General features: G+C 45.7%; 4 protein-coding genes across 22 annotated transcripts; 3 read left to right on the plus strand and 1 right to left on the minus strand.

Moving 5' to 3' along the window:
- The first annotated feature begins 1,082 nt into the window (after positions 1 to 1,082).
- On the plus strand, positions 1,083 to 72,524 carry ARAP3 (ArfGAP with RhoGAP domain, ankyrin repeat and PH domain 3). 5 transcript variants are annotated; one of them, XM_053250250.1, is made up of 34 exons: positions 1,083 to 1,237; positions 6,510 to 7,622; positions 8,559 to 8,620; positions 9,879 to 9,952; positions 11,465 to 11,541; positions 12,941 to 13,207; positions 14,179 to 14,248; positions 14,645 to 14,765; positions 15,166 to 15,353; positions 18,622 to 18,728; positions 19,715 to 19,914; positions 20,947 to 21,032; positions 21,250 to 21,432; positions 24,861 to 25,014; positions 25,501 to 25,632; positions 25,712 to 25,865; positions 27,924 to 28,026; positions 28,411 to 28,609; positions 28,832 to 28,895; positions 30,021 to 30,184; positions 31,103 to 31,315; positions 34,245 to 34,350; positions 43,205 to 43,352; positions 43,458 to 43,526; positions 45,712 to 45,786; positions 46,407 to 46,521; positions 46,866 to 46,994; positions 48,475 to 48,608; positions 56,086 to 56,168; positions 57,484 to 57,519; positions 60,312 to 60,375; positions 66,013 to 66,150; positions 67,081 to 67,119; positions 69,215 to 72,524. In XM_053250250.1, exons 2-34 carry the CDS (start codon positions 6,553 to 6,555, stop codon positions 69,821 to 69,823), a joined length of 5,433 nt encoding a protein of 1,810 aa, XP_053106225.1. In that variant the 5' UTR covers positions 1,083 to 1,237; positions 6,510 to 6,552; the 3' UTR covers positions 69,824 to 72,524. The 5 variants fall into 5 exon arrangements, with proteins under 5 accessions (XP_053106225.1, XP_053106226.1, XP_053106230.1 ...); XM_053250251.1 differs by having other exon boundaries at positions 9,882 to 9,952; XM_053250255.1 differs by lacking the exons at positions 1,083 to 1,237; positions 6,510 to 7,622; positions 11,465 to 11,541 and having other exon boundaries at positions 8,579 to 8,620.
- Positions 72,525 to 78,498: 5,974 nt separating this feature from the next.
- Positions 78,499 to 130,914, plus strand: FCHSD1 (FCH and double SH3 domains 1). 5 transcript variants are annotated; one of them, XM_053250256.1, is made up of 20 exons: positions 78,499 to 78,734; positions 81,077 to 81,174; positions 83,085 to 83,130; positions 92,010 to 92,083; positions 94,329 to 94,473; positions 94,654 to 94,790; positions 105,029 to 105,092; positions 105,260 to 105,388; positions 108,684 to 108,806; positions 109,607 to 109,702; positions 109,811 to 109,927; positions 110,160 to 110,264; positions 119,880 to 120,041; positions 120,730 to 120,861; positions 121,624 to 121,707; positions 122,063 to 122,240; positions 122,523 to 122,728; positions 124,669 to 124,750; positions 125,979 to 126,037; positions 130,236 to 130,914. In XM_053250256.1, exons 1-20 carry the CDS (start codon positions 78,714 to 78,716, stop codon positions 130,299 to 130,301), a joined length of 2,124 nt encoding a protein of 707 aa, XP_053106231.1. In that variant the 5' UTR covers positions 78,499 to 78,713; the 3' UTR covers positions 130,302 to 130,914. The 5 variants fall into 5 exon arrangements, with proteins under 5 accessions (XP_053106231.1, XP_053106232.1, XP_053106234.1 ...); XM_053250257.1 differs by having other exon boundaries at positions 120,733 to 120,861; XM_053250260.1 differs by lacking the exon at positions 78,499 to 78,734 and adding an exon at positions 84,577 to 84,705.
- RELL2 (RELT like 2) lies at positions 127,582 to 171,357 on the minus strand. 8 transcript variants are annotated; one of them, XM_053250267.1, is made up of 9 exons: positions 170,807 to 171,341; positions 169,505 to 169,718; positions 151,261 to 151,326; positions 151,098 to 151,170; positions 150,292 to 150,483; positions 145,176 to 145,761; positions 139,764 to 139,806; positions 138,492 to 138,616; positions 127,582 to 132,593 (listed from the first exon to the last, which is right to left on the minus strand). In XM_053250267.1, the coding sequence occupies exons 2-7, from the start codon at positions 169,710 to 169,712 to the stop codon at positions 139,765 to 139,767; spliced, it is 1,167 nt and encodes a 388-aa protein (XP_053106242.1). In that variant the 5' UTR covers positions 169,713 to 169,718; positions 170,807 to 171,341; the 3' UTR covers positions 127,582 to 132,593; positions 138,492 to 138,616; position 139,764. The 8 variants fall into 8 exon arrangements, with proteins under 8 accessions (XP_053106242.1, XP_053106241.1, XP_053106239.1 ...); XM_053250266.1 differs by lacking the exon at positions 138,492 to 138,616 and having other exon boundaries at positions 170,807 to 171,337; XM_053250264.1 differs by lacking the exons at positions 127,582 to 132,593; positions 138,492 to 138,616; positions 139,764 to 139,806 and adding exons at positions 141,658 to 141,786; positions 143,041 to 143,177 and having other exon boundaries at positions 170,571 to 171,357.
- A 17,473-nt stretch (positions 171,358 to 188,830) lies between these two features.
- HDAC3 (histone deacetylase 3) lies at positions 188,831 to 218,349 on the plus strand. Of its 4 annotated transcripts, none has more exons than XM_053247804.1 (15): positions 188,831 to 188,990; positions 206,305 to 206,387; positions 206,646 to 206,788; positions 209,784 to 209,865; positions 210,399 to 210,455; positions 210,549 to 210,604; positions 212,562 to 212,695; positions 213,248 to 213,328; positions 213,418 to 213,491; positions 213,751 to 213,815; positions 214,987 to 215,076; positions 215,202 to 215,260; positions 215,701 to 215,780; positions 215,990 to 216,147; positions 216,950 to 218,349. In XM_053247804.1, the coding sequence occupies exons 1-15, from the start codon at positions 188,936 to 188,938 to the stop codon at positions 217,017 to 217,019; spliced, it is 1,287 nt and encodes a 428-aa protein (XP_053103779.1). In that variant the 5' UTR covers positions 188,831 to 188,935; the 3' UTR covers positions 217,020 to 218,349. The 4 variants fall into 4 exon arrangements, with proteins under 4 accessions (XP_053103779.1, XP_053103780.1, XP_053103778.1 ...); XM_053247805.1 differs by lacking the exon at positions 188,831 to 188,990 and adding an exon at positions 189,108 to 189,127; XM_053247803.1 differs by lacking the exon at positions 188,831 to 188,990 and adding an exon at positions 189,157 to 189,279.
- The last annotated feature ends 20,395 nt before the right edge of the window (positions 218,350 to 238,744 follow it).

Here is a 238,744-nt window from a genome sequence, read left to right on the forward strand (position 1 = left end):
ATATTATATATAATCACATTTATATACTGCTTTTCAAGAAAAAGGTTCTCAGTGTAGTTTACATAGCAAAAATAAGGTTCCTTGTCCCCAAAGGGCTCATAGTCCCCTGCTAACTGAGCAAAGGGGCACCTTTTTAAGGTGGTGATTCTTGTTTTTTAGCAGGGGGACAGCAACTGTCCCTATCCATCCCCCAGACAGCATCCCTCCGGTGGCTGTTATTGGTGTCTGTCTTATGTTGCTCTGTTAGATTGTGAGCCCTTTGGGGACAGTGAGCTATTTTATTTATTTAAATCGATGTAAACCACTTTGGAAACCTTTGTTGAAAAGTAGTATATAAATATCCATCGTATTTGTATTCGTATAATCCTGAAAGGAGCCAGCACAGCCAAAGATGCTATGTTCAGTTAAATAGGGGCATACTATATAGACTCAAGGAAAGGCTGCTAGATTAAGAAAATCTGAGCCAGTTTGAGCATCTTCAGCGTATCCAGGAAATGATTCTGTAGCACAGACCAGAGATAGGGCCATGAGGTCCTTTTGCAAGTGCAACTCTATGAGCTTGGGATGATTAGATGATGATGCTAACTTGCAGCAGGGGATGTGTGTGTGTGTGTGTGTGTGTGTGTGTGTGTGTGTGTGTGTGTGTGTGTGTGTGTTGGGGGTAGGGGGCTTTAGGCAGGGGATGTGTGTGTGTGTGTGTGTGTGTGTGTGTGTGTGTGTGGGGGTAGGGGGCTTTAGGTCCAGGCTCCAAAATTACCTTGGTGCACCACTGATTCCAGCAATGCCAAAGAGAGCAGTCATTGGAATAACTGGCAAGCACTAAACTTCCATTTGTAAACATTACGTTATATAATTTAGTTTATGGTTTGGTTTATTCATATGTAATACAGGGCAATCACTTTAAAGATAATCTATCGTCAGATTCTTGCTCTTCTGCACTGATAGTCCCTCCCCGCTCACTAGATATCTGGCTCGTTATACATGCCCATTTTACCTCTCCTGCCAGACCCGCTGTGGAGGGGTGAGGCGTGGTCCGACAGCGGACGAAGGGGAGGGTCCTTGCTGTGGGACCAGCAGAGCAGCGTCCCGAGCAAGGCTGCTAAGCAGAAGTTGTTGCAGTGGTTCACCCCGAAAACGCGCTAGAAACCCCGCGACGACTCAGGCGCCTCCCTCTCCCCCCCACCCACAGGGGGCTGATCCTGCCGGGGATGGCAGGTCCCACACAGTGGAAAGCGAGGTGAGACTGAGGGCAAGGGGTGAGGGAGGCAGACTCCGCTCCGGGCTCACACCATCCTGGCTGATTGTCCACCAACTAACAGTTCTGGGCGTTTTCACACAGACGGCTTAAATAGCCTTTTGAGCCTCTCTCTTGTATTTGTGCCTGTCACTTCGTTTTCGGGCTTGAAGTTTAAAGCCGCTCTTGCTTTCAATCGGGCTTGCGATCACAACGTGAACCCTGGGTTCCTTATTCACATAGAATAAGTGAATTATGTTTATTCACATGACCAGTGGATTAAATATTCATTTTCTCCAGAGAGTCTCAAAGGTGATATAAGCTTCACGTGTGAAAATGAAAAACCTCCTGGATCATTTGTTCCTGAAGAAGGGGAAGTGGTACAAGAAGAGACAATTTGTTCAATGTTCAATACATTGAATATTGAACATTCATTGAACATTCCATTCCATTGAACAACAAACTGAACATTCTGGTCAATGTATGTTTTACACTGGCATTATATGGAAGCAGAAGTATTTTCATGCACAAAACTTAAAGGAGATCTTGCTTCAGTTGGTTTGCAATGCAAATTTAAAGCATACAGAAGCCATGGTGGTCTTTTGTATTAAAAATGCATCTCTTCCACTTTCTTTCCCTTCGTGAAGAACAATCATGCATAACCTACTACCCTCAGAAAAGAAAGAAGACTGTGCACACTGGAGAAGCCTGAGTTCAGTACTGTCAGTACCAAGAGAGGTTCTCTGACTGCATGCTAGTTCTCTATCTTAATTCAAGTAAATTAATTAATCTGTACTAATCTTAAATAACTACCACCCCTTGGACACATTTATTATTTGAATTAGAATCCCTACTTCACTCAGATGGGAAAACTACGCTCTTGTACTGCTCATTAACCACCTTGACTGAGAGTAGGGTAGAGTGATGATTAAATGGATTAATCACTACTTTTTCTGTGCCTCACAGCTGAGACTGGGATGGAGGGAGGGAGGGAGATGTAAGTGCTTGGAGATGCACTATAAAAAGTATCTGAGACCAAATAATGGTTTTCCTCCCTTCAAGAATAATTGTGGAGGAATCCTGCAAATCTACCTGGATTATGAACACAAAATGCAGCCAACTCTATAAAGCATCAAATCAACCAGCATTGGAATAATCACTACATAAAATAACAGAGAGAACCTGTAAATTTATAAGAAGACACAAATGTATCTATGAAGGAAAAACATAACAGGAATTGAAAGATATCCACAAGGATTAGCAAATCTGAGCTTTTATTTGGAATTCTCCCCAATTCTGTGAAGATTTCCTCCCTTTATTTTATTATTTTGAGTTTCAGTATAACCAGGACCTGGGCAGATTAGTGTGCAGAGAGGAGGTATTCTGCATAATAATTGGCTGTCCTATATTACCCTACAGTTAGAAATGGCAGCTGGCTAATTTTAAACCACTCTGATACTCACATCTTATGGAGGCAACAAAAATTGATATTTGTCAAGTGCAGAATGTATATTGATTGTGATGACTGAACATTGGTGTTCAGTGGAATACACCCCCACCCCTTTGAGGAGCCCTCGTTTGGGTGCCTTAAAGTACATCAGGAAAGGAACTGGATTTGTTTAGCCTGGAGAAGAGAAGACTGATGGGGCAGACATGAAAGCACTCTTCAAGTACCTCAAGGGCTGTCACAAAAAAGAAGTAAAGACTGGATCTAATTGACTTGTTACAGGAGGGTAGATTTTGGTTGAACAGTAGAAAACATTTCTTAATAGTAAGAGCAGTTTGCCAGTTGAATCAGTTACCTGAGGAGTGGGTTCTCCCTTACTTGAGATCTTTAAGCAGAGGCTGGACAGCCATCTGTAGGGGATACTTTAGTTCTGGGTCTCCTGCATTGAACAGAGGGTTGGACTAGATGGCCCGCAAGGCACTCTTTATGATTCTCAGTGCTCTTCCTTTTCTTCCTTCAGTGATACAATTGCACAGCAGTGAGCTCTGCTTTTCATAGCATCTTTGTTTTAGACTTAATTACCGTTGGGATGACTCAGACCATTTGATTTTTTTTTTTACTTTGGAGTGTCATTTGTACTGCAAAGTATATAGCTTTTCTTATCATTAAGAATCCTTTCTTACATTCCCTTATACAGAGACTCTTGGACACAGGTGTGTGTGTGTGTGTGTGTGTGTGTGTGTGCATGCACTGCAGAATGCAAAGCCAGCTCTCTCTTGCCTCGCTGAGGTGATCAACCCGAGTCTTGACTGTAACATATCTAACTGCAGGTGCCCTTCTCCATACAAAAGAGCTCCCTTCATCTTGAAAATTAGCATATCAAAGAAGACTAGACTAGAATTCTTCTTCATGATGTGCTAGTTTTGTGTGTGTGTGTGTGTGTGTGTGTGTGTGTGTGTGTGTGTGTGTGTGTGTGATCATTCCAACACGTGAGCCCCCACTTGCAATCTGCAGTCAGGTACAGCCCAGACCCTGTTTTACCAGTTCCGTAAGAACTAGGCCTTAAGCACACACTCCACAGGTTGACTAACATGTAAAAATTACACAGAACCACTGACACATGCACACATAGTGCAGAGCTGAAGTAATTCCTGTCTTGAGGGGTGGGTGGGAGAGAGCAACAGGAAGGAAGCCTGCACTGAACAATGGGAGGAAATGGAGGAAGTGGAAAAACAGACCCAGCCACGGCGGAGTGAGCACATATGGTATAGTGTGGAGCAGTTTGATTCATAGGGAAACATCCACTCTGTGCTGTTTGGCAAACAAGGCCCCTAAAAATATCGTATAGCTCTGCTTTGGAACCACCAGCAGCTGCACCTACTGCCAGTGAGGAAGAATAAGCATTGCCTCCATGCCCGCACAGAGGTCCAGAGTGGCCCAGGCTACTTCCGGCATTTGAGGTCCCTAGCCAGAGTAAAAATAAGAAATGATGACACATGAACATAAAATAAGGCACACACACACACACAGAGCGAGACATAATTTGTTTTTTTTTTCCCCTCCCCAGTCTAGAATGCTGGACTAGGTAGACTGTAGTCTGATACAGCAAGGTTTTTCTTAACATACTTAAGCAAAGGTGCATACTCTGGATCACTTAGCAAAGACTGGTTAAACTTGTAAATGTGAAGAGACCCCAAGTATGCACCCTTGCTTTGTAAATTTTTGATGGACCAAGGGGTGCCTCTAGGTTGTTATTTTTAAACTAGACCATGATCAGACCATGCCTGTTTCAGAACATAGTTACTGCCTTGCTTGGTCAGACCAAGATCTACAGTAATTCAGCATTCTGTTTCCAGCTGTAGACAGCCGAATGCCTCTGGGAAGCTCACAAACGAGGCATGAAAGTGATAACCATCCATTCTTGTTTGAGCCTAGTACCTACTGTTCAGAGGCATACTGCTTCTGTACATGGAGGTTCCATTTAGCTGTCGTGGCTTATAGCTGTCAATAGACCTATCATCTACAAATTTCCCTAACCATAAGAAAAGCTGTATTGGAAAATCATTCATTGAAAAGCTTGTATTGTAATCAGTAATCACAAGTAATCAGTCCAAAGACTGCTTTCCCAGGGAAAAGCAACTTCAAGAGGTGGATTTGGAGTGAAGATGTGGTAGAAGTAGGGATGTTTATCTCTTTATCTGCCCACCTGTTCTCTGCACCAATTCACAGAGCAGAGAAGTGGTCTGTGATTTGACAAGCCACTACTTGCCAAAAGCCAGTAGTGCAAATCACTGTGCCCATCACAGAGTTCCAAACGTATGCATGGTTTGATAGTGGAAAGTCAGGTATACATGCTTTAAATAAAACAAAATAAAATACACGTTTTTAAAATACAGTGAAGCATCTCTTCCCCTACTGTTCCTTTTTGCTTCCTTCCTAGAGAAAGGAAGTTGTTAACCACAAGACAGAAGCCTAAGCCTGAGGCACTACATCTTGTCTGAGGCATCTGCCATTGCCATAAATCATGGCAAAGCTTGAATAGCCCACCCTGCCCACAAAGTTCGATGAAATGAAACTGAATTAATCCAGCAGGAAAAGGTGAAACAACAGCCCACACCCAGGAGTCAAAGATACGGGAAGAGAAGTGAGAAATAAGCAGATTAATGTGTTGCAAGGCAGCTGAAATCAGGAGCACAAACTGCCCAGGGAGGGGAGGGGTTTGTCATTACTTGCTAACTGCTGATGTGGACGAAATAGACTGCTTTAAGGCACACATCTATCCAAATGAAATGAAAGTAGTTGGTCTTGATCTGGGAGAAGAAATTGGAGAGGGCTTTTTTCTTGGAGGGGGAACTGCTCTGGGGAGAAAGTAGGGAAGACTTCAAGCAGCAAAGCAGTGGGGTGGGGGGCCTTTCCATCCTGAGCCTCTGTGCTGTGTTATTGACCTGCTGGCCTAGCTGTGTGCGGGGGGGTGGGGGGTGTCTTGCTGTGCGTGACTCACAGTTCGTTAACCTCTCCCATGACCTCCACCAGCAGTTAGGCAGTGCCTTTTCATCCACAAACCCCTCTGCACATTGGTCACTATCAGAGTTCCTTCCTTTGGGAGAATCTTGTTCTAGCCACAAACCAGTTGTTATGCTATTGGATGGGGTTATGGCTTCCTTCCCAGAGGGTGGGATTCTAAATGCCTTCCCTGCATGCCCACAGAAAAACACAAAGAGCACAGGCTGATTTCTCAGCCCAGAATCATTCCCAGAGCTTTGCACAGGGCCTGCCTTTTTCTAGTGGAAGTTGACCCTCCTGGATCCAGTTGTCAGCCCTCTCTCTTTGAGAGGGGGAAGCCTCTATGTCAGATCACTGCAGATTTCAAGGAAATTTCATCTAGACAACTTTCAACATACAAAGGATGTTAGCCTTAAAATGTTGAAGGATGTTAACTTTTCAATTTTAATGTATTTTTATCTATTATGATTTTTATCTTTTTATGAATTTTAAATGTTTTATATTATATTTTATGTTTTAATTCTGTTTAATTATGTTTAAATTCTGTACACCGCCTTGAGATTTTTATACTAGACGGTATATAAACCCAATAAATAAATAACCATGAGGCTAGGCCAGGGGAAAGACAATTTGTGCTTATTATTTGAGCTGAAGCTGTATGAACGGTGGGCATTTTAACCCCACAAAGTTGGAACAAGCATGGAGATGCATGATGCAGATTGAAGAGTGCAATAGACTTACTCTTCTCCATTGCTCCCAGATCCAGTATCAGCGCCACAACCTTTTCTATACCAGACCTCTAACTGTTCCCTTTGCTTCTCACAGATGGTAGGGCCAAAAAACCTCCTTCCTCTCCTGTCAAAGGGACATGCGCCCCCAGTGCTGTGTGGACTCTGACATTGCAGACTGGCTTGCCATCATTCACCTGGAGAGATATCGGGATGCCTTCAAGCAGCACGGATATTACTCCGTGAAGGATGCAATACCTCTGGGTAAGGAGGACCTTGAGAAGCTTGGCATCACTCCTACTGGGCACCGCAAAAGGATCCTGAGCTTAGTGCAACAAACTCAGCTGCTTGTGAGGGACCAACTTGGACACATGGCAGGAGATGCCCGTTACAGGTTTGGCAAATGTGCAGATTCTCTGGATAGGCCTAAGACTGATGAGAGTAATGACACTGGCCAAAATAAAGAAGTCTTGGCAGAATCCATTTCTGGCCCTGAGGCTTACCATGACTCAGCAGATCACGGCCAACCTCTGCCACCAGATAAGGAACCAGCTCCTCCTGTGGCCAAGCCGATACCCAAACCTAGGACTGTGTTCCCTCATGCGCACCGAGTCGTCAAGCCAGAGCAAGCCTCATTGCCATCAGCACAAATGTCTGTGCCGGCATGTATATCTAGTTCTGACTCTGAACAAATGTTTATTATCCTTGAAGGATTTGATCCAGGGGAAAGCACCACAGATGCTGAGAAGTTTGAGAATGCCTCAGAATACCAGGCTGGAGATAAACTGCCAGAGGCCACTCTGTCACCCCAGGGTAGACCAAGGAAGAATAACTCAGAATCTGCTCTGCACTCTTCTATTCATTTGAACGAAATGAGCCATGAGACCAAGCATGGGTTTGAAACCTCCTTTTTTTTTACCCCTCCATGTTTCATCTCCAAGAAGCAGCCTGCGAACCCCAGCCCAACAGAGTTCGTTTCAACCACTACCCAAGTGCAGAGAGGGATGTTGCTGCCTCCAGCTGCCCTCACCAAGTCAGCCTCTCAACGGGATAGGAAAGATATAGTGACAGACGTTACTTATGAGGGACGTGGGCTCCTGCCATTGCCGTCTAGAAGCATGAAGGTGAAGGAGTCTCCAAGGAGTCAGCCCAGCACACAGCCATCAGGCCTAGCCATGCAAAACGGGACTGTGGCCGTGGAGAATTCTATGTGAGTATGTTTGCTCCTCCGAGCAGTACAGCTCACACTCCCTCAGGAAGCCAGCAGAAGCAGCTCAGGTAGAACAGGAAGGGGGTCCCCGGTAGATGAATTTCCCTGCTTAGTTCTGCATTCCTGTCGCTTCTGCAGTGACTATTGAATGGATTCCCATTGGACATTGTAGCCAGCTGCCTATATGATATATGGAGCTGAGGGTACGTGAGCTGGAACAAAATCCTTTTCATGGCCCTTGAGAATGCAGGCTTGCATTGCTACAGAGAGGTCATGAATGAATAGCATAGCTAACTGCAGCACCTTTTACACAGGGAAGCTGCTCGTTTACAGGCTCGGTAGACTCTGCAATTGAATGGCAAGAATCCTAAGCTGCTTTGCATCCTGAGGACATGGAGTACTTGTTGGTTAGACAGATAGATAGATAGATAGATAGATAGATAGATAGATAGATAGATAGATAGATAGATAGTTCGCTGGAGGAACTACAGTTTCCAGGAGTCCCCATGCACCTTCCCAGTGTCCCATTCTCACCCACCTGGCAATCCCATGTGCTTTCCTGACATCCTATTCACAGCTTCCAATCCTAGAATCCAATCCTTCCGAGCCCACACTGGAAATAGCAAGTATTGTCTAGCGCTGGCCATGCCGGGAGTGCACACCTCTGCACACTGCCAGGGTGGGGTGCCTCACAGTCAGAGCCTGAGATCCGATGCACAGGCCTATTAAACACTATATAATGAATAAAACCAAATCAAACAGCTGGAGTGGGACAAGTTTATAAGTGGAGACCAGATTGTAACGTGAAGGGGATGTGCAGAGATGGTCTAGTTGGTGTATCTAAGAATGCATGGCTTCAGAGATGTTGGCAAAGGTAATAAAGGATCTGAAATATGGTATCTTTCCAAGAATTACATTTCTTTTCCATTCATTCAGTTCCCTGGAACAGCTCTTCCCGGATCTGCACCATACACCGCAGGGCCTTGCCAACAGATCAGGTGAGAACATAGTAAAGCAGAGAGAGACTAGGAATTTAGTAGAGACTCTCTTACAAGCTGAAGCTCAGGCCCAGAATAGACAAAATGTGGACAATCCATGACTGAACCTTCCCAGGTTCCCCCACGTACCACCAAAAGCAGCTGTGGGGAGGGGCTCTGAATTCGGCTGAAGCAAGGGGGCACTAAACACTTTTGACCTATACGATTTGCTAAATCCAAATTTCCCCCTCTCCAAAGTTGGTATTACATCTGCAGAGGAAAGCATGCCTCCCCCCCCACCCCTTACAGGGCAAATCACAGTTTGGGGGGCAATTTAGGCTATGGAAACAATGGGGGGAGGAGATGATGATGATGATGCTATTTACACACAGTCTACCAGATATTATTGACTGGATTTGGTACTTTAATTATCAGGCCCTTTCCAAGGGTCTGGGATAACTAAAGAAGAATTAAAGATATGATGATGACGATTATTATTATTTGTAACAGTTCTCAAAGGAGTTTACATAGAAAAAGAATAATAAGACCCCAAAAGGCCTTTAAGTTTTAAAGGCCTTTTAAGTTTAAAAAGAAACAAAAGGTATACACCAGCAGTAGCCACTGGAGGGATGTTTTGGGGGGTTGAACAGGGCCATTGGCTGGATATAAAGAGCTGAATATAAAGAGAATCACCGTTTTGAAAAGTTCCTCTTTGCCTAGTTGATTGATTGATTGATTGATTGATTGATTAAGTGCCGTCAAGTCGGTGTCGACTCTTAGCGACCACATGATTGATTCTCTCCAGAATAATCTGTCTTCAGCTTGGCCTTTTAGGCCTCTCAGTGGGGCATTCATTGTTGTAGTAATCGAGTCCATCCACCTTGCCGCTGGTCATCTTCTTCTTCTCTTTCCTTCAACTTTCCCCAGCATTATGGACTTCTCAAGGGAGCTGAGTCTTTGCATATTGTGTCCAGAGTATGATAGTTTGAGCCTGATCATTTGTGCCTCAAGTGAAAATTCTGGATTGATTTGTTCTATGATCCATTTGTTTTCCATTTGTTTGTTTGCCCAGTTAGCAGAGATTAATCCCTCTCCTCCACTGCTAATGCTCCAGTCCAATTCATAACCCGCCCCCACCCACCCCAGGCTAACCTTAGGTCAAAAAAGATCCAAGGACGGATTTTCTGTGCTTTGACCCTTCTGTGAGCAGAGAGGTCTCCTGTGGGCCTTTTCTCCTTATCTCTGTCACATCATTGCCTTTCTTACTTCTGTTTACCAGCAGCCACTGTTGAGGAGCCCATCAGTCCCTACTGCGAGGGCATGTTTGGACATTGTTGGTCTGTTCAGGAACAGGTGAGATTCTTGGAAATACATTGAAAGAAGAGGAGCTGAAAGACAATGGCAATGCTTCACTTTGATCCTGCTGAGCTGCTCAGGGTCAGTGCTAGTAACGCCAGCCATGGTCAAGCTGGCTGCTCATTAAAGCTCAGAAGTGGTTAGGAATGTGCCAGAGGTACTATGTTAGGAACTGTCTTAATGGGAGGAATGCAAGTAAGCAAATAGTAGGGTCCCTCAAAGATCTGTAGTGGTACCAGTGTATCTTCATAAATGGCCTAGAATCAGTGAGATATCCAGTTAAGTATACAGGAGAACCTGTTTATTTGTGGAACCGCTATTCATGGTTCCATGTATCCGCAGGGTGTCTAATAGACACCTGTTTCCAGTATCGGCAGATATGATAGGGTTAAAACCCATGTATCCGTGGTTCCTAGGGGCAGAAGTGACTGGGGAGGTCACTTCTGCTCACCATTTTGTTTAAATGAGCCATTTTGCAGCTTGTTTCTTCAAAAAATGAACTCCCCCTCCCACATTTTTTGAGGTTTTTGGAGGCATTTTGTCCTGGGGGGGGCATTCCTTGGCACATGGGGGATCCACACAGAGCATGCCACAGAAGGTTTTTTCGCTATTCTGGGCCATTTCTGGCCAGTGTTCTGGCTTTCTCCCTCCACCCTGGAACCTAACCCTTCTTTCCCCGTAGCCATAGTGCCTCATTACTCATAGTTCCATTACTCACAGTAGTAGGCAAGGAGTGGAACCCCTGTGAGTAATGAGGTTCTCCTGTAGCTTTAATTTTGTATATATTTTTATCCCTCTTTTCAGACACAAAATGGTTCTCAAAGGAGCACATAGCAATTATAACCAACAATTCAAATGCAATGCACAATGCTGTTGGGAGAGGAGAGGTGTCTTAAGATGGAGCTGGGTCAAGGCACAATGAAGAATTTCATTGCTGCAACCTCCACTTCCTTTAAGGGCCTCTCTGTTGGCAGTTGCTCACCCAAAATTGTGGATGAAACCTAACAATTCAGGATAGTGAAGAAGTGAAGAGCTCCAGAAAGATATTTTCAGACTAGGTAAATGGGCATCAAAAAAGGCAGATTCAATACATGTAGATATAAAGTTGTGCACAATAGGGCAAATAAAATCCTGCTTCACATATTTGCTGATGGGGTCTGAACAGGCTTTAATTGCTTCACAAAAAGAGATCTTAGAACAGTGATGGGTAGGCTGCTGAAAATGTCAGCTCATTGTGCTGGGACATTGAAAAAGGAAAGTGTAACATTGGAAAATGTTAGAAAGAGGCCTGGAAGGGATGTTTGTTACTTTCTGGAAATTTGTTTCCCAGAGGCCCAGAGGTAGCCAACCCATTGTGCGAAACAGCTGGAATAGATAGATCAGGAGGTCCATTTTGATAGGCATCACTTGTGCACAGGGAACAGAAATCTGGAGCTTACTTGAGAGTAGATCAAGAGAAAGTAGGCACTGCTCTGACCTCCTAAGCATCCTGTGAGAATCTCTTTCCAGGATACTGCATCACCTGAATGGCAGGAATATGAAGAGTTGCCAGAGTGTGCACCGAACCAAGGAGAAGGAGTGCCCATGTAAGTCCTTCTAGTCACTCTGTCTCTACTACTTATCTCTGTTTAACCAATGGAGAAGGAGACTACATGGGAACAAGGAATTCCTGGGAAGGGCCTGCAAAGACAATATTTCAGAAAGGACTCTGCTTCCTTCCTAGAGAGTATCAAATATAGGGCTGCAGTGCAGCTGTGTATGTGCCAAAAGGTCCTCACCAGACAGTGTGCATGACCTTTCTCGTAGTGGCAAGATCAGAGTTAATGCCATTTCCTTTTCTTTCTTTCTTTTTTATCCTGTCCTGCAAAAAATCTCAATTGTGGTACAAAATGTGGCTTGTAGAAAATATTGTTTTTAAGACAGTTTCTGGCTCCATGACTTCAAAGACGCATTTAAAGATGTGTTGGCAATGTCCACTAAAAGCTCAAAGGGAACCAAAGGGAATATCAAACAGGGCTTCCAGAGATCCAGGAAAGCAGCATTTCTTGATGGGCCCATGGCCCATCTTGAAATTAGAGAGTAAATGCCTGCAGGCATCTGGGCTCACAATCATAGTGTTTAAGCAATCCTATGTTTAAGCAAGGCTATGCTATGGAAGTTGCACTATTTCTTCTTTCTAGCTTTACAGCAACAGCAACAGCTCTTGCCCTGGTTTTGAGGTCAAAAGGCAGGCAGGAACCCATGACTGTTACACTGTGCTGTTCTATGAAACAGTGATAATGATGGTTGCCTGTGCTTCTGGTAAGACCAGAAGTCAGAGAGGGACTGATTGTGCTGTAGAAAAGTAGGAAGCTGACCTTCCTCTCTGCCTTCTGGCTGTAATGAGGAGTACTAATGGATAAATGGCCACAACACTACCCATGATCCCCATTTCCTGATCTTCTGCCTTGAAATGATATCTCAGAAGGGACCAAATATGGGAATTGCCCCTTTTATTGATCCTCTTTGAGCATTCACTCCCCATGTTTGCTGAACACAGAGAAAGGGGGAGTGGAAACATGCTGGCTAATCATGTCCTCCTGCTGCATCAATGCATTCCCAAGCCATACCCTCCAAACGCCATTGTATTCAGTGCTCATCTATTGTGGAATGAGGGGATGTCCAAGGGAGCATGGAAAGAAATTGCATGACTGGAAACCAGAGGAGGACCTCTCCCTACATCTCCCACATTTGCACTAGTGCTAAACATGAGGATGCCTGGGGAGATGCAGCTGGGAGTGCACCAGTGTATGGAGGGGGGGCTAATTGGCACACTCCCAGTCCCTTTCTCTCTGAATACAGGGTGGAAATTTGTGAAGAGGGCTCTAGTGAGTTACCTTTCTTACCCAGAAAGTTGGCTTCCCCAGCCCCCAGTGCAATTTGTTCTTCTTCTGGTGGGTGGTTTGTGTTTCATAGATCCAGCTTATCTAAGTCTGTTTTTTTCAGAAGCAGAAGCATTAGCACAGAAGGAAAGGGCCACACTGCTACGAGAGAGGTTGGTGTCATCAGCCACGTTGCCCAGAATGAGACTGAAAGCTACTCTACAGTTGATGTTCTACGGGGCAAAAGCTCTCCATTCACACTCTCAGACCACTTGTATCCTGATGAAACTTTGGATGACTTGACCATCTCCCCCTATGCCAGTTATACCTCACTGTCGGAACGGCCACCCACTGTGCTCAGCGGCTGGCTAGACAAGCTCTCCCCACAGGGGTAGGTTTATATTAATTGCACTGGTTACCAGTTCACTTCTGGGTTCAGTTCAAAATGCCAGTATGGAATCAGGTTACTTTAAGGACCATTTTTATGAACCTACTGGTGCCCTGCGGTCAACTTCTGAGGCCCTGCTCTCAGGTCTGCCTCTTAGCCGAAAAACCTTTTGATGGGTATCTGAGACAGAACCTTCTTGGTGGCAGCCTTGTGACTTTGAGACATGCTGCCCACTGAAATCTGACTGACTCCCTCCTGTTCATTTTAAAATAGAAATTAAAAATATTTCTTTTTCACAAGGCCTTTAAAATAATTGGTATCAGCTACATTATATTTGGGTTTCCCCCCCCAGTTTTTGCTTGTTATTTTTAGAGTAATTTTATCGTTAAATATTTATTTTAGTGTGCTTTTTGTATATTTGTACAGTATATTAGCTTTAGGCTTTAATTTTTAGGGAAGATGATATAGAAATTTATAAGTAAATAAACATACTTAGGCCCTTAATTCTTAATAGCAATAGCAATAGCACTTACATTTATATACCGCTCTATAGCCGAAGTTCTCTAAGCGGTTTACAATGATTTATCATATTAAGCTTAAGCTTCCCCCCCAAAAAAAGATACCTGTACTGTGTGTGGTTTTGGTAATGGGCAGATTTATTAATCTGTTTTAAAAGGCAGATTAATATTCAACTAAATATTCTTTAAACTGTTGACAACCTTCGTGCTAGGCTGGAACCAAATCTTCTTTTCAGATAAATTCAAAAAGTATCACAGGGTTCCTCCCAAGGAGAAATGTGGGTAGTAATTTCTCAGACAGTTTTTCTACATCCCTAAGATCCAGAGACTGAGCCCTACAGATCTGTGATCTAGCAGTGCTCCCTACCAGTTATTGAATAAGCCCTTAATAAATGCAGAGAGATGTCCATAGTTAAGGGCTCTTGGCTCACTTGGCTTCCCTTTCATTACCAACAGGAATTATGTCTTTCAGCGACGCTTTGTCAGATTTGATGGGAAAAACCTCATGTATTTCAACAATGAGAAGGTAGGAACCTCTGGCTGCTAACACTGAATGGCTGAAAGTGTTAGGGAGACTGGAGGAAGAGATGGAAGAAAGGTTGCTGGGTAATGCAGGGAAGGTTCAGGTTAACTGGCGAAAGAAGGGTGAGCCTTCCATAGAAGGCAAGGAGATGTGGGGATAGCAGTGAAGAGTACAAGAGAGCAAAAAGCTCCTCAGCCATGGGTTCCATCATTCTTTGGAGTCTCAGGAGCATCACTCTTCGTCTTCTCTTGTAGCAGGGAGGAGAGTGTTGAGGTAGATTATCAATTCATCTGGAACCAAGATTCAGTGGAGCAAAATCAAAGCTGAACTCCCTAAAGAGCAAGGTGCTGCTGACTGTGATTGGGGGTTCTCATATCCTGCCTGCTTGGACTGTTGCAGGAGCCGTACCCAAAGGGTGTGATTCCTCTCTCTGTCATTGAGATGGTGCGTTCCACGAAAGACAGCAAATTCCAAGTTGTCACTAGCCACAGGGTCTTTGTCTTCAGAGCTGAAAGTGAGGGTGAGAGATCCCATCTTGAGCCCTGCTAGCCTCCATTCCTTCATCTTTCCTTCTCCTTCTTCCTCCTTCCCTCCATCTTAAATGGTTCACTATCCTCCTCCAGCAGGCACCCATTCTCTGCCTCTCACTGCCTGCCTTTGCACACACCCCCCCACTGCCCTCCTTGTTCTGCTCTTTATTTTGGGGCAAGGATAAATCTTGCTTGGGGGTCTGCACATGATGCTTCTGCCACTTTATTTATGATTTTATTTTATTTAACATATGCTTATACCACCCAAAACTCACGTCTCTGGGCGGTTTACAACAACTTTTCATTGGAAGTAACTTTCCAAAACTTCTGCAGCCCTTGCAAGCCTTTTGTTTATTATCTGTAGTTTTTATAGGACTTCTGTCATTGCAGCCCAACGGAATGAATGGCGCAGCACCCTGCAGCAGAAGGTGACTGAGCAGCGGCTGCTTTCTCCCCGGCCTTCTCTCAGGAGTAGCAGTCCCCTCCAAAAGTCTGGCTACCTAGAGCTCAAGGGCTACAAGTCCAAGCTATTTGTGGTGCTAGCTCTCGCTGAGATGTGGCTGTACAAAAGTGAGCAGGTGAGAGATCAGAACTTTTCTGTATTGGGAATTTGTCTCTAGAGAATTTTCTAGACCTGCTGCCTCATCAGAAACACACACACATATGGTGCTCTGCCTCAGGGAATACATAGGATAACCTATGAATTCCTGCGGTGTGTGTGTGTGTTTCTGCTCCTCGAACTTTGGGAACTGGATGAAGATATCACTTTTTTGTGTTGGGATTTTTCTGTGACATGTTTGTATGGATTAATGTTACAGTAGGGTGGCAGCTCTGATTGGTAATGGAATTGGAGTGGGGTTGGGGAATATGATGTCAATGATAGGCCAAAGACAGGAGTTGGAAGTACAGTTTCTATCTGAAGCCTGGGTTTGTGTATAGATTCTTATCCTGCCTGCTGTGGGCCTGACCACATCAACATTACATTTGCCTTGTATGTGTGCCACACGTAGGTACAGGGGTGCTGTGATCAATGGAAATTCAGGAATGGTTCTGGCAGTAGGAGAGGGGGAGATGTCATTTTCCAGTTGGGGTGAAAATGAAATATGCAGTGGCTACTTTATTATGAAACCTAAACTTACCTCACTAATTTTAGAAGAGAGAGAGACAGAGACAGAGAGATATGATTATTATCGGGTTAGATCCAGACGTGTGAGTAGAACAATATTCATTAGTGGGATTTTGCAGCCCCCCAAATCCACCTGAAAGGTTGCTCCTGCGGGTTAGCAACTTTGGAAAAGGCATGGGTTGGGGCATGGGGGCTTCAAAGGGAGGGAGAGTTGCCAAAAATTGGGCACAGGCTTCTTCTGAGAATGGAGTTCTGCATGCAGAACGTGCCTCTGCCCTTTTTCTCGTGATTCCCTTTTAACCCTGGAGCCCTCTGTGCCCCATCGCATGTCATTCCTGAGTGTTCTCCTCCAAGCCTCATGATCTGCTTTTTGAAGGGCTCAGGGGCTACAGTGGGGAAGTAGGGAGCGAAGTATCCTTTGTGTGAGTATTGTTCTGTTTGCACAAGTTTGAATTGAAGGCATTATGTAGTGTATTCCTATGTATGTTTACTTTGAAGAAAATCCCACTGTGTTCAGTGGGTCTTACTTCCTAATAAGCGTGCTTAGTATTGAGACTTAGCCCATAAAATTGTACTTTGGATATATTTAGGACAGTATAGACATCTTAGTTTATATTGCAAATGTGGCTGGTGTTAAGAGATGGGGCTGCAATTTGCTGCACCCTAAAGTGAATATTTAATTCTTATCAGTTGGAGAAATAGGGCAAAATGAAAATTGAAACCATCAACTCTGTAGTAAACAGAAGGAAAGTTTTATTACCTGAGCTTAGAAACAGTACAAGTGAGACCTGAAGCATGTCCACCTGCAGCAAGTGTATTTATTTATTATTTATTCATCGTATTTATATACCTCCTGAAATATGCATCTCTAGGCAGTGTACACAATTTAAAACACAACACATATAAAACAGAGTAAAAATAGTTGTAACAATTTCACAGAATAAAAAGTTAAAACAATCTCATAAAATAAAAACAAATTAAATAGTTTAAAATTAATTTCAGTGTAGAGCCTGAGAAAACAGGTGCATCTTCCTAAAAGCAAACAGAGAAGGAGATGTTCTTATTTCAGCAGGAAGCATATACCAAAGCTCCAGAACAGCCACAGAAAAGTCCTGTTCTGAATCACCACCAAATGAGCCGGCAGCAACCGTAACTGGACCTCTCCAGATGATCTTAATAGGTGACAGGGTTCATGTCTCACCTTCATGAGAATGTGCTCTCTTAAGTACCTTGGATGCAAATAGTTGAGGGCTTTATAAGTAATAGCCAGCACTTTGTGTTTCACTCAGAAACTAACTTATTTATTTATTTATTTATTCACTCATTCATTCATTCATTCATTCATTCATTCGATGTCTATTAGCAGAAATCGATATTGGCAGGCAGTGCTATTCTTTTAAAATCAGTGTTATACGTATGGTCCCTTCGGGTTGTCCCAGAGACCAGTCTGGCTGCCTCATTCTGTACCAATTGTAGTTTCCAGACTACGTACAAAGGCAGCCCCACATAGAGTGCATTACAGTAGTCAAGCCTGGAAGTTATAAGCATATGCACCACTGTTTATGGTTATTTACCTTCAGAAATGAGCGTCACTGACATATCAGCTGGAGCTGATATAAAGCGCTCCTGATCACTGCTTCAGCCTGAGAAACCAGAGAGAGTTTTGGATCCAGGAGCACTCCTAAGCTACGTACCTGATCTTTCAGGGGAAGTGTAACCCTATCCAGAACGGGCAGATCTAAACCATCTCTTGGAATGATATTTTCAGGGGGAGTTATAGAACAGAACAGGCAGATCTAAACCATCCCCAGAACAGGCAGATCCAACCCATCCCTCACAGTCAGTACCTCCATCTTATTTGGATTCAACTTCAGTTTGTTATCCCTCATCCAGACTATTTACTGCCTCCAGGCAGGCATTTAGGCAAGTTGTTCCATTTCCTAATGAAGTTGATAGGGAGAAATAGATTTCAGTGTCATCAGCATATTGATAACACCCTGCACCAAACCTCCTGATGATCTCTCCCAGAAGTTTCATGTAGATTATGTTAAAGAGCATTGGAGACAGTATGGAGCTGTCTCCAGTGTCTTGTGGAACTCCATACTTTAGTCCTCACTTTGCAGAGCAACAGTCTCCAAGTGACACCATCTGGAATCTACCAGAGAGGTAGGAACGGAACCACTGTAAAACAGTGCCACCCAATCCCACCTTCATCAGGTGACCCAGAAGGATACCATGATTGATGGTATAGAAAGCCGCCAAGAAATCCAAAAGAATCAGCGACCTTGCTGATTCTTTTGCATCTCTTGGTGGCTTTCGATACCATCAGTCATTATGGATGATCTTCAATTGGCTATCGACAGAGGGAGTGTGACCCTACACTCCCTCTGTCGATAGCCAATTGAAGATCATCCATCAGGCTGACCAAGGCATTTTCAATCCCATAGCTTGCTTGAAAGCCAGTTTGAAATGGGTCTAGATAATCTGTATCATCCAAAACTGCCAGGAGTATACCTGAAGGGTATTCCAACCCCTCAAGGAGTTTTCCTTTTCAAGGGTCCAGGCAATCTGGAGCAAGAGCCCTGTAGTGCTGTTCAGGCCTTGTGGGGAAAACAGGGTGGGAAATTGGGCTTTGTGAGGAGGCTTTGGATCTCTCATAAGAGCTCATTCCTGCTATAAGCTGAGGCCTGATTATTCTTGCCTATATTTCATCCACCCAGTTCTTTAAAATGGGCATTGCCATCTGTCTGATAGAGATGCCTGGCACAACTATCCGAGAAGCCAAAGGCCGCAGCTTTGAGCTCATCACCCCATTCAAGATCTTCAGGTAAGGCAAACAGGGTCGCATGGAGTTAGAGGACAGGACCTTCGGGTGCTGTAGTGTTGCATCCTGGGCAGGGCTGGCATCAGGAGTTGACATAGTTGGACACCCACCAAGGACTAAAGCCCAGAAGAGGGCCTATCATTAACCCAAGACACTGGGACAATTCCCCAGTTCTCAATGGGACAAGGGCCTGGCAGCAGCAATATAAACAGGGCACAAGACTCTTTTGCCTCCTCCAGATCTCTGTCCCATGGAGAAATGGGAGATTGGGTCAAGACTGACACCCAGACACCCCTGTTTCACAGGGATCTTTGAAAAGGCATTTTGTAGTGGGAGGAACACTGCAGGGAGCAGAGCAATGGCATTTTCCCACATTTCTTTTAGTCCCAATGGCACCTTGGAGCATCAGAGGATTGCAGTCTGCTGCTGCTGGGCACCCCTTCCATCAGGAAATGAAAGGGGTGAATGAGTGGGGCAGCATTACTTTCATGCTTTGCTACCTCATCAGAGCCCCAGACGGGATGGGCGAGGTGTGTGTGTGTTTGTGTGTGTAGGGAAGCCATGGTGCTGTGTGGGACGAAGGGAGCTGTGATGAGGGGCAGGGGGTAACCTGTGCCTGAGAGTCCACCAAAACCTGCAGGTCAGCCTTGATGCTGGGACCACATTTCTTCTAGCCTCTCAATGAGGCAGAGTATGCGTATGGTGGGATCTCAGAGGTTAACAAGGACTGCAAGGACTTCTAAATGCTGTGGAAGCAAATCTGCAGATATGAGCCCTTTTGTCAGGTGTCCAAAACCAAGGCAGAACAACAGTTAACAGCTTAAAGTATCATGTCCCTGTATCACATCCCTGATGTCAGCCTGGGAGTGTGTGGGACTGGCAGATTTGGGTGGTGCAAGCAGAGTGTTTATGATCTCACAGATTGTTTATTGAGATGCTCCGTTTGCTGGGAGGTTGGACCCTATTTTGTTAGATGTGTATTCCCTCAGTTTTGGAGCCGAGTCTGAGCGAGAGAAGCGGGAGTGGATGGAGGCCCTGCAGAACTCCATCGCTGAGACGCTGTATGACTATGAGGTGGCTGAGAAGATCTGGTCTAACAAAGCTAACAGGTTCTGTGCTGACTGTCATGCCCTGAATCCTGACTGGGCCTCTGTCAATCTGTGTGTGGTGATCTGCAAGCAGTGTGCAGGTAAGTACATTTATGTGTGTGTGTTTCTGTGTGTTGGTCTATCTGGGTATGTACACACACACACACACACAGATAAAGTGGAGCTAGGGTGCTTTCCCTATGAAGTATTAGAGAATAAATGACCACTCCCTCAATTTTGCAGCATCTTCTGTACTCTTTGAGTATGCCTGATTGCTGCTGAGCCTGAAGCAGTCTCCACTTGCACTTACCCCAAGGTGTCCTTTTTTAATATTGAAGTGAATTAGTATCTCCGCTTAGGGCTGAAGTTCAAGGTAATTCCACTGAATTGCAAAGCATCTGTCAGGCTTTTCACTTGGTTGGTGCAGGTGTGGATCTGTTGTTTGTCTAGATGCAAGGCCGGTCCTCTGTGGGATGTGCAGTTGGTTCAAATGTGTGTCAGTGTGAGGTTTACATAAGAACAGCCCTGCTGGATCAGGCACAAGGCCTATCTAGTCCAGCATCCTGTTTCACACAGTGGCCCACCAGATGCCTCTGGGAAGCCCATAGGCAAGAGGTATGTGCATGACCTCTCTCCTGCTGTTGCTCCCCTGCAACTGGTATTGAGAGGCATTGTGCCTCTGAGGCTGGAGGTGGCCCACAGCCACCAGACTAGTAGCCATTGATAGACCTGTCCACCATGAATCTGTCTAAGCCCCTTTTAAAGCCATACAAGCTGGTGGCCTTCACCATAACCCATGGCAAAGAATTCTATAGATTAACTATGAGCTGTGTGAAAATGTACTTCCTCTTGTAGGTCCTAAATTTTCCGACCTTCAGTTTCATGGGGTGACCCCTGGTTCTAGTGTTGTGAGAGAAGGAGACAAATTTCTCTCTGTCCACCCTCTCCACTCCATGCATTATTTTATACACCTCGATCATGTCTCCCCTTAGTTGCCTCTTTTCCAAGGTAAAGAGCCCCAGATGCTGTAGCCTAGCCTCATAAGGAAGGTGTTCCAGGCCCCTGATCATTTTGGTTGCCCTCTTCTGCAGCTTTTCCAGTTCTTCAGTTCTTATATCACACTATTTCCACAGGTCAACACCGGAGCCTGGGCTCCAGCATTTCTAAGGTGCAGAGTCTGAAGCTGGACACAAGCATATGGAGCAATGAGATGGTGCAGGTATGAAGCCTTCTCTAAGGGGAAGTATTGGCATCAAATCTGAAGTTGCAGAAACAAATAGCATGGAAAGGATCAAGGAGATTCATTTAAGTTCAAGTTCTTGGGATGCAGAGCTCTCTGGAATGGAGTGCCCTTCTTTGACTTACTCTGGGGATGGGGAGTGCTTTCTTCCTCAGCCTTAATAGCTCTGATAACAATCCAACACTTTCTTCCATAGCTGTTCATTGTTCTGGGGAATGAACAGGTGAACAGGTTTTGGGCAGCACATCTCCCACCTTCTGAGGTCTTATACCCAGATGCCAGCACTGAGCAGAGACGAGACTTCATCACTTCCAAGTACCGCTATGGGTGCTATCGCATGCCACACCCACAGTACAGCAGCCAGGAAAGCATTTTGCAGGTAAGGCCACTTATACAAGTCTTATGTGGACAGGCCATGAGGGAGCTATGAATTGGCTATGAATCTCACATGTGAATTCCAGTGCACTGCCCATACAGACCCATATGTGAGCCAGCGTGGTGTAGTGTTTAGAGTGCTGGACTAGGACCGGGGAGACCCGAGTTCAAATCCCCATTCAGCCATGATACTAGCTGGGTGACTCTGGGCCAGTCACTTCTCTCTCAGCCTAACCTACTTCACAGGGTTGTTGTGAGGAGAAACTCAAGTATGTAGTACACCGCTCTGGGCTCCTTGGAGGAAGAGTGGGATATAATAGCACTTACATTTATATACCGCTCTATAGCCGAAGCTCTCTAAGCGGTTTACAATGATTTAGCATATTGCCCCCCAACATTCTGGGTACTCATTTTACCGACCTCGGAAGGATGGAAGGCTGAGTCAACCTTGAGCCCCTGGTCGGGATCGAACTTGTAACCTTCTGGTTACAGAGCGGCAGTTTTACCACTGCGCCACCAGGGGCTCATTTATATAAATGTATAAATGAATGAATGAATGAATATGCTAGCAGCATGAAGGGCTCCTGGAAAGAGATAGGTTGCACCTCACGAGAACTGGGAAGACTGTGTTTGCTGGGAGCAGCACAAATCTCATCAAGAGAGCTTTGAACTAGACATGGATCTCCCTGACAATCACCAGCTTAACTGCTGCCACCAAGAAGACTTTTGTGTTTTAGGCTGGGTCTGCCACAACACAAACTTCTGTCACAAAAACAAACTTTGGTAGAGTGGTAAGGCATGAAGATAGGCGTGAGGGTGGAGTAAACAAAAGCTACAATTTTTCTTTTAAAGATGAACAAATAATTTTACTTAGCAATTAGTTCAATTGAAATTAAAAGTTGCTTCAGAAGTTCAGTATAAAACAACAACTATGACCAAAAGAGCATAAAGAATAAACAAAATGTGTTTAAAAATGCATCCACTAACTTGACTCTTACTGAGCCCTAACTTAGAGTCCTTGAATCGGGGCGGAGGAAGGGCAGCAGTGGCCCAGGTCCAGCTGGTGTAGCTCGCAAACAGGGTCGTGTGGCCCCATTTGCAAGCACAATCCCCGGCCAGCACAACGTTCAAACGCGGTGCTGGCCGGGGATTTTGCCTGCAAACGGGGCCATGTGGCCATGGCCACGCAGAAGCCATGTGTGCAGGTGTGCAGCCTGTATAATGGCCGCTGGGTGAAGGCCAAAATCTGTCCGAAGAACGCCCAAACTGGGCGAGGGGGTCATTTCGAAGGCCGGTGGGGGGAGGGGGAACCTCCATGGACCCACCCGCCGCCACCTCCAGGAACTCCCCCGAGGGGAGTAAAAGGTGTGTGTGTGTGTGTGTATGAATTTAATGCTCCCGGACCAGACCGGGGGGGGGGAGGGGTTTCAAGGGGGTGCTGGACCAAAGTGGCCCAGTTGGGTTCAAGGCCAGTCTGGCCTTGAACCGGACCAGGCCAGCCATTCCATGCACATCCCTAAACACAATCACAAACAATTCCCATGAGAAGGAAACATGGGAGACATCTAAAGAAATGAGTGTGGTTGCACAGAGAACTCTCTGAAAAGCTGAGATACAAAAAGGACATGTATAGGAAATGGAGGGAGGGGCATATAAACAAGGAAGAGTACAAAAGGTTAGGGATGGTGCCAAAAAGGCCACCACAGTGGCTCACAGAATACTAAAGCCTGAAAATGAAGTTCTGTGAGGAATGGTTGAAAAAGCTGGGTACATTTGCCTGATGAAGAGAAGACAAAAGGGGGACTTCTTCAAATCTCTGAAGGGCTATTACACTGAAGCAGGAGAGGACTTGCTCTCTGTTGCTCCTGCAGACTATAGCCAACAGGTTGTAATTACAAGGAAGTAGATTCAGCCTAAATGTTAGGAGGAATTACCTAACCGTAAGAGCAGTCTGACTCATGCAGTGGTGGGCTCCCCTTCACTGGAGGTTTTCCAACAGAGGTTGAACAGCCGTTTGTCAAGGATGATACCACAGATTCCTACACTGAGCAGCAGGTTGGACTAGAAGACCTCCATGGTCCCTTCTAGCTGTAAAATTCTATGGTGCTCTCAGGGTTGATTTGATTTAAATCAAATCAATTTACATCCCTTCATATAAGGGCTCAGTTTTAATGACTTAAATCACAATTTAAATTACTACTCAGGAAGATTCTATTTAATCATCATTTTCTATAAAATTACATTCTTCTTGTCTAATATAACCTTAATACATATTTAGATAAAGATGTAGGTTTTGTTTTTAGAAGGTAGGTACGCACTGTAATAGGTACACACTTCTCATAATGTCATTTCATTCAGGCAACCAGGCCTTGCATTTCGTCGTTGCACTGTTTGCCTTTTGCATGTATGCCTTTCTTACCCACAGGTACAGGAACTTCATTAAAATACTCCCAAATGGGGTCTCTTTTACAGCCTGCTGCCATGATAGGTGTTTCCCTTCAACAGTGGAGGATACACTCAGAAAATGTTTCCTCAGGACTGCATGAATATGTTCTGTTCACTTTCGGTTTCACTTTCTAATCCCCTCCCTGTCCTGTGCATTTATATCTAGACTCCACCTCCTTACTCAGATCTACTCCATCCCCCCACCAAATCCTCTATTCATTCATTAACCTTCTTTGTCTTTGCACTTTTGAGGCGGGGGGGCGGAGCAAGGACTTTACTCTGTGTGTGTGTGTGTGTGTGTGTGTGTGTGTGTGTGTGTGTGAGAGAGAGAGAGAGAGAGAGAGAGAGAGAGAGAGAGAGAGAGAGACATGTACACCACCTGCAGAATAGGACTGATCAGGTCTGTTATCTCATCCCCATATACTGCTGTTAACATGTTCAAAAAATATAATTAGAAGTTATGATTAATATTCATGATGATATCTTTGACCTAGATTATTAATTGTGTTTTTAAAAGCAATTTAAATTTTTAAAAATCCAATTTTGTTTATTCTTTTTTTAAAAAATCATCTATTTTTATCAACTTTGTGTACCATGACCTTAGATTTGACAGAAGATAGGCCATTCCCCGTCCTATGAGCACACTGCTGACAATACCAATTGTTGTTGACAATCAGCAGCTGCCTGGAAGTTCTCCACACCTAGCTTTTAGCCCACATTTCCTCCGGAATGGAGTGGGCACATTCACATATACGGCCGATTTACCCCAAAGTCCCTGTGAACTATCCAGAGAGGGGGCGGGAATCCACTTTTTGCATTGCTTTTTTTGGATAGCATTGAGTTCGCAGTAAAGCCTCGCAGAAAATTGATGGTAAAGCCTGCTTTGTGGAGAACTCCCTGATAGCTCCCAGGCTTCCTTTTCCTGGGTGTGATTTGCAGTTACTTCTGCAGGAGATTGGTTGTGCTGAGCAGCTTTCCTTTTCTCAGGCTCTGTGTGCAGCTGTGTCTAGATCTGGACTGTTGAAGACAATGCTGCAGTTCTTTGCACCCACTATGGAAGCTCAGGCAGGAGCTTGTAGTGCCATTTCAGAAGTTAAAACCTGCTGCAACGCTGGGCAGAATCAGCAAGGGAGCTACTCGGGTAACTAGTCTCCATCATCATCATCATCATCATGTGTTTATCAGACCCCATCTTTAAGCTCTATAGCCACTCCCAAATCATATTGCTATGTGTTGTCTACCTGACATCAACCAGACTCTGAGAAATCCTGTAAATTCTAAAAGAACGCATACACACATGTATGTTTTACATCACAGTCCTTCATATAATATAATAATTTTGTTTCCTACCACACACACACAAATCCCCTACAAAATTTAAAGCAAGCAAAAAAGGACAAAAAAGTGGTTTTGAGCAATGACGATTTTTAAATGATTTCCCCCCTAAAAAATTTTTTTATTACTTTTTAAATACAAATCTGTCAGTTCTGTCATTTGTTGAATTTCCACTCTGTTCTGCAGTGTGATATTTGCACTTAGCTGATTTATTCCAAGAATCCCCATAAATGTTCAGTAACAATTTTAGGTATTTCTGGGACAAGATTCATGAATTCTGTGCATCTGACAGGCAATCTTAGTGTGGCAGTTCTGAGCCCAGAAGGTGTCTACAATGAGATCACACAGCCAGTTGTCCACTGTGGCTACATGTACAAGGCCCCAGCTATGACAAAGCTCACAGTTACCAAGAAGAGCAGAGAGGGTAAGTATACGGTCTTGGCTGAGGCCTTTACCTGTGGGAGATGGAGTAAAGGCGTTGGCTAATGGTCTCTCCCATGCAGAATTTCAGAGAGTTTGGTGCTCACTGGAGAAGTTTCTCCTCTTCCATGAGACTGACAGGAGCTCTGAACCAATTGGGAAGTTTGAAACGGCTGATGTGATTTCACTGGGTGTGAACAGAGCAGTTCCTCTGACTAGTCTTGGCTCCTCAGACAGGTATGTGGGAATAAGGCATGTTCACTTCTTTCCCCCTTCCTTATTCAATATTAAATTAATCTCTGTTGAAATCAGGTCATGTTTGTGTGGCTGGTAATGGTGCCCCAAATTGAGACAAGAGCACCAGACTCATCCCTGTTCAACAAGAAACAGAGCCATGTGGCTGATCAAGGAAAAATGCTTAGAGGATGTCATAGTATAGGGATCGTGCAGAGCTTAGTCTTAACATCTCACCTCCTTCATTTCCCACAGCACAAGGTTAAAGAATCTCAGCATTCTGCCCCCTCCCCCACCGCCTTCTTCAGTGAGCTGTGATGTGGAGAACTGGTGAGGCCCCTTCCACAGGGGTCCAGGGACATTTGTGTGTGTGTCCAGAGGCGCTCTTACCCCTGAACTTCCAGGCCTAAGTCTAGGGCCTCTACAACCCCTGGGGGGGCCTCAAATCCTCTTTAGTCTGTCCTGGGTGTTGTGGTTGCCTGGCCAAGCATGATAATGCTTAATTTGCAGGGGAGAGTGGAGCCTGCAAAGGCCTTTAAGTCCAGGCTCCAAAATTACCTAGGCGCACTTCTGTGTGTGTCCCCACCCCCCACACCCTTGTTCAATTGTAGCTACACCCCAGTCCAAACCACCAGAATGTCTTTTAAATCCTCTTTTTAAAAGAACTCCAATACGATCTGGACAACATATTAGTCTGGCCCATGTGTGCCCTAGTGGTGTGTGAAATAGGCAGAGACTGAAACCCCCAAGGCACAGTATGCAGTTAAATTTATTTTAAAGAAATCAGAGTTTACCTGGCATTTAAAAATAAAAGGAAGAAAATACTTCCCAGCCAACCAAAAAAGTATAAGAAATACAAGGTTCCTTAGGCAAATACCTTTCTACATTGCCTGACTCTAGGTATTATTCCGGACAGGATCCCCAAAAATGTAATGGTTACAAGAGTCCTTTGTTTTCAAGCTCTTTCAAAGGGTTTCAAGGTTTGCTGGGGGCAGGGAACCGGATTGGTGACTGGCTGCCCGTCCACCTAATCCCATGTAGCCTCAGAACAAAGTAGCAAGGGAAAGCAGGGAATTTATTCCATCCTCAGCGAGTTCCAACTGGAGAGTCTCTCTCATATCTCCTGGGTCTGGCCCTTTCATTGGCAGAAGCAGCCTGATAAGGGGAAGGGATGGCCAAATCAGACTGGAATGGGGCCAGTCTGTGTCAGATAGGCTTCTAAAAGCCAGACATTGCCCCATACAAAAGAAAGGGCATTTTATAAAACCACCCTCAAGTGTTGCATAGTTAAGGCTGTATTCACATCCACACTTTTATGAATTACAGTAATAAACCATTTCACTTGTGAAGCCAAGAAGCAGCTGGATTCACCATCCAGTTGAGAAATGTGTTCTGAACTTAACCCACAAATAATTATGGGTGTATTCATTATTCAAGGAGCTTAGGGCAGCATACCTGCATTAATTCCCATTTCATCCTTGCAACAACCCTGTAAGGCTGGTTAAGCTGACAGTGACTTGCCCAAAGCTAAGAGAAGTTTGTGTCTCGAGGAGGAATGGCACTTCCTGCTTCCTGATTCTCCAGCTTCAAGTTCAGTTCTCCTCTCTCTGTCTCACATGTGCCCTGCCACTTCCTCTAATGCTTTGCGTTACTATAATAAAAGGACAGGGACAGCCAGCCCAGAAAGACTCCTGGTTATTTATTTCAAAAAGGGTGCTTAGCACTTTGCATCAGTCCCAAATTATTCCTGTTCAGTTATTTTTCAGGTTACTGGCCCAAGGCAGCCTGGGTGTTCGTTTGTTTTTTAAGTGGTAGTTGATAGCAATGCATGTAGCTTGAAATCAAGTATCCATATTAAAGCAGATGAGCTGATTAGCAAAAATCTGCCTTAGAGCAAACAGCAGCTTGGGGGTTCAATTTAGAGTGAAAAGGGGAAAGGGTTAAGCTCTGCTTCCCCTGCACCTTGGTTTAATGTGTTTTCTTATTTGGCCCCAATTAGAAGTAGAATCATTACTTCACTAAGACACCTGCCTCCATGATTTTTTCATTTGCTACAAACAGGTTCCGTTTCACATTGGAGCTGTATCTGATCAACGATCGAGTGCAACAGCTGGGGGCTGATGGACCTGATGCTCTGAAGTCCTGGGCCAGTGCCATTGGCAAGGTAATGACAAAGAGTAACAGCATCCCACTGGAAGCCCCCAGAAACCAGGTCATTCACTTACCTCCTAAACACAGGCACTTCTTCCTAGCACAACTGGTCCATTTGGCTTTCATTGGTGCACTATGACCCCCAGGTCTAGCATGTCCATTTCACATATGTGATAGACTCTTCTACTCTGTTCTTATGCCAAGGGCTGGTTATTGCTCATAGACCTATGTCACATCCCATATTCCCGCAAAGCTTGTATCCTTCTGTCCTGTCCGTGTGCCATTCCTGTCAGCCACCAGAAGGTCTACATTCAGCCTGCAAGCTTTGACCAGTGTCCATGGGGCATCTGTGCCCTTTTCAAGTGCTCTCCAGATCTGACATCTTCTTCTTTTGCAGTGGTTCACCCCTCTCAGCTGTCACTGCCTGCTAAGCTATGAGTTCCAGAGGGTGGGCAGGCTCTGCTACAAATCAATGTTAAATCCCAACCAGTGGCTGCAAGGTTTCTTCATCCTCCAGAAATCTCATCTCTTCATCTGCCCAGGAGAAGAGGGGGCAGCTGAGGACAGCATCAACCTGCGGCAGCTGCAGGAGCTCAGTGAGTTCAGACCCTGCCCTAAGAAGTGGAACAGAGGCTGGGGCCCCTCCCCCACCCTTAAATGGGCCCATATATACTAGCAGTAGCCTTTGGCTGCCTATAAGTTACAAAAGGAGGGTTTTATTTCTTTTTTTGCAGACTCAGAGGGAGAATCTAGTTCCAGCAAGGCTCAAGGTGCATTACACACCTGATGTGATTTCTCAATTTGCTGCCTTTTTGTAGGTGTTGTTCCCCTTGCTGAAGGTCCAGAGAAGAAAGAGATGCTGATCCTGGTGGAGATGGGGCGGTGAGATGTGTGAGGAGGAAAGGACTTCAGACAATCAGCACAAAGCAAGGCCCGGCTCTCTGACGGGGCGGGGGTTAACAGAGAGGGAGTGGTAGAATAGGAAAAAGGACTTGGGAACAGTTCTGTGCAGAAAAGCTGAGAAAACCTACAGCTTTCTGTCACCCTCCAACATCTTCCTTATGGATAAAGACAGTTGGCTAGCCTCTACATAGAGAGCATTGTTTATTTACGTACACGACCCCTTTCTCTTCATCCTACCCTAATGAGCCATTGTCTTGTCTGAAATTAGAGCCTCCAGTGCTGCAAAATAGTGAGAGGAATGGACAGTGATGAGATGTGCTGATGTTTCAGCCCACCTTACGTGGCTTCCATTTCAGGACTGATGGGAGGATAGCCTTCAAAACCTCCTTGGAAAAGGAGATGCCTAAATCCCATTGGCTTGGGAATAAACATCACTCGGTAAACTGGTGACTTTACAATTTCTGTAGAAATGGGACCTGAGCTGTGATTATCTTGACCCTCAGCATCTTTCTCCCCCTCAGTGTTCAAAACATGACTGCTGTAGCAGTCCCTCACCTTTCCTGCAAAATCTGAGACAGCTGTCAGTTGCAAAGGCTGGCAGCCTCCAGACAAGTTGCTCTTCAAACCCGGGAGTGGACAGTGATCCAAGATCAGCTCAGGCAACGGATTGCTCAGTCTGATGATCCAGTACAAAGTCAGCAGCTTTGCAGGGCTAAGGAGAGCTTTGTTGGCCCCTTGTATTGCCTCAGCCTTGCTGAGCTGGGAGCTGCAGTCCTGTCTGACCATCTACAGTGGTGGTGCTGAAGAACAGGAGATAGCATGCCAGGGAGTGCTGGTAATAAAAGTGGGTGATGCCCAGCAATACAAAGTTGCTGTGGAGCCAATACAGTGGTGTAGACTGTGATGAGGAAAAGATGCAGTTCTAGAGATGGTGAGGCTGCAGGGGGGAAATCCCAGGAGAAAGAAGACCAATGTCATGGTGGGCAGATGGAGCAAAAACTCTAGAGACAGGCAGACACCACTGACAAAGAACAGGAGGGAATATCTGGTCATCAGCTGTAGTGTGACCTTCCCACTCACTCACGGTCTCTTCTTCATTTGTAGGACATTTTGTCTTCAGGGAGCATCACGACTGGACTTTTCCACATGGTGCAGGGCTATTCAGGCCTCAGCGGGGGGACAGGGAAATGCCTTGCGTGATCAGCAGCTCAGCAGGAGTGGCATCCCCATCATTGTGAACAGCTGCATTGCCTTCATCACCCAGTATGGTGAGTGATCACTCAGGATTCCCTCCCATTATCCAAGTATCTTTTGTACTGTCCTCCAAAGATTCAATATGCCTGCCTTGGCAACAGTGGAAGAGACTCACCCTCGGCCTAGGCACCCCCTTGCCCCCTCCCACACCCATTCAGCAATCGAAGCGCTTTGCTGGCTGAGAGCATGAACTGCACCCCTCTCCTCCCCAGCCGGTGTTTCATTGAAATGCTGGCTGGGCTACGGCAGGTGTGGGGGGGAGCCCAGCCAGCCAGCATTTCAATGAAATGCTGACTGAAGAGGATGGGAGAGGGTCCAAATGGACCCTCTCTTGGGCTGTGGCCACGCCCCCTGCATCTGATGTCTGATGCAGCAGGGGGCATGGCCAATACTGGGACGGCAGTATTGAGGAGGCAGGAAAAGGAGCTCCCAGTCAGCGATTTTGGGGAAACTGCAGGGCCTGGCTTTGGGTGCGCACATGCTTCGTGCCCACAAACACCAGAAGGGGTGGAGGAGCTGCCCGCAGGACTTGGTCCTCTGGCCACAATCAAGAAAGAATTCTTGTTCTCTTCTTAGGAGGGAGGTGTGCTTTGAGTGAGATTTGTTCATTTGAAAGGCTTCATCACTATTGCTGGCTTCCAGAAGCAATGATATATCTGATTATTTTACCTCAAGCAAAAGCTCAGTAACTTTTAATTTTTAATACAAAAGGTTTGGAAACATTAGGGAGATTTCAATTGATTTGATTAAACTTTACTCTGTTCTGAAGTGTAGAAAGTTTGCTTTTATTATTCATCTTGAGACCCTGGGATGAATCAATAATAGCTTTTCCTTTACATTTCTTGACTGGAGTGCTGAGCTGTTTGTTATGTCCTCCAAAGCTATTTCCAGGTTGGCCTCTCTGTCTGCCATTTCCCATTCTTTTCCATCAGGGCTGCAACATGAAGGTCTTTATCGTAAGAATGGAGCCAAGTCCCGCATCAAGATTTTGATGGAGGAGTTCCGACGAGATGCCCGAAATGTTAAGTTGCGCATCAATGACAATTTCATTGAAGATGTGACAGATGTGCTGAAGAGGTTTTTCCGGGAGCTGGAAGATCCTGTCTTCACCATACACTTGCACCCCCAGTGGAAAGAGGCAGCAGGTACTAGCTTTCCTATGTTCCTCTTTCATATTTCAGCCAATATCTGCAGCCTTTTCTTACACCCTAGGTCCCAAACAAATTCAGTCAAGTTTTGAAGAAAAGATACAGAAACCTCCATTCACTATGATACCGCAGTTGCATTGCAAGATTGCAAGAGCAGGCTTCTAATACAGTATCTGGGAAATCTATCACAATTCTAAGAACCACAGCATGCATTCCCCCCCACCCTCTCTCCCCCACCTTCCTGTCTTCCTTCCTTGCTGACTGCAGGGACAGAAGGCCTTGTGTCAATACCCAACATCTCCAGTTAAAAGGCTCTGAGGAAGCAGTGCTGGGAAATAACTTACTCTGCCTGAGACCTTGGAGAGTTACAGCCAGTCAGAATAGTCAATATTGTGCTGGATAGTCTGACGTTTATTTTTATTTTAAAAATTTATATGCTGCCTTTCTTTTTACAAATCTAAGGCAGCTTATAGTTAATAACTATGTAAAAAGAAATCCAGTCCATAAAAAACACAGGTCAAAGACAATACCAGAGAAACAAAAATGAAGAGTGGTTAGGAAATGTTAGCTAAAACAAAAATGGCTTGGCTAGATGTCAGAATGCTGACAAAAACTGAACTAGCCAAATGTCCTAGGAGAGGGAGTTCCAGGCTTGGACTGGCCCATAGGGCAACAAGGCATATTCCCGGTGCGCCTCACCCGTGGTGCGCCTCACCCGTGGTGCGCCTCACCCGTGGTGCGCCTCACCCGTGGTGCGCCTCACCCGTGGTGCGCCCCACCACCCTCGGCAACAGTGAATACTCCCACCCTTAAGTACCCGGGACCCTCCCCACATACATTCCACTGCCCTCTCAGTGCCTCCAGTCCAGCCCTGGGGAGTTCCACAGGGTGGGTGCAACCACCAAGATTGTTGGGAATTCTCTCTAGTAAGAGATACCCTTCTATTATAGCAGAGTGCACTGAGGCACATCACAGTGGAGTCTGCCTAGGCATGTGTGTATGCTGAGAGTAAAAGAAACTTCGACCCAGTTCACAGTTTCACTACAATATGAGTCTTTATTGGTGAACTCCATTCTAGACAGTAAAGTGTAGAGATAAGATCTCTAATCTAGTAGCTAGCTGGATGCAGAGGGATGGCTTCTGCATCTCTGCACACATGGTGCAGGGAGAGAGGAGCGTGTGCGTTGCAAGGGAGAAGAAAGGGGAAAAGGAAGAGGAAGGAAGGAAGGAAGTCCCTGAGAGTAGCAGTCTATATACCAAAGGGATAGTGTCAGAGCAGTAGAGAAGGGATGACCAATGTCTTGACCCCTCTAGCCCTCTGACTCACTAATCTGTCCCCCTTTGTCATTGAGACATGAGACAATGCAGAGTCCTTCACTTCCAACAAAGATGACCCTTTTTTGTGTTGCCATCAACCAGACCTCTGAAGGAGGAGGCACACATGAGGGCTACTCTAAACATTCTCATGGGCAGGGGCGGTGCTATCATTGGGCGAACGGGTTCAAAGAACCCGGGCCCTGCCCAATCAGGAGCCGCCATTCGAGGCCCTGACACGCCCCCACGTCTGACGTCAGACACGGGGGCGGTAGTTTAGCTCCCGAGCGGGGGCCGCGCGGCCCCTTCGGGAGCTAAACAAAGGCTGGTGCTGCGTTCGCAACACAGCCCAGGAGCGGCTCTTCCCTGCAGGGAAGAGCCGCTCCTGGGCTGTGCTGTGAAAGCAGTACCAGCCTTCGTTTAACTGCCGAAGGGGCCATGCGGCCCCTTTGGCAGTTAAAGACTAACTGAAGGTCTTTCAGCCGAACGGAGCCTCCAAGTTCTGTTCGGCCAGACCACGCCCCTACGTCTGACGTCAGATGCAGGGGCGTGGCTAGCCCCAGCGCCTGATGTCAGACACGGGGGCGGGGTCAGCAGGGCCGTGCGGCGGCAGCTGTACACAGGCCGCCAGCGGTCCCGCTACGCTCCTGCTCATGGGGCACGCAGATTCATGTGGGAGATCAGGTCCCTTGGCCCCAAACCATATAGGGCTTTAAAGTCAGCCCTTTGAATCACTCCCAGAAATACACCAGTAACCTGTGCTCTGAAAGTCTTGCATTTGTCCCTCACAGCTGCATTCTGGGAAGTTTCCAAAAGGTCTTCAATGTCAGTCCCATGTAGCGAGTGTTACAGTAACTGAGCTGTGATGTAATGAGGGTGCAGATGACTGTGGCCAGGTCTGGCTAAGATCGAAATGGGTGTAACTGGTGCACTAGCCAGAACTAGACAAAGCTCCCTCCCAGGCCACAGCAGACACCTGGATATTGAGGGGTAATGCTCATTACAGGAGAACTCCCATGATCTGTCTCCATATATGGTGGCTTCATATGCTTAAGTTCAAAAAGGGGGAAGCAACATGTTAAAATTCTGAGGCTGCAGTTGGCCTGAAATCAGTCTTTTCAAGTCTTCACAGCTCCCTTTCTCCATGATCCTCAGTCCCACCTCTCCTGCCCCTATATTCCCCCTTCCCTTTTATTTTTTGCAGTGTACCCTATTTTGCAGTAGGAACACAGACTATAACTTAGGATGGCTGGCATTCTCTCAAATACGGTGCTATAACCTGCGGAATGGAGTTAATGTCCGATAAACTACTTTCCAGAAACTATTGATGTTTGACTTGCAGTAATTAAAGCCCTTGGCTATGTTTTCTATACCTCGATTCCCAGTGCCTGGCACTTTTGGGGATATTTTAGGTCAGGGCCCCAAGCCATTCTTACTTAGTGCATCTCTCACCCTCTTTTCGGAGTTGTGACTAACTACAAATGATGTCTTGACTGAAACAAAGTATTAGGCCTCTAATGCACAGCCCCAAAGTATAGCTTTTATATGCAGCAGTAACGTGACGCTTTGGTAGTAGTACTTTTATCAAATAGAAGTCCTTTGTTTCTGCCAGAAATCTCCCAGAAGCCTCAGCGGTTGGAGCAATACAAGGAGCTGATAAAGAGCTTGCCCCACCTCAACAGAAGGACCCTGGCCGCTCTGATTAGCCACCTGTACCGGTTAGTTTGTCCTCTGTGGTCATTGCAAAAATGTCACTTCTTGCTTGCCAGAACTTCTGAGATACAGTAGATGCTTTAAATAAGCATGCACACCCACACACATGCTTCAGATACTTGCGTAGCTTTCTTTTAATCAGGGTTGAGAAGCCTCATCCACAGGGCTGCCCCAAGGACTTTTGGCACCCCAGAAGAAGCCTGGCTTTGGCACCCCACCACCACCCCAGGGAGGCAAAAATCCATCTGAGATGCCCATCCCTACCAAATGCCCACTCGTTCGCTTGCCTGTGGCCCCTGCTGCCAGTGCCACCTCCTGCCTACCCGACCTCCTGCTGGCCTTTGTGACTGCGAAGTCCACTGCATCCACTGCCTGCACCACCTTTGCTGGGCTTGAAGTGGCGCACCATTGTGGCGCACCATCATAATGTGTTGCGGTACTTCACTGCATGCAGTGATGTCATCATAACATTCCATGGCGCTTCAGGACCTAGCAAAGGCCCTGGCCAGCAGCACCTAATGAAGCAGATGCAGTGACTAGGCAAGTGAGCAGGCAGGCAGGAGGTGACAGAAGCTGCAGGCAGGTGAGCAAGCGAGCAAGTGGGTAACAGGGCCAGAAGTGGCGGTGGTCACATGGCAGGAGACCCCATGGTGTTGTAGCACCCCCTACAGCTTGGTGCCTTAGACAACCACCTAGGTGTGCTTAATGACTGAGCTGTCCCTCCTCATTCAGCTCTTATATGTTTGTGCAAAACAAAATTTTAAATATTGAAGTACACTCATCACCCACAGTCCCGACACCTGCATTTCGCATATCTGTGGTTGAGCAATGGAGGCTGAGGAGAAGCAGCCGCCGGCGGGCCGAGGAGAAGTGGTTGTTGGCAGGCCAGCCGGCAGGCCAAGGAAAAGCAGCTGCTGGCAAGTTGGCCGGCAGGCCGAGGAGAAGCAGCCGCCGGTGGGCCGAGGAGAAGCGGCTGCTGGTGGGTTGGCCAGCAGGCTGAGGGAAAGCGGCTGTTGCCGGGCCAGCTGGCGGGCCAAGTAAAAGTGGGCTGAGGAGAAGCAGCTGCTGATGGGTCAGCAAGTAGGCAGAGGAGAAATGGCTGCTGCTGGGCTGGCCGGCGGGCTGAGGAAAAATGGCCACCAAGGGGAAACGAGGGGCACAGATGCTCTGCACCAGGTCAGCTTGTATAAACTATGACCTAAAGCAGAGGGGCAGTTTACTAGAAGAAAATCGTTTTTCGTTTGTCCAAGGTGTTTATGGGATCTTTGTCCCGAGAAACTTAATTCTGGTAAGGTTGCCATCTGGAATAATACATGCTTTTGAAGTTTTTTTGGGAAAAATCTTCTGTTGTGACATTTCTGGAGTTATTTGCCTTTTGAAGTTAGTTAGTTAGTTAGTTATTCGATTTCTATACCACCCTTCCAAAAATGGCTCAGGGCGATTTACACAGAGAAATAATAAAAATAAGACCCTGTCCCCAAAGGGCTCACAATCTAAAAGAAACATAAGACAGACACCAGCAACAGTCACTGGAAATACTGTGCTGGGTGTGGATAGGGCCAGTTACTCTCCCCCTGCTAAATAAAGAGAATCACCACGTCAAAAGGTGCCTCTTTGCCAAGTTAGCAGGGGTAGTTCCCATTATAACAGGGTAATCAACTGAGGGTGCATATCATGGCACATAGCACTAGGAGCCAGCATAGCGTAGTGGTTGGACTAGGACCGGGAAGACCCGAGTTCAAATTTCCATTCAACCATGAAACTCACTAGGTGACTCTGGGCCATTCATGTATCTCTCAGCCTAACCTACCTCACAGGGTTATTGTGGGGATAGAAATAACCATGTACACTGCTCTGAGCTCCTCGGAGGAAGAACGAGATATAAATGTAATTCTGTGTGTGTGTGTGTGTGTGTGTGTGTGTGTGTGTGTGTGTGTGTGTGTGTGTGCGCCCACACAAACACACACACAGAGATGACATAATTTAGTGCCTCTTTTTTTTGAAAAAAAGGATAACTCCCTTTGGTTTTGGGAGTTAAGCTGTGACAATTTTTACTTGTGCTCTAAAAAAATCCTTTGCATTACCATTAGTCTGAATGGAGGGATGAAAAAGGTTTCCTAGAGGAATAAGTGAAGCTGATGTACCCATTAGATTTCTGCCTCGACATTTACTGTTCTAAGTGACATTTTGAGTGAGCACTGTGCAGTATACAGAGGCATCAGGCAGAAATCCATCAGGTACATCACTGATTGCTCAATCACAAATGATTGGGAAAGTTGCACCTGCTGAATTTCCATCTGGCAACATCACTCCCCAGTCTACTGTTGAGTTCAGACACCAACACAGAGTGTGAGTGCATGGATTCTAGTTTGTAAAGCCAGCATAAAAATGAGATTGTACAAAGTATTTATTGCTTACATGGTGCAGAAATTAAGGTGACCACCTTAATGTACCATTACCATTTTCTAACTATTCAGACATTCAAGACCTATCAATTTATTATAATTTATACTCAGTAACACTTTAGAACATACCAGCCGGTGGTTCCTATTGATTGGGGATTTTGTCACAAAGATGTATGTGCTTTTAATATTGGTTCAAACTCATGGGAGTTCCATGATTGGATATCCCAATAAACATTTTTAAATTTAAAGGCCTCCATGTGGGGGCAGGGAATTGGATCAGGGCTGAACACTGGAGGACAGAGGGAGGAATCTTTTGCCTCCAAGCCATTTCTCTGAGAGAAACCTCCCCTCTGAAGCTGCTAATAGCCACGGAGAGGGGAAAAGACAAGAGCAATAGGAGTTCATGTGGACTGTTGTTGTTTTTTCATGTCTCTGGATAGTCATAAAGTTCTGAGGGAATTATGTTGGGAAATAAAAGGAGGATATTTCAAAGGGGAGAAGATTCTGCATACAGCCTTTTGATCCATACATGGAAGATGGAGGCCTCCAAAAGGTGGCAAGGGAGCAAAGGGGGAGCATATCTGTGCCTGATGAGAGATGAGAGGATGTATGCAAATACAGCTCCTAAGATGTCTTTTACTTGGAAGTGTGCCAGGCACTGAAGTTCATTGCCTTTAGGACTCTAAAGCACAGCAAACAGGCATTCTCGGCTGGTGTAGGAGGTCACCCAACGTGGGATTACATCCCTCCACATGCTCCAGAAGGCAGGAAGTAGAAAGAACTGAAGACTTAACCCCGTGCATGTGGGCGTATACCTTCAGTTCTACTTCCTGCCTTTGCTCCAGGAGGTTCTCCTACTCAGCTCGCTTCGTGATTGTCCCTGTTTTTTCTTCTATTCTTCTAAGTACCCTACCTTTCAGCTTCTTCTTTGTCTTCTGCCTGGTACTGTTTCTACTACTGTCCTAAACCTTTAAAAAAAAAAAAAAAGTTCTCTTTTACTTTCCATCCTCGCTTCCCTACTTCTTTGCTGCTACCTTTTCAACCTCCCCTAATTCTCTCACCTCTGGTCGGTCCTCTGTTCGATGGCCGCGAGGAAGGTGGTAGGAATTTTGGCATTGAGGGAACAAGCGGCCCGCCAACGGTCTTTCCCGCCTAAGGCCCGAGCGGGTGAAAAGGACGCAACTAAAATGCCGGCCACTAGGGGGAGTCTTGCTGGCGCCTCCAGGCCACAGCGACTATCCCCTCAGCCTGAAGGCCAGGGTGTGGATGCCAGGTCCGTGACCGGGCACGATCACCTCCGCTCGGCGTCGCCTCCAAGGAAAAGGCACAAGAAAAAGAGTAAGCACGCCAAGCGGGAACGATTGCCAATCGCGCGCAACCATCGGTCGGCCTCGCCTGAGCTGCTGCCGAAGTGCACTGTGGAGGAAGCGGCCTTTCGATCCCTGCCCCCCCTATCGCCGGCGGCCGCGCGCCCAGCACAGGACCCAGCGGGCGGGACATCGGAGGAGCGGCAGCCGGATCAGCTCAGCAGCCCCAGCCCAGCGGAGCATCAGGGCGAGGGGGATCAAGCCGCAGGGCAGCAGATCGAGGACGAGTCTTCTCTGGTGAGACCAGGGCCCTCGCGAGGGAGCGGGGAGGCGCCCTCTCAGCCATTGGGTTTGGGCTCCCCTGGCCGTTCAGCTCCGGGTGGTGGCGCCTCTGCGGGCAGGTCCGGGAACGCAGTAGACCAAGAGGCCTTAAGGAGCTGGATCGAGGAGGCAGTACAACGCTCCCTGGCGGCTGCGCTGCAGGGGCGGCCTAAGGAAAGAGCACCTAGGCGTCGGGAGGAGGAGTCCGCATCCTCGGACTCCCAGGACCGTTCCCCGGTCAGAAAGAGACTAAGAAAATCCATGAGGGTCTCCTCTTACCATCGTTCTCGGGGACTCCGCTCTTCGGAGGAGTCGGGGGAGGAGTCTCCCGATATTATTTACCACGGAGAGGAGGGGGCCGCTACAGGGAGTGGGGATCCTGAGTTTTACTCTTCTTCTGATGAGGAGAGTGAGGCCCCCGAAGAGCAGGGGCCTGATGCTCTCAGTCAACGTCTCTCTCTGAAGGAGGATGCCCAATCTATTATCAACCGATCTCTGCTTGCTCTGGGCCTTAAACCGGTGTCCCCTGAGGAGGATAACCCCATCTCCAAGGGCTCCCTCGTTCTACCCAGTGCGAAGCCTGTGCAGTCTAAGGCAGTCATGCCTGAGGGCTTCTTGGCCACTATAAAGGAGGAATGGGCCGCCATCACCACCGCTAAGCGTGCGCCAGCGGCTGCCTCTAAGCTTTATGACTTTGATGAGGAAACTCTGAATCTTCTGAAGACCCCCCTCACGGATGCCCCCTTTGGAGCCCTCCTTAGCGGAGTAGTGGTTCCCAAGGATGGGGATTCCACCTTTAAGGACCCCGCAGACAGAAAAGCGGAAGCTGCTCTACGCAGGCTTCATGATTTGTCTGCTATGGCTATCAGGGCCGACACTACAGCCTCTTTGGTGTCGAGGGCTTCAGTGTTATGGATTGATGAGCTGCTCAATGACCCTCCGTCTGATGAGTCGCAAATGCGCCGCAAGCTAGTACGTTTACAAAAAGCGGCCGCCCTCGCAGCAGATGCCACTTTCGACAGCGTGCGCTTTTCAGCTCGTGCTTTGGGCGCAGGTGTGCTAGCCAGGCGCAATATTTGGCTCAAATATTGGAAAGTTGACAACACCTTTAAGGCAAACCTGGCATCGGTTCCCTATGCAGGGGGTAAGCTCTTTGGGGACAAAGCTCTCAAGGAGGTGCTCATTGAGACCCAGGACAAGCGTAAGGCATTGCCATCTGTCTCACGCAAGGAGGATAAGACCTTTCCTCGCAGATCTAATCAAACTTTTAGAGCCTTCAGACCGCAATTCAGACAGAGGGACTCCTTCCGCTCCTTTCGGCCCCAGTGGAATAGATCTAGGGCACAGGGCAGGCAATCGTTTCCTGCACAGAATCGTCAGTCCTTCACCTCCCAGTCTCGGGGCCCCAAACAGCATTCCTGACTCGCCGACCGACAGGGTAGGGGCTCGACTATTGGACTTCTGGCACGTCTGGAAAGAGTCCGTTGCAGACAATTGGGTCCTATCTATCGTGAAGCAGGGTTACAGAGTGGAACTCTCCAGTCGCCCTGGCAACAGGTTCCTTCTCACTCCAAGATCAAAGAAAGTCGCGAAGCACAAGGGCCTACTGCTAGCCATCCAACATCTGAGGGAAATAGGAGCCATAGAGGAGGTCCCATTGCGCCAGAGAGGCCGGGGCGTATACTCTGTAATTTTCACCGTGCCGAAGAAGGACGGCTCAGCAAGGGCGGTGCTGAACTTGCGCCCCGTCAACAGATTTGTGATAAAGAGGCACTTCAAGATGGAAACTCTACGCACCATATCAGAGACTCTGCAGGCAGGGGACTTTTTGGTCTCCATAGACCTTCAGGATGCTTATCTTCATGTTCCCATCCATCCACTCAGTCGCCCTCTTCTGCGCTTCTGTTACATGGGAAGGCATTTTCAGTACCGAGCTCTGCCATTCGGTCTGTCATCGGCCCCCAGGGTCTTCACAAAGATTCTGAGCCCCCTGGTAGCCGTCCTTCGCATGGAGGGCATTCATCTTTACTTTTATTTAGACGATCTGTTGATTCGAGCAAGCTCGGCCGAAGCCGTGAGCTCCGCCCTGTCCAGGACCCTCTCTCTGCTGAAACAACACGGCTTCCTGGTGAACTTAGCCAAAAGCCACCTGACACCATCCCGACGCCTGCGTCATCTGGGAGTCATCATGGACACAGCGGTCTGCAAACTGTTTCTGCCAGAGGACAGGATGGAAGTGCTGTCATCCCTTGCCAGCAGAGTGTTGAGGAAAGACCAGGCCAGACTCCTAAAGCTAGCAAGACTGCTTGGACTAATGGTGGCGGCCATGGATTCGGTTCCCTGGGCAAGGCTCCATCTTCGCAGATTGCAGTGGGCTCTTCTTCCCCATCAGAGCAGGATTGCTCTGCGGCGAGACAAGAAAATCCCCCTAGGCTGGGATCTGAGGGAGGCGATCAGGTGGTGGACTGTGAAGGAAAACCTCGTCATGGGGAAACCGTTTCTGGAGCCAGAAAGGATTTTGGTCACGACAGATGCCAGCCTGTGGGGCTGGGGGGCGCACTGCCGGAACCAATCTGCTCAAGGCCAGTGGTCCAGGGAAGAATCGCGTCACAGTATCAATTGGCTCGAGCTACGGGCAGTGTTTCTGGCCTTAAGATCCTTCCGGCCGCTCGTCGAGGGACGAAACGTGTTGGTTCGCACGGACAACACTGCTACCAAAGCCCACATCAACAGGCAAGGGGGGACGAGGTCGAGGTCCCTCCATATTCAGGCAGTGGCCCTGCTGGAGTGGGCGGAACAGAACTTGTCATCCATCCTGGCGCATCACGTAAGTGGGGCCTCCAATGTGCAGGCGGATTGGCTCAGCCGGCAGCGGATTCAGCCAGCGGAGTGGGGCCTCCACCCCTCCGTATTTCACTGGGTGACAGAGAGGCTGGGAGAGCCATGCGTGGACCTTTTTGCGTCCAGGGAGAACGCCAAGCTGCGGAGGTTCTACTCGCGCTTCCTGTCGGAGGGAGCGGAAGCAGTGGACGCCCTGTCAACACCGTGGCCTCCTTCGCTGCTGTACGCTTTTCCTCCGATTCCCTTACTATCTCGGTGCCTACGGAAGCTTCGGGGGTCCCGGTCCTCCATGATTTTGATCGCGCCCTTCTGGCCCAGGAGACCCTGGTTCTCCGAAATTGTGGCGCTGGCTGTGGAAAGGCCCCTCAGACTACCTTGCCGTCCGGATCTACTACAGCAAGGCCCAGTTCTCCATCCAGAACCAGAATGGTTGCAGCTGACCGCGTGGAAGCTGAGTGGGCTCTCCTAGGCCGGGAAAGTCTATCGGAGCAGGTTATTGAGACTATCCTCGCTTCCAGGAAGGCTTCCACTAACAGGATCTATCAGTCAACTTGGAGGAGTTTTCTTCGCTGGGCGGCTAGACGTGGCCTGCAGCCCGACAACTGTAAGTTGCGGGAGCTGCTAGACTTCCTCCAGGAGGGTCTCTCCATGGGCCTAAAAGCAAACACCCTCAAGCGACAAGCGGCGTGTTTGGTTCAGATGCTGTTTCCGCGTCAGCAGGCCTTCCAAGCTAAACACCCTCTATTGCAGAAATTCCTGAGAGGAGCAGCACACCTGTCTCCACCTATCTGCCATCGTTTTCCATCCTGGGACTTGCATGTGGTTCTCAGAGGACTTCAGTTTCGCCCGTTTGAACCGATTCACTCCATCTCTCTCCAGCTTCTTTCATGGAAGGTGGCCTTTCTCGTGGCCATTACATCAGCCAGAAGGGTCTCAGAGCTGCAGGCCTTGTCTGTTAAGAGTGGCCTGTGTGTCTTCTCTAAGGATGCAGTTCGTCTCATTCCTGATCCTTCCTTCGCGCCAAAAGTAAATTCGATCTTCCATAGGGCTGCGGACATATTTCTTCCCTCATTCTGTCCGGATCCTAGACATCCTGCCGAGAAAGAATGGCATCGATTGGATGTCCGTCGAGCACTAAAGGTCTACCTGCGCAGGACGGAGCCGTTTAGAAAATCCGATGCCCTGTTTGTGGCCTTCAAGTCATCCAAATTGGGTTTGAAGGTTTCGAAGGCGATCATAGCCAGATGGGTGAAGTCCTGTATTGGAGAGTCGTATAGATCACAGGGCCTACCAGTTCCCGATCAAATTACAGCACATTCTACGAGATCAGCGGCTACGTCGGCGGCGCTGTCTTCCATGGCGTCACTGGAGGAAATCTGCAAGGCAGCTACGTGGTCGTCTCCTTTCACGTTTTCAAGACATTATAAGTTGGACGAGCATGCCTCGGCAAGGGCGGCCTTTGGTCGGAGGGTCCTTCAGAGGGTCCTTCCGGCTCAGTAGATCCAGTGTTTGGGGACTCTGTTTCCCTCCCGTGGTTGGTGCTGTGGTATCTCCCACGTTGGGTGACCTCCTACACCAGCCGAGAAAGGTACATTGGTACTCACCGTGAAGGTGTCTTCTGGCTGGTGTAGAAGAGGTCACCCAAGGCCCACCCGGGGTTTGTTTCTTTTCCTTGGCTGGATCTCTGACCCGGGAGGGAGGGCTACTCTGTTCTGCTCTTCATCTTCTCGTCCTGGGTTATGTTATGCTATTTTCCTGTTCATGTTGTGGTTATGTTATTTCTTCTGGAGCTTGAGCTGTTTTAGGTACTGAAGGTATATGCCCACATGCACGGGGTTAAGTCTTCAGTTCTTTCTACTTCCTGCCTTCTGGAGCATGTGGAGGGATGTAATCCCACGTTGGGTGACCTCTTCTACACCAGCCAGAAGACACCTTCACGGTGAGTACCAATGTACCTTTCATTCTGTCCTCTCCTTCCACTACAGGGTACAGAAATGTGCTAACCTCAATCAGATGAGCACCAAGAACCTGGCTCTGCTCTTTGCACCCAGCCTCTTCCAAACTGATGGAAAAGGGGAACATGAGGTCAGGGTGATGGAGGACCTGATTGACAACTATGTTCACATTTTCAATGTGAGTGAATTCCCTACTTGCTTGCCCAGCCCCTCTCTCTATTCTGCCCCATACTGGCCTTTGCTTTGCATGTGTGCTTACTGAATCTCTTTTCCTACCCCCTAGATCGATGATGATCAGGTGTCACAGATGGACCTAGAGAACAGTTTGATTACTACCTGGAGAGATGTGCAGGTACAACCCCTATTCCTGCCAGGTTTGCTAGCATCAGCAGTAGTAAAAGAGACATCAAGTAAGGGCCTGGATCCATGAGGCTTCATCACTGCATTATGGCAGCATCTCTGCTAGTCAGGCATCAACAGTTGCTCTACCCCAAGAGAAAAAAACTTTGTTTTATAGTGTGTTAGAATGTCCAGAGCACTTCACATACTTATCTCATTGCAATTTTTAAAACGACCCTTTAAGGCACATCAGGGTTATTATCCCCATATTGCAGATGGGGGAGATGAGAGGGAGGGGGGAGAGAGGCTTGCCTAAAACCACTGTAGGAATAAGATGACAGAAGATTTGAAACAGGTTCTTCTGATTCCTGCTAATCAGAGTTAGCCACTCTGCTACACCATCTCTCAAGGACTAACATAGGAAGCTGCCATATACTGAGTCAGACTATAGGTCCATCTTGCCCAGTATTGTCTTCACAGACTGGCAGCAGCTTCTCCAAGGTTGCAGGCAGGAATCTCTCTCTGCCCTATCTTGGAGATGCTGCCAGGGAGGGAACTTGGAACCTTCTGCTCTTCCCAAAGCGGTTCCATCCCCGGAGGAGAATATCTTACAGTGCTCATACATCACATTTCCCATTCATATGCAACCAGGGTGGACCCTGCTTAGCTAAGGGGGCAAGTCATGCTTGCTACCACAAGACCAGCTCTCCTCAACAAGTGAATGTTGTTTGTATGAAGATGACCAAATCTAGTCCCAGCCAACACTGGGTTAAAATTACAAGAAAGCATCTTTTGGCTAGACATTAGGAGGCATGTCCTAACTGTAAGAGCTGCTTGACAGTGGAAGAGCCTGTCTCATGCTGTGATGGGCTCTCCTTCACTGGAGGTGTTTAGACAGAGGCTGGACAGCCGTCGTCAGAGATGCTGCATCAGATTCCTGCACTGAGCAGGGATGTGGACTAGGAGACCTCTAAGGTCCAGTCCAACTCTTGCATTCTATGATCCTAACATGTGAGGCTCCAGGGCAGGGTCAAGACCTTGAATGTGCCCAAAGACAGTAACGGAACCACTGAAAACTGAAATAGCCTCGACTGGCATAGCCCTACTTGAGACTCTACTTCTTCATGTACAAGGGTCAAATTGCACATTATGGCAAGCACATTATTGGTTTCTTTCTTGTATGCTTGGTTTTTCCCTTTCTTACACTCACACATAACCCATAGAAGCTAAGAGTGAATGGAAGCCACATTGTTGTTTTTTAAACTAAAGAACGGGCACTTGGAGTTATCAAATAATTAAATCTGTCCCTTGAACCTGGTGATTCCAAGGCCTAGAGCATAGAAACATAGGAAGCTGCCTTATACCAAGTCTAACCATTGGTCTATCTGGCTTGGTATTGACTGGCAGGGCTCTTCCCTGTTGCAGACAAGCGTCTTTCCCAGCCCGACCTAGAAATACCCAAGAATGAACCTGGGACCTTCTACATGAAAGTCAGGTGCTCTACCACTGAGCTACAGCCTCATTCCCAACATATGAGTGACATGTTTTGTTCCTCTTAACTGCGTCCCACACTGCCCTGTAAGCATCAGCAAGGAACAACTGAGACAGTCTCCATCTGCAAAGCCCCACCTTGGGCTCCATTTCTTGGTCATGCTAGAATATGATGGAACCCAGCAGCTGGCAACTCATAATTTCTGATTTCTGTTAAACATTTTTTTGCCCATCTGCTAGCACTCACTAGTTCCCATATATAACTTAATTTTTATCCCTTTATTACTAAAGGTTTGATGACTAGCCGTTGAATGTGGGAACTGACTCCATTGTAAAGCATCAATGAGATGAAAGTTCTGGCTATAGTGTTAGAGCTCATTCATACACCAGTGATGAATATGCGTTTGTAAAACAGCCCTAACTGTGGGGAATATAACTCATGATAGCTGAGGGTGCTGCCATGCTGGTATCTCATGTGCTCACGGCTGCTTGGTGTGGGGTAGAAACTGTGAGGGAAAGTTCCCGTCCTTCTGTCAACTACCTGTTCCCTAGAATGGCCTATGAATGAAAGCTGATAGGGGCTGCTTGCCCACTCCCATTTTGCCCACTCCCATTCCCACTATTGTCCAATACTCCTTACCTGCTGTTGGAACAGATCTCTCGGGTTTCTTGTGCTGTTATGAGCTGTCTCACTGTTCCCCCTACAGCTGTCACAGGCTGGTGATATCATCCTCGAGGTTTACTTGGAACAGAAGAACTCCGATTGCTGTGTCACTCTTAAGGTCAGTGACAGGTCTCTATGCAGCCACTGTCTCCTGGGCGTTTTCCCCACAGGGCTTTTAACTCACATCTCCTCCGGAATGGAGGGTGTGCATTCACATATTGGCCAGATTTACCCTATAGTCCCTGCGAGCTATTGGGGAGCACCTCACACATGATTTGGGTTTTTCACCACACCTTAGAGTGTAGCCTGATTTATATCCAGGGTTAAAAAAATCCACTTTCTGCATTGGTTTTGGGGGGCAACTTCGAACTCTCCATAAAGCCTCTCAGTAAAGCTTGCTGTGTGAAAAATGCCCAGGTGGCATTGAGTTGTACAGGAGTAGGGCAGCTGGCATTTTCATTCAGGAAGGGAAGAAATCTGGTTTGTGTGAGGAGATCGTTTGGAGCAACCAGAGCTGCTGTGCTGTCACAGGGGGACAAACAACTCTCCTTGAGACCTGAAAATGCTCCTGCTTTCCTATTGGTTGATTTCCAGCTCCATGATTAAGGGTATTAATGGATCACAAGATATGATGCATCATCTTGTCATGTAAGATTCTGCATGTTGGCTTGACCACAAATCAGCATTTTGGATACTGGGTTGGCTGATTATGAACTCTGCTTGTCTATCACTTTACAGGTGTCCCCTATAATGACAGCAGAAGAGCTGACGAATCAGGTGCTGGAGATGCGAAGTGTTGCAGCCAGTTTGGACATCTGGCTGACATTTGAGGTCTTAGAGAATGGGGAACTCGGTAAGTGGAAGAGGCAGTGCCTTTCTATTGTGTCAGGTGGAGGACTGTAGAGGTATTTCAGAGTCTCACATAGCCAATGCCTGTGTGCCCAAGGCTGCTGTTGCTGCTGCTGTTGTTTGTTAAAACATTTATACCCCATCTGTCCATTTAAAAAAAAATCAACAAGGTGGCTAACAATCATTAACTTCAATGCAAGTGTAGAATATGCTCCAAGGGTCTTTGTGCCATATACATCCACTAGCTGAATTGCAATGCATACCTGTCAATGTTTTCTGTATACCTCCCTTCCATCTGAACTTGTCTACACACTGGCCTCTGAGTACTGTCTGTTCTTCATTTTTCAGAGCGCCCCCTACACCCCAAGGAGAAGGTCCTGGAGCAGGCTCTGCAGTGGTGTAAACTGCCCAAACCCAGCTCTGCCTGTTTGCTAGTGAAAAAGGTGCCCATCAGGGAAGGCAGCTGCCTCTTCACAGGTAAGCAAGGCTGCCCTTTGGGAAGAGTCCTGCTTCTTGATGCCCTTGGAAAGAAGCAAAACAGCCCCTCCCACAAATCTGTCCCTAGACTATGTACTGGGAGTTATGGCTAGGGTAAGAGGAATGTAAAGAACTTCTGCCTGAAGGTCTGGAGAATTACTGCCAGTCAGAGGAGACAGTGCTGGACTAGATGGATATATGGCCTGATTCCAAGATATGACAGCATCCTATGTACATAGCGTAATGACCAGGTGTATGTATGTATGTATATATTCATTCATTCATCAAATTTGTACACCGCCCCAAACTTTCGTCTCTGGGCGGTTTACTATTATATTGTATACTGTATGGGGGAGCCATAGCTTAGTGGTAAAATACATGCTTTGCATGCAGAAGGTCCCTGATTCAGTCCCTGCTACCTCCAGTTAAAGGATCTCTGATAGTAGAGCTGAGAAATACCCCTACCCCTGCCTGGAGCCTCTGCCAGTCAGAATAGACAGTATTGGGCTGGATGCAGACCCAGTATAAAGTTAGGTATAGTGGTCTTGATGTAAGGCTACTTCATATGTAAGGCTGCTTCATATGTCCAATGTATGTTCTGCTTGACCACAGACTCTAGAGCATGAAGGAGCTGTAATTTGTCTGTTATTGAGGCTAGCTGCATAACTCCTCTGCCCAGCACATTTGTTAGGAGACAGTGTCTTGCTTCTTGTAAACCTCACTCCACAATGTCCCTGTTTCCAATGCTTGTTATACTTTGAAGGAAAATTATTATAAAATGATGTACAGATGGTATTTGACACCAAAAAAACTGGCATTAATGTATAAAAATGTTTCAAACAAATGTTGGAAGTGTGGGGATTCTGAAGGTACTTTTTTTCACATGTTGTGGACTTGTGGGAAGGCTAAGGCCTATTGGGACATGATATATAATGCATTAAAGAAAATATTTAAAGTGACATTTCCTAAGAAGCCAGAATCCTTCCTGCTAGGAATAACACAAGGAGAAATTTCTACAAATAACTTTTTTCCTGTATGCTTCTACGGCGGCTAGAATAACATATGCACAGAAATGGAATACTAATGAATTGCCTTCAAAAGAAGATTGGCTGATAAAAACTTTGGAATATGCAGAGATGGCAAAACTTAACAACACTGATAAAAGATCAAAGCTTAGAACGTTTCAGGGAAGATTGGAAACCTTTTTTGTTGTCCTTAAAGAATTATTTTCCTAATATGGATCTTACAGCTGGATTTGAAGTTTGAAATGCAGGTTGGGTAGACTAATGGGTTTTTTTTTCCCTTTAAGCTTTAAATTTGTGTTTTTTTAATTAATATTATAATAAGGTAAGCTTTATAGTTTTTATTTCACGAAAAGAGGTGCGCGGGAAGTCCAATTGTGTTTATTATGGATGTTATGATTATTGTTAAAAATTAATAAAAATTAAATTTCAGACACAATGTCCCTGTTTCCCTGCAGGTGCCAAGCGAGAGAGTCCAAAATGTGGTCTGTTGAAGTGTCGTGAAGAATTGCCCAAGCTGCTAGGGAGCAAGTTTCAGGAGCGCTACTTTGTCATCAGGGACCGCAAGCTGCTTCTGCTGAAAGAGAAACGGGTATAGCAACCAAACCTGGGGTGAGATGTTGTGGGTCATCAAGGATACAGCTGAGGTGAAATGCTGTCCAAGGGCCTCACTGAAAAAGAAAGAGAGATTTAAAAAGAGAAGCTTGGAGTAGTTGCAAAAAGCAAATTACCCTTGCATAACAAGCTTGGCAGCTTTTTTCATCAAGACCATATCTCTGTTCAGACATTATGTTGTACATGTGTACAGGGCCTTTCCCAGACAACCAGATTTACTGTGAGATTAAAAGTAGTGAAATACTCTGAGTTACAAGGCATATAGGATATTTTGAATTTGCCCCAAAACTCGATGCAAAAAGTGGAATTTTTTTTTTACCCCGGACATAAATTAGACTAAGCTCCAACTTGCAATGAAAAACCAGAATTGTGCATGGAGTGCTCCCTGCTAGCTTGCAGGGACTTCGACATAAATCTGGATAGTATGTGAATGCACATCTGCCCTTCCAAAGTAAAATTGCCATCTGGCAGGGCTCCAGGTGTCTGTGTTTTGGGGTGAATGACTGTGCATGTGTTCATTTTAAAAGTGAATCTGGTTACAGACCCCCTGAAATACAGGGTAGAAGCAGGAAGTGTACTGCTGTACCTCTGTTCAACATAACATGTGAATAACTGTACCTGTGTATACTGTACACAGATTGTGCATACACTGAACATAATAGGGCTATTTTATTGTTTCTCTGCTGCTGCTGAGGACATCTCATGTGGGTTATCCTTCTTCCCTACTCCCGAGGCAGGACTATGCAAAACAGAAACGCTTTAAGAGCCGGGCAAGGAGAACCCCACCCAGTTCTTTTAGTCCTGTGTCTGCTCCAGAAACAACTTTTGTCGACTTGTCAAATCCTGTTTTCTCCTCACTGTTTCTTATTCTTATTCTTTCTTCTCTTCAGCTCTAGGTTCTTACATTTGTTTTTTGTCTCTTATTCTAGCCTTTAAAAAAAAACCTACCTCAATTTTTTGTTTAGTTCCTTTTTATTCTCTGCTCCTTGGAGCTGGCCAGTCAACAATGCAGTGCCAAGACCCCCAAGTCAGGAATGTACTTGTCTCTAAGGGAAAGAAATCTCCTCATGTTCCTCCCTTAAAGTCTCCTGGCAGCACATCGAGCACCACTAGGTCCTCACCTTCACTAGCCAGCCCTAACTCACAGGGCCTGGAGGAGGAAACACCAGGTCTCCCGCCCTCAGGCTGGGAGACCTGCCATTCTATCGGGGAATGCCAAGGGGCTTCTGAGGTAGAACACACTCCAGTTCACCCCAGGATCATGGCGGCCAGAACAGCTTTGGCAGCAGCTGCTTTGGCTCCCATGAGTGTGGTGCTTTCAGCACTTGCTTGCTCCGAGGCATCTTGGCTGCCTACCTGTTTCTCTTGACCCCAGCAGGCTGCTTATATTGCACAGCCAAGGCCATGAGAGGCATCCTGATTTCGACACAGGTGCACAGGAAACCTGAGTAAGAACGGCGCAGGGAGCAGGCACAGCCTCTCTGGCTTCCACAGTGTCAATCCACAAGCAATGGAACAGCCGAAAAGAGCCTGATCCTGCAGGGTGGTAAGCAGCAGCCAGGCATACAGAAGGTACGGGATCTGTATCGCTGAGAGTGCAACTCCCCAGCGGAACTCCAGATGCTACTCTCCCAACATAGTTACTGGACCGGTGCCAAGTGCCCTCTCCCCACCCCAAACCCTGTTGATGTTACACTGGAACCCTCCCCTTCTGAAGATTTTCACAATAACATGCCTCCAGTGTGACAGGCTTGTTCCAGGAAATGCTGTCAAAGTCTCTCCAGCAGTCTGTGGGATCGAAAGGATAGGAGGAGTGAAACTACCTCTTCCTCCTCTTCCTCTGTCAGCCCAAGCCCTAGAAAGTAAAAAAAAAGAAGAGTAAATGTAGTAAACGCTGTTCTAAGGGTTCAAGGAATAAGAACAATGTTCCACCTCATTCCTCTGAAATATCTGATGATGACTCACCAAACCCACACAATCCAGGCAGGGACCCCCATGTCCCTGGTCCTCAAGGTCCTGATCCGGTTGACCCAGTCTTCCTCCCTAATACACTTCAACATGTTCATTCATTCAGTCATTCAATTTCTATACCACCCTTCCAAAAATGGCTCAGGGCGGTTTACACAGAGAAATAACAAATAAATAAGATAAGATGGCTCCCTGTCCCCAAAGGGCTCACAATCTAAAATGAAACATAAGATAGACACCAGCAACAGTCACTGGAAGTACTGTGCTGGGGGTGGAGAGGGCTAGTTACTCTCCCGCTGCTAAATAAAGAGAATCACCACGTTGAATGAGACCATGGGTAGATGGTCTCATTCAAAACCCACCAGATGATCCCATGTGTTTAAAACAAATGTTGCTAAAGATTCAGAAGGCTCAAGCCTTTATGGCTGATGCCACTATGGATTCAGTGCATTTTGCAGCACATTCATCTGCCTCCTCAGTGGTAGTCAGACGCACTTTATGGCTGAAACATTGGCAGGTGGATGCCACTTCATGCTCTAACTTATCAGCAATACCATATGTAGGCTTTGAATTGTTTGGGTACGAGGCATTGCAGGACTTACTCATAGAAACTAATAAGAGAAAGGCTCTTTCTACTACGTGAAGGGAGGATTGCAGATAGAATAAAAAGTCCAGTCCAAAACTGCAAGATAGCAGTCCTGACTCCTATCCCCTCCAGGTGCCCCCCCACCGAATTTTCATGCTTGGGAGCTCTCCACTGATGACAAGTGGGTGCTAAATGCTATACAGACTACAGGATAGAATCTACCACCTTCCCTCCAAATAGGTTTCTGGCAACCCCATTGTCACACTCGCCTATCAAACATGCTGGCCTCCTACAAAGCCATTCAACATCTAGAAACGATGGGTGCTGTCAAACCTGTTCCTCTTCTCCACTGGGGGCAGGGATCTATTCTACTCTGTTCACTGTTCTGAAAAAGGTTGGATCCCTCAGAGGAGCTGTCCTGAATTTAAAATTCCTAAACAAATTTGTTGAACACAAGAAATTCAAAATGGAAAATCTGTCAATTGCAGAGTCCTCCATCTAGATTTCCCATCTTCACTAGACCTTATGGAAGCATACTTACACATATCCATACACCCCGACAGCCACCCATTCCTCCGCTTCAAATACATGGGCAATCATTATCAGTACAGGGCTCTACCATTCAGGCTGTTGTCAGCACCCATAATCTTTACAAAGATAATGGTACCTCTAATAGCTCATCTTAGATGCCAAGGTGTCTGGATCTTTGCATCTTGGACAATCTGCACATCATATCACTGGACCTAGCATCAGCCTGTACATAATGTAATGTAAACCTAACTCTTCAAGTGCTGGCAGATCATGGTTTTTTAGTCAACACATCCAAGAGTTGTCCAACTCTATTCATCTCAGAGGCTATTCCATTTGGGTATGATGATAGATACCGTCTCAGGCAAGCTATTTCTTTCTCAGGAGCATATTCAGAAAATTCTGGCCTTAATTTGCTCAATCTGCTCCAGCAACAGGGTGCCCTTACTGGCGTTAGCACACTTCTGGGGTTGATGGTGGCAACACTGGATTCCGTGACTGGGGCAGGTTTCACCTATATCCCTTACCATTGTTTCTACTCCCTTACCAAAGGGCAATAACTCAAAAGTGTCAATTGAAGGTGGTTGTGCCCTCCAGTCTTATCCAGTCCTTACATTGGTGGGCCTCACTTGACCACCTGTCCCAGGGAAGACAATTCCTCTATTCCCCCAGGGTCATTATGACAACCGACACCAGTCTCAGGGGTTCAGGAGCCCACTGTCTGCACCAGACAGCTCAAGGGAAGTGGATTCCTCTGGAAAGAAAGCACAGAATTAATTGGCGGGAACTGAGGGTGATATGCCTTGCCTTGCTAGCTTTTCAACAAATAATAAGACACAAGCATGTACTTGTTTGCATGGACAACATCACATCAAAGGTGCATGTTAACCGCCAAGGGAATCCAGGTCACAGTTGTTTTATCAAGAAGCTGTTCTCCTTCCCCAGTGGGCAGAAATTCATTTGGCATTCATCTAGGCACATCATGTGAGTGGCATACTCAACACCGAAGCAAACTGGCTCAGCAAGTTGGAGATTCACCCAGTGGAATGGAGCCTCAATTGGAACATGTTGCATCTCCTTATGTCCCACCTGGGGATGCCACAGGTAGATCTGTTTGCTAAGCCAAACACAAAGCTGGCAAGATATTTTGCTTGATTTCCTTGTGAAAGTGCCAAAGCAGAAGATGCCAAGAGAACTTCTGTATGTCTTCAGCATATGGATTGAACTCTGGAAGCCCTTTTTTCTCTATAGACTGTTTCCTCATGTTTTGGACTACTCTTTCAACTTGGCTATTCAGAACTTGGCAGGGTTATCCTTCCCAGACTCTTAAAGCATTTCTAACTGTTTTGCATGGTCCTGCCTCTGGAGCAGGGATGCTGGGAAGTAGGAATGTGCTGAAACATGATTCCGAATTGCGGGCACCTCCCTTTAAAATGGAGGGCTTACTCTTTAAAGTGAAAGAGATCAGGTCTAGACTTCCTGCTTCTCTGCTCACTGCCATTGCCGCCATCCCAGCACTCCCCCCAGCATGTGAAGAGATGCTGTACCGGCATATGGGCACAGCTGGAGGAAGCACCAGGATGGCGGCAATGGCAGTGAGCAGAGGATAGGTAGTCTTGTGGTAGCAAGCATGACTTGTCCCCTTAGCTAAGCAGGGTCTGTCCTGGTTGCATCTGAATGGGAGACTTGATGTGTGAGCACTGCAAGATATTCTCCTCAGGGGATGACGCTGCTCTGGGAAGAGCAGAAAGTTTTAAGTTCCCTCCCTGGCTTCTCCAAGATAGGGCTGAGAGAGATTCCTGCCTGTAACTTTGGAGAAGCCGCTGCCAGTCTGTGGAGACAATACTGAGCTAGTCTGGTCTGTCTCAGTATATGGCAGCTTCCTATGTTCTATGTTCCTATGAGGAGCAGGTATGGTCCTCCTCCTCTTTAAAGGGGCTGTGATAGCCCTCGGTTTTAAAGGGAGGTGTCAATGTTTCAACCAGCCAAAGCGCATTTTGGCACATCCCTAGTGGGGAGGATAACCCACATGAGATGTCCTCAAATCCAGCAGCAAGAAAAAGCCTTCACAGTAAGTTACCCATGCTCCTTTTCTACAGCACCTGGATATCTTCCTCTTATTTTTATTATGGGAAGATTTGTGGCCTTCTGCAGATTTCAAAGCTGGTGACAGGAAAAGTCTTGCAGAATCCTTATTTGTTGCTGACTGCTTGGTTGTTTATACTGAAAGGGAGTATGAAATTTCAAAACTCAAAAGGTGCAGCTTTCTTTACTGAGCAAAAGCTCTCATCCCAACTCTATGACCATGGAGAAGCTGGATCAAGAACTGTGCCAGAGAGAGGAAAGATAAGGGCTGTGAAAAGTTAAGATTTCAGCTGCATAGACATAGCTACAAAAATGAGCAGATGCAGTTTTTTTTGTTGTGGGATGATCTTTGCTTCCCTGGAGATTTGCTTCTCAAAGAGCACATGTACAGTTTCTGAGCCAAACACAGACTGTCTCTTCCTTCCCACAAAAACTGCTCTTCCCTCCTCTCAAGTGTCTTGCACGTTTCTGATCAAATGTTTCACTTTTAAACATTTAAACACTTTTTGCACAGTTTTTATCCACTCTTGAAAACCTGCTTGAGAAGGTGTCTTTATGACTGACACAACCTGTGCTGTGCAGAGCCCTGCTTTGAGGAGAGGGGAGGTTGCTTCATGACACAATGGTCAGACAGAGAGTGCTGTGAAAATTCACTTTCTGCAGCAAACTTGAGAAACAAGTTTCCTCTTAATTTTAATTCAAGGGAGGACCCAACGCACAATAAATATGTGTTCCACAGCAGGCTCATTGCTAAAAGGATGCAAATCTGTAGATACCATTAGTGCAGTCTAATGGCTAAAAGATTGAGCTATAAATCCTGAAGTCCCAGTTAGAATCTTGTCTCTGCTACAAATTCATAAGGCGACCTTAGGCAAGCCCCTGTTTCTCAGCCTCCATACCATGTGGATAATAATGCTGACTCACCGTACAAGATCCTTTTAAGGATTAGAGTGAGATGTGAGGTGCTTTGAATTCTTTGAAGTGCTACATGAATGCCGAGCATTCCTATGTTGGCAATGGCAGCTAGTGCCCGAGGCTAACTGGGTGCAGATTTTTAGCCAGTGGGCCTATGTAGAAAACATGCCAGCTAGCACATATGATATCATGTCAAGGCTTAATATGAGGTTGTGAAAACATTCTAAGCCTGGCACTGATGAGATCAGGTTCAGATTAAGCACTGGATATCTCTCAAGTGTTCTGTCCCAGGAAGTTAGCTCACTGCATGGAACTCGCTGTAAGGAAGTAACTAAGAACGTTTCTTCTGCTATCCAGGACTTTGAGTGACCCCTCTGCTCCCTAAAACAGCTCTGAGAAAGTGCCATTACACTTGCTTGGGTGTAAGGATTGTAACTAGAGCCATTACTCTTGGTCTTCTTTCTGTCCATTTACATGAGTCCAATTGCCCCAAGGACTCCTTGCGATAGGCAGATTGGACCATTTTTTAAAGAAGCTTTACCTATGGAATCAACATAGGAAGCTGCCATATACGGAGTCAGACCATTGGTCTATCTAGCTCAGTCTGTCGGTGGCTTTTCCAAGGTTGCAGGCAAGAATCTCTCTCAGCCTTATCTTGGAGAAGCCAGGAGGGGAGCTTGGAACCTTCTGCTCTTCTCAGAGTGGCTCCATCCCCTGAGGGGAATATCTTGCAGTGCTCACACATCAAGTCTCCCATTCATATGCAACCAGGGCAGACGCTGCTTAGCTAAGGGGACAAGTCATGCTTGCTACCAGAAGACCAGCTGTCCTTTCCAATCAAGAAAGGCATTAACAGTCCTTTGGGTGAACAAAAGGACTGCTATTCCAAACAGCAGATCAGGGTCTAGCAGAACAAGCAGACATGGTACAATCACATAGGTGAGACTCTTTTGGGGAAATGAGTGTCAGGAAATTAGGCTGGCCTGGCACACACAGTAGGTGATGCCTTAAAAAAGTAGCCTATGTTGTAGTTCTCGTAACCAAAAGCGGAGTGGTGCATTATGTGAGCACAGAAGAGGTTTTTTGTTTTTACAAATAAGCAAATAAGCAAAATTATACTCCCCCAGGTGGGAACTGAACAGATCAGCTGGAGTCTGGCTGTACGTAGTAGCATAGAAGTAGTTACATTTGGAAAAGGTGCTAGCTGAGGCTGATATATCCTAGTATGAGCCTGGCACTGACAATGGGCTTCACCAATTTCATATCCTGCAGTGTGACACAGAACTCTGGCCTTCCTTTCTATTTTGACACTCTTAATAATATCTTACGTCTTTGAATTAAGTAGGACTCCCTTTCTCTTTCCTGTCTACAGAATATCAAGCCAGAGCGGGAGTGGCTGCTGGACCTGGCCAAGGTTTATATGGGGATCCGGAAAAAAATGAAGCCACCCTCACAGTAAGTGACTGCAGGATCCTCTTGAACTCTGCAGTTTGTTTGATAAATTGGTCTATAGCTCAACTCCAGCCACAGCCCGGGTGCTAATTTGCACTGATCACTACCATCTGCTCTCAGATATGGGCAGGAGCCATTCTTCAGTAGTAGAAAACATGCTTAGGTCCCAGATTCAGTTCCTGTCACAGCAGCTCCAATCAGAAGACTTCAGGTCTGGGAAAGTCCTCCAGAGACTTTGGAAAGCTGGTGGTGGTCAGAGTAGACAATACTGGGCTAGATGGACCAATGATTTGGCTCCAGTTTATAGGCACACCTTTCAGAGAGGTGAAGGTGTGCCTCTGTATCAAATATATCAAAACAAATATATGAAAGAGCACAGAAGGCAGGCCTCGTAGATGTCATAAGAAGCTGTTTTATACTGCTTGCTTGCTTATTTATTTATTTGCATTTATATCCCGCTCTTCCTCCGAGGAGCCCAGAGGTTATGTTTATCCTTACAACAACCCTATGGGGTAGGTTAGTCTGAAAGATAAGTGGCTGGCCCAGAGTCACCCAGTGAGCTTCATGGCTGAATGGGGATTTGAACCCGGGTCTTCCAAGTCCTAGTCCACCACTCTAACCACTATGTTATTAAAAGTTTTACAGAATGCCTTTCTGCCTTCAAAAAGAGAATCAAAGCAGTGCACATCATAAAATCATAAAAGCCAATATTCAGCAATTAATGTATGACTAACAAACCAAAATTGAAAAACCACAGCAGCCAGCTGTTAACATTGTGCTGTTCCTGCTATGACTAACAAACCAGAGACACCACACAAAACTGTACAGTATCCTTGGTGAAAAACAGTAATCTTAACAAATTCAAAGAGGTGGTGACAAAGGGTACCAGATGAGCCCCCCAGGGAAGGGAGTTCCACAACTGGGTGCAGCTATGGACCACTTAACATGTGGTAGAAATCTGGGATCTACTAGAGCTCTCTGCTATCAGCACACAAAGAGGCAAATGTGTTTGGAACTACATAATCAGTGAAGTGAAGAAGAAAAACCCCAAAACTGCTCTCCGAGAGCAGCTTTAGAGAAGTAAGCCACAAACAAAGGGAGGGCTCTGCACTTCTCATTTATTCCCAACACACACACACACACACACACACACACACACACACACACACACACACACAGAGTTGCTGTTAAATCCCATCATTCTTTGTGATATAGGCAATTGTGTGTTTAAACACACTGAACTGCTGCAGTCGTTTCTAGTTTGACCGTCAGCTTTTCTTTATTCTGGTCTTATTCTCTATTTTTCTCTCTCATGTAGGTGGGGTTTCACTCTGGTTCTAGAAAAACAGCAACTGTGAGTATCCTTCCTGTGTTAAGTTGTTGTTTCTTCAAGTGGCATATCCCTGCCATTTAGCTTGTCCTCCCTCCTTCTCGTCCCCATTCTTTGAGGGGCACAGAGTGAGAGCATAAATTGATGGTGCACCAGAAGATTTTCTGCCATGTGGCTCAGAAACAATTTTGAGATCCTCCCCCAATTATATCTGTCCCACTCTCTTTCTTAATGTCAGTGGCCTACATAATGTGCAGGGACCCACTGACTCAAGAGTGGGGCACCTGCGCTGTTTCCATTCATCTGAAAACCATGTTCACGCTGCTGGAGAGCCTCTGTGGCTCCTAAGAATAGCATCACTGCTTAGCAATGCCTCTCCAGAGAGGTGTTGCTAGGTTCTGATGCAAGCGCTCCCTTAACCTCATTTAGAAGGGAGGCTACTTAGGCGGGTTTGCCACTGTGTAGCCACCGGGATTGGGCCCAGGGGCGTAACTATAATAGGGCAAGGGGAGACAGTTGTCTGGGAGCCCACTGCCGGGGGGGGCAGAGGCAAGTCACATGACTGACTCCCCCAGCCACGCACCCGCCCAGGCTTCCTTCAGTTGTATTCTTCCTCCGAAATTGATGTGAGTGTTAAGACCTGGAGCTACCAGAACAGCATGTCTTTCTCTAGTACCATTAAATGACTTGCATCGTCCACAATTTACAAAACCTTTTTAAAAATAATTTAGGATGATGTTCTAGATGTTCTGTTGTGGCACATAGGTTTTATAAAATTTTGCTATGCTTTTTGTTACCACTATTCAGCTTCATACCACTATTCAGCCTCAGCTCTTTACTTCATGAGCTGAGCTTCAGTGAGGGGGGCGGGGCGCAGCATTTTAAAATCTTGTCTCTGGGCCCACTCCAACCTTGCTACATCCCTGATTGGGCCTAATACTGGTGGTTCTCACGCGCATACAAAATCAGGCTGGGCTCCCTTAGCCCAGTTTTGCACACACATGTGAATAGCCTCACAGTCTTTCTTGGCCAACTTATATTAATCAGGGAGAAACAAACAGGGCTAGCTGCAGTTCACCAGAGAGAGGAGGAGCAATAGCGGGTGAGGAGAAAGATGTGACTTCACCAAACCAGGCTGCAGTAGGTGGAGCCAAAATATGGCTCATATTACAACCAATAGGAGATGACATCCCTTGGATTCACTGAGGCAGGGGCACTGTTGGTGGGAGGGAATCAACCCCATCGGCGGATTATTGGATGGGCAAGGCCATGGTGTCTCTGGGTCTTCTGCTTATGTCCCCAAAGATAAAGGCTGAAAGAGAGTCAAAACTAGAGCTGATAGACTGAAAGAGAGAAAAACAAAACAACTTGCTCTGTGTATGGCTACTGTTTGGGCAACAACAGGCTGGAGGAGGGGAGTGCAGTGCCACTATCGGGATTGCTAGTGCACAGTAATTAAAAGGTTGAGGTTGTAGTCCACTTGCACTACCAGGCATTACTGTACCTATGCCAATGTTTTCTACTGCTTCTCTCATCTCAAGTACTGGCCATCCCATAGAGATGGGATATGGAGATATTGGAATGGTGGATGGTGTGTTGTCCACTTTTTGGATATGCCAGTATAATATAAAAGCCAGTATAATATGCAAGACTGTGCAAACATCTTTGTTGCTTAGTGCAGAAGTTCAAGTGACCACCTTAACTTGCAATTTGTAGAGCATGAGTGAAAATTTAAAGTATCTTACCTCTCATTGTAAACAGTAAGGGTTTTAATATTTTAATTATCATCATCCATCTACATGGTACTTCACACAAAAAATGAGAGGACAGGACAAGTCCCTGTCCCAAGATCAAGATCACAGAGAAAGGGGAAGGGAAATACTTGAGTATGAGCAAAGATCTGGATCTTGGTGAGGAGGTTTCACTGGCAAGCCCAGCCCATGAGACAGCGTTGTTGGAGGGAACAGTATGAATAGTAAATGCTCAGCCTTTACTCCTGCGATGAGTGATGGAATGCTATTCCCTACCTCCTTTTAGAATCTGTTGTGATGTGGCTAGCAGAATTAGACAGGTTCAGAGAGAACGGGGGGGGGGGGTGTCACATGACATGTGACATAAATGCATCTTCATTTTTTCAAACTTGTTTGCAACTTTGGAGTGGAAGTGGCAGATCAGAACCATGGCATGGGGAAATGGAACATGTGTGCAAGTATGTTTATTCTGCTGGAGCAAATATCAATTGGGGGGATTTTTATTAGGAAAACAGTGTGTGGACAAAGGGGTTAAAACACACACCACCTCCCCAGTACTGTAGCCTCATCTGGATTGCCTGCCCCTTCATGCCTGCTATTCTTCAAAAGTTTGAAGAGATGGAGATGCATTCACACTCCTCTATTGTACTGTCGTGTTTGGGCCACAGATGTAAGCTTGTCTCTAATTGATTCAGGATAGGGATTACGAGTCCTCCAAACCTAATCCTAAATAATTAAACAAATTTGTGGAGGATAGGTCAGCCAATGATTCTTAGTCATGATAGCTAAATTGAGTTTCCATATTTGGAGGCTGAGAAAACAACAGTGGATGGCTGTTGCCCTTCTGGAGACATCTGGCTGGCTAGTGTTGGAAACAGAATGCTGGCCCAGATAGATCTTAGCAGGGGAGTTCTAGTAGTCTTGTGAGTCCTTTCCTTTCCCTGGAGAAATATCCCCAGACTTCTTTAGTTGCTCCAAGGACTACTGCACTGTGTGTGAAACCGAAGAGGAAGATGGGACAAAGGTCACCAGTACTGGCAGTAATTGTCGATGTCTGTTCTGCAGGTATTTAGCATGCAATGGGCAGTCTGAGCTGTGGGACTGGACCACCAGCATCTTGAAAGCCCAGGTGCGTAATGAGGATGTGTACGGCAGCAGTAATTTACAATGTTCAATGCAGTCCATAGTTTTACACATTTACCTACTTTCAAGCAATCTGCTAATTAAATGCATGTGTGACTGACCCAGATGCTGAAATGGCAGTGGGCTCAGATGTGATGGTTCACCTCCACCAAAGAGGTTCCTTGGATTGTATATGCTAATAGCTTGCAATGCTTATCCCTGGGAGATCTTTCTCTGCAGCCCATACTTTTCTTAATAAATAGCACTTACATTTATATACCGCTCTATAGCCGGAGCTCTCTAAGCGGTTTACAATGATTTTAGCATATTGCCCCCAACATTCTGGGTACTCATTTTACCGACCTCGGAAGGCTGGAAGGCTGAGTCAGCCTTGAGCCCCTGGTCAGGATCAAACTTGTAACCTTCTGGTTACAGGGCGGCAGTTTTACCACTGCGCCACCAGGGGCTATCCTTAATTTTAAAGTATCCTTAATTTTGATAGGCAAGAGGTGTAAAACCCAATTAATCATAAAGGCACTCTAGGGAATTTCAAGTATGAAGTGAAAGCAGCAGAAAAGGGATGCTAGGGCATTGTTTGATGGTATATGGTGCAAACACCTTGCTGAAACTAAGCAGGTCTACATCTGGTCAATGCTGGATGAGTGACCACCTGGGAGCTTCATGTATATTGCCCACAAGTCTGCAAGACCTTGGAGAGGTCCCAGGGAAAAGGTTGACTCAACACCAAACAGAGGCAGACTGGGCCCTTAAGTACTTCTGGGCCTCCCTGGGCTGCACCTCCCTACCTGAGGAGTGTAACTCTTAAAGAGGCAGCCTTCCGGAGCCTGGCACTCCTCCTCTGGCTCTGTCTACTCTTGCTGAGCTTGTTATTAGCACTGGTGTACTGTACTGGTGTACTGTGCAGACATCCGGGTGCATGATGGTGTGAAAGGGGCTGGCTTTGTAGGGCTCTTGGGTTCCAGGAGTGCTGCCCCAGGGTATCCAGGCACTAAGGCAGTTTCTTCAGCCCCAGGACTTTCTTGAGTCCCAGTCTGGTGTCGTCATCCAGGGTGGGACTAGTGCCGATCTTTACTCAGAGTCTGCCTTAGAGTCACTGCTGTGAGTGGGGGCTATGACAGGCTGGGCCCTGACAATACACTACCATGAGTTTCATAATGGAAAAAAGACTGGGTATAAATATAAATGAACCTTCCTGTTTGTTTAAATGGCTGCCTCTGTGTTTGAATTTAAGAACAGGCAACTAATGGACCTTATGGATCAGACAGGGATTGGGGGGAGGCAGTGTAGGTGTTATCAAAAGGTGACCATAGCCTTTAAATTCGCGCGGCCCGAATTTTCTTCTGCTGCAGAGCACAGTGGGATGGGAGATACTATTTGTGCAGCTCCCATTCATTTCAATGGGATTTGCACAGAAGAACTTTCTGGTGAATTTTGCCCAGAGTCCTGCTCTGCAGCAGTTAATTTGTTGCCCCCACATTCCTGGGAACTTAGAAATTACTTTCTTGCAACCCATTTATATTGGCAATTGTGTTTTTTGAAATTTTGAAATTGAAAGAATTGTGTTTTTTGAAATTTGAAGTTAGCCCCATAGTTCACACACAGAAAGTATTGGGGGGAAAGTGATACGCTGATGTTGCCAAAAAGTGCAGCCTTTTTTTGTGTGGGCAACTGTTTTGTCTGTACTTCCTTTATTGAACAAAGAACTTGTGAAGCTTTTCTCTTCCAGGGCTTTGATAACTAGTATGAAGTTCCCTAGTGTGTTAATTATGAAGCCAGGTAGGAATAATCAAAAGTGTCTTCAATAGCACATTCCTCTTACAACAGAATTTTGCTTTATAACCATTTTCTGTCTGTAACAGTGAAATGTAATTGTTTGAACTCAACACCAAATAAGGATCAATTTTCTAGCTGTACACAAAGCTTTGTATCATATGTCTATTTTGTCTCCAACAACGGGGGGTGTGTTGCAAAGTGGAGGAAGAGAGATGAGTTCCTGTTCAGATTTTAATGTTCTGTATAATTGATGACTGTCAAATAAGAATGTATCTCATGAAGGAAATACTTTTGTTCACAAAAATATCTGTCACATCCCTGGGCTCAAAGGGAGAAAAAGAAATATCAAAGGCTGATCTCTGCTCAAAGTATTACCAAAGAATGCAGCAGCAAACCAAACTAGACATGACAGGGGCAGCCGTGTGTGGCTATTCCTCTGTCAGCCTTATTCACATCTAAAGCAGGGGTGGCGAGTCTAATTTTTATAACAAATGTGCACACAGGTGAAGGGAGATTAACCCTGCCTCCTTCCCTGCCTTACCTCACTGCACTCTACTACTGACACTACTATGCTTCCCAGCTCAGCTCGCTTCTGGTATCCAAGCAGGACTGGGGGGAAAGTCCCTGAAGCAATGAAACATGGGAAATGAGATCTGCCTGGCAGGGGCAGCTCCCCTCATCCATTCATGTCTTCACTGTAAAATGTAGAGCCCCCTCCTACCCCTGCTTTACATGTGAACAGAGCAGAAAAAGACTACACCCTGTGAACACACATGGTGTAGAGACTGTTAACCTCTGAACACCAGGTGCCCCTGGAGGTCCAACAACATAAGAGGTTTCTTGCCTTCCTGGCCTCCTTGTGGGTTTCTTAGAGGCATCTGGCTAGCCACTCTTGGGAAAAGAATGCTCATCTCTTCTACCAAAGCAGCTATTTCCATACTGAGCTGTTTGCAGAACAAAGGTGGGGCTGGGGTCTAGGAGGTATTGCACAAAACACCCCTGGGTTCTAATCCATATACTCTGCATTTGATGGATTTGTTCACAGGTTTCATGAGAGCAGATAATGTTTCTTCCTTCTGCATTTTATAGCAATTCAGTGTTGTTCAGCCCCAGGTGCCAGATGGCATCAAGCTGTTCTTTTGATGCTTTCCCCTTGTTCTTGTTGCTCATGTTTGTTGATGAGAATTTGTTTTGTCACAATGTGATCAGTAGGATTGTTTCATAGTTTATCCTTTGTGAATTTAGGTGTAGATTATCCTTTATGGTCAGGGTGGGGTGGGGAATAACTGACTGTCGATGCCTCTATATAGAGGGGAGGCCTAAGGTTTCCATTGAGAGTCTGTGAACTCTATTTTACTTACTGATTAACTTAAACCATGTATATCCCTTTGGTGGGGCCTGACAATGTGCATCCAAAGAGGTTGACAGCAAGCTATTACTAATACATAATAAACATAAGATGTTTTTAAGAAGCTATGATGACTGATAAAAGGTTCTGGAGGGTCAGTGATGGAATATGTCCACCTAACAGGCCTCAGATGTTCTGCTGCTAGTGTCACTGTAGCCTGGAGGAACTGATGACAAGCTAAATCAGAGTATCTATCTCATCTCACCCACTTCCCACAGGTGTAGTGGTGACAGACATGCCTCTCAGAAGGAGAGTGACAAGTTGTGCCTGGTGCTCATGCCACCACCCTCCATCATGCTAGATTTTCATATCCCTCTGTTCAGAGTGACCCACACCTTTAGTGTCCCAAGTTTCTCTTTGCACTAGCTTTAGCTTGTAAAATTCAGATTCTACTTCTGTCCCTCAATGCCCCTTGGCTGACCTTTTAAACAGCCAAGGAAGTTGTTTTAAAAAGCCAAGGATGCTTTTTTCAATAAAAACATGGACCACCATCCAAACTAAGAGGTGGATGCAGGGAACACTTCCATGTGTGTACAGGAAGAAGGGGTGCTTTTTCGTGCTCCCCTCTTGCCTGTACAGCTGCCTGTACCTCCCAAACATATGCCCCTATGGGTTCCATCCTGCAAGAAAGTATACAGTGGATGTGAGCTTTCCAAAAGCACTCTCTATTATTAATTATCATCATCATCATCTTCCTGCTGTGGTTATAATTGATATTTTGTTCCATGGCATTTCAAAGAGCATGGTAGGGAGTAATGATCCGTATCTGAAGGGCATCTACATGGTCTTCCGAGACCACTGGCTTCATAGGAATGTTGTTTGCCTGAGAGGAAGGTTCCAAACTCCAGTTGCTTAGAGGAGGAGGTAATTCACAAGGTGTCTGAGTCATGGGAACATCTTGACATACCCAAATAGAAGGCATGAAGTGGCTGGTGGAATCTACAGTAGTAATAGTGCTTTCTGTTATTTGTCCCTCAAAACTCACACTAACATTTTGATGTCAAGAATCAATAATGCATCCTTTTTGAAGGAAATACTGTCTCTCTGAAACCCCTCCTCACTTCTCCTGTAATGGCCACATTTATAACAATAAACACCACCTCTAGAATAAGAATTGGCTTTCTGAAGATTTTGCAGATGGTAGACATACTCACAGAAAGTTGCTTAAAGTGAGATAGTTGATATTAAAAGTTAGTTTGTACAGAGTGATGGTGACCCTCTTCTGAACAGGGACCACACAATGCATCCCCGTGTCTTGTCACTGTAGGATAGGTGCCATCTCTTGTGAAAGGTACTTGACAGTCTCCCTTGATAGTCTGAAGCTTCCCTGGAATCACTCTGGTTGACAGACCAACTGCAAACCATGATTTCAGATCATGGTTGATTGGCCTCAAATAAATCATGCTTTGTTAACTGGCGCCAGTTCAATTAGATCGAACTAAATAAACCATCATTTTCATGCTGTATCAGAACCCCCCTATACCTTTAAGAATTGTATAGAAAAAGCATACCTAGTGAAATTTTCCTATCAGAGTAGTGGAGAGAGAAGTTGCAACTGGCAGAATTTTCCCTTTTATGAAGCTCTTAAAGATCCTGGGGTCCTCTTGCATTATAGACTATCAAGTTTGCTCTCCAATCCAGAGTACTCCAGCTTCTAAAGCTCCTTTGCACACCTGTTCACTTCCTATGAATAGCACATAGTCCCTAGGCCTTATGTGAAGGTTTCCTTCAGTCCCATATAGAACATTCTTTTCCCATAATGTCTGAACAGGGTTTATATCTCTACCACTTGCGGTTTCTTTAAGCTCCCTGCTTTTTAGCCCACAGCTTTGTCCTGCTTCCTTCAGACAGCTTGCCTGCCTTCCCAACATTCCTGTTCTGCCCATTTATATTTTTTGGGCATTATTTATATACCACCTAAATATGTCTCAAGGTTAAAATACAAAAGTTAAAATACAAAACACAAAATTTAAAATCAAAAATTAAAACCATAAAAACATTTTACAACTAGGTTAAACTTTTTAAAATATTTTATTTTATTATTTTAAATAAAAATATGTTTATTTCCCCAGCAGTACAGAGTTGCTCCTTTCTTTCAGCCAGGTTAGCTTTTTCTATAGCCCCACGTCCATTGGCCCTTTTCACCTCTCCCAGAAGCCGTCTACTTCCCTCTGCAGTAAGAATGTTCATTAACATTCCATGGCATCACAGTAGTCCTTGCAACGGCTAGAGGGGGAGGAGGCTTCACCACAGTGCATCTTCGATCATTACAATATAGATATTTTAAGGCATCTCCATGTATATAAATCAAAGGAAAGTGGAGAGCTCAGATGGCCAAACTAAACAAGCTATAAACATGTCATAGAATAGAATGAGATGAGTGAACATCTAATGCTGCGGATAGGAATAACAAGAAACAATTATTCTCTTCCTATCATATAGCATGACAGCATCTGCCCAGTCATTCTCCGCCGACGCTCTTCTTCCGACCTAGCCAAGCAGAAATTTGGCACCATGCCCCTGATTCCTCTGCGTGGAGACAGCACCAATCCCATCATGCTCTCTGCTAATCAAACCCTGGTATGCCTGCCTTGTCTGATTCCTACTGAAGCCTCAAAGCAAGCACAACTGCTTTGGTGTATGCACACCAAGAAGGCATTTTGAATGCATATGTGCATTGGGGGCATAATTGTACAGTATGTGTATATGTTGCACATGTGTGCACACAAGTCATAAACCAAGGTAGTGCTCACAAGGGTCAAGAGAGACATGGGTAAGAGACGTCTCTCAGTTTCTGTAATCAAAGAAAAGCTGGAATGGGCATGTAAGCAGCAAAACTCTTTTGTTTGGGGGGCATGTTCATACCCAGCTTTTTATTCCTGGGATATATCCTGAGAAAAGCTGGTGTGGTTCATGCCACACTGACTTGTGCTTTTCTTTTGGGTTTTAGTTGCAGTTGCCGGAAAGCCAGTTCATCATTAAAAGAGGAGTTAATTTCCACATGATGTCTGAAGAGAATTGGGTCTGTTCATGAATCAGATCCTCCAGTTTGCCATGTGTAGGAAGAGCCTGGGATATTTACTCATGAGTAGAACTGCTGATTGCAAGGCATTCATCCTGAAGATTTCCCCCAGCCAATAGATCTGCTGCAGCATTTCATCTTGAGCAGGTCTGCTGTGGGTTGGGGAGGGCTCCATTTCTAGTCGAGGCTGCAGTTCTTCCTCCACATGGTAAGCTAGGTGGCTTCCCCACAAGAAAATTTTCCGGTGCTCTTTACGGGTATAAACTGCATGCAGAAAGAACAGTAGAATGTTCCAAGAAGAAGATGGATGATGCGGGATAGCTTATCCCTCCTCCTCCTCCTCTGGAAAAAAGAACAGGTGGTGCAAATGCTCCCTCTGAATCCCTGCCAGGCTCTCAAAGTTGTGCCCTGATAGATGCACTGGCTGTGTTCTCCCTTGTCTGCTCTGTGGTGTTTATGGCTTCTCTCTGTCTTCTTTTTGCTTTCAGCACCGCCTGCATACACGAAGGACATTGTCCATGTTCTTTGTAAGTACCTGTGCCAGGTATTTAGATGGGGGTCCATTGTGTTATCAGTTCTAAAAAAAAGTCTCAGAGGCCATGAAAGCAGTCCACAGAGCCTCCCTTTTGACTGGTACCCTAAGTATTGTGGGTTCCCCCTTTTTTGCTCCCCACCCCCTTTTTGGCCTACTTCACACAGTTACAGGGCCTGCATGGTGGTACACTGTTGATTGGATCACACAAATGTGGCAAGGTGAAGCAGCTGCCTCAGGTGGCAGATTTTGGGTGCTATTGAGAAGAAACTGGAGGGAGGAGATCTGGTCTTGTGATAGCAAATACAAATTGCCCCCTTTGCTAAGCAGTCCACCCTAGTTGCATATGAATGGGAGACTACATGTGTGAGCACTGCAAGATATTCCCCTTAGATGGGGCCGATCTGGGAAGAACATCAGCATATTTGCATCCCTCATAGGGATTCATTGAGGGAAAGTTATTATACACCAAAGAATCCAAACACTTGAAAAAATAGTGACCACACATTTTGCTCCATAACTCCCACTTCTACAAGGGCTAGAGCTTAGCTTTTTTTAAAAAATTGAAAACTGGGGATTTGAGGGAATTAATAGGAGGGGTCCAAATCTCAATTCGAATCAAATCAGGCGCAATTCGATTTGTAACCTGATCTAGCCAATGGACCACAGGGGTGATTTGTTTTGTCTCCAAATCACCTGAATCAACTAGATTTGGGTACAAATTGATTTGTACCCAAATCAATTTGCACATCCCTAATGCTATGTGTGGCAAAGTACTGAGCCAAGAATGGGTTGGCTGCCTCTAGCCCTGGGAAGAAACTGGGAGGTAAGGGCAGGCCTTCCATGAAGTCAAGTGAGACAGCCACTGACAGCAGCAGATTTTGGGAGTGCCAGCAGGGTGGCAAAATGGGCTTCTCCCCCCCCCCCCCCTTCTTCAGCTGCTTCCCCAGCCGCTTACCACCACAGGAGCAGCTCTAAACTGAGTAAAGCCTCATCACTTGGCATGCTGCTGCTCCAAAATAGGCTGCCTCTGCTTCTACTCAGTGAAAGGTAGTTGCTGACAAATGGAGCAGAAGGAAGTGTACTCCATGGAGATTCTAGGCCAGCAGTGTACTCCTGAAAACACTTCCTCCTTCTGCTCCTTTCCTTGGTTTTTCAAAATTCAGGGCAGGAGCAGAGGAGGGGGATTGAGGGAGACAATGAGGGCAGCTCTGGCTTACACACTGCTGGGTGAGATGTGTGTATATGTGCACACGCATCCACACTGAAGGGGGGGGTGGAAGGAAAGTGAGTCAATGAGAGGGAGGAAAGATTTGTGGAGTGGGGTGGGGAAAACTGGCTGGACTTTACATGCCACAGAAGAAGGCAGCATATTTTGCTTCCCTGCCTGAGGCACTACAGTGGCTTTATTTATTTACTCCTTGGTGGAAACTCTGGGCTCCTTGGAGTAATGTAAATGGTTATGTTTATCCCCATGAGGTAGGTTAGGCCAAGAGATAATTGATTGGCCCAGAGTCAACCATTAGTTTAATGGATGGACGGAGATTTAAACTTGGGTCCTAGTCCAACACTCTGCCACTGCACCATGCTGGCTTAGGCCTCTGCGAATACACCAATCACAGCCTCTACTTGTAAGCATTGGGATCTTGAGCTGCAGTCTGAAGCACAGACTGCACAAAAAGGACTGATCTATTGGGCACATAAAGGCAAAAGGCTAGTTCCTGGCTGATCCAGAGGCTTGGTAAAGGTAAAGGTAAAGTAAAGTATGCCATCAAGTCAATTTTGACTCCTGGCACCCACAGAGCCCTGTGGTTTTCTTCTGGTAGAATACAGGAGGGGTTTACCATTGCCTCCTCCCCCACAGTATGATGATGCCTTTCAGCATCTTCCCATATTGCTGCTGCCCAATATAGTGCCAGTGGGGATTCGAACTGGCAACTTTCTGCTTGTTAGTCAAACATTTCCCCGCTGTGCCATACTGTCTGCCAGTTGCAGGGGCCAAAATGGAAAGGGGCTGTTTCTGTCTCTCTCAAGACAAAGGAACAAACCAAGATGCATGGCCTGACATCTCTTCTCTTCATTCCTCACAGCCCATGAAAATGCACCAGGACTCACTAGAGGAACAGCAGGAGGCAACTGAATCGGAGCCTGTCTATGAGGAGGTGGGCAACTTCTCGGGCATGGATTTTCTGGAGCTTGATCACTCCCTGCTGCCTCCTGTGGATCGGACCAAGAAGCCAGTCACATTCATAGAGCAGGTGCTATCCAGTCCACTGCCCCCCTGCCCAGTCCCCAGGTCATCTAGAACCAGCATAGCAAAGGAAAGCTCCCTGGGGAAAGACCTTTGTCTGGAGCTGGATACAGAGTCCCTGACACACAGGCTCCCAGGACACAGAGTGACTCAAAGTGCCTCTACTGAAAAAAAGACTGAACTACCCCAAGTACCATCTACACCAAATGGAGAGCAGGAGCAGCCAAATGCAGTGCTGAGCCTCCCTCCAGAGCCTCCAGCCAGCATGGAGACTCAAGTTAGGGACCTCAGAAAGAAAAGCTTCCAGGCAGACTTATCCATCAGTGACAAACTCATGCAGGAACTGAGCACTGCCATCTTCCGGAAGAATGAATGCCAGACACCAGTGAGGTCAGGGAAGCAGAACCTCTCACCAGATGCTGAGAACCAGGCTCAGCCAGAAGAATAATGTGATCTGAGGACTGGGATCTCTTAATCCAGGTCTAGGCTCAGTGTCAGTCCTGGACCCCAAGAATGGGTTATAAGGGAGTCTACAGAGCTTCATCACTTCTCTTTCCTGTGTAAGCTTCATGGAAATGAAGCCAGTGTCCTCCCTGGAATAGTGGCATTAAGAAGTCCTCACTTCCTCTCTTCTCACTATCTCTATTAATCATTAGCAGTTCCAGTTTCTCCTAGGGTTGGGGAAATGGCAGGAGGAGAAGCTTTGCCAAGACAGAACAATGTGCCCGTCCATTGATGATGATGAGCTCCAGCTCATCTGCAATACAATTATGTACATATTCAGGACTGTGTGTATGCCACAATTCCTTGACAGCACACAAAGGCACAGAATGTGGTATTGGGTGCATAATTCAACTTCCTGGAATCTCAGTTGTCATTTTCTTTTAAAAAAAGAAGAAGATGATGATGTTTCCAGCCCTCGTGGTCAAGAAGATGTGCTTGCAAATATATGGGCAAAGCCTGCTGAAATCTCAGAAGCCAGAGAGGAGTAGCTGGATATTTCCATTAGTTACAGGCAAAGCTTCAGGGCTCTCTCCTTAAATGACTAGCCGAAAGGAAAAATAATTATGCAAAATGTGATTAAACTATGCAAATATGTTCAGCTAGCATAATTGTACAGGTCACAGATTTCAGCTGTTGATGGTGCAGAATCTGCATTGTCTGGACCAGAGATATGGATCTTCCAGAAAAATTTGAATGGGATAATTTTCCCCTCAATTGCATAACACTTGCATGAATTCCTCCCCCCCCCCCCCCCCCGCCTTAAAAAGCCAGACTCTGATGCCCTAATTAGATTATGATCTGATCTGGCATGTGTTTTAACCTATTTTTACATTTTAAAAAACCAAAAAACTCTTCCACCATATTAATCTCCCATACTGTATCTCAAACGTTTTTCAAGTAGCCAAGTAGGTGAACTGAAATACTTGATTACAGGGAGGGAGGGGAATCCATAAAGGCATTTCCTGTGCTTTAATTTTCATAATGGAATACATTCAAAGCTTTATGTGGAAAGAAAAGAAATTATTGGAATACTTAAAACATATATTTTATTGTTTTGTTATGTTTACCCTCTCACAGGTTATAGGTATAATCTACTGAAAAATATTAATTACAACTTTAAAATGGCTGAATGTGCCTAACAGGGGCGTAGCAAGGTTGGAGTGGGACTGAGGACAAGATTTTAAAATGGGCCCCTCACTACTGATTAACAAAGGAGACTTTCAACCATGAAGTGTGATTCTATGAGGCGAGTCTCATGATCGGTGAGACCCCACCGTAAGGGGGTTTGTGGGGAGAGCGGCGTCTCCCCACAGACAATCAAGGCTGCAGCCCTGGGCAGCCGGATCAGTCGCCCACACGACTGCCGGCTCCGTCACGGAGCTGGCGGGGGCTGTGCGGCCCCCTGAAGTTCCATGTTGGAGAGATTCTTGATGGGGGGGGTCTCCTCATGTGTTGCCATGGCACAGAGGCACACCGCAGCAATACACGATCGGAAAACCCGGATTAGTGGAGCACTCGCTCCGCTAACCTGGGCTAAGGGGAGGGGTATTTAAGCGGGTTACCCATTTTGGGGAAAGCAGGCTCAATTACGAGCCCAGTTGTTCCCACGGTCCATGGAAAGCGAGCAAAGCTCCCTTAGCCCGCTTTCCATTGATCGTGAGAATCTCCTCTATGTATGTTTTCTCAGAAATCCTAACAAATTCAGTAAAGTTTGCTTGCAGGTAAGCGTGTGGAGAATTGCGGCCTCAGGCAGCAAATCTAACCACATTTAGCTGCAAGTACATTCCACCGAAACCTAAAGGACTTTGTAATTTTCTGCCATGAAACAAGCCACTTACAGGACATTTTTGATGGGTTTCTTTCAATTTAAAAAAATATTAAAACCCAACAATTTGTCCAGTCCACTTCAGTTTAAATATACATATTCCTCCCACCCTGCCCTACATCTCTGCTCAATACCAAAGCCCTATGGCAAGTACCGTATTTTTCGGACAATAAGATGCACTTTCCCCCCAAAAAAGTGGGGGGGGGAATGAGGGTGCATCTTATGGTCCAAATGCTGTCCCCCACCCCGCCCCCCCACCTGATTAGGGGCCAAATCGGCCCAAGCTAACTGCCGCCGCGGCGCCCGCGATGCTCCCAGGCATCCTTTGCGGCCAAAGCGCCAGTTCGGGCCGAGGCTTTGGAGAGAGAGGAGCTCTGCTTGCGAGCTCCTCAATCCTTCTCCAGTTACCAGTATGGGTCCCTGATTGGGCTTAGAAGGTTAGGACTGGGCAGCTGGGAGGGCGGTCAGCGGCGGGGGGGCAGCCACGGCGGCAGTTAGCTTGGGGCGATTCGGCCCCTAATCAGGTGGGGGGGCGGCGGGGGACAGCATTCGGACGATAAGACTGGGTTTGTCTTATCGTCCGGTGCGTCCTATGGTGCGAAAAATACGGTAATTCCCAGTGATCTAAAGGCTGGGGCAGAAAGGGGGTGGTTTTTTTATGAAGGCAAAGGGCAGATTCTTCCATATGAGGGTGTAATGATGGTCTAAGAGGGGGCTTCTGCTCCAGACATTTTTGTAATTTTCTGCCATGAAACAAGCCACGTATGAGAATTTTTGATGGGTTTTTTAAAAAAAATAAAAAATATTAAAAACCAGCAAATTCCTCAGTCTGTTTCAAATTAAATATTCAGAGTCTTCGTAATCTGCCCTACATCTCCCCCCACCCCATATCAAAGCCCTATGGCAAGCCAATCCCTAAATATCCAAGGGGGGGGGATAACCACAAAAAAGGAAATCACATCATACCTCCATTACTAAGCCTGAGGAGTCAAAGGCTGAGCAGAGTTGTGGTGGGCAAGGGCAGCCAGTGCTGGCCACCGTGCCTCCTTCCTTCCTTTGTGCCGGCCTGCCAGCACTAGAGTTCAGGCTTCGGTGAGGCCTGCAAGGGGGCCTCTCTGGAAGCCTTGCCCACCCGCCAAACAGCTGAGAGGCAGAGACTGAAGGAACTGTAGCAGCTTGCAGGCTGCTTAACTTACTGGGCCAGCGAGCTGGAGGGGGAACAGGAGAGAGGGTGAGCAGGCAAGGGGGACTGGCTGAGGGGCAGGTGTCTAATATTGCATTGGCAGCCATTCATTGTTACTAATGCATTTTATGAAACATCAATGCTGGACATCCAGACTAGCACTGCACATGTGCTGCGGTGGGAGTTGCAGACACCACTAAGCTGTTGCTTGAGCAGGGGAAGAGGTGGTTTTTGCCAGTCTTCCTTTCCTTTGAAGCCCAATGCATGTCATCAAAATATGTTTCTGAGGGTCATGCAACCTTTAGGTACATATTTGGGTGACAACAGTGGGCTGCAGATGGAAGGGAAGGTTGGTGGAAATTACACCCTCCTCTGCTAAAGCAACAGTGCAGTGGTAATCTGCAATTCCCACTGCTGCACATGCACAATGCTAGTCTGGATGTCAACCAATGAAGTCTTAGAAATGGAAATTTCCAAGCCACATCTCTGGTCTGGACACAGAATTTTGTTTAGCACACAAGTCTACACAGTTCTTCCAAAATCCCAGCAGTAAATGCTCTTGCAAAGGTAAGGAATCTTCTCTTCCTGAAGCTTTTCAAGCAATATTTATAGTCGATGAAAGGAATGTTGTACAGTGCAGAGGAAGAAGGTTTCCTTCTCATGAGCAACCAGCATACTACACTAGAACAGGGTGACTAATGGGCACTGGAGGCCTGGAACACATCTGTCGAAAAGAGGAACAACAGTAGATACTGGAGGTAGAGGGCCATGCAAGTGTTGGTGGGGACACATGAATGAGTCACAGGTGTTTAGAGTGGTTAAATGAATACAGTTACCAAATGGGCTGCACTCAACATGATGGTGAAGACACTGTGAGGCTATTCCCACGAGCAGCCAAAATTGGGCTAGGAGAGCCTAGCCCGATTTTTGCTGCTCGTGTAAACCACAGTGGCTTACAAGTGGCTAGCCCGCTTGAGTAGCCCTCCCCTTAGCCCAGGTTAGTGGAGTGAGCACTCCACTAACCAGGGTTAATGGAGCGAGCACTCCACTAACCAGGGTTAACAGTGGCGCAGCTCCGCGGCGCAGCAACTTGCAAGGAGACCCCCGGCTGGGAGGCCAAAAAGCAGACTCCCGGGTTGGGGGTTTCTCCAGCATGCCCTGCGTGCTCGTGCAGGGCATGCTGGAACTACCGGGGGCTGCGTGGCCCCCGAACTCCCCAGCCCCCGCCAGCTCCATGACGGAGCCGGCTGTCGTGTGGGCGGCCGCAACAGCTGCCCAGGCAGGACTTGCTGCTCATCGTGAGTTTGTGAGTAGTGAGTACTAATTTTCATGGCCTTTTGCTCCCCACAAAACAGTAACAATGCCTCACCATTGTCAACTGGAAACCAGAACTGCAACTTTGGGTACTTCCAGACAGAGGGCTTTTGTGTGTGTGAGCTTTCATGGGTTTGCACAAGGAACTGTGTGAGGAGTCGCAGCTGACTGTATAAAACAACCAATTCTTGTACTAGCTCCTCCTATGATATCTGTTTGCATTGGGAGTGAAGGGTTGAGGACCACTGCAGATTGGGGCCCCTCCTACTAAAGTGCAACTTTTTTAGAAATTGAATTTTGTTGTGCCTTCTAATTTACCACATTTCTGCAGCATTTTCCCCACCCCTCCCCCACGTCTACCAAGACTGCCGTGGAACCCATATTTGAATATGTGGCTTTTGGTATCTCCTTGTTCTCCTAATAAATTACTTCCTGAAAATCCCACTTTAAAAATCGCTTCCTGAAATCATGCTCAGTTCTCCTTTCCTCCTGCCTGATCTTCTGAAATTACTTGGCTGCAATCCTACACACACTTTCCCAGGAGTGAGTCCCACTCAATGGGACTTCTGAATAAACATGCCTCTATTCTACTGTTGTGACCACAATTTCCAACTTTTAATTTTTTTGATGTGATATTGCTGCTCTTGCATTCTTTTGACTGCTGGGGGGAGAACAGGTTATATATTAGCTTTGTGCTATATTGATATATTTATAGATGACACTGACCATAGACAGAAAATCACTAAAATATGTATAGCTGGTTTGTTTCTTGTCCAAAGGGGATGGAAAAGGCACTCACAGTAGACCTTTGGGAGGCCAACATACATCCAAATTTCAGATACATAGGTGTGGGGTTTTTTGTACACACACACTTTGAACTTTTGAGGTTTGACTTTTTGCCATTTAAATCACTGTGGTCTCTCTAATCTGAAGGAGTGAAAAGGAAACTAGGTTTCCAACACTTTGTGGTTTTGAATTCAACATGGTTACTATTGTTCTCAATTCAGTCAGTCAGAGTGACAGAAAGAGAAATAGCAGAGGGAGAGAAGGCTGCTTTTCCTTAGGGCAGGGGTTCCTAACCTGTGGTACTTCATATGTTGAACTACAACTCCCAGCATCCCCAGGCACAATAAATTGTACCATAGCTGGGGATAATGGGAGTTATAGTTCAGCAACATATGGAGGCTCTCCACATGAGCAGTGTGGAGAGCTAAGGAGGATTTGGCGTGGAGAGCGGGCTTGGCCCATTCTCCCCACACACAAGCACTCTGCCCTCCCTGGGTGGCCGGATCAGCCGCCCACATGATTACCAGCTCCGTCATGGAGCCAGTAGGGGTGGTGGGAATCAGGGCGCAAGGGTGCAGGGCATTATGGGGAGACCCCCAATGCTGGGAGGCTTGTTGCCTCCCAGTCGGGGGTCTCCTTGTGAGTCGTCGCGGCACACAGTCGCACAGCAGCGACTCACAGTCAGGAAAACGTTTTAGAGGAGGGGGAATTAAACAGGCTAGCCACTGGGCTCGCCCATGAGCCTGGTGGTTCTCACGGCCGCTGGAAAGTGGGCTCCCTTAGCCCACTTTCCAGCGGTCATGAGAAAAGCCTCATGGAGTACCACAGGTTGGGAACCCCTGAACTTAGGGCTAATGAAGAGTACAATTGTTTTATTTTTATATATAATAAATAAAGATAAAAGAGTCTGAAATTTAATTTTGAAAAACTGGTTTCAATTTTTTTTAAGAGCCGCAGAAGGTGAGAACTGGAATAAAAGAATGGTCAAGGGCAGCAGTGAGGGGGTGTTTGGGAGCATACCCTTGAGAATCTGCCCATTCATACATCACGCCTATGCATCACCACCATTCCTGGACTCGTGCTCTTCTCCATCTACACCTTTTTCTTCTCACACAAAATTTTCCCTTTCTGTGATCAAGTGGCGGGGAGGGGGTGTAGTAATGAAAAAACACTGATCTTCCACAGATTGCACAAGAAAAGCAGCTTGTACAAGAAAATTACAGGATTTGCAAAACATCATCTGAATAGACCATAAAAAAATATGTAAGACTCAGCTGTCATGCTAGAACTGTCTGAAGAATCCCTCCATCACTTGGGCCAGATCACCCAGCAGATGTGACCATGATGGGATTTCCTGGTGCTTGTAAAAGGTTTAATAGCTATGGGTGGGGTGGGGGATCCAACTGCAATAATGGAAGTGGAAGTTCAAACACTCTCCATGCAGTTTTCCTAATGAAAAGCAACTTATGAAACTGCAATTTTCAATTTTAACCCTGTGGGTTAAAGCATACATATATGTTTTGCCCCATGGGACAAACAGCAGTTGGGGAAAATTATAATCAAGGATAAGACTAACACCATCACCCCACAACTGCTATTCAATGTTTTTAGAACAGCAAGATTGGAAACATAGTTGTTGCACAGAAATCGAATGCAAACTAATAGTTCAGTCCTATGCAGGTTTATTCAAAAGCAGGCCTCAAACTCAATAGGGCTTACACCCAAATAAGTGTGCATAGGATAAAATGCTTTTACAGCAAACGATTTTATTATGTAAAGTCCTGCACTGTGAAAAAAAGCCTAGAGTTGCACAAAATTCAAAATCTAGTGTGATGAGATTGTTTCCAAACATACTGAACCGAGAGGTGACTACCTTGCTCAGCAGATGCTATATTATGGGAACTATAACATTGTACCTCCAGTTGGGAAAGAGATGACCAGGGGCATTTCCAGATGGCAATAAACTGCAGGATGTTCAAAGCTTTTGCGCAAGTTCCAAGCACAATCGCGTTTTCCATACACAGGTTGTTGCAAGCTTAGATTATCCTTCCTAGACTGATCTTACCCGGTGTACACAGGCTGATCAGGAATCTTGTGATTTTCACAGTGCCACCTGCTGGCTAGCTCTTCCATTCCAAGAAGAACCCATCCCTTTCCATTATTACGGCTGTGGAGATGGGGGAAAGGGCGGGTTCTTTTGGAACGCAAGAGCTGACCAGCAGGTGGTGCTACAAAAAACCACACAAGTACTATCGTGCTAGGAAGTAAAGTGGAAGATTGCAGCAGTATGTGTACTGACGGTAAGATTGCACTTGGAACTTGTGAAAACTTTGAAATCCCAGTTTATTGGTGTCTAGAAATGCCCCAGAACATAAGAGCTGCAAAACAATCTCTGATCGGCAATTCTAACATGTTTTTAAAGGCATCCATCCCCGCAAAGGAAAATAGTAACAGCGACCTCAACTACCTACCATCTCCAGTTAAGTAATTAATATGAAAACAAACTGCAAGGTTTCCAAAGGCAGCAGCAGAACTGAGCTGAAAGTCTTGCAAACATACTTTGCAAAACGCAATCGCCTTGCTTCATGCTGAGCAAGTTTCTTTCTTGTCGGCAAAGTAAATGCAGGACTGGGGGTGTACTTGTAGCTACATAGAAAAAAAGATGTCATCGGTCCACAAGGTGGTGCTAAAACGCCACGAGACAAGGCTCGATACGGATAATTTTCGGATAGGAACGAAGCGGAAGACAAAGCCGCCTTCACTTTTTTACCTCCACCATCTAGCCTTCCGGCCCCGATGGGAGCAGTCCATTGGCGACCTTAAACAGTCTCTGGTAGTTAGCCAGCAATGACTAGAAGGCTGTTCTTGGCTCCCTGGTGCTTATGTGCGGGCAGCATTTGCAGCGCGGGGCTTTTTCGTGGGTCAAACTAGTCGTGCGTTTCTTATCACCGACAGTTTGCTTAAAGGGCGGGGGACAGAAACAGAGTCTCGTTGGCTGCAATAGAGAGCAGAAGAGAAACAGGGCAAATGGGCCGGTTAACCCTTCCCTTCCTGCCTTCCGTCGGCTCAAAACTCCACCCTTTAACCTCGTTTTGCTAACTAGGGCGAAGAGTGTTTTGCAGGAGTTTGGAGGCTGTTGTTAGGCAGCAGTACGAAGAGAATTACTGGATTATATTACTATAACCACCCCTGCCGCCACCCCAGCTTTCCCCTTTAAACTCCAGCTTCGTTCAGTATCTCCCACCGCCTTCTTCCCTTGCTTGTCGCCCCAAGCAGCCGCAGCGCTCCGCTCAGTCGCCTAGGGTTTAGCCCGGGGAGATGTGGAGCACTGAGAAAATGACCAGAAGACGTCTCTCTCGTGGGAAAGGGCCTAATTGGAGCTGCGGGGCTTTCCGTCCGCAGCAGCGAAACTGTCGTCGCATCAATGCAAACGACGAGCCCTGTTTCGATGTCCTGCTGTAGTAGAGGACGGTGCGCGGTCAAGCGGGCAGCCCTGGCCGCGCAAACCATCTTGCTTCAGCCACAGCACCTTCCCAGTAGGCTAGGCGAGTCGAGTGAGTGAGCAGCAGGACTCTTCCTGGGCTGTGGGCGGCTCCAGCTTCGCAAGTACGTGATGCAGACCCGGGGAGGAGTCGGGCGAGACAAATCGCAGCAGTTCCGGGCTCTTCTCCTGGGTCACAGTCGTTTGGAGCTGGTTAACTGCGGGGCGTCCAGGAGCCCGGGGCAATGCAGCCCCCACCCCGCAAAGTAAGTCCTCCCTCCCTGGACTAGCCACATACCTGTCCCTACACAAGGCAGTGAGTATGTCCCAACCTCGGTCTGCTTGCAGGAACTACGGCACAGCTTTGCAGAGAACCCCTCGTAGGAGGTGGGGTGAGATGTGGGCGGAAAGCGAAGGACTCGTGTCCTGATAGGCCTCTTCAGACATGCGGTTGGTAGAGGAAGGAGGCACAGAAACGCTAGGCGTCCCCGCCGTTCTGAGTAGGGGGCACCCGTTGCCAACCAGTTGCTGATAAGTTAAGAAAACGCCCGCCTCGCTTTCCGGATGGTACCCCGCCCCCCTCTTGGCAGGCTGGCACCTTCGGTGCTAAGGGGTCCCTCTCCCCTCTCCCTGCCGTGGAGGAGAGCAGGTAATCAATCAATCCGTGACAGACAGTCTCATGTGGGCGGTGTCTTTCCTGGCCGCACTGTCCAGCAGGGAAGCATCTGTGAGCAGGCTCTCCCATCTGGTCTCTTTAAACCCGGAGGGACCTTCATCTAACAATACTGAGAATTTATTTAACGTCTTCGAGTTTTCTAAGCTCTTCCTATATCGTGTTATTTTTCAAACAATCCTGTCTGGGATGTGAGGCAAAGGCATAGAGAAGAGTAGTGTGCCTAAAGTCACTCTCAGATGATGACAAGCAAAATTTGAACCAGGAACTTTCTGGTTCGGAGCTCTGTCCTTGGTCCCTCATGCTGAAGCAGGTCTCCTGTGTGTATGAGGCTCCTGAATGCTGGCAGAGAGAGGTGGCCTATTGCTATTCTTCCGGGAGTGGGGGCTGCTGTGTCTGCCTGGTTTCTGCTGCTAGGGGGAATAGTGGATTTCTTCCCACTCAGCTCTAGGTGGGTTGTCCTAGAGATGCTGTAGGCCTGAGGCAGCCACATGTTCCTTGTGCTGTGCTCTTGTGATAAGAATACAACTTCAACAAATCACCAAAAATCATCTCTCTGCCCAAATCCTTTGAAAAAATTCTGATAGCTTCCTTGCCTCCCTTGGGCACTACCACCAACCCCACAGCACTCTAGGCCACCCCTCCCCCCCCCCCGACGTGAAGCGATACACCTCCATTATACCTTATGGGGGGAAACCTTAAAGACCCGTACACTTCAACAATTCACCAAAAATCAGCCCTTTGCCCAATACTCCTGCAATTTGGGTGGAAGCCTCTACCCATTAGGCACTTAACTTAAACTGAGTAGTACCCCACTGCCTTGCGGGTAGGAGTGGGGTGTAGTTGGCACATGGCAGTTGACAGTTGGTGCTGTTGAAAAGACAGTCAAAATGAATAGAAGAAATGAAGGTGTGTAATGAATCCTCATAAGGATTTATTGAGTGAAAGTTATTATACACCAAAGAATCCAAACACTTGAAAAATAGTGACCACACGTTTTGCTCCATAACTCCACTTCTATAAGGGCTTAGCTTTTAAAAAAAATGAAATCTGGGAATCTGGGGGAATTAATAGGAGGGATCCAAAACATGACTCGATTCTAATCGTGCACGATTCGATTTGTACCAGAATCTAGCCAATGGACCACAGTGGTGATTTATTTTGTCTCTGAATCACCCAAATCAGCTAGATTTGGGTACAAATCGATTTGTACCCGAATCAGTTTGCACATCCCTACAGTACTCAGAGGTATACGGTCTCTGAACATGGAGGCACCACATAATCATCCTGACAAATAGCCAGTGGTCTATTATGGAGTTCTTTCCTGCATGGATTTATCCAGTTCCTTTTTAAAGCTGTCTAGTCTAGTGGCCACCACTACATCCTGAAGCAGATAATTCCATAAATCAGTCACGCTCTATGTGAAGAATGGCTCTTTTTGTTTGACCTGACTCTCCTGCCAATCAGTTTCATTGGATGAAAATGAAATGCTCTGGCATTATGAGAGAGAAGAAGAAAAGATTCTCTCTATTCACTTTCTCCACAGCATGCATGATTTTATAAGCCCCTATCATGCTCCTCCCCCAGTTGTCTTTTCCCCCTAAACTAAAGAACCTCAGCTATTTTAGCCTTTATTTTTAGAGAAGGTACTCCAGACCCCTGGTAACTTTACTTGCCTTTCTCTGCATCTTTTCTAGTTCTACAGTATCCTTTTTGAGATGCAAAGGCCAGAACTATGGGATGTGTTCCAAGGGCAGCCACACCATAGACTACAATACTGGCAATTTCATTTTCATACCTTTTTGTCATCCCTAGCATGGAACTTGTACTTTTCACAGCTGCTGCACACTGGGTTGATGTTTCCATTGAACCTTATTTGACGTTTTGTTGTCCATTCACTCAGTTTGGCTAGTGCAAAATCTCTTTTTTTGACAGGTTAAGCTAACCCAGGAGGTGAAGGTACGCTTCATAGAGCAACTGTCCAGCCTGCAGAATAAACATCAACGGGAGCTGGAACTCCTAGAAGACATCAGGTAACAAGCTGAGCCTGCAGGGGGTCAGAAGAACTTGGGGGCAGGGGAGGCAGAGAAGAGAGGATCTGCCTCTTCAGCAGATTCAGCAGTGTGTCTGGGAGATTTCCCTTCCCTTCCCTTGCTAAACAGCTCGAAAAGCAAGCAGGACATCCAAGGATGACTGCAAGCTTTCCCCTCACAGAGCCCAAGGCAGCAGAAAGGGAGGCTGGCTGAGATGGGGAATGATGTTCATTGGCAGCTAATTAGTGGGCACACAAAGCAGCAGAGCACCTGGGCCTCCTGTTTCTTCCCCAAGGAGCCTAGCATTAAAGAACAATAGCTTTAAGATCGGTAGTTGCTCACCTGCCTACACACACCCAACCATACTGTCTATATTAGCCTTGCACCTGAAACCCCCAATCATGTGATCCTCCTAGAGCTGATCTAGTAGGCCTGTAATTGGGGTCACAATCATATGAGGAAGTTTTTTCCCTTTGTAATTAATGAGCCAGGCTCATTAAACCCAGTCTTGCTGAGCAAGACTGTGGCACCTCAGTGATGAACATAAGAAGCTGCTTTATACTGAGGCAGTCCATCTGCCCCAGTGGTTTCTGCATTGATGGCAGCAACCCTCTAGGTTTTCAGAGTGCAACATCTTTTTTGTTTGAGCCTTTTCTTAACCCTACCTGGAGATGCTAGGGATTGTATCTGGAATTTTCCTCTTGCCAAATATGTGGCTACAGCCCCATTCCCAAAGCTTTTACCCAATGTGGAACAATGGAGACGGGGAAAGTAGCAGCTCACCACAGCCTTCTGGGTTAGAAAGAGTCAGCTGCTAGATGGTTGGGAAGATTTTGTTCAGTTGAGGTCTTCTCTAGAAGCCGTTGTCAGGAAAATTACACAGTATGTGTAGTTCCATGCTTTTTGTGGGAACTTTTCTTTTTTTAACACAATGCGGCTGCAGTTTGAAGGGCCAAAGCAGTGATGTGAGGATAACTCCTTGTCCTTTTCCCCTTCACCATTTTCCTGCTGAAAATCTTCCACCTACTCAGCTGCTTTTACCCTAATTGGGAAAATAAATGAGTAAAAGCACCTGGTGGGAATGGAAGAGAATGACATCATGTGTCCTTAGGCTCTTGTAGGCTTTTGTTTACGTAAAAGATATGAGAAGAGGGTTCCCTGTCAAAAAAGGGTTCACAGTCTAAACACACACATACCAGCAGCCACCTCTGGGGAGATGCTATGCTGGGCTAAACAAAGGTAGTTCTCCCACTTCTATATATGAGAACTACCAAAGTGTTTCTTGCCCAGTTAAGGGGGGTGGTTAATGGTCAGTTCCCATTTCTCCTGTCCTAGATTCTGTTGAAAATTATAAGCTGTGTGCATTATAGAAATAAGAAACCACCTTGCACTAAGTTGGACTAATTCCCCATCTAGTCCTTGGACTCCCCAAAATCACAGACAGAGGGCTTTCTGAGTTCTGCTGCATGTTTAATTGAAGATAATGGGGACTGAGCCCATGACTTTCTATTTGCAAGTCATTTGCTCTGCCACAGAGCTTCTGGCCTTGTGAACATCACTGCCAAAGAAAGGGAACCCTCAAGGCCAGACTTGTGGGTTTTCTGGAAAATTTGAATTGGTAGATGTCCAGAAAGATTTCCCAGTCACCTATTTTCTCATTTGCATACATTTTGCTTTAATATTTTTTAGAAAATTTTGCTGTGATCTGACTTGGCATGTTATTTAACCTATATATTTAGTAAAAACAACACCATATTAATTTGTAGCTAAAAGTTTTTCAAGTAGCCAAGCAGTTGAACTGAAATATTTGAGAGTGGGATAAAGGCATATTGAAATGAATTCAAAGTTTTATGTGGAAAACCACTACCCTCAGGGACACATTTCAGTGATGCTTTGTTTTTTCTCTGCAGGTCCTACAGCAAGCAGCGATCCGCTATTGAGAGGGAGTATGGGCAGGTGAGATGTCAAGGTTTCTGAGCTGCTTGTTTGAAATATGTTGCGTAAAATTTGAATGTGTTACAATTCAAATAGTGTTCAGCCAGCAACAGATCATGATAGGAACCATACAATTGCAACAAAAAAGCAGCGTTACTAGCTGTTGTTACAGCCAATTTTCCATGATTTAGGACTTTAAATAACAAATTGTTCCAAGAGATGGAAACAAACTAGACTTATCCTGCCCTTTCTGTGCCAACACCCTCCCCTCTCTGAAGAAAGTAACCAAGAGGGCACTCGGCCACAGCATTAGAACTGTCGGGCAGTGAATCTGAGGTCAGACATGATAATCTTTTAATGCCAAAGACTAACTCTGTGTATAGAGGGGTCACTCAAGCTTCTTGTCAGAGCCATGGTCCTAAGTATATCATGTAACTGTTCCTTTTAACTTCCTTTAAACCTGGAGGTCAGAGAGATTCCTAGATTCCTTGTGATGACTGTTAGGCAAATTCAGCTGAGCCTGGATTTTGTATAGTATGAAATGTGCAATTGGGAGCACCATGCTACATTAGACTTCTTGGAAGGAGAACTGGTGCTAAGCTAAGCAGTGGCACCGACCAGGGGTGTAGCTATAATTGAGTGGATGGCTTCAAAGAACCTGGGGGCCCCCAGCTCCTGAGTAGGCTTGAGCCCAAAATGGCTCCGCCACATTTCAGCGGCAGCAAGAGTATTCCCTTAAGGGCGAGGGAAGGTGCACTCACCTCTCCCGCCGCATTTCCCCCACCGGCACTCCGTTGTTTTGAAGCCCCTCAGGGCGGCAGCATTCCTTCCTGCCTCCCCATTGCCTCATCGGCCGGAAGTGGCTGGAAGTACCGGCTTCACATGCACTGGTCACGTGCACACGCATGCACGGCAGACGGATAAGCGCGCACATGCGGCAGGCCCATGCACATCTGGTACTTCCGGCTGTTGAGGGCTACAGGGAGGAACACTGCCACCCTGAGGGGCTTCAAAACAACGGAGCGCTGGCGGGGAAAATGTGGTGAGAGGCGGGAGTGCACCCTCCCCCACCCTTAAGGGAACACCCCTGCCGCTGCCAAAACGGCCTCGGCTGCCGAAACGTTTCTGAAGCCTCTACAATGGCCTGCGGAACGTTTCGGGCTCAAGCCTGCTCCTGAGGGGCCCCCATCTCCACCCCTCCCTATTTTCTTCATTATCTCCCTCGTTCCAAGGGGCCACCATGGAGAGGAGTGAACACGGACTCCCCTACCCCTTACTGTGACCCTGGCATTGACGGTGGATCTGGCTCTCATCTGTGTACTGTTTTAAGGAGGCCTTCTGCTCAGTGCCCTGGAAACATGAGGTGCTTCTAGCCAACCTGCTCAGAAGGCGGGACTTCCTCTATAGTAGTGACACAATGCACAACTTTGCTTTCCTTCTTATTGCTAACAGCATTCTGCCCTTTAGCCTTCTTGCTTCCTGCTCCTGCATAATCTCTTGATTGCATCTGGGCACTGCACAAATAGATGGCTTCACTTGGCTGTCCCCTTTGAGGCTCAGGACCTTATCCCTTGAGGTCCTAACCTGGGATTGCATGTGAGTACGTGAAGTAATCCCTTGCAGTATCATATCACTCCTTCATTTGGTCTGCTGCCATTTTGTTCCATATCATCTTCTTTTCTTTCCCATTTTGATCCATATGAATCTCTTAAGAATGCTGGTAAATACTGCTGCCATATATAATTCCTGCCCCTCCTAGGTATTTTCCATGCCTAGAACTGGACATGAAAGATGGATTCAGAGATACAGACATCTATTAGATTCAGCTCATATGTTCAGTAGAATCTTTCAAGCCTTTCTAGAACTGTATCACTGCAGGTGGGGGATTGCATGTTTGAATCCTCCCTAAGCTAAAGTTATAACTACACATTGAACAGAAATGCATATTACAGTTTTCTGTCCCCCACCCACTGTTGTTTAACAGGAAAAGCCAACATGGTTTGAAAAACAAACCTATTTGGAATCTGGGACGGTCCAGGAACTAGAATTGGGGCATAGAAATGCCAGGTAGCAAAAGGGTTAAGCCACCTTTCTTCTCTCTTTCAGGAAGGGTCAATAGCTCTGTAGCAGAATGTATGCTTTGCATGCAGAAGTCCTGGTTTCAGTTCTTAGCATCTCCCGATGGGGCTGGGAAAGAGCCCTGTCTGAAGCCCTGGAAGATGTAAGCAGTATTGTAACGCCACTTAATAGGTTCCCTGTTGCCCCATTGTAAAGGCAAGGCAGGGCAGGGGATCACCAGAAAATCACAAAAAGAGAGGAGACCCTCAGAAGCCTTACACAACAGAGTTTACTGAGCCCAATGCATTTTTGATAAATATTATCCTTTTTCATGAGTACTCTCAGGGCTTAAATATGAAACAGTTTTACAAGAAGGTAAAAACTAAAAACCTCTCATTGCAACTCTACTTCTATCGACAGTACAGCAGTAGATTTGCAATGAGAGGTTTCTTGGTTTTAGCCTCTATTTTAAATTGTTTTATCTTTAAGCCCTGAAAGTACCCATGAAAAAAGTAATATTTATCTAAAAGAATAAATAATTATTCTTTAATAATAAAGAATTCTGTCAGGCATCCCATCTTTTTGTGCCTGCCTCATCCCAAATCAACTTTTCCAGCTTTAAATAAAAAATGACTGTTGCAATTACAGTGTTGCAATTGCAATTACAGTGTTGCAATTACATATGCTTGTATGTAACATTAGTTAGGCCTAAACTCCATGCACATGGAATACTAGCTTGTTAGGAAAAAAGCTATGCTGAAACCTTATCCTTGGCACACTAGCTTTTTTGTGCACAGGAAGTTGGACAGGAGGAACAGGTATTTAAAAACACACCATCACCATGAGGCAACATGAAGTAGTCCAGTTCAGGAGAAACTTTACCACTTTATTTAGCTGAATATCTAAACTGGCTCTCTGGAGATTCCATATCATATGATCTCAGCTGTTGTGTTACCCTAGAGGGGGATGTACAGTGCTGAGAAAAGGTTTGTGAGTGCCCAGGATGGTCTGTATGTTAGTACAATTCTTATTCAAAACATGGTTGGATCCTAAGCTAGACCCTCATAAGAGAGAGAGGCAACCCCATTGAATAAATAACTTGGGCAAAAATTATATATTTTGAATATTCACCCAGCAAATTCAGCCTCTGCTAACTGGGCAAAGAGGCACCTTTTACCGTGGTGATTCTCTTTATTTAGTAGGGGGAGAGTAACTGGCCCTATCCACTCCCCAGCACAGTACTTCCAGTGACTGTTGCTGGTGTCTATCTTATGTTTCATTTTAGAATGTGAGCCCTTTGGGGACAGGGAGCCATCTTATTTATTTCTTATTTCTCTGGGTAAACCGCCCTGAGTCATTTTTGGAAGGGCGGTATAGAAATCGGAAAATAATAACAACAACAAAGATTCAACGATCCTTGTGTGAAAAAATATGTGAAGCTGTCATTCAGTAATTAGTGGCATCTCCTTGAGCAGCAATAACTGCAAATAAACATTTCCTGTAACTGGTGATCCGCATCTCACATTGGCTTGGAGGAATCTTGGCTCATTCTTCCATACCAAACTGTTTCAGCTCGGTGACATTTTAGGGCTTCCTTGCATGAACAGCTCGCTTCAGGTTTTGCTACATTTGAATAGGTTGGGACCTGGCCACTCCATGGTACGAAATCCCTTCTTCAGCCATTCTTTGGCAGACTTACTTGAATGTTAAGGGTCTTTCTCTTGCTGCATGACCCACTTTCAGTTCTCAGACTGATGGCCTGATATTGTCTTATAGTCATATCAAAAGACTACAGTGTTTTGATATGCAGCTGAATTCATGGTTCCATCAATGATGGCAAGCCATCCAGGACCTAAAACAGCAAAGCAAACCCAAACCATGATGCCTCCACCACCATGCCTGATAGTCAGGATAAGGTTCTGACTTTGGAAGGCAGTGTTTGGTTCTCGCCAAACAAAACATTTGTGATTGTGTCCAAAAAGTTCAATTTTTGCTTAATCTGACCAGAGAACATTATTCCAGATGCTCCTTAGCGAACCTGAGCCAGGCAGCAAGTTCTTTTTAGAGAGCAGCGGTTTCTTCCTAGCTATCCTCCCATGAACACCATTCCCATTCAGTTTTTTTCCTGATGGTTGACACATTAAACCTCATATCAGCCACAACGAGAGAGGCCTACAGAACTTTAGATGTTACTCTGGGGTTCTTTGTGACTTGTTGGATGATTTTTCAAGTTGCTCTTAGGGTGATCTTTGCAGGACAACCACTCCTGGGTAGAGTCATTATAGTCTTCAGCTTTTTCATTTGTAGACTAACAGTGGGTGGATGGAGCCCCAAGTGTTTTTAAATGGCCTTGTAACCTTGTCCAGATAAGCATTAAACACTTTTTTGTAGGTCCTCTGGAATTTCTTTTGATTCAGGGTATGATTCGTTCCCACTGACTGTCATGGTGCAGACTAGGGATGTGCACGGAATCAGCTGGCCCCGTTTGATTCGAGTCTGGACCGGACTCGAACCTGACCTAGCCAGTTCGATCCGGCACCCCCTCAAAAACTCCCCCCCCCGGTTGGTTTAGTCCAAGGGGAGGGGGATCGTGGATTTTTTTTTTAAATTACCGTATCCCCAGGCCATCTATCCCAGGCCTCTCAGTGGCCAATTGCACAGGTGCAGCGGCATCCGAAATGGCCACCGCGCCAAATTTCAGAGGCCGGGAAAACGGCCAAACGGGCTGCTGCTGGTGGTGATGGAGGCTGGCAGGGGGAGGCGGAACCTCTGCTGACCCCTCCCCCTGCCTCCAAGGAACTCCCCCAAAGGGGATACAGTTAAAAAAAAATTAATTTTTAAAAAAAGAAATCTCGAACCCCCCAAACAGTTGGGCATGTTCGGTCCGGGGTTGGACCAAACAGGGTGGTTCTGCTCAACCCCGGACCATTGAATCAAACCGGCTCGACGTTGAAACTGTTTGCACATCCCTAGTGCAGACCCAATTCAGGACCTTTAGGACCTGTTTATAGGACAAGATGCCCAGACTCAGTCATGCAGCTTTCATCTGCAGGGTGGTGTTCTTGTTACTCAATTATTTATTTATTTATTTATTTATTTATTTATTTATTTATTTATTAATTAAATTTATATACCGCCCTTCTAAAAATGGCTCGGGGCGGTTCACAACATGATAAAAACAATTAAAACAAATTAACACTTAAAATCAAACGATTAAAACACAGTAAAACCAACAAAACAGCTAAAAGCCCCCTAAATTAGTTAGGCACCTGATGATTGTGCTAAGGAAACTAGGTTCAGTTACTATCTCACACACTTATCCTGAATTATTTTCATTGTTCCAACTTTGTACGCTATTGTGTCTCAAGAAACACAGCATGGTTTAATTTATGCCCTTTTATTGCATTAGAAAAGACTGGTTTCAATTACACAAGCGCATCATGGTAAACCCTTGCAGTATGATTCTCATTCGTCTACTTGGGGTTCACAAACTTTTTCTCAGCACTCTATGCTATGTATGCTGCTCTTAATTCACAGGCTAACAACTTAACTACTGACATGCACTTGTAAAGGGGAACTGCGAGGACATGGTAGGACTTGTATGCACCTCGCCCAATCCCTGTACATGTGCACTTTTGAACAAGTGGGTGAAGGTGTCTTGGAAGAGAGGGAACATATAACTGTCGTGTCCCCACCATCCCTCTTTATATATCTACATTGGTGGTTACTGTGCTTTAAAAAGTTTGGTACTAGGAGTGCTGATTGGGAAACGTGATGCACATTCTGCTGTGTTCAACACCATCAGTTCTTGTACTAAACGCATGAACCTCTCAGACTTAAAGAGTTCAAAATTCTTTTGTGGAGAGGGTATTCCTATGGAGAGCTGCGAACAGAGGAACACTTGAAAATATCTTAAATGTGTCGAGCATGTATGCCTCTGGAAAATGGCTTCAGTATCCCTGGTCATCTTTTGCTTTGCATCCCCTGCTTTAGGGCTGAATCTCTGTGGACAATTCTAACACTACTCAGTGCTATCAAGTCAGACATTAGTGCTCTTTAGTGATTCTTAAACAATAAATCAATAATTTGGGGTGTTGGATAAAATTCTGGGTCTTAATCAGATGTCCCATGTGCACCTTCCAAGAAACTGTTGTACATACTATAGTATATTGTAAATTTTATTTATTTATACCTTGCTCTTCCTCCAAGAAGCCCAGTTTTTATCCTCACAACAACCCCATGAAGTAAGTTAGTCTGAGAGACAAGTGACTGGCCCGGACTGAGTTTCTATGGCTAAACGGGGATTTGAACTTGGGTCTTCCCAGTTCTTGTCCAATGCTTTAATCACTATACCACACTGGTTCTACTACACCACTGTAATGCAGAATATCCTGCAACAATTGGTTTAGAAATACAGTAGAACCTCGATATCCGCGGACTCTACATCCACAGATTCACATATCCACAGTCAGGTAATTAGCAGCCAACCTCAGTATATGCGTGGGGGAGGGGGGGTGTCAGAGAATAAGGGGTTAATTCTACATATCTGCGGGTCAGGGGTGATCTCGGAGGTCTTGTCTGGCTGCCAGTTTGTGTTCAGGAGACTAAAAAAAAAAATTTTAAATGCTATTTTTGGTTAATCAGGGTACAGCTCAAGTCAAGGGGACCAGCAGAGCATGGTAGGCAGCTTCCCTCCCCCCGCCCCCACATTTCCCCACAGAATTTGGCTGATTTTGGATGATTTTCCTGATGACCAGGAGTCTCACCCCATCCCATAGCCCCAGTGACTCGATAGTCACAGTTTCCATATCCACAGTTGCAGTGGGGAATGGAACCCCCATGAATATCGAGCTCCTCGATATTCAGAATATCGAGGTCCTGATGTATATAAAATATAATGCAATTCACTGCATTATATTCTACAGTGTCCATTACAATCAACATTGGAGACAGTATTGGATTGCCAACACTGTAATGATAAATTTTGTTTTCACTAACCACGGAAATTAGATAGTAAAAAAACCCTGCCAGCTTAAGATCAGAGATAAGACTATCTCATTTTGGTTCAAGCTCCACAAAGCTGAGAAATTTGAGTCTGAGGCTGATGCCTTAACAGATGTGCCACATGATCAGTAATGATGTTGTGCAATGTCACAAATTGTGCTCGCTTACAGCTTAACTTCGATACACCCACATGGACACCATGGGGCATCTTTGCTGGTGCCAGGCACTCCATCCTCCCCATCTTGATCTGGACCACAAAGGCCAAAGTGGAGTGTATGTAGGGCAAGTTGTAAGCGAGCACAATTTGTTACATGCGCAACATCATTACTGATCATGTGGCACATCTGTTAAGGCCTTAGGTTAGTGGAGCTTGAGCCAAAACTAGACAGCGTTAACTCTGGTCTTAAACCAGAAGGGCTAAAAGGATTTTTAACTTTTCCCCCCAAAGCCCCATAGGTTAAAAAAATTATTTGAAATTGCCTTCTTGCCCATTTCTTTTGTGGGTTGAGTAGTAGGTAGCACCTATGATGCCCTACTACCCAACCCATTTTTGTGTCTCTAGAGCTACCAGTGGGGAACAATGGGGTGTTTCAAGTTTTCCCCATTGTTTCCTGTGCACAAACTGCACTCACAGAGTGTCCTGCACACAAGTTTTGCATTGCAATTTGCAATGCATTTTGAAACCCTACCTTGAAAAACACTGCAGAAGCACACAGTAAAAGGGACTCTGCCCCACAGAACACACATTTTAAACCCAGTAAAAGGCCAAAACATAATCACTACCAGACACAGTGCCTGCACTGCAGTAACATCATTGGTACAAGTTGTACTCTTATACACAATTATGTTTCCTTACATTCGTAGTATGCCACAGCAGCACCTTTAGCAGCAAGCATTGTCATATACTCAACTAGACCAACTTCAGCCACATTTTGACTGAGTACACCTTGCAAGAATGCAGAACAGTGAGTGGAGCACAAGTTAGTCTTGGGGCCAGGCATGCAGCTTGTCACAGCAATCACCAAGAAATAGTACAGAGAGAGAGAGAGCTATCATTGTCTATTTCTCACCACAACACTATCTCACAAACAAAATGATCCACAATTCAAGGAAGGAAGGCCCTTTATTTAAAGGGTGTTCTGTTTCAAGCTTGAAACCCTCAAAATGGCCCATTTCAAGTCGAAACATTTTGCCATTGAAACATTCTGCACATATAGGGCTGAGAGAGGATTCTGCCTGTAACCCTTGGAGAAGCTGCAGCAAGTCTGTGTAGACAATACTGAGCTAGATGGACCAACGGTCTGACTCAGTAGAAGGCAGCTTTCTATATTCCTAAAAAGGAAGTCACAGTGGGGGATGGGGGGCACTTGCTTAAATCTTCAACCCTGTGGGAAAGAAGCCACATATTCCTTTCCCCCTTAAAAGCTTTCAGTGGCCATTTTGGAGGTGGAGGAGGATACCGGATGCCACATGCTAGTGATATCTTTATTAAAACTAACCAAAATGACACAAAATCTTAAGCATCTAGCTCCCTCTACCTCCTTTTTTCTGCTTGCTTAGGATAGAAATGCAAAAGTTGGCTGCTCAAAATTTTGTTTCATTTTGGTTGATCCTAATAAGGATATCACTAAAATGTGGCTTTTGGATTTTTTTCTTATGGACCAGCACAGCTACCTACAGACTTTTTAGGAACTAGATGGTCATGTGGGAGGAGTTCTCAGTGAGTGGTAGGGCTGATTTGTGGTGATGTGTTAATTGTTGGTTGCCTTGAAGACCCACATGTGTACAAAGGAGACACAAATGTTTCAAGCTGACAGATTTGGGGTGTGTATTTTCAGGCACTGCAGAGATTGGCAAGTCCATTCTTGAAGAGAGACTGGCAGCGGGGCCAGAGTGACATCAATGACTCCAGGTGGGGGACTGGTTTTGTGGTGAAAGGATGTGGTCTACTGTGCATGTGTTTTTTGGTGTTTTTATGGGATAGGGTACATCTGAGTTAGTGGCCAAAGAGGGAAGCATTTGACGAAATGTTGAGGCAGAGGAGGCTGGATTTTTGCATATTCTTCTTTCTCCATGGAAAAGATAGGCTACAGCACCTGGCATGGGGGAACAATTTCATCTCCTGCAAGAGTCTTAAATTCAGCTGAATCCTTCATTGGTAATAACTGCTAATAGTGTGTTAGGTTATATGTGTGCCTGGGAAAAATGTAGCCTTATTTCCTCTGGGTATCCCGCTTTTTTAATTCAATTCAGTCTGCAAGAAAACTCCTGCTTTTCTTGCCATCTTTTTGACATACAATGTGGTTGAAAATGTCTTTGCAGAAAGCATAATAGTTTTTTTAAATTGCATTCTGCTTTATGCTGTTGTGCATCAGTATATCTGTGTCAGCGTATATGTGCATTTCTGTACAGTTGAATGAAGGAGGCAGGTGCTTGCGCAATTATTTTCTCTGTTGGGGAGAAGAAAGATGCTACTATTTTTTTTATATTATTATTATTATTATTATTATTATTATTATTATTATTATTATTATTGTTATGCTATTTACATACAGTCTACCAGATATTATTGACTGGATTTGGTACTTTAATTATTGGGCCCTTTGCAAGAGTCTAGGATAACCAAAGAAAAATTAAAGATAGCATTGTAGTATTTGTGCTGTCCCAAGTAGTGTGGCCTTCTGTAGCTGATGTGTTGTAATTTTATCAATGCCCAAGGTGTCAAGATGGTGTTCAAGTTCTTTCAGTACATTTTTGGTACGTTGTTGTTGTTGTTGAGAAAAAGATGCTATTCACTAGGAAGTGAAGAAAGTGGGGGTGGGCAAAAAAAAAAGTAAAAACACAGTGTATCCCATGACAGGTGTTGCTAGAAGGGGAGGATGCTGGTGCCATAGCTGTAATTCTCAGGTAAGGGAGAAGTATCAGTCGAAGGATGAGAGATGGGACAGGTGTGAGGAACCAGGTAGGAGAGACCAACTGCAAACTGTGGCTTGCATATTGCAGAGGGGCCTGCTGATCTAACAGCAAGAAACTCACTCCGGTTCCAGCCATCTAAATACCGTGTGCTGGAGAGGCTCCTTGGCACTGAAGCTCTCCCATTAGGAATAATGGGAGAGGCATTGCTAAGCAATGACACTATTCTTAGGCACTGCGGAGCCTCTCCAACAGTGTGCATGCCGTGTTTAGAACAGGCTCAACTTTGACCCCCCCCCGCCAGCTGTTTTGGGACTACAACACCTATAATCCCCAGCCACAGTGGCCAATAGCCAGAGATTACGGGAGTTCTAGGCCAACATCTGCCGAAGAGCTGAAGCTGAGCAGCCCGGGCCAGCGCAGGCCTGTTAGATCGGCAGGCCTCTGTAAGTCACTGGGTCTTGAAGGCAATCAACCATGAAACAAAACCTGATTTTCTGCAGAAAGAATTGCCTTGTGTTGCCTGGGTGTTTTTCACACAGTAGGCTTTACTGCAAGGCTTTACTGTAAGTCTGAAGCTGCAAACAAAAAAAAAAAAAAAAAAAAGGATGCCAAAAGTGGATTTTTTTTTTTAACCCTGGACATAAATTGGGCTATGCTGTAAAGCACAATGAAAAACCCAAATCATGTGTGAAGTGCTCCCCTATAGCTCGCAGGAACTTTGGGGTAAATCTGACCAATATGTGAACACACACCCTCCATTCTGGGAGAGACGCAAGCTAAAAGCCCTGTGTGAAAAACTCCCTGTTCTATGCAACCCTCATATGTGACTTCCTGGAATTCAACCCAAAGTAGCAGCAACAGTTCCAAGAGCCCAGGATGGTCTATACAGATAGAAGGGTTGGTGCAGTAAACCCCAAGCACTCATCCGGGTGGGGTTTTGTAGACAAAGGCAGTTAGGTCAAGAGCTGAGGAAGTGGTTTTATCACTTTGAAGAGGCCCCTGAAAGGCATCCTTATGCACATAAGAGAATCTAAGTAGCTAAAAAGCCTGACTGAGAGTTTGCAGTCTCTAGGAAGAGGCAGGCAGGCTGTGCTGCAGATGGCATGTTACTTAAGGCAATGACTGGCAGGAAATAGGAAGCACTGGAGTCCTTGGAGGAAGAGGTTCTTGTACCTCCAGGAAACTGCAGCAGGGTCAGATGGGAGCTGATGGTAACTTGGCTTCTTGTGGTATTTCTGCAGAAGTATCTTTTTGGTCTGGAAGAGAGTCATTGAGGGCACAATATGCTCGGGCCAGTCCAGGATTGCTGCCTCAGACAATTATCGCAGTGCAAGCACAGATGCAGCTAAAATGGTTCGAGTATCAAAAGAGCACTTGCTCAAAAAGGTACTCCTCGATTGGAATGAGGGTGAGGTGGGTAGGTGGGCAGGAGAGGGTCCTAGTAACCTTTTAGAGACTCAAAAGCCATGTTTGGCTCTGAACTGCTGCAGGAAATGGAGCAGCAGCAGTAGATGGGGTGATAGGGTACTTGTCTTAGTCTCTCAGCTGACTGCTATACCCTCCCAGGGCATGGAACGACTACTGAATACACAGACTGAGCTGCTGGAGACAGTGAAGGAAGTCAGCAAAACCAAGAAGCAATATGTGCATCTACAGCGGGCAAATGAAGTAGTCCGAGAGAAGGCTGCTGATATAGATGCCAGGTGAGCCTCCAACTCCAAGTCCAGTAGGCAGGGGAGTTCAAGAGTACTGTTAGCTGAGGGCACCAGTTAGGGTTGCCAACATTCCATTGCCTGAATATGGGAAACGGGGGGGGGCGGTCCTTAGGGGCAGGGTCATCCCAGGCTAATCAGAAGCCTGAGTAGCAATGCATTTGTAAAAACAACAAAACAGCACAAACGCCATAATTTCACAAAGCTTTTTGTTCAGAGATCATCCCACTTAAACATAGAGCAAGTGTCAGGGGAAAAGTTAAGAGAATCCCCCAGGTTTACACACACACACAGCCAGAAGTGGTGAGTCAGTTGGCAGGATTCTGTGGGTCTGTTTACATTTGATAAGTAAATCTGATTAGCAGCTTGCAAGATGTAAATAAACCCAGACATTTGCTCCTGCAAGATTGCAGAGCAATTGGGGCTTCTTTTGTGAACTTTTTCACATTATAATATGAACTTCACCCAGCCTTCAAAGGGCTCAATGCAAATGTACTGAGAGATGAGGGAGAGCCCCAGGCTCTGACAATAATATGAGGAAAACAGCCAAGAGTTCTCTGCTGCTGCAGTCCAGGGGCATCTCATGCGTGCGTTATGCTTCTCCATGTGACTCTAGATGGCAGGACTATGCAAATTAAGTCAGGCTTTTTAAGGCTGGGGAAAGCATGAACCCCCCCCCCTCCAGTACTTTTAGTCCTGCTTGGCACTATGGCAGCTTCTCCTCAGCTCTTATCAGTTTTCCTGACCTTTTCTTAGGCTCTTTGGTTTTTTTCTCTCATCTTTCTGTACATTTATTTATTTATTTTTAAATGCTCTAGTTTGCTTCTTTCACTTTCATTTTCCCACTCTGGGCTTCTACTGTTTTTTTTCTGCTCTTCTGCTGCATGGAAAGAGCAACCAGGGTACTCCACGGTGAGGGTACCAAAAGGCAAACAACAGCAGGGCCTCCCAAAGGCCATTAGAGCAGCCAGGAACCCGCCCCTGAGGTCCTGTTCACCGGCTTGCTCAACGACACAGCGCATCTCCATGGAACACTTTGGCCCCGCCGAATAGCTGACGGGCGGTGTTCCGGATCAAGGAAGAGTAAGAGCCACCATTTTGGAGGGCCGGGAAGTGACCCAGGCACTGACCTCGCTGCTGCTTCCCACCAGCCCTGTGGGCAACCCAACATCCACCATTCTGGAGCGAAGTGACTCTCCGAATTTTCCCTTTCAGCTTTCTTTTCATTTTGGAGAAGTTTCCTCTTCTGAAATTCAAAGTGTCTATGTTATACTTCTTTGGTGAGTCTCTCCCCACATGTATGCTGAATTTGATTGCACTATGATCACTGTTCCCTAAAAGGTCGATGACACTGACATCCCGCACCAGGTCCTGGGTGCCGCTCAGGATTAAGTCCAAGGTTGCCATCTTTCTGGTTGGTTCCAAGACCAACTGTTCTAGGGCACAGTCATTCAACGTATCTAGAAATTTAACTTCTCTGCTGCTATAGGTCCAAGGGCGTCTGACGGATGGGTTATCTTGACCCACATGACTCCAAGAGGCAGGACAATGTAATTAGGAAAGGTTTTATGTTCGGGAGTAGCAGGCTCCTCCCCAGTTCTTTTTGTCCTGCAAAAGACTCCAGGCAGACTCCTCAGCGCTCAGCGCTACTACTTTTGTTTTCGTTTTCCAGCTCCTGCTTTTTTGTTTTGCTTCCCCTCCCCTTCTCCTGGGCCACAATTTAATGGCAAGACCCCCCAAAGTACTTCACGTATGCTTTCTGAGGGGGTCTTCCTTGGCTAGCCATTTGCCTCCACTGCCGCCCGTGACCCCTCTTAAGAGCTTGCAGTCACGGGGGGGTTTGCTTGCAGCCTGCCCTGCAGCTCTTCCAGAGCCGGAGAACGCTGCCGATCAGCTGTTTGGTGGCGTTCAGGCTCCCTCTAGTGGCCAGCTGCTGAGCGGGGAACCTGACCAGGCTGAGCTTCCGCCTCCGCGCTCCCCGTCTCCCTCCTGCCGCTCACAGATTCTCCAGGGCAGCCCATTTCAGCAACGTGGCCCCCAGAGGCTCCCAGATGCTCCTCTAAATGTGGGCCTGCCGAAAATGGCATCAACGGCTCCGCGACAGCATAAGAAGGCCTTGGCAAGGCCGGCAGCGGCAGGAGAGGACATGGCTGCAGATACTACGCTTTCCAGGGTGCAGCCACAGCAACGGGTGGTCACCAGGAGCACCGCTTCAGCCCAGCAGGAGGTGGTGAGCGTGGCCCAGGCAGGGCCTAGTCAATCTGCTGACCCCTTAACAGGGTACCCCTTGTGGTCATCTAGCCCAACCCTGCCCAGCCCTTCTTCCAGAACTGTAACGCAGTTGCCATTTGATATGCCTACCTCATGGGGTCTGTGGATAAAGAAGCTTCTTTCCACCGCCTTTGAAAAATATGATGCCTTGCAATCAAAAAGGCGTTAAGTGCTCTAGGCAGTCCTCCGGAGCTTCTTCCAGTGCTGAATCATCACCTTCTGAAAATCCTGCTTCTAAAAAGGCAAGGAAAAAGAAAAAATATATTAAAAAATCCAAAAAGTTCAGATCCAGGTCCAGGCAGCGGGAAAGCATTGCCCACTGGAAGCAGAAGTATGCCAGGTCCTGAAATCCAACCGCACTCCCATCATGGCCCTGTCCAGACTCCTAGGCCTGATGGTAGCGAGCCTACAGTCCGTGCCTTGGGGACATTTCCACCTGAGGCCCCTGCAGTGGTTCCTCCTCCCTTTTCATGCAGACATAGCGGTCAAGTCCAGCAGACGGGTGAGCCTTCCCCAAGAGGTTCGGCATTCCCTTCAGTGGTGGATCACCGCCCCACACTTGTCGGTGGGAAAGGAGTTCATAGACACCTCCCCCAGGATCATCGTGACTACAGACACCAGCAGAAGGGGATGGGGAGCTCACTGTCAGCACCTCTCTGCACAGGGAAAATGGTCAGCAGAGGAATGCCAACACAGTATAAACTGGCTAGAACTCAGAGCCATACACCTAGCCTTACAGGAGTTCGAGGCCTCTCTGCTTCACCGCCACATGCTGATCCGCACGGACAATACCACGGCGAAGGCCCACGTGAATCGACAAGGAGGCACCAGGTCCCGGTCCCTCCAGGTGGAGACAACGTTACTGTTCCACTGGGCGGAACTCCACATAGCATCCTTGAGGGCGCACCACGTGCAAGGGGATCTGAATACTGTAGCGGACTGGCTGAGCCGCTCGGACCTCCTCCCAGGGGAGTGGCGCCTGCATCCGGAGGTCTTTCTGCTCATCACGGAACACTTCGGGTTTCCTCTAGTGGATCTATTTGCAACACCTGCCAACTCTCATCTACCCCGCTTCTTCACGAGGTTTCCCTGCGGCCAGGCGGAAGCAGTGGACGCCCTCTCGGTACCATGGCTGCGGGGCCTTCTCTATGCCTTCCCTCCCACCCCTCTGCTGGTGAGGGTCCTTCGCAGAGTAAAACTCCTTCGAGCCCAGATTGTCCTGGTGGCCCCGTACTGGCCACGGAGGCCATGGTTTGCAGAGCTTCTCAACCTCGCTTCCGAACCTCACCTGCCACTGCCTGTTTGACCAGATCTTCTACAGCAGGGTCCGGTTTCTCATCCGGATCCAGGCTGGTTAAAGCTAGCCGCCTGGAAACTGAACGGCGCTTCCTGAAGCGCCATGGATACCCAGCATCAGTCCTGAACACTATGCTAGTTTCCAGACGTTCATCCACCAACCAGATATATCAATCTACGTGGAGAGCCTTCCTCCGCTGGTCAGGCCATCACAGGGTTCTGAGAGGCTCAGCCTCCATCTCTCACCTCCTACAGTTCTTGCAAGACGGCCTGGAAAAAGGCCTCTCTGCAAACACCCTGAAACGCCAAGCCTCTTCCCTCTTGGGTCTAATTCCAGGGACATCTAAGGGTGCGGCCCGGCGCCATCCACACCTGAGACGTTTTCTACAGGGTGCTACTCTCCTGTCCCCTCCGGTGGTTCATCGTTTTCCCACCTGGAAGCTTCACACTGTTCTCAAGGCCCTCCAGGGTCCCCACTTCGAACCCTTGTCCTCTATATCCTTACACATACTCTCACTCAAGCTCGCATTTCTAGTAGCCATTACCTCAGCACGCAGAGTTTCTGAGCTCAGGGCTCTTTCCATTCACAAAAACCTCTGCATTTTTTCTGAGGACTCTGTGAGGTTAATCCCAGACCCCTTTTTTCGCCCAAAGGTAGCATCCCCTTTTCACATGTCCCAAGATGTAGTGCTACCCTCCTTTTGCCCTCACCCGGTTCACCCGGCTGAGAAAGCATGGCACAAGCTGGACATCCGCAGATGCTTAAAAGCCTACAAACAGATTCGGACTTCTGAGTCCCTATTTGTGTCCTTTCTACAATGATCTATGGGCCAGCCAGTGACTCCCGCCACCTTAGCTAGGTGGCTTAAGGCGTGCATTTCTCTGGCATACGAATCCCAAGGCCTTAGGTCACCCACCAAGGTTTTGGCCCATTCTGCCAGGTCAGCGGCCACCTCAGCGGGCTTCTCCACCAACGCCCCCATCCAGGATATCTGCCGAGCGGCGACCTGGTGGGCCCCCTCTACCTTTACCAGACATCATAAACTAGATATGTATGCATCTGCCCAGGCAGCGTTCGGGAGGCGCGTCCTCCAGCAGGTGCTCCCTGAATGGTAGTTGCTGGTACCCTCCCTATTGGGACTGGAGCTTTGGTATGTCCCATCCGTCAGATGCCCTTGGACCTATAGCAGCAGAGAACGGAGCATTGGTTACTCACCGTGAAGGCTCCTTCTTGCTGCGAGGTCCAAGGGCGTCTCGACCCTCCCTTATGCCAGCTCCTACGGTCCAGGTTCCAGGTTGTGTCTTATTCTGCCATGTGTTTACGGTATGTTTGCCTAGCTGGAGTGTTTTATCCTGTTTTGGAGGTGTTTTTTGACTCATTTTACCTAGTTTACCAGACGTGGCTTCGCATTGTTGTACCTGTCGCTTCTGGTACTAAAAGAACTGGGGAGGAGCCTGCTACTCCCGAACTTAAAACCTTTCCTAATTACATTGTCCTGCCTCTTGGAGTCATGTGGGTCAAGATAACCCATCCATCAGACGCTCTTGGACCTCGCAGCAAGAAGGAGCCTTCACGGTGAGTAACCAATGCTCCGTTCTTTGTCATTACCTGACTGTGAATTTACCCAGTCTGTGTGTGGGTAATTGAAGTCACCCATTATTACTGCCCTGCCCTCTCCTTAACACCTCCTTGATTTCCTCCTGCAACTCCCAGTCACTGTCAGCGTTTTGATCGATAGCACATTCCCAGTAGCACATTTCCTTTCAGGCCTTGTATTGTCACCCACAGGATTTCTGTGGAGGACTCCTAGGTTTTCTACCTTGTTAAATTCTATCCCTTCTTTAACATACAGTGCTACTCCACCTCCAAGGTGCCCCTCCCTGTCCTTTCTATAGAGTTTATATCCAGAAATAACAGTGTCCCACTGGTTCTCACTGTTCCACCATGTTTCTGTTATGCCCACTGTATCTATTTCGGTGTTAGCAACCAAGCACTCCAGCTCACCCATCTTGGCTTGGAGGCTTCTGGCATTGGCATATACCCTGTTTCCCCGAACGTAAGACTTACCCCGAAAGTCAGACCTAGCAGTAATTTCTGATGCACCGCTAATTGCCCTAGTGCATTTTGGGGGGCTAAAATTAATATAAGACACTGTCTTATTTTCGGGGAAACACGGTAAGCACCTATATGCTGAATCTCTTCCCTGGTGTCTGCTATCTTTCTTTTGACTCTTTGACCAGCTGGCACAGCCTTCTGTCTGCTCTTTATGTGGTTCTGCTGTTTTATCTGAATCCTCTGCACCCTCACACTTTAAAGGATGGCATTTGCAGAACTGGATACTGTCCAGCTCCTGTCAGCTATTCCTCAGTCGTCATTTTAAAAGTTGCTCTTCAACCTTTTTTTATTTTAAGCACCAGCAGTCTGGTTCCATCTTGGTTCAAGTGCAGCCCATCCCTTTTGTACAGGCCTTGCTTGCCCCAAAATGTATCCCAGTGCCTATCAAATCTAAACCCCTCCTCCCGGCACCAACGTCTCATCCACACATTGAAACCTTTCAGCTCTGCCTGTCTCACTGTACCTGCATGTGGAACAGGTAGCATTTCTGAGAATGCTACCTTGGGGGTCCTGGGCTTCAATACGTTGCCTATCAGCCTACGTCTGGCTACCAGGACCTCCTGACTACATTTCCCCACATCATTGGTGCCGATGTGCACCATGACAGCTGTCTCCTCCCCAGCACTGCCTAAGAGCCTATCTAGATGCTGTGTGATGTCCACAACCTTCTCACCAGGCAGGCAGGTCACTGTGCAGTCAACACGCGGGTCACAAACCCATCTCTCCATACCTCTAATGATCGAATCGCCTACTACAAGGAGGCCCCCACCCCCCGGAGGAGTATCCTCTATTAAAGGGGGAGGAATACTCTATTAAAGACCCATGTTTAAGTAATGAAAACTACTATAATTATATTCCAGATCTTGTCTACTGAGGGAATCTAGCACTATTCCCCAAGAATTAACAAATTTTAATAAGTGGCAGAGAAAATAATATAGTACAACAAGCAGGAGCTTAATGCATGCTACTTTCAGAAAAGCTCAGACAGGAAAAAAATCTTGTCTTTATGGAATTTTAAGGGCTCAGCTTCAACACCAAAACAACAACATGTCCAAGAAAAGCAGAACCCCTCTCCCCACCCCCTTATCCTCCACTCATTCCATTCACTCCTCTTGTGGGGAAGGCAACTTAACCTCCAAAGCAGCCACAGCCTGGGTGACAGAGAGGGAAGTCTGGAGAGCAATGAACATGCCAGAAGAGAGGAAGCCCAGTCAAAGGAGCACGCAGGGACAGGGGCGCTGCTTCTAGCACTGGCGATGATCCCACTACAATGTTGCTGGGTCGCTCCCTCTTTGCCCCAATCCCAGGGGCCCAGTACCTAGGGAGATGGGTGACCTACCCACTGAAACCCCTCAAAGGCCTCCAGGAAGACCCCCAGGCAAACTGATATTCGTTATTCCAGTTGATGAGGAACCCACCTCACCAGAAGACCCAGGACTCCCTACAGATTCCTTGTGGGGACTGGATCCTGATCAACCAAGAGAGGAGGAAGAATGGTCGGAGGATGATGAACCTGAGAGCTCAGAAGCACCACAGAAGCCTTTTCAGACCATAGACTTGGCCCTGCTCATGTCAAAGACTGTACACGCCCTGGGGCTAAATCCTCCTGCATCTCAGGAATCCCAGCCTCTGAGTAGAAGTGCACTGGTGTTCCCAGGTTCAAAGTCACATACTTCACCCCTGCCAATTCCTAAACAATTTGTGGGGGGAAAGTGAATGGACAGATTCCACCTCCTCAAAAAGGACTAATACAATAGCAAACAAGCGGTATCCATTCCAGCTGGAGCGGGGTGGGATGGGGGAGATTTTCAGTACATCCCCTATGGACGCCCCTGTTGTAGCTATGATTTCTGGTTTGGTTCTGACATGGGATGGGAAATCAGCTTTAAAAGACTCTGCAGACAAACACGGAGGCGGCCATGAAACGTGTGCACGACAGATCCCAGATCCTGGCTAGTTAAGACCACAGCTTGTCAATGAGAGCCACTGCAGCTGCCTCCATGATAGCTACAGCATCATTGATCTGGCTAGATTACTTGATTCAGGAACCTCCCTCTGGCCCAGTCAGGTAGAAGAAAACCCTTTTAAAGGAGCCACCCCCAAGGACGGCAGTCCTTTCGGTCCTTTCGTCCCTTTAGATTGCACTTGGGGCCAAGGACAGGATTCTGTTCACAATGTCCCTACAGGGGCAGATCTAGATCCACCAGAAAGGGCTTTGGTAGTAGGGCAGCCTTCAACACCCAAACCAAGCAATCTAAGCAACAGGCATGACTCGGGCAGGGGGTGCCCCTAGGTGGTCACCTCTCCTCACACTGGCGCATCTGGGAGGTTACCACCTCAGACCTTTGGGTTCTTACTATCATAAAAGAGATCTACTCCATAGAGTTGACCAAGCCACCCCCTCACCACTTCCTTCCCACTTCAACCTTCAGGAGCCTTCAGCAGAAACACCAAAGCCTGCAGGGGGCGATTCAACACCTGTTAGCAATCAGATCCATAGATCAGATCCACTAGATCAGCAGGGCACAGCCATTTACTCCACAATCTTTACAGTACACAAGGAGGACGGCTCCCTGAGAGCAGTGCTGGACTTAAAACACCCCATTCTGACCAAGAAGACCATGGTTCACAGAACCTGCCAATCTAGCCACAGAAGTGCACTTGCTTCTACCAGTCTCTCCGGACCTGTTTCTCCAGGGCCCAGTGTGTCACCCAGATCCCGGCTAGTTAAGACTAGCTACATGGAAACTGAGAGGCGCATCTTGAAACAGCACAGTTACTTGGCCAAGGTGCTTAACACAGTGCTCGCTTCCAGGCATCCCTCTAGTAACAGAATTTATCAATATACATGCAGGGCCTTCCTGCAAAGGTCTGCACGACCTGGAGTACCTCAGGGGTTGGCCACCATGACACATCTCCTACAGTTTCTTCAAGATGGTCTGGACCAAGGCCTATCAGCAAATACCCTCAAGGACCAGGCTGCTTCCTTGGAGGGGTGTGTGTGTGCTTATCTCAGGGACTTCTAAATGATCCATACAACATAACCCCCTCTTAAGACGTTTCCTGAGAGGTACCACTCTCCTCTGGTGCTTCATTGTTTTCCTACATGGCACCTGCATACAGTCCTGAAAGCGCTCTAGGGTCCTCCCTTCGAACCTGTGCCCACTAAACCACTACACCTACTCTCTTTTAAACTGTTTTTTCTTATTGCTATCACCTTGGCCCATAGGGTCTCTGAGCTCAGGGCTTTATCTATCCATAAAAACCTGTGTATTTTTTCCGCAGATTCCGTAAAGCTTATTCCAGACCCCCTTTTCCATCCTAAGGTGGCATCTCCTTTTCATATGTCACAGGATGTTATTATCCCTTCCTTTTGCCCTAAGCCAGTTCACCCGGCAGAGAAGTCCTGGCACAAGCTGGATGTCCGGAGGTGCCTTAAAACATATGTAAAACACACAAAATGCATTAGGGTGACTGAATCACTTTTTGTTTCCTTTTTACCTCGCATCATGGGCCAGGCTGACACCCCCGCCACATTGGCTAGGTGATTAAAGGCATGCATAGCTCTGGCATATGAGTCCCAAAACCTCAGGGTGCCCACTAAGGTGTTTGCCTACTCTACCAGGGCTGCACTTACATCTGCAGCGTTCTCTACGAATGCCCCAGTACAGGATATTTAGCAGCCACCTGGAGGGCGCCATGTACCTTTACTAAAGACTACAAGTTGGATGCCTTCACCTCTGCCCAAGCATCTTTTGGGAGGCAAGTTCTCCAGCAGGTCCTCCCTTCAGAGTAGGCACGGGGCTCTGTCCCTGGTTGGACTTAGGGCTGTGGTATGTCCCCACATGTGAGACGCCATTGGACTGCAGCAGCAGAGAATGGAACGTTGGTTGCTCACCATGAAGGCTTCTTCTTGCTGCTGCATCCAAGGTCGTCTCGACCCTCCCTGCAGCACCAGTGCCTAGTTGATGGGGATACTCTGAAGGGGAAATTTCTTTTTGCTTTGACCTGCTCCTGCATATTTTATAACTTCTTTGTCCTGTTGGAGCCTAGCCTACACAAGTGCCTCGAGACTTTTCCTGTTTACCATAGCTGGTTCCAGTTGGTTTGGATTTGTTGGACTTCAGTTAACATTAGTTAAAGTGGTTTTTTCTTCATAGAGGCGCTCTTCGCCTCTGGTCCTAAAAGAACCGGGGGGGCGGGGGTCATGCTCCTCCCAGCCTTTAAAAGCCTAACTTGATTTGCATAGTCCTGCCTTCTAGAGTCACATGGAGGAACATAACCCATACATGAAACGCCCTTGGATGCAGCAGCAAAAAGCCTTCATGGTGAGTAACCAATGCTCCAATTTTTGCCTCAGATACAGGATTTTCCATATAATATGGGACTATTGGGAATGCTAGCCCCAGGGGACCCAAGGGTTATGTTGTGTTGGTCTTATGCCCAGTGTGTTCTGGAGGCTCAGGGAGAACCTTCCAGTCCTGTGATCCCCCAGGGTTTCCAGCCAGGAGGTTTTGGGAACTAATGCCCATTCTTTCTCCCATAGGCTCAGGAAGAGTGACCATGGCATATTTCATACCAAGGCCAGCTTGCAGAAGCTCAGTGCCAAGGTAAGAGGCCCAGCCCGCCAGCCAGTTTGGACCGGGTTGCAAAGGCCTGAGGCACATGGATGTGAAGGATTGGGTTGGCATGGAGCTTTGGGAAGGGGGTAGGTGCTGGCCTGATGTAGAAGGCATCGCAGTAAGGGCATCATCCCAACTATTCCATCTCATTGCAGTTCTTGACACAATTGGCAGAGAATTCACAGCAGCTTGTGGTGGCACGGAATGAGTACCTTTTAACACTGGCAGCTGCCAATGCCCATCTGGAGCACTACTACCACGTGGAGCTGCCCACTGCCATGAAGGTAGGAACCAGCCCCCTCACCCACTCCAGGCTATGCTGGTCAGTTAATCTAAGAACAGCTTTGATATGGTGATAGCGTTGATGTAAGGCAAGCAAGGGTATTTATCAGAGGGCCAAGCTACAAGTGACCAGTAGTTCTACAATTCTCTACTCTTCTACCTTTAAAAAGAAAGAAAATAGCCACAGGCACTAGAGTGCAGAACTGCATAATCTTTTCCCGCCCCACAGTTTATCTGCTCAAAATTGCCCCTGCTGTACTGATTTACCACCAAAAAGAGAAAATTATAGGGCCCCTTTACCATTCCCCATGGGCAGGAAATCAGCTAATGGGGACAGGATTTGATGGGAAGAGAAGAAATTAAGCAGTGAATTGGTGAGATGAGAAAGGATTAAGTAGCCTTTTGCCATGAAACTCTTCCTGCTCACGACTACAGCCTCTTATATCTGCTTTGCATTTTTTTTAAAAAACCCACAAAAATACACTACAACAACAAAGGGAAAGAATCATGCTGTGAAGAGTCAAACTATACATTACAATTAATGGTGACAGGCTTAACTTCTCTTTTAAGAAGAGCATCTCCCCCACCTCAACCTAAGTGTACCATGACAAGGGGTGGGATGGGACTAGGGTTGCCAACATTCCGTTGCCCGAATAAGGGACACAAGTCTGGGGCCATAAAAACTGAGGTGGGTTCCTGGATAAATGTTTTATGCAGGTACCCCAGAGGGGGATGGCAGCCAACAGAGCAACTCACCTATTTGCTGGGGGAGGTGTCCGAGACCTATGGCTCTGCAGCCACCACCAAGAGCAGGCTGAAAATGACCCATGAGACTCATAGGGTCACACACACATATATGCGGTGCAGTTTCCCACATGCCCTTGACAAGGATGCTTTTAGCTAGGGTGGTGGGAGGCATCACCCCTGCCACCTGTATGTGCATCCCTCTCATGTGTATGTGCAATAGGCAAAAAGGGAGCAGAGCGACTCTGGGTAAGGAGGATAAGTGAGGCACCCAAACAGAAGCTGCCCGCCCACCCTTTGGTTAGCTCACCTTGCAGGTCACTCTTTGAGCTGTTTTCCGGGCTTCTGCTGCAAATGCAAGAAACAGGAAGAGAAGGGCAGTGGTGGCCTCTCTCCAGATAACAGCTGAGCTCCAGCTCACACGAGCAGCCTCCCAGCAGCAGTCTGGAGATTTAGCTGGTGGGAGGCAGCCGGCAGGCTGTTCTGCCTGCAGCCGCTGATCGGCCACCACCCAGACCAGCTTAGCCTTTAGTGTGGTGTCCATAGTCCCCCATCCCCCTTTTATCCTTACAACATCCTATGAAGGTGGGGAGAGTGGGGATCCAAAATACGGGTATAATGGCATCCCAGACAACCACTTGCCCCCAGAAATACAGGACCTCCCAGCTTACGGGACTACTGGCAACCCTAGATGGGACTTGAACCCTCCCTCCATGTTACCAGTCTAAGACGGGGCCCTCTCATAACTTTGACCAGCAGGGGTGGGGCTGAGGCAGATTCCCATAGGCATCAAATATCACCTATGGAATGGTGGCAATCTGGCCTGAAAATGTGGATTAATGTATTCAGGCCTTGCCCCTTACATTATTTAGTTAACAGTATAGCATCTATTGGTATGGAAGCCTGGAGACTCAAAGAATAGAAAGTAGCCCAGTCCTAACCTCTTAGCAGGAGCTATACAGAGCAGAAGCATCAAGCACCACCCGTGGAGTGGGAATACTCAGCCTGTGTGTGGCATAAGATGGCCAGAGAGCTACTCTAGAGCAGAGCACGCTCTCCCTGTCCCATCAAACATGGAATTCCAGTTTCCCAGCAGAATTCCTATTCCCTGGAAGTGATCAAGATCTGCTCACAGGTTTCAGGTTATACTGAGAGGGCTGGCAGTGTCTGCTCCTAAGCATCATCACTCTGCTTACAGGAAGTGACTGGCTTGATATGGGCCTCTGCCCTCCAGTTGGAAAAGGATACTGAAAAGACATATCCTGAGGGCAGGGTGGGGGGCGGAGAGGGGTATCTTCACTTCACTTCACTTTGGGATAGGTGTTCAAACCATAAACATATGGGTCTCAGAGATGGCAGGTTGACGTTTAATAAAGTATTCTTAAAGAAATGGCAAAATTCAGTATCAAGAAGCATTTGTTTATGCTTCTAGTTTCATGTCTCTTTCTTTGTCTTTGATTTTTTTTTATATAGACACAGTTCCAACTGAGTCAGTCAGTATTCCTAACTCAAGAGCCCAACTGGCTCCCTCAACTATCAAATCCTAACTATCCTTTCTAACATTTCACCCTTCATGCATTCTTTCCTCTCCCTCTTACCTAGACATGCTCTGAGAGGTCCAATTCCCACCTATCCAGGCACACCCCAGACCACAGTTCACTACACCTATTGCTTTGCCGTATTCTCATACTGCATCTAAAGTAGCAGGAGTAAATTAACACATCTGGCAGAATGCCCTGGCTCTTCAGAGCAGCTTCAAGCACAGTGGGGCTGTCAAGAAGCAGAAGTGCCATATTTCCTGTTACTTCCCAACATTGCCCCGTAGCACATTTGCATTTCCCCTGTGTGGAAGATCTTACAGGTACACTATATTTTGCAAACGTCAGTTGGTGCCCCTGTTCGCTCTGCAGCATCACCACTTGAAGGTCTACTGCTTCTTTGAGTGACTCTGCCCATTCTTCCTTGCTATCCCTTACACTTGGAATTCCCTCCTGGGCCATCTATGTGGTGTTGCCACTCTTTTATTCCTTGAACCTCTCACAGCTCAGCTTTTCCCTGAAGCTGGTGGTTTAACCCATTAGTCCTCACCCCTACAAAATGTAATCTATGTGTGTGGCCATTCACACTTATTCTCCCTTTTTACCCTTCCTTCTGTTTTTCCTCCCAATCAAAACTGTAAGCTGAGCTCCCTAGAGGGATCTCTCTTGCTTATGTTATTCTAGAGGGCCATGTAAATCAGTGGTGGCTCTCTTCCCAAGGAATTACAAGCCACATTTTAACTTGAACTGAACTGATCCTTCCAGTCCCTGTCCCCCCCCCCCCCCGTTTCCCAAATGTCATAAATATCTCCGCCCCCCCCCCCCCCCCCCGCGTGGACCATGCACTTAAAAGAACTTCTGTCCTTTTGATCCCATTTTTTTTCTCTCTCTCCTTTTGAATGATTGCTTACTGTGAGTCTTGGTAGAATAAACTCCCTTCTCTGTTCTGGAGGAAGAACTGCCCCTTCCTCTTCTCACTTTGCACCCACAGACTGCTTTGCTCCTTTCTTTTTAGATCCTAGATGGTGACCTTTATGAGCGACTCCAAGACCAGCTTACTCTGATCAGCAAGACAGACTTGGAGACCTGCCAAGGCATGCAGGAACTCTTCCAGGGTATTCTAGATGCATCTGCACAGGTAATGGGACTGTGTTTTAAGGCCAAATTAGGCTCCCCTTTTGAGGAAACTCCCCCTGCCCATACACTTAGGCTTCTAAATAATGTGATGCATACAGCTCAGCCACATTCAGCCAAACATCTGGCTCCCAAGTGTGGGGTGTGGCCAGTGGAAGTGTCAGGGACATGGCTGGTAGGCATGAACCCCTCCTCCTTCACACCTTGCTGAATGAGGGGGCAGGGTCTGTAAAGGGCTCAAGTCAATAGCAGGTCCTCCAGAAAGGACAGACTGTTGGTCATCCTATTTATTAACATTTATGTTCTGCCTTTGATCTCAAACCAGTATGCAGCTTTCTCTCAGATGATTTGCCACTCTCATACTCTGTGCAGAATGACTTTCTCCTCTTGTTGGCCTTCCCCTCCTAAATGTTTTTTGTTTGTTTATTTATTTGATTTATATACCGCCCTTCCAAACATCACTCAGGGTGGTTTACAACAAAATATAAACAATTAAAATCAAAGCTAAATCAATTAAACAATTAAAATCATTTAAACATAAAAATCATTTAAAACCAACATTAAAATTTAAAACCATAGATCTGATTAAAAGCCTGGGTGAATACATGTGTCTTCAGTGTCTTTTTAAAAGTTGCCAGAGATGGGGAGGCTCTTCTTTCAACAGGGAGTGCATTCCAAAGTCCAGGGGCAGCAACGGAGAGGGCCCGTTCCCGAGTAACCATCAAACAAGTTGGCGGCAGCCACAGGCGAACCTGTCTGGATGATCTTAACAGGCACTGGGGCTCATGGTGAATATTCTTGCAGGTGTGCCGGGAGCAGAATCTCATCCTCTTCTTGCAAGCTAATCCTGTCTTTTCAGCAATGGTCATGCAGCCCTTCCACCCAGCAGGAGCTGACCAGGTAATAAAGGGGGAGCAACAATGGAGCTTCACCAGCCCAAGGGTCTGGGAGGCAGAAAGGTAGGTCTTTTCAGACAGGGCTATTAACATGATGAACTTTTCTTTCCAGATTTCTCTCCTGGATGTTGGTGGCAGCAACATTGGAGAGAGTGAACTGAAAAAGGAAGCACGCCGCTGGGCCACTAGAGCAGCCAGAGACTATAAAATACAAACTGTCAGTACACAGGTAAGCACCTAGGCCCTTATTCCCTAGGGAACACATTCCACATTGTAGGGCTTGTGTATATTCTTCCTTTCTCCTGGCTCTTTTATCTTCAGTGCTGGGTGAGATGGTGGGTGAATGCAAACCAGAGAGGCACATCAAAAATTAAATGGTCCTTGTAGGTTTTGCCTCATGAAACTCTGAACTTCAGTAATGTTGCTTGGGTCAATTTTGGATTCATTGTGGTATTGTATAGCTTCTGCAGAGAATGGAAACCAGGAGACAGCAGATCCCTGAAGCAGAGATGGCCAGCATGGAGAAAAGGATGGAAGAAGTAAGAGAGAACATCCGGAAGGCAGAGGTAGGTCTGATTGCATGTTTCCATGTCTGTCCCAAGTGATCTGTGATGCTTTGTCTGTCTTATACCTGTGCTTTGTACCATGGAAATCCACTGCAGACAGCTTGCCATTCTGTGCCATGGTGTGTGTTTGTGTGTGGACATGTGTGCACACTTGCATTTGCATTTTGTGTGTGTGTGCTTCTGCTCTCTTCACTGCAAATATCACAGGGGAAAGGGAAGCAAGCTACATAACTCAGAAGAAGAATCCTGTCAGTATAGATAAAGACCGCCTACATGTCACTCCATGTGATGGTATTTTGTAGTCTGGAAGTTGCCCTATGCTTCTGTGAATATGTTGAAAATCAGCTCCCTCGTATTTTGTCCATTTTAAGTTGGTGCTGAAGTGGAATGTGGATTGCATCCTGTCACAAATAGGTTCTTGCTTCATTGTTTTATCCTCCTTTGGTGCATTTATCAGTCACAGCTAGATAGGGATGTAGTTTCCCAACTTCCCATCATTGTTTGTGCATAAGATAAACACAGATGTTGAAGAAATTTGCATTGGTTCTTGGAAGAAGAAAGGAATGGAGCATTGGTTCACTTACCATGAAGGCTGCTTCTTGTTGCTGCATCCAAGGGTGTCTCCGTGAGTGGGTTATGATTCTCCATGTGACCCCTAAGGCAGGACTATGCAAATTAGAGTCTTTAAAAGGTGGAGAAACATGACCCCACCCAGTTCTTTTAGGACAAAAAATCCAAGAGTACTCGGAAGAAGAGAAACACATTGTAAAAGTAACTATAACAAAAAACAACAACAATGAACTAGGAACAAAAAACCCAAAAAACTTCCAACAGTTTGGAGGAAAAAACTTATTGTCTCCACCAAAAAGGTGGATTATACCAGAGTCTTTATTGTTTTTAGGCAAATAATTTAGATATACCTCCTCCCTCCCGAGGGATGGTCCCATACAATGCACGGGTGCTAAGAAGAGTGGGTCGAGATGCCCTTGGATGCAGCAGCAAGAAGAAGCCTTCATGGTAAGTGAACCAATGCTCCATTCTCTGCTGCTGGCATCCAAGGGCGTCTCCTTGAGTGGGAACATACCACAGCCCTCGGCCCAACTAGCAGGCGGGGGGGGGAGCACCCGCGCTTACTTCAAGGGAAGGACCTGTTGGAACACCCACCTCCCCAAGCCTGCTTGAGCAGAGGCAAAGGTATCCACTTTGAAGTGCCTGGTAAAAGTTGATGGGGCACCCCAGGTAGCCACCCTGCAAATGTTTGGGACTGGAGCATTAGTAGAAAAATGCTGCCAAGGTGGCGGCCGCCATGGTCAAATGAGCAAAAACTTTAGTGGTAGCCCTAAGATTCTGAGATTAATATGCACACTTTGAGCCACTGAGCTATGGTGGCGGAGGTCACAGCCTGACCTATGTTTCACGGCAAAAAGAAAATAAACAGTGACTCCATGGTCCGGATGGACTTTGTGCACTTCACGTAGGTCTTCAGGCACTTATGGACATCCAGCTTGTGCCAAGCGTTTTCTGCTGGATGAATCAGTTTTGGGCAAAAGGATGGTAATACCACATCCTGCGACATATGAAAAGGCGAGGACACCTTGGGTTGAAAGAAGGGGTCAAGTATGAGCTTCACTGAGTTCTCTGAAAAAATGCAGAGGTTTTTGTGAACTGAAAGGGTTCGGAGCTCAAAAACCCTTTTGATTGATGGCAATCAAAAAGGCAAGCTTTAGGGTTAAGAGGCTTATGGGGATAGATTTTATTGCCTCAAAGGGAGGGGTCTGTAGATTCTAGGACCATGTGCAGGTTCCATGTAGGGAAATAGTGCACCGCTGGTGGAACTAGTAGGATTGCGCCTTTGAGAAGGCGTCTCAAATGCAGGTGTCTTAGCTTAGAGCTCCTCGATCCCCCAGAAATAAGATCTACTAGGGTGGTGGCATGTCATTTTAGTGTGTTTGTGGTGAGCCCTTGGTCTTGAAGAAATTGTAGTAAATGCTTCATGGTAGCTGCCCTTTTTTGGAACTCCATGTCTTGCAGGCCACTGGAGAAACGGCCACCAAGATAGAGAGCCAGCGTGGTGTAGTGGTTAGAGTGCTGGACTAGGACCGCGGACTCCCGCGTTCAAATCCCCATTCAGCCATGATACTTGCTGGGTGACTCTGGGGCGGTCACTTCTCTCTCAGCCTAACCTACTTCACAGGGTTGTTGTGAGGAGAAACTTATGTAGTGCATCGCTCTGGGCTCCTTGGAGGAAGAGTGGGATATAAAATGTAATAATAATAATAATAATGATTCTGTTAGTGGAAGGGTGTGTAGACATTCAGATATTTATTTTAAAAAGCAATGAGCATGCAGAGTACACAGTTAACAATCAATGGCGGACAGGTTAGCATTAGAAGATGTATTTTCCAAGGGGACTCACTATCCCCTCTGTTGTTTGTAATTGCCATGACTCCACTTTCACAAATACTAAACAGAACAGGCCTCAAATACCAAACATCTAAAACATCAAGTAAAATCAACCATCTGTTCTACATGGACGATCTGAAGTTGTATGGAAAGTCCCAGTCAGAAATTGAATCACTGCTAAACACTAGACAAGTGTGCTGCATTAATAATGAACAGAGAAAAAATAACAAAAACAGAAGGAATAGAACTGCCCAATGGAAGCAACATCAAGAACCTGGAAGAGAAAAAATATTACAAATACTTGGGCATTCTCCATTCTCGCACACACTGAAGTTAAAAGAAAAATGGGAAGTGAATACATCAGGAGAGTTAGAAAAATCCTAAAGCCCAAACTCAATGGCGGGAACACCATACAAGCCATAAACACCTGGGCTATACCTATTATCAGATACACTGCAGGAATAATAGACTGGACCCAGGCACAGCTAGAGACGCTAGATCGTAAGACCAGGAAAATAATGACCATCAATCATGCTCTGCACCCCCGCAGTGATGTAGATAGGCTATACCTCTCTCGCAGCTCAGGTGGAAGAGGAATGCTGCAAGTCCATCAAACAGTAGAGGGGGAGAAAAGAGGCCCACCTTTTCTTTTAACTTCAGTGTGTGCGAGAATGGAGAATGCCCAAGTATTTGTAGTATTTTTTCTCTTCCAGGTTCTTGATGTTGCTTCCATTGGGCAGTTCTATTCCTTCTGTTTTTGTTATTTTTTCTCTGTTCATTATTAATGCAGCACACTTGTCTAGTCCAAACTCCATTGCTATATCGCTACTGAATATACGGACAGTGTTTAGCAGTGATTCAATTTCTGACTGGGACTTTCCATACAACTTCAGATCGTCCATGTAGATCAGATGGTTGATTTTACTTGATGTTTTAGATGTTTAGTATCTGAGGCCTGTTTTGCTTAGTATTTGTGAAAGTGGAGTCATGGCAATTACAAACAACAGAGGGGATAGTGAGTCCCCTTGGAAAATACCTCTTCTAATGCTAACCTGTCCGCCATTGATTGTTAACTGTGTACTCTGCATGCTCATTGCTTTTTTAAAAATAAATATCTGAATGTCTACACACCCTTCCACTAACAGAGTGAAGAAGATGCACTTAAAATGGTCAATAACAAGAAACTATTCAACACCAATGAAACAAAGCAGGCCTACAAGAAAGAACAAGTCAAGAACCGAGCAGAAAAAATGGAAAAATAAGCCTTTTCATGGTCAATATTTGCACAATATAACTGGAAAATCAGACATCACCAAGACCTGGCAATGACTTAAGAATGGCAACTTGAAGAAAGAAACTGAGGGTCTAATATTGGCTGCACAAGAACAGGCACTAAGAACAAATGCAATAAGAGCAAAAGTAGAAAAATCAACAACAAACATAAAGTGCCGCCTTGGTAAAGAAGCAGATGAAACAGTGGACCACCTAATCAGCTGTTGTAAAAAGATCACACAGACTGACTACAAACAAAGGCATGACAAGGTAGCAGGGATGATACACTGGAACATCTGCAAAAAATACAAGCTACCTGTAGCCAAAAATTGGTGGGACCATAAAACTGAAAAAGTTGTAGAAAACAAAGATGCAAAAATATTATGGGACTTCCGACTACAAACAGACAAACATCTGCCACACAATACACCAGATACAACTGTAGTCAAGAAGAAAGAAAAACAAGTCAAAATAATCAACATAGCAATACCAGGGGATAGCAGAATAGAAGAAGAAATAGAAAAAATAGCAAAATACAAAGATCTACAAATTGAAATTGAAAGGCTGTTGCAGAAAAAGACCAAAATAATTCCAGTGGTAATTGGTGCCCTGGGTGCAATCCCATAACAACTTGAAGAGCACCTCAACACCATAGGGGCCACAGAAATCACCATCAGCCAATTACAAAAAGCAACTTTACTGGGAACAGCCTATATTCTGCGACGATATCTATTACAACAGCAACAACATTGATAATAAAATTCAGCCATCCCAGGTCCTTGGGAAGGACTCGATGTCTGGATAAAACAAACCAGTCAATAACACCTGTCTGACCGTGTAAACAAATAATAATAATAATAATAATAATAATTAATTCTGTTAGTGGAAGGTTGTATAGAGGCTAGCGTCGTATCAAGCACCTTTGAAGAATAACCATGCTTTTTCAAGAAGCACAATTCAGTCTCCATGTGGCTAGCTGTAACCAGCCTGGATCTAGATGGTGCACTGGGCACTGCAGGGGTAGGTCTGCCCATGACTGGAAGTATCAGGTGATCTGCAGTAGCCAGGTTTTGTACTTCTGAACACCAGGGTCTTCAAGGCCCAAACAGAGCTACTAGTATGACCTGGGCCTTGAGGAGTTTAACCCATCATAGAAGCTGGGCAAGGAGCTGCATTGGTGGGAAAGCGTGCAGGAGATCCTCCGGCCATGGAGATGAGACGGCATCTGCTGATTCCGCTTGCAGGGAGGGGAACCAGGTGAAGAACCGTGGTACCTGAGCATTCTCTGGAGTCGCAAAAAGAACCATGGACGGGTGGCCAAAGTGGTCTGATATGACTCTGAAGGTGTTCGGGTTCAGCCTCCATTCTCCGGGGAGAATTTCCTTCCTGCTGAGCCAGTCTGTCACCGTGTTCAGGTCATCTTGCATGTGGTGCGCTGTTAATGAAGCCACATTTTGTCCAGCCCATTAGAACAGAAGAGCCGCTTTCGCCTGCAGAGATTTCTCCCTGGTGGTTGACATGCGCTTTCAAAGTGGTGTTGTCCATGCGGACCAGTATGTGTTGATTCTGGACCATGTGGTGGAATGCCAGAAGTGCCATTCAGATTGCTTGGAGATTCAGCCAGTTTATGCTGTGTTGTTTTTCGTTGGCCACCCACTTTCCTTGCTTCGACTAGTGGAGACAGTGGGTGCCCCAACCGTGCTTGCTTGCGTCCGTGGTGACGATGACTCATGGAGAGTCCAGGAGCTCCTTCCCCACGGAGATGTGTGTGTGTGGGGGGGTGTTCTCCACTATCTCAGAGATTGTAGTACATGAGGTGGAAGGTCCACTTGTTTGGTGGATTTCACAGCAACCTCTGGGTGGTAGGGTAGTAGAGACCATGACAAGGGCCACAGGTGGAAACGTGCCCATGGTACCGATTCCAGGGTTGCCACCATCAGTCCCAGCATCTGGAAGAGCAAGAGCAATGACACGTACTTCTGTACTAAGGTCTGATGGACTTCTGTCTCCAGGGTGGCTCTGCACTCTGGTGGTAAGAAGACCTTGCTCTGTACTGTGTCTATCACGATCCTCAGGTGCAGGGAAGAACGTAGAAGGCTTTTCTCCCTGTTGATCAGGAAGCCGTGATCCTGGAGGACTTGTAGCGTGGTGTTGAGGTCCTTCTAGGCAGCCTGTAGAGACGGAGATTGAAGGAGTAGGTCAAGCAGGCAAGCAAAGATCCTGACCTGTAGGAGATATGCTGACTGATGCCAGGTCTTTTGTGAATATGCAAGGAGCTGAGGAGAGGCCGAAAAGGAAGCACTCTGTATTGGCAGTGTGTTTTGGAGTATAGGGATCGTAGTAGAGGGTGGCTGCATTGATATATAGGTACGTGTAGATAAGCCTCCTTCAGGTCTATGGAGGAGAGGAAGTCCCAATAGTGTAGGGCCTCTGCGATCAACTCGAGAGATTCCATGCAGAACTTACTCTTTTTTACAAAGCAGTTGAGGTATTTTAAGTCCAGAACTGCCCAGAGAGAGACATCCTTCTTTGGTACGGTGAAGAAGATGGAGTAGATGCGCACTCCCTGTTGGTCTGCTGGCACCAGTTCTATCACTCCGATCAATAGGAGGTGTATCACCTCTTAGAGGCCCTTGTGTTTGGAGGGTAGGTGGGAGGTTGGGGTGAAGGTGGGGGGTGGTTTGGTCAGTTTTATGCAGTAGCCCCCCCCCTTTAGCCAAGAACCCAACAATCTGAGGTGGAGCCCTTCCAAGCGTGTGAGTGAGAGGAGAGGCGACCACTCGGGGCTGCCCAACCGAGTCAGGATTGCTGTTTTGGCCTGTTTGCCCTAGGTGGTGAAAGAGGCCCTGTTCCCAAACCCTTGTCTTGAAGGTCTGGATCTGCCCCAGAAGGAACGTTGGGACCTGAAACCCCGCTCCCTGCCAGCGAAGGGGGACCGAAAGGGGCGAAAGGAGTGGAAAAAAGTCTCCCTTTTGGGTGGACTAGTTTACACAATGAGAAGGGCATAGCCTTCTCATCTTTTGACTCTACTAGGATGTCTTTTAGGACTGCATCTCCAAAGAGCTTTTCCCCCATCAAAGGGAACTGTGACCAGATTGGTCTTAAATGCAGCATCTGTGCGCCAGTATTTTAACCACAGGTCCCGGCAGCCCAGTACTGAAGCAGCTCCTGCCCTTGAAGCAAACCTCATGGAATCAAGGGTGGAGTCAGAGATGAAGGCCTGTGTAATTTTAACAGGGTTTAGCGCAATCTTGACAGGTTGTAAACTGGATCCTAGATTAGATCATCCAGTCATATGAGAGACGCTCTGGCTACCATGTAGGCAGCTGCTGAGGCTCTTGTTGCAAAGGCGGTGGCATCATGTGACCTTTTCATATTAGATGCAGAAAAAAGTCCATTCCCCCTTAGCAGACTCAATGAAGTGCTTGGGAGAGGGAGTGTCATAGTGTTTGATTTGGGTCCAGGAAAAACCATAGCACTTTTACTCATAGGCTGCGATTCCTGTGGATTAAACTGAGTCAAACCTAGAACATGAATATTCTTGGATATTAATGTGGCAAAGTCCACTGACTGGAAAAAAGTATCTTGGGGGCTTCAGCATCCCCTGGTCCCTGACCACTCCCCCTCCTCCTTATCTGGTTGGTCAGGGTCTGTTCCCCTCAAGGGGTCCTCAGGTCTTCTGGAGTGACTCATCTTGGAATTGGGCTGAAGTTTTGTTTGGGGGGAGTTGAGGGTTTCCGCCTGTAGGTTGGACAGGAGTCCTGGGTGTGGGCCCCCTGGTGTCCAGTGAATTGTGACCTGAGATTTCAGAGGAACGGTTACTCTTTTTACTCTGCTTAGATCTAGACCTCCCCCTTTTTGCCCTTTCAATGTGCTTGTGCTTTTTCTTTGCCTTCTTGGGGCTGGAGTCTCAGAAACAGCAGATGCAGCTCTTGAGGTGGGTGACTGATCCCTGCTGTGCCATTTTCCATTATTTCTTTATTTGTATTTGTATTTTTATTGACCATAGCGGTCAAAGGAATGCGCTTATAGATCCACAAACCATGAATGCCATGTAGGTGGCATATCAGAGGGCATTTGATCGAGGAATTGCAGGATATGAGCGGGCTGGGCAAGGCTAGATCCCCCTGAGAGCCCCATGGGAGGGTAGGTAGAAGAATCAGAAGGCCCAAAATGGGCTGAGCTGCAGCACTCCTGGTCACCACAGTTCTGGTGGATGCTGTTTTTGCTGCTCCGTGGCCCGATCCTGCACTCCCAGAGGCCATCGATTTCTGAGATGCTGCCTGCATTTTTCTGGGGCTGGGTCCTGCAGACCACTGGTGGAGGCCACCATCACTTGAGGGGGGGCAGATATCAGCAGCCACGTACTCCACAAGACTTCGGGGAGCGGGTGAAAGTGCTGGGTAAAACAAAGGCCCTCAGCCCTGGGAGCCGGTGGTGAGCGGGAACAAGATTGGAGGTTGGTTCGTGCCCCAACCCCGCCGCCAAGAAAAGTGCCCAACTGAGCAGGTGGGAGCCTCGGAGTGCCACCCGAAAGCTGTTTGGCGGGGCGTGTACTCGATTCCAAGCCCCCTTCCTCTGTTGTGCCCCAAACGCCCGATTGAGTGGGCAGAAACTCCGGAGCACCACCCATCAGCTGTTTGGTGGTGCGGGCACTCTGCTCTACTGGTTTTTTTCTTCTTTTTAACCAAACGCCTGGTTCAGCGGGCAGGAGTTCAGGAACGCCTCCTGTCAGCTAAGCAGCAGGGTGAGCGTCCTGCTGGGAGGCCTCTGCTCCCGAAAGCGAAACTCGGCTTTGCTGCCCTCAGGGCGGCTTGCTGGCTGCTTGGAGGGGCTTCAGAAAGTGTTGCTGTAATTTTCCTTTTTCTAATCCATACGTAGAGCACATATCTAGCGTGCTCCCTACAAAGGCAGAGATAGTAAGAGGGCTAGGAGCCCAGTCAAGATAGAGGAGGAAGAATGGAGGAAGGCAGGGAAATAAATGAAACATTTAGAGAGAAATTCCTTTCCCCCCCCCCTTTTTTAAAGGAAGGAAGGACAAACCATCAGATAGCAAGCAAAGAGAACCTATGAACAAGTATGAGCCAGAAATGAAAGTGAAACAAGATTTGAGCAAAAGCTGAGGAGAATTGCCTTGGATCTAAACAGGACTAAAAGAACTGAGTGGGGTCATGTTTCTCCACCTTTTAAAGACTCTTATTTGCATAATCCTGCCTTAGGGGTCACATGGAGAATCATAACCCACTCAAAGGGACGCCCTTGGATGCCAGCAGCAGAGAAGGATGCTGCTGTGGAGAGAAGAGAGGAGCAGTGCATGGAGAGAATTTGAAACTTAATTTCATTATTAGTTCTCATGATCAGAAGATGGGTAGACACCGTTGCTATGGGAAATGAATCCTGTGAAATCTGAGAATCTGAATCCTAAGTGCTTTGCAGGCGAAACATATTGGTGAGGATCCAAAAAGCTACTTTAGATGTACCCAAGAGCTTGTGGGCATCCAGTGGGATTTATCTGTTTCCTTCAGACAGCAGACTCACATTGCCACATCTTAAACAGCTTTGATTTGACACACCAAAGATGAAAACTCAAATGGCAGGCTATATACATTGGAATAGGTGCTCTATGTGTTCTCATAAGGTTGGGGTTTTGTTGTTGTTGTTGTTGTTGTTGTTGTTGTTGTTAATGGTGGAGGGGAAAGTTTCTATCAAGTCTCCAGGGCACAAAGATCATGGATGGTCATGAGGATTGTAGCCTTTTATGTCCTGAATGCAATTCCAGTGTGTTCTTTTCCTTTGCAGCTGCTTGTATACATCAAAAGGCCAGACTTGTCATTGTCTCTTGCCCTTGGGGCAACCCCTTGTAGTTGGATATGCCAGTTTAATGAGGAAGGAACTGGGGTTGATGACTGCCTTGTGATCACGCTGTTGCCTTCTTTTCAGATCAGCAAAGTGAAATCTGAGGCACGATTAGCACTGCTGCGTCAGGCTGGCCTTGATGTAGACACCTGGCTAGCGAGTGCCATGGGGCAGGTGCTAGACGAAATGGAGCAAGAGCGGCGGCTGAGTGAAGCCCGCAGGTCTGAGAGAGGATCGACTCCTATGGTAAGAGCTGCCTCTCCCCATCATCGCTGACAGACAAATGGAATTGAAATCCATGTAACAAGTGATATGTCTCCTGTCTATGTTGTTGCATCATTTAGAAGCAGCCCTTCCATGAGGCAAGGTGAGGTGGTTGCCTCAGGCAGCAGATTATTGGGGCACTAGCAAGGCAGCAAGATGGCCTCCTGCCCTGCTTTAAGAAGGGGGAAGGGGTGTGCACAGGAGGGAGTGGCATTTGGTGCCCAGCCTCAGGATCATGGAGGATTTGGACCACTACTGGTGCCATTCATTTGTAGCCCTTAGCTGTGTGCCTCTTACAGTTGCTTGGCCCAGGGTGAGGCCCATGCAAGGAGGAGCACGGGGTAGCCAACGCTGGCCCTACCCCAAGGGCCTCCCTGCTGCCACCACCCTTCCTCACCCTATAGGGCTGGCTGTTAATTTGCCCCTCCTCATCTTGTTGTGGATTACCTCTTCTTCCCCACCCACCCTGCCCCTTGATGTGAACACCTGTGGCATAGTCTGAGTGTGCTCACATGCTGCTGCTGCCACCACAACAACATGGCTTGAAAATGCTGAGCACCCACCCACAGATGGGGGTGGGGGGCATCATATTGTCCTTGTACCCTTTTTGTCCTGGACTGCCTCTTGCCCTACCACATAACTTGCCCCAGGAATGACTTAAATGTTTCAGCAGGCAGAAGAATTTGATCTTGCCGATTTTGAAGATTATGATGACAGCACAGAATTGTTTGAGGACACAAGGCCAAGCCCAAATATGGCTCGTGTCTATCCTTCTTCCTGTAGAGTTTTCTTCCCATACCAGGTAATAACTTCTATCTTCCCCTAGGTCTGTGCCACTGCTTGCAGCTTGGGTAGGGGCAACTCGAGAATGTTGGGGTCCTCAAGAAAGAGACTCATCTGTTGAGCCTCCTAACAGCAAAGGAGAGAACAAAGCAAGAGAGAGTGCTTTTGCAGCCTCTCCAGTGTCTCTCTACTACTGCTCAGTGGCACCAGCACTCTGCTACATCCTCCATCTGGGATTCTGGAAAAGAGGGGTCCCTCATGCCATGCTGTGCACCTGGGAAAATCAGAAACAATGTACATCACTTTCTGAAACGTATATAAATCAGAAACAATGTACATCACTTTCTGAAACGTATATAGGTTCGAAACAGTGGATATCAGAGTTAAGGAACGTGGGATTTGACTACGTAGATCTTGCTGTTAGGGTGGAATTGTATATTTAAAGGGATATTCTTTATGCAATTGATTCAGCAGAGAATATAATTTAATTCTTCTGTAGATAGTATTGCACCTTTGTAAAAAAAAAATTTTTTAAAGGTTCCAGATGTAAGCAGTCTTAGGAGAAGTAAAAAAAAATCTCTTGGAATCTTCAAACTTATTTGAGAATGTAAAATTGCACAAAATATTGGAAAAATGTAATAGTTTGTATTAAAGTTTGTTATTAAAGGCATGTTAAAGTGGCATAGGCAGTATTGCAAAGCTAGGGTAGGACTCTTGCATTGCAAAGTGTGCTTCTGCCACCAGTTTAGCTGACTTTATGATGGGCCTCCTTTCCTCCCAGGCCTGCCAGTCTGATGAGCTGTCCATTGTCCAGGGGGAGGAGCTGGAGGTCATTGAAGATGGTGACATGGAGGAATGGGTCAAGGTTGGTGAAAGGAAACTTTCTCTCAGCAATGCGATGTCAGAAGCCATACAAGGAAGTCTAGTTCTGGGGTGGCTCACAATAGTGTGAATGAGTACAGGATAACTCAATGAATAATGGGGATGGCAGAACTCCTTGCAGTCCCTCTGACAGTGATGGCAGTGTCAGGGAGTCAACTGAGCACTAGTTTATGGTTTATAACAGAAAGAAAGCAGAACCTAAATTATAGCCTTGGGTGGAAGTCAGCTTCTTGCAATCTGACCTCTTGGATAGTCTTCCCCAGCACACGCAGAAGAAAGCACTGGTGCATGCTTGTTCAAAGGCATTTCTTAGTGTCGCTTCTCCCACCTGCCTTCAGGCACGTAACAGAGCAGGACAGGTTGGGTATGTCCCTGAGAAGTACCTCCTGTTTCTGGATTCGATAAGCAGGGAGTGCACAGCCCCAGATGGGAACAGCCAAGAAGGGTCCTCCGATATGGCATTGGAGAGGGAGCTGACGAACATCATGAGCATGGACCTGATGCTGGAGCCTGGAGGTATGTCTTGCTGAGGGAGTGGGTGGTCTGTGGGTGCCACAAGCTATTTGGAGCTGCACATATATGTGGAGGTAGAAACATGCATGCCTAGCAAAGCTTTTCTTCCCTGCCTATCAAGCCTTGCATGGTCAGAATCCAAAGAGGCCTCTGCCCAACTTGACCACCAAAAGAGCCTTCCCCTGAAGAGTGTATTGATTTATTTACACTTTTATCCTGCCCTTCCTCAAAGAGTATTGTTGAGCACACCTTGTAATGCTGTCTGTGCCCTCTGTTTGTTTGCAGCTCGGCTGGTACGAGCCCTCTATGATTATGAAGGGCAGAGTGCAGAGGAACTCAGCTTCCCTGAGGGAGCCATCATCCGAGTGCTGACCCGGGAGGAGGGAGCCATAGATGATGGCTTTTGGAAAGGAGACTTCAATGGGAGGGTTGGAGTCTTCCCGTCATTGGTAGTTCAGGAAATAACCGGCACTCAGGAAAGAACAGAGCAGGTGAGTCCCTATATTACTTGCATGGGGAGATCAGTTTCTTTGCCTTCTCCTGGAAACGAAGTCTGGACTGCTGCAAAGGCCAGTTGGTGGCACCCAGCATCTTGTGAACTGGTTCACAAACATCAGTTCACAAACAGCGCTCACTCCCTTCCGTCTCTAGCGAGTGTGACCAAGCTTGGAACTGGGGAGGGGGAGAGAGAAGGGTTCTCGCAGGGACAATCGAAAGTCTTCCAAAGGGAAGCATGGCTGTGAGGATGATTCCCTGTTCCTTCTCCCTAACTCTACAAGGTTTGGTTGGCTTCCAAAGCTATGCAGGATTTGAACTCTTGATAGTTTTGGCACTGATATGATGAGCCTTTCTTAGATCATAAAACACCTAGCTTCTTTCTCTGCCCCCCACCCCCATCTGTGGGCACTAAGGAGCAGCATAGGGCTTTATGGCTATTGTGTGATCTCTCCTGGAAACACAAAAGAGGATGCTGCTGATCTGTGCCCAGTTTCTAAAATGAGAGGTGTCCAAAGCTCAAAGCAGCCTGGAAGTCTGGAGAGGAGAGCTGGTCTTGTGGTAGCAAGCATGACTTGTCCCCATAGCTAAGCAGGGTCTGCCCTGGTTGCATATGAATGGGAGACGATGTGTGAGCACTGCACTATATTCCCCTCAGGGGATGAAGCCGCTCCGGGAAGAGCAGAAGGGTTCAAGTTCCCTCTCTGGCTTCTCCAAGATAGGGCTGAGAGAGATTCCTGCCTGCAACCTTGGAGGAGCCGTTGCTAGTCTGTGAAGACACTACTGAGCTAGATAGACCAATGGTCTGACTCAGTATATGGCAGTTTCCTATGTTCTTAAGTCATATTTTCTGGCCTGGAAGCCCTTCTCCCTAGTAATAGATGTGTGGGAGCTGGTTATGGCTACTCACAGGTAAAGACACTTCATACATGATTGAGATTGCGTCCAAATAATACAGAGGTATTTATTATGTGGGGTTGGAACCCAGGAAACAGTTTTGAGCTGCCAGTTCTGGATGGGATCACACTCCCCCAGAAGGAACAGGTACACAGTCTGGGTGTGCTTCTGGATCCACACCTCTCTCTGGTGACTCAAATTGAGGCAGTGGCCAGAGAGGCTTTCTCTCAGCTCTGGCTGATATACTAGCTGCATCCATTTCTTAAGATAAATAACCTCAAAGCAGTAGTGCATATGTTGTTAATCTCTGGACTTGATTACTGCAATGCTCTCTATGTGGGACTGCCTATATATTTAGTCTGGAAACTACAATTGGTGCAAAATGCTGCAGCCGAATTCATCTCGGGGTCATCTCAAAGAGACCATATTGCACCTATATTAAAAGAACTACACTGGCTACCAATATGTTTCTGGGCAAAATACAAAGTATTGGTTATAACCTATAAAGCCCTAAACAGTTTAGGCCTGGGGTGTTTAACAGAACGTCTTCTTTGCTATAAGCCCCACCACCCAGAGAGGTCTGTCTACAGGTGCCACCAGTTTATCTGAGGCTATTCAGCAATGGGCCTTCTCTGTTGCTGCCCCGAGACTCTAGAATGCACTCCCTGCTGAAATAAGAGTTTCCCCAACTCTGACAGCTTTTTATAAGTAATTTATTCACCAAGCTTTTAAACTGGAATTGTGGTTTTAAACTGTTTTAATCCCTTTTAGTTTTTTGTAAACCATCCAGAGACATGAGTTTGGGGCTGTATACAAATATACTAAATAAGTAAATATGTGTTTCAAGACACTCTTTCTTCACACGTTCCATGGCTGAGCCATGGGTTCCTTGGCTAAGCCGTGCTGATCCTAGTTCAAAGTATATCACCCCCCATACCAGCATGTGGGAAAACACTTGCCTGGATTCTGCCTTCCTCTTCAGAATTCCCTTCCCCTGCTTTGAGAGCCCACTGATGGCAGCCTGCCTTTGCTATTTCAGGAACTGCTCTCACCATCTCCTCCAGCCTTCTCCCCTCCGATTCTTGTTCATAGTGCAGCATCTCCTGAAGTTCTACTGGGAGGTGAGTTTGTTTAAATTATAGTTATACTGCCTCTCCAAAGGCTTTTTGGGATATGATATATAATGAGTTGAAGAAAATCTTTAAAGATACATTTTCTAAGAGGCCAGAATCCTTCCTGCTGAGAGTAACTCAAGGAGAGTTCTCCAGAAGAAACTGAACATTTTTTATGTATGCAACCACAGCGGCCAGGATAGTACATGCCCAGAAATGGAAAGACACTAAAATGCCTTCAAAAGAAGACTGGTTGATAAAAATTTTGGAATATACTGAGATGGCAAAGCTTACAGCACTTATAAGAGACAGAATTTTGGAATGTTTTAAAGACGATTGGGAACTATTTTACTTAAAGAATTGTTTTTCCAATATGGACTTTTCAGTGGGGTTTGAAATATAGTAATAACAGCAAATTGGGTTGGGTAAAATTGAGTAGCATTGTGAGTATGTATGTTTTGAATTATTAAAGCAACGGTTTATATGTATAGTTATTATGAACTGCGCAGATAGGCAAGCAGGAAGTCAATAATTACTTATGTAGAATTAGATAAATGAATGTAATTTGAAGTGTAAGAGCTATTGTAAAAACCAATAAAAATTTAAAAAGCAAAAAAGTAAATATTTTTATACTGCCTCTCAGGTGAAAGCCTCTCAAAACTTTTTACATGCAATAAAATGAAGATAACAAGAGTCTTCTGGCTGCTGCTGCTTGTTAAAGCTGCAGCAAGCCTGATTTTAAAAATCCCCAGGAAAATGACCACCAGGAAAACTTGGCAGGAGTTACAAGGAGTGGGACTTCTCCTCCAATGAATCGTTGATGTAAAAGTGGCCCCCAGTGGCTGTCTGTTCTCCTCTACAACAGCTCTAAGCAGCAGAAAAATGTGGAGAGATGAGATGGCAACAGTCTTCACTCCAGCCCAAGCGTTTGGAATCTGCTGCTTTTGGTTCTTAAAGTCAGAGTAGGCCTGATGTAAATAACTTTTAAATTACCTGAGAAAGCAGCCTGCAATTTTCTATAAAAGATGGTCTCTGGCATTGGCAGGTTGTATTAAGAGGTCAGATACTAAGCTAGAAATCCCCAGAATAGCTCAAGATGGTGATTGAGCTATTCTGAGATGATTGGGATTTTATGGATGGTTGAGACCTGGAGCCTTGAACCTGAGGTTTTGGTATATTTGTATATTGTTAATGAACCAGGGGCTTAGGCAGTACTGTGTTTGTTTTGTGTTTCCAGGTGGCTGGCAAGGAAGTGGGCACGGTTCTACTGACCTGAATGTGCCACGTTTTCGCCCAGTAAGTGTTTTCTCATGCATTATTGATAGGATGGCTCATAGGCCTTGATTCCCCTGCTCTTCACCCCACATCACCATAAAACACTTTCCCCACAGTAGTGTGTGTATGTGTGTGTGTATTCATGCGCACACATGCACGCACATCCCAGAGTTTGATTAGACTGTAATCTAATCTTTGATTTAAATGAAGTTACAGGATGGATGTAAACTGTTTGATTTTTATTTCCTTTTTTAAAGTCACCATGCAAATTAAAACTCTCAGGTAGAAAAGAAACATCTTCTTGGAGTTTGTGCAAAAGGCAGCAAACTGGAACTGCCAAGATTCTGTACACAAGTGAGGCTTTAGTCTTACCTCTGATGTCTCTTCTTCCCTTGAATTTGAAATAAGTGTGATATTTGAATAATCAAGTGCTTTTGCTCCAGTCCAGAAACAGTTGGTCCCCCCACTGTGATGCAGATCCAAACATTTATCGATCTCCTGTAAATTGTATGCTGGGTGTGTGGGAAGCAAAAAAACCCACAACCCTACCAGAATAACTTGCTCAGAAATAAAAAGACCTTTTGCTAAATTGGGGGTGTGGAGGAATACAACATTTCGTGCATCAAAGCATAGTTTTGTTTCCTTCTGATCTTTCTGCTGTATTTAAAAATAATTTTGAGAGCTCTCTTAAGGTGTATGGTAGTGTTCACTGTCAACAGTCAATTTTCAGCTTTGCATTCCCAAAATGGAATGCTGGCTCTGAGTAAACAGGAATAAACTGTTCCGTTTGTCATCAAACTTGAGCTAATTCTCTACACAGCCCCCCAAACCCATAACATTCTTGGGTGGGGGGACTTCAAGATTATGCAATCATACAATTTCATTATCTAGGTCCTAGATAATGAAATTGTAGGACAATATAGCGTAGCATGAGCTGCCATGGCAGAAGAATACATACTGCACAACACACTTTTCATTTGCCCCTGTTTGGCTTTGCAGAGGGAGAGGGGTAAGAGGGAAAGCACACACAGATAAGTAGAAGATTACCCTGCCCCTTACTCTTTCTTGGAGAGCACTGAAATAGTTGACTGAACTTACAGTCATAAGGTCTAGCTCCTCTGTGATGTTCAGCTTGATGCTATACCAACAGAGACTGTGTGTCTGCACTGATAAGAACAGCCCTGCTGGATCAGGCCCAAGGCCTATCTAGTCCAGCATCCTGTTTCACACAGTGACTCACCATATGCCTCTGAGAAGCTCACAGGCAAAGAGGTGAGGGCATGCCTGCTCTCCTGCTGTTGCTCCCCTGCAACTGGTATTGAGAGGCACCTTGCCTCTGAGGCTGGAGGTGATCTATAGTCACCAGACTAGTAACCATTGATAGACCTGTCCTCCATGAATAATGCATTTCTTCTTGTGGGATCAAGTGTTTAGAGATTGTTGGAGATCTTTGTGCACTGGTCTGTGTTGTTAGGCTTCCAGTTTTTTGTTCATACATATTTTTAAAGTGGCACACAGATAAGAAAAGGGCAGGGGACAAGAAACAGAAATATCGTAACAATTGCTCCCCAGCAACTGGTAGAATAGAATAGAATTCTTCATTTACGACCCAAGGTCAGCATAACATGACATAAACAAAATATCTCATAACACAGAAAAATACAATTGGAAGAAGGAAATATGTGCATAAGTATCCACGGATAATAATCAATTAAAATTATAAAATTAATCAAGAAAAGCTCACTGCTGTAACAATACTGCAATAAAACAAAATTTGGCCACCTTAAAGGTGACATCTAAAATTCTATCCGCAAGAAGATAAGAAACATAAAAGTCTCCTGAACAGCCTGGGAAGGGTGTCAGAAGAGGAGTTAATAAGGAGCATCTTAAATCTCTATATAATGGACAGCACAACAGAACATGTTGGATGGATTCAACTTCCCCCATACCGTAACCACATGGGCACAAAACTATCCTCCCTAGGAATCCCCAGAAACCTCCCCAAGAGCACCGCTGAAGGTAGCATGTCATGTCTTGCCCTAAAAAAGGCCCTCTGGTAGCACGTCATGCTCAGAGCATTCAAATAGGCAGCAGGGCCCCAGCTAGAACTGCTCAAACCCAACCTCCTTTTAGTACAATCGGGGATTCGGGAGAGTTCTTGTTGAATTTCAGAGTCCAAGAGTCTTTGCTTCAGGATCTGCCTAGCCTGGTCATAACTTAACAAGAACAGGTAGTCTATAGACAGACCTAAGGACACAATTTTGTCCTGAATAGCCCGGGCCCAAGTGGCTCCATCAGCCAAGATAAGAGAGACCCATCCTCGAGGAAAAAATCTGACTTTAAGCCAATAGGTCAAAATAGACAACCAGGCCCAGACCTCAATCTTCAGAATGCCCAACTCAAACCTTAATACATTGGAGGCGCATCTAGGTACTCTAAGTAGAGCCCTAAGGAAGTCAACTGATATTTAGAGGCACCTTGTCTTAAAACAGTGGTACATATGCTGGTAACCTCCAGGCTTGACTACTGTAATGTACTCTATGTGGGGCTGCCTGTGTACATAGTCTGGAAACTACAAATGGTACAGAATGCGGCAGCCAGATTGGTCTCTGGGACCACACAAAGGGACCATATAACACCGGTCTTGAAAGAACTGCACTGGCAGCCAATATGTTTCCGGGTGAAATACAAAGTGCTGATTTATTACCTATAAAAGCCCTTAGTGGCTTGGGTCCAGGCTATTTAAGAGAGCACCTCCTTTGTCATGAACCCTGCCACCCATTACAATCTTCTGGAAAGGTCTGGTTACAGTTGCCACTGGGTCGTTTGGTGGCGACTCAGGACTGGGCTCTTTGGAATATGCTCCCTGCTGAAATAAGAGCATCTTCTTCTCTGTTTGTTTTCAGGAAGACCCTCAAGACTCTCCTGTTCTCAAAAGCTTTTAATCAGAATTAATTTTAATAATTTAATAACTGTTTAATACTTTTTATTATGTCTTGTGTATTTTAATCTGTTTTTTTAGGTGGTATTAAAATATGATTAATAAGTAAATAATTGTGATAAAGCCTGCTTGGGCAAAAGGCCTCCCCCTTTCCACTCAGATAAAATGAAGCATGACAGAGCAGCTCAGAAATACTTCAGACCAGGCAGTAAATATATAGTGTAGGCCGCCATGTCCCAACCCATCACATTTCCAATTTCCCATCACAGAACACAAGCCAGTTGCATCGTGCTATCTTACTCCCTTATGGATCGGAAAGAGACATGTCCTTCACAGTTCATAAGGTAGCAAGCCATATCCAAGGGTATGGAGTTTGGGGTCTGACTTGCCTCATAATCAATCCCCCATCACCTCCCACCCACAAATAAATGAATAAGAATGGTGCAGCGGCTTGCCACTGCAAAAAAGAAGAAAAAGATGTCTGTGTTGAGGAAGTGTAACCCTTTTTTTTTTAAAATGTAAATGTGCTTCAGAATAAAAAAAGTTTGGGCAAGGCCTGGAATCTGCGTGTATGTGTAGGGGTGATATCTAGATAAGTGGCTTCCCAATCCTGGAAAAAATTGGAACAGCCCCTGCTTGATAGGCCTGTGGTGCAGTTTCCTTTGTTTGCTCTTTTATCCTTGGAAGATACTCTGTGTTAGGCCTCCATTAAGACATGAAATAGCCTTGCAGAATAATTAGTTTGCTGTATGAAGCACCATCAGATTCTGTTGCCAAAACTTGAACAAAGACTTTATGTCCCACAGACTGAATATCTTTTGTAGACAAAGCTGTTTCTTTTCATCACTGGCAGAATAAATATGCAATTTAGGGCCTGGCTGGACATTGCAAGACATTCTGACTCCTTCCTTCCCTCACCTCCCCTGCCACCACTTTTTTGTAATATTCTAAGCAGCCATGAGCTGTTAATATGAGTGGAAGAAGGGCAGAGAGTAGCGGCTTCATTTCCTTCCTGTCATTTTTCAGTTCAAAAATTGCTCTCCTCAAGCTTCTCTTTCACCTTTAGGATTCCCCCATCCTCGTAAAAAGGGTAGAGGACAGAATCTTGGTCTCTTTATATGTAAGGGTAATTGAACCTTTGCCAGTAGTTTCATGCAAAGTACAGTAACAGGATCCTGTACCATCTATCCAAATCCTGCCGTGTACCCTAAGAATCTAGGTATAGTGCAACAATTTGAGTCTATACACTTCACAACTTCTGCCTCTTTCTTTTTGCAGGTTCGGGTTCCCCCACCTCCACCATCTACAGCCCCAAAAGCTGATTCACTGTCTGGCCATGATTAACACTATATCTGCTGGGGACTAGGCTGCCAGAGAAGGCCCAGGTGCCCCTAAGCAAAGCAGTTTCTGCTTGGAGCTGTTGAGTGTATCTAGCTGCTTTGGAGCCCTCATTCCCAAGCACCAGCAAGTAAACAGTGTGACTGTGCTAGGAGGAATTGCTGCTTCTCTGGTGACAACCCTCTCTCCCATAGCCACAGTTGCCTCTACCACAACACATGAGGAAGTGCCCAGAGAGACTGGCTGTTCCAGAAGGTTTCAACAAGGAATGGTGTCATGTTCCCATCTCCGTACTGTGACTGAGAACTCAGAAATGGCAGGACCCACCTTGATATTCCTTGAGTTACCACTAGAGGCTATACAAGCACTTTCCCTCCTGTCTGTGGGTGGGAATGGGAGCTGGACTCTCCCTTTGCTTTAAATGCTGCTAGCTGGCATCTGTTTGCACTTTGCCTATCAGAACTATTTTGCACCCCTTGCAATAAGTACAATGGCAGGATGGTTCTTGGGCAGCCATTAATTCTTTACAGTCCCCTGAAGAGTGGGCTGGCTCCTTCTGCTGGTTCTTTGAGGAGGAACAGCTGGGTGGTTGCTGACCCAATAAAGAGACCTCATTGTGCATTTTTTTCCAGCGCTTTTAATGGGGTTAGTTTTTGTTTACATATTTCAATATTAATTTATGGAAGGAGGAGGACGTGGCCTTGTTTCATGGCTTACTATGACATTAACTGGAACACACAGAAGAGCGTGATGGGGAAGGGGAGGATCCAGGGGAGCTTCTAACAGGCTGCTCTCCAGAATCGGGTTCATATCTCTGTTCCTAGGGAGGGAAGCCTATCACAGCCAAGCTGTGTGCTGCGGACTTTCCCCTCCTCCTGCAAGTTGCTCACACATAGCAGGTGGAGCACCATAGCAAAGGACCTCAGAACTAGGCTCTACTTGACTGCTCCCTAGGAGGTAATACGGTTAGTGGAAACCAGAGCAGGATCCTTGGAAGGAGGACCCGCCTAGAAGAGTGGCTGTGTGTGAATATTGCAATCCAAAGGAAAGCTGCTTTCCCTGTGCTAAGTGAGGCAGAACTCGACACTATAAGAGACTTCTAGAAATAAATGAGCATAACTGCGGCTCCTGAGTTGTAATACTAGCTCTGCTTGTTGCCTTGGGCAAAGATTGGAAACCATCTAGCTCATCCTGTCTGGGTAGAGCCCAGGCACTATAGCTGCCAGCCCAATGCAGTCTATCCCTGGGGATCAGTGTTCCCTCTAACAGGGATTTCCAGACATTGTTGACTACAACTCCCAGAATCCCCAGCTGCAGTAGCTTTTGCTTGGGGATTCTGGGAGTTGTAGTTAACAACATCTGGGAATCCCTGTTAGAGGGAACACTGTTGGGGATACTGTGTTCCTTGGCCAGGCTGGGTGTGGGTACTTAAGCTTAGAGCACAACTCAGTCTGTCTCAGCAACTGAGTCACAGCTACATGGGGGGTGGGGGGGAGAGTGGCACCCCAGCATCTTCCTTTAGCTCAAAACTCACACCACCTACAGTGGCTGGGTTCTGCTCTTTCTCACTATAAGCAGAAGCCGCATTTCTAACTCTGATGATTGGCTCAGAGATGACTAGCATGCAGGAGAAACAGCATTTCATGCTGTTGCTGAAATGGCAGCACCTGGAGCAGTCTGGGGCTTTTGCTCCAGAAAAGAGGTACATGTGAAAACCCTGAGGCACTTTTGGGCAGGGTCACCCAGGGTGGTTGGGAAGAGGGTGATATGACAAAGCCAGCAGCTGCAAAGAGCTGTCATTGTTTCAATGAGTTGCTTTCCTTCCCTGCCAGTGGCTGAGAGCTTCAGTGTATACATCTGGGATTCTTCCAAGTACCACATGTTGGGCCTCAGCCTAATACAGAATAGAATTCTCACCAACAGAGGTCCTCTGATGGGTTTCCCCCTGCTCCCCAAACACATGGTTGCAAAATACTTAGCAAAGCTATTGCCAGAATGGGGAAGCAGGAGTTTCCAGTGATGTGGACACACCCACAAAATAGTCCTGTTCCAGTGAGGAGCAGTTCTGCTGCTGGATGGATAACTATTGTGATGGGGGTGAGGTTCTTGCCGAGTGCAGTGATTTTACTGGTTGAAGCAGCATATCCTTTCATTGCTCTGGCCATGCCAAGTACAGTGTAGCTGTTCTGGGCCAGGCCTTGCTCTGTTGTAAACCTGGCTGCCTCATTCTTGTAGGCCTGATGAAGGCTTTCTGTGCATCCCTCTGCTTGGCAGCCCTGAACCTGGAGCAGGTAGGATCTGAAAGATAATAGAGGGGAGGGGGGAGAGGAAATCATGAACAGAAACCTATGCAAAGGTAATTGAAGACCCAGCTTCTCATGCTGGCATTGCAGACCTCACGTAGCATGCAGTGAGGATCCTCAGAAGTTTGAGGCTGCTAGGCCAGCTGCTAGCCTTGCTTTAGAACTAATGGCCCTCCTAAATGCAGTAGGGCTGTCTGCACTGTGTAAGCACAGAATTAGGCATCGTGAAAATCTCAAATACATTTGTTTTTAAGTTTTCAACCCTTATGGTTTAAAGTAAGATGATGGTTAAAATAAGATTGCAAAAGAGGTTCTGTATAGGTCCTTCTCCTCTTCCCATTATAAGCGGAATAAATTAATCAAATTAGACAAACATGATCTGCATAGGTTATACAGGCTTCTGGATTAATCTTTGGTTAGTGCAAAAGAGCTCCTAGCCTTGTATTCCTGCAGCTGATGGTACAAGTTTGCTTCATGAAGCTTTGCCTCTTTCCTGTGGTGGAATCATTTAGTGTTCGTTGGCCAGAGGAAGGCAACAGAGAAGATGATGGTGAGAAAGTGGGAAACGAAATTATAATGACAGGGCTTGTATAATGTATAAGGTGAGTTGTTTTCACATTCTGCCGTTATAAGCCCTGAACATTCTATTGGTCATAAATTAAACCTGTTTGTCAAATCTGCTTGACTGTAGGCCAGGGCGGCACAACTTTGGCCCATGGAATTGTGTTACATTTCCATCTTCGTACTGTCACTGAGCACCTTGATATTCCTTGGGTTACCACTAGAGGCTATGCAAGCATTCTCTTCCCCTTTCTGTGGGTAGGAATGGGAGCCGTTCTCTCCCTTTGCTCTATACACTGCTAGCTGACATCTGTTTGTACTTTGTCTGTCAGAACTATTTTGTGCCCTTTACCTTTTCCTTTCCTTTCCTTTTTATTTTTTGGTAGTCCAAGCTGCTTTTGGACTACAGCTCCCGCTGCTTTTGGACTACAGCTCCCATCGTTCCCAGCCATAATGGCCAGTAGTCGGGGATGATCAGAGTTGTAGTCCAACTCCTACAGGAGGGACAAAGTTGTGTGGCCCTGCTGCAGGTGGGCATCAACTAGGTGACAAGAGACACCACCCCTCCAAATCTGATGCAGATCCTTTGAAAAGGGGCTGAGATACAGCAGTTTTAAATATTACCTCCAAAAAAGAGCAGGTTTGTGCATTTGCTACACTTTTTTGTTGTCAGGTAACTTTTTTTTACTGCTCCTTCAAATGTGTTTAAAGTTCAGGTCTGTGTTGAAGCATAATCCTTTGCTGTTTTGAAAGGAAAAAAAGAGCAACCCAGTGTTTCTTGAGTTATTAGCCTCTGCATAACAACAGGGTACAATCAACTAAGGGCATTTAACCTCTCTTTTGTTCACTGAGGGTTCTGCAGCCAGAGTTGGGAGGAGCAAGTGTTGGCAAGTTCTGGAAAGTGACTTCCTAAATCTGAAAGTAGTTGCTCGAGAACAAGACTCTAGGTGCGGGTCTGGCACTTGTATACTTATACAAGTGTTCCCTTCTCCCTCACTTTCCTTTTATGGGCTCTTCTCTTCTCCCTCCACTGAGGTGGAAGCAAGGTGGCAAGAGGCCTTGTGCAGGCACACAAGGTGGGATAAGGTGGCATAGGTCGACATAAGTGTGTCAAAGGCTAATTCCATGCTAGGGATCATTAGGAAAGGAACTGAAAATGCAACAACTGCCAATATAGTAAATCTATGGTGTGACTGCTAAGGCACTTGGAAAATTGTGTACAATCCTGGTCACCACATCTTAAGAAGGATATTGTTGTAGAGCTAGAAAAGGGCAACCAAAATGATCAGGGGGTGGAATGACTCCCCTATCTACAACCTTTGGGCCTTTTTAGCTGAGAATAAAGCCGGTAAAGTGGGAAATGATAGAGGTGTATAAAATTATGCACAGTGTGGATACAGCAAAGATTTTCTCCCTCTCGTAAAATTAGAACCTGGGGTCATCCATTGAAACTAAATGCTGGAAGATTCTAGACAGACAAAGGGAAGTACTACTAACATATAGTTAAACTATGGAATTTGCTGCCACCAGATGTGGTGATGGCTACCAATCTAGACAGTTTTAAAGGGAGATTAGACAAATGCATGGAGGACAGAGCTATCAACCTTAGTAGTAGTATATTTCCATCAAGATTAGAGGTTGCATGCCCTGAACACCAGGTGCTAGGAAACACCAATGTGGTGGGGTGGGGAGGTTAGCCCTCTCTTCCCCCTGCTTGCAAGCTTCCCAGATGCATTTGTTGGGCCACCGTGTAAGGTGTGATGCTGGACTGGATGGGCCTTTGGCCAGTTCCAGCTGGGCTTTTCTTTATGTTCTTAAATGGATTGAGGAGGGAATGTGACATGGTGGCAAGATAGCAGGAGGTCTTGCAAGGGCACACAAGACAGCAAACTGTCTTTGAACACAAACTTTCTGTATTGGAGAGATATTGCCTATGAATATGGAGGCTCCACTTAGCATAAGTAAGAGCCATTGTTAAACTTTCTTTTCCCACAGTGCCCAACCAGATTTTCCCTTTCAAAAAGCCTGTGAATTCGTTTATCAAAAAACCTTCCGTTTAAGACATGAGTTAAGATCATTTTCACCCATGCTCTAAACAGCATGGAAATTACAACTTAACCTTAACTTCCATGCCATTTAAGCTGTAAAGACTTAAATGGCAGACTTAAGCTCATATCGCACAGATTTAAGATGGGTTCCAACTTGCAATTCCCCTGCTTTTTAGAGCAAGAGTGGAAATATAAAGCATCTTATCTTAAAACGAAGGCTTTTAGATAAATGATTACTCTTTATATACATGGGGTCACTGGCATATCAGTCTCATTCTTTCCATCTCCTCTATCTATTCCCTCCAACAGCAATGTTGGAGAAAGCAGAGTTACAAAAATGTCATTGACTGACATGCTGATGTGATTATTTGCCAACCAATTTGCAGAGGAGATGCAGAAGAATTGGGGTCCACTGGCAGAACTTCCTGCATGAAGACATTCTATGACATTCCATGAGAGGAGAGCTGGTCTTGTGGTAGCAAACATGACTTGTTCCCATAGCTAAGCAGGGTCTGCCCTGGTTGCATATGAATGGGAGACTTGATGTGTGAGCACTGCAAGATATTCCCCTCAGGGGATGAAGCCGCTCTGGGAAGAGCAGAAAGTTTCAAGTTCCCTCCCTGGCTTCTCCAAGATAGGACTGAGAGAGATTCCTGCCTGCAACCTTGGAGAAGCTGCTGCCAGTCTGTGAAGACAATACTGAGCTAGATAGACCAATGGTCTGACTCAGTATATGGCAGTTTCCTATGTTCCTATGACATCAGAAGAATTCAGAAGAGACCAAAAAGGGAAGGCTGGAAGGACTGTGAACCCTTAGTAACAAAGCAGCCTTGTGTGTCAAGATGGATAGTTTGCCTTTCTCAGTATCCTCCTTTCTGCCAATACTAAAGGAAGAGTCAAGGTGCTCTTCTTCTTTTCCCTCTCTAATGCGCTGGGTGGCCAAGTGCCAACTATTGCTTGCAAAAACAAAATGCAAAGGAGAACATAGGGAGCTGTCGTATACTGAGTCAGACCATTCGTCTATCTAGCTCAGTATTGTATTCACAAACTGGCACCTATTGGCCTTAATAAGTTATTAAGGAAGGGAGAGTTGCTTAGCCAAAACTTGGTTTCCACATATTACAAGGGCCGGGAGAGGGGGCACTAGACATTGGCAGCAGCATAAGGGAGAAGACATGTATAGTTCTGGGGTGCAGTGGAGGAGGATCAGAAGAGTGGCCTGCTTAATTCAGTCTTTTTTCTCTGCCAGCATGAGACAGGAGGGGCTGAAGGGAGCTGGCTGAAATCAAAAGTAGGTGAGGCCAAGTGAGACAGGCAGCTATCTGACTGATGTAATCACACAACTCCTTGCATTGCTACAGCAGTAGGTGTTTCTCTTCCTAACAATCTACAGCTGGCAACTGAACTTGAGACGTGTACTGTACCTGTGCTGGTGCCATTCTAACTGAGCTACAGCTCCACAGATGAATCATTCAGTACCAAGTTATATAGCAGAGATCAATGACCATCCCATACGTTTTCACTGGTGGAGTGGGAAGAGGCTATGGCAAGGGTCAGATCCTTGGGAGACTACAAAGCTCCCATTATCAATAGCTTCTTTGTTGTTTGCTTCTGTGGTTAGTGTTGCCCTGTGAAGGTATGAGTTTTATTCTTGTTGTCCTCCTGAAATCATTGTTTTTCAGACTCCAGAATATAAGCTTTGCTTTGCAGAAGCTGTGTTTTCACTAGGGATGTGCAAATTGATCTGGGTACAAATCGATTTGTACCCAAATCTAGCTGATTCAAGTGATTCGGAGACAAAACAAATCACCCCTGTGGTCCATTGCCTAGATTCTGGCACAAATCGAATCACGCCTGATTCGATTTGAATTGATTCGAGTTTCGGATCCCTCCTGTTAATTCCTCCAGATTCCCAGCTTTCTTTTAAAAAAAAAAAAAAAAAAGCTAAGCTCTAGCCCTTATAGAAGTGGAGTTATGGAGCAAAGCGTGTGGTCACTATTTTTCAAGTGTTTGGATTCTTTGGTGTATAATAACATTCAGTCAATGAATCCTTATGAGGATTCATTACACACCTTCATTTCTATTTTTCATTTTGACTGTCTTTTCAACAGCACCAACTGTCAACTGCCATGTGCCAACTACACCCCACTCCCACCCACAAGGCAGTGGGGTACTACTCAGTTTAAGTTAAGTGCTTAATGGGTAGAGGCTACCACCCAAATTGCAGGGGGGGTATAACTGTACTTGGGGGGGGCACTGGGGGGGCCCAGAGCGAGTGGCAGTGTAGTGAACAGAGGGTGCCAGCCACCCCCATGGGTTTCTAACCCCATCGGGTACAGGGTTCTGTTGTTTCTGAGTTGTTCTGAGTGTGGATTCTCTGATAGCAAATGAGAGTGGATTCATAGTTTGTACTGAAAATCTCATTTGCTACCAGATAATCTACACTCAGAACACCTCAGAAACAACAGAACCCTGTACCCCATGGGTTAGAAACCCATGGGGGTGGCTGGCATCCTCTGTTCACTACACTGCCACTCGCTCTGGGCCACCCCTGTGCCCCCCCAAGTGTAGTTATGGGGCTGCTGAAACCTACATGATTCCCTATGGAGAAAAACCTTAAAGATGCGTAAACTTCAACAAATCACCAAAAATCAGCCCTCTGCCCAAATCCTTTGAAAAAATTCTGGTAGTTTCTTTGCCCCCCTTGGGCACTACCACCAACCCCACACCGCTCTAGGCCACCCCTTCCCCACAACGTGAAGCGATACACCTCCATTATACCTTATGGGGGAAAGTCTTAAAGATGTGTAAACTTCAACAATTCACCAAAAATCAGCCCTTTGCCCGATCCCTCTGCAATTTGAGTTGTAGCCTCCACCCATTAGGCACTACCACCCTCCCTTCCACCCCAGATCCCACTTTATGCCCCAATCTGCCCCAAAGACACTAAGACTTCAACAATTCACCCAAAACCAGCCCTTTGCCCAATTCCTCTGCAATTTGGGTGGTAGCCTACACCCATTAGGCACTACCACCCCACTCTTTGGGCCCTGGGACCCGTTTTTTGATCCAAATCAATTTGGATTCAGATTTGGATTAATTCGGATCCAAATTGAATCTGGGGTGATTCGGATGGGTCAGATTCGGACCCAAAAACAAATTAGGGGTGTTTTGATTTTGATCCAAATCGAAACACCCAAAATCCGAATTGCACACCCCTCGTTTTCACCTTTTTGGGTAGGACATATTTAGCTAGTAGTATTCTTCCTCACTGAGCAGCTTACCATCTTGTTTTCTGTTTGCTACTTTCATTCTGACTTCTCCAAGTAGCTCCCTTCTAATGAGTATTGTTCTCACAATGAGCTTTGATCTCTTGGGGGCCCAAAGTTTCTCCATGCATGATGCCTCCCTAGGGGGTAGTGGAGATGGCAGACTGTTATGACAGAGATGGCACTTTTTCCACCCCTATGTGCTTCTCCCCTTATGCCTGTGGAAATGCTGATCTGTAGCTGTCTACTTGGAGTCTGCTAGGGGATTTGAACACTTGCAGAAGTGGATCCCTGTAGCTTGCAGCTGCAGGCATCAATATTTCCAGTAAGCAGTGAGAGTACTGTGAACTCTTTCTGGAAGCATACTTGTGAAACAGGTTAATCCACAACATCATGCTATTCCTGGATGATGAATAGCATCATTAAGGGAACAATGGAACTCTCCTGGCCTTAACATGCCTCACTGGGAGCAACACCTGACTGACAGATGATACCTGTATGCAGGAATCTGGGGAGGCTATCATCCTTGCTACATTCTCTTCCCCCACCCCAGCCCCATTATGTGATTTTGATGCTGCTGGGAGAGTATAGGATATAAAACAGTGAAGCTAGTCTAAACTCTGGTGTAGTGGTAGCCATCTTAGGCTAGGACTGTCCAAAGGATTATCCTGCCTGCCCACCAGAAAGAAAATGGTTATGGCTGAGCTGTCCTGTTCCTAATTTTTTGTATGACCCCAGAAGGTCTCTGGGTACAGTAAAGCATGACTGTGGTCTCCAAAGAAGTAAGACCCAACCAGCTTGTAGAAGCCTAAGAGAGAGGAGTTTGCTTGTGCTTCAGAGCAATTGGGGTCAGAGAGCTCTGATGCCCAAAGCGGGGGCAGGGCCGGACTGGGGGCCCTGAAAGGGCAGTGGAATGTATGTGGGGAGGGTGCCAGGTTTTGAACAGAATGGGTACTGAAGGGTGGGAGTGTTCACTGCTGCCGAGTGTGGCGGGGTACAAGGGCACACCAGGAATACGCCCTGTTGCCCTGTGGGCCAGTCCGAGCCTGAGCGGGGGCAAATGGACATGCAGGCATGCTGGTTAGGGGAACAAAAGAGCTCACCTGGACTCAGCAGGCCAAAAAATCAAATGACAGGATGTTAATTTGGTGAGAGTGGAGCAAATCCGTGCCTGCACACAGGAACTTGCCAGCCAGTTTGGTCCCCCTCCACCACAAAACTGGGAGTGGTTGTATGTAGATGAGCATACCCACATCCTGCTGTTGATTGCTAGAGCATGAAACTTACGTCACACAGATACTCTTGGGTCCTGCACCACCAAGTTCTGCTCCTGGGAGAAAGGAGGCAAAAAATAATAACAACAACACCAAAAAAACATAACCCAGAAATAAAGAGTATTATACTGGCAGTTTGTATGAAAAAGCAGCCATGTTGGGAGGCCCTAGGGGTTAGGAGAGGGTGGTAGGGATCCTGGAAGGTCAGTTTGTGCACCCTAGAACTGAACTGGCTAAAGTAGGCTTTGACATGACCTTCTGCACTACTAATTGGTTGTGCTAGTGGGAGATAGGCCATGCAAAGGGAGGGAGTGGTGCTTGTGCCACAGGATAGGTGGGCACTACTGCTGAAACAAGAAACCTTTTAGGAAGAGCAAATATTATTAAGTACCGGGAAGCCCCAAAGGAGTTTTACAAGCAGTTGTTAATTAGTCCTCACTGAAGCTTTATGAGGTAGATAAGGGATTAGAGAGCCACAACAATGATTCTATAATATTAAATGGGGGAAACGTTTCCAGTCTAAGAACTGCTTCACATGTTTGCCATGATAATGGATACTACAAACTTGGCCATCATCGTTGGTCATTGCTGGGCAACTACTGAAAGTCCAGGGCCCTCAGAAGGGCTCACTGCTGATCCCTGAGACCAGCTCTGTGCCCACAGCATGGATAGATCCCACGCAGAGCAGTTGGCCAGGGGTGGGAGCGGGCCCTGACCAAGGACCTACTGTATGTTGTGGACATGGAAAAACGATAAGGGCTGGAGTACACAATTCTGCTCTTTAAAAAAATAAAAATAAAACCTCATTTGTACTAGGGGAACATGTTTTTAAAAACACAAATATTACCATTAGATAGGGCACAGCTCAGGCAGCAGATTTTGAAGTATTATGAAAGAGTGGTTAATTAGTTATTTAGTTTATTGTTTCTACCACCATAAGAAGTCACTATTTTAGAATTTTTCTGCCTCTGGCACCAAAATAACATGAACTATCTCTAACTAGTATGTGCTTATGGTTATTACATGTACAGTATGCAGTTTGTTCTCTCTCCCTCATTCACTAAACTACCTCTGTCAAAACAAGGACATTTGGGGCTATTTCATCACCTCGTGGTGTTCTGTAAGAATGAATATGCTGTAATCCATTGTAAACTATAATAATGTACTAGAAATCTAAACAACTTATTTAGAATAGTTTACAATTCTTCATTTCTGCCTCTTCAAAGACAGGCAAACACTTTTTTCAGCCATATTTGACTTCAACAACTCCTATTATTTTTATTGCATTTGAGTTTCAGTGTGTCACTTCTTTCTTTATTAAAGATATTTCTATTCTAGCTTTTAATCACAACAGAGTCACAAGGCAGCTACCCCAGAAGATATTAAAATGGGTCTTGTAACTTTTACTCAAAGCTTGTTCTGAATTGCATTTTCAGTTTTTATAATGACTTAAGGGGGCGGCGGGGGGAAGCTTGCCTTTTGGCTTGTCAAAAATATAGTTTTCACCTCCTTGCTACCTCCAATTCACTTCAGGACACACCCATATTCATGCAAAACAAAATCACACTTCCTGATTACCTACAGATACCAAATTTTTTGTGTAACCAATCTAGCCCCTGAAATTAGCTGGTACACTACTTTTTATACTGCAATATGCTGGGAGAAAGGTTTAAATGTGGGTGGTTGTTTTTTTAATTTTGAGAAGAAATTTGGAATATAATGCTCATTTTTAAACTGTTATTGTTCAATAGATTTTTAACACTCAATAATCATATCAGTAATTACAAAATGATATCATGTCCAAGAGAAGCAGAAGATCTTTCTGAAATTCAAATTTACTGTGATTCAAATTTATTATGTATGGTAATTATTCAATAAAATGAATAATGTTTTAAGTTGAAATCCTACAAATTTAAAACTGTTCTTTTATTTCCCTTTATATCAATAAAAAGTTATTACATACATTTAATTTCTTGAACTTTCCTATAAAGGTCATCTACGCAAAAATACTTTGCCTGGTCAACAATGGGCTTCACCTGCATGCATGCATATAAAACATATTTTTAATGCTATCTTGTTTAGCAACATAATAATATTGACCTTCCCTGCACTGAAAGTGTTCCACAGTTACCGCCCCTACCTCTTTATTTTATCTTAGTTTTGCCCTTTCAAGAAACCATAACCGGTAATAAACCTTAACCAGTAAGGACTACAACATTTTGCATGGCGAGCCTACTGAGGATCTTCACACATCCTGGCTTGGTCAGATCATATGCACAACTTTTCTCAGAAAATGAAGCTCAGGGGCACTAGCAGAGCCAGACTGCGGGCGACCCATGTCCGGCCGCCACCATGGCCCCGCCCACCCTGCCCCCTATGTCTAATGTCAGATTTGAGGGTTAGCTACACCCCCGTGTCTGACATCGGACGTGGGGGTCATGGTCTGGCTCCCAAACGGGGCCACGCAGCCCCGTTTGGGATTTAGGTCCAGGCCAGTGCTGCGTTCACAGAGTGGCCAGGAGCAGGTCTTTCCTGCCTTAAAAGCAGGGAGATCCACGTCTGGCTGCGCTGTGAATGCAGCACTGGCCATCCAACTCCTGAACGGGGCCACGCAGCCCCATTCGGAAGCTAGATCAGGGCCAGCGCTGCATTCACAGCACAGCCAGAAGCGGCTGTCCCTGCCTCTAAGACAGAGAAGAGCTGCTCCTGGCCACGCTGCAAATGCGGCACCAGCCTTTTAACTCCCAGACAGGGCCCCGTGGCCCCACTCAGGAGCTAAACCAGCACCCCCTGCATCTGATGTCAGATGCGGGGAGCATGTTGGGGCCGCGAGGCACAGCCCCTGAGGGGCAGCGGTCCGGGTTCTTTGAACCCAATCGCCCAATGATGGCTACACCCCTGCTCAGGAGCACAGTTTCTTCCTATGTCCAGCAGAAGCCAGCTGTAGAGAATGTTGATTGGTTGGCCCTTGTGAGAATCAAAGTTACTTCCCTTTCCCCTTCTCAGAGGAATGTTTCAAATAGTGGGGGGATGCATTTTTTAAAAATGTTTTAACTGGATAAATCTGCCAGGTGCCTGAAATTTCTTTTAGAAATTATTAAGTCAAATGGCTGCCTGCATCAGCACTGGATTTCAAACTATGTGTATTACAGGAAAAAGCAAAAATTGCACCAGGTCCTATAAGTAGGCATATTCTAATTCTGTGCCCAGGTTCTTTTCCTGCTTCTAGAACTTATTTTCTAATAAACTAGGAGCAGATCTTATCTACGGGCAACGTGGGCAGCGCTCACCTTAAATTTCTCAGTCAGCCATGTTGTTTCTGCTTCCATTTTGTGTGCCTACTGCCTTCCTCTGTTGTTCCCTGCTGTTCTTGCCTACAGCCTGCTGATGCTTTAAGAGTTGTGAGATGGGTAACAGTAGCACCAACCTCAAAGAACAAATAAAAAGCCCCAGATCTTTTAAACTATTAACAAGGCAGGAGCCAATAAACATGCTCACTTTTGTTTCTTTAAAGTGGGCGCCCTAGGACCACTCTATAAACCAATCAATGAGGGCTAGGATGATTGACTCCTCACATAGCCAAAGAGTGGCCAGAGGGTGGGGAAATCCTTTTCTTTTAGCTACTCAGAAGAATTCAATCACCATTTTGGTTAGAGAGAAGGGAGGGAGGGAGGCTGGCTGGCTGGCTGGCTGGCCGGCTGTTGAGAAGTCTGGTCTTTTGCTGACTTCTTTGTGTCTGTTTGGAGAGGATGAATGCAACCTCTGCTTTCTCTCCCTTGCTCTCTGATCTGATCTGTATACATAGCATTATGGCCCATTCCCAAAATGACATGCCATAAAACATTGGAAGGAATGGCAAACGGCGTAAGACTGAATTAATTAGATTAGAAACTGACATAAGAAGTCAGAATGTCTTTTAGGACATATACATTGATTTCTGTGTCCAAACTGTTTTTCAAATAATTGCAGATGTGGCTTTCCAAGTAGGTGCGGTGCAGAGAAGGAATAGATTATGCTGGAAGGAAAATAATTTTAAAAATCTGTTTGCTATGCAGAGAGCTAACCAGGTTTTTCTCTGGATTGTGGCCAGTATCTATAACATCAATATGTCCACTGCGGGCTATGGTTCAGTGGGCAAGAATTAAGGAAGTGATCTCTATTAAAAACATTTGTTGCTTGCTAGGATGGACATGCAGGCTAAGTGGTGAGTACCCAAGGTGGACAGAAAATAACACCCAGCTGTTCAGCAGGTATAGAATAGGGAGAAGGTGTCCACATACATCCTTGCTTCCTCTAAGTTACAGGAGATGGTTTATAGCTGCAGCAAGCATAATTGAAAAACCTGTGAATTTTCTATTATTTATATACACATTTTTAAATAGGCAAGCAGAAGAGCTGCCCTTGTAACTTTGGAATGCATTTGTTCTCCACTTTTGTAACTGTCTCTGCTTTACCTGTGACTTATCTAGATTTATTTACTTTTACATATATAGCCTGTGCTTCCTCCAGGAATCTCAGAGTGGTGCACATGGTTACATTTATCCTCCCAACAGCCCTATGAGGAAGGTTATACTGAAAGATAATTGACTGTCCCAGAGTCACCCAGTGAGTTTCATGGCTGAATGAGGATTTGAACTTGGATTTCCCCAGTCCAGTCCAGCACACTAACCACTGTAGTACAATGGCTCAGAGTTCTTTCTTGTTAGTTATTATTAGTATTCATTTTTTAAATAATCAGGCAGACAGAGCTATCGTGGTGACTTCAGAATGCATTTACTCTCCACAGAAGCAGCCTTTTGTAGCTGGCCTGTGCTTTACTTGTGGCTTGTACAGTTCTTTTCCTGTGTCTGTGTGTACTTGTGTTTTGATCCTGTCATGGTAAATACAAATCTGCACATTACTGTCATCCTGTTAAGCACAAGAAAGCAATGATGTTTTCCATATTTCTCTATATCTCTGCTGATGAGCAATTGAGATATGTGTGTTTGTATTTTGATCCCACCCAATAGCTACAAATCTACACTTCACCAGTTATTGCTAAGGCACCCATCTAGTCCTGGTTCCACCTCCGCCGCTGTCCACAATTGGCTCCACCTCTCACTACGTGTGGCTCTACCCATCATCTGCCCTGCCTAGTCCCAGGAACCACCAGCTGCCACTGCAATAAACATAAGCAATTATTCATTGGCTGTTTATCTTCTTACAACATCTCAAGAGAACTTGTGAGAAACAACCCATGGTTCATTCAGTGGCAGCTAGATAACATTGTTTTGGAGTTGTTGCCTGGATTGATCTTCAATAACTACCAATAAATTTGATATCACTGCTCATTGCTTCTCATTTGTATTTCACCAGGACCTGGTGCATGGAAAAAGAAACTGGTAACTCTCTGGGGCAAAGAAAGAGAGGATATAACAGTATCTACCTCATGTTCTGTGCTCTTTGTCCTACTGATCACATTTCCAGACAAATCTAGTCTGGATCCGCCTTGAAGAACTTGACTCCTTTCACTTTCTGATATTTTGTTAGCTGCCCTTTGAATATTCCCATCAGAGTGATCAGCTTTCATATTCAGCCTCTTTGTCTCCTCCAGGTCTTCTGAGACAAGCTGCTCTTCAAGATCTAAAAGCTTCTGGTCAGATGTGATGCTTATGGTAGTCCCTAGGAGGCTCATCTCTTGTAATGAGCCTGTGTTAAGGTGCTCTTTCCTCTCTGGGTCACTCATGGGAACATCTGAGTTAGTTGTTTCATTCAGTGGATTCTCTCCTTGAGTTGGCGCATCTGTGCAATCATCTTTCCGCCTCTCAGATTCACTCGTAGAATCTTCCTGTTGGAATCTTTCTTGCTGAAGACCATCCATGTGAACTATACCATTCTGAGACCCCTCCCATTGGTGTTTCTCACTGTTATGGCTTTCCTGGTCTCCATAGAGATCTTGCTTGCTATTGGGAAGCGACTCCCTTTGTGAATCATGGGAACCAGGTTTCTTCCCAATATGGGTGACATGGAATCTAAAAAAACCAAAAACAATAAAGGTCAGATACACCAACAGTGACATATTATTCTGTAAGGACTTAAGGACCACCTGATACTTGGTGGCTGTTGGAGAAGGCCTTGGTACTTTAAAAATGTTGGAGGGTGGGGTTTAAAATCAAACCTAACTTATCATGAGTGCACAATTATTAATATCTTCTCCATGTGTTTTAAAATCCATTTGTTTTGCTTGTATTGGCACCCACCTCCTTAATCACTCTTTCCCATAGAAAAAGAGAGGAGGAGACAAAGGCTGGGAGAACAAACTGAGAAAAGGGCGGGGGTTAAGCCTGGAAGAAGGAGGCCTGGAATGGGTCCTAGGGAAAATAGCTTGATCGCCCCTCTTGCCTCTGGCTGCTCACCCAAAGATTTATTTCCCCAAAGCTCAAGAAAGAAATTGAAGCCTAACAACACCTGGCAAACCTATTCATCTTGCTGGAACCCACCCACCCCAATGGAGAAATTCCCATTGAATTCAATGTGGCTTACTCCCAGGTAGGTGGGTATAGGATTGCTGCTTCCTCCCCTCAGGAAAAGATTCCTGTGGACCCTCATGCCCCCTCCCCCAATTCTAATTGGCAAGCATGCCAATGTTTACATCTGAGGCTCTTTGCATTCCCTTTCAGCACCTTCTTTCCAGGTCCAGCCCGTCTACTAGGCAAACCTAGATGGTCTCCTAGAGCACCACTTATTGGCCTCTGCTGCCTGCCTGAGCAACTGAATCATGTTTGGTGAGTGCCAAGCTGCCTTGCACTGCAGTATGCCAGCCAGGTATCCACATTTTGTGGGGTGTGGGTGCCACCATCTGCCCACAATATTGCCTGCCTGGCTAAAAGAGAAGGAATGCTTTGCTGTGCCACTGCCAGCACCATAGCTCCCCAGGTGGATGTTGAGTGAGCAGGGTCTGCCTCCTGGCTGATCTATGACTTGCTTTTCTTCTCCTCTCCCCTCTGTGTGCTCTGTCCTCACCCCATCCCTGCCTCTCTTCACTCTGTTACTGCTACAGTTGCTCAGATGACAGCCTCCACCCTGGTTTTTAAAGTGCCCAAACCCAAAACAGAAGTGGTGCATGCTAAAGCTTAGCTGCCTCCCAGAGAGAGTGGTTGGCCCTGTGGATTGCAGGGTTTGCACTTCTCAGAGGAGGGAGGTGGTGACAATATAGAGGAAAGGTGGACATTCGGTGGGCTCTGAGGCGAGCTCTTTGACTCTTTTCCCTCAGTGACCCCAGAGGCGTATCTAGGGAAAATAGCGCCTAGGGCAAGCACTGAAATTGCGCCCCCTGTCCAAACACCTGACACCCATCTTTCAGATAACTTTACCATAATATCAGCTCAAAAATACAAGTCAAGCTCGTTAATCTTTTAATATTTCAAAAACTATTTAGCAGTGGACGTAGCCAGACCAAAAAATGCTGCAAAACTACAAATTTCAGTATGCTGGGGCTCATGAAATACCTAAATATTATGCGGAGGTATACTTGGAAAAACTAAATAGAAGTGCCTGTCTAGTTCTCTGCTATACATTGTAGCATCACAATTACATAAGTTTTAAAAATAAATCGAGAATTTGACTTTTCCCAGATACTCTGAAAATAATTAAACGATATGCAGAGTAAACTGTGTCACTGCTTGGAATATATTCTAGTCTTTCAGAAAGACAGTTAAAATGAGAGAAAGAGCAAGAAACTCCCAGTGGGCCTTAATACTAAGGATTTCACACTGATTCAAAGACAAACTCACCATTAATAGCCATATTATTAAGACATCACATTTAACTCACTTATCACAAGAAGCAAAGTAAGAGCAAATGAATATAATCTTAGCTCATAAACTTCAGTGCAGTATTTACAAGCCCTGATTCTCTGTACATAGTGCCAATCTGAATATGCGTACAGTGACCTATATTATTATTTTTTAAAAAAATTACCTGTAGCCCCTTCGGGGGGTCTGCTGGGGGGGGTCTGCAAAGTTTCCCCCTCCTCCCACTGGCCTCTAGGGCCTCACAGGCACCATTTGAGCATGAGCGGCGGTTATTTTTTAAAAATAATTCTTCTTTTAAAAAATGGCTGCTGAAAACAAAATGGCCACCACGCTTGCTCTAATGGCCTCTGCAAGGCCTGGCATAGTCTAGGGCCTCACAGAGGCCATTTGAGCATGTCCAGTGGCCATTTTGTTTTTGGTGGCCATTTTCTTTTAATTTTTTAATTTTAAGAAATGGCGCCCCCCTTCAAGTGGCGCCCGGGGCATGTGCCCTGCCTGCCCCACCCTAGATACGCCCCTGAGTGACCCACCACCACAAACAAGCTGGGAGCAGAAGCTGGGCCAGTCTGGGCAATGGTTCAAGTTACAGCTGGGGCCCCGCACTTTGCCTAGGGTGCCAAAAACTCTTGGTTACTTCTTTCCTTTTTAGCATATCAAACCTGACCTTCCACTATTACCATTTGATCAGCATGGCTCATAGGCTGCTGCTTTCTTGCTTTCTTTTTCCAGAATGTCTAGAATGACACCTTCAGTATGATGTCTACCTCCTCTTTGAACATTTTGGTGCCAGTCCTGTTCTCTGACTCCTAACACCAGCTCTTTCAGCATGTTAACATCTTTCTTCCGTGCGCCATTAGTGACCATAACTGCTTGGAATTAGCCTAAGATCTTGCATTAAATGAGAGAGATGCTGAATTTCCAAAGAGACCACCAACGTGGGGATCCCTTTTTGGTTTCTACACATCATACTACTGTCACTTATATTACTCTAATTTTAAAAGCTTTGGAGCATAAGTGGCTAAAACATACTGGTTCAATTTCATAAAAGGTTCATTAATAAGAACTAATATACAAAAAACATTTACTGTCTGCAAGCAGAAACTTGTGTTTGAAGTCTTGTGGAACCAACACATTTCAAAGAAAAAACACCAAAATTACCAATTGCTAGCATTCCAAATCAACAGTGCTAGGTAGTTTTTAAATACTTTAGGTACCCAGTTTCACTGATCTCTGTAATCTATATGACCAGTTTCTCAACATGTCTGAATGCACATCAGCTCCATTAGTCTCCTAAGCATACTGGCAGCTCAGCTTCCTTTTGACATATCTCCATTGAAACCTGACCCCTGTGTGTTCGAGTGCGTGTGCGCACACACTGTCATATTTTCTCTTACTACCTGGCCACAAAGATAGGAGGGATACCATTTGAGAAAGGACGAGAGAGCACTCTGGCTTTGACCAGGTGGAGGGGGGGAAAATCCCATACTGAAGTAATCTCACTAGCAAGGGCAGGGTAGAGCTACATTTGGGGCTAATGGCTATACACGGCCTGTTTCTGTTGTTGTTCTTCCCACTGACATTTGGGATTTTACTCAGATTCATTTGCATATATTCAGTTTCAAAAATACCTCTCCTATCATACAGGTCCACACCCCCACCGAGAGATATGGGAATCCCCATATTTTTTCCTTTAGGAAGAAAAGCACTTTGCAGGGAGTAGGCAGTGATGGGGATAATTGTTAGCAGAAAAACTGAAGGAAGGGAAACAGTTAAGTATTCCCTCCCCATTCTGCCTCTATTCTACTCAAAATGACAGCCCCTATAGCTGCTTTTCAATTAAATTGAAACTGAATCCAAGCAGGACGGTGGTGCTCATTGTGGGGGATTAGAATTTGAGGAGCGAGTTAGATCTTCCTGTGCTGGATGGGGTTACACTCCCCCAGAAGGAACAGGTATGCAGATTTGGGAGTGCTCTTGGATCCAGGCCTCACCCTGGTATCTCAGGTGGAGGCTATGGCCAGGAGCGCTTTTCATCAGCTTCGGCTGATTTGACAACTGTGTCCATTCCCTGACGAGAACGATCTCAAAACAGTGGTGAATCAGCTATGCTTGACTATTGCAATGTGCTTTACATGGGTCTGCCTTTTTATGCATTTCAGAAACTTCAGTTAGTTCAAAATGCGGCAGCCAGACTGGTCTCTGGTGTAGCCCAGAGAAACCATATTATGTCTGTTTTAAAACAGTTGCACTGGCTGCCGATATGTTTCTGGGCAAAATACGAAGTGTTGGTTTTTACATTTAACTTGCTTGTTTAGCCTCACCTTCCAAGGTTTTAAAATAATTTGGGGGTATTTAAATTGGTTTTAAATTGTTTTGAATTGTTTTTAAATGGTTTTACATCTTGTGTTTTAGATGGTGTTAGTTTTATGTCTTTTAAAATTTGTTGTGCATCTGTACTATGGATGCAATGACAAGTACCATTTATGTTTGATGGTAGCATCACTTACCAAAATCTCTTCATGCTGGCTTGGTGTTGTGAAATGCTGAATGTATTATGTGTGACATTGTAGGTCATATATAATTTGAGGGGCCCTCAACCATGCCCATGTTAAAGGGCTCTTACCAATTGCACAATGGTATATTTTTAATCCACTGGCTGCAGTGTGGAAGAGCACAGATGGGGGGAAGAGTTCTAGTTCCCCTCTGATCAAATGGGAAATGCCCTGCCGGCTCTCTCCTAACAAATACCTGCCAACAGAGAAGACAGTGGTCTCTCCAGGGTGCATTTTGCTTTTTCCCTCCTTGGACCGGCCCTGGCGATGCAGTGGGTGCCTCTTCTTCCGACTGCAGTGAATGCAAGGTGCTTGCGTTGAGCCCAGGTGCACGGTGTGGTGATGGGGCACACCCCCATCTTGGCTGTTGCGATGGGGACAGAGGCCACTGAAATAAAAGAATAAAAAGGCAATCACTATCACATTTCTAAAACTGGAAGCATACATTTCCACAGGCTATTAAGCCTAAAGTGAAGCAGCTCCTCACAGATAGCCATCAAGTCAGAAACGAATCAGCTATCCCGCAAGAGGCAGCCACACCATGACAGAAGGCCACCTCATACAAAAGATGTTGAGCATCCATAAGGATGACAGGATGAGAGAAATATGACCCATGAAATTCAATCCACCCAGGAAATTCTGCTGTGCAACCTCAAGGGAATGAACTGGAGCTACACAAGAACACAATATAATTGGAGTATCAGTTGTGGGAGGAACTGATCCATTTGGTTCTCCCAGGCACCAGAATGTTTGATCCATCCCTGCCTTCAGGGAACTTCCTGAATCATAACAAATGAAAGTGCTCAGGGAGCCATTAAAACGGAAAACATCTGAGCCTGGCCTTCCCTTTTGCCCTTTCCCAGCATCCATTTCCTCCTCAATGAGAGTTGATCTACAGCCCACTTATAATGAAGAAGTGTGTCTGGGAAAGGGAGAAGAAGTTATGACCAAAGATTCCCAAGATAGGACTGGCACCAAAGTGCACCTGGATTCTCTCCTCACCTGGGCACAGGCACTGGCAGTGGCAGATCAGCATCACCATCCGCCAGCATCTCCTTCAGGACCTCCACATTTGCTAACACAGAGAAGAAAGCAAAAACAGTAAGTCAAAGCAAGCCCCTTGGGTGTTGTGGATTCCCAATCTTTGCATGCAAGAAAAACCCACCTTCATTCTGAATGATGCACTTCACTATCTTCTCTACTGTGTCCTCATTTAGCTCCTCATCCTCATCTGAAATGAGAATATATGGCAGGAAATGTAGAAACATAGGCATTCCTATGACAACAGAACTCTTCACAGACCACCAAGACTATTGAAATGCGGAAAGAAAAGCTGGCTGCATGTTTCTGCAGAAGAGGAGTGACCTAGAAAACTGTCTCTCCTCAACTCTCATATCTCTCTGCCATATTGAATAGTAGAATGCTCTCCTCTGATCCACTGTAATCCCAACACCATTTGGGCTGCAACTTCCCAAACTCAGGGGTGCCATTTAGGATAGGTAAGTCCCCTAATAACATTTCAGAGCACATGTGATTATTCCTCATGAGCACTTATGTTTCTGGCCAAAACAGTGCTGCTGCATATGATCACTATAAACCATTAAACTGGCCTATATACAAAGCATACATGCTAAAAAAAAAAAAAAAAAAAAGGCACAAATCCCTTTGTTTACAAAAATGATGTTTGTGTGACCCTGATCTATATATGATCTTTTTCATTGCTGTAGTTATTGAAAGGTTGCTGCTGAGGTGTTCCATGTGGTACAGAATTATATTTCCTAAAACAATCTTACAAAGCCCACTAGAGAGATCCTATTATACATTTTCTCAAAAGTACATCCTGTTCAATCTCCCTGCTATCAATCCTTTAATTAGTTGTTTTCTCTTTGCTCTTTTCTTTAAAAATGCCTTCTGATTCTTGGCTACTGGCCTTTTTAATGAGCTGTTTCCATCACTTCAACCATAGCAATATTGAGTGGGTCATTTTAGTTCAAGTTTTAGGAAACAACAGGAAAAATTCCCCCAAAGTTTTGGAAATTGGTACAGTTGCTTGCTGAGGACAGTGATGTAACATACTAAAAATCCCAGTCATTTCAAGCAGAGCTTCTTAGAAAGCATCTTAGAAAAATGCTTTCTTCAACATCCTGGCCTTATTTATCCTTGTGGTGTTCTCCCTTTTGCAAAATCTTGTCTCTTAGAGAGATACTACAAACATCATACACTGTTTGACACCTTTCAATAGGTTTTTTTCTTTTCCCTTTCCTGACATTTCTTCAACACAATATAAGCACTTATCCTTAAAATAAAACTGCTCTGTTGTTCCACACGCTCCTCAGGTTTTCTTTCAGCGGAGTACCTAGTTCACTATGTGATGCTTCCATACTACACACAAAGCTGCAAGTTATCTCTATCGTCTATTCATTGTTGTTCATATTAAATTACAGATAAACATAACAGATAATCACTACCACCTCTTTCCTACTTACAGTATGTAAATCAAATGAAAATACATTTCATGCTCTTAACTTTATTTCAGTTTTGCAGAAAAAGTTTATATAAATGAACTACAGACACTGAGAGGAGAGCTCGTCTCATGGTAGCAAGCTTGAATTGTCACATTTACTAAGCAGCATCTACTCTGGTTGGCATTTGGATGGGTGACTACATGTGAACACTGTCTGCTGTAAGGTAAATAGGAGATGGGGCTGTGTAGCTCAGTGGTAAAGCATCTGCTTGCATGCAGAAGGTCTCAGGTTCACTCCCTGGCATCGCTAGGTAGGGCGGGGAGAGGCTCTGGCCTGAAATCTTGGAGAGCTGCTCCCATTCAATGTAGACAACACTGAACAAGATGGACCTGACTCAGAATAAGTCAGCTTTCTATGTTCCTATGTAAAACCAGATATGGCAGAGTCACCATGAAGTAGCATTCCACAAACCTATTGGTTGAACTCTACATTGAATTCCACATTTTTATAGAGATTTTGATGTTTTTTGATTGTCATGTTAAATATTATCCTATCAGAGCAATGGTTTGCGAGATATATATGAAAAACTATTTTTGGCCACCATTTTTCCATAATGGAAGCCTACATTCAAAGCAATATGATTGGGACTTTTAGTATGTTACTTACAACACTGTCCTCAACTTCTGTACTGATGTTCAAAACCTTTGGATTTCCCCCCTTGACTGGGCTATTAGTCCACTGCTATTTCCTGCCAGGATACCCTTTATTGTTTTCCTTTGCAGCCAGAGCAATTTTATTTTATTTTATCTTATCTTATTACCAACTTTTTAGTAAAAAATAAAATAAATAAGTGAGCAATTGCTCTGATTGTAAAGTGGAAATGAGTAATTAAAGTCCTCTCCAATCCATCAGGAAACAGGAAGGACTTAAAGGATCAATTCAGTTAAGCAAACAAGTAACTAATTAAAGGTCCAGAAGCTCAGAAGCAGAAGTTCCTTTAAAGCAGGGCTGCTCAACTTCGGCCCTCCTGCAGATGTTGGCCTACAACTCCCATAATCCCTGGCTATTGGCCACTGTGGCTGGGGATTATGGGAGTTGTAGTCCAAAAACAGCTGGGGGACCAAAGTTTAGCAGGGCTGCTTTAAAAGAAGGAGCAAAGAGGGAACTACTAATTAAAGTGACAGTAGCAGGGAAAGGCTTCAAAATAAATCTTGTATTCGGGCCAATTTAGACTCCATTGTTTTTGCAAAGTCTATTAGGGAGGTGTCCTGCAATCCCTTTTACAGTATTAGATTTCAATCTCTTATGCCTGAGGATGTGGACAAGATGCTTGGGGCCATGCAGCCTACCACTTGTTCTCTGGATCCTTGCCTGACTTGGCTGCTTCTATCCAGCAGGGAAATTCCCTAGATCCCTCAGTGATGGATAGTTATAGGCCAGTCTCCAATCTCCCATGATTGGGCAAGGTGATTGAGAGAGTGGTGGCTAACCAGCTCCAGACTTTTTTTTTTTTTTTGAGAAAACTGATTATCTAGACCCATTTCAAACTGGCTTTAGAGCAGGCTATGGGGTTGAGTTGGCCATGCTCGTCCTGATGGATGACCTTTACCAGGGAATCGACAGAGAGAGTGTGACTCTGTTGGTTCTTTTGGATCTCTCAGAGATGTTTGATACCATTTATCATCATATCCTTCTGGATTGCCTGGAGGAGTTGGGGATAGGGGGCACTGCTTTGCAGTGGTTCCACTCCTATCTCTCAGGCAGATTCCAGATGGTGGAGCTTGGTGACAGTTGCTTTTCGGAACAGGAGCTATTATATGGAGTCCCTCAGGGCTCCATTATGTCGCCAATGCTTTTTAACATCTACATGAAAATGCTGGGTGAGGTCATCAGGAGATTTGGTGCAGGGTGTTAAACTGGTGTTATCAGTATGTTGATGACATCCAAATCTATTTCTCCTTATCATCATCATCATCAGGAAATGCCATTAACTCCCTAAATGCCTGCTATGGACAGTATTGGGCTGGATGAGGGATAACAAATTGTTGCTGAATTCAAGCAAGATGGAGGTGCTCATTGTTGGGGATCAGAATTTGAGGGATGAGTTAGATCTTCCTGTGCTGAATGGGGTTACACTCCCCCAGAAGGAACAGATATACAGCTTGGGAGTGCTCTTGGATCGAGGCCTCACCCTCATATCTCAGGTGGAGGCTATGGCCAGAAGCGCTTTCCATAAACTTCAGCTGATTCAACAGCTGTGTCCATTCCTTGAAGAGAATGATTTCAAAACAGTGGTGCATCAGCTGGTAACCTCCAGGCTTGACTATAGCAATGCGTTCTACATGGGGCTGCCTTTGTACGTAGTTCGGAAATTTCAGTTAGTTCAAAATGCGGCAACTAGACTGGTCTCTGGAGTAGCCCAGTGAGACCATATTATGTCTGTTTTAAAACAGCTGCACTGGCTGCAGATATGTTTCCGAGCAAAATCAAAGTGCAGGTTATTACATTTAAAGCCCTGAATGACTTGGGTCTGGGCTACCTTAGAGTGCGTCTTTTTCTGTATGATCCCCATCACATGTTGAGGTCATCTGGAGAGGTTCATCTCCAGTTACCACTAGTACATCCGGTGGCAACTCAGAACCGGGCCTTCTCTGTAGCTGCTCCTGGCCAATGGAGTGCACTCCTAGCAAATATCTGCAGTTTAGGCTCGCAGTTGGCTTTTAAGAGAGCCCTGAAAACCTATTTGTTTGGCCTGGCTTTCCAAGGTTTTTAAATGTTTGGGGGTATTTTAATTGATTTTACAAAGAGGTGAGTCTCACGATCAGTGAGACTCACCGAAAGGAGGTCTGCGGAGAGAGCGGGCTTAGCCCACTCTCCCCGCAGACGATCAAAGGGAAGCCCTGAGTGGCCAAATCGGCTGCCCACACAACTGCTGGCTCTGTCACATGGTGTCTGGAAGTTCCAGGATGCACCATGCAAGTGCGGGGGGCATCCTGGAGAGACCCCCAGGGCTGGGAGGCTTGTTTCAGTCTCCTGGCGGGGGTCTCCTCATGTGTTGCGGCGCGGAGCCGCACCACAGCAATACATGATCAAAAAACGGGGTTAGCGGAGTGCTCGTTCCGCTTACCCAGTTTAAAGGAAGGGGTATTCCAGCAAATTAATTGCTTTTGGAAAACTGGGCGTGCCTGCGAGCCCGGTGGTTCCCACGATCCGTGGAAAGCGGGCTAAGCTCCCTTAGCCCACTTGCCACTGATCATGAGAATACCCTCATAGTTTTTAATTGTTTTAAAATTGTTTTTATATTGTTTTAAGTAGTGTGTTTTAGACAGTGTTAGTTTTATGTCTTTTTAAATTTTGCTCAACATGTTTCTATGGAAGTGTCTTGGCCACCGACAGCATAGACATTATTGCAGGAGTGTGTGTGTGTGGGGGGGGGGGCCTTTAGTCAGCCTATATGTGATTTAGATGAAGTTGAATCTGTTTCTGATTCTCTATCAATGGTTTCAAAACCCACACTTGATTTTAATAACTGCCTGCAGCTTCTTGGTTCTTATTGTTGGTTGGTTGGTTGGTTGTTTAACGTATTTATATACCGCCCCAAACCTGCATCTCTGGGTGGCGTACAACAAAACCAATACAAATTAAAACCTAAAATGATTAAAACATTAAAATCATTTAAAACCCAACATACATACATACACACATGCACAAAACTTTTAAAACTATAAAAACTATAAATCTAATTAAAAGTCTGGATGAACAAATGTGTCTTCAGTGCCTTTTTAAAAGTTGCCAGAGATGGGGAGGCTCTTATTTCAAAAGGGAGCACATTCCAAAGCCCAGAGGCAACAACGGAGAAGGTGAAATGAACAAGTTCATTTGTTCATATTGAAAAATGAACTTTCAATAAGATATTTATGGAGATCAAAGAGTTTGTATTCTGGGTAAGATGTGCTTCTTGTTGGAAGCTGTTAGGACTACTATAAACAATGGTGCTCAGTCCCAAAACAACTAAGCATTCTAGAGGTGAGGGACACTGTTTATACAGGAGTGCCATATTCTACCTGGGCTGAGGCTCTGCATGTTGCTGCCTCTTGTGGCAGCCTGCTCCACTGCCTCTGACATTTGCCCTGGGCAAGCCCCTCCCTTTAACTCCTCCTGCAGCAGGAAGAGTACTGTATATGAAGCTTGCTGTCTGTTTTAAGGTCTCCTTGGTTCTTGTGTGACTACTAGAGTTCTCTGACATTTGTTCCTGACTTGTTGGTTGTCTACTAGCTTGACCCTGAACTCTACTCCTGGCTTTCTGCTTGACCTAATTTGTTTACTTGACTTGACCTTCACCTATAATAGTTCACTGCATGTGGAGGAACAAGGCCTAGACCTCTTGGGTTTCTGTAAATAAGCCCCCATATTGTAGCTATATATATAAAACACTTAAGCAGTCCATAGCAAATGGTGCGTGGCAAGCCCCACCCACACAGTGCTTTACCAATTGGAGGTAACAGAGCAGAAGCACCATGGTGATTAGGCAGTGAGGATTCCATATGCAAATAGGGAAGAGGAACAGGTAAGGGGCGAGTGAGTGAGTAAGCAGCGGGGAGGGGTCAAGTGGGCAAACGAGAGGTGGGAAGGGGCAGCAAGTGGGCAAGTGAGCTACAGATAAGGGGGCAAGTGGGTGAGCGAGTGGCAGGAGGGGGAGAATGGGTGAGTGAGTGGTGGCGAGTGTGTGAGTGAGTGGCGGGGAGGGGCGAGTGGGTAGGGATGTGCGAACTGGTTCGGATCTGAACCGGGGCGGTTCAGTGGTTCGGATCCAAACCAAACCAGCCCTCAGGTTTGGGCTGCAGGTTCAAATTCGAACTGAACCAGGGGTGGTTTGATTCAGACCAGTTAGGACTGGTTTGGACTGGTTTGGATGCCCAAAAATTGGTAGGAATGGTAACTGGCACCCAGGGGTACCTGTCACCCAAACCCCAAAGCAATCGGACACTTGTACGATTTTTTATGAATTTTTAAAAATTATTTTTATTTTTTCTCATAGGATATAATGGGACTCGAACCAGGCCATTATTCCTTATTGTGGAGCACCCATGGGTGCCAATAACCATGCAAACCCTGAAGCAATCAGACACCCCTATGATTTTTAGGAATATTTGAATTATTTTTAATTATTTTTCTCATTGAGTATAATGGGACCTGAACCAGTCCATATCCCCTATTGTGGAGCACCTAGGGGCACAAAAGTGGGGTGGGTGGTAGACAGACAGGGGTGCCTACCACCCCAAAAATTCCAAGGCAATTGGACACTCCTCTGAATATTGGTGAATTGTTAAAGTATTTTTGAATTCCTCATAGAGAATAATTAGGATTGCAGCAAATGTATAGCTTCATGTCGGGGGGAAAGGGGTGTCGTAGAGTGGAGTGTGGTGGCTGGTATTTCCTAGGGTGGGCAAGGAAGCTATCAGAATTACTTGAAAGGAATTGGGCAAAGGGGTGATTTTTAAGTGATTTTTGAAGTTTACGCGTCTTTAAGGTTTTTCTCCATAAAGAATCATGGAGGTGTCAGCAAATGTATAGCTTCACGCTGGGGGCAAAGGGGTGGCCTAGAGCAGTGTGGGGTTGGTGGTAGTGCCAGGTAGGCGCAAGGAAGCTACCAGAATTTTTTCAAAGGATTTGGGCAGAGGGCTGATTTTTGGTTAATTGTTGAAGTTTATGCGTCTTTAAGGTTTTTCCTCATAATAAGTTATAATGGAGCTTTCAGCAGCCCCATAAGTGCACTTGGGGTGTGCTGGGGTGGTCCAGAGCGAGTGGTGGTGTAGTGCACATAGGGTGCCAACCACCCCCATAGGTTTCTAACCCATGGGGTACAGGGTTCTGTTGTTTCTGAGGTATTGAGTGTGGATTCTATGATAGCATATTAGAGTGAATTCATGGTGTCTCATTGAAATTCTCATTTGCGTTAGAAACTTTTTTCCCCTGTATGTTCTGCATATCCCTGAACCTGATCTATTGTTTACCTGTATGCAACTAAGCGAAGAAAAGCTGAGCCTACACCCATCCAACTAGGGTGTTGTAAAAGACTCTGTAAGCTTTTAAAGATACTTTTGTGTTTTCTTACATCCGTGTTCTTTGCAATTGGGTAACTACAATTTTTAAAGTGTGCTGCCCCAATATATCTGGGGTGCTTCTTGAAGTATTCTTGTAACCTACTGAGTATTTCTTCTATCTGTAAATAAAAGCTAAGAGAGCCTCAGACTGAAGCATGCTATAGCATTTGAATAAAGCTTTTATTTTTCTTTTTGTTCTTTGAAATTTTAACAAGCCTCTTTGAGTGGATTTTTAACTCAGGAAAGTGGGGCTGGAAAGGGTTTTCTCTGGTGCATCATGCCTCATTACGTTCAGCAATTCTACCAGTTTTCTCACCACATGTAAGCTTACACGTGGAAGGTTTTTGTACTTTTCCAATAGCAGAGAAGAGAGTTTCCCAGTGAAACAATGGGACTACGACTAAATGTAAAGAAGACTAAACTAATGACAATGGGTACAGCAACCAGCCTCAGAATTGACAATGAAGACACTGAAGTGGTGGATAGCTTCTGCCTTTTAGGATTGACTGTCAACAGTAAAGGATCCAGCATTCAAGGAATTCGCCGCAGACTAGCACTTGGTAGGGTAGCAGTGAAGGCCTTGGAAAGGATATTTAGATGCCGTGACGTGTCTGCACCTACAAAGATTAGAACCGTTCAGACAATGGTTTTCCCTGTGACATTCTATGGATGTGAAAGCTGGACTTCAAAGAAGCAAGACAGAAAAAGCATTGACGCTTTTGAACTTTGGTGCCTTTTGAGGATACCATGGACAGCCAGGAAAACAAACAAATGGATCATAGAAAAATCAATCCAGAATTTTAACATAAGGCACAAATGATCAGGCTCAAACTATAATACTTCGGACACATTATGCAAAGATCCAGCTCCCGAGAAATCCATAATGCTGAAAAAGTAGGAAGAAAAGAGAAGAAGAGGATGACCAGCAGCAAGGTGGATGGACTCAATTACAACAGCAATGAATGCACCAGTGAGAGACCTTAAAGGCTAAGTTGAAGACAGATCATCCTGGAGAGAATCTATCTATGTGGTCGCTAAGAGTCGACATCAACTTGACAGCACTTAATAAATAAATCAAACAAACATTTCAAAACTGACCCTGATTGGTAGGCTAGATAGGACCTGTCAAGCTAATTATTGCTCAGAAAGGCTCAATGACATCCTGGCCAGATGATATTATTAAATAAAGTGGAAATGTAGGTTATTTTTATGTATTTTTGTTTTTATACCATTTTTTCTTCTGGGACTCCTGGCTTGTGGAAAACTATATAAGCAAGAGGCAGGATTATATAAGGGATATATAAGGAAGAGGCAGGATTTCAAGAGGGAAGGTCAACAATTGATCATCTTTTCACCCTCAGTTACCTCATTTAAAAATATCTGGAAGGGAAATGCTGCCTTTATGGATCTGGCTTCAGCATTCAATCATACTAACAAAGCATGTCTTTGGTGTACACTGTGTGTCCAACAGATATGGGAATGCTGTTCCTTGCTTTGATAAAAGCTTCACGTCAATACTAGAAAAAACCCAAGAGCATGTGGTCATCTGACAGATCCTATACAGACTTCAAGGGGTATTAGACAAGGCTTGTCTGCTTGTCTGCTTCCTGTTAACCTAGATATAAATGAGGTGGCATTTGTGTTAAAAGGGGTTTCTAGTTGGAATCAACAGTCAACCCCTCTCAATGCTGCTGTGTGAGGTTATATGGTTCTTCTAAATTAAAATATCAATGGGTACAAATATTTGGAAAATTCCTCTTTTTTTTCTCTTTTGCATTAAAAACTGTGCCATTAACATTGCTAAAGCTATGGTAATGGTTTCCAGACAACTCTCCACAGTTTAAATGAAGCATGGTTGGTCAGCAGTCAAAACAAATGTTTCCTTTAAATGCTTCATTGTATATTTTGTAGCAAATAAATGTAAGCAAACGCAAACCCAGTATCCCAGGCTTAAGGCATGTATTTCTTCCAAAGCTACAATTTGCTGTTCTAGAACAGTGTTTCTCAAACTTTTTGGAGTCAAGGACCGCTAAATTCTTCGTGCAGAGTTTCAAGGACCGCTACATTCTTCATGCACAGTTTCCCGGACCAGCAGTTAGTAAAGGGGTTTCAAGTCTGTCTATCTATCTATCTATCTATCTATCAGACTTCTGTACTGCCCAAAACTTGCATCTCTGGGCAGTTTAGAATGAAAATAATATAAGCATTAAAATAATTAAATGTGGAATCTTTTGCAAACATGGAATATTAGGAGTTCTTAACCTTGGGTCCCTCAGTTAAACTCCCATAACCCCCAACAACAATGGCATTTGGCCATTATGGCTGGGGATTATGGGAGTAGAAGTCCACCAACGTCTGGGTACCCAAGGTTGAGAACCCCTGAATCTAAAAGCCTGGGTGAACAAATTTGTCTCCAGTATGTCTGGAGTGGAGGTGCTTGTGATTACTCAATGGAGAGGGGATGTTGGGCCACTAGAAAAATTCAAAAGCTACATGGGGCCAATGAAAACAACATACAAGCAAGCCCCACTGATGCAAGAGGGAAACAGCGTTCCCTCTCAAGGCACCTCAACCACAACAGGCAGCTCGGTTTCAATCAACCAACCTTTGGCTGCAAACAATGAGCATGCAAGAACCAGCAGCCCTTCAAGTGGCGCCACTGCCATACTTTTTCCTCCATGCCCCCGCACCGCATACAGTTTGAAGCTGTAAAGATAGGGAATAAGATAGCTGTAGGAAGATCTCAGCAGCACGTGGAGGCAAGGCACAAGAAGGGTCCCATGCCTCCGTGATACTCTTCCTCTTCCGTGCCATGTGCAAAATTGAGGAAGTGAGTGCCTTGATTTCAGTTGGGGGGGGGGGTTGACTCCCAGTCAGGGACCGGCACTTAACCCTTCGGGGACCGGCAGCGGTCCAGGGACCGGTGGTTGAGAAACACTGTTCTAGAAGAACTAGCTGATCCCGCACAAAGCATCTGTGCAGTTGTGCACTGAGCCTGTGGCATCCCCCACCACAGCTCCCTCGCTCGCTCTCCCCCCCCGCAGCTCCCTCGCTCACTCTCCCCCCGCAGCTCCCTCCCTCGCTCTCCCCCCCGCAGCTCCCTCGCTCGCTCTCCCCCCCGCAGCTCCCTCGCTCGCTCTCCCCCCGCAGCTCCCTCCCTCGCTCTCCCCCCCCGCAGCTCCCTCCCTCGCTCTCCCCCCCCGCAGCTCCCTCCCTCGCTCTCCCCCCCGCAGCTCCCTCGCTCGCTCTCCCCCCCGCAGCTCCCTCGCTCGCTCTCCCCCCCGCAGCTCCCTCGCTCGCTCTCCCCCCCCGCAGCTCCCTCGCTCGCTCTCCCCCCCGCAGCTCCCTCGCTCGCTCTCCCCCCCCGCAGCTCCCTCGCTCGCTCTCCCCCCCGCAGCTCCCTCGCTCGCTCTCCCCCCCGCAGCTCCCTCGCTCGCTCTCCCCCCCGCAGCTCCCTCGCTCGCTCTCCCCCCCGCAGCTCCCTCGCTCGCTCCCCCCCGCAGCTCCCTCGCTCGCTCTCCCCCGCAGCTCCCTCGCTCGCTCTCCCCCCCAGCTCTCTCTGCCCACAGCGCTCCCCATTGAGCGGGCCAGGGCCAGGCCATCCCGCCGCCGCCTCCCACCTCCTCCTCCTGGCTGGTGGGGCTTTGCCCACCGTCTGCCCACCTTCTCGCCACGCCGCCATTATTTCTCCCTGCCACCGCCTCCTCTTCCTGGCTGGCGGGGCTTCGCCTGCCAGCCCTCCACCTCTGCATCCCAACCGCTGCCATTATTTCTCTCCACTTCAATGCTGGAACTCTTGCATGCTCTAGAGCATCTGCACGTTAATACTTGATTGCTCTCCTCACCTCAGAGATCTCCCCACTCTCACCTGAGCTGCACTCCTGCTCCTCCTCCATCCCACTGCATCCATCCCCCTCACCCTTCTTGGTAGGGATGGGTCCGGACCGGTCTGGAGGCCATTTTAAAGGCCTCCGGATCGTCCGGACCAGTCCGGACCTGGCTGGTTCGGTTCGGGTGGAGGGGGTAGCTTTAAGGGCGGGGAGGGTTTACTTACCCCTCCCGCCGCTTTTCCCCCTCCAGCGCTTGTATTTATTGTAATAATTGGGGCGGCAGGATACCTCCCTGCCGCCCCTTGTCCCTCTGCAACGCCGCCTCCAGGATGGGGTGGGCGCGCCCTTAAAGGAACCCACCCCACAGTGCCGGACCGTAGCTCTGCGGTTCCGTGCACACCCCTACTTCTTGGTCGTGGCTGCAGCATTACTGCTGCCTATTGGCCAAGCTGCAGCACCCTGTCCCCAGAGACCTCCCCACCCTCACCCGAGCCCCGCTCCTGCTCCTCCCCATAGGAGCAGCAGTAGTGGTTGACCAGGTAGTTCTTCGCTGCTGCCACTACCATGGCCGCTCGTTCCCCTCAGGTTGCTGACAGGCTCGGGCCCATCCCTTGCTTGCCTGCCTCCCTCTGACAATGGCCTCGGTAGCCCCAAACAGCAGCAGTGGTTGACTGGGCCCTTTTTGCTGCTAGTGCTGCCGTGGCCACTCATTCCCCTCAGGCTGCTGACAGGCTCAGGCCGGTCCCTTGCCCTTCCTTCTGTCTCTCTTCCTTCTTCTCTTTCTCTCTCTCTCCTCCACTCTCTCTTCCCCACTCTTTCTTCCTCCTCCCTTCATGTTTTTTCCCTCCCTGAGTTAACCGATTTTGTTCATTTTTTCCCCTCATTTAATTCACACAACAGCATCCTCCTTCTCCTGAAGGGGCTCTTTCCTCCCTCAGGACCCGTCTTTTTGCAGACCCCTGCCTGCTATCTATCTATCTATCTATCCATCTATCTAGAATTCTCCTGGGTGTGCCTTTCGAACGTGCGTCCCGGCAGCCCAGCTGATTGGCTGGGCTGCGGGGGCGCCTGATTGGGTAAGGCGCACCCAGGAGAATTGACTGGCCCGGCCGTGGAGGCGAGGTGGCGGGCCTGGCCTGGCCAAGCCGTTGAGGCGAGGTGGCGGGCCTGGCCTGGCCCGGCCCGGCCACGAAGGCGAGGTGGCGGCTGGCGGGCCCAGCCAGGCCGCGGAGGCGAGGCAGCGGCTGGCGGGGGCCGCACTCGGCCCGCAGGCGGTGGCGGCTGCACTCGGCCCCGCCGGAGATGGGGGGTGGAGAGAGAGAGAGGTAGCCGGCCCCAAAGAGCGAACAGATGCTCTGTGCGGGGTCGGCTTGTATATATATACTAGTGTTTTCAGGCCCGTTGTAATAACAGGCGCTAGCACCTTCCCCCCCCCCCACTTGCCTCCGCGTCCGGCCCCGCAACCAACAACTGTCGCCGCCGCCGCCAGCCTCCATGCCGCGGCCGGTCTCCCCAGCCGGGCAAGGGCCCCAAATTTCCCCCCCGCCCGGCTTCGGCGGCCAGGCCTCGGCCATGGCTCCGCCACCACCTCGGCCGCGCCTTGGCCAGTTTCCCCCGCCGCCGCATACCCGGCTTTTTCGGGACAGCCACTTCTGGCCGCCCAAGATGGCCGCCGGGTGCTGGCGGTCGTGTCTTCCTTGCTCTGTTCTGGGCATGCGCTTCTCGCATGCCCAGAACAGCCCAGGGAGGCACGAACACACGCCTTGGTGTCCGTCCACGGACGGACACCAAGGCTTTTATTAGAGAGGATTCCTCTCCTCTACAATCAAGAACATCTTCTGACCAGTAACAGTTGCATTCCAACTGACCTTAACCATCACAGGCTCCTCCTCCTTATCTGCATAGGGAATCCCCACTGCCCAATCACCATAGTGCCACAGGCTCCTTCTCCCTATCTGCATATGGAATCCCCACTGCCCAATCACCATGGTGCTTCTGCTCTCACAGGCTCCTTCTCCCTATCTGCATATGGAATCCCCACTGCCCAGTCAGGTGCTTCTGCTTGCAAACTCTGCCAGCCAATCGCCTCCTTTCTACCACGTCCCCATGCATGGCCCATCTTAGAGAATTAATAATATAGATGGTATGGGAGGAAACCTGACCAATGCTGTTCTACAAGTCTTTAAAGTTAGGGCAACCTCTCAATAGACCAGAAATCCAGGAAGGTGCAAGAACCTGACCATATACAAAATCAATTTTTGAGATGCTTTCTTTTACATCCCACAATGTTTTAGCCATGATATTTAGGTCGGAACTTGATAAGCTTTTGATTTTTTAAAATTGTATTTGGTTAATTATTTGGCCATGAGTAAAAATATGGATGGATGATAAGCATTTGTCCACTTTGTCCAAATAATATAGGTTGCAAGGAAACCAATAATTTCTGGCTAGCACAGGTTGATAAGATCTTGAAGAGGTGCAGCATGGCTAAAGGATTAAACAGGTTTATTGAAAGCCAAGGATATTTTGAAATTTAGACTTTCAAATATTGAACAGCACCACGTAGTGATTAGTCAAGTCTCCAAAATTTTACCTTTTAATATTTATACATCACAGATATCTAACTGGCCAAACAATCTGATTTAAAATCCTTCAGTCTTTAAATAGCATTCTGTGCTCTCTGTCTCCAAACAATGGACACAGGTGTTGAACCTGACCACTACAATAACACTCCGTAAGAGGGATGCTTATGAGCCTGTGGTTTAAGCAACATGGAAGATAATATAAGAACATAAGAACAGCCCTGCAGGATCAGGCCCAAGGCCCATCTAGTCCAGCATCCTGTTTCTCACAGTGGCCCACCCGATGCTGCTGGAAACCACAGGCAGGAGTTGAGGGCGTGCCCTCTCTCCTGCCATTACTCCCCTGCAACTGGTTCTCAGAGCCATCCTGCCTTTTGAGACTGGAAGTGGCCCACAGCCCTCTGACTAGTAGCCATTGATGGACCTTTCCTCCATGAAGTTATCCAAACCCCTCTTAAAGCCATCCAGGTTGTTGGCTGTCACTACGTCCCGTGGCAGAGAGTTCCACAAGTAGATCACGCGTTGTGTGAAAAAGTACTTCTGTTTGTTGGTCCTAGACCTCCTAGCAATCAATTTCATGGAATGACCCCTGGTTCTAGTGTTGTGTGAGAGGGAAAAGAATTTCTCTCTCTCCAAATTCTCCAAACCATGCATGATTTTATAGACCTCTATCAGATCTCCCCGCAGTCGTCTTTTTTCTAAGCTAAAAAGCCCCAGGTGTTGTAGTCTTGCCTCATAAGAAAGGTGCTCTAGGCCCCTGATCATCTTGGTTGCCCTCTTCTCCACCTTTTCCAGTTCAACAATGTCCTTTTTAAGATGTGGTGACCAGAATTGTACACAGTACTCCAAGTGTGGTCACACCATAGTTTTGTATAAGGGCATTATAATATTAGCCGTTTTATTTTCAATCCCCTTCCTAATGATCCCTAGCATGGAATTTGCCTTTTTCACAGCTGCCGCACATTGAGTCGACACTTTCAACGAGCTGTCCACCACGACCCCAAGATCCCTCTCCTGGTCAGTCACCGACAGCTCGGATCCCATCGGCATATACTTGAAGTTGGGGTTTTTTGTCCCAATGTGCATCACTTTACACTTGCTAACATTGAACTGCATTTGCCATTTTGTCGCCCACTCACCCAGTTTGGAGAGATCATTTTGGAGCTGCTCACAATCGGTTTTGGATTTCACTACCCGGAAGAGTTTGGTATCATCTGCGAATTTGGCCACCTTGCTGCTTACCCCTGCTTCTAGATCATTTATGAATAAATTTAAAAGCACCGGTCCCAGTACTGATCCCTGGGGGATCCCATTTCTTACTTCCCTCCATTGTGAAAACCCTCCATTTATCCCTACCTTCTGTTTCCTATCCTTCAACCAGTTACCAATCCACACATGTACCTGTCCCCTTATCCCATGACTGCTAAGTTTCCTCAGGAGTCTTTGATGAGTAACTTTGTCAAAAGCTTTTTGGAAGTCCAGGTATACTATGTCAACTGGATCACCTTGATCCACACACTCATGGATCAATTTGCCTGGAACAGACGTTAGGCTAACTGGTCTGTAATTTCCCGGATCACCCCTGGGTCCCTTTTTGAAAATCGGTGTTACATTTGCTACTCTCCAGTCCTCTGGTACAGAGCCCGATTTCAGGGATAAGTTGAAAATTTTAGCAAGGAGGTCGGCAATTTCACATTTGAGTTATTTGAGGACTCTTGGATGGATGCCATCCGGCCCTGGTGATTTGTTAGCTTTCAGTTTTTCCAGACAGTTTAGAACATCATCTCTTGTCACTACTATCTGACTCAGCTCTCTAGCCTCCATCCCTAAAAAGCCTGGTTCAGGAACAGGTATATGCTCAGTATCCTTTGCCGTGAAGACAGATGCAAAGAACTCATTTAGCTTCTCTGCAACCTCCACATCCTCCTTAATAATCCCTTTCACTCCGTCATTGTCTAATGGCCCAACTGCCTCCCTGGCAGGTTTCCTGCTTCTGATGTACTTAAAGAAGTTTTTGTTATTCCCCTTGATACTTTTGGCTAAATGTTCCTCAAACTCTCGTTTTGCCTCCCTTATTGTCACCTTGCATTTCTTTTGCCAGAGTTTGTGTTCCTTTCTGTTCTCTTCATTTGGACAGGCCTTCCAATTTCGGAAGGAAGTCTTCTTCCCTTTTATGGCTTCTTTGACGGTACCCGTGAGCCATGCTGGCATCTTCTTGGACTTAGTGGTATCTTTCCTCCTTTTGGGTATGCAATCTAACTGGGCTTCTAGTATTGTGGTTTTGAGTAAACTCCATGCACTGTGGAGTGAAGTGACTCTCCTGGATTTCCCTTTCAGCTTTCTTTTCACCGTACTCCTCATTTTGGAGAAGTTTCCTCTTCTGAAATTCAAAATGTCCATGTTAGACATCCTTGGTGATTCTCTCCCCGCATGTATGCTGAATTTGATGGCACTGTGGTCACTGTTCCCTAAAGGGTCGATGACACTGATGTCACGCACCAGGTCCTGGGTGTCACTCAGAATTAGATCCAAGGTCGCCTTCTCTCTGGTCGGTTCCATGACCAACTGTTCTAGGGCACAGTCATTTAGTGTATCTAGAAATTTGACCTCTTTGTCCTGACCTGAATGTGAATTTACCCAGTCTATGTGTAGGTAATTGAAGTCACCCATAATTACAGCCCTGCCTCTCCTTGACGCCTCCCTGATTTCTTCCTGCAACTCCCAGTCACTGTCGGCGTTTTGATCTGGAGGGCGATAGCACATCCCCAGTAGCATGTTCGCTTTCCGGCCTTATATAGTCACCCACAGGGTTTCTGTGGAGGACTCCAGTCCACCTAGGTTTTCAAGCTTGTTAGATTCTATCCCTTCTTTAACATACAATATCATCCATTACAATCTTTACTGTCCCTTTTATAGCTCTGAGAAACATTTCTGAATCTATTATCTAGCCCAATTGCTTGTTGGTCTGAAGAGTTTCAACTTACCTATGTCCTTAGAGATACTGACAAGCACATAAAGGTAGCCAGGTTTGCAGTGGACACAGCCAAGATTTATTTGCAAATCCTGAGCAGTGTATTGATACTTGGTTTGGGCCCGGGATACCTGAGGGACTGCCTGCTCCCAAGGGATGCTGCCCGCTTGACGAGGTCATCATCTGAGGGGGCTCTGCTCCAGGTGATGACATTGAGGGAGGCTCAATTGTCGTGCATGCGGGACAGGGCCTTCTCTGTTGCTGCCCCCAGACTCTGGAATGCTCCCCTATTCTATTCGCTCCTCAGTCTCCATCACAGCTTTTAGAAAGCATGTTAAATCGTGGCTTTTTACCCAGGTTTTTATATGATTATCTCTGCTGCTGCTCTTTGTACTCTGTATTGCTTTTATGCTGGTGTTTTAAATTTTTAATCAGATTTGTTTTATATTTTTAGCTTAATATCTTAATGGTGTCTTTTCTACAATCTTGTTTTTAAATTTTGCTGTAAACCACCTTAGGGTTGTTTTAATGAAAGGCGGTATATAAATTTAACAATAAATAAAAATAAATAAAATACTCCAGTGATGAAGGATATGATAGTTTTTGAAACAATATTGATTTTTAGGGTATCTTTTTAGTCACTAAGGAAACATTGTAAAGGCAATGTTTTTGCTATACCAAGATTGCTTTGATTTACTGCTGAATCAAGAAATTTTACTAAATCCAAACAGCTAGTTAACTCAAGAGTTAAGTTTTATAAGTTCTTAGATCTGAGCTATTTACCAGCTCCAATTTAGTAGTCACATTAATCACCATGCAAATGAGCTGCATGATGATCAATGTACATCAGAAAGTTTGTAGATCAGGAAAGCAAAGTACATTTTGCTTTGATCTAAAAAGACAAGTTTACTTATGACTGTAGTCCAATGCAAATATATATACCTGGGAATAAAGCCCACTGAACAAAATGGGATTTACTTCTGAGCAAGCAGCATGCACAGGATAGAGCTGTAAGTAAGAAAGGTGTGCCAACTGAACAGAGCCAGGGCATGGTTGGTAGACTAAAAGAGGGTGGGAGCTGTCTGCAGAGTACCTGAATGCTCTGAAAATGTTGAATCCACCACCACCACCACACAAGTATATTGTAATCCCTCTAGCAAAGTATTCTTACAGCGGTGTGTGTGTGTGTGTGTGTGTGTGTGTGTGTGAGTGAGTGAGTGAGAGAGAGAGAGAGAGAGAGAGAGAGAGAGAGAAATCTGAATATTTTCACTGACATTCAGCAAAATAATGAATGGTTCAACCATTATTTTATAATCCGTGTGATTCCCATGCCATTGGTGTCTCTTGAGCAGGCTGGAATGAACTTATTGTCACATTTCATTTGAGGGGCTTCCTGCCAAACAAGAAAGCTGTTCCAAATGTTCCGGTCAAGATTTTCTCCTGGCCCTCTTACTCACCATCTTGCAGCTGGGTCAGTGACTCCTTCTTTTCGGAGTCAAGTTCATCGCTGAATGTCCGGCAACGGTAGCCCTTCTTCTTCAGAATGTGGCAAATGAGGAATCCTCCAAGGCCCATGACGAAGAAGACCAGGACCAGCAGGAACAGCATATAGAAGCTGTGCTGGGGGTCCGGATCCCCATCCTCGGTGCTGTTCTGCTCTGACATTCGGATCTAGGAGAGAGGCAATATGGCTCAGAGCCCCCTGGTACCCACATTCCTCTGTCCTCCCACCCCGTGGTGCCCACGTGCCCCACATAGGCGTCCGCCGTAGTTCTCCATGCCCTTGGTCTCAGCAGCGCCCCCCGCCCTCGCCGCGCGCGCGCAATCCAAACGCCCCCCTCTCTAGTGAGCAGCAGCCTGCCTGACCTTGCTGAGGGGTTGCTGCAAGCAGCCTAGCTCTGATCCGGGAAGATTTGGCCTGAGGTTCCCAGCGCCTGGTTTTATGACTCAACAACGCTGTCTCCCGGCTAAGAAGAAGAGGGGAGCGGGTCAAGAGGGGCCATGGCCGCCTTCTTCACTCTTCCGAAGGGACTCTCCTCCGAGGAGATGCTTTCGGGGGCAGGCATTTCCTCGCGTCTCCCTTTTCGCCTCGCTGTTTCCTGGTCAGCGCAGCTCCCTGCCCCCCACCCTCGCGCCGTCCCTTGCTGCCGGCTTCCCAAGGACACGGCCAGCTTTGCAAGCATCCCGCCGTCTGTCTCTCCATCATTCTCTGCAGCAGAAGCCCCATTTCCCTCCGGCTCGGGCGAAGGCTGACCCTTGACGGCACCGCCTCTCTCCTGTCCTGCTGGACGCGAAGCTCGCAGGCAAGAGACGTCGCTCGGTCTCTTCTGCCCGCGCGCGCCCTTCCCTCTGTCTTTCGGCTGCTCAAGGACATGGCGGGGGCTCCGAGACTCGCGTCTCTGCTTCGGCAGCACCTCCTCCTCCTCCTCGCTCCGGCGAAGAGCGATGCCTTCGCCACTGCCCTGCAGGCACCTGGTCCCCCCACCCCTGCCCCACCGCTGGAGGGGGGGCACCATCACCTGCCTGACGCCGCTGCGGCCCCACACTCCTCTTCCCGAGCTCCGTCCTCTGCCTGTCTTCAATACTCACGACCAAGGCGGAGGGGCCGAGATGCAAAGTCAACCATTCAAGGAGGGCTTTCCAGCTGCAGCGGAGCTCGGGATGCAGGCAGGCAGGCAGTGAGGGGCAGCGGCTGCTACCGAGGCAGCCCTAGCGTGGTCTTCCTCCTTCCCCACAGTCGCCGAGAGCATCGCCGTTACCTTTCTCCAGAGCTGTCTGCCAGCCTGACCTTTCCAGGCTCTGCATTGATTTCAGTATCCACACCGGCTGCTCTCCTCCCCAGGCACGTCCCGGAACGAGAATCTCAAGCCTTGACCCAACTGCCTTTTCCCTCACTCCAGCAGCAGCAGCAGCAGCAGCAGCAGCCCTAAACACATGCGGCTTTCCTGAGCCTTTTACTATCTCTAGAGCCTGCCTACAAAGCACCAGCGCGCTGCTGCTTCATGTTGTTCTTGAAGTAGTCTGCTCTTGGCAAATCTGTCCTCTTCACCTTCACCTGTCGCCTAGCAACCCTGCATCCTCTGCTGCTGCTGCCAGGTACTACTTGAAACATCCTCCTCTTCCAGTCTCACTGCTTCCTTGTGGGCACAGAGAAGAGCTAAACAACCAACCCCTTAGCTATTTCTGGCCAACTTCCTGAAGGAAAAGCAGCATTTTACTGATACCACGGCTCCCACCTCTCTGATGCTCAGATGGCAATTCAGGCAGAGGCTGCAAGAGTTCCGCCAGGACTGAGAGGGCAGCAGCTGCAAGGCTTGACATGAAGCCACCGTCCACAGACTATAGATATCCAGGGTGCCAGGAAAGAAAGGGGGGAGTTATAACCTGGCATCAGTGCTCAGATGCCATTTATCTGGGCTCATAGGACATAGGAAGCTGCCATATACTGAGTCAAACCATTGGTCTATCTAGCTCAGGATTGTCTTCACAGACTGGCAGTGGCTTCTCCAAGATTGCAGGCTGGAATCTCTCTCAGCCTTATCTTGGAGAAGCCAAGGAGGGAACTTGAAACCTTCTGCTCTTCTCAGAGTGGCTCCATCCCCTGAGGGGAATATTTTACAATGCTCACACTTCTAGTCTCCCATGCTTATGCAACCAGCGTGGACCCTGCTTAGCTAAGGGGACAAGTCATGCTTGCTGCCACAAGCTCTCCTCTCCTCCTTGTTACAAGTACAAACTTGTAACACAGCAGGACTCATCATTCCCCATCTTATGTTTTGAATATTAGGAGACTCAAGAGGTATGGGGCTGTAGCTCAGTAGAAGAGCATCTGCTTTGCATACAGATGGTCCTAGGTTCAGTCCCTGATCTCTCCAGGTAGGACCATTGCCAGTCAGTGTAGATAATAGCTGAGTCCCATTGGTCTAAAGTAGCTCCCTATATTCCTACATCCTTTTTTTAAAAAGCTCCTTATCTTCCTGGTAGTATCACATGATGTATGTATTAAAGGAGAATGCCTTTAGTTGGAGAAGTAAAAGAGCATTCTGTCATGTTCTTTCACCTGACCTCCCCACCATCACTTCTGTGGTTTCTCAAAGCTTTCCTTTTACATTATTTGTGCTAGAACAGGCTTTTGAAAGCTCAGAATTGCCTTCTGAACAAGTGTGTCCCCTCAGCCAGAGCACCCCTTCCCCCCGCTCCCTCACCCAGGAGGTGAAGGAAGTGCTCACGGGCTGGGAGCGTGAGGCATGCCCCTCTCCTCCCCAACCAGTGTTTCACTGAAACATTGGCTGCGCTGAGTGGGGAAACCCAGCAAGCCAGCATTTCAATTAAACACTGACTGTGGAGGGATGGGGTCCTCTCCCAGGAATTGGCCCTGCCCCCTGCATCTGACATCAGATGCAAGGGCATGGGGCCAATCCCAAGTACCGGGCCCATCAGCACTGGCAGTGTTTCATTTCCCCAGTCAGCGGTTTGCTGAATCCTTCCCCTTCTCCCCACTACTCCCTGCCCACTATATTTACAATTGGAGATTTGCTAAGTAATAGTGAAACCCACACTGGCACAATTTCTTTGGGAAAGGTCTCTTTCAATAGTCTGTCTTCTATACAAAGGTCTCCCATGGGTTTGTTGAAATAAATGTTTTGGATTTCTACAAATTAAGAAAATTCTTCTCATTTAGTTCTATGTTAACATCAAATTCGTACATGCTCAGTTACAGTCAGCCAAGAGTATACTATAGAACATTTGTGAGAAGAGAGAAAGGCGGAGAGGAACCTCATGACTTAGCTGACTGGAGTGGAGATATAGGCAGATATTTTAATCTCAATCTCTCTCTCTTTCTCCATGGAGAAATACTTTTCTGACCTTTGGATAGATGAAAAGAGGCAATAAGAGCATGGGGAGGAAAATGATCACTAGAGTCAATAGAAGAATTGCTGCTGTTGGGGAGACAGAGACAATTATACCTGGTTAGTGAGCAATGGCTGGCAAACCTCTTGACTCGATCACGTAAAAAACTACTCACAAGCTACTTCACATGTTTGTTGTTGGGGATAAGCAGAGAGTGTAAGGCAATCACATAAGCAGTGCATTTTCTCTCTTAGCCTAAGCTACTTCAGAGTAGGCATGTGCCCGAAACGTTTCGGAGGCCATTGTAAAGGAACAAAACGTTTTGGCATTGGGGCACCGGCGGGGGTAGTACTTTAAGGGCAGGGGAGGGTGTACTCACCCCCCCGCCGCGTTTCCCCCTGCCGGCGCTCTGTAAATTCCAAGCCCCTCAGGGCGGCAGCATTCCTCCCTGCCGCCCCGTTCCCCCCGTCAGCCGGAAGTGGCCGGAAGTTGTGAGCGCACACGACGGGCGCACGCACGCTCGCAACGTCTGGCCACTTCCGGCCGACAGGGGGAACGGGGCGGCAGGGAGGAACGCTGCCGCCCTGAGGGGCTTGGAATTTACAGAGCGCCGGCAGGGGGAACGCAGCGGGGAGGGGGGGTGAGTACACCCTCCCCCGCCCTTAAAATACTACCCCCGCCAGTGCCAAAGACCATTCGTGCACATCCCTACTTCAGAGAGTTGTGGATAGGTTACAGTTTTTCATTTTATAACCCAGGTGCATGCAAGCAGTTGCGCACCCTGTTATTGGGGTGTGTGTGTGAGCAATATTTGCCTATGGCTCGCACAGTATTATGACAGTTATATGTATTTATTAAAAAATTAAAAAGAAGACAGAACCAGAATACAGCACCATACAATGTAGTAAGTGGACATTCTCCACACAGTAAGTATAAGTACATGTTACTCTTGTTATATAATGAAGCACAAAACAATAGTTATTAATTGTTAATTTTGGCAGTGGACACCTACAGATGCCAGTCTCTCAAGTGTTTTCCTCCTCCCCCACCCACTGCAATTTCCCATCATGAGTGGGCTAGTTCAGATGATACTTTCAATGCATGATTAGACCTCTGCCCATGTACAAATGATTATCCAAGCAGAATCCAACTTCACATCATGGAATCAATCCAGCCTCACCATCATGGAAGTGCCCACCATCACGCTTAGGGCTCTTGAAGAGCCACTCAACTTCAATCTCTTCCTTCATCAGACAATTTCGGCTGTAAGTGTGAGTGGCAGAGCACGAGGGTGATTGACAATGGAGGGGCAGGACTTACTCCCCTTTCGTGCCACTGTACATGTCTATAGCAGTGTGATTATTTAACATCTGGATCATGACTCATACAGACTATGGTTTGGCTGAATGCAATGCCCAATGCACTCTCGTTCGAATCAGTCCCCCCACCCCCACTGCTATATATTGAGGCTGAGCAGAATGCAGCCTTTCCTCACCAGCTGTATTTGCTCCCCTTAGGTCCACACAGAACCCTCAATTGCCATTGTTCATCCAGAAAATCCTCCAACTATAGTGTATTCTCATTTACCCAACTAGAGTGTATTGTCCACTTGTTCTCTGGATCCTTGTCCAACTTGGCTGCTTCTATCTAGCAGGGAGATTGTTGGAGATGGTCTAGTTAATATCATAAATGCATTACTGAGGGAGGGGAGGGTGTCTCCTTGTCTGAAGGAGGCAATGGTTAGACTGCTCCTTAAGAAGCCTTCCCTGGACCCCTTAGCAATGGATAGTTACAGGCCAATTTCCAATCTCCAATATCCCTTGGTTGGGCAAGGTGATTGAGAGGGGGTGGCCACTGGCCAACCAGCTCCAAGCAGTTTAGGAGGAAACAGATTATCTAGTCCCATTTCAAACTAGCTTTAGATCTGGCTATGGGGTTGAGACAGCCTTAGTTGGCCTGATGGATGACATTTACCAGGGAACCGACAGAGGGAGTATGACTCTGCTGGTTCTTCTGGATCTCTCGGCAACATTCGATACCATTGGCCATGGTATCCTTCTGGATCGCCTGGGGAGTTGGGGATAGGGGGCACTGCTTTGCAGTGGTTCCATTCCTATCTCTCAGGTAGATGGTGGAACTTGGTGACAGTTGCTCCTCAAAACAGGAGTTGTTATATGGAGGCCCTCAGGGCTCCATTCTGTCACCAATGCTTTTCAATATCTACATGAAACTGCTGGGTGAGGTCATCAGGTTTGGTGCTGGGTGATCAGTGTGCTCGGTGTTATCAGATGACACCCAAATCTACTTCTTTTATTGTCAGGAAATGGCACTCATTCTCTAAATGCCTGCCTATAAGCAGTAATGGGCTGGATGGAGGATAACAAATTGAAGCTGAATCCAAGCAAGACGGAGGTGCTCATTGTAGGGGCTCAGAATCTGAGGGGCGAGTTAGATCTTCCTGTGCTGGATGGTGTTACACTCCCCCAAAAGGAGCAGGTGCGCAGCTTGGGGGTACTCCTGGACCCAGGCCTCACCCTGGTATCTCAGGTGGAGGCCATGGCCAGGAGTGCTTTTTATCAGCTTCGGCTGATTTGACAGCTGCGCCCATTCCTTGAAGAGGATGACCTTAAAGCAGTGGTGCATCAGCTGGTAACTTCCACGTTTGACTATTGCAATGCGCTCTATGTGGAGCTGCCTTTGTATGTAGTTCAGAAACTTCAGTTAGTTCAAAATGCAGCAGCCAGACTGGTCTCTGGGGCAACCCAGGGAGACCATATTATGCCTGTTTTGAAACAGTTACATTGGCTGCTGATATGTTTTTGGGCAAAATCAACATGCTGGTTATTACCTTTAAAGCCCTGAACAGCTTAGGTCCGAGTTATCTTAGAGAGCGACTCCTTCTGCATGATCCCCAATGCACATTAAGGTCATCTGAGGAGTTCCATCTCCAATTACCACCAGTTTGTCTGATGGTCACTCAGCTGCTCCTGAGCTATGGAATGCACTCGGGGCAGAAATCCATAATTTGAGTTCATTACTGTCTTTCAGGAGAGTCTTAAAACCTATCTGTTTGGCCTGGCCTTCCAGGGTTTTAAAACTGTTTTAAATGTTTGTACTGGTTTTCCAGGGTTTTAAACTGTTTGAATGTTTAATTGGTTTTTATTCTATTTTTATAGTTTTGATTTTAATTGTTAACTGGTTTTAATTGTTTTTATTCTTTTGTAAACCACCCTGGGTCATTTTGGAAGGGCAGTATATCCATCGAATAAGTAAGTAAATAAATACTTTACATTGTTTCACAATGAACATTGCTCATGTTTGGCTCCAACTAGGAAAAGCTGGGCATTTCCTTGCCCCCCCCCTCCACCCTCACAAGCACAACTGATGTATCAGCCAAATATTGAGTAGGTTCTTTCATCTCCTACATGGCCAACACATGGAGTCAAGTGCATGACCATGAGCATGTGTATGTCTGCAATGCATGGTAGAGCATGGAGCAGGTAGTGTGATTGGATGAGCACTGAGTGCATAATTAGCAATCAGACAGAGATCCCACCCACCTCTGTCTTATTCTATAGGCTTGTGTTCAATTTCTAGCAAGAACATTATGGAGTAGTAGCTTAGTACTTCTGTGAAGGAACAAGGCCTTAGACCACTTGGTTTTGTAAATAAGCCCTGGTATTGCAAATGCATGGTATTATGAATGGAATTGATACTCCCAAACCTCTTGTAAATAAGACCTTGTAATGTATTGGCACAGCAGGGAAATACTTGACTGACAAGCAGAAGGCTGCCGGTTCGAATCCCCACTGGTACTATATCGGGCAGCAGCAATATAGGAAGATGCTGAAAGGCATCATCTCATACTGTGCAGAAGGAGGCAATGGTAAACCCCTCCTATATTCTACCAAAAGAAAACTACAGGGCTCTGTGGGTGCCAGAAGTCGAAATCAACTTGATGGCACACTTTACCTTTAATGTATTAATATTCCTAAAACTCTTCTTTTTTGTCAATAAGATTGTGTGTTTAATATGCTTGCAACTCTTTATCCATGAAGATACTGGCAGGGTCAAAAGTTAATGCCTGCTTTATTTTAGTTTCACATTTAGAATAGCTCTTCAGATACCCCAAGGCATAAAGCCATGTGTGAAAAACCTCCTGGAATCTCCTTTATGTCTCGGGGTATCTGAAGAGCGAATCTACTTCACAGCAGATTCACAAGCTGTTAACTTTGGGGGATTAGTTTGACAGTTCACATAGCTGTCAGCCCTTCCACGCACTGCCTGGCAGATCTTGTTCCTGTGTGTTCGCATCTACCTGGTCCAGGTTTCCCCTCCAACACAGAGGTAGAGGCGAGAGAGAGCTTCTTTTAAAAATAATTAAGAGCAAGAATGAATTGTCAAACAGCTGGATCAAACAGCAAGATGCTTAACCCTTGCCTTTGTGAGTGACTGCCTTCAACACAGTAATGTTCACCCCCCCACACACCTAATGAAATCAGCCTAGACAACAAAGGGCTCAGGTTACATCAATTCTGCATACCTAAAGGCTATGTAAAACATAGCAAGACACACATTTTACAATTGGTGCTTGTGTTTAACTCAGGAATTTCTCCCTCCCCCTCCCTCAACAGAGTATCACCAGTCTACAACAACACACACACACCCCAGCGCTTGCAATTGCAAATCACTTAGAGCAGACCATAACCAAAGCAGCTGTCCAATTCCCCTTCATTGAGTTTTTTTAAAACCCCGATTTACTGGCATAACCACCCCAAAAACAACAGAGAAAACTGCAGGGCATAACACAAGCCCTGGGTTATTTTTCAAAAGCCTATGAAACAAGAGGATTTTTTAAAACCAGACCTACTTCGGGGCGGGCTAAGCCAGAATTCACAGCCTCCATTCAGGGAAAATCAAAGTCTTGTCTCTCCTGGTCCCTGATAGCCCGCAGGGACCTCGGGGTAAATCCAGCTAATATGTGGACTGGCACACTCCAGTCAGGAGTGGATTCACAATAAAAGCCCTGTGAGAAAAGCCTCCAGGACTGTAGAAGTGACTAAGACCTGAAGCTGCAGAAGGAACAAGCCAAGTTGCTGACAAAAGAAGGTAACTGCAGAGGACTCTGTGTTAGGGACCAGTTTAGATCAGATTTAGTTGGATGCTTTTTTCCAACCATTTCTTTTCTCCTTTATTTTTTTGTTGTTGTTGTTGATGGTATTTTTTAAACTGAACTCAAGTAACAACTTTACATTCAAATTAAACTAATTATGAAGTAAAATTATTTGTTTATCTTTAAAAGAAAAACTGTACCTCATGCCTATAGGCCTTACCACTCTACCAAGGTTTGTTTTTGGCAACAGAGGTTTGAAAGGCTGACAAGGCCTAAAAGTATACTTGGTGCCAGTGGGTAATCTTGTAATTTTGTGGGAGATCCGTGTCTCCCACGGCAGGGCAGATCCTCCCCACTTGGCAAGTGGTGGGACGACTGCTATTCCTCCACAACTTCACTCTCAAGCCACAATCCTAAACACTGTATACACAATCGAAGCAAGCATATTTGGGATCAGCGGAGTAGTGTTCATGAGGTGAATAGGTAAACTGCCTTTTCGGAATGGGATTAACTTCTCTTCTTAACCTGTATTCACCTGCTGGTTCATGGAATTGGAAATCCTTCACCTACACCTTACTTAAGTGGCACAGCGAGGAAATGCTTGACTAACACCCTGCTAACTTGGCAAAGAGGCACCTTTTATTGTGGTGATTCTCTTTATTTAACAGGGGGAGAGTAACTGGCCCTGTCCACCCGCAGCACAGTACTTCCAGTGACTGTTGCTGGTGTCTATCTTATGTTTCTTTTAGATTGTGAGCCCTTTGGGGACAGGGAGCCATCATATTTATTTATTATTTCTCTATGTAAACCGCCCTGAGCCATTTTTGGAAGGGCGGTATAGAAATCGAATTATTATTATTATTATTATTATTATTATTATTAACAAGCAGAAGGTTGCTGGCTTGAATTCCCGCTAGTACTATATCGGGCAGCAGCAATATAGACAGATGCTGAAAGGCATTATCTCATACTGCATGGGAGGAGGCAATGGTAAACCCTTCCTGTATTCTATTAAAGAAAACCACAGAGATCTGTGGGTGCCAGGAGTCAAAATCGACTCATGGACACTCTTTACCTTTACACCATACTTGCACACAGTAAGTACTAGGGATGTGCACGAACCAGTTCAGCTCTCCTTTTCTGGAGCACTGAACTGGTTCAAAAGTCCAGCGTTTGAGTCGGTTCATAGGCGGGGGGGGGCTTTATGGGGCAGGGAGGGTGACCTAACCTGCCCTGCCACTTTCCCCCCACCGGTGCTCTCCCTAAAAGCATTGGTGTGGGGCTGTAGCATACTTCCCTGGAGCCCCAGTCAGCATCGTACTGGAAGTGGTTGGCACACGTGCAGCGGCCACTTCCAGTATGAAAGTGCACATCCCTAGTAAGTACTGTAAATGCTACATCACACAGTTCATTTAACACTGCAGTTCCACACACAGTTACATGGAAGAAAGCCCCACTGAACTCCCTGGTTTACTTCTGAATAAATATGTGCAATGTGTTACCCTCTAAAAATGTAAAGTGGGGGTGCAACAAATGTGTTTGCAAACACATACACTGGTCAAGAAGCTATGATTGACTGCAGCTTCACATTGAGTGTACATTCTTTGTAATGTATGGAATAGCCCCTGGGCAACAATTACATAGACAAAAAAACAACATTATTTGTCCCAGTAGCCCTTCATGCAACCTGAAATCAGTTTTGTATATAGCAATATCTAACCTGATTAAGCCTGCACAACACCTCCTGTACTCCATCTTAAGACAAACATTGTCTTAAACTACAAACATTGGGACTTTTCCACCATGCCCAGCCTTTTCTCTTCCCCCCTGCTCTTACTTTAATTTTTTGCATAACATCTGGCCTGAGCAAAAGTTCAAGGGAACTCAAAAGCTTGCTCACTGTTTTGTTCTAGTTGGTTCTTTGCTCAACTTGATTCTGATAAGAGTATTACCCTACGGCTACTTACGCCCCCCCCCCCAGTGGACCAATATGGCGATCTACAATTATTATAGGCACAGAAATGTCCCATTTGGCGATGAAATTATGGCCAGGGAATAAACAACAAATGGAGAAATTTCACCAAATAGAGAAATGCGGGTTTGAGAAAGGATTATACATCTTACCTCTGCTTCTGGCAGGGCAAATCCACCAGTCAGTCAGTCCCACAGCATAGCGTGTGATGACTTTATCTCACTCTTGCACCTTGCTGATATGAAACACCCTGTCACATCAAGTCCAAATAGTGAGCAATGACAGTAGAGCTGGAAGAGAACTAAAGCTATGAGCAGTCTCCTGAAGTCCAAACCTATACAGAGTTAGGCTTGTAAGCCCATGGAAATTAATGTGTTTAGGAGCACTTAATTCTGCACAAGATCAGACTGTTCATATTTATTATTTTATTGATTGATTGCCTCCTTGAGACAAATTTAAGCAGTTTAGCATAAATATGTAACTAAGAAATTTGAACTAATGTAAGTGAAGGATTAGTGTTGGGCTCATACCAGAACAGAAGTGTGTGTATAGGAAATAGTACATTAAAAAAACTCCCACATCCAGGACAGAGCAACCCTGCCAGCCACTCTCCCCCAGCATTAGTGGCAACCCTGCCAGCACACATCAATAATGTGCCAACAAAAGGATGCCAACAAAACCACCATGTGGGCCAGGCACAGAAGAAACCAATCCATGCATGGGGACAAGGAAACACTAACATGACATTCTAATACCCCGCCCTCCGCAAAACTTCACACACATGGTACCTTTCACTGTGGGTAAGGCAAGAAGAGGCTAGAAACAGAATGACTGGGAATACCCACATACATGGGTTGGAATCTCCTGATGCCACTTACACATTGCTAGGAACCACTTTTTTGACCACCCAACGCAAAAGAAAGGACAATACCTCCTGGGGAAGAGGAAGAAGAATGCTTAACAAACATGCAGGCCTCCCCAGTGCAAGGGTTCAAGTCCCACTGATGGAAGCAATACATATCTGAGGGAAATAACTCTTTTGCCTGAACAGAACCAGGACAAGCATCCAGAAAAGTTCTTCAGGAACGACCAATTGATCTCAAATATTCCAGTTCTGGGAAAGGTGCTTAAGCATAGAGTGGCTTCTCAACTTTAGGCTTTATGGATTATCTAGTCATTTCAATCTGATTTCAGGTCTGCAACTGCTTTGGCTGTCCTGATGGATGACCTATGCTGAGATAGGTAGATAGGAGGAGTGCATCCCTTTTGGTTCTGCCAGACTTTTCAGTCACTTTTTGATACAGAAGGATACCATGGTATCCTTCTGAGTTGCCTTTCCAGGATGAGAATAGAGAGCTTTATAGTGGTTCTGCTCCTTTCAGGACGGACAGCTTCAGAATGTGGTGCTGGGAGATTCCTGCTCGGTAATTTGGTCAATGTTGTCCCACAGGGTTCTGTTTCTTTTGTCCCTTGTGCTTTTTAACATCTGTCTTCCAGAGTTGTCAGTCTGTGATCAATATGCAGATTACATCCAGTTCTATCTTGCCTTTCCAGTGCATACCAGTGCTGGTGTCCTTCCCTTGTCTTGGGAAAGTAATGGACTAAATTAGGGCAAACAAACTGAAGCTTAATCTAGAAAAGACAGAGGTGATCCTCATCAGTGAAACTATCTATTGGGGATCAGGGTTTTCAGCAATACTAGATGGGGTAGCCACTCCCCTTGAAGGCTCAGACTCATAATTTGAGAGTTCTCTGGGCCTGATTTTGCACCTAGATGCTCATTTTTCAGGAGCAGCCAGGAGTGCCTTTGCCCAACTTTGGTCGGTGTTCCTGGAAAAGTTGGGCCTGGCTAAAGTGACGCATGCCTTGGTAACATCATATTTGGATTTTTGCAATGTACTCTATGTGAAGTTGTCTTTGAAAAGTGTTTCATGGCTCCATTCATACATCATAACTGGTTGCCAAAATGCTTTTGTGTACTGCTACAAGTATTTATATACTACTATGAATATTCAAAAGTTCTCAAAGTGGTTTACATAGAAAAAATAAATAATAAATAATATAAATACAATTCAAAATGCTGGTCTTTATTTTTAAAGTTCTAAATGGCTCAAGGCCAGGATACTTGAAGGATTGTCTTCTCCCATATGAGCCTGTCCAAATCAATGGGAGAGGCCCTCCTGTGTGTCCCACCATTGTCTGATATTTGGTTGGTTGGGACCCAGGAATGGGTCTTTTCTGCAGACACACTCAGAGTCTGGAACTACTGAGTGGGGCCCAGTTGTCTTCACCTTCCTTTTTACAGGACCAAGACATTATTATAAAACAGGCTGTTTCTGACAAGAATTGACAGTCACAGTTTTAAATTCCAATTAAAAATATATTTTATTGAATACAAAATACATATCAGGCATTCCCATGTGACACAGAACAAGATAGATGAAACATGTGACTGGGCATTAACACTTAACCTTTATTATACACTAACACAACTAAAGTGGATTATCTTATATGGAGTAAACTAGTGGATTCTCTTATAATTACAATTAAATTACAAGTGGATTCTCTTATAATTACAATTAAACAATTAACTAGGCAATTGATTACTCAACTAAATATTAACTAGATAATGTAAGAATTCAGTAGCTAACTAAATATAAGAGAGAACTAAGCCATTAACTCCTATAAAAAGTGGAAAAGAACAATAGCAAGGGACAGGTACAACTAAGGCAAAAGAGAAGTGGTGTCAGAGGAAGGATTAGGTAAGAAGCATTGAGGAATGGACTCTGAATACGAGAGATAGCTAAGGGGCAGGTTTAAGTTGGTTGAGGACTATGTTTAAGTTGGTTGAGGACCACAGGGCAGCAATTGGGAAAGCAAGGTCAAAAGAACAGCAAAAGAACAACCAAAGTCTGGGGAGTATGGAGGGGGAGACAGAGAGAGAGAGCCATAGAAATCCAGTAGGAAAGCAGGAGGGGGAAGATCCAGGGACCTGAACCTGTTCAAGTGGGAAAAGCAGATTGGTCCCCATCTGGGCCTCTGAGGAGGGCAGCAGGGCCTATTTGCAGAGAGAACTGGAACAGACTTGGATAGGAGTGTCAGGAAAGGTTGGGGAGAAACAGCACCATTCAAAGTAGGGAAGTCCACTAACTGTCTTTCAGCAGTGGAGTGATTCTATGGCAGAACCATGTAAATGAATGTAGAGTGGTAGCTTCTGGGGCTAGAAACCTGCACTAGAGGCAGGTTCCTGGCTGTCCAGATGAGTACTGCCATTGGAAGACCATTTGGAAGTTCTAAAGAATTCAGTGGTGAGATGAAGCACGTAAGGTGTGTTGAATGGGGAGTCTCTTGATTTTAAAAGGATATTGCTTGGAGGCTCATGGGCCGTCAATGAATGCCAAATACCTCTTTGGCATCTATCATGACTGGGTTAATAACTGGGTTACATTCTAGAAAATGGTTTAAATTCTTATGAGGGTGGTCTTTGGGCAGACCTATAGGTTGAGGGTTTCTACGGGGATACTCTTTTTAGTCTGGTAAGGAGCTAACCACCATCCCCACAGAAAGGGAAACTCCCTTGCTTGTCACTTTCTTTAGTAAATGGATTTTAAAAGTTTCTGATCTTGCTGACTGGAACTTCACACACACACACACACCCTCATGCCTAGTCTACATGGGAAAGAAAAACATTTAAAATACTCCTGAGGGCTGTGAAAGGAAGAGATGCCCTCTATACACATCTGGTCTACGCCAGATGCATTGCAAAAGAGATCTGGCAGACTGGATCCTTGGAACTGCACAAGGCAGCTTTGCCTTGCATCTTTTTGGTTGGAATAGTTATACTAAAAATTGAAAAGGAGGCCATCTCTGGCTTCCTGTGCGACAACGGTCCACTGACACTTCCAATAGCAAGGTGATGAGGGCTCTTGGGGAAAAACAAGAGAGTTTCGAAAGGAGCCATATGGGAGATGAGGTTTCCACGGACAAGCCAGGAATCTCCTGAGGGGGACTCTGGAGATTTGGGGACCCCTGTGGATTTCACATGGATCTGAAAAGATGTGGCATACATGCTGGTGTGCATTGTGTGGTAAATATGCTCCAGACACCTTTGGACAATGGAGATAGAATCTGGGAATGTCTCAGGATTGCTGGGAAATAACCATATTGTGAGCCTAGTTGGGAATGTTGGGAATCCTTGGCAAACACTCACAGGGATGAAATGCACTGCTCATGCTTCTTTCTCCCTGCTGACTTCCTAGGCCAGTCCTAGTATTAGCAATAAAACACTAATTTATTCTTGGACTATTTTCTCTCAGACACGTCACATGTCACCCATATCCAACACCTCTGTAGGGGTGGAAAAGAGGAGGGGGGTGTACTCTCAGGTCCACAAATCGAACAGAACTCCCTCCTAAAGAAATCCCTTTGGCTCCACCCCTACTGGCTTTCATTAAAGATAAAGTGTGCTGTCGATTTTGACTCCTGGCGCCCTCAGAGCCCTGTGGTTTTCTTTTGGTAGAATACAGGAGGGGTTTACCATTGCCTTCTCCCACACAGTATGAGATGATGCCTTTCAGCATCTTCCTATATCATGTCATTTGTGAAACTGAAGGTCAGGAAATTTAGGTCCAATAAAGGGAAATACTTCACACAGCGCACATCTGAGAAAGGGCAAGTTTTCTCTCCGTGACATGTCTGGGAGCCAGCGTGGTGTAGTGGTTACTGTGCTGGACTAGGACCGGGAGACCCAAGTTCAAATCCCCATTCAGCCATGAAACTAGCTGGGTGACTCTGGGCCAGTCACTTCTCTCTCAGCTTAACCTACTTCACAGGGTTGTTGTGAGAATAAACTCAAGTGTGTAGGACACCGCTCTGGGCTCCTTGGAGGAAGAGCGAGATATAAATGTAAAAATAAAATAAAAAATAAAATAAAAATGTCTGAGAGAGGGCAAGCCCTGTCTGTGGGCTTCTTGGAGGCATTTGGTGGGCCACTGTGTGAAACAGGACTAGATGGGCCTTGAGCCTGATCCAGCAGGGCTGTTCTTATGCAAAACACAGGATATACAGTCCTTTAAAAAACACCCCAATTAATACATTTGCTTGTTACATAAAGCTCTGCATTGTGCACAAACAGGGGAATGATAAGATCAAGGTGAAAAATCACCTTTTGCATGCCAGGCCAGATACACTCATGGGAAAGGCAAAAGAGAGGGTGCAGGCAGGACTCAAACACATACTGGACATTCAGCAGAGCAGCTCTCTAACCAAAGCAACAGCAAAATACACCACAAAACACATGTAGAGGCTGTTCTCATGTGCAGGCCAAACTGAGCTAAGGAAGTCAAGCCTGGTCTTGCCCGCTCATAAGAACCGCCGGGATCGCGCCCAATCCCGGTGGTGCCTCGGCAGCAAATTGTGTGGCAGTGTTGGCAGCTTTCAGCCAATGTTGAAACACTGACAGGCAACCCTCCATCACTGGGGGAATCCCCATAATGCACCACACACTCACGCTGCACATTATGGGAGTTCTGGGGGCTCGGGCAACACGCCCCAGTCCCCAACCCTCCGCACGGCCATGTGCCCAGCACAGATGGGGCAATCATCTGCAGGGGAGATAAGTGTTTAAAGCCTTCCTCCTCGGGTGCCCCAAGTCCTTTCTCACTAATCATGAAAAAGGGTTCCCCTGCTAATTGAGCAGAAGCACCAGGAGATCAGTGGTGATCATCATTATTTAGCAGGGGGAGAACAACTGGCCCTTTTCATCCCCAGCACAGCATTCCTCCAGTGGCTGTTGCTAGTGTCTATCTTGTGTTTCTTTTTTAGATTGTGAACCCTTTGGGAACAGGAAGCAATTTTATTTATTTATATCTATGTAAACCGCTCTGGGAACTTTTTGTTGAAAAGCAGTATATATACATATTTCTTGTATTTGTAATCTTCCAGCAGCCAGCCCACAGACCTAGTCATATAAATTAGGACCAAGAGAGCCTTGGCCCTGAGAAACTGGAGAGGTCCAGCACCCTGGAAACGATATCCAATAGAGGAGTGCCACATCACCAGAATATTTGGTGTGGGAACAGCAGTACACACTAGAATTATAATACCAACTATTTATTGCACTAACCAGTTATCGTATGTTCTTAAAAGAGGGAAGGTTTATGTCAAGCTGGACCTTACCAAAGCCTGTCAGCAGTGAGTAACAATGCTGCTGGACAAATTCTTGTGGGACAATATGCCTGTGGTGGATGCTCAGTTTGTAGAAGTTGTGATGGAAATTGAACAACTGAATATCAATTGTATATGACTTCTAGATGTATTAGAACGGATTGTAGAACATAAGAGATGCATAAGAAAAGGGAAAACACAGGCATCCTTAGTTAGACATAGGAAGCTGCCATATACTGAGTCAAACCATTGGTCTATCTAGCTCAGTATTGTCTTCACAGACTGGCAGCGGCTTCTCCAGGGTTGCAGGCAGGAATCTCTCTCAGCCCTATCTTGGAGAAGCCAGGGAGGGAACTTGAAACCTTCTGCTCTTCCCAAAGCAGCTCCATCCCCTGAGGGGAATATCTTAGAAGCTCATGCTTCTAGTCTCCCATTCATATGCAACCAGGGTGGACCCTGCTTAGCTAAGGGGAGAAGTCATGCTTGCTACCACAAGACCAGCACAACCAAATTGGCAGAACAATTAAAATTCTGGTGTGTAGAAACGGTTAAACCGATTATGGGTGACATGAATAGGGCTTTATTATCAAGGGGGGAGTTCTGGATTCATACTCCCAGAACTGAGGTGCCTAGTGACCTGAACAAAGATGTCAATCAGTACATTAGGAGAAAAAAGGGGGGACTTTCTCTCTCCACCCCTACCCTTGCTGCAGTGGTGGTGGCGGCAAATTCTTTGCCGCCTACTGGTGGCAAAAGGCTTAATCTGCCCCTATCCCCCCACCACCACCAGAATAGCTGCCCCATAATCAATGGACACTCCCCCTATCTCCAGATGAACCCAAACTCCAGACAACCTCCACAATAGAAGTTCTCTTGGGCTGTACCTCTGAAATCGAAATGGACTATGAACTGCTTCTGGGAATTTGCACTAAAGATAAAAGGCCACCTCCTAGTTCACTTATTGCACCACATTAGGGTTGCCATATCCTAGCTTTCCAAATCCGGGTGCCTAATTTTCATGTTATGTAAATTGGCTTGAAAATAATGTTTGAGCACAATAGTGACTGCACGTTTTGCTCCATAACTCTGCTTCTACAAGCTTAGCCTTTAAAAAAAGAAAAGAAAAAGAAAGCTGAAATCTGGGCAAATCTGGGTGGGCTATGCAATCTGGGTGGGTGAGATGCTTGAATTCCAGGTGAAACCCAGAATTTCGGGGGGCTTGGCAACTCTACACCCTATGGACTCTAGGCCAATTGGCAAGCTGAATGAATGGTACAGACTACAAAAAATGCACTGAAGAGGATTGTTTAAGGGGACTGGGCAACAAGACAGACAAGATTCCTCTGTACAACGTATTACCCTGGGTCTAGCCCAGTTGAGCTGCTTGTGGGAGAAAGACCTGCAGTTCAAGAATGAGCAAAGAGTTGCACTCTGCTTTGGTATCCAAAATCCGAGGCATCTTCTTTCCACAAACACTGCTGGAGCACTTGCCTGAAGCTCTCCATAACTGAGAGGAATACTGTCCGCCGGGAGCCCCGCCGGCCTTACCAGACCGGAGAAATCCGAGAGGCGGGCGGCCCGAGAAGCGGCCAGCCGACACGCTATCGGCCGGGCCAAGAAGCGAGAGCAGCAGCCGAGGCCGGGTCCCGGTGCGGGCGGTGAGCGAGGCGCCTCTGGGTGACGTAAGCAAAGTGCCTCGCAGGGAAGGGCGGGGCGAATGAGGAAGGAGGAAAGGGGAGGCAGGGACATTGCTGAGAGAAGCAGCCTGATATGGCTGGGCGGAGGTCCAATTAGAGGGGGCAGGAGGGATCTAAGGCAGGCTCGGCCAGTGTGAGGGACACTTGGAAGGCGAGAGGTGGAGGCCTCTTGAGAGACACCCACGGTGACTCCGAGGAGCCTGGAGGAGGAGGATTTGGGTGATCCAAACCCCTCGAAAACTCGAGGCCCAGCCTGGGGATGTGAGAAGAAGAGGTGGACAAGAGAACGGCATCCTTGGAGAAACCAGCATGGCAAATACATTTTCCTGAGAGAGATAATTTCTCTTCAAAAAGAAGAGCCATTTGTTTCTACCCACTCCCCGAGACGACTTTTCTGTTGTTGCTATTAACAGTTTTATTAAAGGCTTGAAGAAACCATAACAAAAGTAATCATTCCTATACAGCGTTGATCCCAAGATTATTATGAGCCGATTAAGGCAATGTGTCCAAGCAGACTCCGTCCGCGCTCAGCTCCCTTAAATCCCGCTCATGAACGACTTCCATATACTTCCCCGCCAACCCCCCAAAAGGCATGCTTCTTAACACATTTAAACAGTTATCATAGTTTTACATTTGAAATAAGAGTTAGGTAAATAATAATAATTTCTAAAAGTAATACAATAAAATCAATGCTAAATCTTTTTTTTTTAATTAAAGTTGATATTATCACTTGATTGAGAAATAGAAGATTCAAGCTAAAGGATAATCGTTCAGCGCTTGCGGGGGGTGTTTAGACCCGCCTCCAGTTCAAGCGAATTCGGCCTCCGCGGCGGCTTCTCTTCACCCTATTCCCATCGCTGGATAAGGCCCAGAGTACTCCCTTGTCCTCTGATTGTGCGGTCCCGTCTCGCGAGAGCTTCTGCGTTGGAGAAGGCTGGAGAGAGCACTTGGGCAGCCCACAGAGCGGAACATGCTTTACGTGCCTCGGAGAAGCCGCGTGTTGCCTGCGTAGTGTCGTCAGCGCCTGTAGGTGGGGCGCGTGCCTGGGTTGGTGTGTTCTCCGTTAGTCGGGCGGGCCGTTCCGAGGGGGATGGCGAAGACTGTGGCCTATTTTTACGATCCGGATGTAGGCAACTTTCACTATGGTGCGTGCGCGGCGTTGATGGGGGGGGGGGGGAGGCGGAGAGGAGAGGGGGGTATCATTTTCCTGGTTTGGGGTTAGGAGAGAAGATCCCAGTCAGAGGACATAGGTGGAAGAAAAGAAGCGGATCCTCCGCTGTAGGCAAGCGCTCCTAAATGCTCCACACAGCAGGGATGTTTCCTTTCTGGAAATGCCTTCTGAAAAGGAGCCTAGGCTTTCCCTTCTTGACATTTCAGCCTCTTCCCCCCGATTCTCTAACGGCGAGGGCTGCAGTCCTGTGCCCTTACCTGGAAGTAAGCCCTATAATGAACACAGCTTCTGAATAAACACGCATAGGCTTCAGATGGTAAATGACTGAAAGCCTGGCTGAGAGACACGTGCTAATCCAGATAACAAATTATGCCGAATGTGTCTGAGTTGTAGCTATCCTGTAATTTTTTAATAACCAATTCTATTGCGAGTCTAAAGTTTTGAATGCTGCCTCAACATAACATATTTATTTTAAAAAATCGATTGCACAGCATTCATCATTGGTGAAGTGCAAAGTACTATGCGTGGGGTGATGGTGGGAGAGTGAGGTAGCATTCAGTGATCTTTAGTGTGATATTAATGTGTCTGTATATCTCTGTGTTAGGTTGGTGGGTATAGGGAGGTTCATGTCACAGGTTCCCCTTATGAGTTGTAATGGTGCTGTTGCTGATTTTTTTAAAATTTCAAAGCTGTATATAGTTTTCTCATGTATAGTTAGCTGTCATGTTAGCTATAGTTAGGTGTAAAGGACATGTATAGTTAGGTGTAACCCTAAAGGACATGTATAGTTAGGTGTAAAGGACACCACAAATGTTAAAAGTGATGTATCTACATGTAATTAAGTCATGAAGCATTCCATGATAAGATAAGGTTAGACCTCTAGCTTAGATGGCTTTATAGAAAAAAGTTTAGACACATTGATGGAGGAAAAATACATCTGATTGCTGCATCTTAGCTGTGATAAATACATGGAAACTATGATTATCTGTACAAGGAGGAAACTCCTTGTACAGGAACATTTCATCTCTGAATTGGAGGCCCACAGTTCTTGGGTGGTCATCCTAAATGCTGTGGTTGCCAGAAACCTGCCCCCTTCCTTTCCTCATCCCTGACCTTGTACTATGTTCTCAGTTTGGAATTGGAAAGAAGGTGAGGATAGTTTCTACAGTGCTGGACTTTCAACAGTGTGTATTTTTCTCAGAGGGATGTGTGAGTGAAACTGAGATTTGTTTGTGGCAGGGGAGTGAAGAGTGTGATGGGAAGGGATTATGAGCCCTGTGGTGGCCTTCCCTTGATTGCAGCCTCGGTACTTGCATTGTACAAAACAACACAAATCTGTAAAATATATAAAATGAGTATGTGTAACAAGTAGTTCTGAGATAGTGTATGTGCATTGTGTGGAAATAAGGAGCACCCCCCCCCGGGGGCGTAACTATAATAGAGCAAGGGGAGACAGTTGTTTGGGAGCCCACTGCCTTGGGGGGCCCCCCCAGAAGCAAGTCACATGACTGACTCCCCCAGCCACGCACCCGCCTGGGCATCTTTCAGTTGTATTCATCCTCCGAAATTGATGTGGGTGTTAAGACCTGGAGCTACCAGAACAACATATCTTTCTACCATTAAATGACTTGCATCATCCACAATTTACCAAACGTTAAAAAAAAAATTTAGGATGATGATCTATTGTGGCACATATATCACTATGCTTTTTGTTACCACTATTCAGCCTCATTTAAGATTTCTTTACTTCATGAGCTGAGCTTCAGTGGGGGGGGGTGCATTTTAAAATCTTGTCTCTGGGCCTACTCCAACCTTGCTACACCCCTGCACCCCCCCCACCGCTGTGAACTGGAGTGAACCCAACATATAAGCTGTTGATTGCCTTGAACCTGTATCTATCTATCTATCTATCTATCTATCTATCTATCTATCTATATATTTAATTCTCTTAGCTGGCATGTGTGTTCTCCTGGATTTGGCAGCGGAAGTCTTGCGACACATTGCGAGAGTTTCCGGCCTTGGGTGAGACTTGAAGGGAAAGAAAAAATGGAGGCAGAGGCGGCGGTGGGCCACAGAATAGCCAGAGGAGGTGGTGGCGGATGGCCTCAGCTGGGTAAGGATGGCCTCAGCTGGGCGCTGGAAAGTGCCGGTGGCAGGACGGCCTGGCCTGGCCAGGCCGACTGGGGAAAGGAGGCGGCAGCGGCCTCGGCTGCCTCCTGGGAGGCAGCGGCGGTGGGACGGCCTGGCCCGTCCTGGGTAAGGAGGAGGCAGCGGCCCGCCCTGGCCGCTGGGAGCAGGAGGTAGCAACGGGACGGTCAGGCGAGAGGAGAGGAGGAGAGCTGGCGAGAGGGCAAGGGGGTGGGAGAGTGAGTGGGGCAGCCTGTGGCGAGCGTGGGGAGGGGAGAGGGAAAGAGAGGGGGAGGGAGGAGGCAAGATAGAGTGAGACAGGATGGAGTGGGGGACAGCTGGCCCCAAAGAGCACACAGATCCTTTGTGCGGTACAGCTGTTCTGAATTAAACCACTAAAAACAAAGGGCTGGTTTGGATTATATTTTCCCCATGCCGCCCCAAACTGGCGGATGTAATTAAAATAGGATGCACTAAGAGTGCACATATGCTTGCATGTTCCTGGCAATGTCCTAGCACCCTCCCAGTGTTTTCCTTTATCATTAGTGGCCAGGATCATTTGCACCAGCACTTCTGCATGTGGCCAAAATGCTAGTGTGTGGGCTGCTTTGGAGGGAAAGTTCTGAATTGGCCTCAAAGGTAGTTACCTAGTCAAAACTGGTTCAGTAATCGGGCATTCAGAAGTTTCTTCTGAGAGGGTGGTAAGGGCTTCTCTCCAGTTCAGATATATTTGGAGAAACTATATTTCCCAGTGAGCCGTCCGAAAAGGAGGAGCAAGAGAGATTGGTAGGCAGGGCCTAGGACTGATAGTCCTCCTGGTGCTCAAGTAGAGACTTGCCCTTCCACAGGTTGTCTTCCAGACAACCTCAAATGTTAATTCTTAAACAGGCTGGAAGCTTGCTGTATTCCCTTGGCATGGCCATTTTCTTCTTGTTGTCATTCATAATGAAAAGGATAGTCATCCTGTTTTCATCATGTTATATATATTCTGTTTGTAAGCACTTGTAAAAAAATAAATCTTTTTCTCAAGTGGAATAGTTCACTCCCTGTGTCAGCTTGCATTTGAGGGAGAAGAGCTAGTCTTGTGGTAAAGGTAAAGTGTGCCATTGCGGCGGAGCCACCATTGGGCGAAAGGGTTCAAAGGACCCAGCCCACCAATAGGGAGAGGCCATGGCTCAGGCTCTATAGGAGCCCAGAGCGAACTCCCCCTTCCCACGCCTGAGCTGCTGAGAGCCCGGGCGAACCCTTTGCCGGTTATTTCAGGCAGCTCCAACTGCCCAATAGAACGTATTTCCCTCCTTTCCCTCTCTGGAGGGAGAGAAAGGGGAAGACGTCCTGTTAGGCAGCCGACCCTCTCTGAAATGAAGAGCTGAGAGCCCGTTCCGGCTCTCGGCAGCCCAGGCCACGCCCCCTCACACATGACAAGGCACATGACAAGGGGGCGTGGCCTGGGCTGCTGAGAGCTGGAATGGGCTCTCAGCTCTTCATTTCAGAGAGGGTCGGCTGCCTAACAGGATGTCTTCCCATTTCTCTTCCTCCAGAGAGGGAGAGGAGGGAAATACATTCTATTGGGCAGTCGGAGCTACCTGAAATAACCTGCAAAGAGTTCGCCCGGGCTCTCGGTGGCCTGGGCATGGGAGGGGGGAGTTGGCTCTCTTGGCTCCTACAGAGCCCGAGCCACGCCCCATGTGCGTGACATAACATGCATGGGCATATTGGGGCTGCCGAGCAGGAATGGACGCAGGCCGTTGCTTGGATGGCTCCGCTCCTGTGTGCCATCGAGTCGGTGTCGACTCCTGGAGACCACTGAGCCCTGTGGTTGTCTTTAGTAGAATACAGGAGGGGTTTACCATTGCCATCTCCTGTGCAGTATGAGATGACGCCTTTTAGCATCTTCCTATATAGCTGCCCGATATAGTTGTTTCCCATAGTCTGGGAAACATACCAGCTGGGATTCGAACCGGCAACCTCTGGCTTGCTATAGTTATTTCTCCGCTGCTCCATTAGGTGGCTTGGTCTTGTGGCAGGGTCTATGCCCTTTGCTAAGTAAGCAGGGTCTGCTTTGCTTTGCAGGGTCTGCCTTGGTTTCCTATGAATGGGAGACTACATGTTTGAGCATTGTAAGATATTCCCCTTAGGGATGGAGCCTCTCTGGAAAGAGTGTCGGTATGCTTTTATGCAGGCGGTTCCAAGTTCCGTGCTTGGCATCTCCAAGATAGGGCTGAGGGAGATTTCTGCTGCCAGTCTGTGAAAACATTACTGAACTAAATGGACCAATTGTCTGACTCTGTTTGCTTCCTACAATACTGGCGAAGGGGGTGTTGCTGCCATTGCAATGTGGACCTGCCAGCCAGCGAGTGCGTAATCATTTTATAGCATTACGCTGCACACAAGAGTTCTAAGTTCAAAATGTCTACCTTGGTTACTGAACCGCTGTTTAAAATGGTTTTTAAAAGTTAGTGGCTAACATATAGCTGTGGGCTGTGTGCTGCACCTCAGAGCTGATCACACCCACTGTGGCGGTGGCGAGTGCTTCTGATGGGGTGTGGCCGCCGCCATCGGAATGTGGAGGCTGGAGGTGGCCTATAGCCACCAGATGAGTAAGCCTTGATAGACCTGTTCTCCATGAATTTGGCTAAGCCCCTTTTAAAGCCATCCAATATAGTGGCCATCACCACATCCCGTGGCAGAGAATTCTATAGATTGATAATGTGCTGTGTGAAAAAGTACTTCCTTTTGTTGGTCCTAAATTTCCCAGCCTTCAGTTTCATGGGATGGCCCCTGGTTCTGGTGTTGTGAGAGAGGGAGAAAAATTTCTCTCTGTCCACTCTCTCTACTCCATGAATAATTTTGTAAGCCTCTCTCATGTCCCCCCTATAGTTGTCTCTTTTCCAAACTAAAAAGCCCCAGATGCTGTAGCCTTGCCTCATAAAACCTTGCCCCAGTCCCCTGATCATCGTGGTTGCCCTCTTCTGCACCTTTCCCAGTTCTACAATGTCCTTCTTAAGGTACAGTGACCAGAACTGCACACAGTATTCCAAGTGTGGATACACCATAGATTTGTATAAGGGCATTATAATGTGAGCATTTTTATTTTCATTCCCCTTCCTAATGATCCCTAGCATGGAATTGGCCTTTTTCACAGCTGCCGCACACTGAGTTGACACTTTCAACCAGTTGTCCACCACAACCCCAAGATTTCTCTTCTGGTCATTCATTCACTGTTCAGACCCCATCAGCATATATAAGTTGGATTTTTTTTTTTAAACTCAGTATCCACATGGCTCTGTGGTCACTAGGAGTCGACACTGACTCAACGGCACAATCTTTCCTTTTTTATCCATCACTTTACACTTGCTTACACTGAACTGTGTTTGCCATTTTGTTGCCCATTCACCCAGTTTGGAGGGATCTTTTTGGAGCTCCTCACAATCTGTTTTGGATTTCACTACCCTAAATAGCTTGGTGTCATCTGCAAATTTGGCCACTTCACTGCTTACCTCAACTTCTAGATTATTTATGAACAAGTTAAAGAGCACTGGTCCCGGTCCAGATCCTTGGGGGACCCTACTTTTTCCCTCCATTGTGGAAACTGTCCATTTATTTCTACCTTCTGTTTCCTGTTCTTCAACCAGTTACCAATCCACACATGAACTTGTCCCCTTATCCAAGACTGCTAAGTTTACTCAAGAGCCTTGGGTGGGGAAATTTTGCAAAAGATTTTTGGAAGTCCAAGTATACTATGTCAGCTTTATCCACATGCCTGTTGACACTCTCAAAGAACTCCAAAAGGTTAGTGAGGCAAGACTTTCCCTTGCAAAAGCCTTGCAAGCTCTCTTTCAGCAAGGCCTGTTCTTCTATTTGTCCTTAAGGAAGCTTTCTATCAATTTGTCCGCCACAGAAGTTAAGCTAACTGGCCTGTAACTTCCCAGATCCCCGTGGATCCCTTTTTGAAAATCGGAATTACATTTCCAGTCCTCTGGTACAGTGCCTGATTGTAGGGACAAGTTACATATTTTTACTAGGAAACCAGCAATTTCACATTTTGAGTTCCCTCAGAATTCTCGGGTGGATGCCATCTGGCCCTGGCGATTTGTTAATTTTTAGTTTTTCAAGACAGTTTAGAACATCCTCTCTTGTTGCCTCAAATTGGCCCAGTTCTTCAGCCTCCAAGCCTAAAAAGCTCAGTTCTGCACTCTGGAGTGGGTATATAGTCAGTATCCTCCACCATGAAGATGCAAAGAACTCATTCAGCTTTTCTGCAATCTCCTTTTCCTCCTTAATAATCCCTTTCACTCCGTCATCATATAAGGGTCCAACTGCCTCAGTGGAAGGACTTCTGCTTCTGATATATCTAAATACGTTTCTGTTATTCCCCTTGACACCTCTAGCACTGGTCCCTCTAATTTTTTTCATCTCTGTGCGGAATGAGTTTTATTCTGGGTGGCAGTATCATGGCAGTGTGTGCACACCTGCATTCAGAATGGGGCCTTCCTTATTCAACCTGAGAGGGATCTAGAATGAACTGAGCGGACATCCAAAAACTTGTGAGCGTGTGCACGCCTTAAAGGGAACAGTCTACTGTTGGACTGCTGCAATGTGCTCTACATGGGGCTGCCCTTGAAGACTGTTCAGAAGCTTCAGCTGGTTCAGAATGCTGCCGCAAGGATGCTCGTGTGTACAAGTCACTTCACGAGTATTACACCCATCCTGTGTCAGCTTCATTGGCTACTGGTCCACTTCCGGGCTAGATTCAAGGTGCTGGTATTGACCTTTAAAGCCCTACACAGCTTGGGGCTGGGGTACCTGTCGGATCACATTTGCCCATATGAATCTGCCAGGGCCCTCCGCTCTTCATCTCAGGCCCTGCTCATGACCCCACCACTAACAGAGATCCGGTTGGTGGGGTCTAGAGACAGGGCCTTTTCAGTTGTGGCCCCTCAGCTTTGGGACGCCCTCCCTGAAGATCTTCGCCATGCTCCCTCCCTCAGTGTTTATAAAGAGCATCTTAAAACATACCTTTTAAAGGAGGCTGTTTAATGCTCCATTATTATTTTGTTATATCTGGTAGATTCTTTAGCTTTTTATAATTTTCAGTTTTAATTTGAATCTAAGTTAATTTTATTACTTTTATTATATCTATCTATCTTATTGTTGTGAGCCACCCCAAGCAGTAGTGCACTGGAGGAGCAGGGTATAAATATTTTAAATAAATAAATGGTGACCTCTAGCTGTACAGGTGAAACTCGGAAAATTAGAATATCGTGCAAAAGTCCATTAATTTCAGTAATGCAAATTAAAAGGTGAAACTGATATATGAGACAGACGCATTACATGCAAAGCGAGATAAGCCAAGCCTTAATTTGTTATAATTGTGATGATCATGGCGTACAGCTCATGAAAACCCCAAATCCACAATCCCAGAAAATTAGAATATTACATGGAACCAAGAAGACAAGGATTGTAGAATAGAACAATATCGGACCTCTGAAAAGTATAAGCATGCATATGTATTCAGTACTTGGTTTGGGCCCCTTTTGCAGCAATTACTGCCTCAATGCGGCGTGGCATGGATGCTATCAGCCTGTGGCACTGATGAGGTATTATGGAAGACCAGGATGCTTCATTAGCGGCCTTCAGCTCTTCTGCATTGTTTGGTCTCATGTCTCTCATCCTTCTCTTGGCAATGCCCCATAGATTCTCTATGGGATCAGGTCAGGCGAGTTTGCTGGCCAATCAAGCACAGTACACTGTATACTTTTCAGAGGTTCGCTATTGTTCTATTCTACAATCCTTGTCTTCTTGGTTCCATGTAATATTCTAATTTTCTGAGATTGTGGATTTGGGGTTTTCATGAGCTGTACGCCATGATCATCACAATTATAACAAATTAAGGCTTGACTTATCTCGCTTTGCATGTAATTGTCTGTCTCATATCAGTTTCACCTTTTAATTTGCATTACTGAAATTAATGGACTTTTGCACAATATTCTAATTTTCCGAGTTTCACCTGTATGCTCCTCAAACTCTCTTTTTGCATCCCTTATTGTCTCTTTGCATTTCTTTTGCCAGAGTTTATGTTCCTTTCTGTTCTCTTCATTTGGGCAGGACTTCCATTTTCTTCTTCCCTTTTATAGCTTCCCTGACTCTACTTCTTAGCCACGCTGGCATCCTCCTGACAAGGAAAGTATCTTTCCTCCTTCTTGGTATACATTCTGACTGAGCTTCTATTCTTGTGGTTTTGAATAACTTCCATGCTTTCTGGAGTGATTTGAGCCTCATGACTATTTTTGAGCCTCTTCTGAAGTCCAGTGTATCTGTTTGACTTCCTTCACAATGCTTCACTCGCATATAAGTGGAATTGGGTCACAAACTGGTCACTGTTCCTCAGTGGTTCTACCATTCTAACATCACGCATCAGGTCTTGGGCACCACTCAGGATTAAGTCCAAGATCGCCTTCTCGCTGGTTGGTTCCGTGATCAACTGTTCTAAAGCACAGTCGTTTAGCATGTCTAGCAATCTGGCTCCTCTGTCAATACCCACACATAGGAAGAACATAGGAAGTTGCTATATTCTGAGTCAGACCATTGTTCCATCTAGCTCAGTATTATCTACACAGACTGGCAACAGCTTCTCCAAGGTTGCAGGCAGGAATCTCAGCGCTATCTTGGAGATTCCAGAGAGGGAACTTGGAACCTTCTGCATGCAAGCATGCTCTTCCCAGAATTTGCCCAGTCTATTTGAGGGTAATTGAAGTTGCCCGTTATTACAGCTCTGTCTCGCCAACTCCAGGTCACTCTGTGTTTTGATCCGGAGGGCGTTTGCACATCCCTCGTAACACATTTTCTTTCAGCCTTCATATTGTCACCCATAATGATTCTGTGGAGGACTCTGGTCCTCCTGGGTTTTCTAGCTTGTGGGATCCAATCCCTTCTTTAGTATACAGTGCTACTCCACCCCCAATCTGCCCCTCCCTGTCCTCTCTGTAGAGTTTGTACCCAGGAATAAGTGTCCCACCGGTTCTCACCATCTACCAGGTTTCCATTATGCCCACTATATCTGTTTTTATTAGCAAACAAGCACTCCAGCTTGCCCATCTTGGCTTGGAGGCTTCTGGCATTGGTATATAAACACTTGTACACCAAGTCGCTTACCTGATGTGGTGGTGTGCTATCTGCCTTAGTGTCATTTGTCCTTTTTGATCAGCTGTCTATCTGCTCTACTCCTGATTCTACTCTGTCCCCTTCTGGTTTATCCGAAACTTCTGTGCCCTTGCAGGGGATTTTGATTGCCAAACCAGATATCACCCAGTTACTGTCAGCAAGCTTAAAAGCTGCTTTTTCATTTTAAGCACTAGCAGTCTGATTCCATCTTGGTTCAAGTGGAGCCTGTCCCTTTTGTACAGGCTTTGCCTGCCCCAAAATCTATCCCAGTGCCTAACAGATCTAAATCCCTCCTCCCAGCACCACTGTCTCATTCATGCATTGAGACTCCTTAGCTCTGCCTGTCTCGCTGGCCCTGTTCGTGGAACACGTAGTAAGCACTTCAGAGAACACTACCCTGGGGGTCCTGGATTTCAGTATGCTACCTTGCAGCCTAAATTGGGCTTCCAGGACCTCCCAATTGCATTTCCCAAAATTGCTGGTGCCGACGTGCACCACAACAACTGACTCCTCCCCAGCACTGCTCAACAGCCTATCTAGGTACCTACCTTCTCCTCACCAGGCAGGCAAGTCACTGTGTGGTCACAAACCCATCTCTATGCGTCTAACAATCGAATCTTCCACTACTGGGAGGCTTCCAACCCCTGGAGGAGTATCCTCTGTGAAAGAGGATATGGGCGCATCACCCAAGGAAAGGGTCACTTCTAATGGAGCATTCCCCTCTTCCTCCATTTGTCCTCCTTCCCTGAGACCTTCATTCTCCATGACAGCCGAGCAGCTGTCAGCCTGGGAGTGGGATGCCTCTATCAAGTCCCTGAGGGTCTCGCCCACATACCTCTGCCAGCCTGAGCTTCTCCAGATCAGCCACCTTAGCTTTGAGCGAACAAACCTGTTCCCTGTGAGCCAGGAGCTCTTGCACCAAACGCACACCCACGACTTCTGCCCCTCAGATAGATAGTCATACATGTGACATTCTGTGCAATACACGGGGAAGCAGCCCCTCCCCTGCTGGCCTTCTACCTTCATAACTGGTTTTACTGGCTATTTAGAATATGTAGGGTTTGTTTACTTGAAGCTAGGTCTTTGCTGCAGGTGTTGGCTAAGTAAAGCTTTTCAGCACTTTCCTCCAAGGAAATTTTAAAAAGTTAAAAGTTAAAGAGTTAAAAGCTTTTTCCACGTATGGGGAGGGCATCCTTCACACGATGGGTTGTCAGTCACTGCATGCTCTGAGACAGGGCCAATAGGATTTGAGCACGATCGTTACTCCCCCTGCCGAGCCCTAGCTTACCCAGTTCTGGTCCTGTCTTCGCTCTGTGACAGTACTACTTTTTCCTTCTCTCCATTCTGCTGTGTGCAAGGGGGGGAAAGGAGTTGTTGGCGACAGATACGGTCGGTGGTTTTGTCGGTTCTCTGTTATTGTGTGTGTTTTTTCCGTTTTGTAGTTGCCTAGTCAATTTCACCCTTTTCCCCTCCTTGTTCGTTCTTCTGTCAGTTTCTCTTCCACCACCGTTTGCAGTCAGAGCCATGGAAGTCGCACATACGGGCGACATGTTGCGGGGTTCCCTCTCTGAAGGACCCCTCTCGGATGCCCCAATTCAAAAGTCCCCAATAGTCCCTTCGGGGGCTGGGGAAAGTGCAAAAACGGCCGATGCGGGCATAATTCCGGCTGAAAGTGCTCCTACTATTGTGAAGGTGCTTACCAAGAAGAAAGTGCTTACGGGCACGGGCCATTCTAAAGCACTCAAAAAATCAAAGCACTTGGGGGCGGAGAGCACAAAGCCTAAAAAGAAGAAGAAAGCTAAGGCTTCTCTCTTATCTAAGGCGCCCGTGAGTGAAAGGCTCCAGATGAAGGCGGTGAGAGAGCGACAGCCGGGAAAGGAGGCAACGGCTCTTCCCGCTCAAATAGCGCCCGCCATTTTAGAGCACTTAAATCCGTCCGCGGCTTCTCAGAGCTCGATCGGATCGGTTGCTGGGGCTTTTGCTGGGGCATTGCTGCCCGTTGTACAGGCGACGGGGGAGCCGGCCGTGATCTCCCCCACCTTGTCGGCCCGATCGGAACCGCTCCAGCCTCAGTCGTCTGCGGTGAGTGTTTTGGCGGGAGAACCGCTGACGGGCGCTGTGGGCCCTAGCGGGGAGTTGCTATCAGCAAAAGAAATTGCTTGGCTTACTGCCTTTGTTCAAAAGAATTGCCTCGCGGTGGTGTCTCCTCTCTTGAACCAGCAAGGCAGTCTTAATGCCTCAGTGCCTCTGATCAGGTCTGATGTCCCGGGTGGCTCAACAAATCCTGTGGCTTGCAGTGCTGCTCAGACGGAGGGACAAAATAATATGGTGGGCGCCAATATACAACGGTCCCAACCACGCAGGGGCAGACGCCCATCTTTTTCCTCCTCACCGGACTCCAGTCCAGTCAGGCAGTCCATCCCTGTGGGAGAAAGGGTATGGCTGGCTAGAAATGCCAGAAAGCGACGCCAGGGGAGAATTTCTCAAGTTTATTCCTCTGGGGGGGAGGACTCTCCTGTTATGAAAAGAACATGTACACGATCTAATGTTGCAGCCCCTTTGATAGAGGGGCCACAAGGGGATCAAGGGGTTCCCATTTCCACGTCAGGCGCTCCTGCCAGTCGACCTCGGGGTCCGAGTTCGAGTTCTGACGAATCGGAAAAGGAGGAGGGTGAGTTGTCTGATGAACAGACTCCATCAGAAACTCCCTCCTCAGCACGGTTGTTTTCCCTTAACGAGTTTGAGATTCTTTTGGCTAAGGCTAAAAGAGCAATTAAAGATGTTTCTAATGACTCCAGCCCTCAGCCGGTACCCGGGCTAGATCAGGAAGTCTTCCCATCCACTTCCACCTCCCCAGCCACAGTCCCCTTCCCATCCCTGTTCAGGGAAGTAATGTTGGCAGAATGGGGGATCCCTATGGCATCTAAACCTTCCTTAAGTTTTCCTAAAAAATTGTATACTCTTCCTTCTGATATTATGTCCCTCATAGCCGTTCCAGTGGTTGATGCTCCGGTTGCGCAATTGGTGACTGGAGCATTGGTCAATAAAGAAGGTGAGGAATTCCTCAAGTCACCAGAGGAGAAGAAAACGGATCATCTCCTGAAAAAAGCGCACGAAGCCTCGGCGACCATCATCCGGGCAGCCTCCACTAACTCCATATTTGCAAGGGCGACAATTCTCTGGACAAAGGAGTTGGCAAAACTGGTACCTCCAGAACTCACAAAACTGCGTCAGGGCCTGAATAAAATTGCAAGGGCTTCTGCCCTAATGGCGGACTCTAGCCTGGATTGCTTGCAACATGCTTCCAGAGCTATGGCGGCCAATGTAGCGGTTCGTAGGGGTCTCTGGTTGCGACACTGGAATGTCGACTCTAAATCAAAGGCAGCTTTGGCGGCCACCCCCTTTCGTGGTGTGAAGTTGTTTGGGGAGGCCTTGGAACCAGTGTTGGTAGAGACACGTGATAAAAAGAAAGCCATGCCTATGGGTCGGGGGAGGCCCTTTCGAGGGGGGACAAATTTTCAACATTCCTTTCGTCCCTTTAGGTCCTTTGGAAGATCAGGATCTGCTGGCTTTAGAGACAATTTCAGAGACAGAGATTTCAGAGGGAACCAGTATAGGTCCACCTGGCGCCAGTCCTGGAACCCAAGATCCAGGGGATCAAACAAACGTGGAGCTTCCTTTGCCGCTGGACAAGATCGTCGCGCCCGTAAACAATGACTACTGTCAGGTAGGAGGCAGGTTGAGTGCCTTTGCCACAGTTTGGGGGGACACGACCACGGACTCCTGGGTCCTTCACACCGTTTCTCAGGGGTACCGCATAGACTTCATGTCTGCGCCCCCAGACTTTTTCTACATCACGCCTCTTTCCAAAAACCCCGTGAAGAGAAAGTTGATGCAGGATGCCATCCAACATCTATTGGACATTCGGGCCGTGGAACCGGTTCCTGCACAGCAGACCTTCAAAGGGGTTTTCTCCCTCCTTTTCCTGGTCCCAAAAAAGGACGATTCTTGGAGGGCGATCTTAAATTTGAAGCGGCTGAATCGGTACGTGAGGAAAAGGCATTTCAGGATGGAGTCCCTCCGATCCATCAAGGCAGCGGTTCTGCCAGGGGACTGGTTGGCCTCGTTAGATTTGTCAGAGGCATATCTTCACGTACCAATTCATCCGGATTATCGACGTTTCCTCCGGTTTTCATACAACGGCCGCTCCTATCAGTACAAGGCCCTACCCTTCGGCCTTTCCACGGCGCCGAGGGTATTTACCAAATTGATGGTGGCGGTCATCGCCCATGCCAGGTTACAGGGCATCCATGCCTATCCTTATTTAGACGATGTTTTACTGCGGGCAATTTCGGAGGAGGAGGCCGAGGCGAGTGTCTGTCGTGCAGTCAGTATCCTTCAGAATCACGGGTTTCTCATCAATGCCACCAAGAGTCATCTGCGTCCTACTCAGGTCCTCGTTCATCTCGGTGTATTGTTCGACACCAAGACAGCGGTCGTTCGCCTACCCAAAGAAAGGAGGCAAAAGATCGCAACGACGGTCATTTCACTGGTGCACAGGAAGAAGGTCCCACTCCTTTGCCTGGCTCAGCTCCTGGGCATGATGGTGGCTTGTTTCGACTGCGTGCCCTGGTCAAGATGGCATTCCAGGCCTCTGCAGTGGCTTCTTCTGCCTCACCAGGAGGACATTATGGACAGACGGAACATCTGGGTCAAACTGACCTCAAGAGTTCGGCATTCCCTTCGGTGGTGGACCTCGTCGGCCATGCTACGGGGCCTTCCCTTGGAGCTAATGCAGAGATCTGTAGTCACGACGGACGCCAGCAGGTTCGGTTGGGGGGCCCACTACCTCGATCTGCAGGCCCAAGGAATATGGGCTCAGGAGGAACTCTGCCACAATATAAATTGGCTGGAACTGAGGGCCGTCCGCTTGGCTCTGTTGAAGTTCCAAGATCACCTCGAGGGCAAGGATGTACTAATCCGCACAGACAACATTACCACGAAAGCTCATTTGAACCATCAAGGAGGAACGAGGTCACGAACGCTAATGCTAGAGTCGGATGTGCTGTTCAGCTGGGCGGAACTCCACCTGCGCTCAATAGCAGCAGAACACCTGGCGGGTCAGTCGAATATCCTGGCAGACTGGCTGAGCAGACAGTATCTGGATCCGGGGGAATGGTCGCTCCACCAGGAGGTGTTCAAGCAGGTCTCCAGGATGTGGGGCCCCCCAGTCTTGGACCTCTTCGCTTCCCGTTCAAACAGCAAACTTCCACGGTTCTTCTCTCGACACTTTTGCCCTCAGGCGGAACAGGTGGACGCCCTGACGTCCAGATGGCCTCGCGGTGTACTCCTTTACGCCTTCCCCCCGCTGACTATACTACGCAGAGTCATCAGGAAGCTGATGTCCGAGAGAGCGGAGGTTATTCTTATAGCCCCATTCTGGCCAAGACGTCCGTGGTTTTCGGATCTATTGGCCCTGTCAGTGCGGAAACCATGGGCCCTGCCCAGCAGACCAGATCTTCTCAATCAGGGGCCACTGCTACATCCGGATCCTGTTTGGCTCCGCCTTCACGCGTGGAGATTGAGCGCCGGGTGTTAGAAGAGAAGGGATACCCTGAGCCAGTCCAACAAACTATTTTGGCGGCGAGGCGTCACTCCACTAAGCGTATCTATCAGATGACATGGAACACCTTCTGTGCCTGGTCACGTAAGGAGGGTCTTGATCCGACGCAGGCGGGGGTGTCGTCTGTGCTTAGTTTTTTGCAGGCAGGAATTGCCAAAGGTCTCCGCCCAGGTACTCTTCGACGTCAGATCTCTGCGCTATCATCAGTTCTGAGCCTTGGCAGCACAGACTCAAATTCGCTCCATCCCGACATTCGGAGATTCTTGAGAGGAGCAGTCAACCTTAATCCCCCTCCGGTTCCCAGGTTTCCTTCGTGGGACTTGGATAAGGTTCTTCAGGCGCTCACGAAGGATCCCTTCGAACCGCTTCGTAAGATCTCTCTAAGGTTGATGACCTTTAAGGTTCTTTTTCTGGTCGCGATAACATCTGCCAGGAGGGTTTCGGAGCTCGCCGCCCTATCGGCTCGTAACGAGCTATGTGTGTTTCAAAAAGAGGCTGTCGTAATGAAGTTGGACCCCACCTTTCTTCCCAAGGTGAACTCTGTATTCCATAGGGCACAAGAAATCGTATTACCATCTTTTTGTCCAAAGCCTCTCCATCCAAAAGAACATCTTTGGCATTCGCTGGATGTACGTAGGGCACTCCGTATTTATCTTAAACGGACCAAACCATTTAGGAAGTCTGATTCCCTTTTTGTTTGCTTCTTGCCTTCTAAGTTAGGTTTCAAGGCTTCTAAGGATGCTTTAGCGCGGTGGATAAGAACCACTATTGCGTTGGCATATGAGTCCCTACATCTGCCCATACCTTCTGGAATCACGGCGCATTCAACTAGGAGTGCTTCGGCATCGGCAGCCTTCTCGGCTAGGGTACCGGTGGAAGACATCTGTAAAGCAGCAGCATGGTCTTCCTCGTCACCCTTCGTGAAACATTACAAGATTCCCTCATTTCATCAACCGCTGGCAGCTCTGGGACGCACGGTCCTACAAAAGGTGTTGGAGGTCTAGCCGGGGGAAACCTTGGCATCCGTTACCCTCCCACACACATTTAGCTTGGATATGTCCCATCGTGTGAAGGATGCCCTCCCCATACGTGGAAAAAGAAACATTGGTAGACTTACCGTGAAGGGTTCTTTTTCAAGTATGGGGAGGGCATCCGGCCCGCCCTCGGATGCTTGGGTGGGGAGTTTTTCGGGGTGGCGGCACAACTCCTAGGGTGCATAGAATCAATCTATCACTTTTTCTTCCTCTCAGACTTGTTTTTCCTGAAGGGCCATTATGGGCCTTGGCTTTGTTTACCTTTCTACCTTGTCTACTTCCTTCTGAGTTATAGAGACTGCTGATCGCTCTACAGACCAGAACTGGGTAAGCTAGGGCTCGGCAGGGGGAGTAACGATCGTGCTCAAATCCTATTGGCCCTGTCTCAGAGCATGCAGTGACTGACAACCCATCGTGTGAAGGATGCCCTCCCCATACTTGAAAAAGAACCCTTCACGGTAAGTCTACCAATGTTTCTTTCAGTTAAAACCTTACCCAACAATATCATTGGTATTATAAATCCATTTTGGAAATTATTAGCCTCAACCACTTTTTAAGCTTACTTTCCTTAAAGAAAGTAAGCTTGTAAGATCACCCAGCTGTTTCTGTGTTTGTGTCCCCCCCCCCCACCATCAACTTCGCAATGCCTGGACCAATTTGAACCAAATTGGGTACAGTTGTAGGGACACATAGAAACACCTCAACAATGTAGCTTGTGATATCTTCATCCACCCCAGTTCAAGATGGCGGACCTGTGGATGTTTAAGGCTGAAGTGGGCTATCTTGTAAATATGATAATTATCAGTTTATAGCAAAAGGAAAGTAGGCAAATTAGTTCTTACAAGAACAACTTCTCATTGACATTATTTCCTTGTAATTGTATCTTCTACCTAGGAGGTGAGAGCTCTGTATAGACACAATATTATTTATTTATTCAGTACAGTATGAGATTTATAGATCTACTATCAGATTGTAATTGTATATTTTAAGCTCAGATTTGTGTTATATTGTCAGCAACTGAGGAGCTTTACAATTCAGAATCTAAGAACGGGATTTACTAAATAATGGTACCACATTCGACTTAATTGTATCTTGAGGGCGGGAGAGACAAAATGAATTAATAGTTATCCTGATTATGCCTTGTCTTCAAAGATACTTAAAGCAGATGATAAAAGAAGTTTTAATATGTGGAATAAAATGTTAAGATGCTAGTCTAAGCTACTACTACTGTCTTCCTGTTCAACTAGATCTCAGTCAAGGGACCTGTGTTTTGTTTGGGAATATTGATTTCATTGTGGTAGTTAGTTTTTTCTCCCTCCTCCTTTTTCTTCTTATGACAGGAGCAGGACATCCCATGAAGCCACATCGCTTGGCACTAACCCACAGTCTGGTGCTGCACTATGGACTCTATAAGAAGATGATTGTAAGCACTGCATTTGCTGCATTGAGCATGGGTTGGGTTTGGGGGCATTAATATGCATTTTAAGGTGGTAATATTCATATCTTTGCAGATATATCCAAAAGCTGCATATACTACAGGCAAAATTGTCTTTAGCCATGGTACCATCTCCCCACCACAGGAAGAGCAGCTTCAACTGGGGCTTTAAGTCTCATGAGCATTGTAATGGGATTTTCCTTTTCTATCAAATTAATTTCTGAATGAGAGCAACTTCTCCTGCAGGTATTTAAGCCATACCAAGCATCCCAGCATGATATGTGTCGGTTTCACTCAGAAGATTACATTGACTTCCTTCAGAGGGTGAGTCCCAACAACATGCAAGGATTCACCAAGAGCCTCAATGCTTTCAATGTGGGTGATGACTGGTAAGTATTGTATCTTCTCTGTCTCTGTGGTGGGCAGTACTGAGGTTACTTTGGAAACATCAAACAGTGGGGTTTTTTGGCCTGTTTATGTACTGTAATAGCAGGGGCATAGGAAGCTTGCTGGCAGCTGTGGCCTCTACCCCACTTGCAATTTGAGGTGTGCACATACCCTAACCACACCCCCTGCTTTGACATCAGACATAGGGGCATAGCATTCGACCCCATTTATCGCCAGTCAGTGCTGCATTCCAGCCTGGCTGGGAGCTCTTTCTTCTGCCTCAAGGCAAAGGAATGAGCTCCTAGCCATGCTGGAATGCAGCGCTGACTGAGGAGAAAGGGGGTTGAGCGCCCCATTCCCACTACATCCCCTGGACCTGTTGATGCAGGGGGCATGGCCACTATCCCGAAGAGGGTCCACTTGGACACTTGATCCTCGGCAGTTATTGTGTTGTAGCACTGACTGGAGGGAGGCTTCTTTCTCTGCCTCCCTGGGAGTGAGGCAGGGAAAGAGGCCGCCAACCAACACTGGAACAAGGGGTAGGGTGTGCCTCGCACTCCCAGCTGGCGAGCACTTCACTTGCTGGCTGGGTGCTGGAGGGGGCGAGGGGTGTGCCTTGGCCCTCCCTGACCCCAGCGGCCCACTTGCTCCATACACCTCTGTATAATAGAGACTTGTGGCTAAAAGTGTGCCTGCTTATTACTAATTCCTCATGTGAAATTCAACTTCCCACATGCTTGGCTTGCTGCTCATTGGTGTAATGGCCCAAAGGCTACTTGCCTTTTCACCCGTTCTCTTGCCTCTTCATTCCCAACATCCAAGCATATAACTTCCTGTTTCTAGTAGGGATGTGATTGTGCACAGAACCGGTGGGGTGTGTGTGGGGGGATCGAAATGGGGGGGGGCATACCTTTAAGGGCATGGGAGGGTGCCCTTACCTCTCCTGCCACAGTTTCCCCACCGGCACTCCATTAAAAGTGTCCGTTGGGACAGCAGTGTACCTCCCTGCCGCTCCGTGTCCTCTTCAGCCAGAAGTAACAAGAAGTACCCAGAGTGCGCTTGCCCATCCAACATGCGAGTGAATGCGACATGCACGCGCTTGACCTATATACACTGAGTGTATATCTGACTAGTGCAGAAATATATAATTGCTTCTGAATATTCACAAAATTCATCTGGGTTTTTCAGAATTCACATTTTGGCCACTGACACATTATTAAATATAATAGGCTTTTAGCTGCTTTTATTCTTTTTGTCTGTTTTTATTTTTCAGTCTAGTAATCATGGACTGATTGCTGGACTGGACAATTATTTCAATCAAGATGCAATTATTACTGGAAATGATGGCCGACGTGATGCACAGTTTCCCATCAGTGTTTCTGACGTGCCATGGCTGCTGTGCTTAAAGAAGGGTTGGCCTGGCAGCCTTGTTCAACTCCTTAACATCAGTGGTGCCACACTTGCACAGCATCTTTGATGTTGAGGAGTTGCATGAGACCGCTGGGGCTGCCTTTTATGAGCACAGCAGCCCTGGTGTGTTAGAAATGCCAACAGAAGATACTGCATCATGTCAGCTGATATCTTGTGAGGGTTCTGTTACATTATCAACAAAAGCTGAAAACATTGCCTAGAATATGTTGGTGATGATGTAATATTGAGTCTCGTTGAACACATTTTAAGCAGAGATTTTGTTAGAAATGTTAATGAGACGATTGCAAAAAGGTCGTGAGTTGGGGAGTGATATCAAATAATGGGGCCAAAATAGTTGATGTTAACAGCATTGAAATAGAATTGGCTGCATTTGAAAAGCCTCCCAGGATTTGAGAACTAATAATATCTCAAAAACAGCTGAAGTGAAAACTTGTAGAACAGTGGTAAGCCTGGTATTGCCATATGGGTTCGAATGCTTGTCACTGAATGAACTGAGGAATTTGCCAAAATATTGAGATCTATAGGTAGGGTTGAATATGAAATGAAGACTGGAAATACAGGTGAGAATGACTGATGATATGAGGACACTTTTGTATGGTATGAAGGGAATAGGAAAGATCCTGAGCATGGAAATGTATATGTGAGATTGGGGTGGAGATGCAAGATTTTGAATGGGTTGATGTCATGAAGAGGGTCTGAAAAGATAAGTGAAACTTAGTCTCGCTCTGTCAGTCTAGAGAGGTAAGAATAGAAGGCAGTCATTCCGTTCCTGCATATATGCACTATAAGCATTAGTCATCAGTTAATGTGACTGGACTTTGTGACACAGCTCGGAATTTCATTCATAAAACCCCCAATATACCTAGAACTTTTGAAAGGAAAATCAAGGCTTAACATATGATTCCTAACTCATTGTTTCTTTAAAGCCCAAACTTTAGTAATGCGATTAAGCAATTGTTTTCAGTTTGGCTGTGGCTAAAATGGCTGCACAAATTTGGTTAGAAGAATGCTGAGCAAACACTAATCTCTTTGTGATTCTTGGATTACTTTAGATTCAAGACAATGTAACAATTAGCTGTGCATTCTCCAGGATAGCTCTTCTATGAGTCAGTTTCATGGGGCCATCTCCAGTTTTTTTGGCAGCTTCAGGTCACGGAGAGGATAGCAGATGTGATGTCATGGCTCTCTGCAACTATACCCAGTCCTGACTAAATAAATGAACTGATTACTTTCATCATCTCTCAGAATGATATTGGCAAAAGTTGACACCAGTTCCCCACTGACCGAGAGGGAGAATTCTGTGCTGTAGAGTAGTCCAGACCCCTGCTGCTGAAGAGTAATGAATACATTCTGAACAATATTCAAAATAATTTCTGAAAAGTTTGAAATCTTGCACATGGCTATTCCAACAGTGTCTGGCCAAACTGTAGCCTTATCTGTTTTGTGTTTCCTGCCTTGCTTCTAGTGAAAAGTGCATCTGATCTGCCATACCAGAATGGCCACTTCTAACTGGTGTGTGTATCTATTACTGTCCTGAACAATGTGTAATCTTATGTGCTTTCTCAGCCCAGTGTTCCCAGGACTGTTTGAATTTTGCTCTCGATACACTGGGGCCTCCTTGCAAGGAGCAACACAACTGAATAATAAGGTAACAAAGATGCTGTGCTCATCCGCTCCATGCCCTTATACACAAGTCAGCCAGGTCATTCTTAAGTGCTACTGCTGTTCTGAGAATTCCCTGTATTTCTGTACAACTAAACATTATTCATGACTGTTAGCTCTGGAGCTAGTTCTCAGGAATTAACATAATGCAATGTCTAAGAGACTGAAACTATGAATCAGGAAGTCCCCAGTTCATGTTCTGGCTCTTCACTGAGTGACCTGAGGCAAGCCACACTCTCTCAGCCCCCCGTCCTCAATATGAGGGTAATAATACTGACCCTCCTTACAGGGTTCATGTTGGGGTTATAATAAGATACATATGACTTCTCAGAACTCAATATTAATATTAATTATTTACAAACTCTACCCCAGATGTCTTTGCAATTTTGTGCACAGGGAATGGACAGAGATTGATGGAGTAGTTTAGATTGTAGGTATTAAGCACACCTTAGCAAATACTATTGTACTGGCAGCACATTGCTCTTTCCATTGAGCTAATATTACCCTTTTTGTTCTTAGATTTGTGATATTGCAATAAACTGGGCTGGAGGGCTGCACCATGCCAAGAAGTTTGAGGTAATGAGGCAAGTCTGTTTTCCTTATTCTAGAGTATGGGGAAGACAAGCTGCTTCTTTTCACTGACACCATCTTACTTTCTTCTTGCTCCAGGCTTCTGGGTTTTGCTACGTCAACGACATTGTTATTGGCATTTTGGAACTCCTCAAGTAAGGAATTGATATTGGTACAAGTGCCATTGTACTGGTAGGGTGTGGGGAGTTGATGCTGTGAAAAGTTGCCTTCTCTAACTGAGCTGTACCATAAGTCTGTTTTGGTTGAAAAATCTTCTCTTGTGCTGGTGGTTCTTCCTATTCCCTCACTCTTCCATCTCCCTCTTCTCTTCTCTCTTTCCTCTTTCCCATGTCCCTTTCTCTTCTGCTTTGGGTATTTGCTCATATACTAATGATTTTTTTGTTGTTTTTGTCTACCCTCCAACATGGTTCTGTCCTTACCTAACTCACTTTTCTTTCTCAATTTGAAAAGATGGCTTCATTATGGAGCCATAGGAGGTGTATCATTTTCTTGTTCATTCTCTCTTACAAAGTACAGATATTATTATTATTAGAGTTCTAGACTTGCTTTTTGTGAAGTCTTCTATTATTTATTTTATTTTATAAATTTGTATACTACCCACTACTGAAGTCTTTAGGTGGTTTACAGCATCAAACAAACCAATAATTTAACAGTTAAAACATAAACCAATTAAAATATCCATAAAAACACCAACCAACTAAAAAATTTCATACCTGTCTGGGGGGGGGGAGCTATTCTCCAGCGGTCATTTTCTATGCAGCTTGCAAAATGGGGATGAAGAAAGGGTAACAGGTGGAGATGGGGGCAAAGATGAATAACTGGATGGAGACAGTTTTGGGTGCTCAGACTAATTCCTTCTCGTTTCATTCTGTTTGTTCCACATACAGTTCTATTTTCTTGCCTTGAAAGGCAGCTTACCAATATATATAAAACCACAAAATTATTAAAACAACTGAATTAAAATGAATAAAATTAATCCACAATTACAACTCAAGAATTGATTTGATCAGAAAGCTGATCAAGTGCTAAGTGTCTGAGTTCCACTCTGATTTGTCTCACTGGGGAAAGAGCATTCCACACCAGGGACACCACGACAGAGAAGATTTAATGTGTTGGGTACCCACTCAACAGGACCCTTCTCCATAGATCTTGGTTGGTGGATGGATTCCTATGTGAGGAGATGCTTATTAGGTATGCTGGACTCAGGCCAGGTAGTAACTAGCATCTTGGTTTGTGCCCACAAGCTGACAGCTAGTAAAGTGAATTAAATCACAGGAGTTGCATGGCCACAGCATATTCAAAAGATGAGGCTGGCCACAGCATCTTGTATTAGCTACAGCTTTTACACTGTGATTATTTTTTCCTCCTTGCCAAATCCACCCTTCTCAATTTATATATCCAACCAGTGTGTACCTCAAGCCACCTTGAGCAAAATTATTTTGGCAAAGCCAGCATGGTGTAATGGTTAGAGTGCTGGACTAGGACTGGGGAGACCCGAGTTCAAATCCCCATTCAGCCTTGATACTTGCTGGGTGACTCTGGGCCAGTCACTTCTCTCTCAGCCTAACCTACTTCACAGGGTTGTTTTGAGGAGAAACCTAAGTATGTAGTACACTGCTCTGGGCTCCTTGGAGGAAGAGTGGGATATAAAATGTGTGGTTTTTTTTTAAAAAGCTAGGATTTAAAATATCAAATAATAATTTAAAAATATTCAGTTTATTCATTTGCTCAGGCTCAGCACAGCCTAATAGTTCCATAATAGTAATATTCTGTTAGGACATGATCTTCTTGAGTTCATTTGTTAGATCTCAAGACCACTTTTCCCACTCTTCAGTTATTCCTTCCTCCTCCTTTTCAATCTAGCTTTATTTTAAAATATTACCTGTTTCTCTGCTGTCTTTCCCTCCTCCCTACCCCCAATCACAAATTCTACCAGTGTCTCCTTCTCTGTTTCACTTTGTGAAGTATCCTTTGTTAGGGAAGAAAACTTGTCCTGGGGAATAGGTATCACTGCTAGGTACAAGATTTGGCCCAGGCAGTTCCAGATTCTGTCTTCTGCTTTAACATACTTTGGTTTTTGTTTTCGTACAGGTATCACCCACGTGTACTTTACATTGATATAGATATTCATCATGGAGATGGCGTTCAGGAGGCTTTTTACTTAACAGACCGTGTCATGACAGTGTCTTTTCACAAATATGGGAACTATTTCTTCCCTGGCACAGGTAGAGAGCTTTTTCTTTTGCTCTTTGCAGAGACTAGTTTTCTCTCTTTTTCATTCTCTCCCCGCCCCCTGAATGCTTCAGTTCTGAATCCAGAAGAGGGCTTTGTGATTTTGGAAGAGGCATTAAACAATTGCTATAGGACAGACACATTGAGCCAGCGTGGTATAGTGGTTAGAGTGCTGGACTAGGACCGGGGAGACCAGAGTTCAACTCCCCATTCAACCATGAATGATACTTGCTGGGTGACTCTGGGCCAGTCACTTCTCTCTCAGCCTAACCTACTTCACAGGGTTGTTGTGAGGAGGAACTTAAGTATGTAGTACACCGCTCTGGGCTCCTTGGAGGAAGTGTGGGATACAAAATGTAAATAAAAATAAATAAAAATTGTGTTGTAGGTGGTAATTTAGAAGCTAGCTGAATAGTAAGGCAGAACTTCTTCAGGCTGTGATAGACTTGCAGAAGATCTGAATAGCACCTCTTGCCACTATCTTATGTTTTTCTATTTTAAAATCAACATTTGAATTCTGTACTTTACCCTCTTTCCTCTGCCAGGTGACATGTATGAAGTTGGGGCAGAGAGTGGCCGCTATTACTGTCTGAATGTGCCTTTACGTGATGGCATTGATGACCAAAGTGAGTGAAAGGCTTTGCTGTATGTCCTGTTTTCAGTGTACACTGCAGCCAAAGAGCTATAACAGCAATGCCTTGTCTTTTCTTTGAAGGTTACAAACATCTCTTCCAACCAGTCATTAATCAAGTGGTAGAGTTCTATCAGCCAACGTGCATAGTCCTGCAGGTAAGAGAATGGAGCACCTAAGCTCCATTCACAGTGGAGCAATATAATATTGTTTGGCATATGCTTTTGTGCCCATATGGAGAATTACTGGGTTTAGGAGTTGGGGTACGACAGTGATGGGTGGGCTAGCTAGGATGAGGGATGCCTCCTTACGTGGGTGCTGTTTTAAATCCTTAGGTGTACAAATATAGTTTACAATAGGTCAGGGCTCCAGTGTTGTCACTTTTTCTTCCTCCTTTTTTCTTTTCCCCCCATTAAGTGTGGCGCAGATTCGCTAGGCTGTGATCGTCTGGGTTGCTTTAACCTCAGTATAAGAGGACATGGGTAAGAACATCTAACAAATTGACAAGAACAAAAGAGAAAATTAGGGCCAAAACAGATGTGAGTGGATCTCCCACTTCACCCCTCAAACTTTAAAACAACTTCAGAGTCTCTGGCTTTGATTGGAATACTGGCATGGGGTGGGGAGTATTGAGCTCTTTTGCACGGCCCTGATTCCCCAATAGGTACAGGTACCTGTATCTTACACTGTGGGACTAAAAGCAGGTGTATGAGAGAACGAGATGGGGAAAGGTTCAATTACTACTTTAAAATAAAAACTCACACCCCCACCCCCAGTATGGGTGATCTGCTTATCGATCCCCTGCATTGCATCTTCTTTGGCCCTTAGTCATGACAGTCAGAAATGGCTGGCTTTTCCTCTCTGAGAATTGGATTCTGATCCTGGCACATCAAGATACATGTTTGATTCCCCAAATGATAGCATGTTGTCATATTGTATCTTGTTGATTTGGGGTTGGGGTTCCAAATAGCTTCTTTCAGTGGTGTTCGTCTTTTTGGTGCTCTTCATGTTGACCTGTTTAGGAAAAGCTGCCCATCTCTTTTAGCAGGTGTGTTTTCTAAGACAGTATGTTTTCTCACAAGAGGCAGGATGACCTGAGAGTCTTTAATTCCCTTGTCCACAAGTTTGATTATTCTCAATTCTATTTATACTTGCTATGAATGGTGAGTTCTGCCAGTGATTACTGCAAGAGTTATCCAGACAGAACTGGTGAATAAAGAGTACCTACTAACATAGAGGCTCTTTCGGCCTTGCCATTAACCTTTGAAGCAAGTGCAAGTTTTCTAAGTTACAATATGTAATTGGTGATAAACACACATCCCAATCTTTGAATACTTCAGAGAAATCAGATTCGGTCCTTGTGGTACACCTATCTTTCTGAGCCTTGAACACTAGTCTTCTGGAAACAAATTGTACCAAGCTCTCAAATTCTTTTGCTTGTCTCTTAAACAGTGCAAAATTTCCTGTTTCAACTCATCTCTGTTTTGATAACCAGTTATAGATAATCCAAAACACTTTTGGACAACTGTTCTACTTTAGAAGCTAATTAAAGGGTGTAAACTTACTGAAGAAGCCTAATTTATATCCAACCTATATATAGATGCAAGTGAGTTTGAGAGTAATTCATTTCTGTTTATAACTTTTGGGTCTTAGGGAGTGTGTGGAATACGTAAAGAGTTTCAACATCCCCTTGTTGGTGTTAGGAGGAGGTGGCTACACAGTTCGCAATGTGGCCCGGTGCTGGTGAGTTTGAATTTCCCCTTTTGTTGTAGATGGGTGGGAGCTTCATCTGGATTACTGCTATTGTAGATTGAGGTGTTAAAACATCTGTGTACTCTGGGTTGAAGCAGTCTGGCTTTCTTTTCCAGGACTTATGAAACATCGCTACTTGTGGATGAAGCAATTAGTGAGGAACTCCCTTATAGTGGTGAGCCAGGAACCTCAATGTTAAAATTTCACTGATATTTGCTGTCTTGCCTTAATGATGGTACAGCTTCAGAGATGAAGATGAACTCAGTTCTGTGTGCTAAATCGACTTAAAGCAGTGTATAAAGTAGCAGGAACCCAGCTGATTGTGCTCTAGTTTTTCCTGCTGCAGTTGTAGAACTGTTTGCTTTGGTGAGCTAAACTCTATTACACTTACAATTCACTGCATAAAGAATTCACAGTGAGTGGGGTGTGTGTCAATAAAAGGAGGAGGGGAATATGTTCCTCAGGTGAAGAGCTGCTTCTCACTGTTCAGAAAGTTGCTGCATAAGCATTTAGTGTGGTATGGAATAGACTATGTGTTGGTTTCCCCCCTTGTTTTTAAATATGTAAACTTTTACATGTCTCCAATATACATATATCCATATCCTTTCTCTGCAGAATACTTTGAATACTTTGCTCCAGACTTCACACTCCACCCTGATGTCAGTACTAGAATTGAGAACCAGAACTCAAGACAGGTGTGTAGTTCTAGCCATATCTAGCCCATATAGCTCTCTGTTGCCCCATAATGTGTGCATTGTGCTTGTTTACTTTCAAAAGATCACTGATTCTCCAGCACTGGTAGCATTCATGGTTACCAAATAGAAGTAACAGTAGAAGCTCCGTAAGCTTCTTAACTATTGATTGGCTTTTACAACATGGCTTTGCTGCTTTTTCTCATGAACAGTATTTGGATCAAATCCGGCAAACTATATCTGAGAATTTGAAGATGCTAAACCATGCGCCCAGTGTACAAATCCATGATGTCCCTTCTGATCTGCTGAGCTATGATCGCACAGATGAGCCTGATCCTGAAGAGAGAGGTTCAGAGGAGAACTACAGCAGGCATGTTCCCTTGTTTCCCATGAGTGGAATCTCTCTTGTGTGTTGCACCTCAGCTTAATGAGCAGATGCTCCCAGAATTAACATTGCATTGATTGGGTCTTTGCCTACTGTCAGAAGCAGGGGCGTAGCAAGGTTGGAGTGGGCCCAGAGACAAGATTTTAAAATGCCCCCCCCCCCCCCCGAAGCTCAGCTCATGAAGTGAAGAAATCTTACTATGAGGCTGAACAGTGGTAACAAAATGCGCAAACACACACACACACACACACACACACACACACATATATATATATATATATATATATGTGTGTGTGTGTGTGTGTGTGTATATATATATATATGTGTGTGTGTATATATATATATATGTGTGTGTATATATATATGTATACACACACACACCCCTATGTGCCGCAATAGAACACCATCCTAAATTATTTTTTTAAAGGATTTGTCAATTGTGGATGATGCAAGTCATTTAATGGTACTAGAGAAAGACATGCTGTTCTGGTAGTTCCAGGTCTTAACACTCACATCAATTTCGGAGGATGAATACAACTGAAGGAAGCCTGTGCGGCTGGGGGAGTCAGTCATGTGACTTGCCTCTGGGGGGAGCCCCCCAAGGCAGTGGGCCCCCAGACAACTGTCTCCCCTTGCCCTATTATATTTACGCCCCGGTCAGAAATATTGTTTTTTCAGACATACATGCTGACTGCAACTTTCAGTGGACAGGATTCATGTCTGTCTTTAATTTTGGACTATGGTCTTCCTCACTACCTCTTCCTGATTCCGCTAATTTGTCTTGCAGGCCAGAGGCTTCCAATGAATTCTATGATGGTGACCATGATAATGATAAAGAAAGTGATGTGGAGATATAAAGCCTGAATCGTTGGAGTATGGACTATGTGGAGTTCAATGCCTAGATGCTGGTCCTCTAAGGAAGTGTGGAGGTCTGGTAGAAAGCCTCTTCCCTCCCCTCTTGTCAGTTGCAGGATGGCAGCAGAGCTCCTGAGGCATATAACTACTCGGGCACAAAGGCAGTGAGAGTCCCCACTGCACCCCTACTTCACTGGCCTTTGTTCCTCTTGAGACTGTGCCTCTTCCACTGTTATTGAAATAGAAATTCCTAAGAATTTTATCTTCACACAAATCTGTCAGGGCTCATTCTGCAGTGACTTCTTCTTCAAGGAACGACAGGAAGTACTGCTACAATTGGGATATCTCTTCTGTCCTCAGCAACTTGCTTGTTGGTTTTCTACAGGATTGTTTGTGAATCATTCTGTTGGCAGGCAGCTTCAGTGAATAGGTCATTTACCTGCCAGGTTCTCAGCCAACCAGAGTCTCCTGTTGCAGTAACTGACAAAAGGGAGAACCAGACAACTTTGGTTAACATTGTAGCTCAGCAGAACAGAGGTGAGAGGGTCAACTTTGGGTCCATTTCAAGTGAAGGATTGTTCAGTGCATAGTTTTCTTGCAGAGTTGTTCTTTCTGTAGTAACCTTTTTTCCACCCGCCAAACTGGTTCATACTTAAAACTCTTTTACCCATATGGGTATTTTGAGAAGCAAAGGACTTGGGCTCTTTCTTTCTTTCTTTCTTTCTTTCTTTCTTTCTTCTTGGCCACATCATGTGTTTAGATGTCAGCATGGTGCCAAAAGACCTTATCAATGAAGAATAAATCTGTCATGTATGTCTCCATAATTCTCACAACTAGAGCACCTATCCATAGCTCCATAATTTTAATGCACCTCCAAGAGCAGTTCATATACAAGCTTTCACCTTCACTTCAGATAACTTCTCAACCAAAAGTTACCTTGATTGTAGGGAGAAGCTTGAGCTAAATGTAGTTATATGGCTGTGCAACTTCTCCCTATAGCTGAGCCTCTCCCATCTTACATGTAGGATATGTGATGAATCCCATCATTTGAGCACAGATGTTCCGCCAGAATCTAGAAGATTTCCTTGCGTTGACAGCAAGGGAGACTTTCCTTTTCTTTCCTTTTTGACTCCATATATATTGATGCAATGTGGACCTCATTTTGGCTGCCATTATCAGCCATTAGCTCTGTGTGAAGCAGATAACCTGTCCATCAGTTATTCTCTGCAGCTAGAATGACAGAACAGCAATTGACCTTCTTGTCCTTGTGCTTATATTTTTACCAGTGTTTAAAAAAAATATTATTAAACCACAGGATGGTATTTTTCTTAACTGCTGTGTGTGTGTCTCTCTCTTTCCTCTGCCCCCACCACCACATTTGCTTAAAAGCTGCTGTTCAGTAGGAGGATCTGAAAGTACATATTGATCACTACATTGCCTCTTCCATTGCACTCTCATGTAGTCTGCAAAGTCACTTTAACCCCTTTGAATTTCTTGTGGTCACAGAGCCCATTCTTTTGCTTTCTCTGTGTAGAAGAGTAATATCATCATCATCAGTTTTATTACGGCCATTGGCCAGCAAAAATGGTAGTAACAAATATACACAGTACGTCAATAAAACAATGCTAAAACACAATATGAGAGATTACAATCAATAATAATAAATTATTTAAAAACAACAGACAGCTCTCGCAGTTAGGCACTTAATAGGGACCTCAACCTAATGGCAATATAGAAAAATTTAGCCACAACTGCTGTAGTCCCAGGGCTCGAATCCACGAGGCAGTAATAAGTATAAAAGAGATCACACCTTCCGGGAAATTTAAGTAACAAAGGGGAAATGAGCTCTTCTCTAGCATCCCGATACAACGAGCAGTACAACAACACATGGGTGACAGTTTCCAGAAGGCCAACGCCACAAGGGCAGAAAACTGCAACAGGATTATCTTTCGCAAACCTCCGATCCAAAAGAGAAGAGGGCAGCACATTGAACCGGGCTCGGGCAAATGCAGCCCGAAATTTGGAAAAATGTAGCGTTGTCAAATAACTAGCACCTCTATCTCCCCAGGGTGGCAAAATCCCAAAATGTAAAGGGGAGCAAGTCCTATTGGCCGAGGACCTAAGTTCCTGCCGTTCAATATCATGCAACCGGAGAAATAATATTTCCTTCACCTTATTATATTCCCAAGTGAGGAGTTCTGAAGGAGAAAGGCCCAGTTGAATAATTTTATTATTTACAAATGTTAGCCAGGGGTTAGGATAAGAATTCACCCATAGATGTTGGAAAAAAGAAAATTCCTGAATCTCAGAACAGAGTTTACTCCATCTAGCAAAAGTAAGCTCCCAGGCTTTACAGACAATAGAGAGAGACCCAGATTCCAAACATAGAGCAGAATAAGGCACACATCTAGGCACTGCAAAAATTGCTCTCAGAAAAATAGACTGTACTCTCTCCAGTTCAGCTGTTACACCCTGGATCCATAGCGAAACTCCAAAAAGTAGTTGGGCCACGATCTTAGCACGAAATACCTGGAGTGCCATGGGAACAAACTGGCCCCCTTTAGAGTAGTAAAATCGCAAAAAGGCACTGAGGGTATTGCGGGCTTTGTGAATTGAAGACAGCCTTTGAGTTTTCCAATTTAGATTATATTGAAATGATATGCCTAAATATTTATAGTTGTAAACCTGCTCAATGTGGTTCTGATTTATTACCCATTTATATAGTTTCCTGGATTTAGAGAAAACCAGGACCTTTGTTTTTTTGTAGTTAACTGTTAGTTTGTTATCATTGCAGTAGCCGGCAAAAGCACGCAGCAGTCTTTGTAAACCTAATCTGGACTGGGATAGCATGGCTGTGTCATCGGCATAAAGTAAAATGGGCACTCGTTTGTTAGCCAGCTTTGGGGCATGGGAGTCCACACTCTCCAGAAATGGAGCCAAATCATTGATAAAGAGATTGAACAGTGTCGGGGCCAAGACACAGCCCTGTCTAACCCCTCGAGTAGAGGGGATAGAATCAGTTAGGGCCCCATTGATAGCATATCTAACCCGTAATGAGGAACTGAAATAAAGCTGCATCATCAAAAATAGCAATCTCTTATCTATTGTTGTTTTTTCAAGTTTGGACCATAATAAATATCTGGAGATAGAATCAAACGTGGATTTTAAGTCAATAAAGGCAACAAAAAATTTACATTTGGGGCCACTAGAGTATTTCTTTGCTAGATGGTGCAAGATCATACAGTGATCGAGAGTAGAGCAGCCTGCTCTAAAGCCTGCTTGTTCAATCCCAAGAATTTGATTTTCTGAGATCCATGCCTCAAGCTTAACCAAAAGGTACAGAGCATATAATTTGCCAACCACTGACAGCAAACTAATGGGTCGATAATTGGATGGGTCTGAATGGGAACCATTTTTGAATATGGGAACCACTATTGCTGATTTCCACTGCTCTGGAACAACGCCTGAACTATTGATCGATGTAAATAAATTAGCTAAAACTAAAGCCCACCATTCTATATTAGATTTTAATAGTTCAGGAAGAATAAGATCAGGACCAGGAGCTTTTCCATTTTTAAGGTGACCTATTAGATCCGTTATTTCAGCGGGCGTAACAGGAGGCCAATGGGGCAACTCCCCAATCAGAGGGGGGACAAAGATCTGGCTAGGCTGGGCATCATTATAGACAGCAAAAAAGTGAGATTCCCACGATCTAGCCGGAATTTTACAAGGGATATTAACCCGGCCGGTTGCCGAAACCAATCTCCAAAAAGTGTGGCTATCTTTATTAGTAGTGGCCATGATAAGCTTGTTCCAGACATTTCGCAATGCTTGTTGTTTAGCATATTTAAGACTACTTTTGTATGCCTTTTTAATCTGATAGTAGATTGATGGAACTGTTTGTTCTGTACCCGATCTGTATTCTCTATAGATACTCAGCAGTTGTTTACGTAAAGCCCTGCAACGCAGATCAAACCAGTTATTAGCTGCTCTTTTACTATAGGTCTGTGTGGAATGTAGCTTACTACAATGTAGGAACTTTTGCATAAAAGCAGTTTCCAATTTTCCATATGCAACAATTGTTTGAGGTCCCAGGTGAGCTTGCACAATGGAATCAAATAAATCTCTACCTTCGGGAGAATCATAGAACCTGGAGATCTCATTTTCTACCTCCTTGGACCATTTTATCTTGCAGCTAAGATTGGCAGAACTTTCCTCAAAAGCACAGGGGAACAAATTACCCCTCCTTTCTTGAGGAAGATCTAAATAGATGTTCATGGGTAAGTGATCACTAAAAATTTGCTCACCCACTTCAAAGGAAGATACATAGGGAAGGATCGATTTGGAAACCATAACATAGTCCACAACACTATTTCCCTGCGAGGAAAGAAACGTATATTCCCCAGGAATATCTAAGGGTATAGTACCGTTTAAAATGGTCAACTCATGTATCTTAGTTAAATAGAGCAATTGAGCTCCTGATGAGTTGATACATTTATCTTTAGAATAACGGTTAATGAGAGAAGCACCATCTATGCAATCTCCCCATTTCCAAAAACGTGAGGCCATCAACGTTTTATCATCGGTACCACATCTGGAGTTAAAATCCCCCATAAAAATTACAGAAGCATGGGGAAAATTCAATAATGCTTCTGTTATATAGATATCCAACTGTTCCCAAATTGTTGTGGTGGAATTAAGTAATTGACTGGGAGGCAGATAAGCATTGATCAATAACAAGTCTCCACTCCTAGCCTTGATCAAAATAGCCATAGCATAGGGGGGCAGGTCAGCTAATCGGATAGATTCTACATTTAAGGCTAGCGATATACAACATGCTAAGCCAGCCTTCAGCCTTCCCCTATTGGTATCCGAGTGGGCTTTCAGTGAGTAGATGATATAGCCACTGATACTGATCTCATCTTTCGTCCATGTCTCCTGAAACACTAAAATATCCCACTGTTGGATAAAAGTAATAAACTCTACGTCATTTCTCTTCCCATTCCACCCGGCAATATTCCAGCTGAGAATTTTCCAGGTCGACTGTTCACCGCTCGCATAACAAGTCACTGAGCGGGCGGGGAAGAGCTGTTTGGTTGAGAACTCCAAAAATGAGGGACCCACACCATTTCCCATCGTGGACTTTGCCACCAGGGTTTCCAACTCTGAGAAGCCTCCCACACTCCCTTCTAGCAGTGCATCCCCGGATGTAAAATTTGGATACTTCAACTTGGCCAAGACCAACTGAGACTGTCATTGCTGCGAAAGAAGATTGGATACATTTACAAAACTTCCTGCAGTCTCTTCCAAAGGGAGAAGAAAATTTGTGATTTTAGTCTGTCTCATAAGATGTAGGTTATCAGAAGCCAAGTTGCTCGGGTGATCCTTCGAGCGGGAGAGATTAGGCTTATCAGTCTCCTGTAGATAAATAGATGGGATAGTATTACTTGCACTTTCTTCTGGAGATATCTTCTTCCTTTGATTCCTGTTGTCGATTAAAATAGCCTCGAGAGATTTTAACTTAGAGATGTTAGACCATAAACCATCCTTCAGGAGTGATCCCGCTATTAGTTCAATCTTAGCCATTTCGCCTGACAGCTCTATTGAGCTGGTAGCGTTGGGAGTGAATCATTTGATTCACTTGAGCCTAACAAAGCTGAACTGGGTACAGCAATAGTGTTCAATATGGGATCTGTGCACCAAGTCTGAGTTTGATTATCTTTCTTAACTATAGGGGAACTGCGTGAGGATTTTCTCTTCTGTGGGTTGCCAGTAGTCAGATTTGCTCGTGTGATCATACCTTTCCTCATGGACCCCAGATATAGTTCGACGGGGTCCTCGGGAGTGTTTGAGAGCTCCCCAATAACTCTCCTGGGGAATATCTCCCAGTTAGCTAGACAGTCCCGCATTCTGAGCAGAGATTGAGGAATTAGAGCATACTCAAATCTGAGCAACAGTTTGAACATGTAAGATTTAAAAGATTTGAGTTTAGAGAAGGAAATCAGATCAATTGCTTGAAGAGGAAAGCACAAAATCTGAGATAATGAAGCTCTAATTTTTCCTTTTGTATTCCAGTGCTGATGATTAGTAGAATTATGACAAATGTCCAAAATAATATGGTTTGGGTGATAAGTAGACTGAGAATTGCCATGTTTGGCATGTGAGGGGAGATATCCAGAGGGGGGCAAACAAACCTCCCCCTTGGATAAAATAGAATACTCAGTTAAAGACACATGGTCAGAAACTGGAATCTGCACACTTGTTTGAGAATAAGCATCAGCAAGCTGTTTGCCTTCCTTTACTTGCAATGATTTACTGTCTCCAGATCTACCCAATGGAGCTGAATTAGATAACCTTTTCAAATCCATGGCTAAAGAGTCCATCTGGGCTGTGATTTTAGAGAGACGCTGAAACAAGTAGATCAAAGTCTCCATTATAAGTTTGGACATTTTAAAAGGTATTTCCTCACTGATTTCCTCACTGATAGCAGGAGTGGGAGATTTCCTTAAATTGCTCGGAGATAAATTAGCTGGGTCATCCATAGAGTGTGAGGAGGGCTCACTCCTCCCGCTCAAATTGTGATGAAAGCCGGGTAATTTATTACATACTTGACTCTGCTCACGGCAGACCCCCGCTGGACTAGTCCTCGGGCTCTCAACGATAAAGTCATTCCCAGCGTTTTCAACATGCAAAGAGCCTGCAGACTGAAGTTGCAAAAAAGAGGAGTCACTCTTCTCTTGAGCAGCTGTGTCTACTGCATAGAAAGGCTTAGAGACACAGACAGAGCTCAGAGAGGTTTTCTCAAAAAGCTTAACTTTGTTAGTATGTTTCTTAGCCTGCCTCCTCCTCATTTCTTACTTAGCTGCAGACACTCCTTACAGACTGCAGACACTCCTTGCAGATACTTCTCATTCACTCCTGCTGAAAACCGCTGAGTCAGAAGAGACAAATCTTGCAGTAAAATAAACTCAGTCTTCTGATAGTGAAAACATCCCCCAAAATTAACACAGCTTCAGAACACAAGCCAAACAGCTCAATTTGGCTATAAGCCAAAGGCAAAAGTCTCAATTAAAAAAGAAAAACAGAAAATAAGATAAAAACAGGAGCTCAGAACTTGCGTGTTGCTTCCTCCTGTTCCTCCTTTCTCCCGGAAGCTGTTCCTCCTTTCTCCCGGAAGCTAGCATGGTTGCAAAAAAGATATGGCACCGAACAGTGGTTTTTCCCACACACAGAGAAAGAATTTGTGTGCAATGTGAGTGAAAATTTGTGTTCTGCACCTGCTCCCTAAATGTTCTGTCTGAACATACTTGAACACCTGTAAAATTTGAGCTCAAGATGTTTAAGCCTCCAAGGACAGACACTATGATTTTTACAGTACCTGTCACAAAGCTACTAGCATAAAGCAATAGAATCTATTGGAAGGAAAAATTAATAATCCAGAAATACCTTTAAATCACATTTATTTAAAACGTAAAATGTAATAAAAACCTACAATATTGGAACAGATGTTATAACATCTGGTTAACGTCTGGTATAGCAATTCCTGAATTTTAACATCATCATCATCATTATTATTATAATCTATTTTTTTATTATTATTATTTCGATTTCTATACCACCCTTCCAAAAATGGCTCAGGGCGGTTTACACAGAGAAATAATAAATAAATAAGATGGCTCCCTGTCCCCAAAGGGCTCACATTCTAAAACGAAACATAAGATAGACACCAGCAACAGTCACTGGAAGTACTGTGCTGGGGGTGGATAGGGCCAGTTACTCTCCCCCTGCCAAATAAAGAGAATCACCACGGTAAAAGGTGCCTCTTTGCCCAGTTAGCAGGGGTAATATAGAATGTAAAATATAGAATATCCCTACAGAAATATCCTTGTGCTGAAGAACAACAAAGTTGATGAACTGCATGCCAAATTGATATCTGACGGCTGGTACTAGATGGATGTTCATAACTACTACTATTGGTAATCCCAAAATGAAACTGCTCTTGATGAATTCTTAAGTATATTCTCCAGAATAGGGCAGCTTTCAGTGTTATACTAAAAATGAAGATACATTAATCAAACAAGTTCAGAATATGCATTTGGAAATCAGCTGTATGCTCAATAGGACACCAGTTTGAATCCTGCCCATTTCTGCCTTTCGCAAATACCCAAGTCCATTGAGGTCGAAATCATCATGAGCCATAATTTCATTGCTCGACCCCACAGATATAAATATTAGGTGGGATACTTAGAGATCCATGCATGTGCTTGGATTTTGCAGATGTTTGCTTCTGATTATAGTCCTTTGTGCTGTACCAGGTGCTGTATCAGAGGATTCCCTCTACCCATCGTGTTTAGGAGCAGATGCGTAGCTCTCAAAACATGTCTCTTATTTGCTAGCCTTACAATTAGAGTTCCTTGACCTCTTATAAGGTCTGTTGGATACAAAATAAGTCACATAAAATAACATTCACATGTGTGATCTGATATATGTAATTTATGCAGCTCACAGAGCTCAGCATTTGTTGGTCAAGAGATCTTAAGATGTTTCATTGCAGAATACATAGAACCCAGCTTTCAGTGATTCTTAACTCAAAGGCAAAACCCAGAAAGGCTGCATGCAATAAATCCAATATACTGGTCCACACACATCAGCTTTGTGTCAGAGCCTGAGAGAGAGACCCCAGCTGGGCTGAGGAAATGACTGAGTGATGGAGGTGGGGTGTTGCCATACTTTGTACCAGTGAGCTACAGTAAAGAGCATTGAAAGCAGGAAACCTTCCTTGCCTCTCTGCTTGAGATCCCACCCATGTCCAACACTAACCCCTCTGATGTGTGCTCCCTGCCACAGAGTGAGGAAGGGTGGGGGCTGACCCCAAAGGGACAGATGACCCTTTTCTGGGTACTTCTGGGTCCCACAATAAACTTATATATTTGTAAATGTCATAAGTTTCCAGTCTCTTTTGTGACAAGGAAACAGACCCTGGAGAGCTGTGCAGGTTGATATGCTATTTTCCAAAAGATAGTAATGCTGTGTTAATTTAAAAACAAAAGTCTGCAGCACCTTGAGAGAAATGCAGAATTATTGTGACAAATATGTGGTAATTTTTGCTGTTTTGTTTGCCCTGTTTAGCTCAAAGTTCAAGAAATCCATTCTTTTGCTGCTGTGTTTAAGATTGATTGGCAGTGGCTACCAGAGGTGTAACGGGGGGAAACAGCGCCCAGGGCAAGCTCTGTCCCTGAAATTGCGCCCTCCCCCCACCCTCCCACATACCTGCGCCCCCTGGCCGGAGTGAGCGCGGCGGTGGCGGGCGGCAGGAGTGAGCGCGGCGGGCGGCGGCGGGAGTGGGCGCGGCGGTGGCGGGCGGCGGCATATCGCCGAGTGCGGCGGCGGCGGGTGGCGGTGAATTGCTGAGTGCAGCAGAGCGACGCCGAGGCCGGCCATCTGGCCCGGCGTCGCTTCCCAACTGTGAGGCGTGCCACGTGACCCACCAGAGTGGCGCCCAGGGCACGTGCCCTGCCTGCCCCCCCCATCGTTACACCCCTGGTGGCTACAGATTACCGGTACTTTTCTTGAAAGTGGGACATCATTGGCCTCATTCTAGAGTATGACCATTTGGGCAATCATGTGCAGCAGGGCTACTGAGCCTTATATGAACTTTAGCACTGTGCCTCATATTGCAAACCTCTTCTAGAAAACAAGCCAGATAATGGAGTGCGAGGAAGTTACTGTTGGGCACATGTGAACAAAAGCTGTGGACAGGAGCCATTCAAGCTGCTCTGGAGTAATAGTCTGGGATGTGAAATTTCATGGCAAAATTTATGAAAAACTTCTATGGGTGGTTTTGTTTGATATGAAAATTTCTCTAGATTAACTAACGTGTTGTCACTCTTGCGTGTGTAGTGCTTGTCTCTGATAACATCAAGATGGCCACCATCACACAAATATTAAAACTCATCTCAGGAATTATTCGGCCAATTTTGTTGTGTAAAGTGTCTTTGGGGAAATATTTTCACAAGCTACAAAATGTGACCATATGATTTGTGGAGAATCTTTAACATCATTTTCTGCCATGGAATCCAGGCAAGGCATATTTTCTTAATTTTATTTATTTTTACATTTTATATCCCACTCTTCCTCCAAGGAGCCCAGTGCGGTGTACTACATACATAGGTTTCTCCTCACAACAACCCTCTGACGTAGGCTGAGAGAGAAGTGACTGGCCCAGAGTCACCAAGCAAGTATCATGGCTGAATGGGGATTTGAACTCGGGTCTCCCCGGACCTAGACCAGCACTCTAACCACTAAATCACGCTGGCTCTCTTGTGAAAATATGCCTGTCTTGTGAAAATATAAGAACTCTAGTAGCACCTCTCTCCTTTGCATTGATGGCATGCAAAATGATCTTAACATCAGCCTCCTCTTATGTATTCTGTATTGTGTACTTTGACTGAGTCAAAGGAGTGTGTGGAATCTATTATGCCATGCAGAAACAAAGTTGGTAGAACAATTGTGTGCTCACTGTAACATCTTGATACTGTACTCTGTTAATTTATCTTTAGTATTTGTGTGACAGCAGCTTCCCCATCGTAACATTTAAGATATTTATTTTATTATACTGTTAACACCTTACACCAAATCCCCTGATGATCTCTCCCAGTGGTTTCATGTCGATGTTAAAAAGCATTCGAGACAGAATGGACCATGAGGGACACCATACAAAAGCTCTCTCTTCATAGAGCTACAGTCTCCAAGTAACACCTTCTGGAATCTGCCAGAGAAGTATGAGTGGAACCATTGCAAAGCAGTGCCCCCTATGCCTAGTCCCCCCAGGCGACTCAGAACGATACTATGGTCGATGATATCGAAAACCACAGAGATCCAAAAGGACCAACAGAATCACACTCCTCCTGTCAATTCCCCTTTGGAGATCATCCATCAGGCTAACCAAGGCAGTCTCCACCCAAAAGCCTGCCCAAAAACCAGTCTGAAGTGTATTTAGATAATCTGTTTCATCTGGCTGCCTGGAGAAGCCACCACCTTCTCAATCATCTTGGCCAACCATGGGAGATTGGAAACAGGCCTATCATTGCTTAATCAAGTGTAGGCTTCTTCAAGAGAGGTCTAATAATTGCCTCCTTTTAAACAAGGATATTGGTACTATCACTGATTTTGTATTGTTAGTAAAACTGCCTAAGAGGTCTTATATCTAGTAATATTCTTGATGGATTCTGTAGTGTATGTATCAAATACCAGCTGAACTTCATCATATTGCCAATACTTTTGCTACAGCTTTGCAGTGAAGACCTCCGTTAGATCCTGGCAAATGTGTACATTCTTCTGGTTTTTCAGTAGCCCAAGAAGCCATACTATCCATGATTGCTGCCACACAGTCTGATTGCTATACAATTCTCCCATACCATATATGATTGCTACACAAAAAGACTTCTTGGTCAAATAATTGATTCTGTTGGTGTTTGCTTTGGAAGAGCTTTCAAAATATGAATTAATTGACTCTTTGACTGATACAGCTGCATTGTTCTATCTGCTTGGAGCACTGAGTGTGGTGCAACAAATAATTCATAGTGGCCCAAAGTGTTGCATAAATGGGCATCTTGTTGTGATCTTCTTATAAGATATGCAAAGAATGAATGGTCTGCAATTAAACCTAATAGTACCTGCCACCTTTACTTTAACTTTCTTCTTAGCTCCATTATTCTACTTGTTCCATGCCCATAAATTGATGGTTCCCTTGTTAAGTCTGTTCATTTTAAAGTTTTCATACAATGTTCTTCCAAGTTCCTCAATTTGATAGATCTTCTGCAATATCACCACTAAAAACAGCCTTTGTCACCAAGTTAATAAGTTCCAAGTTCTTCATACGTGAATGAATTACCAGTCCTTTTCAGTTCAGCATGTAGCTTTGAAATTGCCTTGTCCTGGCTGGTGACTCAAGCTGAGTTGAGATGGTATTTCTTGACTTCTGATGAGTTTGACATTCCTGCCATTTGTAACAATTCCTACATTATATCTTGTAGCATTGGGGCAGTGAGAAACACAAGAGCATTAGGAAGTTAGGTAATGCCTATTAATCCACCAGCAACCTTCATTGTTTTGTTTTGGTGCTCTAGAGCTGCTTCAACACCCCAAGTGCATAGAAAGGAACCCTTGGCGGGGTGGGCGTGGCTTGCTGCCAAGCAAAATGGCTGCCTAAGCTGACAGCTTTGGATATCATCGGGCCTATCTTTTTAAAACTAGTGGTAAATATGACAAAATAGTCTCTTAAAAGGTATGCAAAGTATTTGGAGATGAGTTTTGGTCATTCACTGGAATGGAGTCAAATCCTATTTTTTCTTTGCAAAATCCAATGAGCTCTTCAGAGGGGGAAGATTGTTACATTATGACCTGGGGCTGTTGCTCAGGCTTATGGTGCAAGTTTCTCTTTGTTATTCAGTGGCGTATCTAGGGTGGGGTAGGTAGGGCACATGCCCCAGGTGCCACTTGAAGGGGGGTGCCATTCTTAAAAATTATTATTATTTTTTTAAATGACTGCCAAAAACAAAATGGCCACCGCGCATGCTCAAATGGTCTCTGTGAGGCCCTAGGCCATGCCAGGCCTTGCAGAGGCCATTTGGGCATGCATGGCAGCCATTTTGTTTTCAACAGCCATTAAAAAAAAATATTTTAAAGAACAGCCACCGCACATGCTCAAATGGTCCCTGTGAGGCCCTAGAGGCCAGCGGGGGGGGGACCTTTGCAGACCCCCCACACATGGCCTTTAGGAATTCCCCTCAAAGGGGCTACAGGTAATTTAAAAAAAAATTATAATATAAGTCACTGTAGACATATTTAGTTTGGCACTAAGTACAGAGAATCAGGACTTGTGAATACTGAGCTGAAGCTTATGAGCTAGGATTGTATTCATTTGCTCTTACTTTGCTTCTTGTATAAGTGAGTTAAATGTGATGTCTTAATAATATGGCTATTAATGGTGAGTTTGTCTTTGAATCAGTGTGAAATCCTTAGTATTAAGGCCCAGTGGGAGCTTCTTGCTCTCTTTCTCTCATTTTAACTGTCTTTCTGAAATACTAGAATATATTCCAAGTGGTGACACAGTTTACTCTGCATATCCTTTAATTATTTTCAGAGTATCTGGGAAAAGTCAAATTCTCCATTTATTTTTTAAACTTATGTAACAGCTATGCTACAATGCATAGTAGAGAATTAGACAGGCACTTCTGTTTAGTTTTCCAAGTACACCTCCACATAGTATTTGGGTATTTCATGAGTCCCAGCATACTGAAATGTGTAGTTTTGCAGCATTTTTAGGTCTGGCTACATCCACTGCTAAATAGTTTTTGAAATATTAAAAGATTAACGAGCTTGTCTTGTATTTTTCAGCTGATATTATGGTAAAGATGGGTATCATAAGTTCGGACAGGGGACGCAGTTTCAGTGCTTGCCCTAGACACTATTTTCTCTATATACGCCTCTGTTGTTATTGCATCCATATCCGTTTTATGGATATACGTGTTGTATATCCGTCTATGTGTAAGGTGGTTGTCGGGGTTCACGGGAACTCCATGTTACTCATAGGGTCCTTGGAAGTCACTTTGACAAGTTTGTTGCTGATAGCTCAAAGGGTGTGGGAATGTATAGGGAACAGACAGACATTCATATATAAAATGTGTTCCGCCCACCCCACTCCACTAGTTGTGTAATAGAAGCCACACATGTGGTTCATTTCACCTTAGCCATACACTATTCCAAATGACTCTTCATCTCCTCAAAGCTGCCCCAGGTTGAGTAGACCTGATCAGTCTGATTGCGTGAAGCTCAGTAAGGGCTTTACTCCAGTTGCTTATGTTATCTGTTATATGCCAGAAACTGTGCTGCAGTGCAAGTATAATTAGAGTATCTAAAGTTAGTCTAATTGCTAACAATGGCAGTTCTGTTATCATAATTCCTATATGGGACTCTGGATAAATTTAAAATAGTTGTTCATAGTGTGAATGGGTTAGGGTGTGCAGTTAAAAGAGCCCAGACTGAAGCAGTGATGAGCAAAGAACACCCTGATATGATCTTTCTACAAGAAACACATCAGAGAGTGTCCAGTTGCAGAGAGCTAAAATATGCCAGGTTTGTACCGTGTTTCCCCGAAAATAAGACAGTGTCTTATATTAATTTTAGCCCCCCAAAATGCACTAGGGCAATTAGTGGTACATCAGAAATTACTGCTAGGTCTTACTTTCGGGGTATGTCTTATTTTGGGGGAAACAGGGTAGTACAATTCTCAGCAGCTGGCTCCTCTCGCGCAGGGTTGCTGTGATAGTACAAAAAAATGTTTTTATGGCGCAGGATGTACTCAGTAACCTAGGGGTAGTTATGTCCTGGTAAAGGGCATTCTAGGGAGTTATCCATCAACTTTGGGATGTTTGTTTCCATTGCCTTAACAAATGGCAGCATCCATTTCTCATGGACTTGGACAAATTGGAAGGATTTAAACACAGGGCAGTGATGCTTGGAGGGGATTTAAATCATGTTCTAGAAGCAGTTGCTCCATCATCTCAGACAAAATATGTGCCTCTTTAAAAGAGACAAGCATGGCTTATTTGATGTTTGGAATCAAATCAATCATTGATTGATTTTAACTGTTTTGTGATATTTGTGAACCACCCTGAGCTATTCTGTAAGGGCGGTCTAGAAATCGAACAAATAAATAAAATAAATAATAAACACAGCACAGGGATCAGAAACTTCCTTTTACTCTAATTGACACAAAATCTATTCCAGAATTGATATTTTACTCTTCAGCTGAAATATTATCTAAATTCCAGGACATTAAAATAGGTGTTATTTCTGTCTCCAACAATTTTGGCTTCACAAACTCCAAGAGAAACAGAGACATGTTCTCCAATCTGGCATCTTAGACCTAATCTGCTCCTTAGACGGGTGGTAGTTAACAAGCTCTGAGAGAACTTACACCACATTTTTAGAAAAAATTAGTACCCCACCACTAGCGATGTGCATGAACAGGTTCAGCAAGCCTATTTGAATACTTGTGTTAAAGCCGCCTCAATGGTCGACGGGAGGGTGCTTTAAAAAAAACAGGTAGGGTGCTCCTTACCTTTCCGCCCCCTCTCTGCCACTTTCCCCCGCCAGCGCTCAATTTTGAAAGAGATGAGCAGGACTGCAGTGTTCCTTCCTGCAGCCCTGATCGGTGTCGGCACACACATGGTTGGGGTACACGTACTCTGGCCATTTGCATGGTCTGTATACCCACGTTTGGCCTGGCCATGCGTGTGCTGACCACCGATCTTGCAGGAAGGAATACTGCAGCCCTGCACATCTCTTTCAAAATTGAGCATCGGCAGGAAGGGGGCAAACAGGTAAGGAGTGCCTTACCTGCTTGCTTAAAGGTATTCACCTTTGGAGGTGAATACTACAAAACTTTTGCTGAAATTCGAATGCATCATTTGAAATCTCTGTTCAACAGCATTATGGAGGGGGGCTGTGATCCCAGGGACTTGGAAGCCATCTAGAATAGTTGTTACACCTAACACTTGAATCAGATCACCCCATAGCATTATTGAACCAGGACTTGAAAATTTTCACGGTTACCTTGGCCAATAGGATCAACCTTTTCATCACTGAGTACATTTCTGAGGACCAAACAGGTTTCATGCCCAACCAACTAATACTGTAGCTGATGCAGTTAAGACAAGTGCTCATTGTAATTCTATATTGAAACAGTAGCAAAATGCCTATTGATCTAATATCTTGATATGCTTTTAAAGCAATTGACACCTTGGAATGGCCATTTTTAGTCAAGCTACTGAGCAAACTTAATTTTCGGGATAAATTCTTAATGGTCATTAAACAATTATATGTCAAATCAGAGGCAATTATATGCACAAATGATCTAGATCCAAAATCAATCAAGCAATATCGGGGCATGAAGCCGGGCTGCCCCCTTTCCCCAGTGTTCTTTGCTACTGTAGTTGAAGCACTTGCTGACTTAATCAAAAATAACACAAAAATTAAGAGAATTCAAATCAAGGGGAGGGGGGACATACAGTAAATGTATTTGCAGATGACATTTTTATCTTATCCATTGGAAGCAATACCAGCAGTCAAGGAAATATTAACACTTTACAAACAAACAACTGGTCTAGAAATAAATCATAAGTCAGGACTTATATGCGAACATTTATTTATTTATTTACATTTATATCCCGCTCTTCCTCCGAAGAGCTCAGAGCTGTGTACATACTTATTTTTATCCTCACAACAACCCTGTGAGGTAGGTCAGACCTCATTTGTGTAGAAGAACAAAGGAAATTGCAGCAAATATCTCATTTAAGCTTACAGTATTCAGGCTTCAAATATCTGTGAGTGATCCATTCCAAAGGATCTAAAGCAACTAAGGAAAAGAAACATAGATTCTCATTCATCCCAAATACTTTAAAAGGTGGCAGGGAACATTTGAAGCTTTTTGCAATAATTATAAGAAAGCAAGAGTAAACAAAAGCTTACTATATAGGCACCCAAATAAGGATCATGGGCGTAGCACTCATTGGACAAGGGGCCCCCAAGGAGACTGGACCACCCTTGCCCTGCTGCTGCGACCACTTATTTTTACCCCCATGCGGCGATGGGTGCTGTGGCTGGGCCAGGCCTCTGCCCTCCGGCCAACTGCCGTGCCAATCTCTCCCACCGGCTGGCTGAAATGTGCCTGTGCCCAGTTCCAACTATGGAAGTTGCATGCCTGTGATGTCACGGGCATGCAACGTCAATAGTCAGAACTGCGCACGTGTGCAGTTTTAGCCAGCCGGTGGGGGAGAGAGAGGCACGCCAGCCAGAGAGGAGAAGATAAGCCCAGCCTAAATAAGAAGCAGCGGCAGGGCAAGAGGCGGGGGTAGGGGAGATGTTTGTTGCCCCACTCCTTGCGTCTAATGTCAGGTGCAGGGGGTGTGGCTTGGGGCAGGCACGTGCAAAGGGACCCCCCTATAAAGATTTTGTCACTGGGCCCCTGAGGGTCTCACTATGCCCCTGATAAGGGTGGATTTGGGGTCCCCAATCTTATTTTTTATTTTTTTATTTTTTATAGTTTTATTTTAGTGCCTTCCAACCGAAGCAACTAATTCATATCATTCAAAACGATCAGGTGATTTCATGGGTTTCTATTGAGCTTTCCTCAGAAGCTCAAACAATTTGAGCTCTCTCCTTTTAAACAGCTAAAAGGTAACTGAAGCTAAATTAGCAGGTTTGAGTAACCCCTTCTTGGCCACCACACCGTTAAAACAGAGGTAAAGGTAAAGTGTGCCACTGAGTCGATGTAGACTCCTGGTGACCACAGAGCCCTGTGGTAGAATACAGGAGGGGTTTACCATTGCTATCTCCTGTGCAGTATGAGATGATGCCTTTCAGTATCTTCCTATATTGCTGCTGCCTGATATAGGTGTTTTCCATAGTCTGGGAAACATACCAGTGGGGATTTGAATCGGCAACCTCTGGCTTGCTAGTCAAGACATGTCCCCGCTGCGCCATTAAGTGGCTTAAAAAGAGGTACTCTCCTTCATTTATGGTGCGGTTGCACATACGTGAAAAACTATTGGCAGCAATTTTTTCATATAATCTCTGAAATAGTTCTACTCGAAGTTCAGCCTGACCTAATATTAGCTCTTTTATAAATTTACAAAAGTACTCACAAAGATATACCTCATTAAGATCTAATAATTCTGCTGCTAGCAGCAGCCAAAAGATAGTCAACACTGGAAATCCTCAAAGGTTCTGTCCACTGAAGTTTAATTCAATAGGGTCTGGAAGATTGCATTATCTGAAAAACTAACATATCAAATCAAGTTAGCTAGAGGAGTAATAAAACAAGACAAGTTTTTAGAAATATGCTTCCCATTTATTGAATATGTCAGTAAGGGATTATTCGTTTGTAACCCTCAATCCACTCAAATCAAATTTTGGAATAATGTTCTTTCTTGAATGTTATTTACAGCTGTCTCCCATCAAGGTATACCTGCATGCTCAGCAGCCAACAATTTATTTATTTAAAATATTTATATCCTGCCCTCCAGTACACTACTGCTCGAGGCAGCTCACAACATTAATAAAAAGATATAATGTAGAAGTAAAATAAGATGAATAAAATTAACCAAATTTAAGTTAATCAAGTTAAAACCAGGCTAAAACCACTTTTAATATTACTTTTTTTTTAAAGGTTCCAAATTAAAGGTTTTTTAAAAGCTAAAAACTGAGAGTGATAAAAACTAAAGAACCTTTCAGATGTAAACAGAGATGGAACATTAAAAAGCCTTAATAAAAAGTTTTCAATTGTTTTTCTTTTCTCTTCTTAACATTGGATTTACGTATAACCTCAAATGGCTCTCAATTTCTGGCTTATCTTTGAGTTGTTCTTATTTGTTCTTTTCCATTGTTGCATAGTTTTTATACATGTGCTGTATTTGTTGAAAATAAAAGTTTAAAATGGTGGGTTTGTGTGTGGTTTTTTTTGGTTGTTTTTTTAAGAAAGGAACTCTTGACCTTTTCAAACTCTTCCCAGACTGTGGGATCGGACTCTGAAAAATATCTTTCATTTCAGCAAGGTACAAGGCTAACATACTGGAATAGTTTGTCAAATTTAATGCAAATAAATTATCTTTGAAGTTCCTCTACATAGGCAATATGCAAATTCCAGTCACCTGTTCTGACAGATCTAATAAATAGCAACAAACACTCTGCCATCTTCATGTACTACTGGACCAATTGAGATGTTGGCTTCCTTTCTTATTCTTAACATGTTGAATGGCTTCATTAGTCAAAAGACGTGGATTGCTGTGTTATAGTGTCATGCACACTACATGAAAGGTAACTTGCAGATCTTGAACTGCCTGCACATCACCCTGAACATCTTTGTATTTCTTTTTAAAAAACCCTCAAGACAGCAATCTTGAAGTGCACAAAATATATGACTATGAGCTTCAACTGTATATAAAAAATGATTGCCTTTGAGGATTTGATGCACTGTGGATGCACAAGATTGGATGCATTGCACAAAACTTCCCACATCTGAAGAATACCTGTTACATCAGTGAATGACCTAATTATTGCACAAATTGCTACAAGACAAACATGTAATTCACCAGGATGTAATATCTATCACCTCTGCAGATTTATTAGATAGCAATAGCAATAGCAATAGCACTTACATTTATATACCGTTCTATAGCCGGAGCTCTCTAAGCGGTTTACAATGATGTAGCATATTGCCCCCAACATTCTGGGTACTCATTTTACCGACCTCGGAAGGATGGAAGGCTGAGTCAACCTTGAGCCCCTGGTCAGGATCGAACTTGTAACCTTCTGGTTACAGGGCAGCATTCTGGTTACAGGCCTCATTCTGAAGTAACGGAGTTGGAAGGATCCACAGTTTCCTTACCATTGCATCCAAATGCACGCAACTCCAGTCCTGTCTGTAGCACAATCAGAGATTTCACTCAGGAGACTCAAATCTGAACCCTCAGTTTGCAGTGAGATTTGCTGCTCCAAATTGAGTGTCCAGGGAGCCATCATTCTGTCCAAATGCAGCACTGGAGACTGTATTTGGCCAGACTGGAGTTGAGGAGGAAGCCCCTCCCTGATTGGCTGTGCGGGCTGTCCTTCAGTTTTACCCACATGCACAAGTTGTGTAAAAAATGTTAATTGCACTGAGTGATCAGTTGGGCTAGCGGGTATTAATGGCATGATGCATGCATGTGTCATTTTGCAACTGCTTGTTGCAGTGTGGAGTTGAAGGCAGACCAGGTTGGAATGCATATTTCTCTGGTTTGGCATGCTCTGGTGCATTCTCATGGTCTATGGCAATAGCATCATTTTCTGTTCAGCTCCTCTGCCCACAATTGCCTTTTGATCACATCTTGCATTTGCACAGTAACCAAGCAAGGTCAAGACTCAGAATGCATTCAGGTCTTTTATGATAGAATTTCTGAAACTCTCTTTAAAAGTTTCGCTAGTTGGTTTTAAGATCTTTGGACCATGGTAGGGAATGAAGTCTCTCATAAAATAAAATAGTTATTCAGTTAATGAACAGACTTTCTTCACAGAACAAGATGCCTGGAAAGATAGTGACTGATCATCATCAGCATTCCATTCCTGATTTCATGCCATCACAGCAGCATGTACAATGCATTACTCCATCAGCAATATCCTCAAGGAAGTTTATATTATCATCAATGACAAGATTTGATACAATGTACAATCCACCGTTTTGTTCCATGTATGATAGGGCCTCATTTGCTATCATTGTCTCTAAACAAATCTAATCGAAGTGTCAAAAAAAAGCTGCCCAAGGAATTTGCTATATGTGTTAGAAAGAATCCTGCTTTACAGCTGCTACCTGTAGTGGGAGATTACATGTATGCCGTACCAATCTGGAAACTTTGTTGGAGATTTGCCTTTCATTCATACATCATCATTTGTGACAAAGCTGCTGCTTTTCTGCAAAGTTCTTTGTTGTTCCTGTTACCAGTACTGAAGCTACTGCAACTGCCAATGCAGCACTCTAAGAAAACCAGTTGTTCATATAGTATTGCATCTTCTATTTGTCCATCAGTGACTGATCCCTGAAACTCCCCCTTATTATAGGACAGCATAATCTTCCATTGAAATCGAGCAGCTTCAAACAGCTTCTTCATTTAGCTGTTTGTGTTACCATGTTCTTTCAATATTTGGCAGCAACAAATTTTTGTGCAGATTTTAAATAAATTTGATGTGGTTGGTTTTTGCAGACAGGGTTACTGAAAACCACATTCAGTGCAATCTGTACTTTTTCAAAAAGGACTTTAAGTGCTTTTCTCTAGGGATGTGCAAATTGATTTGGGTACAAATCAATTTGTACCCAAATCTAGCTGATTCAGAGACAAAACAAATCTCCCCTGTTGTCCATTGGCTAGATTTGGGTACAAATCAAATCGCACCTGATTCGATTTGAATCAATTCGTGTTTTGAATCCCTCCTATTAATTCCCCCAGATCCCCAGATTTCATTTTTTTTAAAAAGCTAAGCTCTAGCCCTTATAGAAGTGGAGTTATGGAGCAAAGCGTGTGGTCACTATTTTTCAAGTGTTTGGATTCTTTGGTGTATAATAACTTTCACTCAATGAATCCTTTTGAGGATTCATTACACACCTTCATTTCTTCTATTCATTTTGACTGTCTTTTAAACAGCGCCAACTGTCAACTGCCATGTGCCAACTATACCCCACTCCTACCCGCAAGGCAGTGGGGTACTACTCAGTTTAAGTTAAGTGCCTAATGGGTGGAGGCTACCACCCAAATTGCAGGGGTATTGGGCAAAGGACTGATTTTTGGTGAATTGTTGAAGTTTACGGGTCTTTAAGGGTCCCCCCCATAAGGTATAATGGAGGTGTATCAGTTCACATCGGGGGGAAAGGGGTGGCCTAGAGTGTTGTGGGGTTGGTGGCAGTGCCCAAGGGGGGCAAGGAAGCTACCAGAATTTTTTCAAAGGATTTGGGCAGAGGGATGATTTTTTGTGATTTGTTGAAGTTTACGCATCTTTAAGGTTTTTCTCCATAGGGAATCATGTAGGTTTCAGCAGCCCCATAATTGCACTTGGGGGGTGCTGGGGTGGCCCAGAGTGAGTGGCGGTGTAGTGAACAGAGGGTGCCAGCCAGCCTCATGGGTTTCTAACCCATGGG

This window comes from Hemicordylus capensis, chromosome 4 (genome assembly GCF_027244095.1).
Source record: "Hemicordylus capensis ecotype Gifberg chromosome 4, rHemCap1.1.pri, whole genome shotgun sequence".
Lineage (NCBI taxonomy): Eukaryota > Metazoa > Chordata > Lepidosauria > Squamata > Cordylidae > Hemicordylus > Hemicordylus capensis.

Coding starts and splice junctions, on each gene's coding strand:
- FCHSD1 (XM_053250256.1), top strand. CDS start 78,714: ATGCAGCCCCCACCCCGCAAA. Junction 120,042..120,729: donor AGAGAGGATCGACTCCTATG/GTAAGAGCTGCC, acceptor TAAATGTTTCAG/CAGGCAGAAGAATTTGATCT. Junction 124,751..125,978: donor TCCTGAAGTTCTACTGGGAG/GTGAGTTTGTTT, acceptor TTGTGTTTCCAG/GTGGCTGGCAAGGAAGTGGG.
- HDAC3 (XM_053247803.1), top strand. CDS start 189,177: ATGCCTTCTGAAAAGGAGCCTAGGCTTTCCCTTCTTGACATTTCAGCC. Junction 206,388..206,645: donor GACTCTATAAGAAGATGATT/GTAAGCACTGCA, acceptor CTTCTCCTGCAG/GTATTTAAGCCATACCAAGC. Junction 213,492..213,750: donor CAACGTGCATAGTCCTGCAG/GTAAGAGAATGG, acceptor CCCCCCATTAAG/TGTGGCGCAGATTCGCTAGG.
- RELL2 (XM_053250264.1), bottom strand. CDS start 169,712: ATGTCAGAGCAGAACAGCACCGAGGATGGGGATCCGGACCCCCAGCAC. Junction 151,171..151,260: donor GTGCATCATTCAGAATGAAG/GTGGGTTTTTCT, acceptor TCTCTGTGTTAG/CAAATGTGGAGGTCCTGAAG. Junction 145,762..150,291: donor ACTGTCTTCTCTGTTGGCAG/GTATTTGTTAGG, acceptor TGGTTTTTTTAG/ATTCCATGTCACCCATATTG.
- ARAP3 (XM_053250250.1), top strand. CDS start 6,553: ATGCGCCCCCAGTGCTGTGTGGACTCTGACATTGCAGACTGGCTTGCC. Junction 11,542..12,940: donor CAAGGAGAAGGAGTGCCCAT/GTAAGTCCTTCT, acceptor TGTTTTTTTCAG/AAGCAGAAGCATTAGCACAG. Junction 43,353..43,457: donor ACTATGTTCACATTTTCAAT/GTGAGTGAATTC, acceptor CCTACCCCCTAG/ATCGATGATGATCAGGTGTC.